The sequence below is a fragment of the Monodon monoceros genome, unplaced genomic scaffold (genome assembly GCF_005190385.1).
Source record: "Monodon monoceros isolate NGI ecotype Baffin Bay Population unplaced genomic scaffold, NGI_Narwhal_1 Super_Scaffold_10, whole genome shotgun sequence".
Classification (NCBI taxonomy): domain Eukaryota; kingdom Metazoa; phylum Chordata; class Mammalia; order Artiodactyla; family Monodontidae; genus Monodon; species Monodon monoceros.
Genome location: NW_021703766.1, coordinates 57430326 through 57717457, shown reverse-complemented (window position 1 = coordinate 57717457; position 287132 = coordinate 57430326). Strand labels below are relative to the sequence as shown.

Below are 287132 nucleotides of genomic sequence, written 5' to 3'. Positions count from 1 at the left end.
GCTGTTTGTTCATTCATTAACAAGTACTCCACGGACTGGGCACCACATCATGAAATTTACGGTCTGTGATGAATGGGAACAAGTGTAAAGTGTTCAAATGTGGTAAGAGATAAAAGCGTGATGTGGGTTTGGGTGGCCAGGGAAGGCCTCTGAACGGCTAAGCTTATACCCTATTGAGTGGCCGGTGGGGTGGAGGAGGAGAATGATGGGCAAAGGGAGAGCCACAGGGGAGGCCTGGAAAACAGAAGTCAGGTCATGCAGGGCCTGGAAGGCATGGAAAGAAGTGTGAATTTGTTTCAAATCAGGGGTCAGCAAACACGGCCCCATTGCCTGTTTTTGTATGGTCTATGAGCTAAGAATGGTTTTTACATTTTTAAGTGTCTGGGGGGGGGAAAGGTGAAAAGAAGACAAACGTTACATGAAAGTCAGATTTCAGTGTCCATCAACAAAGTCGTGGATTTCGTCAGGAAAAAAGAAAAGAGTGTGGATGTGTGCTTTCTCTCTTGTTAGATAAGAACCTATATGACATCCTTGATTTTGCCTCTTGGACTGCAAAGCTCAAAATACTTGCTATCTGGTCCTTTACAGGGAGAGTTTGCTGACCCTGCTCTGATGACTTGGGCAGTGACAGAGGGTTTAAGGGGAGGGGTGGCCTCACCATTCAGGGTTAAAGACCCCTCCAGTCTTATGTGGCGAGAGGTGGAAGGGGCAAAGGGTGGCAGAGACCTGTGAGGAGGTGGTGGTCTGGGCTAGGCTGAGGAAGGCAAGGAGAAGGGCATATTTTGAGGGAGACCTGGTTTCTGAAAAATGTCCAGCCCTGTGACCACCACCCTGCCGTCTGCCTCACCTGGTGCCTCGGGCTCCATCAACTGCTCGGTCTCTGGACTGCTTGGCCTCACCAGATACATGACAGTCGTCTTAGTCTCAGGCTGAGGAGCCAGGTTGTAGGTGACACTGGCAGGGATGGATTCCTGTCCCCAGAGTCTGCTTCTCACACAGCAGTGGGGCTCCAAGCTTCTGGCTTGAACCTTGGGGTCCAGGGCTGGGATTCTCGTAAATGAAGTACTGCTGGCTGAGCACAGGGCAGGGAGTGGGTGTGGCCACAGCCGTACACATGGGCTCCCCTGGGACAGACCAACTGCCTCAGTCCCCCGAATTGAGAACATATGTCCACACACAAACCTGTGTGTGAATGTTCACAGCAGTGATGCTTGAGTAAACAAACTGGTCTATTTCCATACGATGGACTATTATTCAACTACAAAAATGAAGTACTGATACACGACACAACATGAATGAACTTGGAAAACATTACTTTCAGTGAGAAAAGCACACACACAAAAGCACATATTGTAGGACCCCATGTATATGAAATGTCCAGAACAGAGACAGAAGGTAGATTAACGGTTGCCAGGGGCTGGGGAGGAGGTGAACGGGGGAGTGGTGGCTACGGGTTCAGGGCATATAGGCACACACCTGAGGTCACACCTGCATACACAGGCGGTGTCACACATGCGGGGTCGGACTCGGATGCACACCTGAGGTCTCAACTGCCAGCACAGGTCGCTCCCCACCCCCACTCCCTGGCGTGTATCACCGCCTCTTCTCTCCCCTCCCCCACAGCCCGGCCGCCCCGGTCCAAGCCCCTTGGGCCCCACCGCCTGCACACACGGGCCTCGCCGTTCCTCACACTCGCACCGCCAACCCGCTGGGACCGCGAACTCACCACAGACTCGGGGAGCGCCCCCACTCTCGCGCATGCCGCCCTGTGCAGGCTCACTAAGGCCACTTCCGCCCAGCGCCTGTGGTTGGGGACTTCATCTCCCAGCGGGCCCCGCGCGCTCCGTGCCTGGAAACAGCCGGCATAGGGTGAAGGCCCTTCTGGGAAATGAAGTCCAAGTGCACCGCCAAGAGAAGAGCGTGGGGACGTGTCAGTCCGTCTTCCCCGGGGGCGTTGGAGGACTGGACATACAGGGACAGGCACAGTTTCCTGTGTCCTTTTAGATATGCAACGTATGTACTTTTTGTCCTCTTCCTCCTCACACATATACATGTATAAGTATTAATGGAAGAAATTTTCATGTATTGAGGTACGGGGAAGTCATTCTGGCTTGTACACGATTTAACTTTACTTTTATGCTAACTAAAACTTAAGCCTGTTTGCAGCCTATCACACACACATTGTATATCTGCTTTAATCATTAAAGAAAAGAGTGCACTGACCAGAAGTAAAGAATGTCCATGTTAAAAATAACGATTAAATGCCTACCTTCCTTCCTGGGACAGCAATGCCCATCCTCCTTCAATGATAAGGCTCCCTTCCCAGGTGCCAAGGCCATACTGACTGACTGTTTTTTGTTTGTTTGTTTAAATTTATGTTTTATTTATTTATTTTTGGCTGCGTTGGGTCTTCGCTGCTGCACCCGGGCTTTCTCTAGCTGCGGCGAGTGGGAGCTACTCTTCGTCGGGGTGCGCAGCCTTCTCATTGCGGTGACTTCTCTTGTTGTGGAGCATGGGCTCCAGGCGCGCGGGCTTCAGTAGTTGTGGCTCATGGGCTTAGATGCTCCACAGTATGTGGGATCTTCCCGGACCAGGGCTCGAACCCGTGTCCCCTGCATTGGCAGGTGGATTCTTTTTTTTTTTTAGCAGGTGGATTCTTAACCACTGCGCCACCAGGGAAGCCCTATTTTTGTTTTTTGAAACCTTGAAGGAAGGTATCCTTGACTTGTCTGATGCTCTTTGTTCTGAGAAGATACAAAACTGCACTGAAAACCATGCTTCAGTGGAGCAGTTCCTCAGAGTTATCTGAGATGCTGTCTTCCAGGCTATAGTCCTCATTGGCTCAAATAAAACTTTCTTCTATTCCTACTATAGATTGGTTTATTGATGGGAAATGTATGTGCTACAACTAGCTTGCAGGAAACTTTATGGAGTCTATGCTGTTTTACACTCAATTGGTCCTGTTAGCTCAACACACACGTGTGCATATACACAGAACAGGTGTGGCCAAGACACACAGTCATGGGGACATTTAACTGGGGGGAGACATACAATGAACAATGAAACAAATGAACAAACTTAGTTTAATTTTAAAGAATTAAGGTTTTGTTTAAATTTATTTTTTAAACTGGTAATACTTTTACATGTTTCAAAATTCCAAAAATATCAAGATATAGAGTGAAAATTATTCATCCTTTCCCCTCACTTCTCCTCTCCAAGAGCAAGTAGTATATATAGTAGTATGTATGTTCACTCTGTACCCTTCAGATATAGTGTGTGTGTGTGTGTGTGTGTGTGTGTGTGCGCATAAGCAATGGCTTCTTCTTTACACAAATGGAAACATACCATACAAACTGTTTTATACCTTTTCACTTAACAATCTTGGTGCTCTTTTCCACAGTTCATACAGACAGTCCCCAAGGGCTGTGTAAAAGCCAGCCAGTCCACCATAAATACTTAGCCAGTTCCATGTGGTGGACACTGAGGTTGTTTCCAAATTTTCACTTTTGAGATCAATACTATGGTTAAAACTACATACAGTTTGCACGGGTACAAATATATCTGTAGGATTCACTATCAGCAACTGGTTTGCTGAGACAAAGTGTTTGTAATTTAGATAGCAACCAACAAAGTGCCCTTCACAGAGGCTGTATCAATTCATACTCCTTCAGAAATGTGTATGAATCCCTCCTCCCCCTTTTGGATAAAAGTCAAGGCTGGTAAGATGCTGGGTGGAGGTCACATTGTTACAATCCTCCTGAAAGGTAATTTAAAAAGCTATATGAAATCCATTTTCAGAGGAAAATGTTCAAGATAGAGAAAGAAGTACATGTTACAAGAGAATAGAAGGGATTCTAATTTTCTAAACACAAGATAACTACACATAAATATTTTTGTTGTGTGTATAAGATTTAATGTTCACTCTGTGTATACACACATGTATATTTCAAGAAAAAATTACAAGGAAAATTAACAAAATCTTAGGTAATGACCATCTCTGGATGGTGGAAGTATGAGGAATTAAATTTTAAATAAGCCTCCATACTTATGTGTATTTTACTTCTGTGCATTTTACAGGTTTTGCTACAAAGAATTTGCATTACTTTGACAAACTGATAAAACCATATATTCTCCCTAGTTTATAGTAATTTCCCCTGAGGAGTTTCTTATCTGACTTGGTTTCAAAGCATCTGTAAGGAAATTAGTAGGAATATGACGCCTAGAAAACGTGACCCGAAAAGAGAAATGGAAAATTCCCAAAGATCTGCAGTGCATGGGAGAGGGCGGCAAATGGCAACAGTGACAAGCTTGTTCCAGGCTTACCTGGTGAGGCCACTGTGGCCTCAGCCCACCCAGTGTCCACTCTGAGAACTGTGGAAACATGACCCTTTGGCAGCTGCCATTTTTCGGGCCAAGGCAGAGGGAACGGGGCAATCGCAGGCCTGGATTCCAAGCTGTCCAGAGCTGTGAAGTTACCGCGGGGACTCCCCTCCTCAGAGCACACTGGCAGTGGGAGCATTCCGAGTCTGCACCCCACACCGCTGGTGGGGCCGTGAGGAGGTAAAGTCAAAAGTGGGGAGGGCTCTGGTGGCCAGGCCACTTGGTGTCATGTCACTCCCCCTCTCGTGGCCATCCTGCACCAGTGGTGGCAGTGGGAATGGAATGGAATGAAGACAGCTGAGATGTTTAGATGGTAAAACTAACAGGATATCTATCTTCTGGCTTGAGGGATGGGGTGAGGGGTAGCAACCATCCCCGTGAAAGGGCCCAGGGGAGGAGGAACAGGTTTGGCCTGGAAAATGGCCTTTCCCTCCAGGTAGGCTGTGTTTTGGGACTTTGCAGGACATCTAGGGGAGCTGCCCAGCAGCATGCAGCTGCTGTTCTAGCCTGAAGCTCAGAGACCAAGATGTGGGAGTGAGCGGAGCATGCAATGGGCCTCCGGGACCACACCCCAGGGACCCCAACATTGGGGAGGGGAGGGGAGGGCAAGAAGCCCCTCGAGAGGTAGAAGGGATCTGGAAGAGTGGGGTGTTCCAGAATGTCAGGGGACCAAGCATTATAGGGAAGGGGGCCTGGCCGGCAGGCTGAACTATCCAGGGGATGAAGAGGCCGAGCCGAGAGGTGGTGGCGGCATCTGATCAGGAAGTGCGGAGCACTCGCGACTCCTCCAAGAAGAGACTGGAGGCGGAGGGCTGAGGGTGCTGCCAGCTGCCTATCCATTACCTGCTTCCCCAGACCTTCTTCTGAAGGGTGTGGTCTCAGCCACAGAGGTTAGAGAAGCTGAACACTAGCTTTCCAAGCGCCCTCGTCGTTAGACGGCGCCCTGTGACCCAGGCTTGGCCAGCGAGACATAAGGAGCACCGGCTGGAAGCTTCGGGGAAAGGCTTTTCTTTGAAACCTCACCGGAGAGACGAGCATAGGCCTGCCCTTCCCCCGTCCTCCAGTCCTGATCGTGGACGCAACTGCTGCAGCAGTCTCCCTGCGATGAGGAGGGCCCGGGTGGGAGAGAAAACACTGCCTCTGACGTAGCTGAGGCCCTAAGGACACAGCCTGATCTGTTTAAGTCATTGTTAACGGGATGCTGACTTCAAGTTCTGGCTCCTAGCTGTGTGAGCTGGCCATGGCTACTTTTGTCCTGTGCCCCATCTTCCTGCATGTAAAATGGCACCACCTCACAGAACTGTGAGGCACTGCCTGTCTGAAAACACACCTTTTCTGAGCCATGGAAAGAGAAGGATATTTGCTGAGAATGAAGTGGCAGGTGGTGCGGGCTAAGCCACGAGGACAGAGGTGTTGTGACAGTGAGAGCCGACAAGGGAAGTCCATGAGGACAAGCCCAGAGGACAGGTGAGCGCAGAGAAGCAAACGCGAGGCTTCGAGAGCTCTTGTGGAACCTCTGGAGATGAGCAGTGAGGCTGCCTCTGAGCGTCCTGGAAGCCAGCTCTGCTGGGATGGAAACCCCACTGGCTGTGACACCCACAGCACCCAAAGAACAGAAATGGACACGAGAAAGTTCTGACAGGGTTCTGACACTCAACCATCACGTCTCAGCAGTGAGAGCTCTGATGCTCAGCCATTCTGACAGAGGTCTTAGAACTGCTGTTGTATCCTTCCACGATGATACTTCTTCCATTCAACTTGGCGCTCTGCTAACCCAACATTCTGTGGTTATTTTTAGGAACAATTTCCACAAGCTGAGATGTGCCATAACCAATTTTCCTTCCTTCCAATTTTTGATGTTTATGGTTTGTGTTTAACTTCACTAGAACTCAGCTGCAGTGGGAACAGCAAACAAAAAAAGGAACCATGTTGTATAACTGGAGCACACGACATAGTGTCCCGGCGGGATGGGCATTTCGCTCTTTCATTGTAGGTTAGAAAGCAGGCAGGTTTAAATCCTTGGTTTTTACATCCTTTCTGCTATGAGATACCAAGGATCACATCTCGAACACAATGTTCTTCTTTATGTCAAGAACAGCATAGACAAAGGTCACAAGGTTTTGCTTTCCTGAGGAGTAAAGTTGGAGGAAAGCAAAAAGATGATCCAGACGAAGTTTCCAATTGTGGACATGAAAATGGTCATGTTAGAATGTTCTGCATCGTATACAAATAAACCATTTTCTCAGACGTCTCTCTTTCCTGGGCATTGACAGCTGGAAAGTCTTCCGAAGGTCTTCCAGCAGAGACCCCAGCAAGATGGGGAGCCGTGCTTGAGATGGGGCAGACAAACTTTGAGAACAGAACAGTGAGTCACACCATTCACACAGCCCCTCAGCACAGCCTGGTGACTTGACGCCAAATCAGAAGTCACTCCACCAGGCCAAGGAGGGTCTGATGGGCAGGCTTGGGATGGGGACAAAATTTAGGTTATCCTGTTGTTTGTTTCCCCCAACATATAAAAGACTAAAAAAGAAAAAGAAAGGAGACCTATAGATTAAAAGAGACCTAAGAAAAATATTAAGCAAATGCACCGTGTGATTTTTGTTTAGATCATGATTAGAACAAACCAAATAGAGAACAAAACAAAATTTATGAGGCAACCAGGAACATCTGAACACTAGACACTTAATAATATATTGAGGAATTACTGTTATTTCTGTTTAGATGTGAAAATGGTAATATAGTTTTACTTGAGATTTAATGAAATTAATCATTTTTCCTGCTTCATCCCAGACATTCTTAAATGAAACCAACATTTTTTTTTTCCTTTACTGAAGTGCCAGGGAAGGAAGACTATGAACAAGCTCGGGACCACTTCCTTGATTCCCACTCAGGCTCTGGCAGCTTTACTCACTGAACTTGGTGAAAAAGGCAAATGACGGCTCAGAATGATTATGAAAACGGCTTCTGTCAGCGTGGGCTAACATGATTTTATATACATATTTAAAAGTCCATGCTTTTTAGAGATATCCAGAAAAATGGATGAAATGACAAGATTTCTGAGGCTGATGTAAAAATAATCCCGTGGCAGGCAGGGGTGCCAGTGAAAATGTATTATCCATGTTTTACATGGAATGTCCAAAATAAAATGCTAAAATTTAGATTACTCAGAAAAATAAGTGGATTCTTTTGCTTCATACCAACTACGAATGCTAAAAAACAGTGAAAAAAAATTACTAAAAACCATGTTGTGCACGTGCTCATGATGTCACTTGTTAAAATCAAACGTATAGGATTGTTAACACAGCCCTGATCAATCAATTTACAGAGTCCGGGGAAAATCGGCTCTTGTGCTGGGCATGGTTTCTCCACCTCAGCGCCATGTGATTCTTTGCTGAGGGGCTGTCTGGGGCTTTATAGGATGTTCAGCAGCATCCCTGGCCTCCCCTACTGGATGCCAGGGGCACCCCTCCCTTCCGCCAGTCATGACAACCAAAATTCGTCCAGACATCATCAAGTGTCTCCTGGGGAACAAAAGCACTCTGAGTGAGACCCTCCATCATAGGCCACACTGCTGTTCTAAGGCGATGGCTTCCTGCGGGAGCTGTGACACCCCCCAGGGAACACTGTGGAATTTCACGGGGGCTCCTCTGACATTTGATTTGGGCATGAATGTGGCTGCCATGCATGCTCTAATGACTCTGAAGTGCAGAGCTGGCCCCAAGGGACCGTGTACATATGTGTGCAACCACCTGTCTGTAATGTATGAATTGAGACCCTGGGTCGACTCCAGGTACAAACCAATTAATTCCTGCAAGTTTAAATGTTATACATAAACCTTCCAGAAACGCACTGGCATTTTGTTTTGTTCAAACCTTTTCCAAGACTTAGTCACCACTTTGGGAAATCACACCCACACAGGAATGCCTCTCGTAATGCTTCCATGGTCAACACTACACCCCGTGTACCAGACGGCAACAGGCAATGCCCCAGGTCTCCGGGCACAATGGCCACAAGGTCACAGGGAGAGATACCACCAAGTCAGCACACGTTACCCTACTGTAAATTACTTTTGCTTTAATTATCCTTTACAAAATGGGGGCACGTATGGATTTTTCAACATTACACGTGTGGGGGTTACATTACCTGTCAATTCATTTCAGGGTACTGGGCTTGATAGATTGGAGAACCACTGAGCTCAGGTGTTTGGGAAGCGTCATTTCCTTAGGAAATCAGAGGGCATTTCTACCCCAGCCCCCCTTCCATAAATACACCTTGTAGGACTTACCACATTTTTGTACCTGTGGTTCAAAAGTCATCCGCAGAGTTTCTCCCCTAGGTGGATTCTCTGATGTCAAACAACACGGACGTGCCCACAGAAGGCTCTTCCACCCCAATAACGTGCACTGGGTTTTTCTCTTGCATGATTTCGTGGATGTCAAACAGGGCCAGTGCCCTGCCTGCCGGCTGCCCTGCCTTCGTCCCGGCCCCAGGGCTCTCACCCGTGGGCCCGAGCTGGTGCCGCCCGAGGTGCGGGCTCCGGCTGCAGGGCTGCGGCCGCCGCCGGCCCCGGCCTCGGGGATCCTCCCTGGTGTGCGTTATCTGGTGTCGGATGAGGTGCGAGCTCTGCGTGAAACACTTGCCGCACTGGCCGCACCTGAAGGGCCTGTCGCTGCGGGTAGCCCCCTCCCCAGGGGTCAGGGGCTCCGGCCATGCCGGCGTGGGCTCGAAGGCCAGCCTCTGGCGGCAGTCATAGGGGCCCTCGCCGGCGTGCTTGCGCTGGTGCTGGGCCAGGGACGAGCTGTGCCGGAAGCCCTTGCCACAGCGGCTGCACTCGTAGGGTCTCTCGGCCGTGTGCGTCCTCAGATGTAGGAACAGGCACGTGGTGCGCGAGAAGGCCTTGCCGCACACGCTGCACGTGAACGGCTTCTCCCCGGTGTGCGTGCGCCGGTGGCGGCCCAGGGACGAGTTCTGGTTGAAGGCCCGCCCGCAGTCCTGGCACGCATAGGGCTTCTCCCCGGTGTGGATCCTCCGGTGCACCGTGAGGTGCGTGCTGTGGCAGAACGACTTGCCGCAGTCCGCGCACTTGTAGGGCTTGTGGCCCGTGTGGATGCGCTCGTGCTGCACCAGCGAGGAGTTCTGGCTGAAGGCCTTGCCACACTCCTTGCACGCGTACGGCCGCTCACCCGTGTGGATCCTCCGGTGCACCGTGAGGTGCGCGTTGTGGTTGAAGGACTTGCCGCAGTCCGCGCACTTGTAGGGTTTGTCCAGCACTAGGCTGCGCACAGGCTCGGGTTCTGGTTCCAGAACCGCCTGACCAGAAGAGTTGCTGCAGTCACTGTTGTCACGTGGCTGTCTTCCCGAGGAGCCCATCTGCTCACCGACTGCACTCGGGTTCTGCTGCGAGCTTGTAACCCATGAGTCGGGAGCACACAAACACTCTGTCCTGGAAGTCTCCAGGAGGGGATCTGGGTTTGGACTCAGGACACAGTTTTCCCCAAGTCTGAGACCTTCGTGACTTCCATCTTGAACCAGTGCTTCCTCGAGGCTGAATTCCAATTGCCTCAAATTACCCTGGTCCTTCTCGGGCCCCTGCACCCGGCCCTCATATTCCCAGTCTTCCCCCGGTGTAGCGGGACACAGAGCCTCCCCCAGGAAGCCTTCCCGCCCCTTCTCCTCAGGAAGGTCCTGCTCCTGGGGTGGTGCTCGGCCCTCAGGTCCAGACTCCCAGCCTGAAAGAAAACCCAAGAGCTGTGAGGGGCTAGTGGACACACCCTGGGCCTGTGACCTAACCTCCTGCCCCACCTCCCAATTCTGCTCTCACATTGACCCCAGTGCCCTGTCTGTAAACACAGCTTCACTCATTCATCCTTTCCACAAAAACTTCTTGAGCACCTGCCGTGGGCCAGATATTGGCCTAGGTCAGGAGCTGGCCAACTACAGCCCCCAAGCGACCGATGCTTTTTATGTTCTAAAGGGCTGTAGGAAAAAACATGTGACGGGTGGGCGGAATTCTGAAGCTGTCGGTGGCTGTCCAGGCAGTCATCCAGGTACTGCGCTCAGGTGACATTAAGCTTGCTCATCAGCTGGCCTTAAATCTCGAAGTAGGGAGCTGACGCTGGATCAGCTGCCTGGGCCCAAAGCAATCCCCTCAAGCTTTAAAAGCAGGAGGTAGAAGGCAGAGGCTGGCCGGCCAGGGGGCATGAGCCAGGGAATGCGGGGGCCTCTCAAAGGTGAGAGAAGCTCTCGGCTGAGTCTGCAAGGAAACAGGAACTTCAGTCCTATGACCGCATGGAACTGGATCCTGCCCGTGTCTAGATGCGGATTCTTCCTGTGCCTCCCAGTAAGTCGGCCCCCCGACCCCCAGCCCGCCAACGCCTTGTCTTTGGCCTTGTGGGCCCCAGAGCAGATAAACCAGTCAGGTCTGACAGAACTGGGAGATAATAAATGTATGTTGTCTTAAGCCGTGTTTGTGGCAATCTGTCTCAGCGGTGACGGTTGCCCGCAAAGCCTAAAATATCTACGGTCTGGCCCTAGATGCTGGGGACAACGCAGTGACCCTCTGGAGCTAGGGAGGCAGACACTGAACAAAGTGCAGAAGGAGCAGGCTTGGGTGGGAAACGAGTAGCTGAGTACAGAAGACCTAGGTGTGACAGGCCAGATCCCCAAGTGCAGGTGCCCTCTTGTCTGCGGACACCCTGGAGGAGCAGCATCTGGCCTGCGGATCCTCCAGAATCGCCCCTCACCCAGGCAGGGCGTGGAGTGGCGGTGGAGCAACTTACCGCACACTCACCCCTACAGCAGCACACGCCTACTCTCTGGAAGGCAGAGTCTAGAGCCAGATTTGGCAGGGCTGTGCCCCTTCTGGAGACTGCAGGAATGGGTTTCCTTGCTGTTTCCAGCGTCTAGAGGCGCCCACGTTCCTTGGCCCTTGCCCTCGCCTCCAGAGCCAGCAGCGGAGCGCCTGCCAATCCCTCTCTGACGTCACCTGTCCTCTTCCCGCCTCTCACTAGAGGACTGTTGTGACTGCACTGGGCTGGCCCAATAATCCAATGGACGGGCGCTGGGCATCAGGACGTGGACATCCTTGGGGGCCAGGCTCCCTGTTCACCCCAGCCCTCTCCAACCTTCTCACCTGCTGCAATCCTGTCCACAGCACACTCTATGTGTTCATTCACTTAGGGTCCATCTCACCACACCAGAATGTCCACAGCCAGTTCCTACAGCTGACAGGGAGCAGGTTCTCAAAAATACATGCTTCAGATGCGAGGCACTGAGGCACTGGCTGGGGGACAGGTGCCGTAGGAGCCAAGCCTGACCAGGCAGCAGGCGCCTGTCTCGCTCACCTCCAGTCCCCAAACTGGACTCCATGCACAGCACCCAGAGGGTACTTAACAAAAACACCAGCCAGTCCACAAGGACAAAAACACCAGCCAGTCCACAAGAACACTCTACAGGAATGTTACAGCAGCACTTTTCCCAAGAGCCAAAAAGTGGCAACAACCCAAATGTCCAAAAGTGTGGTCCATCCACATAATGGGATATGATTCAGCCATGGAAAGGAATGAAGTACTGACATACGCTACAACGTGACTGAACCCTGAAAACAAGATGTTCACTGAAAGAAGCTAGACACATACAAACTATTAGGTATTAAAATAAGCTACAAGGATATATTGTATTGATACAACACAGGGAATTTAGCCAATATTTTATAATAACTGTAAGTGGGGTACAGCCTTTAGAAACTGTGAATCAGTATATTGTACACCTATAGCTTATATAATACATACATCAACTATACTTCAATAAAAAAATAAAACATAACAGACACAAACAGAAAAAAAGAAAAAGCTGGACACCAAAGGCCACATACTGTAAGATTGCATTTAAATGCAATATGCAAATCCACGGACAGAAAGTGGATTAGTGGTTGCCGGGGGCTGGGAGGGATGAGGCGATAGAGTGACTGCCTTTGATATTGTCATTTAATAAGAAATATGTATTTGGTCTTCATCTCTGGTCCCCGGCACACAGCTCCTAAAAGGCTTGGGATTTCCTTAGTGAGAGGGGTCAGGAGTGTCTTTTGTTAATTGTAATAAGTCCCCCTCAACCATATGAGTTCAAGCTAACGAGGTGACTCGTGGTGGGCCTCTGGACAGCTTCAGGGGGAGCTTCAGCCCCTCTCCCCTGACATCTGTCTGTTCATTTGTATCTTTTATATCATCATTTACAAAAAACAGTAAATATAAACAGTGTTTCCCTGAGGTCTGTGAGCTGTTACAGCACATTACTGAACCTGAGGGGCCGTGGGAACTCCCGATTTACAGCCAGTCGGTCAGAAGTATGGGAGGCCCTGACTTGTGGCCAGTGTCTGAAGTGGGGGCAGCCGTATGGGACTGAGTCCTTAAGCCGTGGGGTCTGCACCAGCTCCACGGAGATAGCGTCAGAATTGGACTGAATCGTTGGGACACGCGGCTAGTGTCTGGAGGGGTGGAGAACTGGTTGTTGATGTGGAAACCCCACACGTTTGGTGTCAGGAGTGTTCTGTGGGTAAAAACAAACCATGGTACTGCTAATGGACAACTTCTGGGCAGCAGAAATGTTCTGGAACTAGACGCTGCTGATGGATGCACAACATGTGAATACACTCAAAACCACAGACTCGTACACCTTACACGGATGAATTTTATGGCATGCTTGGGACCTGGCAGCTGGAAGGAGGCTGTCCTGATGGGAGTTAGTTCAGGGCCTGGGGGTGAAGGCCAGCATTTGGGGCTGGAAGATGTCAGACAGGCTCCGTGGCCTCAGAGGAGACAGGGTACTTGTTAGTCCTGCCCCCGGGGTGATGGGCCACACCCTATTGTGGAGGTACCGGGGCTTCCCTACACATGGTGTCAGAGGCTTTCAGGTGGGAGGCTGGGCTGCAGGTACAGCTGGTTACGTATCCCGTGGCCAGAGCCCACTTCTTTCAGAAAGTAGTCAGTGTACCAACGCACCAGCCCCAGGGAAGGGATGGATAAGCCAGTGATGACAATCTAGACTCCCTCCTTCCAGCTTCCCCAGCAGCTGGGCTGACCCCCTCCTGACCAAGGAGACCTCAATGGACAACATCTGGAATTCTGATAAAAGGGGACAAATGTGATTGGCGCCATTCTTCCCAGCTCCTCCTGCCCCTGTCTGGAGCACAGATGTGACGGCCAAAGCTGCTGCAGCCACACTGAGCCCCAAGGAAAGGCCAGGAGAATCAGAACCATCAGCCCTGGCATTCCTGGAATGCCAAGCCAGCACCAGCAATGGCCACCTCTGGGCTCCTGCTTCGTGAGAAAAATGCTGCTCTCTTGCTTTGAGGAGCTCGAGCCCAGTTGTCAGGTATCTACGGCTGAACACAATCCTGTTCCCGAGAGAACAGAAGGGTGTAGGGAAGAGGTTTACAGGATGTGGACGTGCAAGAATGCAACGGAGAAGATGAAGGGCAAGTTCACACATCAGAAACGATCCTGTGGTAAGGGCACGCTGGGAAGGTTGCTGAGAGAGGGAAGAAGTGGTGCCTTCTGACCCCTCGAGGAGAGGCGGGAGGTCTCTGAGCTCAGAGAAAAGAGAGCACAGGTGAGGAGGCCTCAGAGCACCGGGAGCGCCCCAGGAAGGGGACGGGAGGACAGGGCCCAGACTGCCCGTGCAGAAAAGAGCTACAGGGTCGGCCCAAGGCTGCCATCCTAAGAGCGCCAGCTTTCAAGGCTGGTCTTTGGCTGGGTCTGGGAACTTGGATTTGGGGAGGAGGGTTGCCACAAACCTAACCGGTCAGAGGCTCACTGTGCCCAAACTCTGTGACAACAATATGGTTTAGGGCGAACACCTGCTTTCTCCTGGGAGCCTGGAGTCTTGGTCTGTGCCAGGTAGGGGGTGCCCACGTGACCAGCCCCCAATAAACCCCCTGGCACAGAGCCTATAGTGAGCCTCCCTGGCAGCCAACACTTCTCCCCTGTTGTCACAACTCACTGCCCGTCCAGGGAGGGATTCTGAAGCTGGCGTCTGGCCCCCTCTGGATTCGGCCCCACTGGCCTCTTCCCTTTGCTGACTTTCCTCTGTATCCTTTCTCGGGGATCCTGACACACCACCCCTTCCAAGCAGAACAACTGCTCCTGTTAGGGGTTCCCACTTGGCGGGTTCTCACCTGGACAGCGGCCCTGGGAAATTCCTCTCTCTGCCACCCATAGCTCAGCCCCTTGCTCCAGCTGGGAGATGACTTCAGGTTTGGGAAGCTCAGGCCCTGGAAACAGAGAAAGACAAAGGAGGTGGGAGCCTGCTCTGGAGAAAAAGAACCAGCCCAGGCTCCAGCCCTAGACTCCTGACCGTCAGGATATGGGGGCGCCTCATAAGTTTTTGCATTGGGACAGAAAAGGGCAGACACCCTCCTACCCGCATGTCCCATAGGAAATGAGAATTCAAGGTCTCTGATCCCTAGCCCAGGTCAAGTCCTCACACCAGAGGCCCCACGACCCATAACCCACGAAGAATAAGTCACCACAGGAATCTGATCGTCAGCTTGGGAAGTGGGCCTCACCCACAGAGAGCAGGTGCCTGAAGGTCTCCAGCATCACGTCACGGTACAGGGTCCTCTGGGCAGGGCCCAGCTGCCCCCACTCCTCCTGGGTGAAGTCCACAGCTACGTCCCGGAAAGTCACCGGCTCCTGAAACATCACACACACTCTCAATCAGCTGGACTGTCCTCATCAACACGCTCGGGAGAAGGAGAGGGGAAGGCGAAGACAAGCAGGCCAGTGTCCAGAGAGCGCACGTTCTGAGCGATGCAAGTCAGGTTTCTCTGGGTACCTACTGGGCTGCCTCATGCGGGGGTGGGCTGTATGGCGAGGACATGAGAAAGTATCCGGGCAAGACCAAAGCCAACCATAGCTGACCTACAACTGATCTCAGACAGGTGCCGGTGCTGACAGAGACCAGATTCAACTGCCAACCTGCAGATTTGTGGGCTGAAGAAATGGTTACTGTTCTAATCCACTAAATTTTGGGATAGTCTGTTGTGCAGCAACAACTAACTGACACACTAAGAAATCCTCAGATTCAAAGCAAGGCTTATCATCCTCCCTGAAAGAGGGATGTGCAGTTGAGGTCAGAAACTCGCTGGCCTTGAGAGACTGGGCAGGCTCACAAGTGACTAAAGTGAGCCCATGTAAGAGCTTACGAGGGTTTAACCGATAAGAGGTGACACGGGAAGTGATGAGTAATATGTGTGACCTGTCTGAAGGGGTGGCTGGGACTCAGAATCAGTTGACTGTGGGGAAATACAGGCCCCATGTGGTCAGATTTCCCAATCTCTGGTGAGAAGCTGAAAATTCGGTCACATTTTATGAAGTGAAAACTTTAAATTTTGGTAAGTTTATGCAATGTATTTAAAATGTTTCCCAACCCTTCTGTGGGCTGGCTGTGGCCATGATTAAAAGCTGGATCAAAGGTTTGGCTCTGCCATTTCCTCGAGAGGCAGAGAGCAGGTACCCACCTTTGCCTCCTCGTTTCCTTGTCTACAAACAATCACTCCTTGGGAGCTGTGATAGGGATTAAGTGGCTGGTAAACACTTCTTACAGGCCAACTGGATAGCCACATGCAAAAGAATAAAGTTGGTCCCCTACCTCACACCATATGTAAAATTGAACTCAAAATGGATCAAAGACATAAATGTAAGAGCTAAGACTATTAAATTCTTAGAAGAAGGGACTTCCCTGGCAGTCCAGTGGGTAAGGCTCTGTGCTTCCAATGCGGGGGGCCCAGGTCCAATCCCTGGTCCAGGAACTAGATCCCGCATGCATGCCGCAACTAAACTAAGAAGCCCACATGCCGCAACTAAAGATCCCGCATGCTGCAACAAAGATCCCACATGCTGCAACTAAGACCCGGTGCAGCCAAAATAAATAAATAAATATTAAAAAAAAATTCTTAGAGGAAAACACAGTGCTAAATCTTTATAACCTTGTATTTGGCAAAGGATTCTTAGATATAACAGCAAAAGCACCAGCAATAAAATAAAAAAATAAGTAAAACGGACTTCATCAAAATTAAAAACTTTTGTGTTCCAAAGGACATTATCAAGAAAGTGAAAAGACACCCATATGATGGGTGATGATAACTGCAAATCATATATCTGATAAATGACTTGTATCCACAAGATATAAACAACTCTTAAAACTCAATAATAAAGACAATCCAATTGAAATGAGCATAGGATCTATACAGGTATTTCTTCAAGAAGATATAAAAGAATATACAAATAGCTAATAAACACATGAAAATATGCTCAACATCATTCACCACCAGGGAAATGCAAGTCAAAATCACAGACCAAATACTTCAATTTTAAAATTGTATTTTCTTTTAAGAAAAACACAGTCAGATTTAAAAATATTAAAGATATTAAGGAAATATAGTACAGGTGCCATATGGCTCTGACAAAAATTGTGCAGCAAATATGCAGAACCCTTTGGTTGGGAACGGAGGTCTCTGCTCCTGTCCTCATATCCTCACCTCCCACTCAGAAGGTCCTCCAATCCTGACAACATGCTCCCTGTGCCTCCTGCCCCCACCCACCACCACCTAATCTGCATGGGGTACCAGTGACAGCCCAGCCACCAGGTCTTCAGACCCCTGCAAACCTCCTCCTCCTCTGCACTGTTGGGTCCCGGAGGGATGGGCTTTGTCAGACCCCATCCTCCCCCCTCACCCAGTGCCTTAGTTAGCTCTCAGTGTCTCTCCTACCCCCACCCCCCAGATGTCTGAATGTTTTTTCTCAAACCCATACCATTCCTGCTTAAAACACTTGAATGGCTCCTTTCCATCTTTGGATACAGGATGACCTCTTTTAGCCTGGCTACGGTTGGCTGAAAAACGGCCCCCAAAGGTATCTGGGTCCTAGTTCTTGGAACATGTGAACGTTACCATAAATGGCAAGAGGGACTTTGTGGACGTGATTAAGGATTTTAAAAATAGGGAGATTACCCTGGATTATCCAGGAGGTCCCTAAATTCAATCACAAATGTTCTTCTGAAGGGAAGGCAGAGGGAGATTTAACAACAGAAGGGAGAAGACAACGTGACCACTAAAGCAAATGCTATGCTGCTGGCTTTGAAGATGGACAAAGGGCTATGAGCCAAAAAATGCAAGCTGTACAGCTCTAACAGCTGGAAAAGGCAAAGAAACAGATTCTACCCTAGAGCCTTGACAGGAAGGGCAGATCTGCCCACATGTTGATCACAGCTCAGTGAAGGTGACTTCAGACTTCTAACCTCCAAAACTCTAAGAACAAATGTATATATTTTAAGCCACCACATTTGTAGTAATGTTATGGCAGCCAGAGGATGCTAATACCAGAAGCCCTCCACTTCTGGTCCTCGCCTCCTGTGGTGGCTGGCCTCCAAGATGGCCCCCAAGGATCCCCAGCCCTTTGTAGCCCCCTCCTATACGAGCAAGTTTGACTTATGTAACCAATAGGATATAGTAGAGTGTGAATTTTGACCCCAGGTCATAAGACATTGTGGCTTCCACATAGCTCCCTCCTGGATCACTCACTTTGTGGGAAGCTAGGTGCCATGTTGTGAGGCCGCCCCGGCAGCTCCACAGAGAGGCCCACATGAGAAGGAACACAGGCCTCCTGCCTGTCATGCGAATGAGCCATCCTGGAGGTGGATCCTCCAGACCCAGTCAAGTCTCAGGTGACAGCTGTCTAGGCTGACACCTTGACTGCCATGAGCCCAAGCCAAAACCACCAGCTAAGTCATTCCAGGATTCCTTTCATCAGAAACTGAGATAATATTTATTGTTGTTTTAGGCCACTACATTTTTCATTATTTGTTACACAGCAACCAATAATGAACACACTTTCTCTTAAGCCTCTCACTGCTGACAAAGACTCTCTCCTTGACCAAACTTTAGTCTGGTTCCTCACAACCCTCTTCCCAACTAAGCTTTGACTTCTGGGCTTCTGTGTCCGTTTCTGCATCACTCAGTTTTACCAAAAATCCACTGATTTAGCCAGGATCCCACCCTCTATATCTGACCACTCTTGATATCTTTTCAAAGTCCTCATCCCCCACAATCCTCCAGATAACATCCCCTCATTTGGGTGCTTCAGCAATAATCCTGTTTTAGGTCAGTTTAGCAAGAATTACCCCGCGCCCCCCCACTATAAATACCCACTTTTCCCTGTTGTATTCGGAATAGAGCCCAGCTCTATACTGAAGTCTCTTTCCCCCTATTGCAACAGTTCCCAAATAAAATCTGTTTTTACTGCTTTAACTACTGTCCAGCTCTGGTATTCTTTGACACTGCTCACTCCCTGCCATCCACAGCAAAAGCAAACTAAAGCGTGGTTGCATTTCCTGCCAATCTGCAACAACAAGTCTCTGAACACATGCACACCTAGGATTTTTGAGAGTCTCACTCTGCATTCCAAATGTGAAATAAATGCAACCCCCCGCAGACAACAACAAAAAGAAAGTCTGTAACTTCAAAGACCCGGAGCTTCAGGAATTATGAATTTCTTTTGGTTCCTGCTACGTGGAGTCAGCACTACATGGAGAACAGAGGTCACTTTGTCTAGAAAGGCTGGAGCTTTGAATCAGGCGCCTTCCCAGATGGCCTTGCAAGCAGACTACCCTGTACTGCAGACCCCACAGCCCCGCAGGGGTCAGACCCGGTGGTCGCTCCCGCCCCATTAACGCGGTGTGTGGTCACCTGTCCTCACCCCAGAGGCTGTCCCCGTCCGCGGGCCAGGGGGTTCGGGGAGCGGGGCTCTGGGTGGGTGTCGGTTGACTCCGCATGTTGAAGCATCTCTGCTCCAGTTACTATTACCCATGCTCATGGTGGTCGGCCTTCGGGGCGGGGCCAGCCCGGTCCTCGGGAATGACCCCAAGTTCTAGGCCGGGACGGAAAGGCAGGAGGACTTGCGGAGCATGCGCAATCGGGGACTGGAAGGCCTGGGTTCGATTCCCGACGCCACCCCTCACCAGCTGGGCTAGTCGGGGCGCCCGACCTGGGCTTCAGTCTCCCCGTATGACCAGGGGATAACGCCCGACCCTGCTCATCGTGCGCTGCGAGGGGTAAAGGGTCAATATCTGAGGGAGATGCCCGGCCTGGGGCCCGCGGCCGTCGTTGTTATTGTTACTATTATTGTTCCGCCGTACCTGCAGCCGTTCCGCCGGCGGCCCCGTAGCCATCGCCAGTGTCGCCGCTTCCTCCTCGGGGTCCATCCTGGGCCGACAGGTCGAGGACAGGCGCCCGAGGTGAACCTGAACCAGAGAGCCCCACCCGCTTCAGGGACCGCAGGACTCGCCGCCCGCCGGACAATGGCGGCCGCGCAGGCGACGCTGCAACTACAGCTCCCAGAAGGCTGTGCAGCGCGCTGCAGCCCCGGCCAATGAAAGCCTTCGTTCATCGAGCCTTCGACCAATGGGGGCTTCCTCTCGCTTGCCCTTCGGCCAATGGGGCCCCTAAGGCCGCCACGCTCTGGGCCTAGGCGGGCGGGGGTCCAGCGCCAGTGGCTATGGTGTTGCGGGCCCCGATGGTGGGGGAATCGTTCTCCCAGACCAAATGCCAGTCCGCGCCCTGCGGCCCCGCTTCCAAATGCCAGTCTGCGCCCTGTGGCCTGGCATCGGAAAGCCAGTCTGCAACCCGGAATGCCACGGCCCGGGTTGAAATCTGGGCCTGCTCTTCTCAGCTGGAAAGGCGCAGGAGGAGGCCTGGGGCTTTCCTTGTTTGTCTGTGGATCGTATACTGCCGTTGTGCTTAAAATATTTCTATGCTTTACAATTACATGAACGTTTAAAGATTTTGTTAATGGAATAGGTTTAGGGGGCTAGTGGCCCAGAGTGGGCACAGGCGGGTTCTGAGAGCTGATCATGTTCTGTTTCTCAATTTGGGGTATTCCCTTTGCGAAGGGTCATATCTGTGGTTCTGTTAGAGTCCATTAAAAAGTTTATTAGAAAAGAAGAAAGGAAAAGCAGATGTTCACCAGGATGCAGTCGAACCAGAACAAATATTTATTTGATCATGTACTGTGTGCTAGGAACCAGGCACAGCAAGGAAGAGAACAGAGATACTCGCCCGCCCCCACGGGGCTGTTGGTATTGTGGGGAGAGACAGACAGTAAACCACAAACATGACAAAAGGGTGAACGACCGTGGTCACTGCGGGGATGGGGCAGCCGGCTTCCAAGGGGCACGCTGTTTCCGCACTCACTCCCATCCCTGTCATCCCTTTGCTGCTCCTGCATCTCTCCGCTTCAGTCCAACCACCTTTCTGCAATCTGCTGGGCATTTCCCCTGCAACCACACCCAGGACCCAACCCCACCAGGCCTGCGATGCCAGGAGGAGCATGTGTTCACTCACCACTCACCGTGGCTGTGGGAACCACGAGTCAGGCAGCCTCCAGGAGACCGAATATGGCTTCTACTGGGAGCCCAACAAAATTTCCTGGTGGTATTCCTTTCTCCGTGGGCAGAGAAGGTCCCAGGAGGGACCCAGAAGGTCCCAGGAGGATCTATTGCCTTCCCCTTAGCAGCAGCCGCCCAGAGGGTAGAGAGGTGGTGGTGGGGTGTTGAGTCTATTATCTTCTTGGGAACAGCTCTTGTTTTTATTTATTTATTTATTTAAAGTAAAGCTTTTTTAATATATAAATTTATTTATTTTATTTTTGGCTGTGTTGGGTCTTCGTTGCTGCGCGCCGGCTTTCTCCAGTAGCGGCGAGTGGGGGCTACTCTTTGTTGTGGTGGGCGGGCTTCTTACGGTGGATTCTCTTGTTGAGGAGCATGGGCTCTGAGTGCGCGGGCTTCAGTAGTTGTGGCTTGCAGGCTCAGTAGTTGTGGCGCACGGGCTTAGTTGCTCCGTGGCATGTGGGATCTTCCCAAACCAGGGCTTGAACCCGTGTCCCCTGCATTGGCAGGCGGATTCTTAACCACTGCGCCACCAGGGAAGCCCCGTATCCTTTATTTTTATTCTTAATTTTTTGGCTGTGCCACATGGCATGTGGGATCTCAGTTCCCCTGCCAGGGATTGAACCCGTGCCCCCTGCAGTCGAAGCGTGGAGTCTTAACCACTGGACCACTGGGGAAGTCCTACAACTGTGTATCTTTTAAAAAAATATTTATTTATTTATTTAGGCTGCACTGGGTCTTAGTTGAGGCACATGGGATCTTCATTGCAGTATGCGGGATCTTTAGTTGCAGCATACGGAATTTTTTTTTTCCAGTTGTGGCATGCAGACTTCTTAGTTGTGGCACATGGAGTCTTAGTTGCGGCATGCATGTGGGATCTAGTTCCCCGATCAGGGATCGAACCTGGTCCCCCTGCATTGGGAGCACAGAGACTTACCCACTGGACCACCAGGGAAGTCCCAACAACTGTGTATCCTTAGTACACCACTGCCGTACATTTCAGCCGTGAGTACAGTTGGATGCTGAGCCCCATGAATTCTAGAAAAATCTCTAGATGTGGGAGTGGTCTTGTGGGCCACCAATAGATTCACTACTGGTTGTATCAAAAATACATGATGATTATTTTGGTATCTGTGTTTTAAAAAGTGGGGGTGGGGGTGGGCAGGGAGAATGGATTTCTGTTAAAAGGAGCCCCTGGGTCACATGTAACACAGGTGTGGTATCTGTTTAAGGTCTTCTAAAAATTAAGCCACAAATGTAAGTGAAACCAACAAAGAGGAAATAGATACATGGACATACAATTTTGAGATTACTCTTTTTTTTTTTTTTTTTTTTTTTTGCGGTACGCGGGCCTCTCACTGTTGTGGCCTCTCCCATTGTGGAGCACAGGCTCCGGACGCGCAGGCTCAGCGGCCATGGCTCACGGGCCTAGCCGCTCCACGGCATGTGGGATCTTCCTGGACCGGGGCACGAACCCGTGTCCCCTGCATCGGCAGGCAGACTTTCAACCACTGCGCCACCAGGGAAGCCCGAGATTACTCTTTACAACATGTTAAGATGGGTCCAATAAGCTGTAATTCTAACACTTCCTTTCAGGTGGGTCTTATGCACGTTTTGATTTGGAAACACTGGGTATGAGAATCGTTTGGGCGGAAAGGTCTCAGGGTCCTATTTCAAATGAGCCCACTTCTTGGGTCCTTAAGAGCCTCCGGTTTCCGATTTATGAAAGGGTAGAACCCCTCTCAGAGCAGGGCCTGAAGCACTCACTGTGTACACAGCAACTTCTGTCTTCCATTCCCCCCAGCCCCCTACATGCATCCTTCTTGTGTGATTCCCACAGGGTGTGGTCTCCAGGAACCCATAACCCCTATGCTCCTGTGTGGCGTCCCCATCTTGGGAAGAAGGGACTTGAGGGCGCTGCGGCATCACAGCATCTTCTGTACTGAGTCCCTAAATAGTGCCTTCACCGAACAAAGCTAATTTTAAGACTTGCTGAATGGAAATGTCTCTCGGGTGTTTGGTCAACAAGAATTGTCAAACAACACTCACTTTGCTAGATCCATTGCACAAGTCCTTCCTCCCAGGCCCCAGCATCTTCTGAAAGCTACACAAGGTTGGTCTCAGCAGCAGGACCAACTGCCTAACCAGGCAGCAAAGTCCCCTCTGTTCTGTGCAGGTCACTGTAGGAAGGCATTCCTTGTCTCAAACTCCGAGTCTTATATGAATCATGTGGGGGAGTGCATTCAGTATTTGGTGGTTATACAAATTCACACACCTGTCTTGTCCACCCAGGTGTCCCAGGATACCAGCACCTCTCTGGGGCCCACTGACTTCCTGGTGATAAGGCTTCTGGAAAATAAAGTCTTAGAGCCTTAAAAGGACTCCAAGGAATTCTAAGAAGCCAAGGAGCCTGCCTGCTCTACTGGAATCAACTCTGATTGGCAAAACAGAAGAGCCTGACATCTTTTCTTTAAGCTCTTGCTTTTTTAATCTTCAATTGACAGTGACACTGAATCAAAAGGAAACATGTACATAACCCCCAAATCAACTGCAGATGTCTTCATGAACTGTAGTTTTGCTCACCTATAGGTACACATATGAAATAATTTGTTACCCAAATAAGAAGTGTACCACCAGGGAATAAAACACTACAGAAGTTTTAAAATGGAAAGCAGCTGTCTCCTGCCCCACCTTACCCAACAGTCACAAATCCCATCAACCACTTTTAGCCATTTCTATTCTGGTTCTTCCTGAGGCCACCTCTGCAATTCCTTCAGTCTATAGACCTTACTGGCTTCCTGCTCTGATAAGGAATTTAGATTTGACTCACGTCGTTGCTCTTCTATTTGCTTCCAACTTTTTGTCATATTACTGTTTTGAGCTCTAGTTTTGGTCTCCTAAGTAACCTAAAGTATTGTATTTAAAAGCCCGCTTCCTAAGATGATGATACGGGGATACACTCCCCCCTTTCTACTTCTCTTCCCCTTTCTACTTTGTAACAGTCACAGGCTGTGCCATTACTATTGGTGACAGGACTGGGAACAATGGCACGCCACTCTGTTGCCATTATGAAATCTATTCTGTCACAGATCTGGGTTTCTTCCTAAAATTGAAAAATAAAAATAAACAGTATCTACTCTTTATATCAGAGCTATGCAAACACTGTTCAGTGAAGGGCCAATCAAAACAACGATTATATTTCCCTCTCTTTTTTTCCGATTTCCTGAGTCCTCTGCCTCTTCCAGGAAGAATTATTAACACAAGGGTCAAATGAATACTCCTTTCTAAAGTTTGCTTCAGGGGCTTTCCTGGTTGCGCAGTGGTTAAGAATCCACCTGCCAATGCAGGGGACACGGGTTCAAGCCCTGGTCTGGGAAGATCCCACATGCCACAGAGCAACTAAGCTTGTGCGCCACAACTACTGAGCCTGAGCTCTAGAGCCTGAGAGCCACAACTACTGAGCCCGAGTGGCAGAACTACTGAAGCCCGCGAGCCTAGAGCCCGTGCTCCCCAACAAGAGAAGCCACGGCAATGAGAAGCCCGTGCACCGCAACGAAGAGTAGCCCCCACTCGCCACAACTAGATAAAGCCCACGTGCAGCATTGAAGACCCAATGCAGCCAAAAGTAAATAAATAAATTTATATTAAAAAAAATTTGCTTCACATTTGGACTGCAATTGTCTTGTACAATCTGTACATTTTCTCGAACAATTTGCTTACTTTGAAGTCTCTGATTAACTTTTTTTTAATTAGAAGAAACATTCCTTTTTCTTAAAAAATATTCCTTTTCTACTTTCAAAATTCTTTCCAGAAGTTTCTGTGATTTTTGTGTGTGTGTGTGTGTGTGTGTGTGTGTGTGTGGCTGTCTTGGCTCTTTGTTGCTGCGCGGGCTTTCTCTAGTTGTGGCAAGCAGGGGCTACTTTTTTGTTGTGGCGCGTGGGCTCCTCATGGTGGCTTCTCTTGTTGTGGTGCACAGGCTCTAGGCACGCGGGCTTCAGTAGTTGTGGCTCCCGGGCTCTAGAGCGCAAGCTCAGTAGTTGTGGTGCACAGGCTTAGTTGCTCCATGGCATGAGGGATCTTTCCGGACCAGGGCTCGAACCTGTGTCACCTGCATTGGCAGGCGGATTCTTAACCACTGCACCACCTGGGAAGTCCCAGTCTGTGATGTTTTTTTAATTGTGTTCTCAATTTCTCATGCTGCGTGAATCTATCCATGATCTGAAGATCTTTCAGCTCTGGTGAAGTTTCCCTTTTTCTTTCTTTCTTTTCTTTGCTTTCTGGCCCAACAGTCTTACTTTTAATTTCAGGAAGTCTATTCTTTTTAAAAGAGCATCTTGGATTTATTTTTCGTTTGCAATTATTTCTTGACTCACTCCTAGAATAAAACATTTAAAATATTTATTTCTCCTGAATATCTGTTCTCTTTGGCAGTTTTTTTTCTGTTTTATCTTAGATTTTAAAAAAAAATAATTTTATTAATTAATTAATTTTTGGCTGCGTTGGTTCTTTGTTGCTGTGCTTGGGCTTTCTCTAGTTGTGGCGAGCGGGGGCTCCTCATTGCAGTGGCTTCTCTTGTTGCCGGTCATGGGCTCTAGGCATGTGGGCTCCAGTAGTTGTGGCTCACGGGCTCTAGAGTGCAGGCTCAGTAGTTGTGGCACACGGGCTTAGCTGCTCTACAGCATGTGGGATCTTCCCAGACCAGACCTCAAACCCGTGTCCCCTGCATTGGCAGGTGGATTCTTAACCACAGAATCACCAGGGAAGCCCCAGATATTTTTTCATTCATGTTGGAGGCTTCCTTAATCATTCACTCCCTAGTTCTCATGATATTGAAGAAGCTATCAGAAAGCAGAGGGGAAGCTCCACAGATGGGTGGGGCTGGTTTAATGGCACACTTTGCTTTAGGATTAAAAGGGTAAGAACCAGCTGTTAGGATGAACGTCCTTGAAATGCCAAAATGAGGTAGCACTTGTTCTGGAGCATAATACACCAGATTCCCTAGTCCCTCAGACATTTTTTTTTTGGCCATTTTACGGTTTTATTAAACAAAACGTGCACACGAGCTGTCTATTCATTTTCTTCGCTGTGCAGCCTGGTGTTGGGATTGGTGACTCTGATGGCCAGCTGGGCTGCTCTCTCTACAATGGCTTTGCAGTTCCTGGAGGAGGCGCTGTGCGCAATGTCAGCACAGTAAGACTTGTTGCAAGTCAGCAGCACTTCAAGCTCCTTGACGTTGTGGACCAGGAACTTCTGGAAGCCACTGGGCAGCATGTGCTTTGTTTTCTTGTTGCTCCCATAACCAATGTTGGGCATCAAGATCTGGCCCTTGAATCTCCTGCGCACCCTGTTGTCAATGCCTCTGGGTTTCTGCCAGTTCCACTTAATTTTGACATATTGGTCTGACTGGTGCTGGATGAACTTCTTGGTCCTCTTTTTGACGATCTTGGGCTTCACGAGGGGTCTGAGGGCAGCCACGATGCCGAGTAAGAGATGGCGGCCACCTCCGTAGGCAGCGCCGAGGACCTCAGACTTTTTCTTATAGCACATAATTCATTCTCTACTATATTTTTTGCTTACCCATGGCCAGATACTGAACGCAAGAGAGGGGACAGCAAATTAGAAGTTTCATGGACAGACCTTCAATGAACCCTGCTTTCCTGCCCCACTTGTCAGTCTACAGCTCTGACAGGGGGGCTGTGACCTCCACTCCTGCAGCTCCCTCTTTGCAAGTTCCTAGCTACAGCCTTTCCCACTCTGCATCTCCAGGCGATGCTCTCACCTGCTTTCACCTTGCTCAAACCTGCAATAATGGCCTCTCCCACTTGCTTCACCACTGATTTACACTTCAGCCTTTTTTTGAACATGCTGCCGAGTTGACCTTCTTAACCAACCATCTGTGCACATGATTTTATATGTTGTAACATTCTGTGTATATACCATTTTGAGCCCTGTTTTCACTTCACTTGACATCTTTTGATTAGTCAACCTAACTGAGCAACAAACTTAAGTTAGAGCATGACAGAGTCCCTGAAAAATTGAGTCTACTTTTAATTCCAATAAAAATCATTTTAGAAGACTTCCCATCATTAGTTTTCCTTCAATTTGTTTTTTGTTTGTTTATTTTTGCCATGCCATGCAGCGGGATCCTAGTTCCCTGACCGTTGATAGAACCCAGGCCCTGGCAGTGAAAGGACCAAGTCCTAACCATTGGACCACCAAAAAATCCCCCAATTTGTGTTGTTAATTGCTGGTTTACACTGAACATGGCTGGCTTCAAATTTCATTACCAAACACCAACTTCCTCATGCAATGGTTTCTTCTTAGGTTGAGTGTTTGGGGCTCTGTGTAAAGAGTATCTTTCAGTTCCCCATCATCTCCATGAATGTGGAGACAACGTCTGGTTGAGTTTGCATGGCTGTACGCACTAAAAAGACTATCTGGTGGGTACAGCTCCATTCTGTGTTTTCTAACTTCTGCCAAGAGCTCTGACTGAATGTTTTTCATCAGTGGTCATATTCATGACCTAAATGCAGAAGTATATAAATTTTAGTATATATACAAATCACATGCGCTCCTTTTGGAAACTGCAGGCTCCTGGATTTTACTGCTAGATATCCTGATATAGTAAACTGAGGATAAGCTTGGTAACATGCAGTTTCAACACACACACTCCAAGCAGTTCTGATGTATATGGTCATTAGACTACACTCTGAGAATCATACCTTGGTCATCTGATGTCTAGTAAAGAAAGTCTGGCAGTCAGCTTTTCCATCTTGATTATTCATAGGGTTTCTCTCCCATGGGTTTTCTCATGTTGAATAAGGGATGTACTATAACTGAAAGCTTTTCCACACTCATTACATTCATAGGGTTTCTCTCCAGTATGGATTCTCTGATGCCTAGTAAGTTGACACCGCTGGCTAAAGGCCTTTTCACAATGATTACATTCATAGGGTTTTTCCCCAGTGTGTGTTCTCTCGTGTTTTGTAAGGGTTGATCGATCATTGAAGGCTTTCCCACAGTCAATGCATTCATAGGGCTTTTCTCCAGTATGTGTTCTCTGATGTTCAATAAGGCGTGACCTCTGACTGAAGGCTTTAGCACACATGTTACACTGATAGGGTTTCTCTCCAATGTGTATTCTCTGATGCACAATGAGGGGAGACCTCTGGCTGAAAGCTTTTCCACAATGACTGCATTCATAAGGTTTCTCTCCAGTATGTGTTCGCTGATGCACAACAAGCTGAGATCGCTGCCGAAAAGCTTTCCCACAGTCATTACACTCATACGGTTTCTCTCCAGAATGAATTCTCTGATGTGAAAGAAGGTGAGAGCTCCCAGTGAAGCCTTTCCCACATTGAATACATTCAAACGGTTTCTCTCCAGTATGAGTTCTCTGATGTTCAATAAGGTGAGAGCTCCCAGTGAAGGCTTTGTCACACTGATTGCATTTATATGGCTTCTCTCCAGTGTGAATTCGCAGATGCCTAATAAGCTGAGTGCTTCGAATGAAAGATTTTCCACACTGGTTACATTCATAGGGTTTCTCTCCAGTGTGAGTCCTTTTATGTGCAACAAAGTCAGAGCTTTGACTGAAGGACTTTCCACAGTGAGCACACTCATAAGGTTTCTCTCCAGTATGAATTCTTTGATGAACAGTAAGGTTAGAGTTCCACCTGAAAGATTTTCCACATTCATGACATTTATATGGTTTTTCTCCAGTGTGAGTTCGTTGATGCCTAATAAGTTTGGAACTCTGGGTGAAGGATTTCCCACACTGGTTGCATTCATAGGGTTTTTCTCCAGTGTGAGTTCTCTGGTGTACAACCAGGTCATAGCTCTGGCTGAAAGACTTCCCACACCGAGTACATTCATATGGCTTTTCTCCCGTGTGTGTTCTCTTGTGTACAACAAGCTTAGAGCAACAGCTGAAAGATTTTGCACACTGATTACATGCATATGACTTCTTTCCAGTCTGAATGATGTCACAGTCAGGAAAAGATGAGGCCACGTGGAAGGCACCACAGTCCTCCTCACATCTGAATGGTGCCTCTCCAGGATCACTTATTTCGGTTTGTACAAGGCATTCATCACACTCGTACTGACTTTCTCCAAAATTCATTGGCTTGTGTTCATTCAGAGACATGCTATGATTAATGCTGTTTCCATCGTCCTTACTGTCATTGCCATTCTCTGCTGAAAAAATTCTATTAAGAAAATGAAGGGAGGTACCACAGTTGAAAGAGTCACTACTGACAGTATAATCATAAGGTTTTTTATTTCCCATTTCAACATTTGCAATTTTATTCAAGTAAGTGCTCTGACAGAAGGCTCTAGCACTTTGATGACCTTCACAGGACTTCAGATCAGCCCAGTTTTTCTGATGATTAATGAAAACCGAGTTCTGTTTCAACCTTTTAACCTGTGAGTTGGGCTTATGGAAATGTATCCTTGTGGGTAATGTTGGAGGTAGAAGGCTTAGACTCAGATAACTACCCCCTTGAGCAAAAAGTCTCTCTGAGGTAAGTACTGTTTGACTCAGAGAGTCCTCCTGGTGCTTCCCTAGCTGGTCCCTCCAATGCTGCACTTCTCCTAATGACACCAACCAGGGGCCCTCCTCCTGTACACAGTGTTTCATTTCCATGTGGTGAGATGGCTCTTCTACAGCAATACCCTCTTCAGAAGCTGACTCTTTCTTTTCCAGTGTAGTCTTCCAGTCTGAAAGAAATCCAAATTGCCTGAATTACTGGAGAAGCATTAGGAGGGGAGAGTGGGATGAAGGAGACCACCAAGTATGAGAGGTATCTCTGGGTTTGTTTCTAATCCATGGACTGTAATTTCATGTAGGGTGTGAAAGGAAGGGATGGCTCAGCAAAGAGAAAATTAGTGGTAAAATACAAAAAAGCAAGCAAAGGTAATGAAGAGATGACTCAGGAGGACTGGTCCCCAAAGAGGGAGCAGAGGAATAAAATAAGCAGGGAAGGGTGAAGCTTAAAGGAGAAATTCACACAAAAAATTTGGGTCTGAAGGTATAAAGCCCTCAATCACCACAACAGATACCTACATTCTCTTTGCTGGGACCTGTCAACATGATACCTTATTTGGAAAAAGGATCTTTACAGATGTGTTAAGGATTTGAGATGGGGAGATTATCTGGATGGGCCCCAAATGTTATCATAAGTGTCCTTATATGAGGGAGGCAGAAGGAGATTTGATACACACAGAGAAAGCATTCTGAACACAGAGCAAAGAGATCTGAAGGTGTTGGCCTTAAAGACTAAAGTGATGTGGGCACAGACCAAGGAATCCCACAGCCACCAGAGCCTGGAAGAGACAAGGAATGGATTCCCTACTGGAGCCTCTGGAGGGAGCATGGCCCTGCTGCACCTTGATTTTAACTCAATGATACTGATTTTGGACTTGTAGCCTCCAGAACTGTGGGAGAATCAATTTGTGTTGTTTTAAGCCACCAAGTTGGTAATCTGTAATAGCAGTCACAGGAAACAGGATCTTAACACGTGCCTCAACCTTATGATCCACAATCTTAGTCTATCCATTTCCTGGTGCTGGATCTTGAAACGAGATCCCAAATACCAACACTAATTTTTTTTTTTTTTTTTTTTTTTTGCAGTACGTGGGCCTCTCACCACTGTGGCCTCTCCCGTTGCGGAGCAGAGGCTCCAGACGCGCAGGCTCAGCAGCCACAGCTCACAGGCCTAGCCGCTCCGTGGCATGTGGGATCTTCCCTGACCAGGGCACGAACCCGTGTCCCCTGCATCGGCAGGCAGACTCTCAACCACTGCGCCACCACGGAAGCCCTAATTTAATATTCTTAATGCACCATTTCCACCATCACTTCAGGCTGCCCACAGAGAAATAAAAGTCCCTTTAACTACTCCAGAATTGATGTCACAGACTCCCCAGAAAAGTGCTGTGGTCCCTGAAGCAGGGTGCTTGGCCAGACTGGGCCACAAGTGGACTCCACGAGCTGGCGACTTCTGAGGCTCGATTTCCTTGGCAGTAAGCCAGCAATACGAATGCTTAGCTAACAAGGGTTACGTCGAGGCATAAACGAATCAGCATGTGAGCCTCACACAGTGCCTGGCACACGGTGCACTGCTATACATGGTACTGTTGATGTCGTCACCCTTATTATGGTTCTAAAGGGGATTCCTCCGCCTGTTGAAGATACTGGGCCTTTAACAAAGAGTGCCACAGGCTCCCAGCTCAGGATCCTTGCCTGCGTCCTCCAGGATTCCCTTTTTACTTGTCACTTTGTCCACATACTGTCCTTTTCAGTCAGGTAGCCACCCACATCCAGTAATATCAAGGCCTTTGCCCAGGGTCCCATGCTTCTCTCCCTATGCCTGCCAAGGAGATAAGTATCCTCCATTTGGCAAAGTATGACCTACACTCTCCGGCTATCCTTTGACTTCCAGGAGGACGTTTCTCTTCTGCCCAACAAAGACCTTCTTTCCCTCATGGAGAAGGTCCTTATCTATGCCCAACCCCTCCCACGACCAGCACTGTTCTCCTTCCCAAGACTCTGCTGTGTTCCTTTGGGGTGTTGACTTGGAATCTCTGACGATGAGAACTTTTCAAATGAAACAACAGCCCCATGAAGGGGAGTGAAAGGGTATTTGGAGGAGGAAAGGAAAGAAACCTTTGAGTGGCTAAGATATGTCCAAGATGTGCCTGGCTGTTGGAAACTGGGCAAAGGAGGTTAAAATTCTACAGTAGCATCTGCACCAAGATCTTGAAATAAGGAAGACAGATTGTGTGGGTCAGCAAGAAAGTAACGTCTATGACAGAAGAGAAGAAAGACACTGCTGGTAAACTAAATTCAGAATGATGTCATTTGAGAACCAAAGGTAAGTAAAAGTAGGTAAGAGTTCAGAAGTAAGAAATAACAGAAGCTGCAGGCAAGAGAGTAACAGGGTAAAAAGGCGCAGGAACACATGAGATAAATTAAACGCCTCCAGGCTAGGGCAAGGTGGTATAAAGGACAAACATGTTGCTTATTGCTAAATGAAAGGAGCCACTCAGCAAAGAACACGTACTGCATGATTCCAACTATAGGATATTCTGGAAAAGGTAAAACTACAGAGACAGTAAAATAATCAGTGGTTACCAGGCGTTAGGGTGGAGGGAGGGTGAATAGGTGGAGCACAGAGGATTTTTAGGGCAGCGGAGCTACTCTGTACGATACTATAGTGGTGCATATATAACATTATATATTTGTCCAAACCCACAGAACGTACAACACCACAGTGAACCTAATGTAAACTGTTGATCTCTGTTGATAATAATTTATCAATATAAGTTCATCGACTGTAACAAATGTGCCAAAGAATGCAAGACATTAATAATAGGGGAAACTGTGTGGGGTGGGGTGGTATACGGAACTCTGTACATTCTGTAAGCATGAAACTGCTCTAAAAAATAAAGTCTATCAATGGGGACTTTCCTGGTGGTCCAGTGGCTAAGACTCCGTGCTCCCAATGCAGGGGGCCGGGGTTTGATCCCTGGTCAGGGAACTAGATCCCATATGCCACAACTAAGAGTTCTCATGCCGTGACTAAAGATCCTACATGCTGCACTAAGACCCAGCACAGCTAAATAAATAAATAAATAAGAAAATAAAGTCTATGAATTAAAACAAAACAACAAAAGATCAGAAGCAGCCCAATTAGTCAGTATGATGAACATGTTCTAAAATAGATTGTGGTGATGGATACACATACTGCGAATATACTAAGAGGCTTTGCATACTTTAAATGGGTGAACTGTATGGTATGTAAACTGTATTTTGATACAGCTCTAAAAGAAAAAAAGAAAAAAAAAAGATAATTCCAATTAGGCTGACACACAGGGTAGGAGGTGGGCCTATGGGATGAGGGGAGGTGGGAAAGGAGGTCCAGGAAGATTTAGTAGGAATCCTTCTGGAAGGCTTGGACGCACAAGTTTTTACCACACTTTGGAATCATCTTGAAGACATGGGAACGTCCAACATGGAGGAGGGCTGATCACCCAAATGGCAGAGCAAAGACCAGCCTGAAGGGGAGTGCTGAGGAGCTTCCACCCTGGGTAGAAGTCAGGATGAGAGGATGGAGAAAAAGAGGGGGCATGAGGACATGGGAATGGGATGCGGCAGCAGAGGGGTGAAGACCAGAGGAAGACGGGGACAGAAATGAACCCATGTGTGAGACATGTCCTGACGACAGCAACAAGTGTTCTCTGTGGGTGGGCTGGGCACAGAGACAGGCTGATGTGGATGAGAACACAGCTGCCTTGTTGGACATGAGGAGGCAGCAGAGGACACCCGAGCAAACTCCCCGAAAATGGCCTCCCTGCTCCTTGGACCTTAACCATTGGGCTGCTGGCCTGTTCTCACCTCGGGGAGATCCCGGCTCCACCCTCCATGGGTCCTCCCCTTGCTCCAGTCGGGCGATCACATCCGGTTTTGAAAGCAGAAGCCCTGGTCAACGGAGGAAAAACAGAGGGCTTGGTCTTCTGCTTGGTGACAGGCCCAGCCCTCGCCCCTGGGGTCAGACATGAATGGACTTGGAGGGCCCCCACATCCTCCCGAGGAGATTTCCCACTCCCTGAACGACAAGCCACAGATCTGCTCTGGAGGTGGAGTGAGCGGCAATACCAGGACCCAAATCTCAAAGGGACCCACTTCCAGCACGTTTTGGCCCAGCCTGGGCACACCCTTGAGATGAGCCACACTCTGGGTCCTGCTATGGGCAGTGCCTGCCTTACCCAGGGAGACCAGGTGACTGCAGGTCTCCAGAGTCACCTCACGGTACAGCATCCTCTGGGCCAGGTCCAGCTGTCCCCACTCCTCCCATGTGAAGGTCACAGCCACGTCCTTGAAGCTCACAGGTGGCTGAAACATCACTGGTGTTACCATGGGACCCTGCTTTCTCGATGAGGAGGTTGGGGGGACAGGACAGTACAGGGGAGGGAGAACCCCTTGCTCAGATCAGACCCAGACTCAGGCCCATGGCTTTTTCATTTCTGCCTGGGTATCTCATCTACCACTGGTCACACCAGTGATCCCGATTTTCTGTTTTGGGAAACAACGGGGACCCCTCTTGGAGATCCCCGTCCTCAGCCTCTCTACAAAATCACAGGTTGGAAGCCAGTCAAAGAGGATGCTATAAATCAGGGGTCAGCACACAGTGGCCCATGGGACAAATCAGGGCTGTGGTGTGTTTTTAGAAGGCTAATGCCATGAGCTGAATTGTTTCCCCATGAATGTGACTTATCTGGAGACAGGGCCTTTATGGAATTAATGCTAATGGAGGTCATAGGGCAGGGCTCTAATGTGATGGGACTGGTGTCCTTACAAGAGGAGGAGGAGAAACCAGAGGCCTCTCTCTCTCCCTACTATGTGGAGACATAGAGAAGGCACCATCTGAAAGCCAGAAAGAGTCCTCACCAGACACCAACCCTGCTAGCACCCTGACCTTGGACTTCCAGCCTCCAGAACTGTGAGAAAACAAATGGCTGTTGTCCAAGCCACCCAGCGGGTGGTATTGTGTTACAGCAGCCCAAGTAGACCAAGTTGGCCTCTCTGCTTCACGACTTGCTAGCTGGACACCTGGACGTGTCCCTGAACTTCTCGGCATGAGCTGCCCTGATGCGACTATGAAGACAGCCTCCTGCACCGGGGAGTCTCACAGGACATGAGTGCAACTAACCCCTGGCACCCAGGAAGCACAGGCAAGTGTATGATGCTGGGACCCTGAAGGAGGTCAGGGACCTGCCCCCACCCGCCGTGTGCTGCACCGTGAGCCATCTAAGGGTGACTGTGGCTCTTTATGGGGACACTCTCAGCTGCCCTCCTGAGTGGTCTCAGTGAGGATCAATGGGCCCAGAGTGCCTGCGTGTTTATGGAGGCTCAGTTCTGCCTGCCCTCAAGGGCCCACTGAGCAAAAACCACAAATAAAAAGTCTGAGGCAGAGACCTGGCCCAGGGAACCAGGTTTGTGGAGTTCCTGGCTTGTTCATGCAGGGAGCCTGTAGACTTCACCCCAAGGCATAGGGCAGCATTACAGAACTCTCATGTGTGCTGGCCTGAGGAGTTGGGTGTTATCCTTGGACACATTTTACAGCCAAGGAGACTAAGGCAATGAAAGCAAAGGTCCCCAACTCACCTGAGACAGGATCTGCTGAGGATATGCCTCCATTTCCTCCTCATACCTGGAGAAGCTGTCCTGAAGAGGGCAGAGGTCCTCAGAAGGCAGGGCTGGGGTTGGGGGAACAATTAGGGATTCAGCCCCACCTAAGTATCTCCATGCTCCTGAGTCCATTCCCATCCCCAAAGGAGAGGGTGGCCAATGCCAGCTGAGGACCATCCCTTGGGGAGTGAGGGGCAGAGAGGCGGGGCTCTGACCACGTGTTCTCCCTGTTCAAGGCTCTGAGGTCAGCTGAGGTGGCCGAGCCAGCTTTCCAGTTGTGGAGAGGGCCAGTCTGCCTGGGTCCGGGCCTGGGCTACCCCAGGCTCAAGGTAAATGCCTTGAGGCACGTGCTGCGGTGTCTGAACCATGAGCCCAAAGATACACAGCAGTCCTTCAACACTCAAATAAAGGAGGGACCAGTATTTCCTCTTATTTCAAGATACTAAATAGGGAGAAGTGGAGGCAGTGTCAAAACAATTAACCGTACAATTAAAAAATATCCCAATGAAACATCAGCTGGTTTCTAAAAACGGAGGTGGGGTATGGGGACAAGGAGGATATGAAAATCACCAGGAGGACAGCTGAGGGCACTCTGAGAGGTGGGTATCATCCTTCTGGAGCTGCTGGGTGCTGCCCCACTGCCCGTGGGCCACACCTATTATCCCCTGCTTTGCTTAACACTGTCGTTGCTTCCCATACTCTGCCCATCTAGTATCTTGGCTGTAGTCACGTGACAGTCCCACTGAGACAGCCAGGCAAAAATCCTCCCGAATCTTGCCCCAAACCCTTCCCTATGTTTGACTCCCTCTCACCCTGCCTGTACCAAAAGCACACCCACGCCATGCCCACACACAGATGTTCACCACACCTAAGAAGGCCGCTGAAGACTCTATATGATGCTACCTTGTTCTGACATTCCCATCCATCCACGGGCAATCTCCTACTACCCGTGTCCATTTCCACCCTCTGATCCTCTTCTTCCTAGTCTGGAGACACCCTAGGGTGAGGGCTGGGAACACCTCCCCTCCGCAGCCAGACTGCCTGCTTTCGAAGTCCTAGTTCCACCACGTGCCTCTGTAGGACTCTGAACAGGCCTCCTTAACCTCTCTGAGCCTCAGCTGTAGACATCCGGGAGAGGAGCAGGCCCTGCCTTGTGGCGCTGCTGTGATGATTATGTGAGCTGCATTTATGATTGCTTAACATTGTGCTGACACACAGTAGGGTCACAGCAGATTTAATTATATTGGTTATAGCTGGACATAAAACTCCCCTTCTTTTCCTCATGCTGGACCCAGGAGGGGGCTGGGGTCCCTCTTTCTAGAGGCCTCTCTTTCTCCTTCCTTTTCTAGTTTCCTCTTTCCCTGCCTGTGAGGGGGTGGGGTTTCAAGGGCTGCCCCAGGCTTTATGTCCAGCCTAGACCTCCCTCCCAAGTTCCCTGTCACTGCCATTCCCTCCTCCACATCCAGCCATGCCTCTAAAGACTTGATGAAATAAAATTCATATTTTATGGCAAGACAAGAAAAATTTAAACATAAACTTTTTCTCTGTTTGTTTGGGTCTCTTCCCTCCCATTTAGTGTGTATCCTGTATCTGCATTAACCCTATCTCCTTAGGAGACAAAGTTCCTTCTTTGTAAGGGGTCACAGTGACCCACTACTGGCTTTGTACTGCAGCTCTGGATTACATAAACTGTCAACTCATCATTTGATATATGACTCTTTGTCTCAAAAATTTATATAACTGTGCTTTGATCTCTAGGGTGGAACAGTCCTCAGAGCTTTCTGAAAGACTGTTTCCTGAGTTATAATCCTTAGGTTCGCTTGAATAAAATGTTCCACTTCTCGGCTTCCCTGTGGCACAGTGGTTAAGAATCCGCCTGCCAATGCAGGGGACACCGGTTCGAGCCCTGGTCCAGGAAGATCCCACATGCTGTGGAGCAACTAAGCCCGTGTGTGCTCCACAACTACCGAACCTGCGCTCTAGAGCCTGCAAACCACAACTAATGAGACTGCGTGCCACAACTACTGAAGCATGCACCTAGAGCCTGTGCTCTGCAACAAGAAAAGCCATCCCAGTGAGAAGCCCACACACCACAACGAAGAGTGGCCCCCCCTCGCTGCAACTAGAGTAAGCCCGTGCACAGCAACGAAGACCCAATGCAGCCAAAAATAAATAAAACAAATAATTTTTTTTTAAAGTTCCGTTTCTTTCTTAGATCAACTATGGATTAACTCTATCATTGACAAGACTCCTGGACTCAACACAGCTGAGAGTGACCACGGTTCCTCATCTCTTGCACTTCGGCCTCCATCCTGGCTCCTCACTAGACATGGAAAGTCAGAGTCCTCCTCATTCTTTCTACTCCCTTGGCACTATCCCTTGCACTGAGTTATCCACCGCCTGATGCTTCTACTTACTGAGGCTCTGTAATCCAAACCCCAGCCCTCACGCACAACGGAATTTGTGTCCCTGCTCTCCACACCACTAGTCCTGCTCACCAATACAGCCCCCTCTCACACCGAGCCCTTAACTTGGGGCATCACCAAACACAACCAACACAGGCCAACACCCTGGTCCGGAGTTTGCCCGATGCCATTTACTCTGCCAGGACTGCCCCTAATTCTTTGTTCATCTGGACAACATATGCTTTCTCTTCAAGTTAAATTCAAAGTCCACGTACCAGTGGAAGAAAACGGGTCCACGTTCTGGGGCTGGGGTGGCCTCGTGGGTACAGCTGACCCCCGACGCGGGTTCCCGGGCCAGGCTCACCTGCGCTCGCGGGTAATGGCGGCACTTCCGGTGGGTGGCGGAAGTGCGCGCGCTCGGCGCAACGAACTACAAGTCCCAGAAGGCCGCGGGCTGGCGGCCGTTTTTCTGGCTTCAGTGGCAGTTTTTCCAGCTGCTGCTGTGGCCGTTGCTCCGGGCGGCGGCGGCAGCGGCAGCGGCAGCGGCAGCGGCAGCGTCGAGGCCTTTGGTGTCTGGGCGTCGGCGACCCAACTTTTTAACTCTTACAACAGCTCGGGTTGTGGCTGAGAATGTTGCTCCCTTTAGCTCTGCCCCTCGGCCCCGAATTCACGGACGACTCTGATTCTCCTCATGGGCGTCTGCGACACAGGTCGAGGGCGCGACGTTCGTGTCTGAACCGTGCACGGCTTCGTGCTTTCCTCGTGGGCCTTTGCAACGGCCAGACCTGCCGTGGAAGTAAAGGGAGACCACCTGATGAGGACCACAGAAGACGTTTTTTCAGAGCCCGCTAGAGCAGGGGAGTCCACCACAGTCTTTGCGTTTGGCAAAGGCTCAAAGGCCGGCACAGGAGAGGGAAAGCTTGACAGCAACAAACAGAAATGGCCTCAGGTGTGTCCTGAGTGTGGAGTATGGAAGTTGGAGGCCGGCTAACTAGTAGTGGGTCATCCTATGTGATTGCTCGGGGCAGCTTATCTGGCTTTCTCTGGCGGGTCGTAAGTGGGACAGGGGCAAAAAATAGAGATTGTGGGTCAGAGAGTTCTGTTATATGTGGTCTGGCCATTGTTTGTGGGGCTAAGACCCACAGGCTTGGAAACCTGCCCTGGCTTTTCAAGGAGGGAGAGACCACAGGAAACCTTCCCAGGCCTGCCTTCTGGTGGGAACCACTCTGGCTCTACTTGAACCTCAGGCATCGTTAAGCACCTGGGTTGTGCTCTTGTGTCTGGGTTGCTCCTGTGACCAGTCTTCCTTGCCTTGACTCTCCTGGAGTTGACCTTCTTGGTTGCTTTACCCAAGGCCATTGCTTCTTATTTGCACACTTCATACTTGCTCATGTGACTCTGCAATTTGTATATTCTTCCAGAATGTCTGGAACCTAACTTCCCAAAGGAAAGTCTTGGTGGAGTGGTCTCATACCTCTTGCCCTGTGATTGAATTAGTCAAGGGCATTCTGGCCAAGGAGAAATGACAAGTCTGCTGGGGGCTTCTGGGGCAGTTTCCCTGTCTCTTAAAAATGGACATAAGACACTAGTGTGTCCCCTTATATTGCCTCTGGACAGTGTTGCCTGCATGTAATGTATAGAAAAGTACCGTCATGCCAGCACCATGAGGAAACCAGCCCAAGAGGCAAAGTCAACATGCTGAGAATGGCAGAGCAGAAAGATGGAAAGAAACAATAAGTACTGGGATCCTCCCGGAGTCACTGAATCAATACTGCCTATGCCTACCTTGGGGCTTTTCATTATGGTAAAATAGACGACGTTGTTTGTTTTTATTACAGAAAATTACAAACATACAAGAGTAAAGAGAATAGTATGATGAAACCCCATGCTTCCTCTATGCAGTACTCAGCTGCATTTACTGTCAGCATTCTGCTTTTTAAATTTAATCTATCCCTACCTGCTCTCAGCCACCGCTGGATGATTTTGCGGCAAATCCCAGACACATCATCTCACGCATAAATGCCTAAGAACGTATCTCTAAAAGATAATGATTTTTTCCAGAATAGACAAATCCATAGAGAAAGTAAATTAGTGGTTACCTAGAGCTGGAGGAGTTTTAGAGGCGATGTGAGTGACTGCTAAATGGATATCTGTGTCTTTTGGGGGTGATGAAAATGTTCTAAAATTGTAAAACTCGAGTATATTAAAAACCATTGAATTACACAGTTTAAGTGGGTGAATTGTACAGTTTAAGTGGGTGAATTTTATGTGAATGATGTCTCAATAAAGCTGTTAATAATCAGTACATAAGGTTACCAATATCTATTAGAAAAAAGATAGTACACCTGAAACTAACACAACATTGTAAATCAACTATACTCCAAAAAAATTTTTTTAATAAATAAATAAAATGTTATAAAAAAAAAGCTAATGATGGCACAACTTCCTGGGATGTCTGAGCGATTGAAAAAAAAAAGATATGGGAAAAAATGAGTTTAAATAGATAACTACAAAATCATTAACACACCTAAAAATATTAGCAATAATTCCTTAATGTCAAATATCCAGTGTTTACCCCAAATTGTGTCGTCTTAAAAATTTTTTGTTTATTCAAATTGAGATCTGAAAAAGGTTCACGCCTTGCATTTGGTTAATGTGTGCTTAAGTCTTGTAGTTTATGGATTTCCTCCACAAATGCTTTTTCATTTCCATTTATTTGTTGAAACCAGGTAAATTTTTACTACATTTTGGATTTTGGTAATGGTATCCTTATGGTGTCATTTCTCTTTCCCTTGTTTTTCCTGTAAACTGGTAGTTGGATCTAGAGGCTTAATTAGGTTCAAATTTGTATGTATATTTGACAGTCTTTCATAGGCGTTGCACGTTTCCTTTTGCATCATATCAGAAGGTACATGATATCTGGCGCGCTTCTTTGATGTTTATTTTGGTCATTCAGGTGTTGATAGCCTGATCCGTCTATTACAAAGTTCTCCAACATTTTTCACAGAATGGGTTCTAGCAGTCATTGATGATCGTTGCCTTACACCCATTATTTCATTAGGAGTTACAAAATAGTGGTTTTCTAATTATATCATTCTTTCTGTGTCTACTTGCTGGAATTCTTCCATAAGGAAACATTTTCCCTTACCAACTTTTTTGGTTTCCCTAATGTTGTAGTTTATCTTATGACAGGGCCGAAAGCAAGCTCATCACACGAGATGAATTGTGCCGAAGCACAGCAGTAGAGGGCTGCCGTTCGCTCAGGCAGAACAGCGCCGTCTGTCTTGTTGTGGTAGCTTTTATTAAAGCATTATCTATGTTTACATTTTAAGACTTATTTTTTTAACATTCCAGAAATGCCAAAGCAGCAACATATGTTTTTATTGATTATACAAGTAATAATGGGCTTTCTTGAAAACATGCCGTGCTTCGTCCTTGAGCAAAAGCAGCACAAGGACATTGCCTTGTGTTCCCACCATTCTGATTATACTGAAGTAGCACAAGAACATTTCCTTGTGTTCCCACCATTCTGATTATACTGAGGACATCTTATGGATCAGTGCCCGAAGCACTCAATGCTTATTCGCAGGCCCCCGGTTTGCCGGGTGTGGGGGGGTGCTCAAAGCATTCAAGACTGTTTACAGTTCTGGCTTATTCGCATGCCCCCGGTTTGCCGGGTGGGGGGGGTACTCAAAGCAATCAGGACTGCTTGCAGTTCTGGCTTATTCGCCAGCCCCCAGTTTGCTGGCGGGGGGGGGGGGGGGCTCATGGGTCACGTGTCCTTTTTATGTCCTCAGTTATTTTACTACATTTCCCCCTTTTTGTTTTGCAGCTTGCGCAGCATCAAGGAGAACACGGCAGCTTGTTGCGATGTTGCATGGCGGGTAGCTTTCACTCGTCGTCGGACTACAGTTAAACATATGATTGTTATTATAATGAGCATTAGCAATCCTGCAGTAGAACCAAATAAAGCATGTAATTTAGACATGGGATTTAGATTATTAAGTCCTTGAATAATTCTAGTCCATACTTCTTGTGAATTAAGTCGTTGTAATCTCTTCTGAAAAGTTTGTTGAATTTTCCCTTGTAAATTCACGATTTCTTCTGTCAAATTTTTGTGATGTAATAAATGCTTTTTTATTTTTGCCCAGGGGAATGTAGACTGATTATATGGAACCGAAGTGACACAAAAGTCACTTTGATTCCAGTCACAACGTAGCTTCATTTGTCTTTGTAAATTTACAAGTTGGTCCCCCAACATAACCACAGCTTGTTGTAAATCTGCTATTTCCGAATGTATTTCCGAATCAATTTGTCGTTGAGAGGACTAAAGCATTTCAGAGTTTTTATGCCAATCAGTTATATAATCAACGGTCTGAATAGATTGTTCTAAAGCAACTCCAGCTACTGCAGCAGTAGCTGTTATGGCTATAATACCCATGACAGCTGCAATCAACATTTCTACAAATCTTTTACTTCTTTTTAATGCATCAGCTAAATATTGCAAAACAGCCATAGGAAGAGATTCTTGCCATTCCCTTCCAAGATTGACAGGAAGCCAAAGACATGTCTGAGCTCGTAAGATATACAAACTTTCAGTAGATATGTTAAAAGATATACTAGAGTTAATGCAGATATACAGAGAGCAATTTTTACATATTTATAATACCTTGAGTCTCATTCCATACAGCTGGTCCCTTTAACAATATATAAGGTAATTTTACACAACTACGAGTATACCGAGTAACATTTTTATGAAAAGTCAAACTATGATTTCCAGATTTGTTAACCATATGTCCTACCCAGGAATTAATCTTTTTCAAAGCTGTCATAAGCTTCCATAAATCCTTTTGGATATGATATCCATTTAAATGAGGACAGGAGGAGAAAACCCTCCTGCATGTCATACTATGGTATCATTAATAGTATTGCTATAAATAGTATTATCCTCTCTATGTTAGTGTAAATTCTTCAGACCCCTTTTTCCTCGGGCGGACCCAAAAGGGCTCCAATCAACGACGCTTCCCCAAGAAGTATTAGCAAGAACCCGAGCCATTTCTCCTCGGCATCGAGTCCAATGGACCCAATCCGATAATCGATCCACAAGAGGCACCTGACATGGAGGCAAGTAAGGTGCGGAAACATTCTCATTAAGAGTGGAATTAGAACTTTTAAAACTATAAGCACTCAAAAGATATAACCCATGATATCTGTTTTCATTTTTGACATTTAACCATGCCTGATAATTCATTTTAAGACAATGATCTCCCTTTCCCATACAAATAGGAGGTCCATTAACACCCACCGTGTAATTTTCTATTATCCTTCCTTCTTCTTCCGGCTTTAAAGGGCCTCTATCATCAAAAGGACCAGGCAACCATCCAGGCTCATTTACATATACAAGAATTGGGGCATCCCACCAGGTAACCCCCATATTAAGAGGAGGGTTAGGAATATAAGTCCAATAAGTATGGTTAGTACAATTTATCTCATTGGCTGATATGCTTATTATCTGTGCAGACAACACTGCCAACATAGCCACAAAAAGATTGGTGCTAGTGAGGGGTTTACCCTGTGAAATGACAAGATTTTTAGCAGTGCCTGCAAACTTTTTCATTTGCCCCCAGGTCAATGGAGACGCCCTCTTTGTTTGATCCAACGGCACACGGAATGCTCTCTTGCTCAAATCCATCTCCGCGAATCCCTTCGTCATTCCTGTCACATCAAAGCTACGCTTAGTTGCCATCCCGAAGCTTTATCTTTTTAGCCGGCACCCAATAGGATTCAGCTCCTGCAGAAACAAAAGCATATCCCCGGCCCCAACGAAGAACCTCGGCAGGTTCCCAAGTGTTAGTATTTTCATTTAATATAAAAACAGGCTAAGTTCTTGTGTACTTATTTTTGTCCAATGTCTGTCAGCTGCACTAAAATCATCTTCTCCATGATTCAAAAAATTAAGAGTAAATAAAGCAATATGTATTCTTTTCCTAGGACTTTGTACCTCATCTCCCCCTTTTTGTTTTATAAGTATTTTTTTCAAAGTGCGGTTTTGTCTTTCAATAACCGCTTGTCCCGTACTGTTTTTTGGGATACCTGTAATATGTTGTATATTATGTGTTGTAAAAAAAAGTCTGACATTTTTGAGAGTGATATGCAGAAGCGTTATCGGTTTTTATGCTGTCGGGAATTCCCATAACAGCAAAAGCTTCTAATAAATGAGTTATTACATCATCAGCTTTTCCAGAAGATAATGGAGTTGCCCAGGAGAAATGAGAGTAGGTATCTACAGAATGATGAATATATTTTAACTTTTCAAAACCAGGATATTGAGTTACATCCATTTGCCAGATAGCATTAGCAGATAAGCCTTTAGGGTTAACTTCAATATTCAAACAAGGTTGATTAATGGCAGCACATTGCGGGCATGTACGGAGAATAGTTTTTGCTTGTTTTTATGTAAGATTAAATTTATTTTTCAATCCTCTGGCATTAGTATGATATCTGGGATGTTCTGCTGTAGCTAACTGTACGGTACCCACTAAAGTATCAATAAAATCATTTCCATCTACCAATGGGCCGGGTAAATGAGTATGAGCACGAATATGAGTAATATAAAGCGGTGCAGTACGTAGTCTAATTATATGTTGTATTTGCAAAAATAAAGAGTGCAGTTCTGATCCATCATTTGGGATAAAAGCGGTCTCAATATTTTTAACTGTAAATTCCACATGCTGAGAGCCTGTAATTATATTAAGAGCAATTGGATAATCTTGTAACAATAGTATTACAGCAAATAGTTCTGTTTTTTGAACTGAAACATATGGAGATTGTAACACATTTTGATCATGACTGTTAGCATATCCTGTTCTTCCCATTTTATTGGCATCAGTAAAAAAGGTTGGTCCTATAACAGGATTTGATTGAACTATTTTTGTCAAAATTTAATTAGTCTTTTTCAAAAATTGTAAACGTTTATCAGAAGGATAGTGATTATGTATTTTGCCTATATAATGAGCACAGGCAATTTGCCAGTTATCCTCTAGTTGAGCCTTTATGGCAGTTGCAAGTAAATTGGCATGATAAGTAGGCGATCCAATATCATGGCAAGCTTTTATATACTCCTCAAGCGGAGCGTTTACAGCCCGTAAAGTTCGCAATGCCTTCTGGCATTCAGGATTTGCATTCTCAAAGGCCAAAGATTGTAATAATAAATCTTGTACGTCTATTTGTGCTACAGCTTTTTGAGTGGCTGCACGCAGTCTAGACAAGAAATCAGTGTAAGGCTCACCAGGCCCTTGTATTAACTTAGTAAAAGATTGTGCTGTTTTTTCAGGGGGTTCCATTCGTAACTATGTTCGTAAACAACACATACGTATTTGAATGGTTCGTAAATCATCAAATTGAGCTTGAGCTTGTAGATTACCAAATGCGCCTGCTCCTATTAATTCATCTAAAAGTGGCCCTGGAGGATTGCTGGCCGCATTAGTCCTTGACATGTTTTTAGCTTCCTCTTTTTACCAAGTCTTAAACTGTATATATTGTCCAGGTTTAAGAACAGTTTTGGCAATCGCTTCCCAATCATGAGGAATTAATATGCTTTCTGTAGCATATCCAGACAAAAGTCCTTAAATATAATTAGAATGTATCCCATACGCATTGATGGCTTCTTTTAGCATTTAAAAAATTTTTATATCATGATGGTTATACTCAACATTTACATATCCATTCTGAAATTGATCATTAGCAGGCATAGCTTGTCTAACAACAGGGAAAGCAAAAAATGATTCAGAATATTGCTTTTTTTCCTTATTCATCTCTTCTTCCAATAAAAGTTTATTAGATTCAGGTTTTAGAGGAAAGCGAAACTGACGAGAGGCTCCAACAGGATAAGCTGTTAATTCTAAAGGAGGAGCCGAAGGAATAGTAGGACATGGCTCATTGTTTTTATTTTTTTTTCAATTTAACCATCAAATTTTTTAACTTTGAAAGTATATCAGAAATCTCTCTCATTCTGTTGAGGAAGTGGCATCTCATTTTGTTTGCTAGCTTGCTCCCGACCTTTATCATCATCAGAAAAAGCCCCTTCATCACTGGAACCTGAAAAATCCTCTCCTGTCTCAGACACAAGGGGAGGAGGAGGCGGAGGAAGGTCCTCTCTAGGAGACTCACGAAACAGAGTACGAAAAGCAGCAGAATGATCGGGAGCAGAATCTGGACGCTGAGGGCGCGCCCCATTTTTATTTTCAGTTTTAGATTGTAATGGTTCCAGGGCAAGGGAAATTAATTTACAAAGAGACCAAACACGGACAGATATAGGGTCTCCATGCTGATGAGCTGTTCTTAAGGCTTGTATAACCTGTTTCCAAACTTTTAAATTCAACTGGTTATGACCAGTAGGTTGAAACCAGTAACAACGTTTACGAACCAGCGCAAACAATTCATCAAAAGATTCTGGTTTCACTTTTACTCCTGAACTCCGTAATAACTGTTTCAGGAGTCTAATGTATTGAAATTCTACTGAATGGGAATTCCCCATTACAGTCACTCTACTGATCCCGAAGGTTTCGCTTACTCTTGAGCGGACCAAATTCCCCTTCGGTCCCGCGATCATGCGATTACTTACCTTCAGGTCCCTGTTCGGGTGCCACCTAAGACGTATAGGAGAGAGAGGACAAATGCTTCATTCTTTCCCTTTGCTTTGAAAAAACTGAGATGTGTTAGCATCCTTCAAAGGTGGCCAGTGAGTGTGTTTTATATACTTGGATTTTAAACATATTCTCTGTGTTTTAACCTATTTCAGTGAACAATTTGATGCTTCAATTAACCAAACTTTGGCCAAGATCAGCTCCTTCAGTCTGGCTCCTGTGTCCTTTTGACATGACCTCAGTAGCCTTTGATAGCTTATTTACTTTCCTGTCTGAGAAGATGTTACAGGCTCATTCTGTAAATTTCCAGTACCAGCCTTGGAATTGGCCATTTTGCTGAGGAACCCTGGTTCTGTTTAATGCGAAATGTGTTTTAGAGACCATAATCTGGGTACTAGTAGTACTCATTGCTACTATGGTAGTTATTGTTAAAAACCTCTTCAGTGGACATTTAAAAATTGGGATATATATATATGTGTATATTTAAGAGAAACATTTTAGATTTATCCTGATATTTCTATATCAAATTTAGTGTGACAGGGCTTTAATTATTTATTTTATGCTTTGATTTTTTTTTTTCAAGCTGAAAATCTTGGCTCCCAATTACATCAGCAGAATTACTTAGTTGCTTTGTGTTTCAAATTACCTCCAATCTTATTATTGACAGTTCAAGAGTTATTTGCAGTTCTTTTTGTCCTTAAGATCTATCTCTACGGTGAAATTGCTGTGTTTTTAAGTTAATGGAAATAATTATTCATGTGATAAGCTTTTCACTGAACACTTTCAATTTTTAGAGATCACTTAAAACTTAAGTAATTTCTAATTATGCAAAGCACTCTCATGGTTCCAAAATGAAAACTACAAAAGCAAAGCCTAGCCTCTTTGGCTGCTCCTCCCTCTATCCCTGCCCTCTCCCACTGGTAATCATTTATATTAATTTTGGATTACCCTTCCATTTAAAAAAGTGTCTAAGCAAATACATTCTGCACGTGTATCCCACACTCTTCCTTGGGTAAAATATTCCATACCACACATAGTGCTCTGATGTACTTCGTGGCTTATACCTAATGATTTGGCGGGCGATCACTCTCGGCCAGCTGCTAGGGCACCATTGTGTTGCAGGACCACAATTCCTTCTACCAGCCCCCTACTGATGACATGTAAGCTGTACTGAGTGTTTTACTATTTAAATAGTGTTTTACTATTACAAACAGTGCTGCCATGGATACTCCTGTGCCTATGTCATTTTGCATTTTTGGCAGTGTATATTTGGAATAGATCTCTAGAAGTGGGATTACTGGGTCAAGGATAAATGTGTTTTTAATTTTGCCCAATTCCTGTCCTTTGAGGTTATACCTTTTGCATCCCACTAACAATGTATGGTAGGACGTGTTCCCCACCGTCTCATCAGCTGGCTATGGCACCAAACTTTTGAATCTTTGCCAATCTGATAGGTAAAAAATGGTATTCCAATACAGTTCTAATTTGTGTTTCTCTAATGAGTGAGAATTTCTCTAGTTATGAGCATCTTTTAACATGTTTAAGAACTATTACATTTCTTGTTCTGTGAACTGTTCATATTTTAGCCATTTTTTTTTGTTGGTCTTTTACTCTAGCTTTGGAATTTCCTTATTAGCAATATTAACCTTGCAAATTGCAATTTTCCACAGTTTGTAATCTTTTTATGTTGCTAATGGTGTTGTTGTTTCTTTTTCATGCAAACGGTTATTTTTACACCATCAAATTTATCAGTATTTTCCTTTATTGCTTCGGGATTTTGATTCATGGGTAGGAAATAGTCTCAAGTTTTGCAGACGTTCACCCATGTTTCTCCTAGTACTTGTATAGCTTCATATTTTACAGTTAAATCTTTGATCCACTCAGAATTCATCCTAGTGTAAGGTGTGAGGAATGAATTTCATTTTATATTTTGCCACAGGTAGACTAAGTAGTTTAGCAAAATGTCTACTTTTTCCTCACTGTTTGAGGTGCTCCTTTTATCATACACTAACTTTCCATATGTAGTTGAGTCTATTTCTGGATTTTCTTTTCTGTTGAATATGTCTATCTACTCATGTGCCAATACTACAACTTTAAAATTATAGATGATCCATAATACAGTTTACTATCTAGTAGTGCTGGTCTTCCCTCATTGCCTTTGTTTTTCAGGGTGTTTCTGGTTTTTCTCTGTTATTATTTAGTGCTTATAAATTGTCAAGTGTTGAAAGAGGAGCTAGTAATAATAGTAATAACAACAGTAATAGATTAAGGGCTTACTGACTACCAGCCTGGTAAAGCACACGTGTGTATTGACTCAGTTCTCCTTTTAGCAACCGTATAAGATAGCCTCTATATGAACTTCCCCTTGGAACAGATAGGAAAGCTGAGGCACAGAGAGGTTAAGTAACTAACTCGAAGGGCACAGCTGGTAAGACACAAAGCCCAGATTTGAACCGAGGCCATCTTGCTGCAGAGCTTGTGTTTTTTGTTTGTTTGTTTGTCTGTTTTCAAATATCTGCCGGTTTTAGACCAGACTGACTTGGAAATCCTAGATTCCCTCAACTCCTGGTTTGGTCTAAGCCATGTCTCCTCTCCTCTGGAAGATCAATTTCCTCATTGTTACTGGGGGAGCCCTCAAAGTTGGGGTGTAAAAGCTGAGTGTTGGTGCCACTGGCAGGAACCACTCTGTCTCACATGGATGAGGGAATATTACAGGCGGAAGAAGCCCAGCACCCCATCCAGGACCAGATGGAACACTGCTGACTAGCTCGCCTTCGATCAGCTGGACCCCCGCAGGCTTGAGTGTGCTCCTAGTTCCAGGAACAAAACATTGCCCCATTGGGCAGCCCCTCACAAAACTCCAGGGGGCGCCACTCCCACGCACTGCTCACACATCCCTTTCCTTCCCATTTTGTGGGCTTTTAGCTTTTCAAACCAGCTTTTCTTTCTCTTGGTGTCATGAAAGGAAAGGAATTCCTCCCTTTGGCTGTTCTCAGTGAGAAGACAGCAGGGATATTCTCTGCCACTAGAGCTGCAGCAGCTACGCTGCTGTATCAGGGGATCACCTTGCAGAGGTAAGGAGACTTGTCAGCCACCTGGACTATAGGAGCTGTTGCTATCCCCTGTGTGAGTAAACATTAACCTCTAAGTAAAGTCTCTAATTCTGATTGATTGTCTTATCACCAATGTGGCCCTGATGATATACTTCTGAGAACGTTGACCCTGCTACCCAGCCCTGTATTCCAGGGAAACAGTAGTAGAAGAAGTAGAAGAAGCAGCAGTAGAAGAAGCCTCTCTACCTTGTGCTCCTGGAAACTTCTTACTGCAAAGAACCACCCTTCCACACTTGACTTAGATAAGACTTGCAGATAACCCCCTTGTTTACCTAGGATAAGACCAGATACTTTTCCATTCTTTGTCTCACACATGATTAACCGAGCTGTTTGTCCCATTGGTCAGTTAGAACTTCTGTTGACCAAGTTTTAGTTAATCTTCTGTCCTTCCCACAGGACCGTGAACTTTGACATCAGCCTGGGCCAGCGTCAGAATGTTGATCAGCCCCTCCTTAACAACTCCTCCAGAAAATCAGCTGACAAACAAAACAATATTTTTAAAAAATTGCTTGATCAACTGCCCAATGCCTCTTCCTTCTAGCATCCCTGTAAAAGCAAAGCCTTTTTCTGCCTGACCTTTGAGATGCAGATCTTGTGGTCAGAGCTACTTTCATTTGACACCTGCAAGATCCCGAGAGTTCCCTTTGTTAAAGCCCCAGAAGACGGTGGTTGCCACAAGCCCCATGCCTGGGGTGGAATTACAGGCTTCTGCTAGATGTTCTATTTATTTATTTATTTGGCTGCGCTGGGTCTTAGTTGAAGCATGCGGAATCTAGGTCCCCGACCAGGGATCGAGTCTGGCCCCTCTGCATTGGGAGTGCGGAGTCATAACCACAGGACCACCAGGGAAGCCCCTACATGTCTTATTTAAACAGAATTTGAAAGTCAGAGCCTCACACCAACTTAATACCTAAGATGCACCTCGGGGTGGTGCAGAGTGAACCTGGCCGAGGGCTTCTTGTTGCTGAGGGCTTGATTTCAGTGAAAAACAAGATTCTATGGGCTTAGTGTAGGGAAGGATCTTTTAGACCCCCTACAAAGCCGGGAATGAAAGCCATTCTCTTAAGAAGTTTCATTGCTAGTGTCAGAAGAATGGTTGAGCAGGCATTCCCATCTTTGAGGCGCTCTGGTTACTGCGTAATTCAAATGCACACTGCACATTAGGGAGGGAGAGAGGAGGTGCAAACAAACAGAGAATTTTATGTTTAATTTTTTCTCATCCTGCCTTAAAATATAAAATTTCTTCCATTAAGGGAAAGCAGCAAATACTGACCCCCAGGAAAACTACAGCCAGCTTATGGAATGAATCTCACTCTGGTTTCATGTCAGACACTCAAGTGCGATAGACTCAGGTGATGGGCAATGGGTTGAAGTTCTTCCCTCCTGAGACAGGCCGGGACCTGAAACCTGGGACCTAGGATCTTCTGCCGCGGAGCTGGCACCTGGACAAATGTCTCCGCGAGCAACAAAATGCAAAGCAAGGTGCTGGGAGCAAGAGCAGTGCACCGCACATGCGCCCTGCACACGCCGCCACCAACGGGCGGGCAGACCACCTAAGCCACCCCTCTGGGCCAACCGCTGGACTCACCCCTACCCTCACCCCATGTAAGGAACCAGCTGGCTCCCCCTCATGCGGCGAGAAAGGGTACCTGTTACTTGTTTCCGCTTCCTTGTGCTGCAGCATGAGTCCTAATAAAGACTTACCTGAATTTCTTAGCTGGCCTTTTATCAGTTTCTATTGATTAAGGAAGCCAAGAACTCTGGGTGGTAACACTCCCATTTCTAGGTTTCCTGCATCACTGGTCGCTCTCCCCAGGCTGAACACAGAAGGACGTAAGGACGTTCTGGGTAAATGGCACTAATGAGTACAATGATTTGAGCATACATACCTTCTGTGTTGCCCAAGCACTTTCAATTCTGTGATGAGATTCTCCAATGGATTTCAAGTCACCTCCTGAGAAACTACTGGGTCCTCAATGGTGACTCTCTGGGGAACCCAAGAATGATAGGAGGTGTGGCCATCACACACTTTTCTAGAAATACTTCCCGGAAGCCAGGTAGCACTTAACTTCTTAGGTCCTTGTCCTCCTTCTTCCTGATATCCTCAAAGGAGGTAAATAGTCCACAGGATTCTATTTTTGTTCTGGACTTTTAAAATTTGTTGTTAAGTAATTATCACAGGAACATTTAAATATTTTTAAATGGGACAAATCAAATCAACTATTTATCCATTCCACTTTTATTCTCGCCCATGTACAAACATATTTTAATATGACAGCACAATCATGCACATCATGCATTTTTCACTTCACATCATAATTATGTCTTACAGAATCTGCATAAAACAGATTAGAAGCTACACAAATGTCCCCAAATGGTAAAATATCTAAGTAAAAAAGAACATTGATATTACATTTCCATCAACCATTTCAATCTCTGTACAAATAATGTAATCATCTGAGGAAATAATTTCCCCACCTCAGTGCTTATATTACTCATTTTCGTGTTCTTGTTCCTTCTCAGATTTAGGCCTCAGTGTTATTAAGAACACTGCCTAGTAGATCAGCTTTTGTAGGACTGTGTCATAAGAGCAGAGACTGACCATATGTCATTACACTAAAAACAGTTGTTTAACAGTTTTCTTCAAGAATGAGTTCTCTGATGTCCAGCAAGGGGAGAGCACCATCTGAAAGCCTTTCTGCACTGATTACATTCATAAGGTCTCCTTCACTATGAATTCTTTGGTGTTCCATAAGTCAGATGGTCTGCTGAAGGCTTTTTCACAGTACACTCAAGTTTCTTGTTTTTTTAAAAATTTTATTTATTATTTCTTTTTGGCTGTGTTGGGTCTTCGTTGCTGTGCACGGGCTTTTTGTCTAGTTGTGGCGAGTGGGAGCTACTCTTCGTTGGGGTGTGCAGGCTTCTCATTGCGGTGGCTTCTCTTGTTGTGGAGCACAGGCTCCAGGCACGCGGGCTCCAGTAGTTGCAGCTCATGGGCTCTAGAGCACAGGCTCAGTAGTTGTGGCGCATGGGCTTAGTTGCTCTGTGGCATGTGGTATCTTCCCAGACCAGGGCTCGAACCTGTGTCCCCTGCGTTAGCAGGCAGATTCTTTTTTTTTTTTTTTTTTTTTTTTTTAGCAGGCAGATTCTTAACCTCTGTGACACCGGGGAAGTTCCTATTTTAAAAAATTTTTAAATATTTATTTACTTGGCTGTGTTGGGTCTTAGTTGCAGCACACCAGATCTTTGTTGCCGGGAGCAGGCTTCTCTCTAGTTGTGGCGCTCAAGCTCTAGAGAGCGCAGGCTCAGTAGTTGCAGTGTGCAGGCTTAGCTGCCCCAAGACATGTGGGATCTTAATTCCCCAACCAGGAACTGAATCTGTGTCCCCTGCATTGGAAGGTGGATTCTTAACCACTGCACCACCAGGGAAGTCCCTCATGTAGTTTTTCACCCTTATGAATTTTCTGATTCACAATAAGATAAAAGCTCCGTCTGAAGATTTCCCACATTGATTACATTTATATGTATTCTCTCCAATATGGATTCTTTGATGTCCAATATGGTGACAATTCCGGTGGAAAGACTTTTCACACTTATGGCATTCATGAGATTCCTCTCCAGTGTGAGTTCTCTGAAGAGTAACAAAGTGAGAACTCCAACTGAAGCATTTCCCGCACTGATTACATTCATAAGGCTTCTTTCTTTTCAATGTGAGTTCTTTGATGTGAAATAATGCCAGACCTCTGAAGGAAACACTTCCTATATTAACTACATTCATAAGCCTTCTTTCCATTATTCTTTTTAAAAATATTTATTTATTTATTTTTGGCTGCATTGTGTCTTTGTTGCTGCACGCAGTCTCTCTCTAGTTGCAGTGAGCAGAGGCTACTCTTCGTTGCAGTGTGCGGGCTTCTCATTGAGGTGGCTTCTCTTCTTGCAGAGCACGGGCTCTAGGTGCGCGGGCTTCAGTATTTCTGGCACTCAGGCTCAGTAGTTGTGGCTCGCGGGCTCTATAGAGAGCAGGCTCGGTAGTTGTGGTGCACGGGCTTAGTTGCTCTGCAGCATGTGGGATCTTCCCGGACCAGGACTTGAACCCATGTTCCCTGCATTGGCAGGCGGATTCTTAACCACTGCGCCACTAGGTAAGTCCCTGCATTATTCTTTCTTTGATACACATTAAAATCAAGGATGTGACTGAAAAACTTCCCACATCGAATACAATAGAACAGTTTTTCTTCAGTGTGAGTTTTCTGATGCCTAATTAGTTAAGACCTCCTGCTGAAAGCTCTGCCACGTTCACATTCATGGAATCGCTCTCTAGTACAAATTATGTAATATCAACAAGTTGGGAGCACCAGGTGAAAGATTTCCCACATTGATTACATTATACAGTTTTTGTTAGGTATGAGTTCTTTAATGTGCAACCAGCTGAGAACTCCACTTAATAGATTTACCACAGTGGGCTTCCCTGGCGGCGCAGTGGTTAAGAATCCGCTGGTTGGCTTTCATTAAATTCCAGCTACAAAGGAACCGTAATGGTGGCTGTTTCTATGTTCTGTTATCTAGGAATCTGAGGCAGCGGAAAGCCACATCTTACTTTGTGAATGGGACCCTTCTCTACCTTCTCCAGCTTTCAGCTGACTCATTGTAATTCTCCCAGTTACTATCCTCATCCATTTCTACAAGTTCAGCTGCCTCTGCCCCAGAGGATACATGTGCACCCTTTTCCACCAGACAAAAGTCTAAGTCCCAGGCTCACCAAAAAGTCTGAGCAGCCTACTCTTCCAGACTGTTGGAATTTCCTACGCAATCTCCATGTTTCTGTGAGAACAGAGAACCATTCCACACAATTCCAAGCCCCTAGTTCCTTGCGGTTTGCCAACCCTAGGCACAGTGCCTGCCCCCTCTCCGTTTCCCAGATCCAGTGCTTCCTGGAGGGATAGACCATCCCTTTGGGTACAGTGTCCATTGGTGGAAACTTTCAAATCATGTACACCCCCTGCTATTACTGCAGAAGCAAATTACCACAAACCCAGTGGCTTGAACAATACAGATTTATTATTTTACCCTCTGGAGATCAGAAGTCTATCACTGGGCTAAAATCAAGGTGTTGCCAGTACTGCATTTCTTCTGAAGGCGCTAGGGAATTAATCCATTTCCCTGCCTTTTCCAGCTTCTAGAGGCCCCTCACATTCCTTTGTTTACGGTCCTGCGTCACTCAAATCCCTGCTTCTGTCACCATATCTTCTTTTCTTACTCAGATCCTCCTGTCTCCCTCCTGTAACAACCCTTGTGATGATACGGGGTCCGCTGGGATGATCCAGGATTATCTCCCTGTTTCAAAATCCTAATGTAATCACATCTGCAAAGTCGCTTTGGCCACGTGAGGTACCATATTCACAGGTTCCAGGGATTAGCAGTGAACATCTTTGGGGGCCATCATTCTGCCACTCACAACCCTCCACCCAGGATATTCAGACACATCCTGAGCCCTGATCACAAATTTATGACTGTAATGCTGGGTGGTACAAGTGTGAATTACGTGCGGTTGGGGAAAGATTAGGAACCACCAGTTTATTTATTTATTTGGCTGTGCCAGGTCTTAGTTGCAGCACGCAGGATCTTCGTTGTGGCATGGGGGTATCTTTTAGTTGTGGCATGCGAACTCTTAGTTGCAGCATGCATGTGGGATCTCGTTCCCTGACCAGGGATCGAACCCAGGCCCCCTGCATTGGGAGTGTGGAGTCTTAACCACTGGACCACCAGGGAAGTCGCATGTATATTCAAATCCTGCATCATTTCATCCTACGCTAAGGAAAGTGGAAACTCTTCCATTCACCTCAGAGCTGAGTTTCTCTGACCTTCTGAAGAAGTCAGCTTATGATATTAAGTTATCCATATAGCCTTATATCTTTCCTAACTCAGCATTTATTACCTTCAGGTTTCTTTTCGTGAGAGTGGTGAGTACAGAGGCTCCTGCCATGAGACGAGGGCATTGCTGGCCCTCCTGGTGACATCATCCACCATTCCCTTGGTTGATCATCCTCCCGCTCATCATCCAGGCTCCTCATATAATCCTGACAGATGTCCATTCATCTGAAGGAGGTTCGTGCAACCACCTGCCCTGCCACCTGCTGATCATGCTCCCAGAGCATTTCCTTCACCTGCCTCGGCCCCCACTCCCCTTATCTACCCCAGCACAACTTCCCAGGTCTACCCAGGGCCCACCCCTTTTGTTTTAACATTGCTTCTTTTAATCAAGTCATTAGTGAAAAAACGTTTAATCAAATAGGTGGGAAAAAACACACAGAGATCCTACCACAGAAATATATAGTTTATTTATCTAGGTTCTCTTTCAATCCTTGTCCATATGCATAAATACTTTACCACAAATATAATATCAGTGCACAGGCTTTTTGGTACCTGGCTTTTTAAACAGATTATAAGCATTTTCAGGTTTCACTAATATCACTTTTAATAACCAACGAACAAATTAAAATGGCAAATCAACTGAGCGAAAAATTAAATGTTTTTCCAACTGATGTATTCATTAGCGATACTCCCCACTGCTTTCCTTACTGACTTACGTACAGGGCGGTCTCCCTGGTCATCCTTTGGTCTTGAGAACTTCATCACTCAAGGCTTTCCACATTCAGTCCGGAATCTCAACCAGGCTCGCTCATGTGACACTGCAGGATCAGGCTGCAAAGGCGATGTCTCTTCACCTGGCTTGGGGGCTACGAGGTAGGCTGTTTCTTCTTGCATTTCACCCCGCTGTGCGTTTTCTGATGCCCTATCAGGTGCGAGCTCTGGGTGAAGGCCTTTCCGCACTTGTTACAGGTGTAGGGGCGCTCGCCGGTGTGAGTCCTCTGATGCCTGATGAGATGGGAGCTCTGGCGGAAGGCTTTGCCACAGTCCTGACATGGGTAGGGCTTGGCCCCGGTGTGAGTCCGCAGGTGTTGGGAGATGGCCGAGCGGTCGTTGAAAGTCCTTCCACACTCGTGACACTCAAAGGGTCTCTCCCCAGTGTGAACCCTCTGATGCTGCGTGAGGGAGGAGCTCTGCACGAACGCCTTCCCGCAGTCCGGACACACGTAAGGCTTCTCTCCCGTGTGGATCTTTTTATGCACGGAGAAGTACCTGGGGTTCCGGAAGGTTTTCCCGCATTCGCTGCATCGGCACACCTGGCTCCCTTTGTGAATTCGCGTAAACGTGATCTGCTGAGTGCTCCGGAGTAAGGTTCTCCCACAGCTCCCGCTCTCCTGGTCCTTTCCCCTGCTGCAGCTCTTCTGATGAAGTTTTACACAGGGGTTGTGTGTCATCTTTTTGACCGTGGGGTCACGCTTGCGCAAGCGTTTTCTAGGAATGGTCTTCTGAAGGGACATGTGGCTTGTGTCGGGACCTGTGCTTGCCTGGGGTTTGGGGCTTTCACCGGGTGGCTTCTGAGGGAGGGTTTTTTCCTGAGTGAGCACTACTGGTTTCAACGCTGTGTCCAAGACCTCCGGGGCCCCAGCCTGCAAGGTGTCTCCTGAGGTAGAGGGCTGGGTGTCATCCCTCGAGAATTCCTCCACTTTCAGGTGGCAGGCTGGCTCTTCCACGGGTGTGTTGGGGTTTGGAGTTAACTGTTTGCTTTCCAGAGTAGTCTCCCACCCTGAAAGAAACACAAAGGTACAGATACTGTAAACAGAAAGTGCTAAAACGGGTCGACAGTACGACATAATTAAATATCCAGAAGCTGTGTTTTCCAAGTACAGTCACGCACCCTGGGGAGGGAGACTGAAAGCAGTGAAGCAGCAAAGAGCGGCACACTGACCTTGGGCAAGGGCTGCGAGCATCTCCCAGCTCTCAGAGTCCCTGTTCTCATTCACCCTCAGGGTGGACAGCAAATCCCTCCTTCACTGGACCTGAGGCTGCCTCTGTTCTTACGAGCCCCACCCCTCCCGAAGTACAGTGTCAGCTAGAGGCCCTGGACGGTGCAGGGGACTCGAGGGCATGTCCAGGGCCCAGAGAGGGTGTAAGCCCTGACTCAGAGCCCCCATGGCATCCCAGTCCCGGAAGCGTGGAGGGCCCTACCCACAGAGACCAGGTGTCCAAAGGTCTCCAGCATCACGTCGTGGTACTCGGTCCTCTGTGTCAGGTCCAGCAGCCCCCACTCCTCCCTGCTGAAGTCCACAGCCACGTCCAGGAAGGTCACCGGTTCCTGCAATGTCACACACCTTGTATTTCAGCAGGAGGGTCAGGGAGTCCTTGCTGGGGACAGAAGAGAGGCTGGCGGGGACATTCCGACAGAGCTCACTGTGCTGGGATGCCCCAGCTTTGGAGGTTTGCTTGGAAACACTGACTGGGGCCTGTAAAAAGTCCAATGGGTCTGCTCTCACAAAACCAGAGTCTGGGGCCCAGGCTGGAGGAAGAGCCCTACTTCACAAGGAACTACAGAGTGCCACAAACAAACCGCCTCCACCCTTTCCCCATGACTTACCACCGGAGACCACCCCTCGGGCCAGCCTTGCACCTCCCTGGGCATACCCCATTCTGGAACAGCCCCTCCCCATGGGGACAGGGGTTGCCTGGGGGTGGGGTGGCTGCCTGGGTCGCACCGTGATGAGTCCTTTCCGAGGAGCTGACCAGCACTCCGGGAGGAAGAGGCTTCCCACCGCCCTCTGTCTGGATCTGGGAGGCATTTTGCCCAAAAGGGGCAGAGCCTGCTTGAGAAGGAAGAGGCTGGAGCCCCGGAATACAGTTGTGCCTGGAGCCTGCGCCAGCCCACTCATTACACGAGAGCTGGTAAATTCACTCCTATGCTCAAGGCAGATGTGAGCCCCGGCCAAGATCACGTAGACACCATCACTGGCTGCTCTCTAAGCCTCAACAGTCAGCAAGACAGGGCCAGTCCTATTTCGCTACACCCCAGCTCTGATGATTTTGAAGCAAATCCCAGGTTTTGTTTCAGTTATAAACACCCAGCTCTGCGTTTCTGAAGGATGAAGCCTCTTTTGTTCTAACTGGGATACAGCCTTGATCTGGACGCCTGGGCCCGAGGCTGCGAACGCTTGGCCCCTCCCACTCTTCCCTCCAGATTTCCCGACTCCTGGTCACTGTGCCCTGTCGTGGTCTCCAATGACACCACAGTCGCTGGAGGGCAGGCCTGCCCTTTACACTCAGCACTCTGAAAGGCCTGCCTGTGGGAGGCCTGCAGGGGGATGCTGGGACCAGAGAAGGAAAGGGTGACACTCCCCACTCACCTCAGGCAGTGCCTTCACCAGCCTGGTGGCCATGTCCTCCTCCTGCTGAGCTGTGGTCTGGAGAGAGCTGGTGGGGCCCTGGGTGGGCAGTGCTGGGAAGAGACGAAAGCGCAGGGTGAGGTGGGGCAAGGACAGCCCACGTCTATCTCCAGGACCCATAACTTATCGTGCCCCTCATTCTTCTCTCAAAGCCTGTGTCCAAATCCCCATGACCACAGGGCACCACTGTCCCCACTGTGGGTCCCACCCACTCCCCCTCCAAGGACTGTTCCGGACCCAGTCCCTCCACTGAAGTAGCTGCCTCACCTCCACGCTCACCTCAGCAGCTGGCCTCACACCTTCTCCTCAGAGACAAAGACCCCATTTCCGGCCTCCACGCCCTCCACCCCTTCCTCCTTCCTTCCTGCTACACCACGGAGTGGGGAACTTCCCCTGGCCCCAGGACCAGACTCATTCCCCCAAACCCATCTTGATGCAAATTTTACCAAGTTTCTTCCACCTCAGAAAACAGCTCTGCCTGGCTTTATGGCCCCTCTTGACCATGGCTCTTTGATGTCTGTCTTTCTTTATGTGTCCCCACATGGTCCCTGGGCTTCTATAATGATGACGCCACCCCACTATCAAGGGGGACACACGATGTGACCCAGGCTGGCCCAGCAGGCCGTCGCTTCCTCCTGGCCAAAATGATTGGATCAGGGATGAACATGGGCCCCCCAGCCAGCCAATCAGAGCCAAAGGGGAATCTGTTGGAACATTTAGGAAAGAGAAATTCCATCCTGGGAGCCCCTACATGGAAACAGTGCCTTTGAGTGAAGCCATCAGAGGCCAGCAGAAGTATGATATAGCAGAGAGGACGAGTCCTGAAGATGAGTGGAGCTGCTGGGTCTAGCCATGCCTAAAGCTGGATCACGCTTGGACTTTTTCAATATATTGTCCTTCTCCCTTGGGCCACTCTGTGTAAGGCTTGTGGCAGTCATGCCCAAGAGGTTCAATGGACATGCTGACCACAAACGCAGGACTCATAGGGTTCCCTGGAAGGCCTCTTTTGTCGTCCCCTGTAACACTAATTGGTTTCATTCACCCCCAAGGTGTGAAACGGACTCACTGCCTTTCATCTCAATGAGCTCAACAACTGCCTCCCTGGCACCTATATTAGTTTCCTGGTGCTGCTGTAACAAGCTGCCATGCCAGTGGCTCAAAATAACACAAATTTGCTGTCTTACAGTTACGGAGATCAGAAGCCTGACACAGCCTCAAAGGGCTAAAATCAAAGTGTTCACAGGGCTGCATTCCTTCCGGAGGCTTCAGGGAGAACATACTCCTTGCTCCTTCCAGTTTTTAGAGGCTATGTAAAATACATAGCTCGTGACACTTTCCTTGTATCACCCCTGCCTCAGTTTTCACATCTCCTATTCTGACTCTGACCCTCCTGCCTGCCTCTCATAAGGACCCTCATGACATTGGGCCCATCCAAGTAATCCAGGATAATCCGTCCACCTCAAGATCCTTAACTTAATCACACATGTGAAATGCCTTTTGCCATGTGAGGTTCAAGGGGTTCCAATGTGGATAACTTTGGGGCCCTCACCCTGCAGACAACAGCACCCCAGACTCGGTGCCTGTGGAAGAGACCACTCCCACTGCCGCCTGCCCCTCTCCTTCCCCGCACCTGCTTCTCCAGGAAGCCCTCTTCTCTGAATCCCACCATCCAGCCTCAGATTTCCCCCTCCTCCTCAAGCATCAAAATCAATCAGTCAATCACGCATTCACTCAAGAAACATCTTCCAGGTACCCATCACAGACACAGAAAGCAGGGTCTGCGCTCCACGGAACTCAGCTTGAAGGACATCAAGCCTCATGGAGGCTGGCTCCCAAATACGTCCCGAACCTGTGCCGTCCCCCTGGCCCACCACCACCGTTACCCTCTCTACCCCACACCATCAAACACACGTTCATTTGTCAGACTCCCGTCTTTCTTGCTAGATTGGAGGCTTGTTGAGCTCGTAAGTCCATGAGTCCTGTCTATCTCAGTCACCATTTTATCCACAGCCTCCACTGAGTGTATGATGTTAGAAGGCACACCAGGGGACTTCCCTGGTGGCGCAGTGGTTTAAGACTCCGCGCTCCCAATGCAGGGGGCCCGGGTTCGATCCCTGGTCAGGGAACTAGATCCCACATGCATGCCACGGCTAAAAGTTTGCATGGTGTCACTAAGGAGCCCGCCTGCCACAACTAAGGAGCCCGCGAGCCGCAATTAAGGAGACAACCTGCCGCAACTAAGCCCCAGTGTAACCAAATAGTAAAATAAATAAATAAATATTAAAAAAAAAAAAAGAGAAGGCGTACCAGAAATACAACACCTGTGTGACTGATATTGATATAGCAGGGATCCCAGAGGGATGAAAATGAAGCGCATTATCTGCTGGCTTCCATCAGAAATGTGTGGTGGGCTCATTAAAGAACGCAGTGCCAGGCCTCACCCAAGGGTTTCAGCAGCTCTGACGTGGGGCCTGAGACCTCCCATTTCCACAAAAGCGTCCAGAGAGGAAGCCATTCTCAGAGCCTTGGCCCAGGGGTAGTGACAGGTACGTCAGCAAGCAAGTATCTAAAGCTCTGATTCATGAACTGGGGTTGGGGGAGGGGGGGAAGCAGATGCCCTTGGTGTAGATGGAGTGGGCACCAGCCTTCCCCTACCCCTCCCAGGAAGCCTGGGGTTCCTTCGCCCCCACCCTCCAAGATGCCTTCACAGGAATTGCTGTCTCCCCACTCTTCCACTGCACTCACCTTCCTCCTCAGAGATCCAGGTCACATCCTCCACCAGGACTACTGCCTCCTGGCAGTCCACTGGGTGCTGCGACTCCACCCACATCCGGAGCTTCCCGGGCAGCGCGCCCAGGAACTGCTCCAGCACCAGCAGCTCCAACATCTGCTCCCTGGAGTGAACCTCGGGCCGCAGCCACTGGCGGCACAGCTCACGCAGCCGGGCCAGGGCTTCTCGAGGCCCTGCCACCTCCTCAAAGCGGAACCCCCGGAACCTCTGGCGAGCGGTCTCAGGGTCAGTTGGATGCTTATCCAGATGTTGAGTGGGCTCCCTGAGGATGTCTGGGCTCAGGCCCTCATCTTCAGCATAGAGGGCACGGATCTGGGCATTCCGGGGAAGAGCCACCTCCTCGTTCAGTGTGAGGATTTCAACAACCTCGATCTTCATCAGGGGATTCCCAGCAGGAAAAGGATGGAACTGAGGGTCCAAATGGGCCTCAGGACACTCTGTACGTCAAAAGCAGAGCAAGACAGATGGCCAAAAAATGCATGAAAAGGTGAGCAACATCGTTAACCATCAGGAAAATGCAAGTCAAAACCACTGTGAAATACAATTTCATACTCTCTAGGATGGCTATTATCAAAGATGGGTGGTAACAACTGTTAGTGAGGATGTGGAAAGATTGGAACCCTTGTGCACTGTTAGTAGGAATACAGACTGCTACACTACTTTGCAAAACAGTCTGGCAGCTCCTCAAAAAGTTAAACACAGAGTTGTATCATGATCCAGGAGTTTCAATCAAAGAGAATTGAAACCATGTGTCAACACAAAAACTTGTACAAGAATGTTCACAGCAGCATTATTCATAATTGCCAAAAAGGGAAAACAACTCAAATGTCCATCAAGTGATAAAGGGACAAACAAAATGTGGTCTAGCTATACAGCATGGATGAACCTTGACTACATTATGCTAAGTGAAAGAAGCCAGACACAAAAGGCCCCATACTGTATAATTCCATTTATATGAAATGCCCAATATAGGCAAATATATAGAGACAGAAAGCAGATGAGTGGTTTCCAGATGGGGGAACTGAAGGGCTTTGGGGTGATGGCTAATGGATACAGGGTTTCTTCTTTGGGATGCAGAAACTGTTTTGAAGTTAGATCATACTGATGGTTGCACAGCCTTGTGAACATAGTAAAAACCACTGAATTGTATACTTTCAAAGGGTGAACTTTATGGTATATAAATTATATCTCAACATAGAAGGAAAAAAAAAGACCAAGAGATAACAAGAATTGTTATGCTGTATATGCCTGCAGCCATGAGGGGAATAGAGCCTGATGCCACCTCCATGGGGGCCAAGAACAAGGATGTCTGGGAAAGGCAGGGACGCTGGGTCTTGTCATAGAGTCCACAGAGCATTTGCTGAACAGAACTCCAGGATGGTCCTGAAATGCTAAGGGAAGCTCTCTATAACTCCAAGAAGAAATGCTAATTCTAAATGACTTAGAGGTTTAAAAAAATTAATTAAAAAAAGTAAATAACACAGACTATGATTTATTTTTGGTTAGATTTCTGTTTTATAGAGTTTTCTTTTTGACCCCAAGCCAATAATCTCCAATCAGAACCTTCTCCTTTTTTCCACTATGAATCTTCCCACTCCCTGCCTGCCTTAGTCTCTACCAAACATAAGGGACGGTGGCTGACCGCCTTGGGCTCTGAGTAAGTAGCCTCTGCATGTCCTCCTCTGAGTGGTCTTTATTTCCACAACACTCACTTCCTAGCAATGTGGTAAATGATGAAATAAAACTGGAAGACACAGGTAGTGTTAAAATACAAGTCAAGAAAATTGTGAAAGATTCCCATGTAAGCATTAAAAAAATTAATACACTGGTTTTAGGGGGATTATGACAACATAGAAATGTTCCTGTCACATGAAGTAAAAAGCAGAACAAGAAATTACTATTGAATGAGTCCCCCTAAAACCGATTCCCCTGCCGAGTTTATGATTAACCTCTGTTATCCAAAACTTTATCCCCTTTCTTGTCCCTGCTGACCTCAATCCTGTGCTAACTGAACATCAATCAACCAGTGTCAGATGACCAATACTGCTGTGATTGATAACATCATTAAAGTACAAATTCAAGTTATCTCTTCACGGTAATATGAGCTAACAGATCCTGGAACCATGGACCACCTAGCCAGAGAATCCTAAACCAGAGACATGATGACTTCTGAAACCACGATTAAGTAATGTCACAAGACGATGATTAACCCTAGACTCTCAGTTCTTCCTTTAAAACACTCCTAACTCAAAGACCAAGTTGGAGTGGATCTGAGACTTGTCTCCACGCAATAAACTCTTAGTTTGCTGCAAACTCCTGCTGTCAGAATTTGGCTTTCTATCCCTGGAGCACAGGAGCAACTTTGCTCACACTACTGTGGGAGTAATTACAATTGCGTTAAAAAAAAAAAAAAAAAGACTCAGGAAGCGATTAGGAGCAGCGGCTCCCTGCATACGCTGCCTCTGTGCTTTTCCTCGCCGTCTGCGGCCTCCCAAGCACCTGCCACATCGGCCACCGGGCGCACTTATCAGACAGCGCGGGCTGCTGGGGAGCTGGCTCTAGCAGAGTCCGCGGAGCGCGCCCGGCCCCTCCTCCAAAGGGTGAAGCAGTAAAAAAGCCCATGCCCCACCCACCCCGACCCTGAAGCCTCGCTCGCTCCTCTCAGAGCTCCAGGAGCGCTGAGCCGCGACTTCCGGCCTGGACGGAAGTGCGTCAGGCACCCTCCTCACTACAATTCCCAGGAGCCTCCACGCCGCGGACTTCCGGCCCCGCCATGTTGAGGGTTCGGGTTAGCCTGAGGGCCTTGACAGGATGGCGGCCGCTCGGCTAGTGGTGGGGCTTTCGCCTCTGGCCTCCACTCGCGTTCTCTCCCGGCCTCCCCGGCGACGGTGGACGCGTCCTGGGGCGACGCCGACGCAGCCTCCACACACACCTATCCGAGCTGCAGGTCTTCCCCGTTGGGTGACGCGGGGTGAGGGGAGCGCGGCCGCTTTCCCCGAGAGCAACGACCACCCGGATTCCCCACCCACTTTCCTCCCCCGCCCCCACATTCTTCCCCTGTCTCCTTACGGCTTTGTCTTCCGTTCTCGGAAATTCCTGACTACACACTTCGGGTCGGCGGCGGCCTCCACGGATCTCACGGGCGTCGCCCGTTGCTGGCGCGCTATCCGAGTGAGTCAGCTCGGGGTCAGGAATCGCCCAGTGCCGGGTGGGGCCGCCCCGCCACCCCAGACTGGCCTTGGGCGCTCCAGGGTTGAAAAACAGGTCCTGGGCCATACTGTGGCTTAACGGCCGCTGCCAGTCACTTATTTCCTACGTTTAAAGTGACTTTTTCCTTGATAAAAATCATGGCAGGCATTTGATCTCTCACTTCTAACCTCTTCCCCCCACTTCCTCCCAAATAAGGTTTTGAGTTAGTTTCATCGGGAGGCTTGCCCGCCCAATTCATATCTGCGTTATCTTGAGCATTTAGTTCCCTTCCTGTTGCTTAGGATTTCTGGAGGGTTATCCCCACCACCACCTGGTCATTCTTGATTTGAAAGCTTAGTTCACTTTTCTTTCACTTACAGCTCTTAAGGCTTGGTTGGAATTTCTCTCTGAGGATAACTTGGGAGATAGGAGTTTATACCAGAATCTCAGCAACACTGGCCTGAGAAGCAGCCCCCACAAGGGGTGGGCGTGGGGCTCCCTAGCGGCTCCGTGCTGGGCCACAGGCACCATTTTGAGCAATAATCATGCATGACACTTAAAAACAAACTTAATTTTCCGTATTGCTTCATAGCTTTTTAAATTCTGAAATTTCCGTTTTGTACTCCTTGCTTAATCAGAGGAATTTTTATTTAATGCTTTCTCCTTTAAATAAACCACGTTGGGTCCTTTTTATTCTACTTCATCCCCTCCATCCCCACCCCTTCTCCTTTAATCTTGATCATATATTTACTTCCTCTTATCCTCGGGGGCACCAGGGTGTTTTCTTAGAATCTTGCATTGAATGCTCACTGAAAATGTTTACAGTTTTAAACTGTAGAGCCTGTCTGGGTTTGGATGTCAGGAACTCTGCCGATGTTTTTGGCGCTGAGATTCCAGTGTATCCGCCCTCCCCCTGCTGTAGCAGCCCTTCAGGCGGACACTGGTTCTGCAGTTGTCATAAAGCACCTACAGGGTGCTCTGCAGTTTGTGAGATGGCCACAAGCCTCTAAACCCATGGGTAAATGTCATCCTAGGCACCTCAGTCCTGTAACCGTCTCATCTCTTGGACCACTCCCCAAAACCTCTAAGGTAATCCTCACGGCTGTCCGTTCCAGAAAAGTATTCGCCCCACTTGACAGCTGTGTTTACCAGCTAACAAGGCTGAAACTGGATCCCCACCTCACTGAGGCAGGGCTGACTGACTCACCCACTTTCCCACCTACCTGCCTGGGGCTGCATAAAATTATCCCTATCAGCTGCAGCTCCAAGTACTGGCTTTCAACCCACCAGCTGAATAACCCTGGGGGGAATTTGGGCAATTTAGTCCCCTCCCCTGCAACTCCCCTATCTAGCTAGGGGGCTATTACACAAATTCACTGAGCCTTTGGGCAAGGGGCTTAATTCTTCTGGGCCTCAGTTTCCCCTAAGTCCTAAGTGATTAGGGACCCAAAGCCAGTACTGCATGAACAATAGTAAAGGCTGATGGGAGCTGCTGTTTTCTTCTTCTAATTACCGTTTTCTACTCTCATGTTCTCTCTGCTGCTCCTTTCCAGGTAAGCTGTCTCCTTCATAGTGCCCACTTTCCTAGGGAATGCGGACTGCTTAACCAGGTACACTAGGGCTACCAGTCCACAAATGTAATAGTAACTAATTACAATGATCTTTTACCAGCTTGTTGGGGGGCGGGGGCAGGGTCAGCTCCCCTCATCCCTGTTGCATACTCCCCTGTCCCTCTTCCTCCTTGTTCAGGATGCCCCCAGCTCTCACCCTTTCTCCTTTCCCCATCACGCTCTTCAGCTCTGCTGGGCACCCTGCTATATTGCCTTCTAAACGTGTCTCCCCCCACTGCACCGCTAAGGCTGCTAACTGGGTCTCGTGCATTGGAAACCCCTAGGCCAGATCCAGAGGACGATCTGCCAAAGCCACTTATGACGATCTTTACATCAGTCAGAGTCTTTGAATCAGTAACAGTAGCTACCATTTCATGAAAGCCCCCCAGGACCTGGGCTTTTACACCACCACAGCCCCACTAAGCAATAGCGTCCAACCTTTACACAAAAGAAATGCAAGCTGGGAGAGGACAGGAACCTGCCCAAGGCCACACACTGGGGAAGGGAGCAGCTGGGATCCAAACCCTCCTTTTATGCCCTTTACACCAAAGAGGGCTTCACATAGCAACTATCTTACTTTTCCTCAAACGTGCCCAAATGTGTCTTATCCAGAAGTCATTGCACTTGCCTGTCTGATAGTCTCTCCTAGCATCTCCACCTTGATCTCCTTCCCCATCCAGCTCTCAGCTCTGATGTCATCATCTCAGAGCTATCTTCCTGCCCAGTTCTAAACTAGTATTGCCCACCCATGCTTCCCCACTCCCTGATAGATACCCTATTGTTTCATTTTTCTTCATAGCACTGATTGCCACCTTAAAGTATCTGACTCACTAATTTCTCTCTCCACCTTCTCTAGAACAGCACTGCCCAGTGGAACTTTCTTTGGTGAAGGAAATGTTCTAGATCTGCACTGTCCAACACAGTAGCTATTAGCTGCAGGTGACCAGTGAATATTTGAAAGATGGCCAGTGCGACTAAGGAACTGACTGGTAAGTTCATTTTAGTCGGTTTACATTTAATTAGCCACATGTGCTAGTGGCTACTCTGGAATGAATGTAAGCCCAGTGAGACAGGGGGCCTTTCCACCCTGTTCATCGTGGTGACCCACCCCTATAACAGTACTTGGCATTTTGGCAGGTGCTCAAGCAGTATTTGTTGACACAACACAGCTACTAAGTGCCTTGGTGAACGGTTCACCAAGACATTTGGGCCTTTTAGCCTTATGTCTGGATTTACCCATATTTCAAATTTCAGGAAATCTCACTGGCACTGTGAGTGTCCCATCTGAAGTTACCATGGGAGGATGGCTGTTGCTACAAAGTTCCCATCTTTTACTTAGGAGCCTAAGCAGGCCATGGGGTAAGAGGACACTTGGTTTGCACCCCACCTGCTTCTTCCCAGACCAGCCAGGTCAGGGACTTGCATTCATGCTCCCACAGCAGCACTTCTGTGGAGGACTTATAGGACTTCAGAAAGGGACTTTACACACTTCTAGCCTTTGTAAGCTCTCAAAAGAAGTCAATGCTTTTACAGTACTTACTTAAGTCTTCCATGGCATTCTAACATAACTTTCTCCAAATAGAGCCTGCTCATTAACAATTTATTCTTAGGTTCCATTTCAAAGAAGTATCACTCACAGAATCTATCCTCTATCTGTGTTAAATTGGTTATTCCTGGTATAAGCCAGAGCTATTCACTTCTGTATTTTGCAATCTGTTGCAATTGCTCAACTCTTATAACTATTTCAGAGGATTAGCTTTTTTTAAAAAAGGTGTTAATTGTTACAAGCTACAAATATTTCCTCCTTTTCAATATTTTTCTCATTTTGTGCTTTGGTGAGAACGATGCTATGTATACATTGCAGAAGAACCTGTTAACATAGCACCCTGTGTTGTTATTGAGTAGCTCATGTTCCATGGAAACTGTCTTTTAACAGGAAGCTGGAAAATATTCACTGCCCAGGTCAATATAGAAACACAACTAACTGGCCACTTTGTTCTAAGAAAAAGTTGGTTTTTACATTTCTCCTGGGACCAATTTTGCCAACTTTACGCTTTTCCAGAAATCTTTCCATCTTATTGTTGGTTCATTCCTGTACTCAACAAATAATTACTGAGCCCCTACGTTGTGGCAGGAACTGGTGACATAGCAGGAAGAAGACAGTCGTTTCCATTTTATAAGCATAGTTACTGGCAGCACCTCTAAAAATGGAAAGTCACCCTCCCACCCAGTTTCCTTCTTGGGAGACAGTTACATTCTATCAGTTTCTATATTCTCCCAATGATAACCAATTGACACATTCATACTTGGTGTGTGTATAGTTGTAAGGAAAAAAACCCATGTACATCTATATATCTTTATATATGTGAAGATATGTATGTTAAAAGATATATATTTTAAGAAATATATATTTCTTGGAGATTGTTTCATATCAGTACATAGAGCTGGCTTATTCTTTATAACAGTTGGGTAAAGTACTATAATGAGAACTACATGTATTGCTGAGTATCTGAATAGAGTTTCTTTTCCCTGTATAGGTTTTTAGTTTGCCTTTTATTTATTCTGTCTATCCAGAAAACGGGCTTTTTTTCTTCTTCATTTCTGACTCATTTATTCCTGCTTTTATCTTATTTTCCCTCAGGACTTTTGGAAGTATTTTTTCGCCAAAAAAGGTTTGAGTCAAATGCTTAGTTCATTTACTTTCCTTCTTATTCAATTAACAGTTAAAGCACTTCAGGCTTTGAAATTACTCCAGGGACTGTATCTGGACACCAGAGAGAGTGGTCCCCAGATAAAAGGATTAAGATTACGTGGTCCTAGAGAACACATAGATGGATGGTAACAGAGAACATAAAGTATTCTTGAATAAAGACTGCACAGTATGTGACCACACCCTGATAGGCTGGATTCCTGCCAAAACATGTTTGATGGTCACTCAAGATTCTAGACTTTTGCACCGTCCCCAAGGATGTGACCCTCTCAAAGTTCTTTGTAGCAGTATCTTAAGATCTCCCTTTATCATCCCTTACCTACTCTCTTGTCTCTGAGCCTGGCCTAGTCTTCAGAGTCTCCTCTTTGAAGATTCCCTCTTGTCTCTTGAAAATTTTCCAACCATTTATTCTCTCAACAGTTTCCTGAGCTAGAAAGTCAGTCATTGTCCTAGCAACTGGGGACTTACAAGGGAAACTGAAATAAGGATGCATGCTGTCACCCATGCTACTTAACATCTGTTCTAGATGTTCAGTTCAGATAGATAATAGAACCCAAATTGGAAAAACAGAATGTTTTACTATATATTTGTACAGTTGACCCTTCATGTCTGACTATACTATGCCACTTTATTTTCTTTTTAAATATGGAACGCTTCATGAATTGTATGTCATCCTTATGCAGGGGCCATGCTAATCTTCTCTGTATCGTTCCAATTTTAGTATATGTGCTGCCAAAGCGAGCACTGTACTACACCATTTTATATAAGGGACTTGAGCATCTACGGATTTTGGTATCCATAGGAGTCTGAAACAATCCCCCATGGATACCAAGGGATGGCTATCCTTACGTGATCAAAGTTTTGCAGAGTTCGCCTTCCTTATGACCTATCTGATATAAAAACAATGAGACATTTCATTTATATTATTAAGTGTGGTTCTTTTCAGTGCAAGTTTTTCTGTTCTGTCAAATAAGGTGAGAGCTAAGATTAATGATTTGCCTGTGCATATTGCATTGAGAGTCTACTCTCATATGAGTCCTCTGATCTGAACACAATGAGGACTCCTACTGAAGGGCTTCTTGCCAGTGGGTTCTGTGACTCCTGAAACCTTCCTAACACTAATTATTTTTCTCAGACACTCTCCAGTATGACTTCTGTGATGCTGAAAAAGAGAGCTATTCATGAAACCTTTCCACAGCAATCATGTTCCCATGATTTCAGAGTTCTCAGATATATTTGGTATAAGAATTTTTCCAAATTGAACAGAACTGGAACTTTTTGTCCAGTATGAATTCTCTCAAATCAGACTATATCAGGCCAGAAGCCTTTCCTGCTATGATTATATTCCTGAGATTTCTTCCATGTTTGAGTTCTCATGTTGAAAACTCATGATGAAAAGGATTTCCTCCATTCAGGGTCTCCTGTGTGAGCTTTCTCTTAAAGGCTGAGCTGAGAATAGGCTTTCTCACACTAGTCTTGTTCTTGAAAGAATTATCCTTTGTATAAAACAATTGATTTCCTACATTCCCCACATGTTGGTTTTATATAGCCCATGTGAGTCCTCTCAGGCTAAACAAAGGATGAAATCTGGAGAAAAATTTCCTTCTCTTCCTCGCAACAAAAAAATCTTCTTGTACAAGCTATTTTTTTCTGTTGATGTTTGTACTAATTTGAGAGTTGCCACGTTCATATTTGCAGGGCTCTTCTCCTACTTAAATTCTTAACCAGTCAAAAAAAGTTAAATATCCTTCAGGCTTTCCTACAATCATGATCTTCAAAATAGTGTCTTTATTGCTTTCTTAATGTTTAAATCTAGATTATGTCTCAGGCTTTCCACCCAAACCACACATATAGTAATACTTTCTTGAAGAACACTTGAGTGAGAAGGCGGAAGATTTGAGTGCCATCAAGTATTTCTCCACATTCCTTATCTTCATAGCATCTCTTCAAATTAGTGCCTTCTTGAAGATGAATACCTGTCTTCAGCATTTATCCAGTCTCCCTTCTACTTCAACCAATGCCTATGCTGCCATTTTTACTGTCATGGAGAGCTGAAGACACATGCAAAATGAGCTGCATCAGAGAGGCCTAGCTTTCATTCAGTTCCAGTTCTCTGCACTGAGGAGAGGCACAGCTACATTAGTGCTGGGAGAAAGAGACCACTGCAGGAGATGAGAAGTTCTCTTAATAGTAAAGCAGGCCATTCCAAACACCTATGATTCCCATGTTTTTATGTACTGCCTCAAGAGGAGGTCCAGGCAGATACATTCAGCTGGCTTCACAAACCTCTACCTGGGTGTTTCTAAGTCCCCTCTCATTCATACTTCATTAACAGAACCAGTCAAGACATGGGAGAGTTCTAAAACCATTTGGATCTAGGTGAAAGCTATTAGGTAGTTCTTTGTACTAGTCAACTAACTGTGCCTAAAATTATTTCAACATAAAAATAAAAACCAAAGAAAACCTCTATTTCCACCCTTCAAAAGTCTCTGCCTTTATCAGACTTAACCATGTCAATGACTAATGCCAAAAATTCCAGGGTCGTTAATATCACTGTTATTGTATTTTTAAAATGAAATACTGATACGTTAAAAAAATATATATATAGTAAATACATATGTTACAAAGAACAGTCACAGGAAATCCCTTGAAGCTTTCACCTATGAGCAGTTCTTGGCAGTTTCCTTTCCTTTGCTCTCTTGGTTCAATTACTCAACTAGCCCCACTGAATCCACCTACGAATGGGGAGGAGCCAGCTTCTCCCCAACCCTGCTGCTACGCTTTCAGGCCAGGTATTGCCACCTCTTCCCTAGATGCTACCACAGCCTGCTGCCTGCTTCCGTCTGTGCCCTTCCATCTTCACAGAGTGAGCTGTGAAAAGCACACCACACACGTACTCAATGAAAATCAAACCCCCTTCACAGTGGAAGCGCTGTGTGCTCTGCCAAACTTAACTTGCAAGTCAGTACACCTCGGTTACCTCCTCCCAGCCCAGTGGGTGACTTTCCATTCCCAGAATGTGCCATGCCTGCTCCATTCTCACAGTAACCCCAAGTGGTGTTTGTATCTGGAAGCTCTTCCCCACCACTCTTACGTCTGCTGACTTTCTTTTCTTCAGGAATCAGCTTAAATCTCACCCCTGCATTGTCACCTGACCAACTCTTCTAGAGTAATTCCCCATTGCTCCCTACTTTACACCATGTTCTTTTTCTTCTCAGTACTTACCACTGTTTGTGTTTACACAGTTATATCTATGTAGCTTGTTTGTAGAAGGCTGTCATCTATTAGACTAAGGAGTCTACAATGGCAGGGATTATGTTAGGTCTTTGGCTTACTACCTAAGTGTACAGTTTTTGTTTTTTTATATTGCATAGGACACAAGAGGCCTTCCACAAATATTTGTGAAGTAAAGGGGAAGCAGTGGAGGAAAAAAAATCACATAAAGGACTCTTTGTGACACAGCAGAAACGTGTTAAGCACCTATCACCTCAGGCCTAGCCTGCAATTGTCCTGGTAAGCCTCCCTGCACAAGGTCTCTCGTTCTGGAGCACCACCCCTAAATCTCCTGTAACCTGTCAAGCCAGCTCCCCTGAGATGTGCAGAACCATAGGCGCCCAATGCCCCCCCGACAGCAGCTAGATTTAGGAAACTACTAGACCATCCAGAATTGCATGGCTGGGAGGTTTGCCCACATGGGACTTAAGTTCCAGAGAGGATGAGACACAGACCTAAGCCAGAGCCACAAACATGGGAAGAGACCTTAGGAAGCTGGATCAACCGGGGGGAACAGAAACCATGTTGGGTGAATACAAAGTGCTTGTGTTGCTGGGGACCTTCCAGGTAAGGTTTGGTTTAGTTACCTGTGCTCATGGTTAGAAGGGAGGTTTTTACTGTAGAGAATGAAAGGAATGACGTGAATATGGAAAAGAAAAAATATTAATGTTGAGCCATCAGGCTAACAAAGGAGTCCAGGGAAGGGGGACAAAGAGTCAGTGAAGACTCTAGTCTATGTTGTGGCAAACAGAAGGTCATCACCAAAGATGGGGCCAGGTGCAGGCTTCACAGCTGAAGACTGCCAGGTTGCTCCGAAGCCACTTTCATGAGAGCAGAGAACAAAGGCGGGGAGAACACCCAAAGTTCTCCTTATAAAGCCAGTACACTCTGATACAGAAGCGTTCAAAAATAACAAAAAGAAGAAAACCACCTACATCCCCAACCTAATTTATGAATATTGATGCAAAAACCCTAAAAAAATAAGTTAACAGACACCAGCAACACATTACAACAAGGGCACTTCTATGATTATGTCACTGTTAATTGTTCAAATGAGAAAATCCCTATGGTCGCTTTGGAGGGGGGAAATTGGGGCTATTACTAATTTTCATTTATTAGAAAGGGTGAGGTGACTATTTCTTTATCCAGATAAAAACTGATTTGAATCACAGAATCCAGCAGCATGCTTGTCAAAACCTAGAGACATGCCCTTTTAAGTCTAAGACCGGATACTCAAATCAGCACACTCTCAGCCCAGTGTTTTGGAAGTACCAGATATGATGAATGCAATTACATGATCGTGCAAATGAAATAAAATAATACAACTGCCTCCTCCTTTATACTTGCCAGTAAGATGACTTTGTACTGAGAAAATTAGTGAGACTCTAACAAAACTGTTACAAATAATAAGAGAATTTAGCAGCATGACAGGTTCATCTGCAACAACTAAGGAAGACTGCAAGGGATGATTAACCTGAGCAGATTAACAGCAACTACAGTGAACTCCCAGCAGCACTTGGAAGGCCTGACTAGCACAGTGAGGTAAGCACATCCCTCTGTACACCTGTGCCAAAACTCAACTGAGACCAGTTCTGCATCAAGGAATGTCTGAATCCAATCAAATGTAAGACACGTTCTAACAAGATTTTCTCAATGAATCCTGACAAGCTGATGGTGAGTGTTCATTTGGTTGAAAACAGATGTGTTGTTTTTTTAAATAATGAGAGGAACTACCATTTATCCAAGTTTGTTGTAAAGTTACAATAAGTACAGCAATATGGTGTTTACTCAGACACTGACAGAGACCATGGGAGCATAAGGGGCCAAGAAGGCCTGCACATGGTGATGACTATGGGAATTAAGTCTGATAAAGATGGCGTTTCCAATAATGAGAAGAACCAAGTCAGAAAACGGTGTTGAAAAAACTTGTGCCCCACATCATATACACAAGGAAACCCAGTTATAGGAAACAGCTACCCCCCCCGCCCACAAAAATACCAGAATTGACAAAAGTATTTGTACAACCTGCCTATGTATGACATGAAACCTAGAATAGGAGTAAAGACAGATTTGAAAGAAAAAATATCTGAAATCATAAAACTTCTTTATGGAGACTAAATAAAGGTAAAAGATAAATGTTGGGGCTTCCCTGGTGGCGCAGTGGTTGAGAATCTGCCTGCTAGTGCAGGGGACACGGGTTCGAGGCCTGGTCCGGGAAGATCCCACATGCCGCGGGGCAACTAGGCCCGTGAGCCACGGCTACTGAGCCTGCGTGTCTGGAGCCTGTGCTGCACAAGAAGAGAGGCGGCGATAGTGAGAGGCCCGCGCACTGCGATGAAGAGTGGCCCCCGCTTGCCACAACTAGAGAAAGCCCTCGCACATAAATGAAGACCCAACACAGCCATAAATAAATAAATAAATAAAAAGGCCAAGCATTTGAAGCCCTTTAAAAAAAAAAATGTTGGACTGGTATTTGCAGTATTAACATCCATAACATATAGTATATAGAGTCCTCCTGATCACACACACACAAAAGACAAACCAAATAGGAAAAGGGAAAATACATAAACAAAAGCAAAAATACAAATGATCTGTAAACTTATGAAAATACGTGCAACTTCATGAGGGAAATATGAACTAAACTGAACATATCTTTTCCCATCAGATCTGAAAATCTTAAAACAGGACTATAAATCACTAGTATCTTATGAAAAGGAAAAGCTCTCATGTTCTTGAGCAGCTATATGTATTTTAAAAGATCTTAGCAGTTTGTTGCTACCAGATTTTTTCACTTCCATCTTGGTTGATTCTAAGTTCCATTTCTAGAAATCCTTACCTACAAAAAACCAACTTGAGTGCAAAAAAAATTATGCGAGGAAGTTTTTTGCAACAACTTGAATGTCCATCAAGAGTGAAAAAACCAGGGCATGCCTGGTGGTGCAGTGGTTAAGAGTCCGCCTGCCGATGCAGGGGACACGGGTTCGTGCCCCGGTCCGGGAAGGTCCCGCATGCCGCGGAGTGGCTGGGCCTGTGAGCCACGGCCGCTGAGCCTGCGCGTCCGGAGCCTGTGCTCCGCAACGGGAGAAGCCACAACAGTAAGAGGCCCGCGTACCGCAAAAAACAAAGTAAAAAAATCAAATGTGGACTACACTTGCATTTGTTAAAATGAATGATGTAGACCTGTCTGCACTGAGTATGGAAACACCTCCCAAAACAAACGTATATCCATAAATGTAAACGTATCTAAAAAATCTAGCCAGAGACACACACCAGTTACTGGAGATGACAGGATGGAAGGGCAGTTAGACAATGAGTGAAGCAGGGTGAGGGAGCCCCTGTTGCCAACATGGCACCGGCAACAGGTTCATGTTCATGTTCAACCAAGCAGTACACCCTGATTCTGAAGCCAGAGGAAAATGCAGGGCTTGATTCAGCATGTCTGCAGCTACACATCACAACACCCCACTGGGGGTTTTCCCCATCCACCTCCTTTTCTAATACACTAGTTCCTCACTAACCAGGACTCCCGTGCCAGGACTCCCATGGGCCTGGTTCTCACCTGAAAAGGTGTCTCGAGGAATTCCTCTCTCCACCGACCAGAGCTCTTCCTCCTCCTCTAACTGAGATACCACATCTGGCTTGGAAAGCTGATGTTCTGCCCAAGGGAAAAGAGACAGTGCTTGGGGCGGGGGTCTGTGTTTGGGAGAAAATACTTTCCTGCTGTAGCAATTCTGTCCCTGTGTTCTCCCCTGCTAGGGCATGACTTCTGGTCTAGGGCAGTGTTAATAACCCTACCCATCCCACTTGCCAGCTGCTTGCTTTTCTGGACTCCTTTGCCAGTAAAGAAGGCACTGGGACCTGGTTTTGGCCAGCAAGACACAAAGGGAAGTTTGTCAGCTGGGGGCCTAAGGCATTTTTTTTTTCTTTGTAAGTATGACAGCTGTAGAAAGAGAACTAGCCAGGGTTGCCGTCTCTCCTTCTTTCTGCCTTGAACATGGACATGACGCTTGGCATCACAGCCGTGCATATACTAACCTAAGAATGGAAAACTTCACACTAACCATGGAGAGATGGAAAGGATCAGGGTCTCTGATGATACTCCTGAGCTGTCAGACACAGACACCACGTCCTGAAATTCTTGTTACAAACACAGTAAACATCCACTGCGGCAGCTGGAAACATTCCTCATAGACCCACCTCCCTGGTATTCAACGCCTCTGACGGATGGACTAGGTAAAGCTTCAGAAGTTATATGTGAAATTGCCCTTTTCCAATGGGTACAAAGTAAAGCCCTCTCCCTCAGGCTCCAGGGCCTTGACACTTGAACTCGGATCCCTGCAGGCTGAGCCGAAGCAGACACACACTTCAGAGGCACCACATTCGTGCTGCAAAGCGCAGATCTTTATTGACACAGAGGCCATCCTTACCCACTGAGACAAGGTTCCTGTAGTTCTCCAGCAACACCTCCCTGTACAGGGACTTCTGTTCGAGGTCCAGCATTCCCCACTCATCCGGGGTAAAACCCAGGGTCACATCTTCAAAGGTCACTGGTTCCTAAAACCCACAGGTGCGTGTTCAGCCAGGGCCTGTTGTCACCCATGCTGACAGGAAGGGGAAGCTGACTGAGCACATGTAGGCACAATCAACACGGTGACCTGAGCATTCCAGGTGTGTCTCATCATGAGTTCCTGCATTTGTCTGAAACAGCAAACCCAAGCTTGACCCTATCAGGTCACAGCAAGGAAGACAACCCATGAGGCTGGAGAAGGTTTTTCATTCTCTGAAAACCTCTCCATTTTTTTATTGACCTGGGGATTCCAACATTTGTATCAGTGTGTATACCTCCTGCTAGGAGATTGTGTGAGCTGCATGATCAAACCCCAGCCTTCAGCCCCCACCCACTTCCCATACTGCTTCTACTTCCTTCACCTGTCAAGGATTCATCCTCAGCTCTCTTAGGGACTAAGCTCTAATGCCAAAGTACTGTTTAAATATAAGCCTGATCCCTGCTTAGACCTGACAATGCATACCCCCATCCTACCCCCAGTTTAAACGGTAAATTAGTATCCCCCATACTTGGACCTCTAGTCTAACCACTCCCTTGGAAAGTAACTTGTTATCCCTCCACTCACTAGGGTCTCTTCTTCCCATCCACTCCTCCTCCCCTTCCCCTTCCCGAGATGCTACGGGGCCCGGGGGCATCTCAGGGAAGGTGGTGTCCCACCATCAGCCCGCCACCCCCGCTCCCAAATCCAGGGGTAGACTTAGAAACTCATAAAGAAGCCTCTACTCACACGGAACCAGGCCGTCGGAAGCCCGGTGGCCATACCTTCCTCTTCCTCAACGTGTCTCGTGGGAGTGGGCAGAGTCCTGAGAAGGTCGAATTTGGGAGGTGGGAGGGGCATGAGTGCTACGCCAAGGCCCCCCGCCCCCCTCGGCCCAATCAACAGGAAATGACAAGTCCATTCCCCACCTCGGAAGACGCCCTAAAGGAATGTCTCCACCTGCTCTTGAACACGCAAAGGGACGTCTTCCCACCTTCCTCACCGAGAGGGAATCGCCCCCCGCCCCCGTCTGCCCGCAAGCGCCGGGAGGGGGTGGCCCCGCCCCGCGTCCTCTGGGCCCCGAGTCCCCGAGTCCCACTGCCCCTAAAGGCCACACGGGGGAAGGACGGCAGGCGAGGCTGGCTCTGGGCTGCTACGATTGGTATGGTAGGGGCCGCGGCTCGGCGCTCCTCGCGCAGCGGCCCTAGAACTGAGCCCCCGACGGGTGCAAGTTTCCCGCCGCACTCACCCTGCGCGCGGCGCACAATGGCGCCCGTCGGCCCGCGGCGAAGTGCGTCAGCGCGCCGGCCTGGACTACAGCTCCCAGGCATCCCCGCGGTGCGCCCCACCTAGCGGGCGGTGGCCATCTTGGCCGGCCAACTCGGGGCGGCAGGCGAAGCCTAGGCGGGGGAGAGCGCCCTCGGCGGTCCCGCTGGGCAGGAGGAGGCCTTGGGAGGGGCAAGTCAGGCCGCTGGGCCCCAGCACCTGGGTGGGCGACGACGCAGGCCGGGAGGGATCCACACCCTGCCGCGAGGGCTGCTAACGCATGGGACCGGCCGGAAGTGGAGAAAGGGAAGCTTGGGAGGGGCAGGGCCGGAAGTGCCGAGGGGCGGGGCGAGCTTCTGGTCACACCCAACGTAGGGGGAGGCGAGGCGGGCCGGAAGTGCGGAGGGGCGGGGCTAAAGTCTTGCCAAGTTCTGGGAAGAGGGCGGTGCTAAAGGTGCGTCCATGTCTAATGGAGAGGAAAAAGGGGCGGGTTGGGAGGGTGGGAAATGTTCTGGAGACGGGACTGAAATCAGCCAGAGATCCTGGGAGGAAAAGAGGGACGGGCCTGCCCCAAAGTGTGCAGAGGTTGAGACTAAATGTCCTCCAGGCCCAGGGAGGGGAGTGGGGGTCAGGACTGTCTACTCAAGTTGTGCGAAGGGCAGGGTTACGTGGACCCAAGACACAGGGATGGGGGCGTGGCTGTTGTCTACGGTAAACCAGAGCTAGACGGAAGTTAAAGCGGTGAAAGTAGATTTTATTCAATAAACTATTGCAACCGGGGAAGGGAGACTCCAGTGTAGAACTGAGATCAGTTCTGAATACAACCAGAATAAGTGGGGATTTATGGCCTAGGATTGGGGGAGTGGGATACTGGTGGATAGAAAATGAAGAAAAGGAGACATCAAGTCTGGGGGGATTCTGGCTGAACCAAGATAATAGGCTTTTTTACTGAAGGCAGGCCCAGGTGATGGGATATCACCTGGGATAGAGAGTGGGGATGAGGAGTTTGATCAGATATCAAGAGTAAGGAATTCGTGATAAACTGACTTAGGATTCTTGCTAAAATGGGATTCTACGAGGAAGTACACGTATGGGGCTTACTGGGGAGAAAGTTCAGGGTAGCCTGTCTGATGTTTGGTTAAGCAAAGAATCAGGGAGTTGGAGTGGGCTGGACAGGATTCTCTACCCCGTGTCCTCTTCTATGAGCGAGATGCCCATATCTAGGAAATGGGAGAAGTCTTTCGCTGCCCAGGACCCGGTGTGTGCTCTTCTTCCTTGAACCCAGCCCACTCTCATCTTTCTTGGGAGCCCAGGATAAATTATTTTCATGTCTTCCTCAGAGTCCAGTATTTGGTGTCCTTTCATCTTCCTTAGGTTCCAGGGCCCAGGCTCTGATGTCCTCTCTCCTCCTTGGTGCTTGGGGCTCTCTTATCCTACTCTGACCCAGGGCTCAGTGTACTCTTTCTCCCCTTCCTTGGGGTTTCCTAGCAGGTTTCAGCAGCCCTGTGCCTCTGTTTGGATCATCCTGTCCACTGCATGCTAAACTTGTTCCAGGAGTTGTTAATTTCTATGGCCACTGTGGAGAATATCCACGTGCAGGCTGCACATTGTTCATCTTATTTGTTGCAATTAAGACAGTATATCTGTTGACTTTTGCATATTAGTATTTAGAGACTATGCAGATGTCTTTACTTCTAACAGCACTTCCCTGGATTTTACTTGGCTGTTGATAAAACAACATCCCATTCATTAAATAATTTAGGCCTCTTTTCCGTACTTTGACTTTAAAAAAATTGATGTTCTATAGCCCTAGGTAGTATGACTGGGCAGTTAATTAGCCATATTATTGTTTTGTTTTGGATGTGACTAGAGATGCTTCCAGTGATTCACCTTCACGTTTGATGGAGGCCTTAACATCTTAAGAAAGAAAGCCTTCTTGGAAGTTCAGTTTTTTCTGTTTGTATGGTATAGAATAAAAACATGATTTTAGGGCTTCCCTGGTGGCACAGTGGTTGAGAGTCCGCCTGCCGATGCAGGGGACACGGGTTCGTGCCCCGGTGCGGGAAGATCCCACATGCCGCGGAGCGGCTGGGCCCGTGAGCCATGGCCGCTGAGCCTGCGCGTCCGGAGCCTGTGCTCCGCAACGGGAGAGGCCACAACAGTGAGAGGCCCGAGTACCACAAAAAAAAAGAAACAAAAAAACATGATTTTAGGTTAAAAAGTGTTTTTAAATAAGTATAGTATTTGAGATTGATTCATGAAACCCACTTGAATACAATTTTTAATAATAAATTGCATGTTCTTTTTTCATTTAGCAAATTAATCATACTATTTAATTTACTGTAATTTGATTACATTAAAAAACATTTCTGAACAAATGTTAACTATTATGCATGTAAAATGTCAAAAATGTTATGCATCCTGTTTGCATACAGGACCCTAATCCTTTGTTCTAAGCCTTCAGGGCCAGAAGTATTTTAGAATTCATAAGCATTTGGATTTTAGCAGTATAGTAAGGTGCATACACTGCGCAATATGTAACATCCCAACAGGTCTGGGGCAGCGTCTGGGTATATCTGTATGAAAATATATGAGGAGTCCCACTAAGTTAGAGAAAAACAAAATGTAAATAGCCGTGTTAGTTCAGGTAAATTTTGCAGAGACATAATAGGGGGAAGAAGCTTTTCATTAGAAAACATTTTAGAATTTAGAATTGCAGAAAAGGCATTGTGGATCATTTATGAAAATTGCTGGATTAGCAGTAATAATCGTTTCATTCAATTGAAAAGTTTAATTTGCCCTTTTCCTCTCTTAGTATAGTCTGACAAACATGTTTATTGAGATACTGAATTGTTGAAATATATTAACATTCTTTCATATGCTTTTTAAAATCAGTAGTCCACTATTGGTTTAATTTAAACAATATATGACTAAGAATAAGAGATATAAAACTATATATTGACCAAATCACTATGGTAGCTGGTGGCATTCAGTCGACTGAATCATGGACCTACAATTTGATCTCCATTCACCGTTATTATTTCATCACACATAGCATCTCAAAGTGTTCCATGTGAAGGGGAACACTTTAAAAGTCATTAAAAAAACAAGAAAACGAAGGAAGATGTATATTTTTGTCTTTGAAACATGAGCCTCTAGGACACTTCTCAACTCCTCAGCTTAAGAACTTCAGGTTAGAGAAGGAGGAATAAATTAATCAGCATTTTACCTGTAAATTATTAGTATCATAACTATTTCCTGAAAATAGGCTTTGGGGTCTATTTATTACTGCTACACATTTGTTCGTTGCCTGTTCTCCCACACATCAAGAATAGTTCAAAATCATGATAATCCAGACAGGATGTAGCACATGGGGGAAAGGTGAAGAACCTGAGCTCTGAGCAGAGACAGACCACATGCAGCTTCCAGAAAGTGATCTCTTTCAAAAAGGAGTGTAAGAAGTCCACAGAATACTGGACAAACCAGTAAGTTGACTTTGGAATAATCCAGTTCAAAGCTTTGTACCCTGTATCCTATAGGGTGTGTTTAGCTGTAAATAACTGAAAATCCAACTACCATAAATAAACACCATTTCCTCACTGAAATGAATGTCTACAAGTAGGAGCTTCCTGGTACTCGTTAAGCCACCAGTGTCATCCAGGACCAGGCTCCTACTTTCCCTCTTGGTATCATCAAGTGTAGGAGTGTCTCATCCTTTGGCCACTAGGATGTAGACAAGGGATAAGCCAGCAACCTGCTTACTGCTGGTCCTGAATACAACCCATTTCAATATTTCTCTCTGCCTTAGGAAATTGACCTTTTCCTCTCTGATGAAAATTGACCCCCATCTTTCTTCATTCTCTTGTTTATTCACTCCTCTGTTCAATAACCGTGGATTGATATACACATCCAGAACAGAAGGATATCTGCTTTCAGCAATCTGAAGTTTAAGATTTCTGTATGTCCTTGTTACCACAAAAAAGATAGGAAACAGACGTAAGAGCTGTAACTATTAGAAAAGAAAATATAAAAATGCTTCTATTAATAGATAACATTACGAACTTCCCTGGTGGTCCAGTGGTAAGACACCCTGCTCCCAGTGCGGGGGGCCCAGGTTCGATCCCTGGTCAGTGAACTAGATCCCGCATGCATGCTGCAACTAAGAGCCCACATGCCACAACAAAGCTCCCGCATGCCACAACTAAGACCCAGTGCAGCCTAAATAAATAAATATTTTAAAAAATAGATAACATTAGAATACTTTAAAAATCCAATTGGAGGGCTTCCCTGGTGGCACAGTGGTTGAGAGTCCGCCTGACGATGCAGGGGACACGGGTTCGTGCCCCGGTCCGGGAAGGTCCCACATGCCGCGGAGCGGCTGGGCCCGTGAGCCATGGCCGCTGAGCCTGCGCGTCCGGAGCCTGTGCTCCGCAACGGAAGAGGCCACAACAGTGAAAGGCCCGCGTACCGCAAAAAAAGAAAAAAAAAGAAAGAAAGAAAGATGCATGAATCAACACACAGGTACACACAAAATCTGTATAACCTTAACAAGTATATTGAAAAGGAGATTCAGAGTAGAAGCATAAAAACGTAACTGTCTGGGATTAATTTGTTGGGAAATGCAAGGAACCTACAGGAAGATAAGTTTCTGGAAAGAATTACAAGTAAAATTGCATAAATGAAGATGAGTTTTATGTTCCAGGTTGGGAAGGCCAACTATAAATCCCAAATCATCACTGGGCTCAATACAACAGCAAATGGGATTACGGGATTACAGTGGGCTCTTTGGGAGCCTGGCCCTTGACTTTGCTCTGTACTTCCTCTTTAAAATGTGAGGAAAGGAACTGACTGCCATCTTCACAAGAACAATCAAGTTGGATTCAAACTCATCTTAAGGAGAAATGCCCTCAGAAAGTACTAGTTCAAAAAAAATTCTTTTTCTTTCCAATAAATTTAGACTTCAAAGCCATCAATAGCATGCAGTAATAATCATAGAATTTTTTGTGTGTGTGGTGGCAGAGGATTCATCTTGTTCAGCAAGTTGGCACATTTTTTTTAATGGAGGTATGGTTTTCTTCAAGCACCTTTTTTTTTTTTCCCCTACCCAGAGAAGACCCATGTCACCCACTATGAAGACTGAGGGGGAGAGTGTACCCATGTCTGCATGTGTAACTTGATGAATCCACCATATACCCTTGTTCCTGTGTGTTTTCACGTCATATCCTTGGAACTCTGGAATGTTTCTTTGCCTCCTCTGTAGCCCCTTGGCAGCGCCTCTCAGACTGCAGCTGGCCCTTCATGCTGACCACAGTGGTTCTCTGCTCTTTGTGGGGTGTCCACCTCCTGAGGAGTGACTCTAAGTCAGGTAAGCAAGCGTCAGCCTGAGCCTGCAGAAGCTTATTACCTGTGATGGCTGCTCCTAGGAGTCCCTGACTTGTGTCTCAGCATGATTAAACAAGAGACTTGAGAGCAGAAGTTGGTTGGGAGCAAGAAAGGGTTATCATGTGAGATTTTTTGGGGCCACGAGTAACAGAATGTGCCACCATTCATTATCTCGTCGCGTGAAATCCAGAGCAAGGGCTTCCAGGGATGGTTTCAGGTGCTCTGCATCTTCTGCTCAGCTCTCCTCAGTGTATTGTCTTGCTTAATCCCAAGGCTCGTGTCCTCATGGCCTCAAGGAGGTTGTCACAGTTTCATGCATCACACGAAGCCATACAACATTTGGCTGAAGATATAGCCATCAGGGAGTGTGTTTGTTTCCTTTGCCACTGTAACAAATTACCACAAACTTTGTGGCTTAAAACAGCACGAATTTATCATCTCAGCTCTGAAGGTCAGAAGTCCAACACGGGTCTTTCTGGGCGAAAATCAACATATTGTCAGGGCTGCCTTCCTTCTAGAGGCTGTAGGGGAGAATCGCTTTCCTCGCCTTTTCCAGCTTCTAGAGACGTCCTACACTCCTTGGATCATGGCCTCTCTCTCCATCACCAGAGCCAGCAGTGTAGCATCTATAAGTCTCTCTCTGGCTCTGACGTCTGCTTCCTCATCACATTGCCTTCTCTGACTCTGACTTCTCCTGCCTCTTCTTAAAACAAGGACATTCGTGATTACATTGGGCCCAGGATAATCTCATCTCAAGATCCTTAGCTTAATTGCATCTGCGAAGCCCCTTTTGCCCTGTAAGATAACATAGTCACTGGTTCCAGGCATTAGGATGTGGGCAGCTTTGGGGAGCCATTACTCTGCCTACCTCAACAAAGGCATGCATTCTCTTCAGAAGCACTCTTTCTTGTAGACTTCCTCAGGTCCCGTTGGCTCAGGTTGACACAAGTGTCCATGTCCTGGCTGTGACAAGAGCTGGAAAAGAGTGGCTCACATTTTGGCATCTGTAGGTGACCCCTCCACGGTGGCTGGCACAAAAGCCAGCTTGGGTGAAGCTCATCTGCCCCAGAAGCCTCTCTTCAAGTTGAGTTCTAAGGACATATGCCCCATCTGAGAGCAGCTGGTGCTGGAAGTTTCTGGACTTGCTACCAGCAGGGATCTGGAACTGAATAAAGTCTCAACATCCAGGGAGCAGCAAGGAGATGGGGATCTTGGTGGAGGATTTGATGGTAGTGCTGGAAAGGAAAGGTGGTATTCCATGGAGTATAAGGGAAGAGCAGGAGCTCTCCCTTGGGTTTAGGACGAAAACCAGATTTTCAAAGGATTCTCATAAAGGGAGAGGGAGACGAAGGTCTTCAGAGTTCATGTGTGGGACATTTCCCTTCATCCCTTCCCCAGAACCATATACCCTTTTCAGCAGCTATGGGTGAGGTTGCTCCCAGTCCCAGTATCACCCTTGGAGTACAGACACTTCACCAGGCTGTGGTATGTCTTTTTTAAAATAAACATTTTATTTTTTTCCCTTCCAGTTTTATTGAGGTATAATTGACATCCAGCACTCTATAAGTTTAAGGCATACTACATAATGATTTAACTTACATGCATCGTGAAATGATTATCACAATAAGTTTAGTGAACTTCGATTGTCTCACATTGATACAAAATTAAATAAACAGAAAAAAAGTTTTTTACTTGTGATGAGAACTGAGGATTTATTCTCTTAACATCTTTCTTATATAGCATACAGCAGCATTAAGTATATTTATCATGTTGTACCATCAACCTGCCTTCATCCGATTCCCCCTCCCCCCCCCCTTCCCCCCCCCCTCTGGTAACCACAAATCTGATCTTTTTTTAATAAGTTTATTTGGTCGTTTGTTTTGAAGTATAATTGACCTACGATACAAAACTATGTTAGTTCCTGATACACAATATAGTGATTTGATATATCTATATGTTTGAAAACGATCACCATGGTAAGTCTAGTTACCATCTGTCACCGTACAAAGATATTACATAATTATTGACTATATTCTCCACACTGTACATTTTATACCTATGACTCATTTATTTGGCCACTGGAAGTTTGTACCTCTTAATCCCTCTCACCTATTTCTCTCCTCCTCCCACCCTTCTCCCCTTTGGCAATCACCTATTCTCTGAATCTGTGACTCTTGCTGTTTTGTTATGTTTGTTCTTTTTTGTTGTTGTTGTTTTTTAGATTCCAAATATAAGTGAAATCATACTGTATTTGTCTTTCTCTGTCTGACTTATTTCACTTAGCATAATAACTCTAGGTCCATCCATGTTGTTGCAAATGGCAAGATTTCATTCTTTCACGGCTGAGTAATATTTCATTGTGTATATATACCACATCTTCTTTATCCACTGATCTACTGATGGGCACTAGTTTTTCTTCCATATCTTGTCTATTGTAAATAATGCTGCAGTGAACATAGGGGTGCGTATATCTTTTCAAATTAGTGTTTTTATTTTCTTTGTATAAATACGTAGGAGTAGAATTTCTAGATAATATGGTAGTTCGATTTAATTTTTTTCTTTTTTTTTGGTAGTGCTGCGTGGCTTGTGGGATATTAGTTCTCTGACCAGGGATTGAACCTGGGTCATAGCAGTGAAAGTGCAAAGTCTTAACCACTGGACTGCCAGGGAATTCCCTGATTTAATTTTTTGAGACACCTCCATACTGTTTTCCACAGTGCCTGCATCAATTTACATTCCCATCAACAGTGGATAAGGGTTCCCTTTTCTCCACATCCTTGCCAACACTTGTTATTTGTTGTCTTTTTGATAATAGTCATTCTAACAGGTATGGGGTGATATCTCATTGTGCTTTTGAATGTGATGTTGAGCATCTTTTCATGTGCCTGTTGACCATCTGTATGTCTCCTTTGAAAAAAATGTCTATTCAGATCCTGTGCCCTTTTAAAATTCGGTTTTTTTTTTTGATGTTGAGCTCTATGAGATCTTTTAATATTTTGAATATTAATCCCTTATCATATATATCACTTATAAATATTTTCTCCCATTCAGCTGGCAACCTTTTCATTTTGTTGATAGTTTCCTTTGCTGTGCAAAAGCTTTTTAGTTTGACATAGTCCCATTTGTTCATTTTTGTTTTTGTTTCCCTTGCCTGAGGAGACATAGCAAAAAAAAAAAAAAAATTACTAAGACCATTGTCAAAATGTGTACTGCTTATGGTTTTTTCTATAAGTTTTATGGTTTCAGGTCTTACGTTTAAGTCTTTAATCCATTATGAATATATTTTTGTGCATGGTGTGAGAAAGTAGTCCAGTTTGATTCTTTTGTATGTAGCTGTCCAGTTTTCCCAACACGATTCATTGAAGAAGCCATCTTTTTCCCCATTGTATATGCTTGCCTCCCTTGTTGTAGATTAATTGCCCATATAAGTTTGGGTTCATTTCTGGTCTTTCTATTCTATTCCATTGATCTATATGTCTGGTTTTGTGCCTGTACCATACTGTTTTGATTATTGTATCTTTGCAGTATAGTTTTAAATTAGGGCGCATGCTACCTCCAGATTTATTCTTTCTCAAGATTGTTTTGGCTATATGGGGTCTTTTGTGTTTCCATACATATTTTAGAATTATTTGTTCTAGTTCTGTGAAAAATGCCATTGGTATTTTGATAGGGATCACATTGAATCTGTAGATTACCTTGAGTAATATGGTCATTTTAACAATATAAATTCTTCCAATTCATGAACACAGTATATCTTTCCATCTGTTTGTGTCATCTTCAGTTTCTTTCATCAATGTCTTATAGTTTTCCCAGTGTGGTCTTTTACCTCCTTAGTTAGATTTATTCCTAGTTATTTTATTCTTTTTGATTCAGTTGTAAATGGGACTATTTTCTTAATTTATCTTTCTGATAGTTCATTGTTAGTATATAGAAATGCAACAGATTTCTGTATATTAATTTTGTATCCTGAAACTTTACAGAACTCATTGATGAGTTCTTGTAGTTTTGTGTGTGGTATGTCTTTTTAGTCCTGCCTGAACACTGACTATGCCCCTAGAAACATGAAGATGCAGGCAACTCTTTATGATACCTCTCTTAAAGTTAGTAGTGGAATGCCACTTGTGAAACATTTGTGAGTTTTTATAAAAGTCTGTAATTTGTTTGACGTGACAGGACTATGCAAGAAAGAAATTGTTGGCATATTTTTCAGCTCTCCTCTATGACTACTATAAAACTGTACATATGTTGATCCCTATGATACTATAAGATAAATGATCTCTGCATGACACTTCAAATTTGGTGGTTCTCTGATTTTTATATGATGTAAAAAATATGCTGTTGTCATCGAAACATTTGCATTTTATTATCTATGGCAGTCATTTCTATGAGACATTGTCCATCAGGCCTAGACCCCGAGTCCCATTAAATGACTTTCTATGTGAAATCAAGGGCATATGCAGAGCATAACTGCTCATACCTCGTTATCTGTGACTGCAGGGAGTTACAAGTGCAGAGTCTTATTACATTCACGTACCTGTTTATGGGTCAAAAATAACTTGTGGATTCTGCCTCCTTTGTGGTTTATTTCTGATATCAAATCACATGGAATTCCAACCAATAGCTTTTCCATATTATGTTCAATGAGTTTCTCTAATCTATATGAATTTCCTGGTGTCAAATAATGTGAAAGCCATAGTTGAAAGCCTGCCAATATTGCCTCTCTTCAAAATGTTCTCCAGTATGAGTCCTCTTGTGTTGGATAAAGTGAGAACACCTCCTGAAGGCTCTTCCACACCATTTACATGTATAGGGTTTTCCCAGTATGAGTTCTCTGATGTAGCATCATAAGTGCTGAGCTATGTTTAAAGCTTTTCCCACAGTGAATATATCCATATGTTTCTCTCCAGTGTGTGTGCTGTGATGTTGAGTAACTGAGAAGAGCATGAAACTTTTCCCTGAATGATTACATTGTAGTGTTTCTTTCCTTTATAGATCCTTGGATGTAACATAAAGCAATCACACCTTGAAAATAAGCTCCTGAATTCACTGCAAATATGAAGTGTCTCATAAGTATAAATTCTCTCATACTGAGTAAGGGATAATTTGTGCCTATACATTTATAGAATTTTTCTCCTATATGAGTCCTAAAATGTACTGAAAGACAATCTTTCTCAGAAAAGACTCTCCCACACTCAACACATTTGTAAGATTTGTCTCCTGAGTGAGCTTGCTCATGGTTATAAGGGTTGAGCTCTGTTAAGATTTCTGTACACTCAACACATTGGTATGATCTCTCTTGAGTATGACTTCTCTGATGTCATTATATAGTGGAAGAAGGAAGGACTGAGTTCTAATTAACTTTTCCCCCAAATGTATTATTCTTGCCGCCTCTGTCCTGAATCAGTGTTTCCTCAAGGGCCATGTGTTCCACCCCTCTCTTCTGGTTCTCCTGCTGCTTCCTTAAGTGAGCCTCACATTCCTGGTCTCAGCCAAATGTGGAGGGATGTAGTTCAGCCTTTGTGAATCTTTCTATTTTCAGGACAGCATATGATTCTAAGAGAAATGCCCTGATTTCTGGCTAACTCTTTGTTTTTGAATCCAGTTTCCAAGCTTGGAAAAAATATAAATAATTATACAAATATAGACATATATGTGTGTGTGTGTGTATATATACATATACATATATATCACATATATATGCCTCCTTCCCACTTGCACAGGGAGGCTTTGCAAGTCACTAGCAGCATGTGAGGACACGTAATTCTTCTTCAAGGAGGGCAGTGAAAAATTGGGACCAACAATTCAACTGACTGGTTTTCAGTCAATGAATATTCATTAAGTACCCAGTATGTGCCAGGTATGAATAAAGACTTAAAGAGGATAAGGAATGAGCTGGGCAGATATCTGATGGAAGCGTATTCCAGGCAAGGGGGGAACAGCATGTGCAAAGGCCCTGACGTGGGAGCATATCATGCATGGGAGCACCAGGGAGAGGACGAGTGTGGCTGGAGCTAAGGCAAAGAGAAAGAAAAGTGTGAGCTCAGGGCTGACCTGGCTGCCTTGCAGGCTGTGGTGTGGACTTTCCCCACTGAGGGAGCTGGGAGCCCTCAAAAACTTTGAGCAAAGGAGGGAGGTGCCAGGGAAAGTCTCTGGCTGCTATGGGGAAATTTAGCTGGGGAGAATGATAGAACCAGGGGGGCTGGTGACATGATCACTGTAAGAGATGCTGGCCGTCAGGCAGGCAGTGAGAGTCGGCTGCATTCTGGGTAGGTTTGAGCATGATGCTGGCAGGACCTGCTGTCCAGTCACAGGTAGGATATGAATTAGCAGAGTCCAGACATCAAAGAAGATTTGGCCTGGGACTTCCCTGGTGACTCAGCAGTTAAGAATCTGCCTGCCAATGCAGGCGACACAGGTTCGAGCCCTGGTCCGGGAGAATCCCACATGCCGTGGAGCAACTAATCCCATGTGCCACAACTACTGAGCCTGCGCTCTGGAGCCCGCAAGCCACAACTACTGAGCCTGTGCTCTAGAGCCCACGTGCCACAACTACTGAAGCCTGCGCACATAGAGCCCATGCTCCGTAACAAGAGAAGCCACCACAATGAGAAGCCCGTGCACCACTACGAAGAGTAGCCCCTGCTCACCACAACTAGAAAAAGCCTGCATGCAGCAACGAAGACCCAACAGAGCCAAAAATAAATAAATAAATAAATAAATAAGTTTATTACCAAAAAAAAAAGATTTGGCCTTTATCAGGGAAAGAATGGAAACGCTGGTGACCAAGACAGGCAAAGCTGTGAGAGGAGCTGGGATTGAGGACAGCACTGGCATTCGCTTTGGGGCATGTAAGATGCTCATCAGGCCTTCCAGTGGAGAGTCAAGGAGGCAGGAGACTGTTTTAGTCTGGAGTACAGGGAGGGGACTGGGCTGGTATGATGTACTTGTGGATCATCAGCAATAGAAAATCTGAAAAAATGAGGCACTGCCCAGAAGAGGGAGTACAGAGGAGAGTGCTCTCCAGAGCAGAGGTGTCTGAGAACGGAGAACCTGGTGTGAGGAGGGGCAAGGCAGGGGCAGATCCCGACCTTCTTTCTCAAGCCTGAGGCACTTTGGCCTTCGTGGGCTCCTTCCTCCATCAAAAAATAGGAAAAAAATACATTTTATTACTACATTGGTATAAAGATGAACATAAGCCAGGCTGGATTACATTCATTTTTATCCTCTAATTTTAAAAGGAATGATACCATTTTGGTAGACCCTTAAGGAATCTTGAGCACTCTGGCTTCTGTTCCTGATGGAGAAGTCTAGGAATTGAAAGAGGATCAGAGGCCACAGAAACCAAGGGACTAGAACCTGATGGAGCTGGGGGGCAGGACTCGACAAGACAAGGCTTTGTAACCTGAGTGAAGGATCTTTTTCTTTAAGGGCACTGTGTGCACCAACAGAGGACAAGGCACCAAGGATAGACTATTGGTTGGCTGCTACCCTGACTTGCCTTCAAAGAGGGACCTGCTGTCAGCTGTGAGCTCCTTAGGAGCCCAGGTTACACTCTTTTCCCAGCAGCCTCTGGCCACCAAGCACGCAAGTCCATGGTCCACAGGCCTGGATGTTTGCACCCCACACAAGACTCCTCTCACCGGCAGTCTGCCCTGAGCTTATTGCTGGGCAGCATGGTGGTCTGACAGTGCCTCCTGGCCAATCCTGCTTTCTCCCCTTTTCATTTTTCATTCTTTTACTAGTGTTATTCCCCAATAAACTTTTGTACTTCTGACTCCATCTCAGTGTATGCTGACCCTGACTATGACACCTGGAGAAGCCAGACAGGAACATCAGACGAAAAGGAGTCAGGGGAGCTGCTACATAAAGGTTCATACACAGTTGTGAGATAGACTCCAGCATATACATGGATAAACAATGTAAAGTGACCAGTCCCGAAAAAGATTGGGTAGCTAATTAACAGACATACAGGAAGTGTGCAGACTTGCTGGTTGTCAAGGGCCTGCAAGTTAAATCAATGCATTTCAACTTCCAGAGTGGACATTGTGGTAGGCAAAATTCTAAGATGGCGCCCATGATTTCCACCTCCTGGTATTACACCCTGATTCATTTCAGTTGTACAGCAAAAAGGAAGGGATTTTGAAGATGTAATTTAGGTTTTAAATCAGTTGACCTTAACCTAATCAAAAGGGAGATTATTGGCGATAGATCAAGATGGTGGAGTAAGAGGGACATGGATCGCACCTCCCTCCATGAACACATGAAAAATACATCTACATGTGGAACAATTCTCACTGAAAACGAACTGGAAGTTGGCAGAAGGACTCCTGTACATCCAAGGCTGTAAGAGAGATCTACAAGTAATTGGGCAGGAAGGGAAGAAAAGCGACCACTTTGGGACCTGTGTCCCTGGGTGGGGACTAAGAGGAAAACCCTAATAACCCAAGTGCCTATCAGCGATGATTGATTTAAGAAGGTATGGGGACTTCCCTGGTGGCGCAGTGGTTAAGGCTCCGTGCTCCCAATGCAGGGGGCCCAGGTTCGATCCCTGGTCAGGGAATTAGATCCCACGTGTATGCCGCAACTAAGAGTTTGCGTGCCACAAATAAGGAGCCCACCTGCCGCAACTAAAGACCCAGTGCAACCAAATAAATAATAAAATAAATATTAAAAAATAAGATATGGTATGTATATATTACATATATACATGTGGTATGTATATATTATATATGTACACATTGCATATACATATATGTGTATACATATGTAATGGAATATTACTCAGCCATAAAAAATAATGAAATATTGCCATTTGTAGCAACTTGGGTGGACCTAGAGAATATCATATTGAGTGACATAAGTCATACAGAGAAAGACAAATATATATAAATATTATATCACTATATCTATATCATGTAGAATCTAAAAAATAATACAAATGAATTTATATACAAAACAGAAACAGACTCACAGAGAAAAGAAACTTATGGTTACCAAAGGGGAAAGAGAGAGAGGTAGGGATAAATTAGGAGTATGGGATTAACAGATACAAACTATGATACATAAAATAGATAAGCAACAAGGATTACTGTAAGCACAGGGAACTATCCTCAATATCTTATAATAACCTATAGTGGAAAAAGAATCTGAAAAAAAAAACTGAATTACTTTGTTGTACATCTGAAACTAACACAATATTGTAAATCAACTATACTTCAACGAAAAAAACCCTACAATCACCAATACGAAAACAAAAAAGTGTATATATTGGGTGAGATTCTTTGAGAATTGTCTCCTTCACCTTGACTTAGGCTGTGTAGGAACTGTGCCTGGAACTCTAGGCCTCACACACATCCTGCCTGGGCTACTCTGGGGGTTGCCCCCCCACATTCATGCTGGATAGTGGAAGTGTGGGTATTTATTATTTTTTGTACATATACGAATTATTTCTTTTTGAAATTGTTTTATTTTATACACATACATAAAACTGAGAACATTTATTTCTTTTAAAAGCACATTTTCTAACTGCTTGCTGCTAATTTTTATATGCTGATTTTTCCACAACACATACATTGATTTACATTCCTAATCGTCCATCTAAAATCCTTACCTAACTCCCATTAATTCCAAAAATGTGCAGCTTCTCTTTAGATTTCTAAGGAAATAACTATACTGTCAATGGATAATGAGTTGCCCTTATCTGAATTTTAACATATTTTTCTTAAAAATGTGATGATATAGAATTATTTCAGCAAACTATGCAGTACATAAAAATAAGGCTGCACAATAATGATGTCCTGGGATAAAGCGAAAATAAATGTCAGCGAATCCACATTGATATCAATAAATAACTGAATAAGTAAATGAGGCGAAGGGACAACTCTTCCTGACAGAACCGCTCTTAAGTCCCTGGGCTGGAGGCGAAGACTGGGCGCAGGGCGGGCGGTGACAGCCCGGAACTTTGCGGCCGACCCCCGCCCAGGGCGAGGGGACTGGATCCGGCGCGGTGCCGAGCAGAAGCGAAAAGCAGGCACTCGGGTCTCTACACCGCAAGGGTCCAGCGGTGGCCGCGGAGTCTCCTGGGACGCGCACATCCGGGTCCCGGCGCGCGCACGCGCATTTGTACCGAACATGGCCGCGGCAGCTCCCGCCGCTGCCGCTGGTGCCGCCGGCCAGCCTCCGGTGAGTCCGCTGCGCCCATCGCCCTTTCGGTTCCCCGATTTCCCCCGAGGGCGGTGTGTGTGTCGCGGGGGGCGGTGTCCGCTGGGTCTTGGTGACGCAGGAGCGGAGCGTCTGCCGGCGGGTTTCCCGGGGTCAGTGGGCGCGTCCGACTCGCAGGGCCGGGGGTCCGCCCGAGGCGCGGCGGCCCTAGCGAGTGAGGACGCCCCCGGCCAATGTAGACGCCCCCCTTCTCCGGAGTGGATGTCCCCCGACGGGTGTGGACGCCCCCCTTTTGCAGTGTGGACATCCCATGCAGTTGAGAACGCCCCCTCCGGCAGGTGTGGACACCCCCCTTCTGCAGTGTGGACGTCCCCTGCAGTTGAGGACACCCCCCCGGCGAGTGTGGATGCCCCGCTGCGGGTGTGGACGTACCTCGGCGGGTGTGGAAGCTCCCTCTTAGGGTGAGGACGCCCTAGCGATTTCCTCCGCGTTTCCCGGCTGTTCCGCGCTCGTCCTTCCATAGGGGCCTTTTTGCCCCTGCCTGCCGGGTGTCCTGGCCCGGCCGCTGGGGCGAGCCCCGGGTCTGCCGCCCTTCTGCTGCCTGGTGGTGGGAGGACCCGTGTGGGCGTCGGTGGGTCTTGGGCCGAGGGGGCCGCGTTGCGCCCGCAGACTGTGCCGTTTCCCACCACTCTGCAGACCGGGAGGTGTCAAATCACCTGTTTTTTCCCCACCTAATAGCTGCAAAATCAGATCTTGCTGCACTTCTCAATGAGGGCTGCGTTTTTCCAACTGCTAGTGGCCACTTCGCTTTCCTCTTCCTTGGTTTAGTGGGTTCGTTTCCTTAGCTCCTCTTCCCGCAGTAGTTTACGATAAAAGTTTTTCTACATATAGAAAAGTTAAGACACTTGTGCGTCCTTATACCAACTCATTAACTCTGCTATACTTGCTGTATGCCCTATATTTGTTCCCTTTGTCCACCCTTTTAGCCACCCACTAATCTTTTTGGGATACAGTCAAAGTAAATGGCAGATATCACTCCACTCCCCCCTCAAACACCTTACTACGCTTAACATCAATTAGAGTTCAATATTGCTTTTTAAATTTTTGAGGGAAAACTGACTTACATTGAAATGCACAGATATTCATTGTATCACTGGATGAGTTTTGACAAATGCAGTCCAAACCTTTATCAAAATTACCATCACCCCAGAAAGATCCCTTATCCTTTGCCAATTTAAAAAAAATTGCTTATTAGCGACTTGGGCTTGTAAAAATATGTTTTGAACACTAAGACTTTGTTATTTTTTCCACCCATAGCAAGCAACTTTTCTCCCTTCTATTGATTGTTTCTCTCCCTTAGCACTCGACTTTTTATTTTGAAGTTTTACACCTACAGAAATGTTGCAGGAATAGTTCAATAAACACTTGTAAAACCATCCAGATTATCAAGTTATTAATACTTTGCCTCATTAGCTTTACCCTTCTTTTCTCCCTGCCTCAAACACACATCTTTTTATATCTTACACACCCTCCCACAAGAAGACAAAAGGTTTATTATTCAGTAATGAGACTGTTTTGGACAGCAGGGCAGACTTCCCATGATGATCCAAAAAAGTGTGAGTGGGACTTCCCTGGTGGTCCAATGGTTAAGTCTTCTCCCTTCCACTGCAGGGGGCGTGGGTTCAATCCCTGGTTGGGAAACTAAGATCCGGAATGCCACGTGGCGCGGCCAAAAACCAAATAAACAAACAAAAATCGTGAGACAGCAGGAAAAGGAAGCTCGCTGGGCTTCTATAGTGATTAATGGAGTTGAGATGAGGGTGGCCTTGCATTGATTGGGGCTTGCATGGTTTGAACTTCCTGCCAACACCAAGGAGAAAACACTCAGGCTTTCTTGTTAGTTTGCCTCGTTCGCAGAAGGAGAAGGGGCAGTAGGTGGTGGTGAGGATGGGAGGTTGAAAGCTGTCAGCAGTCAGTCATCAAAAATGAAGTCAGGGGCTTCCCTGGTGGCGCAATGGTTGAGAGTCCGCCTGCCGATGCAGGGGACACGGGTTCGTGCCCCGGTCCGGGAAGATCCCACATGCCGCAGAGCGGCTAGGCCCGTAAGCCATGGCCGCTGAGCCTGCGCGTCCGGAGCCTGTGCTCCGCAACGGGAGAGGCCACAGCGGTGAGAGGCCCGCGTATCGCAAAAAAAAAAAAAAGAAGTCAGGCTGTTAATCACAATTAGTAATGAGGTGGGTAACTTTATTTGGACAGGGCTAAAATTAGTGGCAAACAATTTATTTTTGTTAAAGAATGTATCATTTGAAGAAGTAAACATTATCATGTGTGGTCCACAGAGATGGCAAGAACCATGCAGATGGGGTCAGTCATCTGAGGTCTGGCAACCATTGATGTCAAACATCCAGTCATTGGGCTTAAGTGGATCCTTCTGCAGGGTCATAGAGACTGCGTATAAAGCCCTCCAGAGGTGAGTGCCTGGGAATGGAATTCTCCACATGCTTTATTTTATTTATTTATCAACTTATTTATTTATTTTTATTTTCGGCTGCATTGGGTCTTCGTTGCTGCACGCAGTCTTTCTCTAGTTGTGGTGAGCGGGGGCTGCTCTTCATTTTGGTGCACGGGCTTCTCATTGTGGTGGCTTCTCTTGTTGTGGAGTATGGGCTTTAGGCATGCAGGCTCAGTAGTTGTGGCTCGTGGGCTTAGTGGTTGTGGCACACGGGCTCAGTAGTTGTGGCTTGTGGGCTCTAGAGTGCAGGCTCAGTAGTTGTGGTGCACAGGCTCAGTAGTTGTGGCTTGCAGGCTTTAGAGAGCAGTCTCAGTAGTTGGCTCACGGGCTCAGTAGTTGTGGCTTGTGGGCTCAGTAGTTGTGGCTCGTGGACTCTAGAGCACAGGCTCAGTAGTTGTGGCCCACGGGCTCAGTAGTTGTGGCTTGCAGGCTTTAGAGAGCAGCCTCAGTAGTTGTGGCTCGTGGGCTCAGTAGTTGTGGCTCATGGGCTCAGTAGTTGCGACTCACAGGCTCTAGAGCACAGGCTCAGTAGTTGTGGCCCACAGGCGCAGTAGTTGTGGCTTGCAGGCCCAGTAGTTATGGCTCACAGGCTCAGTAGTCATGGCTCGTGGGCTCAGTAGTTGTGGCTCGCGGGCTCTAGAGTGAAGGCTCAGTAGTTGTGGCCTGTGGGCTCTAGAGCACAGGCTCAGTAGTTGTGGCACACAGGCTCAGTAGTTGTGGCTCGTGGGCCCAGTAGTTGTGGCATGTGGGCTCAGTAGTTGTGGCACATGGGCTCAGTAGTTGTGGCCCGTGGACTCTAGAGTACAGCCTCAGTAGTTGTGGCTCGCGGGCTCTGTCATTGTGGCACGTGGGCTCAGTAGTTGTGGCTTGTGGGCTTGGTGTGGCCCACGGGCTCAGTAGTTGTGGCCCACGGGCTCAGTAGTTGTGGCCCATGGGCTTCAGTAGTTGTGGCACACGGGCTCTAGAGCGCAGGCTCAGTAGTTGTGGCGCACGGGCTTAGTTGCTCCGCAGCATGTGGGATCTTCCCAGGCCAGGGCTGGAACCCGTGTCCCCTGTGTCAGCAGGCATGTTCCTAACCACTGCACCACCAGGGAAGCCCTCTCCGCAAGCTTTAATCCCAAGATACCAGAGACATGCCAAGTGGAGTCTAGACCAGTAGTTCTGACTCCAACAGATTCAACACCTGCTTAATTGTTTAAATAGCTGTATTGAGGTATAATTCATATACCATATAATTCACCCTCTAAGGTATACCATTCAGTGCTTCTTAGTATATTAACCAGGTGGTGCAGCCATCACCCAGATCAGTTTTAGAATATTTTCATCATGCCCCCAAAGAAAACCCCTGCCTGTTAGAGCTCACTTCCCATTTCCTCCATCCTTCTTAGCCCCAGGCAATTACTAATCTACTTTCTGTCTCTGCATTTGCCTATTGTAGGTGTTTCATATAAATGGCCATACAATATGTAGTCCTTTGTTTTGGTTTCTTTCACTTAAAAATGTTTTCAAGGTTCATCCATGTTACAATGTATCAGTACTTGGTTCATTTTTATGGATGAATAATATTCCCTTGTATGAATATATTAATTTGTTTATCCATTCATCAGTTGATAGCCATTTGAGTTGCTTCCATTTTGGGAGTATTACGAATAATGCTTCCGTGAACATTCACATACAAGTTTTGTGGGTTTTTTTTTTTGTGGAAATATGTCTTCATTTCTCTTGGATGACCTAGGAGTGGAACTGATTGTAGCCACCCTAAGGGGTGTGAAATGGTATCTCGATGTGTTTTTGATTTGCAGTTCCTTGATGGTTAATGATATTGAGCTTCTTTTCATTATGCTTATTGGCCTTTTGTATGTCTTCTTTGGAGAATTGTCTATTCAGATCCTTTGCCCATTTATGAAATGGGTTATTGGTCTTTTAATTATTGAACTGTAAGAGTTGTTTATTTATTCTGGATACCAGTGCCTTATCAGATATATGATTTGCAAATATTTTATCCTATCCTGTGGATTGTCATTTTACTTTCTTAGTAACATTCTTTGAAGCACAAAAGGTTTTAATTTTGATTAGTCCAGTTTATCTACTGTGTCACTTGTGCTTTTGGTGTTGTATTCAGGTTTCTGAAGAATTATGCCTATGTTTTTCATTTAAGAGTTTTATAGCTTTAGCTTGTATGTTTAAGCTTGTGATGCATTTTGAGTTATTTTTTGTGTAATGCTCAGTCTTTTTTCTTTTTTTAAAGGTGGATTGTCTGAAGCCATTCTGTCTCTGCTCTTTCCACAGGAGGAGTTCTACTTTTTTAAAAAATTTATTTATTTTATTTTATTTATTTTTGTCTGTGTTGGGTCTTTGTTGCTGTTCATGGGCCTTCTCTAGTTGTGGCGAGCAGGGGCTACTCTTCGTTGCGGTGCATGGGCTTCTTACTGTGGTGGCTTCTCTTGTTACAGAGCACAGGCTCTAGGCGCGTGGGTTTCAGTAGTTGTGGCTCGTAGGCTCTAGAGTGCAGGCTCAGTAGTTGTGGCTTGCGAGCTTAGTTGCTCCGCAGCATGTAGGATCTTCCCGGACCAGGGCTGGAACCTCTGTCCCCTGCATTGGCAGGCAGATTCTTAACCACTGTGCCAACAGGGAAGCCCAATGCTCAGTCTTTATGATCAATAGTAGCAATATGCCTTTTACTGTCCTGAAAAGAATTTTATAGATAATATTAAATATTCATATAACTTTAAAAATTAAATGTAAAGAATCAATAAAAGGAAAGGCATTTGTATTAAAAAAATTATTTCTATATTTAAATGTTTGGCACAGCTACCTGGAAAACATAAGAAGCAATCTGCTGCTGGAGGTTGTAGGTTTGGATTAAGAGAAATGGGACAGTCAGAATTCATTGTCTTCAGTGCAGTTGAATGAGGTGAGGTATGGCTGGATGCTGCTGGAACAGTGAATGTTGTGGGTGGATCCAGACCAGGTGTATTAAATAGGAATGGAAGAAAGTACCTTGGTGGAAGCAGGTTCTAAGCACTTATGCAGTTAAGGCAACCCAGGCTGTCTGGATGATCTGGGGTGACAGGTGAAGGGTCAGTCACCCCCTCTGCTATGACCTGGAACAACATCAGGACAATTTATCACAGAAAACAGTTCTCCAAACAGACCTGAAGTCTCAACATGTGCTGGGGCAACATTCAGTGTATAGAAAGCCTTAGAGACCATCTTCTTTGGTGGCCATGGGGAAGAGAAGGACAGGCTGGGGAAAATGAGTCATGCTGGGGCTCCAGAAAAGTGGTATTGTGAATATCTGAGGTCAGAGGACATGTGGGGTGGGGGAGGAATAGAGACGCCCCCCCCCCAAATTTGTGAACAGCATCAAGGTGAATTTTTTACAACATAGTTTTGGTATCATTGTAGTGCCAAAAATAGCTACACAGATATGTATGAGGGCAATAATACGAGATTTTTAAAACAACCTTAATTAATGAAATTCAGTGTAGTTCCTGCATTAAATACCCTAATTTAATATTATTTCCCTGAAGTCTGTCCTAATGTCCTCCTGTATGCTTGTGATTGTTCTTTTTGCAGTAACCGCTATGGCACTCAGGCCCTCACTGATTGAGTGTAGAGTTGGAATGGCCAGTTTTGGTCAAGGAGAGAGATGCAAAATAGGGAATGAGTTCATAAATTCAGGGCTGTATCTAGACTTCCATTCAACTTCCTTCCCCTAAATGAAGGCACCTTTTCCCTGATGTCTTTTAACACATGTAGTATTGTTCCGTAGTTCAGTACCCCAGTTTAATACCTGCAGGGATTTCGGTCCACAGGTTGGTCAAACATCACGTGGAGCAGTCCCAAGTGTATTAGCAAGTATGCATGCCTGGTCCAGGCCCATCAGATGCTAGTAGTTCCCCCTGCTTCCGTCTTTGTGACAACCTGACACCTCCACAGATTTCTGGATGCCCCCAGGGGAAATACTGCCAAGGTCAAGCGCTGCAGGTCAGGCTAGGTGAAACTTGTCCCCTTATAGGTGTAAATTTACTTATCACAGCTTTATTGAAATATAATCCACGTATCATATGATTCTTTCATTCAGAGTGCACAGCTCGGTGGTTCTTAGTATATGCACGAAGTTGTGCAGCCGTCACCACTATATATTTCCAGAACGTTTTCATCAATCCAAGAAGAAACCCCATACCAACTAGGAGTCACTCCCCATACTGCCTTCTCCCAGCTCCTGGCAGCCACTAATTGACTTTCAGTGTGTATGGAATTGCCTTTTCCGGATGTTTCACTTAAATGTGATCATACACTATGGAGTCTTTTGTGTCTGAGTTCTTTTACTGCGTATAATGTTTTCAGGATTCATCTGTGTTATTGAAGCATTTATCAGTATTTCACTCCTTCTTAAGCCTGAAGAATATTCCATTGTGTGTATTTTGACATTTTGTTTATCCATTCATCGGTTGGTAGACATTTATTTGGGTTGTTTCCACTTTTGTTTATCATGAATAGTGCTGTTATGTACTCATAATTCATGGAGAAGTTTCTGTATAGACATATGTTTACATTTTTCTTGAGTAGATACCTAGGAGTGGAATTGCAGGGTCATATGATAACTCTGTTTAACTTTTTGAGAAACTGTCAGACTGTTTTCCAAAGCAGCTGCACCATTTAATTAATTTATTTATTTTTTGACTGTGTTGGGTCTTTGTTGCTGCTCGCGGGTTTTCTCTAGTTGTGGTGCGCAGGGGCTAGAGCACGGGCTCTAGGTGCGTGGGCTTCAGTAGTTGTGGCACATGGGCTTGGGTGCTCCATGACATGTGGGATCTTTCCGGACCAGGGATCAAACCTGTGTCCCCTGCATTGGCAGGTGAATTCTTAACCACTGCGCCACCAGGGAGGTCCCAGCTGTACCATTTTACATTCCCCCCAACAGTGTGTGAGGGTTTCAGTTTCTCCACATGCTCACAACACTTGTTATTGTCTTTTTTTTTTTTTTTTTTGCCGTACTGTGTGGCTTGACCCCGACCACGGATTGAACCCAGGCCCATGGCAGTGAAAGACTGGGGTTTTTTTTTTTCCACATGCCTTGCGGTACGTGGGCCTCTCACTGTTGTGGCCTCTCCTGTTGCAGAGCACAGGCTCCGGACTCGCGGGCTCAGCGGCCATGGCTCACGGGCCCAGCCGTTCTGCGGCATGTGGGATCTTCCCGGACCGGGGCACGAACCCGTGTCCCCTGCATCGGCAGGCGGACTCTCAACCCCTGCGCCACCAGGGAAGCCCCTAAGCCTGGGTTTTGATTAGCATTTCCCTAGTAACTAATGATGTTGATCATCTTTTCATGTGCTTATTGGCCATCTGTATGTCTTCTTTGGAGAAATGTTTATTCAGATCCTTTGCCTATTTTTAAAATTTGGGTTGTCCTGTAATTATTGGGCTATAAGAGTTTTTTATATCTTCCGCAAGTCCTTTATCAGATACGTGCTTTGTAAGTATTTTCTCCTGTTTGGTAGGTTGTCTTTTCACTTTCTTAGTGGTATGTAAGTCTTATTTCAATAAAGGAAGCATCTATTATAGATGAAATGGACATTCCCTTTGCTTCTCTAGGGCTGTTCCCTTCCACACTCCCAAGACAGTCATGATCACAGCTTTGGTAGATGTGTTGCCAGGGCATTTTAATATTTTTACTTCGAGAATACTTTGTGTGTCTAAAAATTTGAACTAAGTGGTATCATCCTATATATGTCTGACTTACCTCATTTCTTTTAAGTGCACACATACATCCTCCCCTTACAGACTTGTAGGGAGGTGCTCTCCATCTCTTGTTTCCACAGGACAGCTGTAGGCCACCCAGGCCCCAGTCTACTCAGAAGGCTCAGTAGAGGAAACATGCATCATGGTAATAAGGCAGCCTCAGGAGGTCTGAAAAGTAGGAGCAGCCAGGAGTGACAGCTGGGGATATGGTCCTCCTGGCCAGCTGGCCCCTCCGCATCACTGTTGAATGCTGTGGACCTAGCAGGCCTCTGGGGTCTTGGCCTTGGCTTCAGACTGAACAATTCTCATGTTTCCTCACGTGTGATGTTTACCTTAATTCCTTGTGTTCATAGTTGATAAGAATTTTCATCATGAGTTGGAGCTTTCCTTAAAATACCTTATCAATTTATTGACGTAGGGTAAAGGGGTCTACTACTTTAATCTGAGAGCATTTTGATCAAGAGTCTGGGTGAGATTTGTTCAAATTACTTTCTGAATTTATTGAGATAGGATGTAGGGGGCTGTCTTCTACTTTAATCTGAAAATGTTGGGAATCGTATCAGTAGATGTTCTAATGTTTCATAGGCCTTCTTTTGTAGGATAAATCTAATGTTGCCATTTTGATAACTTTCTTCTGTTTCTTAATTAAATCCCCCTTTTATGACGAATATCACCTATGTATGCCTTCTTGTTCTTTATTTTATGATTACTCTTGCCAAAGGTAATTTCATTAGTCTTTTCAAATAACAGACTTGGTTTTCTTCATGTTCTTGGCTGTTTCCTTGTTTTTGGTTTCTGTAATTTTTGATCTTACCTTTATTATCACCTTCCTTTCACCTCCTGTTGGTTTTCTCTGTGGCTCTTTCCCTTACTTCTTTTCTTTCCTTTTATTTTATTTTTTTATTTTTTCTTTTTTCCCTTACTTCTTAAGTCGAACAGTGATCTCGCTAACTTTCAGTCTTCTCTTTAAAATACAAGATTAGGGACTTCCCTGGCAGTCCAGTGGTTAGGACTCTGTGCTTTCACTGCTGAGGGTACAGGTTCAATCCGTGGTTGGGGAACTAAGGTCCCGCAAGCCGCATGGCATGGCCACAGAAAACAAAAACAAAACAAAACAAAAACAAAAAACAATAACAACAACAACAAAAAAAAACCAAAAAAAAGCCCCATGCATTAAAGACCAACATTTTTCGCCTAGGAACTTCTTTAGCTGCATTCTCCTTTGCTACATATTTTGAGATGTGCCATCATCATCAGTTGTTCAGTTCTCTGTGTTTTCTAAGTAGATGCTTTCTAATTTGCATCAACATTTCTCTGTGAATTACTGAGAAACAGGTTTTCATTTTTCCAAATAAATAGGTTTTTTTTTTTTTAAACTTACTATTATTTTTTGTATTTGGCGTTCTTTCTGTTACTGGTTTTTAACTTGAACACATTTGTAGTCAAGAGACTGTGGTCTGGTCTTTGTTGAACTTATTCTTTGGCCTGGTTTATGACCAATGTTAGCAAATGTTCCACTTGTGCTTGGAAAGCCTTTGGCTCTAATTATTGGTAGTGGGTCTTCAGTCAGCTGTGTGACCAGGCTGGCTAATTACATTCTCTTATGCTTGTCTCTGTTCAGTCTTTCTGCATTTCCATTTCTGAAAGAGGTTCTTAAACCCTCCCAGTATGGTTGGATTTCCTGACTTTGCTCTGTGTTTGGAGGTATGCTGTTAATGTAGACATCTTTGCCATTGTTATATTGCCCTTTTATCATCCTTGAAGTTTATTGTTGGTTAACAAAGCACCATTCAATCTTTGTTTGGTTAGCATTTGTCTGTTCCGAACTTTTGCTTTTGTCTTCTGTGTCCTTTTGCTTTTGGTGTCTGTTACAAACACATTTTTAAATGCAGTCTGACAGAGTGTTTATCTTGCCCATCAAAGCCACTTACATTTATTGTTATTGTGATGTCCTATTTTATACATTCTATCTTAACCTGTCCTTTTTGAGCTTTCCCCCTTAGCACCTTCTTCTGGATTGATCTGTTGTTTTTTCCTTTTCTTTATTATTCTTTTCTTCTGTAACAGGGTTTTTCCACTTCAGCATTATTTACTTTTGAGTTTTGAGGCTGGTCATTCTATGTGTGAGAGGCTGTCTTGTGTTTTAAAGGTATTTCACAGCATCCCTAGATTCCAGTAGCATCTGACTCCAAGTCATGAGAGCCAAAAATGTTCCCAGATGTTGCCAAGTGTCTTTTGAGGGTAAAACCGTCTCTGGTTGAGAACCACTGCTCTGTGGGCTTGGAAGTTTTACATGACATTTATTCTTTTATTCCTGACTTGACCAGGTCTAACATGAATCATGAACAATATAAGAATGTCAGGACACTTAATTTTGATACCCCATTTTCATCTCACAGGCCACTGCAATTCAGTATTTTAGTCCATCCCATTGTTAACCCCTGAGTCATTGTTACTGCTTCATTTTATGTCATCAGTGCTGGATTTTATTTAAATACATGTTCTCTCCATTCCTTCCTTCTGGGTTTTTTTTTTTTTCCCTGAAGAACAGTTTTTTTCTAATTCTTTTGGCAAGTGTCCTTGGAGATAAACCCTGCTTTTGCTTTTCTGAAGTTGCCTTTATCTTTCACTCTTTTTAAAAAAATTTTATTTATTTATTTAATTTTGGCTGCGTTGGGCCTTCGTTGCTGCATGTGGGCTTTCTCTAGTTGTGGTGAGCGGGGGCTACTCTTTGTTGTGGTGCACGGGCAGTGAGAAGCGGTGGCTTCTCTTGTTGCGGAGCACGGGCTCTAGGGGCACGGGCTTCAGTAGTTGTGGCATTAGGGCTCAGTATTTGTGGCTTGTGGGCTCTAGAGTGCAGGCTTAGTAGTGGTGGCGCAGCAATGCCACAGCACTACTGTGGAACAGCAATGGGCTTAGTTGCTCTGTGGCATGTGGGATCTTCCCAGACCAGGGCTCGAACCCGTGTCCCCTGCATTGGCAGGCAGATTCCCAACCACTGTGCCACCAGGGAAGTCCCTTACTTTCACTCTGACAGTTTTTTCCCTCAGCACTTTGATGGTAATCTTCCATTACTATCGGGTTTCTATTTTTGTTACCAAGTTAATCACAGTACTGTTCATTCCTTCACTGGTTGTCTTTTTCCTGGTGGCCTTTAAGACCATCTCCTTAGGTATAGCTTGATGTCCAGTTATGCTTGGGACTCAGGCTTTCTGAATCTAAGACACTACCAAGTGGAATTGCAAGGTGGCGGAATGTGCCTGTTTTATGTTTCGAAGGCCACTACCCAGTTACGCCGCCAAGTGGACTGACCTCTTTACGTGCCCACCAACTCTCTTCTTGCATGACCTGCTCAAGCATTATATTATCATGCCTTGTTTTACTTTTACTCATCTGAAATGTGCATATTTTGTATTCTTAAAGTTACAGTTTGTAAATGCCTTTAGGTGCGAATGAGCAAGAATTCATGTATTCAGGACATTTCTATTTTCTCTCCGTCAAGTTACTCCTTGTATCCTTTACCCAGTTTTTCCCCTTTTATGTGCTATTCTGGAAGAATTTTTTTATAGATCTCTGGCACTATTCCTTTGTCTCTTTTATACTTTATAGTATCGTCTCTCCACCTGCCACTTGTATTTTGACTCTTACTCTGTTTTTTGTTGTTTGGAAATTTTTAAAAATTAATTAATTTTATTTTTGGCTGTGCTGGGTCTTTGTTGCTGCGCACGGGCTTTCTCTAGTTGCGGCGAGCAGGGGCTACTCTTCATTGTGGTGCACGGGCTTCTCACTGCGGTGGCTTCTCTTGTTGCAGAGCACGGGCTACAGGTGCACGGGCTTCAGTAGTTGTGGCATGCAGGCTCAGTAGTTGTGGCTCGTGGGCTCTAGAGCGCAGGCTCAGTAGTTGTGGCACATGGGCTTAGTTGCTCTGTGGCATGTGGGATATTCCCGGACCAGGGCTCAAACCCGTGTCCCCTTCATTGGCAGACAGATTCTTAACTACTGTGCCACCAGGGAAGCCTGAGAGCCAGTTTTCTTGATATCTTCAAGTCAAAGGGGTGGGAGCATGGTTAGAGAAAGATCCATAAAGTGAAGACACTGGCAGCCACTTACAGTACTGTCTGTTCCCCAGCTCAGAGCCAGCACACATGATGTAATTCTCATAATAACCCTGCAGGAAGGTCGTTGACAGATCTAGGAATTTCAGAAGTGTCAGGTCACCAGGCCTGTGTTGTGTCCCATCCACGAAGGCAGAACTCTGACCACAAAGGTGGGGTGAAAACTGCTCGTTCAGTGCTATTTTAAGCCCATTGTGAAGTGGAGGATCTGGAGTGTGTACTGGTTATTGGTAGGGGAAGTGGGTGATGGGGACAAGATCACAGTGGCCGAGATGTGTTACTGTGTCATCAGAGTGACACCTGGCCTCTGATCTCCCACGTCTCAGGCTAATCCTTTTGGTGATATTTACCCCCAACACCATTCCCCCTGCCTGTTCTCTAGGAGGGTGGAAACCTGTTCTTGGCTCCATCCCTCAACTCTCACAGTATCTCCCCCTCATATAGATCTGAATTTCAAAAAGAAAACAAGTAAAAAGACACACTCACACACTTGGCCTGTCACCATCTTTCATTCCTCTTCCACACACGGCTTCATGTACTTAAGTCTGTCTTTTTCATTCTTTGCTTTCCAGCCTGGGACAGAAGATTGAAAATGACAGCTGAGAACATTCCTGAGGAAGAACTGTCCTGTGACATGGAGGTGGAAGGATTTACACGAGAGGGTCCTCATTTCTCCATTCTAGGTAACAGTTGGGACTGTGAGAACCAGGAGGGACATTTGAGGCAATCAGCCTTAACTCAGGAGGAATCAGGAGCTCAGGAAGCAATTCGTGAATATCCCGGATTTGGGGAGCATTTGAGCATGAGCCCAGACCTTCCACGACGTCAGAGAGTTTCCACAAGAAACGGTTTCCATGTACGTGGCTCAGGTGTTAAAAGCCTGGATTGTGACCCAGCTTTACACAATTGTCAGAAAAGTTATGTAGCTAAGAGAGCGGGTGACAGTGACACCTGTGGGAAAGCCTTCAACCATTCCATGGAAGTTATTCCATTTGGAAGAACTCAAACTAGAGAGAAACCCTATAAATACCCTGAAAGTGTTAAGTCTTTCAACCATTTTACCCCTCTTGGTGAACAAAAAATAATGAAAAGAGGGAAGAAACTGTATGAAGGTAAGGACTTTGGGGACATCTTTACCCTGAGTTCATCTCTTAATGAAAACAGGAGGAACAGCCCTGGAGAAAAACTGTACACATGTACTGAATGTGGCAAGTGCTTCAAACGGAACTCTTCCCTTGTTTTACATCACCGAACTCACACTGGAGAGAAACCTTATACCTGTAATGAGTGTGGAAAATCCTTCTCCAAGAACTATAACCTAATTGTGCATCAAAGAATCCATACAGGAGAGAAGCCCTATAAATGCAGTAAATGCGGGAAAGCCTTCAGTGATGGGTCAGCTCTGACGCAACACCAGAGAATTCACACTGGGGAGAAACCTTACGAATGTCTAGAATGTGGGAAAACCTTCAACCGAAATTCGTCCCTCATTCTGCATCAAAGAACTCATACAGGGGAAAAACCATATAGATGTAATGAGTGTGGGAAACCTTTCACTGACATCTCCCACCTCACTGTGCATCTCAGAATCCACACTGGGGAGAAGCCTTATGAATGTAGCAAATGTGGAAAGGCCTTCCGAGATGGCTCATACCTCACCCAGCACGAGAGGACTCACACTGGAGAGAAGCCCTTTGAATGTGTGGAATGCGGGAAATCCTTCAACCGTAACTCTCACCTCATTGTGCATCAGAAAATCCATTCTGGGGAGAAACCCTATGAGTGTAAAGAATGTGGGAAAACTTTCATTGAGAGTGCTTACCTCATCAGGCACCAGAGGATTCATACTGGTGAGAAGCCCTATGGCTGTGATCAGTGTCAGAAACTTTTCAGGAACATCGCCGGCCTCATACGTCACCAGAGGACTCATACTGGCGAGAAGCCCTATGAGTGTAATCAGTGTGGTAAAGCTTTCAGGGACAGCTCCTGTCTGACCAAACACCAGAGAATTCACACTAAGGAGACCCCGTACCAGTGTCCAGATTGTGGAAAGTCCTTCAAGCAGAACTCTCACCTGGCAGTACATCAGAGGCTCCACAGCAGGGAGGGTCCCAGTCATTGTCCTCAGTGTGGGAAAACATTCAGAAGGAGCTCTTCCCTCATCCGACACCAAAGATCACACCCTGGAGAACAACCCGTGGATATTTAATGAACGTGGGCCACACTCATCTTCCGACTGGCTCTCAAAAACCTATGTGAGAGAGAAGTGTCTTCAGGGGTGGCTCCTCCCTGTCAGTGGAAAAGACTGCTCTGAGCTGTCCAGCGGACTGGTGGATGTGAGACATTCCTCAGCCATCCTGTTAAGTCTATACATTAGGGAACTCTTGCAGAGGATACAGGATGGTAGTAAATGTGGCAAAGGCTTCAGGGATGATTCAGCCTGTACCAAACATGATAGTGCATACACTGGAATAAAACCTGAGAAAGTCAGGTAGATACTTCCCTGGAGAACTCACCTACCCATACATCCGAGTCCTTAAACTGGAAAGAGCCTGTGTAATCGGGAAGAGGAATCCTTTAAGAGGGAGTGTCTGCCTTACTGTTCGTAAGCAAACTCTTACTGGAATCCAGCGAGGGAAGCTGTCAGCAGGAGCCCTTGCTGTCTTAGCTGTGTCAGCAAAGCCATGCTGGTGAGAAACCCCACACAGTGCTCCAGCTCACAGCAACCACAGAATTACAGCGGATTGACATTTGAATGTATTTCCGCGTTACATTCCTGCCAGGTGCTGAGGACTCGTTTCAGCGGGGCACCTGGGTGAGGAAGTCGCTTGTGAATGAACAGTGATGTTATTCCTCTTAATACGGAGACCAGAGCAGGTTCTCCTGAGAAGGAAAGGGCTGCTGCTGAGAAATATGATGCGTTGCTTTAGTTGTTGAGACAAACAAACAGAGAAACACTGAGTTATGTTTACATTGTCACCCCTCATTGTTCATTTGGGACACTTGTGATTTGTTCCATGCAACCATGCCAAACCATGACGATAAAGGTTTTGTTGCCATATTGAAAACGCTTATAATATGGCCGGCAACCAAAAGCATAAAATAGAAAATTTGCCATGTAAAGTGTGCACACATACGGATGTAGGTTGGGAGTTGATCATAGAGAAATAAACATGGGGTCTCCTAAGTGACTGTTACTTGTGTATGATTTTTCCTCTATCACAAATCATACATTGTTATAATCATTTGATGAGGAATAAAAAGGTGGAGATAAAAAGAGGTGAGTTTGGGTTTTCTTTGGACCTTTTTAAAACCAGAAGTGGCTAAGTCAGGGTCGCAGGGCAGTTGTAAGCATGGATGGGGGCATCTCGGCAGAAACTTCTCTGAATCAGCATCCCACAGCTCAGGGCCTAAGAATAACTTCTTTCTTTGGGACTTGGATAATGAGAGGGTGTTATTGTGATGAAGAGGGTGGGTCTCCGGGAATGGGGAGTAGGAGGCTACAGAGAGGTCTGGGAGGACCTGGGAGCATCCCTCCTGAGGCCCTGCAGTGCTGGCTGGCTGAGAGCTGCTCACACTGGTTGGCATAGCCTCGGAGCCCCGGGGTGGCTCCCCTTGGAAGTTTGACTTGTTCCTATGGAGGCATAGTCAGAGGGAAGGTCACTGAGCTAATTAAGGCTATGAGATAATAAATCTGCGTTGTTTTAAGCTGTGTTTGTGGTACTTTGTTATGGCAACAATAGAAAACTAGCACAAGCATTAAAGAAAACTCTTTCCTGCCCTTTCCCTCTTTCTTCTGGTCCTCCTTGCACTCTTTCAGCCTCCTCCTGGCTGAGACTGCAGCAGGGCCGCTGATAGTCTACACCTCACCTTCATACAAATTAGGAACACCAACTCCACCCCCCCCCCCGCAGGGCAATGCAAGAGGAAAACTCTCCTTGGTGCAGCTCTTGCTTTGGAGATGCTGCAATTGGATGTTGGGCTTCTCTACACCAGGGCTAACAGCTGAATCTGAGAGAGACCCAGGGCATAGCCTCTTTTTTTTTTTTTAAGTTAATTTATTTATTTTTGGCTGCATTGGGTCTTCGTTGCTGTGCACGGGCTTTCTCTAGTTGCGGCGAGCAGGGGCTACTCTTTGTTGTGGCGCTCAGGCTTCTCATTGCGGTGGCTTCTCTTGTTGCAGAGCACGGGCTGTAGAGCGTGTGGGCTTCAGTAGTTGTGGCACATGGGCTTGGTTGCTCTGCAGCATGTGGGATCTTCCCAGACCAGGGCTCGAACCAGTGTTCCCTGCATTGGCAAGTGGATTCTTAACCACTGCACCACCAGGGAAGCCCCAGGGCATAGCCTCTTACAAGCCTTGACTGATTGGTGGCCAGTACGGCTAGTTTTAACCATTCCTGTCCAGACCCAGGCCCTCTTCTGTCCTCCCACAGGCTGGGTTGCAATACTTGATTAACATAGCAGTCAGGAGGGTTTGATCCCTGGTTGGGGAACTAAGATCCCACATGCTGCGTGGCGCAGACAAAAAAATAAAAATAAAACACAGCAGTCAGGAACCCTCATTGGTAGGCTGAATAATGGCCTCCCACATAGGTCTACATCCTAATCACTGGAACCTCTGATGGTTTATATGGCCAAGGGACTTGGAAGGAGTAATTAAGTCAAAGATCTGAGACGGGGAGATTATCCTGGGTTATCTGGGTGGGCTCAGTGTCATCACAGGGGTTCTTACAAGAGGGAAGCAGGAGGATCAGAGTCAGAATGGGATATGATGATGGAAGCAGCTTCTAGAAGCTGGAAAAGGCAGGGACACTGGTATCCCCCCTGGAGCCTCCAGAAGGAACCAGCCCTGCTGACACCTTGATTTTAGCCTCATATGACTCATTGCAGATTTCTGTCTCCGGAATACATTTGTGTAGTGGTTTTTTTTTAATATATATAAATTTATTTATTTATTTTTGGCTACACTGGGTCTTCCTTGCTGCACGCAGGCTTTCTCTAGTTGCAGTGAGCGGGGGTTACTCTTTGTTGCGGTGCACGGGCTTCTCATTGCAGTGGCCTCTGTTGCGGAGCACAGGCTCTAGGCACGCAGGCTTCAGTAGTTGTGGAACGTGGGCTCAGTAGTTGCAGCTCATGGGCTCTAGAGCACAGGCTCAGTAGTGGCGCCTGGGCTTAGTTGCTCCGCAACATGTGGGATCTTCCCAGAGCAGGGCTCGAACCTGTGTCCCCTGCATGGGCAGGCAGATTCTTAACCACTGCGCCACCAGGGAAGTCCATTTGTGTAGTTTTAAGCCACAAAGTTTGTGGCAGTTTTTTACAGCAGCCATAGGAAATGAATACATTGCCCTTTCTAGTTCTTTTAGAACTTTAACCTTCCCTGCTCCTACCTGGAGAAGTATTCAGTGTGCATTCCCTTGCCCAGCAAGTTTAAAAACTCAGCTTGAAAAAAAAAAAAAAGGAATTCCCTGGCAGTCCAGTGGTTAGGACTCTGCGCTTCCACTGCTGGGGGCCCGGGTTCAATCCCTGGTTGGGGAACTAAGATCTCACAGGCCTTACCACGAGGCCAAGAAACAAACCAAAAAAACCCTCTGGTGGTGTCTGTTTGCTGCTTTGAGAGAAGGCATGGCCTGCTCAACCAAGTACCCTTTGGGGAATTCCAGAACTAGTCTTGAAAATTAAGTCCTATTAATGAACAGCCATTAGTGAAAAGAGATCTCAGAAAAGTTAAGGAAGAGATGTCCTGTACCTGTACTCCCAGCTCACGCCCCCTTTGCTGGCTGAGGGGAAGGAACCTTTCAGCATCCTAATAGAAGTCCATCTCCTAAGAATGTGTAGAAGTTCCAGATGTGCTCTTGGTTCATAGATGGCCATCTTCTCGCAGTGTCCTCACATGGTGGAAGGGGCAGGAGAGTTCTCTGGGGTCTTGTTTATGAGGGCACTGATTCCATTCATGAGGACTGCATCCTCAGACCTAATCACCTCCCAAAGACCCCAACTTCACATACCAGCATATTAGAGATTAGGAGTTCAACATGAATGGGATGGGGTGGGGGACCACAAACATTCAGTACGTAGGTTTTCATTCCTCTTGGTTAAATACCTAGGAGTGCGATTGTGGGTCATTACAGTAAGTCTATGTTGAGCTTTGTAAGAAACTGCAAAGCTCCTGTCCAAAGCGGTTGTGCCATATTGCTTTCCCACCAGCAACAAATGAGACTTTGTGATGCTTTGCATCCTGGCCAGCCTTTGAAATTACAATTTTTTAATTAATTAATTTTTTATAAATTAATTTATTTATATTTTATTTTTGGCTGCATTGGGTCTTCATTACTGTGCACGATCTTTCTCTAGCTGCGGCGAGCAGGGGCTACTCTTCGTTGCGGTGCACGGGCTTCTCACTGCAGTGGCTTCTCTTGTTGCAGAGCACGGGCTCTAGGCGCACAGGCTTCAATAGTTGTGGCTTGCGGGCTTCAGTAGTTGTGGCTCGTGGGCTCTAGAGCGCAGGCTCAGTAGTTGTGGTGCACGGGCTTAGTTGCTCCTTGGCATGTGGGATCTTCCCGGACCAGGGCTGGAACCCGTGTACCCTGCATTGGCAGGCAGATTCTTAACCACTGCACCACCAGGGAAGCCCCATAATGTTTTAATTGATAGCCCCGTCACCTCCCTGTTCCCTCTTCTCCCATCTCCCCCTTGGTCACTCTGTTCAAGTTTCAGTGGCCTCCCTGCTCTTCCTCATACACACCAGGCATGTTCTCATGTCAGGGCCTCTGCAATCCTTGTTCTCTCCATGGGGATCCTCTTCTCCCAACACCTTCTGGCTCAGGTCCTCACCTCCTGCAATTCGTCAGTCACACAGCACCTACTCAGTGAGGGCTTCCCTGAATTCTCTTATTTAAAACTGCAACTGCCTCTGCCCAACAGTCACACTCTGTCCTCTTTCCCTGCTTTATGTCTCTCCAAGGCATCAACCCATCTGACTGATACATGATGCATTGTGCTTCTTTACTTTCCCTGCTGGACTGTAAACACATTGTTCTGTTTTCTGCTTTATCCCTGGCTGCTGGAATACTGCAACAAGTACTCAATAAATGTTTGTTGACTAAAAGAGCTAGATGGAGGTACACCAGCACAAGTGAACAGTGGGCAGCCACACCTTGGGTGCATGTCTTTGTTGTTTTCTGATTCTAAAGTAATCCTTGCTCACTGAAAGCCAAGACTTGGAATGTCCAGAAAAATATGAAAATAAAAAATCACATCCAGAGTCTCAGCTGTCACCAGCAATCATGATTCATGTTTTGGAAAACATCTTCCAGTTCATTCAATCCACAAACACTTGATGAGCATCTCCGATGTATGTCAGCACGTTGGTCCCTGTAGAGTCTAACTAGGAGCACGACAGACAGTGTGTCCAGCCTTGTGGAACTGGCTAGTTAGAAAGCAAGATGGGCATTTATCAAACTATCACAAAAGCATCGACATGAACTTGAATAGGAAAAAGAAACAAAATAACAGCAGAGAGCTGTGAGGAGTGATTTACCAAGGGGTAGAGAAGGAAGACTGCCCCTGCAGGGAGTGGTATGTGCTGATGTGGGAGGGGAATTAGGGGCATGAGGGAGAAAGGGGTGAGGGGAGTGGGCAGGATAAGGTAGGTAGAGCCTTGTAGATCTCAGACTATGTTAGGGGAACACTCAGGGAGGAGACCCAGGAAGCAAGCAACCATGGGAAAAACAGGGAAAGGAGGCAGCCAGATGAAGATGAAATGGCCAAGAAGGGAGGAGGGAAGCTAAGGGTGGATGATGTTATGGACCAAGAGAGAATGGGATTTAGGGAGAAGAGACCCCCTCCACCGTGGGAGGGGAAAAAGGCCATAGGTGAAATCCCTTCGTGGACAGCAGTTGGGGAAATGGCTTCACTGGAGATGAGGCGGGTATAGGGTTCAAGGCTGCCTTTGCCAAGTTAAAAAAACCCACATTTACAAGGGCAGCACTTAAGACCCTAAGAGATGAATAGGTTGAGAGTGTGTTTAACCCAGAAGAAAATAGCAAATACATAAGTCTAGGATGTCTAGGCTTAGAGTGACCAAAGGAATTCAACTGAATCCTTTCTGGTAAAATAGATTAAACAGTTTTTAAGTAGAAAAAATGTGTAGGTGTACAAATCATGGATTTTAGTATTTTCATGAGGCCATGCAGTGATCACCATTCTTTAATTCCAGTACATTTCATTACCCCCTCTCCCTCCAATTAGCAGTCACTCCCCATTCCCTCCTTCCTCCAGCCCCTGGCAACCACTAATATACTTCCTGTCTCTACAGATTTCACTACGCTGGACATTTCATATAAATGGTATCATACGAGAGGTGCTGTGACTTCACTCAGCATAATGTTGTCAGGGTTCATCCGTGTTGTAGCAAGTGTCAGTACTTCATTCCTTTTTATGGCTGAATAATATTTCATCATATGGCTATACTACATTTTGTTTATCAGTTGATGGACCTTTGGGTTGTTTCCGCTTTGGGGCTCTTATGCATAAGGCTACTATAATTGTTCATGTACAAGTTTTTTTTGTGAATATATGCTTTCAGTACTCTTGAGTAGATGCCTTGGAGTGGAATTGCTGGGTTACATGGCAACTCTGTTTAACCTGTCGATGAAAATTCAATGAACAATCAAACTAAGAAGAGAAAGAGGAGGATTTTATTTGAGCCAAACTAAGGATTATAACCTAGGAGACTCAAAAAACTCTGAGAACTGTACCACCTGCTAGAAGTCAGATACATTCATACACATTTTCGGGACAAAGGAACGTACATCAAAATGATACATTGATATTGTACATAAAGTTCATCAAAGACACATAGTCCAGGTAAGCACAGACAATGTGAGCAGTGAGTCACCACGACCCCCTACAGAGTTGGGAAAGAACCCCGCCCCCCCGCCCCGCCCCCGGCGCCCCGCCCCCGGCGCCCGGCGAAGCCGCAGCTCGGAACCTGCGCATGCGCACAGCCAGGTGGCGCGCTGACAGGGAAGAGGAAGTCGACGGTCCGGTGTCCGGCACTGAGTTCCCTTCAGGTGGTTCTTGGGCCTCAGTTTTCAACCCCCGGGTGGGGAGAGAGCCCTAGGTCTGGCTGTGGGGAGCGTCAGGGCGTCCAAGGCGACTGGGAGCTGCGCGGCGGCCACCTCCGGGCTGGGCGGGAGCGGGGTGGGCGCGGGTGCCCGGGAGTGGGGGGGGACACCTTTGCCTGAGTGGCACGGACCGACTTATCTCCCGTTCTCCCCATGGGGCGCGGACCCCTTATTCCCTACTCCCATGGCGCGCAGACCCCCTAGTCTTCCCCCATACCCGTGAGGTACGGACCCCCTGTTCGCTCCTCCCCGTGATGTGCAGACCCCCATTCGCCTCTTCCCATGGAGCGCGGGCCCCTATATCCCCCTCCTCTCCCTTCGTCCTTTCTCCTCCCGCGTGGGCGGATTCCCCTTCTTTCTCCCTCCCCCAGGGCACGACTCCCTAACCTCCTCCCGGTCCTTGCCTGTCTTCATTCTCTCAGGTGCGCAGCCCTCCGCCCCCCTGCCTAGGTGCAAACGCCTCCACCCCCGTCTCACAAGGTTTGGGCTTGCACAACCTGTTCAGTTTCCTGTGTCGCACTCCCAAGGTTGCTATCCCCTCTTTTCGTCTTCCTCACCCAACAGCCTTGTTCCTGCCCGCCCCCCTCTGCTCTTCCAAAGACCGATTCCCCCCTGCCCACTACGAACTCTCCCTCATCCCCAAACCCCGGTCGTGGACTGAGGTGCCCTTACCCACAGGCCCCTAATCCCCTGAAGCTGTCATCCACCCTCACCGCCCCCCGCCCGGTCCCCCGGGACAGACACCTCAGACTCTGGGGTCCTCAGCAGAACCTCTGGGCCCCAAAGCCAGTCCTTCCACTCTCTGTAAGTAGCGTCTCCGCCTTCTGCCCACGTTCCCCACCGTCCGCCTTGATGTTTCCCTTTCACCAACCCCCACATCATCTCTGCCTGAAAGTCCCATGCCTGTACCTCCAATATAGTTCCAGAGTTCAGCCACTGCACCATCCCTTCTCCCTGTAATGGGACTGCTCCCTGCTCCCCTGCCTCTGCCCTCCCCACCGTCAGTTCCCCAGCAGGAGCCCGTCAGCTTATGTGTCACATCATGTCCCATCTGTGCTCCAAGTCCCCCATGGCTCCTCTTGCTCGGTAACAGCCGGAATCCTTCAGGGGCTGGGGCTGCTGGCCAGGAGCTCTTTGCTCCTGGCCTCCGGGTGGTAAGGAGCTTGCATAACAGTGAAAATCAGAGCCCTGTCTGCTTCCTTGGACAGCGTGTTCCCTGAATCTGGTTGGTTTCTGAGTTGTGGATAGTGCTGGAGGTTGGAGCAGTCAGGGCCACCAGCCGTAACTCCAAAAACTGACCCAGGTCTGTGCGCTCTCTGAGTTTGCAGTGAGTGTTTGATAGCGACAGATTTTGCATTTTGTCCTTCGTCTGCATCTTCCCCACCAGAATGCTAGCTTCACCAGGTGGAGGTCTCTCTCTTTTTTGTCATTTATTTATTGTTATTTCTTATTTATTTTAATTAATTAATTTATGGCTGCGTTGGGTCTTTTTTGCTGCCCGCGGGCTTTCTCTAGTTGCGGTGAGCGGAGGCTACTCTGCATTGGGGTGTGCGGGCTTCTCACTGCAGTGGCTTCTCTTGTTGCAAAGCACAGAATCTAAGCACGAGGGCTTCAGTAGTTGTGGCACGCGGGCTCAGTAGTTGTGGCTCATGGGCTCTAGAGCACAGGCTCAGTAGTTGTGGCGCACGGGCTTAGTTGCTCCGTGGCATGTGGGATCTTCCCAGAGCAGGGCTCGAACCCGTGTCCCCTGCATTGGCAAGTGGATTCTTAACCACCGCGCCACCAGGGACATGTCCCAGGTGGCGGTCTTCATCTGTCTCATCCATTGATGAATCATCCCTGCCTAAACAGGGCCTGACACACAGTAGGTGTTCCGTAAACACTTGCTGAGTGAGTGGAAAAGGGCCATTCCTGTGCGACCATGGGAAGGAGCTAGTCCTTGTCCAAGAGACTTGAGATCATAGAGGGGGTGTGGTATACATCTAGCAAACACTCATCTGTTGTCTCCAGGCTGTCGTTACAGCTTTTCCCTTTATAATATCCATAGCTTCGAACAACATGGTGTGTGTGTTTGAAATTGATATGTTCAATGTGTGAAACTCTGCTACCTGCTTCTCTCACCAACCTATTGTGTACTAAGTGGAGCTTTCTGCACATACTGTTTTCACTACCGTACAGTATTCCACCTTGTGAGGCTGCCACAATATATTTGTTCCTTCCCACCACCTGTTGATGGACATCTTGTAAATTTACGGTTTTTCAACATTCCCAAGAGTGCCTTAGGGGGCATCTTGAACATGTGTCCTTGTGAAATGAGTAAGGATTTCTTCAGCCTGGTGGTTCTCAAGGTTTTTTAACCCAGGCATTGTAAGAAACACATTTACATCACGACCCCCATACATATGTAACTGGAGGAAAAGTTTGATGAAACAACACTATGTGTGAGGTCCTCTTATGTAAGTTTTGAATTTTAATTTACATCATTTTAAAAAGAATGCCAGTGTTGATTCACTACATTGCTGTGTGGTTTACTTTTTGAACCTGAGCCACAGCAGTGAAAGCACTGAGTCCTAACCACTGGACCGCCAGGGAATTCACTGCTGTGTGGTTTAAATTTTTTTTTGTTTTGTTTTTTTTGCGGTACGCGGGCCTCTCACTGTTGTGGCCTCTCCCGTTGCGGAGCACAGGCTCCGGACTTGCAGGCCCAGCGGCCACGGCTCACGGACCCAGCCGCTCCAAGGCACGCGGAATCTTCCCTGACTGGGGCACGAACCCGCGTCCCCTGCATCGGCAGGCGGACTCTCAACCACTGCGCCACCAGGGAAGCCCTAAATTTTGATTTAAACTCAAAATTATCATCCAAAGAGACTGTCATTTTTTATGCTAATAAAGACACATTAATGATATGAACACTACCAATAATATAATGTTAACAGGGAAAAACAAAAAGAAGGCCCAAAATTGTCTGTACAGTTTGACTTGAAGTATGTGAAAAAGATTCTGCAGGAAGAAAACAGGAAGTAAATGCACCCAAGACAATTTTCTTTGTATTTTATGTTTTCCAAGTTTTCCATATTGAGTGTGTATTGTATTAATTCATTATATTAATTTTAGAGTGACATTTTTAATAGTAAAATATTTAAATGGAATTTGATACAGGTTTTATTTAAATAGGATGCTCCCCTGTTGAATCTAAAATAGAATTGTTTGCCCTACTTCATTTACTTACAACTTTTCAGAAACATATTTAACTCATAGAACAAAGAGATAAAATAGCTTTCAATTTGGATCAGCTGCCAGCTGTTGCAAGCAGCTGGAGGGCCAGACGATTCTGGAGCTGGCTGGAGGGAACTGAGTGGTTTGCACAGCTCTACCCTGCCTCAACCCCAGTTCTTCGAGGCAGAGGAGAGATGTCCAGACACCCCAGCCTTCCTGTTTTCTCCTGCATCAAAATCTACTGTGTAGAAAGGATTTTACAAGTCAGCATTTTGCTAGGGTGATAACTGCATGGTTTTCATACAGGTCCCAGCTAGTATCATATTTTCCCCGTTAAAATGCCTGTAACCATCTCTTGAACACCTTTTGAGAAAACTGTTATAAATTTATTCTCACCTGGGTGTTAATGAATGCTGATCCCTGAGGTAGTACCTCTCCTTTAGGAGCATTAACGTTTCCCCTATTTTCTATTTTAACAAGTTTCTAAAATATTAACAGAAAAGTTGAGAAAAGAGTATAATGAACACCCATCACCCATCATCTAGATTTATACGTATGCAGTATATAACAGTTATATAGTATGTATTTGTAATATGTATGTGTATATGTGAATGCATATTTGTGTATATGTATTTTAATCTGTGTATTTGCGTGTATGTGTGTATATATGTATGTACACGTGTTTATATGTGCATATGTGTATATTGGTATATGTGTATGTATGTATGTTTATGAATGTATGTGTGTCTATGTATATTTATGTGTGTGTATGTATATTTACTGTGTGTATAATATGTGTATTTCTTTATGTGTGTATGTATAACCATTTGAATATAAGTGCAGATACGACACTTTACCCTTAAATATGTCAGGACATAAATTCCAAGAATAAGGGCATTCTTCTGCACAACCATAATACTGTTATTGCTAAGAAAACTAGCAATAATTCTCTGTATCATCTGATAATCCATCCGTATTCAAATTTTCCCAATTGTTCCTAATACCTTTTTCTTAAATTTATTTTTTTGAACTATAGTTGATTTACAATGTTATGTTAATTTCTGCTCTACAGGAAAGTGACTCAGTTATACACATATATACATTCTTTTTTATATTCTTTTCCATTACAGTTTATCCCAGGATATTGAATATAGTTCACTGTGCTATACAGTAGGACCTTGGTGTTTATCCATTCTATATGTAATAGTTTGCATCTACTAACCCCGAACTCCCAGTGCATCCCTCCCTCACCCCCCTCCTCCTCGGTACCCCCAAGTCTGTTTTCTATATCTGAGTCTCTTTCTGTTTCGTAGATAAGTTCATTTGTGTCATATTTTAGATTCAACCTATGAATATGGGAGAATTCATACTGGAGAGAAAACCCTTTAAGTGTATGGATTGTGGAAAATCCTTCATCTGCAATGGTCACCCCATTGTGCATCACAAAGTCCATTCTGGGGAGAAACCCTGTGAGTGTAAAGAACGTGGGAAAACTTTCATTGAGAGTGCTTACCTCATCAGGCCCCAGAGAAGCGCTATGGCCGTGACCAGTGTCAGAAACTTTTCAGGAACATCCTTGGCCTCGTCTGTCACCAGAGGATTCATACTGGTGAGAAACCCTACGAGTGTAATTAGTGTGGTAAAGCTTTCAGGGACAGCTCCTGTCTGACCAAGCATCAGAGGATATGGGATCAAGAGCCCCTGTACCTGTGTGTCAACAGAAACAGAGGGCTTCCCTGGTGGCGCAGTGGTTGAGAGTCCGCCTGCCGATGCAGGGGACGCGGGTTCGTGCCCCGGTTCGGGAGGATCCCGCGTGCCGTGGAGCGGCTGGGCCCGTGAGCCATAGCCCATGAGCCATGGCCGCTGGGCCTGCGCGTCCGGAGCCTGTGCTCCGCAGCGGGAGAGGCCACAGCAGTGAGAGGCCCGCGTACCGCAAAAACAAAAAAAACCTTCAGGGATTGTGCTAAACATACATGAGACTGTGACACCTCACAATGAAACCTTTTGAAGGATGGTGACACAGTTGAGAGAGGGAACCAGGATGGCAGGGGGAAACTTCTCGTGGCGTTTCTCTCTGTTGTTATATGATATGCAAATCAAAGTCTAGGAATGGAATTAATGTGGGAAACGTTTAAACTGGAACTCTTGCTTTTATTTGCATTAAGAAGAAGATTTGGTTAATGTGATGAGTTTGAGGTTTCAGTAAGAACCCTTGCCAAGGGACTTCCCTGGTGGTGCAGAGGTTAAGACTCTGTGCTCTCAAAGCAGGGGGCCTGGGTTTAATCCCTGGTCAGGGAACTAGATCCCACATGCGTGCCGCAACTAAGGAGCCCGACTGCTGCAACTAAGGAGCCAACGTGCCTCAACTAAGGAGCCTGCCTGCCACAACTAAGACCTGGCACAACCAAATAAATAAATAAATAAAACATTAAACAAACAAAAAGAACCCTTGCTGAAACTCTTAGGTAAAAGGGAACGTATTTTTGAATTAGCCAATATGAAGTGATAATACAGGAAAGTCCCTTAAGGTGATACTAAGTTTATTGTGAAAGAAAGCTCATACTAAAGATGGACAGAAAACGTACACTTGATGTGGGAAAGCTTCCACCTGGAGATCTGATCTTCCAGAGTAATGCTGTCTGCTGGAAATATAATGTGAGCCACATGTATAATTTCAAATTTTTTAGTGGCCACATGTTTTTAAAAGTAATAAGAGGTGAAATTAATGTCAATAACATTTTATTTTACCACCTATATTCCAAATACTAATAATTTAAACATATGACACTCACTCATTTCAGATCCTCTGTAACTGCACATCTAGTTGCTACTTCATCGGACAGTGGGACTCTAGTGTATCAGAGAATGAATTCTGGAGAGGAGCCCCCTATAGAGCAATTGTCCCATTACAAACCCACAGTCAGGTTTTTAACACATTTCTAGAAAAAGTGTGTGCCTGGAAGTTAGTCCTGACATAGAACCCTAAGGACTCAACTGTATTCCATATTTTCTAATATGCACGTTCTTTTCACGTTGTAACATCTCAGAAATCAGTTTAATTGGTAGCCTTTTGTCTTCCATTTGCACTTTGTCTTCACAAAATGTGCATCTTACCATCAGTTGTGTCTTAGGTCTAATAAAATAACTAATATCAGGAGGAGGAACTAAATGACTAGTGAGATTCATTCATTTGAGGAAACTAGAACTTTCAAGGAAGAGACTGTTGCTGAGATAATGATTAACGACCTACCTGCTGGAACAAAATGTGGTGATGTAGTCCCTGCCGTGTTGCTGCATATTAAGTGTTATTCCTTTCCTGTAGCCTGTATCACCTGTAATTGTTTTATTACAAGATTGAAAATTCTCTTAAGGTGGAGGGAAGCAAAACACAGAAGTGTGCATAGGTTCTTAACAAGCTGGTTAAACAGGAAAGAGTTCCTGAGCTCGTGGGGCTTCTATTCTATCTCATATATCGAAATAGCTTTATGTTTAGTATTGTGTGTATATATGTGTGTGCACACTTTGGGCCTTTTAGTTATAAAAGAAAATGCTGTGCCTGATGGTCAGTAGACGCTCACTCAAGTGGCAATTCCTTGGCTGCTCAGAAGGCCTATACAGGAAAGTTAATCCCAGTTAAAGAAAAATTGTACGAAATTGCATGAAAACATTGGACTGCACCACGTGAATGTTAGTGTCACGGTTAGGAGCACATCTCTTGACTTCAGTCAGACTTGGGTTTCTCATGGGATTACATCTCAGTAGCTGTGTGATCTCAGGTGAATTATTGAATCTCTCTGTGCCTTAGTTCTTCACTTATAAAATGTGCATAAGCCCTACCTCATTAGGAGTAAGAGAAGTGAGGTATGCAGAGTGCTTGGGACGTGACAGTGTTCAGTGTGGATCAGCTGCTCCGGCTCCCACCCCTGTTGCTATTACTGCATTTCCTACCGTTACTGCTGCTCTTGTTATTGATGTTTTTGTTTGTTTTGGCTGAGCCATGTGGCTTGCAGGATCTCGGTTCCCCGATCAGGGATTGAACCTAGGCTACGTCAGTGAAAGCCCGGAATCCTAACCACTAGGCCACCGGGGAACTCCCCATGTTTCTGTTGTTGCTGCTGCTGCTGCTGCTGCTGCTGTTACTCCTCTCTGACTCGGGAGACTGAAAGAGAAGGGACATCAGCAGCCTTCTCAACCTCTGTAGGCTCTGGGCCCCTGTCGCCAGTACTTCACAACTGGCACTGCTTCCCAAACCCTGGTGTACGTGATTGGCTGGAAGCCTCCTGAAGGAGCTACGTGGGAGAGGGCTAGAGTCTCCAGGATGTGGATGATGGCAGCAGATGCCTGACCGGAGTGGAGGTGGGGCTCCAGGCGCTGTGAAGATGGGCTCTCTGACACGTGTGCCCCAGAGCGATGGCGCGTATTGTGCTGGGAAGGAAGATGTTGCCCAGTGCTCATTCCACTGTGGTACACATCCATCCCACAGCAGTTGCAAGAGCCTGGTCCTGTTTGGGCCTCAAGCCCCTGGACTCAGTATCACAAGGACTTCTGCCCCAAATCACAGCTTCTCCCACTCAGCCAAGGCTCCTCACAGGCCCTGCCCCAGCAGCTGAACCACAGTCATGATAACTGCTGCTCCCAGGGTAACTGAGCCACACATGTGCCGTCCAGTCTGGAGCAAGACTTCTTATGAGATGTTGCCTCCCTGGGGGTCGCGTGAAGACTGAGACCTGCTCCACTTGAACAAGGTTGGCCTTGTGTGCCTCTTGGCAGTCAGGACCAGGGCCTCAGTTGGATTGCTGTGCTGGAAGAGCAGCAAGTTGGTGTCCTAACTTCCTTCCAGTGGAGCTGGGGTCCCCAGTGTGGGCACTTCCCTTATACGTGTGTGATTGGACTCCAGGATTCTGAGCAGTCAGTTGAGGCCGCTGGACTGGTGAGAACGGGCCATCTTGGAGGCTGGGGCTGCCATTCTCTGGTGTGGGCAGGGATAAGAATAAAGCAGACGGTGGGGGCAGAGACAGGAGCGTGAGGCCTCATAGAGAGGAGTGGCTGAGACAAACGGGGTGGAGGGCTGGCACTTCCCCGCTCCCGGGGTCAGGCTGCACTCACATTGTGCGATGCCCTGATAGACAGCCAGTGGATTCTCCTGTGTCACTATGCTCATCCAGGTGTGTTCTCACTGCTTGTCATTGGAGAGAGCCTTAACTGTCCCTCCATCTAGCTTTTGTAGTTCTCTGTTTGGGACCAAATATTTTTACTTTAGTTGAAAAAGCAACCCATGCATGTGGTAAAGAATTAAAAAGGAGGGAAGCAGATGAATGAAAAATGAGCCTCTTTCTCACCTGAGACCCCTCCTTGGAGACCACAGTTGTTGATGTGTTCTTGTGTATCCTTCTAGAGGCATTTAATGGGGGCGGAGGAAAGGGCGATCTCTGGACACCTAGGTTGTAGGTTTTTGTGTTCTACCTTGATTGTTCTCTTCACGGTGTGTTCTAGAGGCCATTCCATGTGTGCATGTGTGTCTGCCCCAGTCTTTTTAATGGCTGAGAGAGAGATTCTGGGCTGTTGAACACATCGTCGTGCTGAGAGGGTGGCATGCCGGGAGGAAGCACGGGAGCTCTGCACACTGCCCCCTTCCAAACGCTGCCCTATTTTAATTTGGTTGTTCCTGAGTTATATCCTTTATATTAAACTGGTAAACATTAAGTAAAGTGTTTTTCTGAGTTCTAGTGAATTTCAACCTGATGGGCCTGCGTGTTGTGGGAACCACTGATTTTGAAGGCTGCTGAGCAGAAGTGTGCATAGCCCGTGGCAGGCATCTGAAGTGGGGACAGTCTTGTGGGACTGAGCCCTTGACCTGCGCTAATTGTAAGCAGTCAGTCTCAGAATTGAATTGTTGGGCACCTTTTCTGTTGGAGAATTGGTTGGTGTTGAAAAAAACTACACATACGGTGTCGGAATTAGTGTCAGAAAAAAGACGCCCAACATCAATAGGGGAAAAAAACGAACCTCAACATAAACCTCACATCTTATACAAAAATTAACTCAAAATTGATGGTTGACTTACATGTAAAAAGCAAAATGGAAGTCCTTGGGACTTATAAACAAAGAGTTCTTAAACGACATAAAAAGCATGATCCATAAAAGAAAAATTGATAACTCGGACATCTTCTGAATTAAAATACTTTGTTCTGCTAAAGGCTCTGTTAAGGGAATACAACTACAGACTGGGAGAAAAGGTTCGCAAACCATATATCTGACAAAGTACTTATATTTAGAATATAAAAAGATCTCTCCAAACTCAACAGTTTTTAAAAACTAGAATATGGGCAAAAGACATGAACAGACATTTCATTGAAGAGGATATACAGATGGCAGATAAACCTGAAAGTATGCTCAACGTTATTAACTGTTAAGAGAACAGACTTGTGGTTGCCAAGGGGGAGGGAGTGGGGAGGAAAGGACTGGGAGTTTGGGATTAGCAGATGAAAACTAGCATATATAGAATGGATAAACAACAAGGTCCTACTGTATAGCACGGGGAACTATATTCAATATCCTGTGATAGACCATAATATGGAAAAAAATATGAAAGGGAAAAAATATATATGTATAACTGAGTCACTTTGCTGTACAGCAGAAATTAACACAACATTGTAAACGAAATATACTTCAATGACATTTTTTCAACAGTTATTAACTGTTAGGGAAATGCAAATTAAAAGCACAGCGAAATGTCACTACACATCTATCAGAAAGGCTAAAAAACAATAACACCAAACACTGGTAAGGATGTGGAGAAACAGGTGCACACATACATTGCTGGTGGAAATGTAAAATGGTCCAACTACTCTGGAAAAGAGTGGCAGTTTCTTTTAATACTAAACATGCGCTTACCATGTAACCCAGCAATTGCACCCTTGGGCATTTACCCCAGAAAAATGAAGACTAACGAAGGTTCACACAAAAACCTGTACACAAATGTTTACAGCAGCCTTATGTGGAATAGCAAAATTTTGGAAACAACCCATATGTCCTTCAGTGATGAACGTTTAAACAAACTGCGGTATATCCTTAGCATCAATGCTACTTAGCAATAATAAGGAATGAACTGAATGGATCTTAAAAAAACTATGTTTGGTGGAAAAAAGCCAGTCTCTAAAGTCCACATACTCTATGATTCTGTTTATATGACATTCTGAAAAATGCAAAGCTATACTGGGGAAAACAGATCAGTGGTTGCCAGGGTTACGGGTGGGGGAGAAGGTCACCAGGAAGGAGATTTTATTTTATTTTATTTTTTATTGGCATATAGTTGATTTACAATGTTGTGTGTACAGCTGATTCAGTTATACATATACATATATCCATTCTTTTTTATTTTTATTTATTTTATTTATTTATTTTAAAAATCTTATTTATTTATTTTTGGCTGTGTTGGGTCTTCATTGCTGTGAGCAGGCTTTCTCTAGTTGTGGTGAGCAGGGGCTACTCTTCGTTGTGGTGCGCGGGCTTCTCATTGCAGTGGCTTCTCTTTTTGCGGAACACGGGCTCTAGGCACACGTGCTTCAGTAGTTGTGGCGCGTGGGCTCAGTAGTTGTGGCTCATGGGCTTAGTTGCTCCACGGCATGTGGGATCTTCCCAGACCAGGGATCAAACCCGTGTCCCCTGCATTGGCAGGTGGATTCTTAACCAATGCGCCACCAGGGAAGTCCTATCCATTCTTTTTTAGATCCTTTTCCCATATAGGTTATTACAGAATATTGAGTATAGTTCCCTGTGCTATACAGTAGATCCTTGTTGCTTACCTATTTTATATATAGTAGTGTGTATATGTTAATCCCCAAACTCCTAATTTATCCCTTCCCCCCAACGTTTCCCCTTTGGTAACCACAAGTTTGTTTCGAATTCTGTGAATCTGTTTGTTTTGTAAATAAGTTCATTTGTATAATTTTATTTATTTATTTGTTTAAAAATATTTACTTATTTGGTTTGCCAGGTCTTAGTTGTGGCAGGCGGGCACCTCAGTTGTGACACGTGCGCTCCTTAGTTGTGGCATGCGAACTCTTAGTTGCGGCATACATGTGGGGTCTAGTTCCCTGATCAGGGATCAAACCCGGGCCTCCTACATTGGGAGCGTGGAGTCTTAACCACTGCACCACCAGGAAAGTCCGTGTATATATTTTTTTTAGATTCCACATATAAGTGGTATCATATGATATTTGTCTTTCTCTGACTTACTTTACTTAGTATGATAATCTCCAGGTCCATCCACGTTGCTGCAATGGCGTTATTTCATTCTTTTTCATGGCTGAGTAATATTCCATTGTATACATGTACCACATCTTATCCACTCCTCTGTCGATGTACATTTAGTTTGCTTCCATGTCTTGGCTGTTGTAAACAGCGCTGCAGTGAACATTGTGGTGCATGTATCCTTTCGAACCATATTTTTCTCCGGATATATGCCCAGGAGTGGGATTGCTGGATCATATGGTAGCACTGTTTTTAGTTTTTTAAGCAACCTCCATACTGTTCTCCATAGTGGCTGTACCAATGTACATCCCCACCAACCATGTAGGAGGGTTCCCTTTTCTCCACACCCTCTCCAGCATTTATAGTTTGTAGACTTTTTGATGATGGCCATTCTAACTGGTGTGAGGTGATACCTCATTGTAGTTTTGATTTGCATTTCTCTAGTAATTAGTGATGTTGAGCCTCTTTTCATGTGCTTTTTGGCTATCTGTATGTCTTCAGGAAGGAGTTTTTGGTACAATGGATCTATTCTTTGTTCTGATTGTGTTGGCGGTTATATAAGTTAAAATTCATGGAACCAAATACCGGAAAATGAGAGTATTGTTGTAAATATGTAAAATAAGCTGTTCGGAGAAACATTTTTTTAAAAATCAGCTTGCACAAAATTACAACCTCATAAACTGCCCTCTAGAAAATTCAGGAATGGGAAGCAGCATCCTGACCCTGGCCCTGTCTACAGGAGTGGCGACACCTATTTGGGGTTTTGGAGGACATCACTCACCCGTCGCTTCTCCTACGTTTTCCTCCGTTTCAGCGGCTCCTGAAGCCCCCAGCATGGCTAGTCTTCCAATTCTGTCAATTCCCTGGATATACAGAACACTTTTTTTTTGCCCCCACATCCCTGTCTCTGTGTCCCCACCTCTATTTCTTTTTTTAAAAAATAAATTTATTTATTTTTATTTATTTATTTTTGGCAGCATTGTGTCTACGTTGCTGTGCGCGGGCTTCCTCTAGTTGCGGCTCGCGGGCTTCTCATTGCAGTGGCTTCTCTTGTGGCGGAGCACAGGCTCTAGGCGCACGGGCTTCAGTAGTTGTGGTGCACGGGCTTAGTTGCTCCATGGCATGTGGGATCTTCCCAGACCAGGGCTCGAACGCGTGTCCCCTGCATTGGCAGGCGGATTCTTAATCACTGCACCACCAGGGAAGTCCCTCACCTCTATTTCTAAGGCTGTGGGTCTCTCTGTCTCTGTTGTCTCCCCGTTTCTGCTTTTCACCTTCTCTGTCTCCATCTCTAGGTCTTCTTATCTCAGGGTCTCTGTTTTCCCATTCGAGGCCTGCCCATTTCTACCTGTCCCTGTCTTGGGTCTTTCTCCACATCAGAGTCTCCCAAGCTCTGGATCTCCCCTTCTCTGAGTCTGTCTTCCTCTCATTCTCTGTGTCTCCATCTGTTGGTCTCCTTGTGTCTGTCCTCCTCAGTATCTCGCTATCTTGGGGACTCCGGGCCTTCTGGTCTCTCTATCTTTGTGTGTGCGCGCCTCTTGTCCTCACCTTTCTCTCCCTCCCCCTCTCTGCGTCCGTGTCTCCTCTTCTATGCCCCAACCCCTGTCTCTGCGTATGAGTCTCTTCTCTTCCTTTCTCCGTCTCTCTCTCTGGCCTTCTCTTGTTTATGCCGTTGCCATGGCATCAAGGACGGCGCAGGCGCAGGGGAGGTCGGACGCCAGGCTAGGCTAGCTCGGCCTCTGATTGGCTGTCTGGTCTGCCGTCGCGTCTTCGCTCTGCCCCCGTCCGCGCCGATAGACTGCTGCCTTCTGGGCGTTGCAGGTTCCGCGCACGCGCAGTCTGGCCCGACGCCATCGCGCCGGGCTCCCGGGCCGCTTCGTCGAAGGAACGCAGGCTGGCGGCCGCGACGTACCGTTCCTGAGGGTCGAGTTGTAGCGGACCGGCTCGTGTACGCGCGCAGCTGCGTTCCGAGGTGACCGGAGCGGGCTTGACGGCGAGGTCTGTGGTGGGCGCTCAGGTGGGAGCAGGGGAAGGTGCCAAGCCGCCCTGGGCTGCGAGCAGGGTCGTCTCTGCCGGTCGGTCGCCCTGCGTCTCTACCCCGTCACCCGGGCGTGGGTTCGGTTTGAGTGAGGTGCCTGCCTCTGCTCTGGGACCTCTTAGGTGGGCGAGGGAAACCGTATCGGGGAAAGGGCAAGAATGGGTCAGCCGGCAACGGACATTGAGGACCACAGAGGATTGTTTTTTGGACCTTTTTAAAATAGTGTCAGATAGGACTCTGCATACCCTTTGTTCAGATTCACCTGTTGGCATTTTATGTTTTGCACACCTCTGCCTCTCTCTCCCTTATGCCTGTCCATTTTCTCCGCCCCCCCATCCCATCATATACAGACCTGTCTCTTAGTTGACTCATCGGAGGACAAGTTGGACAGTTCCACCATCCTTGACTCCATACCAGGGTCTGGTCCCTGTTCCCCCAGCCACCCCAACAACTTCCTGTAGACGTGTCTTCTCCTGCTCCCCAACCAGTTCAGGGCCCGGCGTGACACATTGTTGCTTTTCCTCTGCTTGCTCCTTGGGGCTGTGACTTCCTTAAATTCCTTGTCCTGAGGCTTTTGGGGCGCCCAGGCCGGTCACGCAGGATGTCTCTTGGTTGTCTGTCTCTCCTCGTGAGCGGGTCCAGTGTGCGCGTTCTTGGCAGGGACTGAGGAAGGCAGCTGAGATACTCAAGACGCTCCTTGCTCCACGTGTTTTTCATTCTAAAGGCACCTTTTTCCCCCTTTATAATGAGTGAGTAATCTCTGCGTGAGGCCAGGAGCCGCTGTGAACACCCTGAGTCATCTGATGTGGAAATAGGGGGAGAAGGCGACATGGGGGCAGGGCTGGGCCTGGAGGTGGGAGCGAAGCTTGAGCTCTGCACAGCCCTGTGTGAAGGAGATTTGCCTCCACCCTTCAGGATCAGCTGGGGATGGGGAGAGGGCTGGCCAGGACCTGAACTCCCACTCACAGGCCCGTGCCTCTCACTGTGTGGGTACCTCTTTGTCCCTCTGCAGGTCTGGACTCTGGCTAAGATCCCAGAGCATATTGTCATCCTTGGTCTGTCTCCCTCGGGGCCTCAATCCCGTGAACTCACCCTCCACAACAGGCGCTTTGCATGTTTGGAAAGATGCTGCCTTTGGAGAAAGCGTTTGCCACCCCCAGGAACTCCCCAACTCCCCTGGAATTGCCCACACTGGAGTCAACAGCTGGGGACCAGTAGGAGGGGCCCAAGACCAACCCTGGAAGGGCTCCTGCTGACCCCGAGTTCTCCTGCCTGCACTTCCGGAACTTTTTCTACCAGGAGGTGGCTCGGTCCCACCAGGCCCTGGCCCAGCTCTGGGACCTGTGTTGAGACTGGGTGCAGCCTGAGGTGCACTCCAAGGAGCACAAGATGGAGCTGCTGGTGATGGAGCAGTTCTTGGGCATCCTGCTCGACAAGCTCCAGCCCAGGGTGGTGGCAGAGCAGCCCAAGAGCTGCAAGAAGGCAGCCTGCCTGGTGGAGGACCTCACCAAGGCCCTGGCGGAACCAGGTGAGGTCACCTTTCCAGAGGACAGTATGCCTTTGAGGAATGGGAGGGGATCAGCCCTGGAAGGAGTGACATTGACAGAATGGATCCCAGACCACAGCCAGCGGGTTACCTGAGAGAGTTCAGTTCCCTCATGTATAAGAGGCACAGAAGCTAAACACTCTGAGCTGGTGGAGCAGCTCCTCAGTCAGCAGGGATCTGGCCCATACCACCCTGCCTAGGGGCATCACCCTCATGGTTGCCTCATGGACCAGGAACGCTGCTTGGGTTCCTGCCCTCACATCTGCCTTCCAGATGTAAGGAAGCAGGAGGAAGCAGCCCCTTAAAAACTAAGTAAGTATTCTCGGCACACTTCCGTCTCATTATGGGAAGAAGGGGAGCACTGGGGCTGGGTGGGCAGTCTCCACCACATCTGAGGGCAAGACCTATGGACTGGTGGTAATGGGGCCCTGGAGCCTTGGGCTCAGGGTCAGAAGCCTGGGTCCATGTTTGTCCCCCACCCCCAGCCCTGTGGGCTTACTGTGAACCTCTTGGGCTTACTCTCCCCTTGGGTGGAAACGGGGATGCCATCAAGATCTCCCTTGGGGTCCACCCACAGCTTTGAGCAAGGCGGTGTGTCACAGGGAAGCACGCTGAGTCTTTCCTGTCTGCCATTACCAGGTGGGCCGGCGAGAGCCAGCGAAGACCCGGAACCCAGTAAGACCCAGGCACCCCCGAGACCTGTGAGTGACCAGCCAGCTCTTGGGTACGTGTGGTGGGCCAGGGTCTGTGGTTGGGAAAGGCCAGGAGGGAGACATCGTGCTAGTTCTTGAGGGAGCCCGAGGGAAGCCAGGTAGCTGAGGCCTGGAAGTCTGTGCTGTAATTCCGACTTCACCCCACAGGCTCTGTGAATGTCACGAGTATTATTTTTAATTAAATTCCTCTTCAGAGATGATTCAAATTGTACGTGCTTATCAGAAACAGTGAAAAGCATCAAGGTGTAAAGAAGAAAGTAACAATCTCCCCACTCCCTCACACCCTCTGCAAATCAAAGCAAGGTGCACACCCTGGCATTTGCCCCTTCGTGTTCTTTTGTACATCTCACCTGAGTGCGCACACATCTCACCCATGTATGCACACATCTCACCCACGGGCCTGTGCAGAGGTTGACAGCCCGTTTCCCTGAAAATGATGTCTGTAGCACTGGCTGTTTGCGTGGAGCAACCCCTCACCCACCCAGGCCCCTCCAGGCAGTGGCTCGATATCCAGTGGCATCTCCTCACCTCCATGGCGTTTCACAGGATCCACCGTTCATTGTCCTAGAGTGGGAATTTTGCTGCCGTTAAGGTTTCTGCCTCTTCCTGTAAATATGCAGTGAAATGTCCTCAGACATGTGCCTGGGTGTGGGAAGTTAGTTCTGTTTGGGTAGGGTGGGATCCTCAGGACCATTGGACAAAGGGCATTTCCACGTGGTTTTCCGAAAGTTCTATAGCATATATGTACAGGGTGCCTATTTTCCCACATCTGTGCCAGCACTGCATATTGTTGCTTTTTAAGATCTCTACCAGCCTGATGGGTAGAAAAATGTGTTATCTTCTTTTTGGCTTCTGTTTGAATGTGTAGGGCCACTGCTGAGCTTGAGCTGCTTTTTGCTTTCTTCTTGGCTGTTCTGCTCTGTCAGTTGAGGACACATGTGGGGTCAGTGGAACCCTGGGACCTGCTGTGATGTGACCATGCTGGGGCCTCCCTGACTGGCTGGGGGTGCCCAGCTGTGAGATCTACTCTCCTCAGCTTTGCCTTCCCTTCTCCCCAGTCTCTCCTGCTCCAGACCCCGTGCTTCTGGAACAGGAGAGCATCGGGGAGGAGAAGACCAGAGAGGCCAGGCCCACAAAGGCTGAGCCAAAGGTGGGTGGGTGGGGGCCCACTTGCCAAGCAGCTCACGGGGCTTGTCCCACCCTGTCTTACCAACCTCCCTCCCTCCCTCATCAGTGTGCTGCCAGCTGTCCCAGGGAGGCCAGAGGATGAGGAGTGGGGTTGGGCTGAGGTTCCAGGGCTGGGCACCCAGGCTGCTGCCTCCCCAGGAAGCTAAGGGACGAGCCTGGCCCTGAGCGGTGGGTGAGGCTGGGGGAGTTCTCTGAGACCAGGGGGAGGGCTCTGACTCGAGCCGTCCCACTGCCTCCTGGGGAGTGCTGGCCAGGTGGCCCCTGACTGCAGGCTCCCCCCCAACCCACTTTGTGGTGACTCCATGGCCTCTTCCCTGTCCCTCTGGCTGTGTCAGGTGCACCCTTAGTCCCCCCGAGGGTGCACTGTGGCTGTCAGCGGCAGCTCCCCTCCTCACCCTTCCTGCTGCGTCTGCTGTCCCCAAGTCCCACCTCCCACCAACCAGGACTCCTGGCCTCGCCCGGCCCCCCAGCCAGCAGCTGCCTCCCCACCCTCGTGCACCTTGCTCTTCTGCATCGAGTCTCAGGTTTTGTTGCCCTTGGGCCTCACAGGTCCCTCAGACCTCCTGGGCTGGGCAGAGTACAGGGTCCCTGGCCACGTGGGCCACCTCTAGCCATGTGCTGCCCTGCAGTACATGAGCCTGGGGGGTGTCCCAAGGGAAGCCCTAGGTGGGCAGCACTTGCGGGGAGACCTTTGTGTGGATCTCCCATTCATGGATCTCAAGAGCCATGGCAGGAAGCTCTACACATGCCAGAGCTGTTGGAAAATTTCCACTTCAGCCTGGCCCTGGCCGAGCACCAGAATTCCCATGAGAAGGAGAAAGGCAATGCATTGGAGAGTGCCCTAGGCACCCCCGTGATGCACGTGGAGCCCATGCCAATGGAGGATTGGCAGGCTCCTGGAGAACATGGAAGGTGATGTTTTCCCTGTGCACTCTGAGGCATAGAGATGAGCCACTTTGCTGTAAGTGCCCCCAGAGAAGGACAACTACCTGCCTGAAATTTCAGAGTAACACATTGGGCTCCTTCGAAACCCTTGCGTGGCTTCCTGCGATGTCAGTGTGGATTTAAGTCTGCTTGTTTTCTAAACGAGCTAAGGTAGCTGAAGCACTTAGAACCCAGGAAGGGCCCACATGAAGCCCTCACCTTGCAAACACAGCTGTAAAGATGCTTACCTGTGAGCACAAGCCGCCAGGAGTGAAAGAAGACTCTGCTTTCTTCTCTGACTATTTCAGCACCACCCACACATTGGAACATTGGTCTTTGCAAAGTGTACGAGTTGCCTTAAAGTGTGTGATTGCCAGCTCTTTCTTGAAGTCAGCCTTGTCTGTTCCTCTTGTTAGAACTTCCCAGGGCTGCTGTTCAAGCAGAAATCTTGCCCGCTGTTTTGTTTTTTTCGTAAATATGTGATGGCAGGTTTACTTCTGAGTCCTCAGTAGCGTACCGTTCTCCAGTTTAACTCACATGGGTATGGAGTGGCTTACAAAGATCACAAAAACACTCGGAGCCTAGTAATTGCAGTGTTTTCAAACTATGTCTCATCCCATTAGTGAGTTGAAAAATCAAATTAGTGGGTGGCCACTGGCATTACAGAGCAATGAAATAGAATAAAATAGGTCAAAATTCATAATGTAGTAAAGGCAAATATTGTTTTGTGAAACTTTTCAGCCATACATCTAAATATGAGAACTGGTTGCAATGTAAAATGTATATCTTACTAGGCAGGGAGTGGGGGTGACTGTGATCAAAACCAGTTGAAAACACCAATAAAGGTTGATGAGATCTGCCTGTGTGGGCAAGGGGAACTTAACTCCTTGGGCTACGTAAGGCGATCTTTGAGTTTTGCATTTAATCTCAGGTTGCAGCATTGTTTTCATTGCCTGAGCATAAATTTGACTGCTTTCTGTGGATAGAGAAACTGGTGCCTCTTTCTGTCACTGTGTTTGGGCAGGCAGTCTGTTGTGATGGTGCCCGAATCACGGGGGCTTAACACAATAAAGGATTTATTTCCTCACTCACATCGCAGTCTTGTGGTGGTTGCTGCTGCTTGAGTGTTAGTGGGTTCACACGGAGTGGCAGAGGGTAGCTGTGTTCATAGGGATGGGGGAAGGTAAACCACATAAATGGAAACCTGGAAAGATGGGAATGAGTTCCAACGGGAAGGAGGTGCTTAAATACCTTACGTAATGGACTGAGTTGTGTGCCACCGTGCCCACCTTCCCTCCTTCCCCCTGCCCCCAGCTCATATGTGGAAGCCCTAACCCCTAATTTAGAGATAGGGCCTTAGGGAGATAATTAAGGTTAAATGAGGTCATACGGGTGGGGCCCTAATCCCATGGGACTGGTGTCCTTATAAAAAGAAAGAGCAGAGGTTGCTCTCTCTTGCCAAGTGTGCACAGAGGAAGCTAGGAAAAAAGGTCTCACCAGAAACCAACCCTGACAGCACCTTGATCTTGGAGTTCCAGCCTCCATAACTGTGAGAAAATAAATTTGTGCTGTTTTAAGCCACCTAGCCTGTGTGTTTTGTTTTGTTTTGTTTCGTTTTTTGCGGTACGTGGGCCTCTCACTGTTGTGGCCTCTCCCGTTGCGGAGCACAGGGCTCCGGACGCGCAGGCTCAGCAGCCATGGCTCACGGGCCCAGCTGCTCCACGGCATGTGGGATCTTCCCGGACCGGGGCACGAACCCGTGTCCCCTGCATCAGCAGGCGGACGCTCAACCACTGCGCCACCAGGGAAGCCCAGTGTGTTTTGTTTTTTGTTTCTCATGGTAGCCCGAGCAGACTAATACATGACCCCCCGTTATTATTTGGGTTGATGAGTTTTGTAAATCAGTGTCAACCAGTGCAACTATCTGGAACACAAACAGCCCAGTTGCTTAAGAACTACTTTGACATTTGTGTTCCTTGAACTTTCAATTTCAGGTGTGGTGATTTTTCCTAGAGAATTAGTGGGGAAAAAAAGGAGAAAGCTACATACATTGAGAGGCTGAAATCCTTTCTGGATCTAGGTGGAATACTACAAGTAAAATACATACAAGTGACTAGGATGGCTATTTACATGGAGTTAAATACCCCCAATTACAGAGGAATGATGACTTAAATTTTGGTAGAGCCATTCAAAAAATAATGAAGCATAATGATAATTAAGAAGACTGTAGCAACATGGAAGAAAAATTTCTAAGTGTAGCTCAAGAAGTAGAATACAAATATTTGTTACATTGTAACTATAAAACATGGTGGAATTTTGGCTGCATTTGTTTTTGCTTTTTGAATTCCCTTGGAAATTCTTTATTTACAGCACTTCAATAAAATTCATTTTTCACCATTTTGAAAAAAATCCTCCCAATCATGGAAAACTGAAAAAAAAAAAAAAAATGAAGGAGAAAAAATTTTTTTTCTCATGTTCCCAGCTCATAGGAACTTTTGACATCTCAGTATCCGTCCTTCCAGTCATTTTTCTGTGTACAAGATTTGGTATGTATGTGTTCAGTGCATATATAAAATTTGTGAGCATCTTCATTATAAATGTGTGTGTGTTTCTTGAGTATCCTGAGTGAGGGATCAGTCCAGATTCATTGGGCCTGTTGCTCACACGACTGAGAAGTCCCTCTTTGGGAGGAAGAATTAAAAATTACTAAGATAAAATGAGGTGTTAGGCTTTGGAAGGGGTGCAATAGAGTGAAGGACCTTGGAGTTTCAGCTTCATTTACTTCATGGCCAATCCATGAAACCCGATCCTCAAAACATAATGTAACTCAGGCCTCTCTCAACCAGTGAGCACCTGAGTTTATAGAAAGGACAGTTTCCAGAAGTCTCAGTGAAACAACCAGCTCTCCAGCTCCAGCCTCTGGCCGACAAAAACTGTCTCTTGAGAGTTGGGCTCCTGAGAGGCCACACACAAACGGAAGCATTTCTTAGGGCAACCCTCCCAGGCTTCCCAGAAGTGTAGGGAAAGGGGCGTGGCTTCTGCAGTAGGAAGTTCTGATTTCCTGTAGTGGAGACTGCTCTGAGAGGGAGACTCTGGGACAGATAAATCTAATCCTTCCCAGGTTCTTACCAAGTTTCTTCTCAATGGTTCATATCCCTGCACCTTTGGATGGGAGTTAAGCACAGACCCATTTTCCCTGACGCCTGACCCAACCCAGCTTACCCTGAGGTTAACAAGTGGGGACATCTGGCGATATTTTTGTCTCTCTGTAGAATAAATCATCCATTTGTGTGCTTTACCATGTGTTGGGCAGGGTGGTGATGGAAGAAGAACAGCAAACAAATTCTAAATTTCTTTTATTAGGTTTGTTTTTGTAGTGGTTTGAGAAAAGCAACTCTGAAACTATTTTACAAGTATTTTAGAATTCAGCAAATTAGTATGTTTATTTTAGGGGTCTTAGCATTCTCGCTATTGAAGAGGGACATAAAAATACGGGGAGTCACAGATTGGAATGGGAGGTATTTCTGTGTATGTATATGCACCCATATACCTTTTTGTGTGTATCTATGTAAGTGTTTATACATGCGCCTTTATTTCCTAGCTCAGCAGTAGACAACCTAGTAGCAGTGAGCACACCTGGCACTCAGATTTGGTCCTGAATAGCATCCCCTACTAATATGAACCAGTTCTTTGGACCTGCAGAAATATGGCTGATTTCGGGGCTGATTTCAGGGTAGAAACAAGATGAGTTTATAACATCTTATACTGAAAATGATGAAGGCATGTCACAGGGATGGCAGGAACTTTCCTGAAGGGACTATTATTGGCCACGTCTGGGACAACATGAGCACCAAAAAACCTAAGGACAGCAGTAAGTCATAAAACAGGTGTTCACCAAGGCATCAGGGCAAGCCTCTCTGAAAAAGCCAACAAACCACAAGTGCAGAGGCTCCTAATGTGAGACCCCTCCCACCTCCCAATCCACCACACAATAATGCAGGTGTTATTATCTCTGGCCAATCTTCACCTTGTCTCCTCTCTATTCTGACTGACTTTGCTGCTGCTCTTCCCAGCACATCTAATTTCCTTGAGGACAAGCAGCTACACAAGGATAGAAGCACAGGGAAAGGGAAGAGGATACATGTAATAAAGGGAGGGAGGTCTGAACACCTGACCAAAGGACCAAGGCTATTGAGCTGCCCTGTCCTGTACAGCCACTCGCTGGCTACATGTGGCAAATGAGCACTTGAAATGTGGCTACAGCAAATTAAAATGTACTGTAAATGTAAAACACACACTGGATTTCAAAGACATAGTATAAAAAGAAAGCAAAATATCTCAATTGTGATTTTTTTATATAAACAACATGTCAAAGTGGTAACATTTGGGATATATAGGGACAAATAGTAAATTAATGTCACCTGTTCCTTCTTTTTAAATGGGACTATTACAATATATTTAAAATTTACCGATGGGGCTTACACATTGTGTCTATTGGAGAGTGCTGCTATGCACTACTTACTGATTTTCTTAAGTGTTTTTTTTTTTCACTCTCATAGTTCCTTATTCACTTATTGTTTCCCCACACACACTAGAAGGTAACCTCAGTGAAGGCAGGACCTTGTCTGTCTTGCTGTATCCTCAGTGTATGACAGTGCCTGTAGTAGGGGTGTATAGACATTTAATGAGTGAACAATAAATGATGTCTCCCCATCAGTTTGAATAATTTAGAGATGATTATGTTGGTATCATTAGTCATGATTATGTATACACCCAAGATGCATTTTTACTATTTACTTTGCAACTTCTGGTTACTGTTTCCATCAATGTAATTTATATTCCTCCCAGTCATCTCCCTCCCTTGCACACATTTACTGACACTCCAGTGTGTACTTTAAAAAACAATATTGTTTTATTACTACCAGCAGAAGTGGCCTGCATGGGGTGGTGGGTGTGCCTGGCTCAGGGTATGTGTGGGCTGTGAGGGGTAGATGATAATTGGGAGGCTGAAGGAAAGGGAGTGGAGCTGCAGGCCAGGCCCAAAGGCTCCTCTGATTTACTTCTGGGAAGAGGTAGACTTAATAAAGGAGTCATGGCAAGCTACGGCCAGGCCGCCAATACGATTAAGAAATTCTTGGAAATCTAGCTGCCCATCAGAGTCGAGGTCCAGTTTCTTCATCATGCGGTCAAGGACAGTAGGGTCCTTCTGGTTCTTTGTGAAGGCACCCAGCTCTGTATTCATGAAGATAAGGAACTCGGCCTTGGAGAGTTTGCTGTTGTTACCGTCCCTTCCAGCATGCTTTTGGGAAACAGCAATCACAAACTCAATGCACTGTTCAGTCTCTGTAGGGCTGGATATTTTTGCCATGTTTGGAGAGGAGCGAGGCACGGGGCTGCGAGCGGGGAGCGGCGCGCAAGCCATGATTTTCTCACGTGGTTTTTAAATGACTGAAATTAAGTCCAAAAAAGAGGGGGCATTCCACAAGCATACTGAGGAACAGTATTGGAAGACTATTTGCAACATGGTTTCCCCAAGGGAGAAATTTCAATTTAACTGGAAGCTTATATCCTAGCACTGTGATTAGAAAAGTCAAACTGATTGTTATAACCCTAACTGATGGTTAGTGACCAAAACCAGCCAATGCAATTTACATATGGGTTCTAGTGAGGGTGACAAGTCACTGTTTAAGGATCACGGTTGTCAGGGTGACTGCTGTTAGTGGATTCAGGGTTCAGTGAAATACTATAGACTGCCTTCAAGTTAAATTTTATAAAAACAAAAGCTTATTAAACACCAGGATAAAGAATCAATAAAAAAACAGTTCAAAAGAAGATTAACTTGTACATTTCTCAAGAGATAGATCTTGCAAAACATAAGGTTCCAACGTGGGTGTGCTCTTGCTCATAAGATGGTGGCTTAACAAAGAAAAAATCTTCCTCTTTTTATGAAACAGCAACATCTGCATTTCTAATGCCTGTGAGTCCTGTAGAAAAATTTATAGCAAGAAGAGAGCAGCAAAAGCCATCTCAGAATCTGCAAGACTCCATGGAAGTGGCTTTACCTTTCAAGTCTTCCTATACAAATCTTTTCAATTCCATTGCATATAAAGATTAACTTATTGCAATATAATGCATATAACTACTTTAAAATCTGTTTATAGTACATGGATACTTTGTCATATGGCATTTACATCTGTGAGGCTGGTGGCCATGTACCTTGACCAAAGTATTTACACACAAATCAGAAAATTTTGTACTGAGACAGCTGAATATTCATGGTGATTCCATAAAGTGCCACTCTCATGTCTGGAACACTCTGCCATATTGTTTTTAGGGAATATCAGAGTCAAGTTGCACCATTCATAAGCAACCCCTGCCAAGAATGTAATGCACAATAATGATAAATTCTGACTGCGTTTGGTTCTTTTATATGAAAGGCATTCGCTGAGTTTGTCACCACTTTGAAAATCTCTGGTTTGGAATATGGTGAATCCTTAGAAGCCACCCCAGATCCACATTTTTTTCCATTTCTCTTTTGTAGGTTCTATAATGAAGCATTAGTGGCCACTCATGGCTGAAAGTCCTCAACAGTGATTAACTCCACACTTCCCTACTGTCTGGATGATCTGATATCCCGGGATGGATGACCCAGAGCTAGGTATTCCCACAATCATTTCCATAAATATGAACTCTCTGTGGGGGTGTAAGGAGTTTGCTGAGCATGAAGGCTTGTGTATAATGTTTGTGTTGTTTCTCAGGAGTATGACTGGGTCAAATCTAGTAAGCGATGCACTATAGCTTAAGGCTTTGCTGGGTCCCGGAACATGTGGAGTGGGTCTACCCAGCATGAGTTCTCTGGTGCTTGGTAAGGGAGGAGCTGTGTGTGAAGGCTTTCCCGCAGTCCCTGCACTCATATGGCTTCTCTCCTGTGTGGATCCTCCGGTGCTGAGTGAGGTGGGTGCTCTGCCTGAAGGATTTTCCACAATCCTGGCACTCGTAGGGCTTTTCCCCAGTGTGTGTCCTCTCATGCTGGCTGAGCGATGAGCTGTGGCTGAAGGATTTTCCACATTCGTTGCACCCATAGGGTTTCTCCTTGGTGTGAATCCTCTGGTGTTCTATGAGGAGGGAGCTCTGGCTGAAGGCCCTGCCACACGCATTACACTCGTAGGGCTTCTCTCCCGTGTGGATCCTCTGGTGTTGAATGAGCGGCGCAAGCTGGCTGAAGGCTCTGCCACACTCGTTACACTCATAGGGCTTCTCCCCGGTGTGGATCCGCTGGTGTTTGGTCAGGGACGAGCTGTGGCTGAAGGCCTTCCCGCACTCGCTACACTCATAGGGCTTCTCCCCGGTGTGGATTCTCTGGTGCTGAGTGAGGTGTGTGCTCTGCCGGAAGGCCTTCCCGCACTGACTGCACGAGTAGGGCTTCTCACCCGTGTGTGTCCGCTCATGCTGGCTAAGCGACGAGCTGTGACTGAAGGTTTTCCCACACTCGTTGCACCCGTAGGGCTTCTCTCCTGTGTGGATCCTCCGATGCTCGGTCAGGAGCGTGCTCTGGCTGAAGGCCTTCCCGCACTCGCTGCACTCGTAGGGCCGCTCACCTGTGTGTGTCCTCTGATGCTGAATCAGTGGTGTGATCTGGGTGAAGGCTTTTCCACATGCCTGGCACTCGTAGGGCTTCTCCCCCGTGTGGATCCGCTGGTGTTTGGTCAGGGACGAGCTGTGGCTGAAGGCCTTGCCGCATTCTCCACACTGGTAGGGCTTCTCCCCGGTGTGGATTCGCAGGTGCTGGGTGAGGTGGATGCTCTGCCGGAAGGCCTTCCCGCACTGACTGCACGTGTAGGGCTTCTCACCTGTGTGCGTCCGCTCGTGTTGGCTGAAGGAGGACCTAAAACTAAAGGATTTCCCACATTCACTGCACTCGTAGGGCTTCTCACCTGTATGAGTTCTCTGGTGCTGGATCAGTGGGGCAATTTGGTTGAAGGTCCTCCCGCACTGAGTGCACTTATAAGGCTTCTCACCAGTGTGGATTCTCTGGTGTTTGGTAAGCGCTGAGCTGTTTCGGAAGCCTTTGCCACATTCGTGACATTCGTAAGGTCTCTCTCCCGTGTGTGTTCGGTGGTGTTCGATGAGTGCTGAGCTGTGACTAAAGGCCTTTCCACATTCCTGACATCTGTAGGGCTTCTCTTTTGCACAGGTTTTCTGTTGAGTATCTGAGTCCGGATCCTCCCTCTTTCCATGTGTTCCCCACACGGGGGGGGCCTTGCCTTTTAGGAGTCATTGGTCGAGTTGGGAGATCAGGCCTCAGACTCAAGTTTTCCCCAAACCCATTCCCCTGCTGCTGCTCCTGAGTGGGTGTCTTCACAGGCATGAAGGCAGCCTGCACCACATGGCTATCCGGCCTCTTGCGACCCTGTTCCCAGTGGCCCTCAGCATTTTCACCCTTGGAGTTCCACAGACTTTCCCACAGGAACCTTTCTACCAGGGCATTATTGGGTATTTCTTCAGTTATGTCTTGCTTCACAGTTGATAGTTTGGTTTGTCTAGTTTCAAAGTCTAAAAGAAACAGAAAAATGGAAACGTCCCTTAATCCCAGTTCTGGGGGAAGAGTTTGTGGTGGCTGGATGGGTGGATGGAAGAATAAAACTGATGGTTTTGAAAGGTCCAAGGCACAGGTGGCTTTGTCCATTAAAAAAAAGAGAGTTTTGCAAATCAGAGAAGGAACAGGAGAGGGAGGAGAAGCACAGAGGATAACCAGGGGTGGGGGACTTGGTGTAGGGGTGTGGATGGGGTTTTCAGGGGGAGCACAGAGAATGAGGGTGGGAGACGGTGCTGAGGAGAGAGCTAGCATCCAGGGAAACTGCTGACAGATGCCCCGGGCCTGAAGTACTGCCAGCCCAGAGCAGAGCTCAATGGGCACGCTGAACGAACAGATACATTTGCTCCTCCTCCTCCATCATTTTGGCCGTCTCTGCACAGCCATGGCTTCGGTGTCCCCACCCTGACACCAAACTGGCCTAAAGGTGTGACATGGGCACCGTTCCCATTTATGTTACACTCTAGTGAAAAGCTAAAAATAAAAAAGGTCAAGCCAGATGTGGTTGGCAGAACAGTGGCTCCCAAATATATACACATCCTAATCTCTGGAAGCTTTGAATCTATGCTTACCTTATATGTCAAGGAGGAATTAGGCAGCTCATCATTTGACATAAGCAATCATCTGTGATTACCCTCATTGGCTTATCAGGGTGGGCCCAATGTAATCAGAAGAGTTCTTCAGTGTGAAAGAGAGAGGCAGGAAGGACATGATATGAGAAGGCTTAACCAGCCATTGCTGACTTTGAAGATGGATAAGGCCTTGTATCAAGGAATGTGTGCAGTCTCTAGAAGCTGGACAGTGAAAGGAAACGGATTTCCCCCAAACCCTCCAGAAGAAACACTGCCCTGCTGACACTGTACTGTAGCCAAGGGAGACCCATTTTGGACTTCTGACCTCTAGAACTGTAAGGTAATATGTGTTGCTTTAAGCCACTAAGTTTGTGGTAATTTGTCACAGCACCAATCCGAAGCTGATATATTAAGTAAGGACTGGTTATTACTCGAGGCTAGGGAGACCCTGTTATAACCCCCCCCCCCACACACTGTCCCATCCCTTCTTAGGCCCTGGTGATGGGCCACTGCTTACCTAGGGTCAGGGCCTGTCGCCAGAGGGCCGGGACACTCCCACCCCCAACAGACTTACCTGCTGGTCTCAGGAGCTGGACAAGAGGTATGAAGAGCAGAACTACCCAGCCAACCTACAGGCACATGGAAGAGCCCAGCCTGGATCCACCAGCACACAGATGCATGAGTCATAAGTGATTCTTTGGTTTAAACCACCGAGGCTGGAGTGTTTGTTACATGGCAAGAGCTGGCTGTTGCACTGCCTTGGTGGCCTTGTGCTTGCTGTTTCCTCTGCCTGGAGTTCTGTCCTCCCAGATTGTTTCATGGTCACATTGTTCTCATGGTTTAGGCTTCAGCTCACACCCCACCTCCTTGGAGAGGCTAGCCCCCATCTCTCTGCTCAGTCCTCGCCCCAATCCTAGTCTCTACCTCATCCCCTGCTTCCATTTCTCAGCATTCATCATGATCTGTAATCATCTTGTTCACTGTTATTATTATTATTATAGCTGTTTATCGTGTGCTCCTCTCCCTCACCAAAATGTCAATTCAGTGAAGATGGGAACTTGGTCTTACTCACAGCAAAATGGACGCTTGGTGAATGCTCCCTGCAAGACTGAGTAGTTAATTTGCTCTGAAGAGTCAGGGCAGGAATGGAGAGAACCTGGGGGCGAACGGGTTCCTCCCAGACCTGCAGGGCTTTCATCTCACCTGTGCACACACCTTGGGGGGCTCCCTTGTCCACCACCCACAGCTCCGCCTTGTGCTCCAGCAGGGAGATGACGTCCGGCTTTGGGAGCCAGTGTCCTGCTCAGGGAGAAACCCATGGAGTGAGCATCTGTGTCCCAGGACCCTTCCCAGCCCTCTGCCCACTCCACCCTCAGTCTTCTGGGACCCAAGTGGCTGGGGTTCCAGGAGGCCATGGTGTGGTAACAGCCTCTGACATTCCTTAGGGACCTCCTCCCCTCACTCAGTCCCTGACCCCATCCTTGGCCCCGGTGTGGCCAATCAGAGCTCTGCTTCATCCCGTGCCTGCTGGCAACAACTACCAGGCTGGAGGGGACCTGGCTGCCAAACCAAGACAACCCAGGGGCCTACTATGGGTGCCCGGGACACAGAGCCTGCCTCTTCTGCTGGTCTCAAACCTGGGAGAGGCACTCTCTCAGCTGTCTTGTCACCTTCAGAGGGCCCCATCTGCGAATGGAGGCAGAAAGGGGTAGGGGGGCGGGCAGCAGAGGGGTCCCAACAGCACCATAGGAAGATCCAGGTCTACCCGGGGTTCTGTGGTCACGGGACCTGGTATGTCCCTCTTACCCCATGACTTTCTGCTTCTGGCATTGTTAGCTAGGGTCTGTCATTTGCAACCAAAATATCCTAATTGACATTCCCTGCACTGAAACAGGTCCCTGAAGGCCAGGTATTTGCTTTTATGGCCTAGATCTACTCCCACTTTTATCCCAGGAAAATTAGAATCTGTACTGTAGGCAGACCATCAGGGGCACGGGGGTTCCCTCACCCACAGAGGCAAGGAGCCCAAAGGTCTCCAGCATCACATCTCGGTACAGGGTCCTCTGGGCTGGCTCCAGCTGCCCCCACTCCTCCCAGGTGAACTCCACGACCACGTCCTCAAAAGTCACTTGCTCCTGAAACGTCACACATGAGCGTCCTCAAGTGTCCCCGGCGTGGCTGCTAGTGGCAGCATCTGGTGAACTGGGGCCTTGGCCAAGTGGGTGGGAGGGTCTGGGGATTTGGATCAGGTTTTTACTGTGGGGCCTGGGACCCTGCTGGAGAAGAGTCTCTTGACATGAGAAATGCTGCTGATGCATCATCAATGAAGGGGAGGATGGTCCTGGCGTGTTGGGTTCACAGGAAGTGTGCTTGCGTGGGTAGCCCCTCCGAGAAGCAGCTGGGTCTGGGCAGCGGGGAAGGAGCATCTGGAAACTGTCAGGTTGGCTCCCTGCCTCACCCTTTGGCCAAAATAACATCCTGATGGGTCCAAGATGCATACATAATGAATGAAACAAAGCCCTCTTTAAGAGATGAGAGGGTCCATGCTGCCACGAGCACGTTTTACAGAGACTGGGAAAGCTTAAGTGTCTTGACCAAAGTTATAAAGCTAGTAAGCAGCAAATCCAAGGGTTGAATCTGGGTGACTTTATTAAGAATCTGTTCATGTGTAAATTAAATTCAAGTACATGAAGATCCATGTATACGTAGAAAATCAGTGTGGTAGTGGGAGCATTTCAAAGCAATGGACACACCAGGGCAACTGGCCCTCTGTTAGGGGGAAAAATCAGTAGATCCCTACCTCACCATAAATAAAAATAAATTCCAGAAATATTAAAGAGATGAATATAAAAAAGGAAAAAGTTGGAAAAGTATAGGCCATGAATTTAATAAATGGGTGGTAGAGAAAGTCTTCACAAATAAAATATAAAACACTGAAAGTCAGAAAGAAGAAAAATGAGTGTGGTAGGCAGAATTGTGTCACTACCATCCCTGGATTACATGGCAAGGAGGAATTAAGATGGCAGACGGATGGGACTTCCCTAGCGGTCCAGTGGTTGGTTAAGACTCTGTGCTTCCACTGCAGGGGGTATGGGTTCGATCCCTGGTCAGGGAACTAAGATCCCACGTGCCATGGTGCGGCCAAAAAAAAAAAAAAAAAAGATGGTAGATGGCATTAAGGTTGCTAGTCCACTGATCTTAAAATAAGGAGATTATCCTGGAATATCCTGGTGAGCCCAATATAATCACAAGGGTCTTTCAATGGGGAAGAGGCAGAAAAGTCAGCCTCACAGTAATAGTATGTGAGGAAGACTCAAATGGCCAAAGCTGGCTTTGAAGATAGAAGCGGGTCAGGAGCCAAGGAATGTGGGAGGCCTCTAGAAGCTGGAAAAGGCAAGGAAGTGGATTCTCTCTTAGAGCTGCCAGAAGGAACACAGCCCTGCTGACACATTGATTTTAGCCCAGTGAGATGTACTACAGACTTCTGACCTCCAGAACCATAAAATAATAAATTGTGTGGTTTTAAGCCACTAAGTTTGTTAGGATTTGTTACAGAATCGACAGGAAAATAATACATTCAGCAATCAAAATTCATGACTTCTAGATGACAAAGTCTTTACAAGCCACTTCAAGGGCCCATGACAGCAGAATGAATATTTGCACCATAAATGGAAGGAAAAGGATGAGTGGACAGCACATGCAAAGAGCTGACAAATCAGTAAGTAAAAAGCAAAAAGAGGACAGAGAGTCTGGGCCTTCTGAGAAGAGGATGGCTTAGTACCCAGGCATGGATTACTTTCACAATTGGCAGGTTTTCAAAAATACATACACTTGTTACGCCAGCAATTCCACTTCCCCTCCATCTCCCCCTTCCCCCAAGAACCTTGCTCCCCTGCTGCAACGTCATAACAGGCAACTGGTAATGGCCTCGATGCCCATCGTGGCAGAGCAGCCAAAGTCAGGTTCTGGAAAATCTGCAGCCAAGCAAAAGACGGGGGGCACTAATAGGCACAGCTGGGGAACAACCTTCCAGATGGAAAAATCCTGAATGGTGGGACGTTGCCAGCCCAGTGCTATTTATGTAAAAGGAAACAAAGCTCTAATTCTAATATTTGTCTGAAAATGTGTACATAAACACAGGAAAATGAGGCACGTGGAAGTGACAGCAGTGGCAGCTTTAGATGGAAGCCTGGGAGACGGGGCTGAGGAGCAAGGGGGACTTTATAAGTGCTGCTTGACATTTTTATAACGAGAATATCATTATGGGATATTATTTATTAAAAAAATAAATAAGCCAATTCATCAACCTAGAAATCACTATGAAGGATATCATGGTTTTGATACATTAAGAACTTTAAACTTGTGAACCTTAAAAACAAAATTCAGAGCAAACACATAGATGGTGCTGAAAGATGCACGTGGATTGCTCACTTAATAACCCCAGGCCACGGGTGATCACATCCAACCACTGTTCACCCAGGGAGGACGCCAACGAAGTCACCCAAAATCACCCAGGGAGAAAGGGCTGAGCCAGGATTTGATCTTGGGTAGTCTGGGTCCAGCGCGTCCCCCTACTGGCCATGTGGCTGAACCACCTCCCTGAAAGACAAGTGAGAGAAAAACACACCCCAGGGGTCAGAATGGAAGTTTTGGGCCGGCAAGGAACTCGCATCCTCCTATCGGTTCCTCCTTGGACAAACAAGGACCCCTGAGATGTCACAGCAGCAGCGACTGAGGGAGGGGCACGAGGGAGCCCCAGGGAGGCTCGGAACTTCCTGTGCCTCAGCTGTACCATCCACTGGTGTCCATACATGCAGTTGCCAGGCTGCACACTCAGATAAATCTACGCTGTGCATAAATGACGCCTGAATACACAGAAGAGGGGCTGGGGAGACAAAGAGCCAATGGAGAGTGGCCAGGAAAATGAAATGGGTGGGGGTCTCCAGTGGCAGGACCCCTGAGGACTGTTTCCTAGTCTTCAACTTTGGACATTTAGATAATGGGTTAATAGAACTACCATATGATCCAGCAATCCCACTCCTGGATATATATCTGAAGAAAACAAAAACAGTAATTCCAAAAGACACATGCACCCCAGTGTTCATAGCAGCTAAGTGTCCATCAACAGATGAATGGATAAAGAAGATGTGCCATATATATATATGTACACACACACACACACACACACACACACACACACACACACACACACACAATGGAATACTACTCAGCCATAAAAAATGAAAAATTGCCATTTGCAATGGCATGGATGTACCTGCAGGATACTATGTTTAGTGAAATAAGTGAGACAGAGACAAATACTGAGTATTATCTCTTATATGTGGAATCTAAAAAAATAAAGAAATGAATGAATATAATAAAACAAAAACAGACTCATAGATATAGAGAACAAGGCCAGTTTCTTCCATGATCAAGTGGGGAATTTATGATTTTCTTTAAGGCCCGTGAGGTTTGGGCACAGACATCCTCTACAAAGGGATTTTCATCTCACAGAAGCAAGCACTATGGATGGCTAGTAGGGGAGATGCAAGGTCTATAGACTTTGGCCATGTGGGTGGGAGTGAGGGACACAAGGTGGCCCACATCCTGGACCCTGGTCTACCAGGCAAAATCTGCCTCTGCTAGAATTTCTCCCACCAGAACTGGGCATCTGGGAGGTGACGCTGTGAAGACCCGGCCCTGGATCCACATGATGGAGATTCAAACTCCAGCACCAGCTGTCTTTTAACTGCGCTGTGCCTCCCTGCCCTCATCTGCAAGTTACTGGGAGCTCCCTGAGGGCTGTTGGGAGGAGTGAGGGAATTCACAGGAAGTGTGTACCCTTGGCCCGGTGCATAGTGGGTGGTTTACCTGAGGACCCACCGTTCAAACAGCTGTGTTGGGGGGCCTGGGGAGATTTTATTTTCTCTCACCAACCCTCCCTGCTTGCTCCACACCTTCCAGACTCATTAGGTCTCACTCAGTGGTTATCTGCAGAGTCCTACTGAGTGCAGGTCACCGTTCAGGCCGTGGAAACAGGACAAACACAGCCCGCCTCCTGGTGCTTGTATGCTAGTTGCAGGGTCGGGGAGCTGGCAAAAATGAAAACCCCAGGAGAAGCCAGTGCTCTGGAGAAAATGGGGGGATGCTGCTGGGCAGCCACACAGGGATCTGAAGGAGGAGCCATGAAGGCAGCAGGATGTGTGCTGGGCACTGGGGACCTCAGGGGGCAGGTGGTCTGCGCCAGGCCAGGGGTCCTGAGCTCATGCCTGCCTCAGCCACTCCCACTTGCGTGACTTGCCCCTGTGCCTTGATCTCCTCCTCATCCCACCTTGTGGGACTGATGTGGGGGCTGAACAGAGTGATGTGTCCAGCACTGACCAGAGTTCCAGACATTCATTGTCCACCCATTCACTGTACACCTACTGTGTGCCGGGCCTTTGCACGTGGCCAAAATGGCCAGAACTGCTTCCTAAGGCCCCAGGCCCCTGAAGCCGGCCTAGGAGACCTGGTTCTCAGTCTTCCTGCCACACGTGTGCCTGGTCTTCATGTTAGGTGCCTGGCGTGCTCCCACCTCCAGGCCTTTTCTCATGCTGTTCCCTCCACCTGGAACATCCCCCCCTGTGGGCCCTGGCCTCACCCTGTCCTTTCTTGCAGATCTGTTTGGGGTCCACTTCCTCAGAGAGGCCTCCTGGGCTGTACTGGTTAATGCCTGGTCCCCAAGTCCACCCTCTTCTGGGCCTCATTTCCCTGCCCAACACTTGGCAGGTTTACATTCCTCATATGGTCTGTGAGCCCCCGGGGATGGAGATTTCTGCTCATCTTGTCTGTTCCTCTACCTGGAGTACCTGGAACAGTGCCTGGAATGGTGCCTGCTCATTAGCAGTGCTCAGTACAGGTTGGCCAAGTGACTGGATGAAGAGAGTGAGCTGGGAGAACAGACCTAGAGCCCTGTGTTGAGAAAGTGCCAGACACATCAGTGGGATGGATGAACCACGTCTGCCAGGGTGGCACGGGGCGGGGGGGAATCCAGGAGGTCTTCTCGGAGGTGGTGAGGTAAGAAGTGGAGGAGGACATGGAGCTGATTAAAGCACTTTCCTGGTGAGGGCAGAGGCCCTGAGGGCAGAACGAGCCTGGTGGGGACCACAGGTAGAGCCTGGGAGGCCTGAGAGTGAGGTGGTGGTGTACTCACCGGGTCCCTGGCAGTGAGGAGCCCAGCGGTCATTCCCTCCTCCTTGGGCCTCTTGCAGGAACAGCCAGCTCCTCGGCAGGCAGTTCTAGGGGGAAAGGGGATGTGAGAGACTGGACAGGTGACAGGTGACCAGTAACCCCAGGCCCTGGAAGCCCTGTGTGCAGGTGGAAGGAGCTCAGCACCCAGGCCAAACTCAACAGCAGTGCAACCTCAGCTTGGCATTTCCCGAGCTCCTGCTGTGCACCCAGGTGCTAGTCCAGGCACTGATGAAGTATGAGCTCAAATTTTCCTTACCCATTCCAGACAGGAAAACTGACCGCCAGGTGGGCAAGGAGCACAGTCTGGATTGCACAGATGATTTCCAGGGTGATGACTTACTGTGACAGAAAGCCAGACAGTACGGGGGTCTTGGGCACTGTATGGTGTGCGTCAGCTTCCCTCTCATAAAATGATGGTGGTGACCCAGGACAGAGTTTATGGGAATTAAAATGTGAAAACGGCTGGAAATGGAGCCCAGCAGGCAGCAGAATACACAGGAAGGCGACTGTTGCTGGGAGGGAAGACTCTTGCTTCAGTCAGCATCTGTTTAGCATCTACTACGTGCACGGCCCAATTCCCAGTGATTTACAAGCCGTTGCCTGGCTGAATGCCTACAATGAAAGTCAGGCCAAAGGCAGGACGTGTTTCCCTTCTCTCTGTAATGTCCCTTGACGACCCTGCCTATGCACCCCTGATTCTGCCCCATCCAGCTTGTGCTCCGTTGTCTTCATTGCAGTTTCCTGGATGGGAGTTATCTTGTTTAGTGATGTTTTATGGGCTTATCATCATCTCCCTGACTCTCCTGTGGCATCCAGTGTGGAGACAATGTTGGGGGGCTCTAGGATATAAGATGGGCCTGGCACCCAGGACATATAAATACCTGCTTGTTGAATTAATGATGGAGCCTGAATGGTGCCTGGCATGCAGTCGGTGCTCAATAAGATTTTAATACAATGAGTCTGTTTCCTGGGTCCCAGGTGGCTAGGATCAAAATCTGGTGCTTTGGCTCTCCCTCTCCTTCATTCTTTAGACAGAAGTCCCTCAGGAAAGTGAAGCTCCAGAGATGACATTGTGGTGGGGCCTCGGCCTTACCCACTCTCCAAACCCTGGATGTCCCGCCAAAACAGGGAAGGGATGCAGGTCAGGCTGGCTCCAGGCTCTGAAGGGTCCGGCCAGCCAATCTCTTACTATGCTCGCGAAGCCAGAGACCCCAATGCCTTCCACCAAAGCCAGTACTCAACCCCTGCCCCAAGCCCTCCTCTCGGACCCTGAGACCACCCCCCAACCCCCTACCCAAACCGGGCCCCGCCCACTCGGCCCCGCCCATACTACCCCCAGCGACCCGCCCTGGGCCCAAAGCAGCAGAAGAGACGAGACACAGACGCGCGCCGTTAGGTACACACCCGGGCCGGGGCCCCATAGAAGACCTTGGACCCGCTCCCGGCTCGGCCTCCGCAGCCCCGGCCACCGCCAATCTCACTTACCCACCGGACTGTAGGACAAAGGCCACGGCAGCCACCAACCAACCTGCGCCTGCGCAGGGACGCCTAACTACGTCTCCCAGAAGGCAGCACGTGCGCTTCCGGTCGTCTTCCGGTGCGCCCCGCCCCCGCCCAGGGCCTAGGCTGAGGGGTTCGAATACTGAGCTCTGCCTTTTCTCCCACCCTGGGACCCTACCACGCCGAGCTCCTTCCGGGAATGGAGGACGAAGGCCAAGCCCGCCACGGGCCGCTACTGCGCCTGGGTGGGCGGGCGCCGAACTACATCTCCCAGAGGGCGGCACGTGCACTTCCGCTCATCTTCCTGGTCGCCCCGCTCCTGCCCGGGGCGAGACTGAGCGGTTCGGAGCCCTTTTGCTGCGCTCTATGGAATGGAGGAGGAAGGCTGTACCGCCAAGGGTCGGGACTGCGCCTGCGCGAAGGGCGCTGAACTACATCTCCCAGAGGGCCACGCGCGGCTCCCTGCGCATCTGTCCCCTCCCGTTGGATTCATTTAGGACAGGAGTTCGAGTCCTGACGCCTGTACCTGTATCACCGTCAAAAATATTCCCTACCCGCTGATGTGTGAGGAGCCTTATGACCGTGGCGCCGGCGCTCAGCGGGTGATTAGCTGGGGGGACTAATTTTGGCAGAGGGTTCAGGAGTGAAAGGGAGCAATCCCTGGATGGGCTCTCTTGGTAACAGACTCCTTTGTGTTCTCTATTTCTTGCTTAAAGAAAAACTTTAGGGCTTCCCTGGTGGCGCAGTGGTTGAGAGTCCGCCTGCCGATGCAGGGGACACGGGTTCGTGCCCCGGTCCGGAAAGATCCCACATGCCGCGGAGCGGCTGGGCCCGTGAGCCATGGCCGCTGAGCCTGCGCGTCCGGAGCCTGTGCTCCGCAACGGGAGAGGCCACAACAGTGAGAGGCCCGCGTATTGCAAAGAAAAAAGAAAAAAGAAAAACTTTAGTCCACTGAACCTTCCTGGAGTTTCAAAATGTCTGGCTTGAAGGTTAATGATTAGAGGAGTGAAAGCAAGCAGAGACAAAGAACAGAAATCCAGCTGGAGAACTTGTAACAATTTAAATAATGGATCAGTCATATAGCAGAGTCATAGGACCTTTAGTTCCTCCCTGAAGGACATAGATACCAATGTCAGACTTGCATTCCTAAGTGGTTTTTACAGAAACCAAACTCCCATCAGATGGAAACTGCTGACCATAAGCACATAGACTCCAGGCCAGTTGGAAAGAGAAGGTTGATGATGTTGACTCTGAAAACATCATCCTGTTACCTCGCCACCAACCAATCAGAAGAAAGTCCGTGAGCTGCAACACTTACCCCAATGTTGCCTTAAAAAACCCTTCCCTGAAAGCCAAGGGGGAGTTCAGGTCTTTTGAGCAGGAGCTACCTGTTCTCCTTGCTTGATGCCCTGCAATAAACACTACACTTTTCTTCACCACACCTGGTGTCATTAGATTGGCACGTAGGGCAAGTAGACACGAGTTCAGTTTGGTAACAATATTGGAAACTATACTGTAAATTTTATTGTTGTAAAACAAACCAGTGTTTAAAAATACATTAAAAATTGAAATGAGAGACTTCCCTGGTGGTCCAGTGGTTAAGAATCCACGCTTACATTGCAGGGAGCATGGGTTTGATCCCTAGTTGGGGAAATAGGATCCCACATGCTGTGTGGCGCGGCCAAAAAGTATAAAAAAAAAAAAAAAGAAATAAAAAATTCACAAAAACTTCAAACACAAGAGCAGTTTACATTTTGCCACACTAACCCAGGCTTGAACAGTTGCCAGTATTTAGTACATGGTTATAAGAAACATCACAGGCTAGACACTTGAACATTTTAAAACTACTTTATACATTGCTATGTAATTGTCAAAATGGTGCATTTCAACAGCAGCACAATATTCGAAGCTGATGTGCCCTCACATGATTGCATTCGCCATTTGGTGAACACTGACCACGGCCTACCAGGTGGCAGGTCCAGGGTACAGCAACCAAGTGTACAAGGTGAGAACATTCACCATTCCCCCACTTGAGCTGGACTTATTTTCACTAATGCAGGTGGAACATCTGTGGAGTAGTGAATGGAAAGAATCTAACCATGGCTGAGCCATGTGCCTTTGCCTTTTTTTTTTTTTTTTTGCCTTTGCCCTTTTAAGAAGAGACTGATTGATTCCGATCAGTTGGGGCTTGCGTGATGGATCTGAAGCTGAGAAAAATGTTTCAAGACAAGGGCATTTCTTTCTTTGACTGAAACAACTGTTTCTTTGGAAAAACTCTGACTCTGAAAACAGGAGAGAAGACAATAAGAATTCTTATGTTAGGAAAAAACCTAGCTGGTTACATCTTCTTTACACGTACAGAGACACGTGAAAAGATATGGCTGGTTCACGTGTGAGTGAAAGACTTTAAATCTTGTCAGCTCTATAACAGTGGTTATTATGAGGAGACATGACAGATGGCTCAAAATTGGAATGCACTGATGTAAACAAAGCAAAGCCAAGCTTAGCAGCTTTTCTTTAAAGGTGTCCGGTACATTCAGAGACTATAAGCTTTAAAATGTACATAAAACATCAGTTATCACTTCCCTCACCCGCAAATCCAAATGCAAAAAAAGACTCAATTTTGTTTTTCCTGTTAACTTTTTTTTTTTTTTTTTTGTGGTACGTGGGCTTCTCACCGCTGTGGCCTCTCCCGTTGCGAAGCACAGGCTCCGGACGCACAGGCTCAGCGGCCATGGCTCATGGCATTTGGGGTCTTCCCGGACCGGGGCACGAACATGTGTTCCCTGCATCGGCAGGCGGACTCTCAACCACTGCGCCACCAGGGAAGCCCTCTGTTAACTTTTTCTTCCACAAAATGTGTACCCTTGTCTCCCCAGTTTCCTTTTACCAGATCATGAAGCATGAATACACTTGTCACGATGAAATCTTTTCCCCAGAGGTCTGGGCAGAGTCCTGGTGACGAGCTGTTGGTGGAGCCGTGCCAGGTTTGCCTGCCCATGAGGGCACAACCCAGCCCTGACGTTGGGCCAGGTCGCCCTGCTCAGCTCCCCTTGGATTTGCCCCTCTGTCCCCTGCTTCTGACCATCTAATTCTTGTTTTTTCCCAACCAACTTTCACAAGCTTAAACGCCTGCAGGGGCTGGTTTTTTTCTAAAGGGGCTGATACTAATGGCTCCAGCCAAGTGGTGTCATGGGGACAGGTAAGCCCAGTGTCCCGGGTCTGGATTTCTCAAAAGAAGCCAAAGGTCTGCATTTGTGCGTGAAATCTCTTGATTTTTAAAAGCTGGCAGGGATTCAAAGTTTTTAAAAATACTCTGCCAGTCAAATAACATATACTGAAGGCTACCTCTGAGCTGACCTCACCCTCCAGACCACGATGTCACCACTGGCTGGGTCTTTTTGAGCCCAGTCTTTCTCCAACCACAGGGGGGCGCCTCCATTTATCTGTGACAGGACCCACCATGAGCAGCTGCATTACAAATCAGTGAAACTTTCAAGGAATTCTATAATCATATCCTGGAAAGCACAACTGCATTAGTCTGCATTTTTGTTAATTTGTTTGATATGTACATCTAAATATACCACAATGTTTACATAGCCCTGTGGATACATCTTTTCCTTTAAAAAAAAAAATATCGTTTCGGGAGCCTCAAAACCTAGCAGTGCCCAGCCGTCCTCTGACCCCAGAGGCCCTGGCTGGGGTGGGGAAGAGTCCTCCGGTGCATGAGATGATGAGGGCCAGCAGTGCATTGCAGCACCCAGGACCAGTCTCAGCGGCTGCTGAGCTCAGACCCCGGGGTGCGGAGTCTGAAGCCTCTAAGGGAAGCCGGGCTTTGGGGGGCTGTGTGAGGAAGGACTGATGGCGGGAGGGAGCTGGGATGGGGTGGTGCAAGATTATTCTGCTTTCAGGTTGGGGATACGTGGAATGGTGTGTTTGGCTGGATTCTGGATTTTTTGTTTCTTGCTAAACACTAGGTTTGATTGTAAAACAAACACCGTTGAATTCTGTAATAGTCACCAGAGAACCCGCCGTCCACAAGGGGGAAGGCAGGACTCCCTTCGCTCTTCTGTCTTCTATGTGACACCCTGAGATCCTCAGCAGCAGTGAGTCCTGCATCCTCCTCAGTGGCTGTGACCGTGGCCAAGGATGCAGAGGGACCGAATGAGTGAGAAGACCAGGACGTGTGTGTGTTGGGGGGTACGTTAGGGCATGTTTAGTACCCCCTCCCCACTTGGAGGCGTGGGCTGCCATCCAGAGTTGTCTAGATACACATGCTTCGGCTGGGCACCGACACCAGGACATTCCCAGGCCCTGTCTGTACCTCCAAATACAAGAAACATCCCGAAAGTCCCGTGGACCTGGGCTTTGATCATTACAGAGACTGCGAAGGGCGGTGAGTGGGACCTGGGGACCCAGATCTATCGTCTAACCAACGAAAGAAAAGCAAAGAAGAGTAATGGGGAAATGTGACTGCCAACTGGTTATTTATTGCTTTCAGGGACAGCAACGGGGGGGGACAGTCAGGAAATGGGTAAACATGGTCAAAATGTACAAACTTCCAGTTATAAAATAAGTCCTGGAGATGTAATGTACAGCATGATGACTATAGTTAATACTACTATACAGGCATCGCTCTTTATGGGCATGAGAGGGGATGCATTCTAAGACCCCCCAATGGATGTCTGAAGCCACAGATATTACCAAACCCTATATATGCTATGTTTTGTCCTATACATACATACCTATGATAAAGTTTAATTTATAAATTAAGAGATTAACAACAATAACTAATAATTAAATAGAACAATTATAACAATAGGCTGTAATAAAAGTTATGTGAAGGGAATTCCCTGGCAGTCCAGTGGTTAGGACTCTGCGCCCTCTCTGTGGAGGCTGGGGGTTCGATCCCGCAAACTGCGAGGCGCGGCCAAAAAAAAAAGTTAGGTGAATATGGTCTGTCTCTCTCAAAATGTTGTACTGCACTCACCTTTCTTCTTGTGATGTGAGACAATACAATGCCTACAGGGTGAGATTAAAGAGAAATGAAAGACATAGGTGTCGTAACCTAGCGTTAGGATACTGCTGTTGACCTGGTGATACTTCAGGAGGAGGATCGTTTGCTTCGGGTGATCCAGGATCATCATGTGATGATGTAGATGGTTGGGTATCCGAGGCAAGACGGAGCAGGACTGCTGAGAGTTCATCACGCTACTCAGAAAGATGTGCAACTTAAAACTTACGAATTGTTTATTTCTGGAAATTTCCTTTTAAGATTTTTGGGCCACAGTTGACCTCGGGCAACTGAAACCATGGAGAGTAGAAGCTTGGATAAAGAGGGACCACTGTATTGTATATTTGAAATTTCCTAAGGGAGTAGATCTTAAAAGTTCTCATCACAAGAAAAAGTTCTGTAAGTACAGGCAGACCTCGGAGATATTTCGGGTTTGGTTCCAGACCACGGAAATAAAGTGAATGTCGCATAAAGCAAGTCACACAAATTTTTTGGTTTCCCAGTGTATACAAAAGTTATGTTTACACTATACTGTATTCTATTAAGTATGCAGTTGCATTATGTCTAAGAGCACAATATGCATACCTTAATTTAAAATACTTCATTGTTAAAAAATGCTAAACATCATCTGAGACTTCAGTGAGTCCTAGTAGTAACCTGAAAGAGCATTGATCACAGATACCATAACAAATATAATAATAATTAAAAAGTTTAAAATATTTCGACAATTACCAAAATGTGACTTAGAGACATGAAGTGAGCAAATGCTGTTGGAAAAATGGTGTCAATAGACTTGCTCCAATGCAGGGTTGCCACAAACTTTCAATATGTAACAAATGCGATATCTGCAAGTGGCAATAAAGCAAAATATGCCTGTGCATGTATGGCGATGAACGTTAGCCAGATATACTGTGGCGATCATTTCATAGTACAGTAGTCCCCCTTATCTGAGGTTTCACTTTCCGTGGTTTCAGTGCCCCTGGATCAGTGGCAGTCTGAAGACATTAAATGGAAAATTCCAGAAATATGAAACAGTTCGTAAGTTTCAAGTTGCAGGAGACGACATTCGCCTAACTTTTATTACAGGATATTGTTATAGTTGTTCAGTTTCATTATTAGTTATTGTTTTTACCTCTTACTGTGCCTAATTTATAAAGTAAATTTTCTCAAAGGTATGTATGTATAGGGACAGAACATAGTGTATATGGAGTTCAGTACTGTCCGTGATTTCAGGCATCCACTGGGGGTCTTGAAACGTATGCACCTTGAGTAAGGACCCATAAAACTTTTCTTAGAGGAGGAGATTTCTTATGATGTTTTAAAATTTATTTATTTATTTATGGCTGCATTGGGTCTTCGTTGCTGTGCGCAGGCTTCTCATTGTGGTGGCTTCTCTTGTTGCAGAGCACTGGCTCTAGGCACGTGGGCTTCAGTAGTTGTGGCATGCAGGCTTCAGTAGTTGTGGCTCACGGGCTCTAGAGCGCAGGCTCAGTAGTTGCGGCTCACGGCCTTGGTTGCTCCGTGGCATGTGGGATCTTCCCGGACCAGGGCTCAAATCCATATCCCCTGCATTGGCAGGCGGATTCTTAACCACTGTGCCACCAGGGAAGTCTGTGATAATGTTTCAATTTCTTTTAAAATCAGACGAGGAAAAAATGAACATAGTGAGTACTACATCCTGGAATATATTCATCTTTATACCAGCGTGGTCATAAAATATAACTTTTTAAAAATTGAAGTAAAGTTGGCTTACAGTGTTGTGTTAGTCTCTGCTGTACGTTAAAGTGATTCAGATCTGTATATACATATAGATATACTTTTTCAGATTCTTTTCCATTATAGGTTATTACAAGACTTTGAATATAGTTCCCTGTGCTATACAGCAGGAACTTGTTTATCTATTTATATATAGTAGTGTGTACCTGTTCATCCTAAACTCCTAATTTATTCCCCCCCTTCCACTTTGGTAATCATAATTTTGTTTTCTATGTCTGTGGGTCTATTTCTGTTTTCATTTGTATCATTTTTTAGCTTCCACATATAAGTTATAGGTATTTGTCCTTCTCCGTCTGACTTACTTCACTTAGTATGATAATCTCTAGGTCCATCCATGTTGCTGCAAATGACATTATTTCATTCTTTTTTTTATGAACGTGATATTCTGTTATATATATATTTCTATATAGATATAGATATAGATATCTCACATATTCTGTATCCATTCATCTGTCAATGGACATTTAGGTTGCTTCCACGTCTTGGCTATTGTAAGTAGTACTTCTATGAACATTGGGGTGCATGTATCTTTTTGAATTAGGGGTTTCTCTGGATGTATGCCCAGGAGTGGAGTTGCTGGATCATATGGTAAGTCTATTTTTAGTTTTTTAAGGACGCTCCATACTGTTTTCCATAGTGGTTGCACCAATTTACATTCCCACCAACCATGTAGGAGTGTTCTCTTTACTCCACACTCTCTCCAGCATTTATTATTTGTAGACTTTTTGATGATGGTCATTCTGACTGGTGTGAGGTGATAACTCATTGTTGTTTTGATTTGCATTTCTCTAATAATTAGTGATGTGGAGTATATTTTCATATGCCTTTTAGCCATCTGTATGTCTTCTTTGGAGAAATGTCTATTTAGGTCTTCTGCCCAATTTTGATTTTTTTTTTTGATATTGAGCTGTCTGAGCTATTTGTATGTTTTGGAAATTAATCCCTTGTCAGTCGTATCATTTGCAAATATTTTCTCCCATTCTGTAGGTTTTGTTTTCCTTTTGTTTATGGTTTCCTTTGCTGTGCAAAAGCTTATAAGTTTGATTAGGCCCCACTTGTTTACTTTTGCTTTTATTTCTTTTGCCTTAGGAGACTGACCTAAGAAAACATTGCTACAATTTATGTCAGAAAATGTTTTGCCTATGTTCTCTTCTAGTAGTTTTATGGTGTGATTTCTTATATTTAAGTCTTTAAGCCATTTTGCGTTTATTTGTGTGTATGGTGTGAGGGAGTGTTCTAACTTCATTGATTTACATGTTGCTGTCCAGCTTTCCCAACACCACTTGTTGAAGAAACTATCTTTTTTCCATTGTGTATTCTTGTTTTCTCTATCGAAGATGAATTGACCATAAGTGTGTGGGTTTTTATTTCTGGGCTGTCTATTCTGTTCCTTTGATACATATGTCCACTTTTGTGCCAATACCACACTGTTTTGATTACTGTAGCTTTGTCATATTGTTTGATGTCTGGGAGGGTTATGCCTCTAGCTTTGTTCTTTTTCCTCAGGATCGCTTTTGCAATTCTGGATCTTTTGTGGTTCCATATAAATTTTAGGATTATTTGTTCTAGTTCTGTGAAAAATGTCATGGGAAATTTGATAGGGATTGCATTAAATCTATAGACTGCTTTGTGTAGTATGGCCATTTTAACTATAATTCTTCCAATCCATGAGCATGGGATATCTTTCAATTTCTTTGAATCATCTTTAATTTTCTTTCTTTCTTTTTTTTTTTACATATTTATTGGAGTATAATTGCTTTACATTGTGTATGATAATTTTCTTTATCAATGTTTTATAGTTCTCAGCATATAAATCTTTCACCTCCTTGGTCAAGTTTATTCCTAAGTATTTTATTTTACTTTTTATTTTTTTATTTTATTTTATTTTTTTGATGTGATTTTTAAAAGGGTTTTTTTTTGTTTTTTTTTTACTTTTTCTGATATTTCATTGTTACTGTAAAGAAATGCAACAGATTTCTGCATGTTAATCTTGTATCCTGGACTTCCCTGTGGGCACAATGGTTAAGAATCCACCTGCCAATGCAGGGGACATGTGTTCGAGCCCTGGTCCAGGAAGATCCCACATGCTGCGGAGCAACTAGGCCCATGCGCCACAACTACTGAGCCTGCACTCTAGAGCCCTCGAGCCACAACTACTGAGCCTGCGTGCCACAACTACTGAAGCCCGCGTGCCTAGAGCCCATGCTCTGCAACAAGAGAAGCCACTGCAGTGAGAAGCCCGCACACTGAAACAAAGAGTAGCCCCTGCTCGCCACAACTAGAGAAAGCCCATGCACAGAAACGAAGACCCAACACAGCTAAAAAAAAAAAAAAAAAGCCCGTGGCTGCTGATGCCAGACCTGCCCTAGCCACAGGGGCGCCAGATGCCCCAGGGGGTAAACCCTTGGAAGTCACACAGCTGCAGGGAATCAGCTCAGATTTCAGCCCTGCCTCTGCATGTGGGTAACCTGCAGGCACTCGTGCTCCAGACCTTGTAGAGGTTGAGCTGAGCCCACTGTGAGCACGCTGAGAATGAGGCTGCTATGGGGGGGGCATGCCCTCCCCTTTACGTGGACATTGACAATGGCCTCCCCAGTTGTGGCCTGGACCACACTCCAGGCCCTTTGGGCTGTCCCCACACAGCTGACCTCAATCCTCTCCCTGGATCTGTCTGTTGAAGCCTGAGTTTCAGCCCCCAGGCACTGCATACTACAGCTGGTGAGATCTCTGGCTGGGAAGTGCAGCAAGGTGACCAGGACCGTCTGTGCTGCTCTGTCTCAGTCCTGCCTGATGCAAGGTTGCTGCACTCACCTCTGAGCCTCTGAGGCTCCCTATCTGTGCTGGCTGATCTCCCAGCCAGGGAGGATTGCCAGGGAAAAGGAACCCTTCCTCCTTCACAGCCCCCTCCCATGAGCACAGGTCCCGTCCAATTCCTTTTTTTTCCCCCTTTGGTCCTACCCAATCTGGGGATCTTTCTTGCAGCTTTGGTTGTATGAGATCTTCTGCCAGCTTTCAGTAGGTATTCTGTGAGAACTGTTCCACGTACAGATGTATTTTCGATGTACTTGTGGGAGGACGTGGGCTCCATGTCCTATTTCACCATCTTGATCTCTAGCTTATTAGATCTTTTTTCAAATATAACTTTTTGTTTGTTTGTTTTTGGTTTTTGGCCGCACAGTGTGGCTTGTGGAACCTTAGTTCCCCAGCCAGGGATTGAACCCACACCCTCAGCAGTGAAAGCACAAAGTCTTAACCACTGGAGAGCCAGGGAATTCCCATCAAATATAACTTTTAATGTTATTTTGTTGAAGCTCACGAATGTAACTTTTTTACATAAAAATTTATTTATTTATGGCTGCATTGGGTCTTCACTGCTGCCCACGGACTTTCTCTAGTTTTGGTGAGTGGGGGCTACTCTTGGTTGCCGTGTGCGGGCTTCTCATTGTGGTGGTTTCTCTTATTGCAGGGCATGGGCTCTAGGCACACAGGCTTCAGTTGTTGTGGCTCGTGGGCTCAGTAGTTGCGGCTCATGGGCTCATTAGTTGCGGCTTGTGGGCTCTAGAGCGCAGGCTCAGTAGTTGTGGTTCGTGGGCTCCAGAGTGTAGGCTCAGTAGTTGTGGCGCAGGGGCTTAGTTGCTCCAGGCATGTGGGATCTTCCCGGGCCAGGGCTCGAACCCGTGTCCCCTGCATTGGCAGACAGATTCTCAACCACTGTGCCATCAGGGAAGTACCACAGATGTTAAGTTTTGATATTACTTTTATGGGGCAAAACCACACAGGACCCACAAAAGTCCTAATACAACCCTGGGTCCCTGCCTTTGCTCGGTCTGCTTAGGTGTATACAGTGTGTCTGAGCCCCATGCCTGCTGTAACAGGTTACATTCTTCTGGCGTCTCTGCCTCGGTTCGTGTGGTGCGTATGAGCTCCTGCCTGGCCTAGGCAAAGCTTGGTGCAACGGCTGAAAACACGGTCAATTAACTCCCGCAGCTCTAGAAGCCACAAGTCCAGAGTCACTTGCCCTGAGCTCGTGCCCAGGTGTCTCCCAGGCTCGTTCCTTCTGAAGGCTCCAGGGAAGAGTCTATTTCTTGGCCTTTTCTCAGCTCTTGGTGTCCCCACATTTTTATGCCTTGTGGTCCCTTCCTCCCCACCTTCTCTGCGATCTTCACGACCTCTGTGCTCACATCGCTGTCCTCCTTCTCTGCCCCCCTCCCACTTAACACCCTTCAGGAGCTTCCCATCTGAGAAATGAAACCCAGCCTCCTTGGGAGCAGCGTGTGATACACCTGCCGTGTCCCTGGCTCCCAGGACTTGGAGCGGGAGGTGGAGAAGCCATATCAGGCCCAGTAACCCGCCACCCCCATAACCTCCCCGTTCCATAGACCCAGGCACAACATAGAGGAAAGCCCCTTGCTGGAACTTCAGGGTGGCAACGGGGAAGCCTTAAAGCCAGCCTGGGCCCTGCAGGCTGCGCGGGTCCCCCAAGTACCATAGCAAATGCTTCTGGGCTCCTCTCCCTGGGGAATGGGGAGGAGCTCCAAGGGCTGCTTTATCTGCCTTGCTGCACGTCACCACGCCACAGGAACCTGGACCACTCAGCGCCTGCGGATGCGGAAGAGGCTCGTGCCTCTGCAAAGCCTCATGTGTCACCCGGCTTCCCGGGGCAGCGTGCGGAACCGGGAACCCTGTTTTCTGTAAACGGCAAGTCCATTCTGAACCGAGGGCCTGGAGACGCCCTAATCTCAGCACTCATGCGTGATGGACCTGCTCCAGACGTTGTGATGGGGCCTGACCACATGGTGGGCAGCCAGGCACCAATGACCACGTGCACGACGGATAAAAATCCCGCCCGCGACCCCATGGACTCCTGGAGCTGGCGACAGGAGGGTGCACCCGCGCACAGAATGGCCCTTCTCACCCCTGACTCTTGTTCCTGCTGTGCCCTCCGCCTGGTGTTCCCCTCTTGTTCACCATGAACTCATTGACACTCCTCCCACAAGCCTTCGCTATTCCACCCTGCGTCGCCTGGCTTTCGCATCCACGTCTGCTTTTGGGGGGCCCCTCAGTGTCCAATTCCTGCACTTTTGTTGACATTCCTAGGAAAGAGCGAGCCCTGTTCCATGCAGCCGGCCCTGGGAGGATGCAAGCTCACATGGGGTCACAGGGGCAAGACAGCACAAGGAGGGGCGAAGTCTCTTCAGGGGAAAGGGGAGCCCAGAGAGGCGTGGGGTCAGGGCCGCCCGAGGGCGAGTCCCCTCTGCTGAGCTTTCCCGGACAGACCCGGGCGTCCATCTGAACAAGCAGCCCGCGAGTCTCTGGGACAGGGTCTGCGCCCCACCGACCTAGCGCAGGGGAGGGTTTCCGACAGGGCCCAGGGTCCGGGTCGGGGGCAAGCCTGGTCTGCAGCAGCGCCGGGGGGAACCGGTGTCCTTCTGACGGAGAGCAGACAGACGCAAGCCGCAGGCCAGATGGACAGGTGGTAAAATGGAGGCTCTCCAGTTACCGACTGAGCGAGAGAAGTGAGGCAGAGGCGTGCGGCACAGTGACATTTATGTAAAAAACAAAAATTAAAAGCACAGGTGCACGGAACTCGATGCATGTTGGGCAGGACGTGTGCAGGGACACGGTTTGCTGGGATGGCCTGGGGCGCTGCGGGCGGGGAGGGGGCTGGGACTGGAGCGGGTGGTGGGGTGAGAGCAGGGCTGGGTGGATGCAACACTGTAGGTCCCAGAGGAAAAAGAAGCGATCCGTGGGCACCGGGCCATGGAGATGTGGGCTGGAGCCCAAACTGGGCGCCCGCAGGCTCTCGGTGCGGCCGCCCTCTCACCTTCCTGCCGCGGCATCTGGGTGAGGTCCTCTACCAGGCTAGCGGCCAATCGGAAGCCGCCTAGGCTGTGTTCCCCGCCCCAATAAGCCCGGGTGTTACCGGGACACGGATTCGGTCGCCATGGTAACAGGGTGCCCTGTCCGGAGAGGGGGCGGAGAATGTGCAGTGTCTGCACTGCCTCTGAGCGGCGCTGTGCAAACGTGCTCCCTTTGCAATTCAGCTGCCAGATAAGGCCGAAATTCCAGACAAGTGAAGAAAGTTTTTCTTTTTGACTATGAGTGTGTCTCATATTTAGTATGTTAAAAAATTGTTTTAAAAATATTTATTTATTTGGTTGTGCCAGGTATTAGTTGAGGCAGGCGGGCTCCTTAGTTCCCGCACATGGGCTCCTTAGTTGTGGCATGTGGCCTCTTAGTTGCGGCATGCATGTGGAATCTAGTTCTCTGACCAGGCATGGAACCCGGGCCCCCTGCATTGGGAGCGCAGAGTCTTAACCACTGCGCCACCAGGGAAGTACCAAAAAAAGTTTAAAAAAAAGTATGTCTTGGTTAGTGTAATATGTCCCAGTATAAGATTTCCAGATTTAGCAACTTAAAAAATAGGAGAGGCCCAGTTAAGAATTGAATTGTAGATAACCATGAGTGTTTTTTAGGATTAGCATGTTTCACATTGAGTGGATTTTAAGAACTTCAAATAGATAAGCAGCAAGGATCTATTGTACAGCACAGGGAAATATAGCCATTATTTTGTAATTAATACAATAAATTTAAATGGAGTATATTCTATAAAAATACTGGACACTACGTTGTACACCTGAAACTAATATAATATCAGTTTCTATACTTCAATTTTAAAAAAGCGGTCAAAGCCCAAGTATAACAAAGGGATGATACCACATATGAAAAAGGAAAAAGAGGATTACCTTGTCTGCTATCGGACCATGTAATACCAATTAGTCAAATAAATATGAAATAGACACACGAAAAGCAAGTTTTGTTGCCTGTTATCAAAGATGCCTGCGGACTTCACTGGTGGCGCAGTGGTTAAGAATCCGCCTGCCAATGCAGGGGACACGGGTTTGATCCCTGGTCCGGGAAGATCCCACATGCAGCGGAGCAACTAAGCCCATGTGCCACAACTACTGAGCCTGCGCTCTAGAGCCCGTGAGACACAACTACTGAAGCCCGCGTACCTAGAGCCTGTGCTCCGCAACAAGAGAAGCCACCGCAATGACAAGCCCGCGCACCCAACTAGAGAAAGCCCGCGCGCAGAGACGAAGACCAAACACAGCCAAAAAAAAAGAGCCTGGGACTTCCCTGGCGTTCCAGTGGTTAGGACTTCGTGCTTTCACTGCAGAGGGCACGGGTTTGATCCCTGGTCGGGGAACTAAGATCCCGCGTGACCACCCAGTGGGAGACATGTGGTCAGCCCTGCACATCCCCATGGCCTGGCTCCTAGGGCTCTATAAATTTCCCAAGGTGAATCACCCCAAAGCCTGTCCCCTTCACAAACTGTTCTTTCGCTACTACCGGCCAGGTTTTCCGCTAATGCTTTATGTGCCAGACACTATTTTTACTCCACACCATAACCTGGTGGTGAGGGAACCTCAATCCCTGTGACATCAACGAGGAAAGTGAGGTTTAGAAACAAATCAGTGATGGGTCCAAGCTCACCCAGGGAGGCTTGGAATGCCACCACCTGGCGTTCCCCAAATTTCAGGCCCTGGGCGTCATCCCTACGACGGTGGTCATCTTCTTGTCTTCCTTTAAATTTGGCTCCTACGTTCACAGGTTTGTTGAGATAGAATTCACACACTACGCCACTCACCCACTTGAAGTGGACAATTCAGTGCTTTTAGTCTACACTCAGAGTTATGCAGACATCACCACAATCAGAGAACATTGTCATCACCCAATAAAGAAACATCAAACCCAGGAGCCACCACTTCCCATCATCCTCTCAGCCCTGGCAACCACTAACCTGCTTTCCATCTCTATGGATTTGCCTTTTCTGGACATTTCATGTAAATGGAATCATGTCTCATGTGGTCTTTTGTGTCTGGTTTCTTTCACCCACCATAATGTCTTCAAGGTTCATCAGTGTTGTAGCATCTATCAGAGCTTCATTCCATTTTATAGCTGAGTGATATTCCATTGTATGAATGGACCACGACGTGTTTATCTGTTTGTCAGCTGAGGGACATCTGAGCTGCCTCCACTTTTTGGTTATTGTGAATAATGCTGCTGTGAACAGGGTAGGTTTTGTGTATGTGTGTTTTCAAGTCTCTTGGGGATTTGAGTGGACTCGATTGGCCACATGGTAATTCTATGTTTAACTATTTGAAGAACTAACAGAGCATTTTCCAAAGTGGCTGCACGGTTTTACATTCCCACCACATTGTCTGAGGATTCCAATTAAAATCTATTCATTTTGACTTTGAAACTATATATTGGAGTGTATTCTCTCCTTGAAGCCTTAAATCTGCTAGGTTCCCAGGCCTGCCGGGAGAGGATTTCCGTCCTACCCGTGAAGCTGGGGCCTTATAAGTCACAGAATAGGTTCCAGGGCATTTCTGGGGGCGGGGCTTTGGGGGTGTGGGTGCCACAGAGGAAGTCCAGCCCTGGTTCCTCCTCGGAGGGCTTGTCATGTGACGCGGTTTATTCTTAAGTGTGACACTCCAGGTATGGGCTCGGCTGTCTGACTGATTCCGTCTAGTTCTCTCCTGATAAAAAGGAGTCTTAGAGAACCTCTGCAAGTAACCACACCGCTGTTACAGGGGAAGAAGCTGGGGAGAGCTATCTGTGGATTCTGACAGGGCTGTGAATGCAAGATGCCATCTTAAGAAGAACGCTTGTATGGGGGGCAGGATGCTGAGGTAGCCCCTGAGATCCTTGCCTGCGGGTACACACGCCCCCTATGGTCCCCGACCCTGAGTGGCCAGAGCAACCTGTGAGCGCGCTGGGGCCCTCGCTTTCGTGATTATGTTACATCATACAAGACTCGACAGAGTAGCCTGAAGAGACACTTTTCTCCTCTGACATAAAGGAAAATTAAACGGCCATATTGATATTTTTCCTTTGAGGTAATTTACCTTTTTATTAAAAACTTTTTTAGATTTTAACTTATTTATTTTTATTGAAGTAGAGTTGATTTACAGTGTTGTGTTAGTCTCAGGTGTACAGCAAAGTGATCCAGTTTTATATATATATATATATATATTCTTTTTCAGATTTTTTTCCCTTATAGGTTATTACAAAAATTTGAGGGCTTCCCTGGTGGCGCAGTGGTTGAGAGTCCACCTGCCGAAGCAGGGGACACGGGTTCGTGCCCCGGTCCGGGAATATCCCACATACCGCGGAGCGGCTGGGTCCGTGAGCCATGGCCGCTAAGCCTGCGCGTCAGGAGCCTGTGCTCCGCAACGGGAGAGGCCACAACAGTGAGAGGCCCACGTACTGAAGAAAAAAAAAAGTTGAGCACGCATGTTGGGGAGGGTCCTAGGGCAGGGCAGGTGTGGAAAAAGATACCAGATGATTGGCCAGAGGTAAACAGAGACCCGGAAGAACTGCCCTATATGAATGACTTAACCGCCTCTTTACTGGTCTCCTCCTCATTAGGGAGGATGCCCACACCCTTTCTCTCCGGGTGTGCATCTCTGCCTTGCTTCTGTCTTAACGAAACAAACTGCTTCTCTGTGTGCTCTCGCACTTGTTTTTGTGCTGTCTCTAATAATAAACTCTGTACCTGTTTTTGCCTCCGTGAGAAATGCACTTTTCACTGGGGGCAAAAGCCATGGGGTGTAGTGGCCAGGATTCCTGGTTTTCATCCAGGCTCCCCAGGTTCAATTCCTGGGCAGGGAATTAAGATCTTGCTTCACGCCACCACTCACTGCTGCCTCTCTGAGATCCTTCCCCCACACCCCCTACCCCTTGGTAACCCCAGGTCTGTTCTCTGTGTCTGTGACTCTGTTTCTGTTTCGTAGATATGTTCATTCGTGTCATATTTTAGATTCCACCTATAAGTAATATTATATGGTATTTGTCCTGAAAGAGCTAATTTTAACTGTGTTCTGTTTCTTTTAGAATCTAATCAGATATATGACTATTAGTTTCACATAATGTTTAAGATTTTTAAAAAATGTAACCTGGGACTTCCTTGGTAGTCTAGTGGTTAAGGCTCTGAGATTCCACTGCCAGGGGCACGGGTTCCATCCCTGGTCAGGGAAGTTCAACATGCTGCAGCACAGTGCGGCCAAAACAAACAAACAAAAAACATGTTCAACTAAGTTGAATTATCATTCTGACACATTTTTATATCAATGGTAATTATGATCCATGTGGTATCAACTGAAGGATAATTTCCAAGAACCTAACTTAACATTAAGAGATTGGACTCATGCTAATTTCTTAATTATTTAACGATCTTTGGATACTGGAACAATTTCTAAGTAAGTCAGAATACTGAAAGTCTGGCCACAAAGAATAGATTTGGTGTTTTTTTTTTTTTCTTTCTTGCCACACCATGCTGTTTGCAGGATCTTAGTCCCCTGAACAGGGATCAAACCTGGGCCCCCTGCAGTGAAAGCGTGGAGTTCTAACCACTGGACACCAGGGAATTCCCTAGATTTTGCATTTCTACCTTGACTTCATATTTGTACTCATTGTAGGGTAGCATAGATTTGGGTCGTGTTAATGAGTGTGCTTATTTTTGACACTTTAAAGTGTGTAAAGGATGTGTGTGGCTTTAGGGGGTAACATCATGCCTCTCAACATACCCATCCTCAACAGCCTTTGGGTTGTTGGGTCTTTTGACTTGTGGGGTGTGATGCTATCTCATTGTGGTCAGAACAGCAATTTAATCTGCAAAGGAAGGGGTGGCAGAATGGGTGAGAGTCGCTGTCCTAGTCGGCAAGGGCTGCCATAACAAAATACCACAGACAATGTGGCTTAAAGAACAGACGTTAATTTTCTCAGTTCTGGCGGCTGGACATTCAAGATCAAAATGTCGACAGCATTGATTCCTTCTGAGGTCTCTCTCCTTGGCTTGCAGATGACCACCCTCTCCCTGTGTCCTCACATGGTCGTCCCTCTGTGCATGCCTGTGTCCCAATCTCCTCTTCTTACATAGCAAGTCCACTGTGGCTGTGGAGTGATGTAGCTGAAAAATGACATTTTATGAAAGAACTACCCAACAACCTACGACTGATGCTTGCCTTCATTACCCACCTAATAAACAAAAACACCCAGGCACAGGATATAATATTTAAATGTCTTTGTCAAAATAAATAAATACATCTTTGTCTCTTATTTAAAAAACACAGGGCTTCCCTGGTGGCACAGTGGTTAAGAATCTGCCTGCCAATGCAGGGGACACTAGTTCAAGCCCTGGTCCGGGAAGATCCCACATGCCGCGGAGCAACTAAGCCCTTGAGCCACAACTCCTGAGCTTGCGCTCTAGAGCCCATGAGCCACAACTACTGAGCCCACGTGCCACAGCTACTGAAGCCCATGTGCCTAGAGGCCGTGCTCCACAAGAGAAGCCAATGCAATGAGAAGCCTGCGCACTGCAACGAAGAGTAGCTCCTGCTCTCCACAACTAGAGAAAGCCCACACACAGTAACGAAGACCCAACGCAACCAAATAAATAAATAAATTTATATATATAAAAAAAACCAATAACAACAAACCAAATAAACAAGTAAGGTGACATTTATTTTTACTTCATCTCCAGGAAGGTATATTTGTGAAGGTAGCATCTTCCACACCTGGTGTGAAGGGCAGGCTGTCCTCAGAGGCCTCACGAGGCCTGGAGACAATGGACTACAATTTCCAGAATGCCTCGCTCCAAGAGGTCGCAGACTGGACCCGCCCACTGCACCGCGAAGCCCCCTGGGAGATGTAGTAGGACACTCTAGGTGCTCGCGCGCCGCCTGGCGGACAAGGTTAGTGTGATTATGAGTTCCTAGACGCCCAGAACGCTCATCCTCAGGCTCCCCGGACCCTCTGGATGCCCGCCCAATAGTCGCTTCTGTGTGTTACAGTGAGATAAAGTGGTCTCAGTGCGTTCTAGACCTGGCCCGGGAGTCAGGACTTTGATTCCCGAAGGCCCTATTCCCAGCCTAGGCCCGGCCCCGCAAACCCATTGGGCGGTCCCCCCGCGCCGCCACGCCTTCTGGGAAATGTAGTCTGACTCCCTGGACGCCCTGGTCCAGAGTCGGCTGCAGGAATACAACTCCCAGAAGCTCCAGCGCAGCGGCGTCTCAACGTCCCGGGCTCCCCCGTCGCTCTCCCGCGTTGGTCGGTAGGTCGCGCCACAGCGTCTTCTGGTAAATGTAGTCTGACTCTCTGTGCGCTCAGGAACAGGGCTCCGGCAGTGGCGCACACGTGTTGGTTGGCAGGCCGCGCCGCGGGTCTCCTGGTCTCGGTAGTTTCCCCGGAGGGCGCTCTGGGCCGAGGTCTCCGGAGTCCGCGGTCTGGGGACGGAGTAACTGTCGGGAGAGCTGCGGGGTCCGGCCGGCCGGGGCCTGGGACGGACGGTGTCGGGAGCTGACTGGACCCGAGAACCGTGGCCCTGGCCCCTCCCTGTGTGCAGAGACTCCGGGGTGGGCGTTGCGGGTCGGACCTGACCGCCGTCGAGGTTTGTTACTCGCCTTTCCCAGCTCTGACTCGGTCGAGAGCTCGGAGTCGGAAGAGATGACGGCCACGGGGCTCTTGGCTGCCTGCCTCCCGGTGAGTGGCCTCTCCTCTCCCTCCCGATGGGCTGGGCCTGGACCCCAGGCTAGGGGGCATAACTCCCCCGACTTCGGACCCTCAGCCCGTCGTTCTGGCCGAGGAGGGATGAACAGAACAGGCAGAAAACTGCCTTGTCCTGCAGTCCTTAAGTGTATCAGTAAAGCCCTAGAGCCAGTGAAGATCTAGTCACAAAGCCCCCCGGCAAGAAACTTCCTGACCCGAATGGCTTCAGCTACCACCCGTTTAATGAACAAACGATTCTGGTATTTCCATCATCTGGAATGATTTGTCTAAAAGAGGGAGCATGTCTCTGTTAATTCTTATGAAGCCCGCGTAACCTGTGTTCCAAAAGTTGTGCACTTCTCTCAGCTCAGGCTCCTCCTTTGAAAGGACAAAAAAACAGACTCCAGGAAGTGGCAACTACTTTCTCAGACTGTCCAGGGTTAAGTGAATTTCCGTTAGAGAAAGTGCTGACTTAGCATTGCGCTCAGCCTGGAGAACTCTTGGCAAATGTTAACATTATTATCAGCAGTTAATAACATCATCTTTTTATGCCTGATGTATAAAAAGGAAGAGGAATCCTGAAGGATGACTGTACATTTTGATCTTGTGGAGGATCCCTAGTTTATCAAGAAATGCGTGAGATTCTTAGGGGGTAAACATTTCAGTATTATGGGGGCTCTCCTCTGAAATGGCTGATGGAGGCCCCCAGATCCCCCGGGGAGCCTTGAGTATCCCTCAGAAGCCAGAACCTTCTCAGGACATCTCTCTGTACGCCTGAGTCCATCCTCACGTTCTCATGTATGCTGCTCCCAGCCCTTGTGGGAGCTTTGCAGAGATCAGGGTCTTAGCTAAGCAGACACGACGGTGACATTTCAGGGGCAGTTAACCTTCGATGATGTGGCTGTGGACTTCACTCAGGAGGAGTAGGGGCTGCTGGGCCCTGGCCAGAAGGCCCTGTACCACAGCATGATGCTGGAGACCTTTAGGCACTTGGTCACTGTGGGTGAGGCTGTGCCTTGTGTTGACTTGCATCTGCCTGGGGTCTTGGCAGAGTGGGTGTGACCTGGCTGGGAGTGTGGGGTCATTGAACTCTAGAAGGGTTTCTCTTCTTCCAAGCCCTCAAGGCCTGATCTCTCACTTGGACAGTGTCTTGGATCTCCAAACCAGCTATCGTGGTCCAGCTAGAACTCGGAGTAGAGCCATGCATAATGGACAGAGGACTCTCCCAAGATTCCTGCCCAGGTGAGAAAGGATCTTTACAGTCAATGTTTATATTTTCCTTCATATCTACCCTTTCGTATACTCTTCACTCCCTTTGGTATTTCCATAATTCCTCCTAGGATCATTTTCCTTTTGTCTGAAGAGCTCCCTTTATCATTTCTTTTAGAGTGACAGAATTCCCCCACTTTGTGTTTGCCTGAAAATGTCTTTATTTCATCTTCATTTTGGAAAGATACTTTAAGCAGAGAATTTTAAGTTGGCAGTTCTTTTGTTTTTTTTTTTTTCAGCCCTTTAAAGACACCATGCTATTGTTTTCTGTATTCCATGGTTTCTGTTGAGAAGTCAACTCTCTGTCTTATTATTGTTACTTTGAAGACAGTGGGCCTTTTTGTATGTATTTTTGCTAACAGTGCTTTGTTAAATACACAAATTTTAAGCGTACGATTGAAAATTTTTGACAAACGTGTACCTATATGTAATCATTCAAATTGAGCTTGAGGACATTTACATTACCTCACAAATTCCTTTTGTTACCTCTTTCCATTTAAAAAAATTTTTATTATTTATTTTTGGCTGTGTTGGGTCTTTGTTGCTGCACGTGGGCTTTCTGTAGTTGCAGTGAGCGGGAGCTACTCTTCGTTGCGGTGCGCGGGCTTCTCACTGTGGTGGCTTCTCTTGTGGAGCACAGGCTCTAGGCACGCGGGCTTCAGTAGTTGTGGCACTTGGGCTCAGTAGTTGTGGCTCGCGGGCTCTAGAGCACTGTCTCAGTAGTGGTGTGTGGGCTCAGTAGTTGTGGTACACGGGCTTAGTTGCTCCGCAGCATGTGGGATCTTCCCGGACCAGGGCTCGAACCCGTGTCCCCTGCGTTGGTCGGCGGATTCTTTTTTTTTTTTTTGCGGTACGCGGGCCTCTCACTGTTGTGGCCTCTCCTGTTGCGGGGCACAGGCTCCGGAAGCGCAGGCTCAGCGGCCATGGCTCACGGGCCCAGCCGCTCTGCAGCACGTGGGATCTTCCCGGACCGGGGCACGAACCCGTGTCCCCTGCATCGGCAGGCGGACTCTCAACCACTGTGCCACCAGGGAAGCCCGGCAGGCAGATTCTTAACCACTGTGCCACGAGGGAAGCCCACCTCTTTGCATTTAACAAAGGCAACCACTGTTCAGATTTTTTCCACCATAGAACTTTTGCCTTTTCTAGAACTTCATATAAAGAGAATCATACATTATTTCTTTTGTGTAAGGCTTACCTTAAGATTTTTGAGATTCATCCATGACATTGTATGCATTGTTAGCTTGTTTCTTTTTACTGTTGAGTAATATTCCATTTTTTGAATGAACCACAATTTATTTATCCATTATCTTGTTGATGAACATTTGAGTTGACTCTCGTTTTGGGCTTTTATGAGTAATGCTACTATGAACATTTTTGTACAGTGCTTTTAGTAGAACCATGTTTTTATTTCTCTTGGGAAAATATCTAGGGGTGGAATTGCTGGGTCATGAATTAACAAGGTCTGATTTTATCAACTTTTTGTTTTATGGTTAGGTTTGTGTGTGTGTGTGTGTGTGTGTGTGTGTGTGTGTGTGTGTGTGTTTTAAATGTCCTAATGAAGCTTTGCCAAAACTCCAAACATATTCTCCTGTTTTCTTCTGGTAGTTTTATAGTTTTTGCTTGTATATCAAGACTTAATATCTACCTTTAATTAATTTTTATGTAAGTGTGAGGTAGTAGACAAGGCATTTATTTTTCTTATGGTTGTCCAGTTGTTTCAGCACCGTTTAATGAAAAAATTTTCCTTCATAGTATTGTTGAAAATCTATTGAATGTATATGTGTGGATCTATTTTGTTGCTCTCATCTCTTCCGTTGATCTATTTTGCTTGTCTTGTGCCAACATGATATGTCCTTTTTTTATATTCATATTTTGACCCACGTTTCAGTAGATCTATTTTTTATTTATGTACCACCTCAACTTCCGATTAGAATGGAAAGTATGGATAAAGCTAGTGTTAGGTTTAGATTGATTGATGGTGAGATTTGATATAGGATTGATAGGGGTGCAAGTTTTTGTCACGTTAGTAGGATTAGGCCTGCTCTTAAAGGGATGCCTTGTGTTACTTCGGGCACTCAAAAGTAAAAAGGGGATAGTCCTAGTTTTATAGCAATGAAATAGAATGAATTAGCTTTTTCATAGCCATGAAAAAGAATGAATTAGTCCTGTTTTAATGAGACTTTCAGGAAACAATAATTTAATCATAAAATATCATCTTGAAAATGAACACACTCTTATCAGTATCGACTGGTAAATTAATTGTGTTATCCAAAATGGCCAACAAATCCTAGCTAGTATGAACAGGATATTAAATTCATTAATGATTCATACAACTGTTTTGAGCATACAAATAATCTCTGGTTTTATACCCACTACATTTAAGAATTCTGTAAACTGTGAGGCATTCGATGTGTTTAATGTGGCAGGAAATCATAATAAATGTTTCATTATTTTATTTTGTTCAGTCCTTTTCTCATTAAGCATGCAAACACTGTCATAACCATCTTGGGTTTCACTTCCACGAGGTCATCATGTAAGGCATATATCCGGGCACTGATCTTATCGGTGTTATCATTGTTGATGCTGTTGGGTTGAATAGCTTTGTGATGGTTCATTGGCCGGAGTGTAGTAGGTTAATGATGCCTGCTATTATAAGTAGTAGGGATTCGGTGGCCTGTGTTAGAAAATATTTAGTGGAGGCTTCTATGGCTCGTGGATTAAAGTTTTTTATTGTAATAGAGATGATGGCTATTATATTTATTTTGAATCCAATTCAGGCTAGTAGCCAGTGAGAGCTGGTAATTACTATTATAGGTCCTAAAATGACAGTTGTCAGGATAATGGTAAAGATAATGGGATCTATTAGTACGGGAAGGATATAAACCAACATTTTCGGGGTATGGGCCCGATAGCTCTTTTACCTTACTGTAGAATGTAGTGTAATATGGTAGCACGGAGAACTTTGAATTCTTAAGGGTAGGTTCAATTCCTATGATTCTAGAAATAAGAGGGTTTGAACCTCTGTTATTTACTCTATCAAAGTAACTCTTTTGTCAGACATATTTCTTATGTTTGTGGAGGGATGCTTGCTGTTATGACGCGCAGTGATACATGTCATATGCATAGGGCTAGTGTTAGAGGTAGGAAGCTTTTTCAGAGTAAGTGTGTTGCTTGGTCATGCCGAAATCGAGGGTAGGATGCTCGAATCCATAGGAAAGATATTGTTAGTAGTAGTGTTTTAATGATGAAGTTAATTGTATATAGTTCTGGGTGTAGGGGTTGTGGAATGCTCCTAGAAATAGAATTGTGAATATATTTATTGTAATGATGCTGGCGTATTCTGCTAGGAAGAACATGGCGAAGGGGCCTGCTGCGTACTCTACATTGAAGCCAGACACGAGTTCGGATTCTCCTTCTGCTAAGTCAGAAGGGGCTCGGCTGGTTTCTGCTAGGGTGGAAATAAATCATGTTATGGCTAGTGATCAGGATGGGAAGATTAGGCACAACTGTTCTTGCGTTGTGGTCAGGGTTGATAGGGTGAAGGCCCATTTATTAAGAGCACTGATAAGAGGATGATTGCTAGTGTTACTTCGTATGAGATTGTTTGTGTTACTGCTCGTAGGGCTCCAATTAATGCGTATTTTGAGCTGGAGGCCCAGCCAGATCATAGAATAGAGTATACGGCTAGACTTGATATTGCTAGTATGAATAATACTCCTAGTTTTATGTTGATGAGGGGGTATGGCATGGGTAGGGAGATTCATATTGTGAGGGCTAGGGTTAGGGCTAAGATGGGTGCGATGATAAATATGGAGGTGGAGGCTGTAGCTGGTCGTAGGGGTTCCTTAGTGAATAGTTTAATTGCATTGGCAATGGGTTGGAGTAGGCCGTGAGTTCCTACAATGTTTGGTCCTTTTTGGAGTTGTATATAGCCTAGGATTTTACGTTCTACTAATGTCAAGAATGCCACGGCTAGGAGAATAAGAATGATGAGCATTAAAATGTTAATTATAAACGTTTTGTTAGAGAGAGGATTTGAACCTCTGGGCATAAAGGTTTAAGTTTTATGCAATTACCGGGCTCTGCCACCCTAACAAAACCCTGGTCTTGGGTGGTTAGTTTGTGCTTGCTTATTTCCTCTTTTTTTTTTTTTTTTTTTTTTTTTGTGCTTTCTTATTAAGTTGAGATTAGATCATTAATTGTTTTGAAGGCGCTTTTTAAAGTGGGCCTTTTTTCTCTTGTCTTTTCATACTGGGAGAAATGTGTAATAGATAGAAACCGACCTGGATTATTCCTGTCTGAACTCAGATCACTAGGACTTTAATCCTTGAACAAACGAACCCTTAATAGCAGTTACACCATTGGGATGTCCTGATCCAATATCGAGGTCGTAAACCCTATTGTCGATATGAACTCTAGAATAGGATTGCGCTGTTATCCCTAGGGTAACTTGTTCCGTTGATCAATTTTTCGGATCAATAAGTGATATTATGCTTTGGCTAGTTGGTCTAGGCTTTAATCACTTGGAGGGTTTTTTGTGCTCCAAGGTCACCCCAACTGAAATTGTCAACCCATGTGAAATTTTGTTATTCCTTGGCGGTTTGAGATTATGGTTTTTTGGGTTGATTAATTGAAGCTCCATAGGGTCTTCTTGTCTTGTTATTCCCGCCTCTTCATCGGTGGGTCAATTTCACTGACTGAAAGTAAGAGACAGTAAAATCCTCGTGTGGCCATTCATACAAGTCCTTATTTAGAGAACAAATGATTATGCTACCTTTGCATGGTCAGGATACCATGGCCGTTTAATGGTTGTCACTGGGCAGGCGGTGCCTCTAATACTGGTGATGCTAGAAGTGATGTTTTTGGTAAACAGGTGGGGTTTGCATTTGCCGAGTTCCTTTTACTTTTTTTAATCTTTCCTTGAGTGCACGCCTGTGTTGAGTTAACAGTGCATTTAATAAATAGATTAGTGTTGGATTGTATTTATTTACTGTTAATTATCAGTATATTATTAGTTGCTGATGTAAGCTTGTGCAAGGAGAAATATTTCTTGTTACTCATGTTAACAGTATTGCTTCTCTAGTCGTATAGATTAGTCCAGTAATAAGACTAGAAGTTGATTTACTTAATATTGGAATTGGGATGTGTTTTGTTGTTGAGCTTGAACGCTTTCTTAATTGATGGCCGCTTCTAGGCCAACTATGGTGTTGTCTGTTTCAACTCTCTAGTTAAGGTTGTATCCATTTCTAAAAAGCTGTACCTTTTTAGACTAACGTTTAAATACACGTGGAAGCTTATTATGGTTTTTAGTATTACTTAACGTTGAACTGAAATTCTTTTCCTGGACAACCAGCAAACACCAGGCTTGTTAGGCTTGTCACCTCTACTTATAAATCTTCTCACTATTTTGCCACATAGATGAGTTTCAGTAACAGTTCAAGTAACTGTTCATAAGTAGCTCGTCTGGTTTCGGGTAGTTTAGCTTAAGTTCTCTTTGTTAAGTTGTTGCTAGTTGAGTCATTAAGCAAAAGGTACAAGGGGTAAGCTTTGCTTTTTATTACTTTTAATATTTCTTTCGTCATTCCCTTACAGTACTTTTTCTATAGCGCCATCAGTGTCTAAATTTCTATCTCCTATACTTTAGATGTCTAGTGAATGTTTTATTTGACTAGCTTGTGTTAGTATGGTGGGAAAGTTGTGAGCTAGGTTTAGTTCAAGACATACATAGCTTATGAAATCTTCTAGGTGTAAACTAGGTGCTTTATTTAAGCTATGCCTTATTTTATCCAAGCACACTTTCCAGTATGCTTACCTTGTTACAACTTATCTCCTCTCATATAATTGTTTAGCATGTGTTAATGATTTGTGGCTTTGTCATGGCACTTGAGGAGGGTGACGGGCGGTGTGTGCATGCTTCATGGCCTTATTCAATTAAGCGCTCTATTCTTAATTTACTACTAAATCCTCCTTTAGTTTTTAGGTTTCATAAAAACTTTCGTGTGGGTAAAGGGTGTTATTGGTGTAGAAAATGTAGCCTATTTCTTCCCACCCCATAGGTTACACCTTGACCTAACGTTTTTAGGTGTTATAATTGTGCTTACTTTTGCTCCTTTTTAGGGTTTGCTGAAGATGGAGGCATATAGACTGGAGTAGCAAGGGTTGGTGAGGTTTATCGGGGTTTATCGATTATAGAACAGGCTCCTCTAGAGAGGTGTGAAGCACCACCAAGTCCTTTGAGTTTTAAGCTGTTGCCAGTAGTACTCTGGCGAATAGTCTAGTTCTTATGATTATTTGGGTTTAGGGCTAAACATAGCGGGGTATCTAATCCCAGTTTGGGTCTTAGCTATCGTGTGATCAGAATATGTCAAAGTCACTTTAGTAGTTTATTTTTATTTTAATTATGGTTTTTTACAGCTTAATTAAGGTTTAACTTTATATTGTATGGTTCTTTAACACACTTTACGCCGTAGTTCTATTAATTTGGGTCAATCATATGACCGCGGTGGCTGGCACGAAATTTACCAAACCTGATTAATATGGCTTAGTCAAACTTCCGTTTATGGCTTAATTTTTATCACTGCTGTCTCCCATGGGGGTGTGTTTAAGCAAGGTGTTGTGAGCTGCTGGTGTAGCATGCTTGATACCTGCTCCTTTTAATCTTAGTGATTTAGAGGGCATTCTCACCGGAGTGCGGATACTTGCATGTGTAATTCTATTAAAAACTAATAGAAAGGCTGGGACCAAACCGTTATGTTTATGGGGCTAGTAAGCTCATCTAGACATTTTCAGTGTCTTGCTTTAGGAAATATTTAAGCTACCTTAACTTGTTGCACATAGGTGGTGTTTGTATGGTTGTATTATGTGGCTTATGTTAGATTTAGTATTAAATTTTTGATAAGATGGCTGGCGAATCTAGGGGGATGTCTGTCTATATGGGTGGTGAATATCTAAGTAGCTCATTGGTATGATAGGGAGGGGGTTGAGGTTGATTTATTGTGATGGATAAATATTTTAAGCCGGGGTGGGGAATAGTAAAGTGCTATGTCCTGTGACCATTAAGTGATTGTACAACACAGGTTGCTCTTGCCAATTAATAAATACATCCAGGTCCAGCTACCATTTGCTTGACTGTGTTAAGACCTTTTAAGGTCATAGCTGAGTCTAAGCACTTCCCCCTCCCCCCAAAAATAAAAAATACCAAATATATGAAATCGCAGTTATATGTGAGCATGGGCTGATTAGTCATTAACCCATCGAGATGTCTTACTTAAGGGGAAAGAGTGGGCGATTTTAGGTGAGATGGCCCTGAAGTAAGAACCAGGTGTCTGATAAAGTTCAGTAGAAACCCCCACAAGTTATGAGCCCGGCGTGAGAAGAGGGACGCCTGCCGAGCGGGTTGATGGTTTCATGCAGCCTGGTGATTAAGCTCATGGTCTAATGGACGGGATTCCAAGCATGTTGATTTAAACTGATTTAACTTAATGTACTATGTTCGATCAATAATATGTATTATGTAATATCAATGATTACATTACATACTAATATTCCCCATATTAGTTGTGTTTGGTTATACAACGGCTATAGCCGCTGAACAATATCCTGAGGTTTGGGTTTCTAATAAGGTTGTATTGGGGGCGTTTCTTTTAGGGTTAATAGTAGAGTTTTTACTGGTGTTTTGTATTTTGAAGGATGAGGATGTGGAAATTGTGTTTAAGTTTAATGGGTTGGGGGATTAGGTTATTTATGATACTGGTGACTGTAGGTGTTTTAGTGAGGAGGCTATGGGGATTGTGGCATTATATAGTTATGGTACTTGGTTGGTGATTGTTACTGGTTGGTCATTATTTATTGGTGTTGTGGTTATTATGGAGATTACTCGGGGTAATTAAATAAGAGTATACTAAGGGTGATGGTGATGAGAAATGATAGAATGTATAGTTTAATAAGGTCTTTTTGGCTTGAGATTAGTGTGGAGGATTTTAGTTGAATGAAGGCTATAGTCTTTGGTAAGATAGTTTCTAGTCAGATTAAGTCTAGGAGGGAGGTTGCTAATTTTTGGCTCATTAATAGGTTTAGATGGGGAGGTAGGCCGTGTATGATGGTAGGGAAATATCCTAGGAGAGTAGAGAATTTAAAGGAGTTTGAGGGTAAGTATATTTTGAGTTTTGTGTGTTAAGGTTGGTTTCGAATGCTAGTACAAAACCCGAGCTGTTACTGTGAGGGCAGTTAGTTCCAAGTGCAAAGGTGTGGTTATTAGGGGGATGGCTGTTGGGGAAATGTTGTTGGAGATGATAAATCCAGCAGAGATACTTCCGGTTAGTAGGTGTTTGATAGAATTAACTAGGGGGGATTGTTTTCATTGACAGGAGCTGAGGTGGAGAAGCGGGCTGTCCCAGTAGTGTGAAGAAGATGCGGGTGCTATAGACGGCTGTGAGGGAGGTAGCGGTTAGTTATTAATAGGGCTCAGGCGTTGGTATGAGACGTGGTGGCGGTTTCGATGATTAGGTCTTTAGAGTAAAAACCAGTGAGAAAAGGCATTCCTGTCAGTGCCAGGCACCCAGTGATAAGGGCTGTTGCAATGAAGGGCAGGGTTTTGAATAGGCCTCCTATTTTTCGAATGTCTTGCTCGTTGTTTAGGTTGTGGATAATGGATCCAGAGCACATGAATAGTATGGCTTTAAAAACAGCATGTGTGCAAATATGTAAGAATGCTCGATGGGGTTGGTTGATACCGATTGTTACCATCATCAGACCTAATTGGCTTGAGGTAGAGAAAGCGATAATTTTTTTAATGTCGTTTTGGGTGAGAGCGCATATAGCTGTGAATAGGGTGGTAAGAGCTCCTAGGCATAATGTTATTGTTTGAATGAGTTTGTTGTTTTCTGTTAAAGGGTAAAATCGGATAAGTAGGAAAGTTCCTGCTATGGCCATTGTGCTTGAGTGGAGTAGGGCTGATACTGGGGTAGGAGCATCTATTGCTGAAGGGAGTCAAGGGTGAAGTCCAAATTGGGCTGATTTTCTGGCTGCGGCTAGTACGAGTCCTGTGAGGGGGAGGTTTAGAGAATTTAGGTCGAGTATAAAAATTTGTTGTAGGTCCCATGCCTTTGAGTTGGACAGAAATCATGCTATTGATATAATGAGTCCGATATCTCTGATGTGGTTATGTAAGGTTGCTTGGAGAGCAGCTGTGTTTGCGTCTGTTCTTCCATGTCATCACCCGATGAATAGGAAAGATATGATTCCTACCCCCTCTCACCCAATAAAAAGTTGGAAGAGGTTGTTGGCTGTAACAAGGATTAGTATAGTAATGAGGAAGAAGAGTAGGTATTTGAAGAACTGGTTGACATAAGGATCTGAATGTATGTATCATATTGAGAACTCTGATGGATCATGTGATAGACAATGCCACTGGTACAAACATAATTGAGAAATAATCTATCTTGAAGCTGAGTGTCAATTTAAGGGTTTGGACAGTGATTCAGTGTCAGTTTGAAGTGATTATTTCTTGGCCTGTATGAAGGAATATTATTGTTGGGATTAGACGGGTAATGAAAGCACATGAGACGGTATTTTTTACATATGATGGGTATTTATCACTTTTGTAGGAGTTTGTACTAGTTATCATGATTGGAATAATTAGTACTAGTAATGTGATTAGGGCAAAAGAAGAGAACAGGTTTATTACTTTTATTTGGAGTTGCACCAGTTTTTTGGTTCCTAAGACCAATGGATAACTACCATCCTTTAAAAGTTTGAAAAAGCCATACTATTAGTCATGGGGGCATGAATTAGCAGTTCTTGCAGTACTTTCTCGGTAAATAAGAAGTTTTAGTCTTCTGTTGCTAGATTCACAATCTAGTGTTTTTTTAAACTATATTTACAGTATAGGGGGCCCAAGATGATTTTAGGATTTAGTGACAGGAGTAGAAGTGGCAGGATATGGAGAGCTATAAGGGCGTTTTCTCGTGTGGAGGAGGGTGTGATATTACTGATGTGGTGCGTACATTGGCCGCGTTGTGTTGTTGATTAGTATATACATAGAGTATAGGGTTGTAATTACAATATTGGTTCCTATTAGGATAATGGTGAGGTTTGATCACGAGAAAGTTGATATAACTACGAACGGTTCTCCAATTAGATTAATAGTAGGAGGTAGGGCCAGGTTTGTTAGGCTTGCTAGTAATCATCAAGTGGTTATTAGTGGGAGGATAATTTGTAGGCCTCGGGCTAGGATTATAGTTCGGCTATGGATTCGTTCGTAATTTGAGTTTGCCAGGCAAAATAATATAGACGATGTGAGGCTGTGGGCAATTATTAGGGCGGTAGCCCCTATGTAGCTTCAAGGGGCTTGAATGAGGATAGCTGCAATAACAAGTGCCATGTGGCTGACTGAGGAGTATGCGATGAGTGATTTTAGGTCTGTTTGACATAGACAAATAGAACTGGTTATGATTATTCCCCATAAGGAAAGCGTAAGGAAAGGGTATGCTCTGAACTCTGTTAGGGGGTTGAGTATTGATGTGATCCGTGGCATGCCATAGCCCCTGAGTTTTAGTAGTATGGCTGCAAGGACTATAGAGCCTTCGATAGGAGCTTCTACATGTGACTTGGGTAGTCACAGGTGGAGGCCGTAGAGGGGTATTTTTACTACAAAGTCTATCATGCAGGCCAATCACGTAAAGACGTTGGATCAGGAGTTGAATAGTGGTTGAGCTCAATATTGAAGTACTAGGAAATTTAGAGAGCCTATGATGTTTTGTATATATGTTAGTGCCACTAGTAATGGGAGTGACCCAACTAGTGTGTAGAATAAAAAATAGAGTCCGGCGTTAAGTTGCTCTGTTTGGTTACCTCAACAGGTAATGATAATGAGGGTAGGAACGAGTGTGGCTTCAAATATAATGTAAAATAGTTCTGTGGCGGTGAATGTTGTGGTTAGGAGTGACTGGTGTCGGTGACATGATTAGTATTGTGATGTATGGCTCTTCTTGGATTAGTGGCTTCTTGAGTAGGTAAGATTGGCTGGCTGTTAGCATTAGGGGAAGGAGTCATATTGTTAGGGTTAGTAATGGTGGGGAGAGGGAGTCAGGGAAGAATGTTAATGAGATGTGGAGGCTATTGTCGTTGAATTGGTTAATAAGAAGTAGGCTTGTGAGACTAATTAGTAGACTGCGGGTTGTGGAGTTAATTCAGATTATACTACCTCCCCCCCCCCCCCCCCGCCCCGGTAGGCGGGCCTCTCACTGTTGTGGCCTCTCCCGTTGCGGAGCACAGGCTCCAGACGCGCAGGCTCAGCGGCCATGGCTCACGGGCCCAGCCGCTCCATGGCATGTGGGATCTTCCCGGACCGGCGCACGAACTCGTGTCCCCTGCATCGGCAGGCGGACTCTCAACCACTGTGCCACCAGGGAAGCCCTATACTACTTTTTGATAGCCAAGCTAGGGGTATTAATATGATTGTGGGGATGATAAATTTTAGCATTGGAGAAGATTGAGGTTTTGTATGTAATCGGTTCCATATTTGTTTGATACCATTACCGATAAGGCTAATACGAGGGCTGCTTCGCAGGCCGCGAATACCAGTAAGGTGATTGGTATTATGCTGGCTAAGGTGAAATGTGAGTTTAAGGTTGTCAGGGCTGCTAGGATAAATAGTGACAGTATCATGCTCTCTAGGCATAGTAGTGAGAATATTAGGTGGGACAGATATATTAGTGACCATATGAGGGACATAGTGAAAGTTATGATAATATTTATATGTACTAAGGACACTTGGTAATTATGAGTTTAACCATAATCTAATGAGTCGAAATCACTTGTTTTATTTTAAACTAAATACCATATTCAGCTCGTTCCAATCACCTTTGAGTTCATTCATAGGCCAGGCTAACTGCTAATAATGAGATTAAAAGTAGGGCTATAGTAAGTATTGTTTTTAGGTTGTCTAGGTCGAAAAGGAGGAAGGTGATCGCTACTAGAAAAAATTTTATGGAAAAGGGTAGGCGGGCGGATCCTATAGGGTCAAATCTGCGTTCCTAGGGGCTTGTTTTTTCTGTGTGTTTAGTTGAGGAAGTCAGAAGGCGATAAGTACGAGTAATGAGGCTAGTATTGTGTTTGTTAATAGGGTCAGTATTAGGTTTATTGTTCTTTTTTGGGGTGTACCGAAACTAGCTGATTGGAAGTCAGTTGTACTAATTAATGCTAAAAGGACTATGAGCCTCATCAATAGACAGATACATAGAGTCATACGACGTCTACAGAATGTCAGTATCAGTCAGCAGCTTCGAAGCCGAAGTGGTGGTTGGATGTGAAGTGGAATTTTAATTGGTGTAGGAAACAAACAATAAGGAAAGTAGACCCAATAATTACATGTAGTCCGTGGAATCCTGTGGCTATGAAGAAAGTTGATCTGTAGACTCCATCTGAGATCGTAAATGGGGCTTCGTAATACTCTGATGCTTGTAGGAGTGTAAAATAAACACCGAGGGCGATTGTAATAAGAAGGGCTTGAAGTATGTGCTTACGATTTCCTTCTATAAGGCTGTGATGGGCTCAGTTAATGGATACGCCAGAGGCCAATAGCACAGAAGTGTTGAGGAGTGGTACTTCTAGGGCGTTTAAGGGGTGAATGCCTAAGGGGTGGCCAGCACCTGCCTAATTCAGGGGTAGGGGCGGGGCTTGAGTGGTAGAAGGCTCAAAAAAAGCTGGTAAAAAATAGGACTTCTGATACGATAAATAAGATTATTCCGTCTCAAAGTCCCTTTTGGACGGTTGGTGTGTGGTGGCCTTGGAAAGTGCTTTCTCGAATGACGTCTCGTCATCATTGATATATTGTTAGAATATTAGTTAGTAGGCCCAGTATTAGTAGAACTATTGAGTTGAAGTGGAATCATATGTTATGAGAAGTGCTGAAAGAGCTCCTGTGAGAGGTCAAGGACTAGGATTTACTATGTGATACGTGTGGGTTTGGTGGGTCACTATGTGTTGCTATGTAGGTAGGTATAAGCTTACTAAGAGGGTGAATACATAGGCTTGAATTATAGCAACAGCGAATTTGAGGATGGGGAGTAGGGCGAGAATGATAAATGTAATGAGAGCCGTGAATGTGCTGGTGCTTATTAGCACTAGGGCTGTCTCTTCGATTAGATGTATCAGTACATGGCCTGCTGTAACATTGGCTCTAGTCATACAGCCAGTGCCACCGGTTGGATGAACAATAGGCTGATAGTTTCGATAAATTCTAGCATAGGGATAAGGAGGGTGGGTGGACCTTGTGATAAGAAGTGGCCTAGGGATGCTTTTGTTTTATTACGGAAACCGGTAATGATGGCACTGGCTCATGGGGGATGGCCATTCTCACATTCATTGAGAGCTGTGTGGTGGGGGTAAATTAGTGGGGTAATAGTCCAAGGAGATTGGTTGAGCCAATAACTAGAATGAGTGATATTAGTATTAGTGATCAGGTTTGTCCTTTATGATTATGGATACCTATTATTTGTTTTGATGTGAGTTGAATTAGTCATTGTTGAAGGGAAATTATGCAATTATTAATTAGTCCTTTTGATGTTGGAAATAAAATACTTGGGAATATAATGATTAGAACGACTACAGGGAGGCCTATTATTGGGGTTACGAAAGGGGCAAATAGATTTTCGTTCATACTGTTTCTCAAGGGGCAGGTTGTTTTTGCACTTTAGTGAGTGCTGATTTTGGGTTGGGGTAGTAGATGTGTTTTGAGATTTTTAGTTGAAATATAATAAATAATGTTAGAAATATAGATGAAATAGTAGTAAATCATGTTGATATATCTAGTTGTGGCATGCTATCAAGGAGAACTTTAGCTTTCAGTCTTTAATTTAAAAGGTTAACACTAATCTAGCTTCTTAATGAGTTTATAGCATAGACGTGGATCATTTTTCAAAGTATTTTAGGGGCACTAGCTCAAGGACAGTTGGCATGAAGCTATGGTTTGACCCACAGATCTCTGAACACTGTCCGTAATACAAGCCTGGTCGTGTTGATATTAGGGTTGTTTGGTTTAGGTCCCCTGGGATTGCGTCTGTCTTTAGGCCTAAGGAGGGTACCGCATGAGTGTAATACGTCTTCGAAGGAGATTAGTATTTGGATTGTTATCTCTATAGGTAAAACTACTCAGTTATCTACTTCTAGCAGTCGTAGCTCTCCTGGTTTTAGGTCTAGTGTTGGGATTATATAGGAATCAAAATTTAGGTCTTCGTGGTCTGTATATTCATAGCTTCAGTATCATTGGTGGCCTATAGGTTTTACAGTAAGAGATGGATTGTTGATTTCATCTATTATATAAAGGATTCGTAATGATGGCAAGGCAATTAAGATTAAGATAATAGCCGGTAGGATAGTCCAGATAGCTTCTACTTCTTGTGCACCTATTGTGCTAGTATGTGTTAGCTTAGTTGTAAGTATTAGCGTAATAATATAGAGAACTAAGGAGCTAATTAGGAAAACAGTTATCAGTGTGTGGTCTTGAAAATGTAGCAATTCTTCTATCGTGCGTGATGTTATGTCTTGAAAACCTAGTTGGAAGGGATATGCCATAGAGTATACAAGATTTTCACTTGTGACTTAACTTCGACAAAGTTATGTAAAATTTTACTAATACCTCGTTCATGAAAAAAGACATAGCGGCTATTATGTTGGCCTGAAACCAATAAAAGAGGGTTCGATTCCTTCCTTTCTTGGCTACTTTAGATAACGTAGGTTGGCTATTCAAATGTGTGGTATGGTGGAGGGCATCCATTTAACCACTCTAAATTTGTAGTAGTAAGTTCTACTGTTAATACTTCTCCTTTGGATGTGAATACTTCTCAGATAATGAAGACTATCAGTATGACCGCTGTTAATGAGATGAATGAGCCTATTGATGAAATAGTATTTCATGTTGTATAGGCGTCTGGATAGTCGGTGTATCATCGAGGCATGCCAGATAAGCCTAGAAAATGTTGTGGGAAGAAGGTTATGTTGACACCCACGAATATGATCACGAAGTGAATTTTTGCTCATGTTGAGTGTATATCCTGAGAGTAGTGGAAATCAGTGTACAAATCCTCCTATGATAGCAGAAACAGCTCCCATTGAGAGCACATAGTGAAAGTGTGTGACTACATAGTAGGTATCATGAAGGACAATGTCTAATGATGAATTATCTAGGACAGTACCTGTTAGTCCGCCGACTGTGAAAAGGAAGATGAAACCTAAGGCTCACCTCATGTCCGGGGACCATTTAATATTGCCTCCATGGAGTGTTGCCAGTCAGCTAAATACTTTCACCCCTGTAGGAATAGCAATAATTATAGTGGCTGATGTAAAGTATGCTCGCGTATCAACGTCTATATCTAATGTGAATATTTGATGGGCTCATATGATAAACCCTAAGAACCCGATTGATATTATAGCTCATACCATACTCATATACCCGAAAGGCTCTTTTTTACCTGAGTAATAGGTTACAATGTGTGAGATCATTCCAAATCCAGGTGGGATTAAAATGCATACTTCAGGGTGTCCAAAGAATCAAAATAGCTGTTGATATAAGGTTGCGTCTCCTCTTCCCGCAGGATCGAAGAAAGTTGTGTTCAGGTTTCAGTCAGTTAATAGCGTGGTGATTCTGGCTGCTAGGACAGGTAGGGATAGTAGAAGCAATACTGCTGTGATTAGTACTGATCATACGAATAGTGGTGTTTGGTACTGGGTCATAGCGGATGGTTTTACGTTGATGATAGTAGTGATAAAATTAATAACCCCGGGCTTCCCAGGTGGCGCAGTGGTTGAGAGTCCGCCTGCCGATGCAGGGGACACGGGTTCGTGCCCCGGTCCGGGAAGATCCCACATGCCGTGGAGTGGCTGGGCTCGTGGGCCATGGCCACTGGGCCTGCGCGTCCGGAGCCTGTGCTCCGCAACGGGAGAGGCCGCGGCGGTGAGAGGCCCGCGTACTGCAAAAAACAAACAAACAAAATTAATAGCCCCAAGAATTGAGAATATACCAGCTAAATGTAGAGAAAAAATAGTATGGTCAACTGAAGCTCCTGCGTATGCTAGGCTTCCAGCTAAGGGTGGATATACAATTCAACCTGTACCCGCACCGGCTTCAACTATTAATGATGCTAGTAACAATAGGAAAGGAGGAGGGAGTAATCAGAAACTCATGTTGTTTGTACGGGGAAAAGCCATATTGGTCGCCCCAATTATTAGGGGTACTAGCCAGTTTCCAAACCCGCCAATTATAATGGGTATAACTGTAAAGAAAATTATTACAAATGCGTGGGCCTTTACTACCACGTTGTAAATTTGGTCATCTCCGAACAGTGTTCTGGGTTGGCCTAGTTCAGTGCGAATTAATAAGCTTAGGCCAGTGCCCACCATTCCGGCTCAAGAGTCAAATAGTAACTATAAAGTACCAGTGTCTTTGTGGTTGGTTGAGAATAATCAGCAATTTATGAACATAGGTAAAATGTCCGAGCAGGCATTAGACTGTAAATCTAAAGACAGAGGTTAAGTCCTCTTTTTGCTAAGTCCCGTGGTGAATTGATCATTTTGAATTGCAAATTAAAGGAAGCAGCTTCAACCCTGCCGGGACTTCTCCCACCTTTTTTTTCTCGTGGCTGGAGAAGTAGATTGAAGCCAGTTGATTAGGGTATTTAGCTGTTAACTAAAAGTTCATGGGAGCTGTATCCCTCCCATCTAGTGAGGATTTAGCTTAATTAAAGTGTTTGCTTTGCATTCAGTTGACGTAAGATACAGTCTTACAATCCTTATTAGGCAGGAATTAAGTAAATTGTACTTGCTTAGGGCTTTGAAAGCTCCTGGTCTGGTTTAACCTAAATTCCTGCTCTAGGATTGACAGTATTGGTGTGAGAGGTAGAAGTATTGTGGATACTGCGATTATGGTTGGTAAAAGGATTATTTGTTTTGTAGAGTTGAATTGTCATTTTATCTTCATGTTGTTTGTAGAGGGGAATAAGGTCAGTGCTGTGGAGTACGTGAGTTGTATGTAGAAGTACAGGTTGAGCAGTGCTGTGGTAGTTATGAGTGTGGGTAGGATAATAGTATTGTTTTTTGTTATTTCTTGAATAATCATTCATTTAGGCATGAATCCTGATAGTGGTGGGTGTCCTCCTATTGAGAGTAGGAGGGCGGTACATCAAAATGCTTATATTTTATATAAAGTTCTCCAAAGATAGTCCAGGTAAGCACGTACAAAGCGAGCAGCAAGTCACTATGACCCCTACAGAGTTGGGAAAGAATGCTGTTCTTTTTTTTTCTTTGCCGCGCTGCGCGACATGTGAGACCCTAGTTCCCCAACCAGAGATCGAATGTGCGCCTCCTGCATTTGAAGTGTGGAGTCTTAACCACTGGACCGCCAGGGAAGTCCCAAGAATGCTGTTCTTTTAAGAAGTTACGTTTCTAGAGTCAGAAGAAAGGGAAAAAAATTGATCTTTACCGTCAAGCAGGCACTCCCATCTTTGAGGAGCTCTGGTTAATGTGTAATGCAGATTCACGCTGCACATTAGGGAGGGAGGGAGAAGGCCCAAACAAACACAGAGAATTTTATGTTTAATTTTTTCTTGTTCTGCCTTAAAATATAAATTTTATTTCATCACTGTGAACTTGCTAAAATCACTTACATGTTCTAGAATTTGTTAGTTTCCTTGGATTTCTTACACAATCATGTCATATACAAAAAAAAAAAATTGCTTTACTTCTTCCTTTCCAGCCTTTATGTTTTCCTTATTTAATGTTAACTATACTGACTAGGATCTCTAGTACTTAACAGTGAGACATGCTGTCCTTAGGAGGACAGTCCAGTAAAGTTTTAGAACTGTATATTTATGTAACCCATACTCTAATCCACACATAGAATATTTTCATCTCCCCATATATTTCCTTTATGTCCCTCTCCAGTTAGTACCCCCAGAGGTGACAGCCATTGTTATATGATATCTGTCACTTTAGATTATCCAGTACAATCTTGAATAAAAGTGAGAATGGACATACTTGCCTTGCTTATGATACCAAGAAATAGCATTCAATATTTCACCATTAAATGTGATCTGATGCCCTTTATTTGATTGAGGGCCATCTGATTGAGGGCACTCTATTCCTAGTTTGCTGAGTTTTTATCATGAGTGGGCATTATATTTTATCAAATACTCTACATGCATGTATTGTCATGATGGTATTTTTTTTGCCTTTGTTCTGTTGGTTTCCCCACTTGACTATTTTGTTCCTTTTTCTTGGTTTAATTTGCTTTCCTTTTCCCTGGCTTCTTGAGGTAGAAGCTTAGGTCATTAATTTTTTTTTAAGATTTATTTATTATTTATCTATTTTATCTATTTTTGGCTGCATAGGGTCTTAGTTGTGGCACGCGGGATCTTTGTTGAGGCATGCGGGATCTTTCCTTGTGGCCCGGGCTCTTCGTTGTGGTACTCGGGCTTCTCTCTAGTTGTGGCGTGAGGGTTTTCTCTTCTCTAGTTGTGGCGCACATGTTCCAGGGCTCTGTAGTTGGCGGCATGTGGGCTCTAGTTGAGACGCGTGAGCTCAGTAGTTGGGGCATGTGGGCTTAGCAGCCTTGTGGCATGTGGGATCTTAGTTCCCTGACCGGAGATCGAACCCGTGTCCCCTGCATTGCAAGGCGGATTTTTTACCACTGGACCCAGGAAGTCTCTGGGTCATTAATTTTAATCCTTCCTTTCTGATGCTTGCATTTATAGCTACACATTTTCCCTTAAGCCTATTTTAACTGCATCCTGCACATTTTCATATGTTATATTTTCATTAGCGGTCAGTTCTTTGAATATATGAAACCGATTTCTTCTTTGATTTGTAAAATACACTGTTTAATTTCTAATGAGGAGATTTTTATTATTGATGGCCAGATTAATTCCACTGTGGTCAAATAACATATTCTGTATGTATCCAGTTCTTTTAAATTTATTGAGAAATGTCTTTATGAGACAGCATATGATCTATTTTAGTGAATGTGTATTCTGCTCTTGTTAGGCATAGTGCGTGATAAATGTCAATTAAGTCGAGTTGCTTAGTTGTGCTGCACACTTTATTCTCATGGATTTTCTTGTTTGCTTGTTCTGTCAGCTACTGACAGAAGAGTGTTAAAATCTCCAACCATTGCTGGATTTCTTTATTTTTTTAAATCAATTCTTTTTTCTTTTTCTAGTTTTATTGAGATATAATTGACATGTAAAATTGTATTACATTAAGCTGTACAACATTATGACTTGATATATATATATTTTTTGAAATACTTACCACAATAAGTTTAGTTAAAAATCTATCACCACATAGCTATAATTTTTTATTTCTTGTGATGAAAACTTAAAGTTTTTATGAAGCTAGCATAACTTTATTTTTTTATTGAAGTATAGTTGACTTACAATGTTATATTAGTTTCAGGTGTACAAAATAGTGATTCAGTATTATAGATTATATTCCATTTAAAATTATTACAAAACAATGACTGTATTTCCTTGTGCTGTGCAATATATCCTGTTGCTTATCTATTTTATACATAGTAGTTTGTATCTCTGAATATTTTTTATCAATTTTTGCTTCATGTATTTTGAAGCTATGTTACTGGGCTTAATGACATGGCAGATTGTTCAGTCTTCCTATTGAACATACACTTTTTTTTTTTAATATTTATTTATTTGGCTGCGCCGGGTCTAAGTTGCCGCACGCAGGATCTTCAGTGCCACATGCAAAGATTGCATGTGGGATCTAGTTCCCTGACCAGGGATCGAAGCCAGACCCCCTGCATTGGGAGCGCAGAACCTTAGCCACTGGACCACTAGGGAAGTCCCACATGTCTTTTTCTTTATTTTTACTTTCAACTCACCTGTTGAAATGTTAAAGTGAGTCTCTTGTAAACAGCATTTAATTGGGTTTTGTTTGTAATCCATTTTGGCAGTCTTATTTCTTAATTTGTTCAGTAAATTTGTATTTATTATATAATTACTGATATGTTTGGGTTTATGTCTGCCACCTTGTTATTCTGTTTGTCTCATCTGGTCTTTGTACCTTTGTTTTTCCATTCTGCCTTCTTTTGGATTAACTGGGTATTTATTCCATTTCATCTCCTTTTATTTCTTCTTAGCTTTATGTCTTTGTAATATGGTATAATCTTATGTTTTATTTGCTCTAAGGTTAACAATACAAATTTTATCTTATAATAATCTACCTGGAATTAATATTATGCCACTTAATGTAAGAACTTATATATTAGTATAATTGCAGTTTTCCCTGTCGTCGTATATATCACTTTTTACATATTATATAAGTCCATTATGCATTGTTTTTTTTTTTTTCTTTTTTTTGCGGTATGCGGGCCTCTCACTGTTGTGGCCTCTCCCATTGCGGAGCACAGGCTCCAGACGCGCAGGCTCAGCGGCCATGGCTCACGGGCCCAGCTGCTCCGCGGCATGTGGGATCTTCCTGGACCGGGGCACGAACCCGTGTCCCCTGCATCGGCAGGCGGACTCTCAACCACTGTGCCACCAGGGAAGACCTATGCATTGTTATTATTCTTGCTTTATACGGTCACCAGCATTTTAAAGAAATTTAAAAGTAATTTTGTACAATATTTTTTTCCTAGTTAATTAGTTTTGGGGTTGCTCTTCATTCCTTTCTGCAGACCCAGGCTTCTGTCTTTGATGGTTTCCTTTCAGGCTAAAAAACTTACTGTACCCGGAGGAGACTTCAGATGAGTCTGTCATCATTCTAAAGTCTTGGCTGCTGCTTCTGTCATTCCAGCCTGGATGAGGCTCCCACACGTGTCTCACTTCTCTCTGGGAGGGAGGTGCAGTTCATGAACTGTTTTTAAGGGAGCAGAGAGCATCTACAGGAAACAAATTAATGAGATTAGAACTGATGGTTCAGTTCCTGTGTCTCTGGGTTTGGTGCTTTAAAGTTTAAACCCACACTGCCTGTGACCTTTCACTTTTTTGATTCTGTTTTGGTAAGTGTTTAATACGGGCTCAACAAAAAAGTTACATTAAAAAATGGAAATTAAGTGGGGAGGGGGTAAAATGGAAATCTGGTTTTCATGTATAGTTTTCCCCCAGAGACTGTCATTTAGAATGACTTTACTAGCTGTATTTATCATACATTGAAGTGTAATGACATGCTAAAAAATGTGATGTCAAACGTCAGAATCATAAGATTTTCTCTGCAGTTTGTTGCCCTTGAACAGTAAACATCTATTAGGGTAAGGACTACATTATCACCATATCTGGCTTCTTTATTCTCAGTTCAGATTACTTAACTCAGTAAATATTTGTTATATATCAGGTTATAAATCTAACAGATGTAACATGCCAGATTTCAGTGCTTTGCAAATACCACCATCCAAGTTACTTCTATTATTATGATCTTTCTTGTACTGATTCGGTTCTAGCTTTCTTACTTAACATCATGTATCAGTAATTTCTCCCCAAGATCAGACTGCCGTTACCCTAGTTGAGATTGAGGCAGACATTTACAATAATTGACACTTTGCTTATTTATACAGGTGATGAGTCTCAGTCATTATTTGTTAATTTTACTAGATTAACTCTCAGAGGGTAACCTTATGCTAGAGTTTTGAGGTTGCTTTACTATCACCACAGAGTATTAGCAACAGAAATTACCTGTAGATAAAAAATTAACATCGATGATAATTGATTTAACAAACAGAAGAATAGTTTTTGAAAGATAATAATACAATTTAAATGCTAATGTTATAAATATCAGACCTTAGGGATAGAACATTTGCCAGGAAATAAATGTACATAGCTATACTCCTGCTGTTATGAAGGATAATGGTGGAAGGGGAGAGGCTTCTAGTTAGACATGTAATCTTCTAAAACCCAGGTTATGCAGGCAGTTGATAGAAGCCAGTACTAGTAAGGAATATTGGCTGAATGCAGTAGTGAAAAGATGGAGGGTCAAGGGTTAAAAGACAACATCAGCTCGTGGCTTTTCCTCCATTTTGTTAAACGATGTTCAGTTTCAGGTACCTGCTTTGTTATTGAGTTTTCATCATCAGGATTATGTTAGTTACCTTTCAGTTTTATTGTTATATCATTTCTTATGACTGTAGAATGATAGTGAATAAACTACTCTATGTAAAAACAACAACAAAATATGCTGTAGTATTTCTTGTGATATGCTCAGATGATGAAAAATTCTCTCCACTTTGTGTGTGTGTGTGTGTGTGTGTATGCGCATGCGTGCCTAAAAATGTCTTTATTAAGCCTTCATTTTGGAAGGATTTTTTTCTTGGATATAAAATTTTAGGTTTTTTCTTTCAGCTTTAAACGTAAGATAGATAGCTAGTGGGAAGCAGCCGCATAGCACAGTGAGATCAGCTCGGTGCTTTGTGATGGCCTGGAGGGGTGGGATCTGGAGGGTGGGAGGGAGGGAGACGCAAGAGGGAAGAGATATGGGAACATATGTATATATATAACTGATTCATTTTGTTGTAAAGCAGAAACTAACACACCATTGTAAAGCAATTATACTCCAATAAAGATGTGGGGAAAAAAAGAAAAAAGATGTTTGTCTTGGGGCTTCCCTGGTGGCGCAGTGGTTGAGAGTCTGCCTGCCGATGCAGGGGACACGGGTTTGTGCCCTGGTCCGGGAAGATCCCACATGTCACGGAGCGGCTAGGCCTGTGAGCCATGGCCACTGAGCCTGAGCGTCCGGAGCCTGTGCTCCACAACGGGAGAGGCCACAACAGTGAGAGGCCCTCGTACCGCAAAAAAAAAAAAAAAAAAAAAAAAGATGTTTGTCTTTTGTTTCCTTGTTTCCATTGTTTCTTGTGGGAAGTCAGCTGTTTTCCTTCTTGTTGTTCCATGAATATAATCTGTTGTTTTTTTCTGATTACTTTTAAGATTTTTACTTTTTATTTGGTTTTCAACAGATTGTGATGTTTTAGGTGAGGTCTTCTTGGAAATGATTCTGTTTGGAGTTTGCTGAGCTTGTAGGATCTATAGGATGGTGCCTTTAATCAATCTAGGAAAACTCTCCCACATCTCTTCAAATATGCCTTCTGCTGCTTTCTGTCTCTCTGCTTTAACATTACACATTACACATTAATCCTATGTCAGATGCTCTGTTTTTACATTCTTTTCACTTCCTTTGTATCATCATAAAGTTTCCACCTACCTGCCTTAATTCACAATCCTTTCTTCTACTGTGTCCAGACTGCAGTTAAGTGCATTCATGGTTTACGTCAGATGTTATATTTTTATTTAGTTGTAGAATTTTTTTGGTTCTTTTTTTCTTTTTTTTCCATGAAATTATTTATCATGTTTATAATAATTTTAAAATCTTTTCCTGCTACTTCTGATGTTTGGGATATCTGTTTTTGTTGACTTTTCTTTTCTTGATTATGTGTCACATTTTCCTGATTCTTACATTTCCTGATTCTAGTCATTTTTTTGTGTACTGGACACTGTGGATGATACCTTGTAGGGACTATAGATTGTTATCTTCTACTAAAGAGTGTGAATTTTGTTTTGGTAGGTGGTTAAATAATTACAAATCACCCTAATCCTGATGAGGCTTGGTTTAGGATTGATTAAGGTAGAGTTACTTTGATTTTGCTTAGTCCTTGGGTGTAGCCCTTATTCTTGGGCATGGTCTTTCCTTCTGGGATGTAGCTTTCTAGGGTTTCAGCTGAATGCCTTGGGTGCTTACTGATGTTCTTTTGCCCAAGCTGGGTCAGAACTCTGATGCCTCCCAACACTGTGTAACTCCTGAAACCTCTGCTCAGAAACCTAGCAGCTGTTCTTTGCCAGGTCTTTGAGAGCCTTTTCCGATACATTTGCAGTTAGGGTCCAGCTAAGGACTCATGGAGAAACCCACTGCAGGTTTCTGGGTCCCCTCCTTTGCTCTGCTTGACTTTGCAAAACCCTCCTCACAGACAATTCCATAGCCTCCTCCCTGTGGACAGGAATGTAAGGCCTCCCCACCTGGCAGGAGCACAATTGTGTACCCTCTGTCCACCTCACAAACATGTCTCAGGCACCGACAGAGCTACCAGTGCTATGCTGGTGTCTGGGGAAGAGCAGACAATAAAGGACCAAACGAACAAGGTGATGTTAAATAGCGCTAACCAGTGCTGAGCAGCAGATAAAACAGGACAGTGAGCTGGAAAATGAGGAGTAACCCATTTAGGAGGGGAGGTCAGAGAGGGTCTTTTAGAGGAGGTGACCTGGGAGTTGTGACCTGAATGATGAGAAGAAAGGGAAGGGTTGCTGTCACCTGAGACCTTGGGGATCAAAACAGACAGGGCTCAAACGGACAGGAATTGTGTGTTAATGAGGGAAATGGTCACTTACAGGGAGAACTAAAGAAACCCAGCAGAAAATGGAGCAAGGAGAGCTGTGGTAGTTTGACCCTGATTCTGAGTGCTCGGGAGGACTGGATCAAGAGGTATCCTCTTGACATTGTGAAACTTGTTTGTTAGGAAGGTTAATATGATGTCAGTTACAGGAGGAATGGACCTAACTAGGGAGATGGATCAGAATTTGGAGATATCTAAGGATTAAAGAGGGGTGGCTGTTCAGAATATTTTATGTTTGGGATGTCTGCTTATTCCATGATGTTTCCCCTAATATATCTTCTCCCCCTGTTTTGCTGATGACTTTTTTAGCTGATCAGTCTTCCTGTGGATTCCTCTTGTTCTGTGTGTACATTTTGTGGCTTCTCTTCTCAAAGTTCCATCTGTTCCCTTAGTTGATATTTAAAAACATCTACTTGTATTGTGCACATCTTGTTGCTTTTATCTCATCATTCTCACTCTAGGAGCTTTTTTTCCCAAGCACCTGTTTTTCATTTCCTTCCAGCATGGAAGAACAGACCTAAAAGGCAAGAGTCACCATCAACAGAGGCCATTTCTGGTGACAGATTACCCAGCAGCATGAACCTGGAAAGATACACAATGGGTGATTCCTGGTGTTCTACCATATCAGATGACTGGAAATCTGAGGATGAATCCGAAAAGCAGAAGATGTACAGTGTTAGTGTGGGGCCAGTGGAATATGAACAAGGGCAACTAGTGACCCCGGATGGGGATTGGGAAAATGCTGAAGTTGTGGGGAAATGCAGCTTCTATTCCGACTTTGTTTCTTCACAGAGATTTCTTATCAAAGAACATTTTAATAAACTGACTCAGGAGTTCACAGTTTACAGCATAATTTTGTTTTTCAGAATCATCAGGAAATCTTGGTAGAAAAGAAATCTTGTAAAGGCAATCAATTTGGAAAAGTCCTGGAAAAATTGTGTAAGTTGAATGAGCACGGTAAATATACCAACCAGGGCATATACTTTTCTACACATGAGATAATTAATACTGGAGAAAAATGTTACGGATATAAGGAAAGTGGGAATTTTTTTGCCCATAGGTCACACCTCTCTCAGTTCATGAGAACTCATGGTAGGGAGAAGTCCTATGAATGTAATGAATGTGGGAAAGCCTTTAAGAAGCTTTCATCTCTTTCTCACCATCTAAGAAATCTCAGTAGAGAAAAAGCCTATGAATGTAATGAATGTGGGAAATCTTTCTGGCAGAGTGTTCACCTCATTTTGCACCAGAGAATTCACACTGTTGAGAAACCTTATAAATGTAATAAATGTGGAAAATCTTTTAGCCAAAATTCTCACCTTAATGTACATCAGAGAACTCATACTAGAGAGAATCCCTATAAATGTGATGAATGTAGAAAATCCTTCAGTGGACGGTGTAATCTTAATGTGCACAAGAGAACACATACTGGAGAGAAACCTTACAAATGTAATGCATGTGGGAAAACTTACAGTTTTCATTTATCCTTCACTCAACATAAGAGAACACACACTGGAGAGAAACTGTATGAATGTCATCAGTGTAGGAAAGCTTTCAATCAAGGTTCTAACTTTATTGGGCACCAAAGAACTCATACCAGGGGGAGGAAATTACACATTTCATTTTAATTCACAAAAGCTATACAAGTATATGTAGATTTTTTTTTTTTAACCATTTCCAGAGAAGGGCTGAGACTGGGTGGTATTTGATACCTGGGTAAATTGCCAATGAAAAATAATTAGTAAAATCAAAACTCCCTTCAATAATACTAGTTAATACAATCAACCAGTGTGGGAAAGGCCGTTGCTGAGAAGTCAGAATAGGTTGATGATATTTGACTCAAAGACTCAATGTACTATTTCAAAGAGCCAGAGTGCTATGATTTACTTCTTTGTTCTCCAATGATAGAAAGTTAGGGTACTTCTAATTTGTTTCAGGAAGTCACCGTAAACTGTTATTATGAACACTGTGTAGAAATACGGAAAGCACCTGTAATGTGTACTGAGAAGTGCAGAATTGTTGTGGCTGTGTTATCCTATGTGTGCATCTGGACAAGGGCTTAGAAGAAAACAGAAATGAACATTGCTAATTTAATAAGAGTCTGGGAATACTGGGCCTTTTTATGTTTCTCTAAAAATTGGTACAGTTTTACAACAAATAAAAATACAAGGAGGAGGGGCTTCCCTGGTGGCGCAGTGGTTGAGAGTCCGCCTGCCGATGCAGGGGACGCAGGTTTGTGCCCCGGTCTGGGAGGATCCCGCATGCCGCGGAGCGGGTGGACCCATGAGCCATGGCCGCTGAGCCTGCGTGTCCGGAGCCTGTGCTCCGCAGCGGGAGAGGCCATAGCAGTGAGAGGCCCGCGTACCGCAAAAAAAAAAAAAAAAAAAAAAAAAAAACGAGGAGAAAGAAGCTCAAATGTCAGTCTGAATCATTAGAAATGGGTGCACTAAAGTAGCAAAAACAAGAAGAAATGGAAATAAATTTAGTGCTAAACACAAGAAATTAGAAAAAAAATATTTCTAATCAAGGCAGAAACAAGGATGTAATAGTGATAAAAGGAGAAAATACACGGTAAAAGATGATTCTGAGAAGAACAAACTATAAATTCCAAACTAACACGATCAAGAAAAATAACACACAGATTTGCACCATTGGGAATGAAAAGGGAAATAAACATAGAGAAAATTATATCATAAGATTTGTACATTTTTGTGTTAACACACCTGAAAAACTTAGATGAAAAAGACAGTTTTCTAGGAAAACATAATATTGACTGAAGAAGACACAGAAAACCTAATAGACTAAACATTTCAGAATAAATTGAAAAAGTTCTCAGGGAATTACTCCACAAAATTTCAAGTCCAAGCTATTTTACCACTGAATTATTTCCACCTTCAAGAAATAGAAAACTCTTTGATATACAACTATTCCAGAACATATAGAGAGTTGAATGCTACCTCTTTTGTGATACCAGTCTGTCAAAGCTCAAAGAAAGAAAAAGGCCAATATCTCTCAGGAATATTAATGCAAAAGTTCCAGATCAGACATTACAGCGAGTACACCTGGATTTAGGAACAATCACTCCAGTAAACGGGTACTTTGTATTAGGAAATATACAACTACCATGCTCTATTTGAATCAAGCAGTGGAGAAAAACAAGTCATCTCAATGATTAATGAAAAAGAAGCTGATAAAATTTAATATTTATTATTTCGGGGGAGAAGAAAACCCTGGTAACGGAAAAAGTATTTTTGTTTGTTTGTTTTTGCGGTATGCGGGCCTCTCACTGTTGTGGCCTCTCCCTGTTGCGGAGCACAGGCTCCGGACACGCAGGCTCAGCGGCCATGGCTCACGGGCCCAGCTGCTCCGCGGCATGTGGGATCTTCCCGGACCGGGGCACGAACCCGTGTCCCCTGCATCGGCAGGCGGACTCCCAACCACTGCGCCACCAGGGAAGCCCGGAAAAAGTATTTTTATAATATGATGATATCAGGCTTAATGGTGGCACTAGAGCTGAGGTTGGCAAACTAGGGCCCACAGGCCAAATCTGGCCCATGTATTTTTGTAAGTAAAGTTTTGTTGGAACATAGCATGTACCCACTCATTTCCATGTTGTCAGTAGCTGCTTTATGAGGTAGAGTAGCTGTGAAAGAGGTCGCATGGCCTGAAAAGCCAAAATGCCAGAAAAGCTTTGCCAATCCCTGATCTAGAGCCATTCCTGTTCCATTCAGGAAGGACCAAGGCAAGGTTGCTCACCAGTCCTTACGTATGAGCAGGCAGTTCACAAAAGGAGTACATATGGACAATAAATACATGGAAAAGTGTATGAGCTCATCAATAATCAAAGAGATATAAATAAAAGTGATAAAAGTATATACTTGGGCACCTGTTATGAGGTAGGCAGTATCCCAAGCATTCAGTCTAAGTAACCTCATTTAATACAAAAATCCTAGTAAGGAAGTTCTGTTTAGACTGCAGAAAATTCAGTCCCAGGAGGCTAACTGACAGGTAAAGACTGGCAAGGATTTTAAAAGACTGTGTTGGATGTAGGCAAAACTAGTAGGGAAATGGACCCTATTATTCAGCACCCATGGGTGGTTATATGGGTGCACCCTCTTTATAGGGTGGTCAGGTTAGAAGTGTCCATATGTAAAGTATGCTCATGAGTTGATTCAGCAGTCTCACCCGTGGAAATAACTGCCCAGTTATGAACGCACACGGGCCTAGGACCTTTGTTATAGCACGGTTTGTAACAGCAAAATAAGAAATGCTCACCAATAGGAGAATGTTTAAGTAACTATGGTGCAGAAATTAAATGGCATATTGTTGGGAGACAAAATTAGGTTCATAACAACCTGGATGATCCCAACTCTATGAAACCACAAATCTCAGGGGAACTCTGTGGAAGAATGTCACCCACGTGTTGACATTGATTATCTATGGGTAATGGGACTTTTAAGCAATGTTTGCTCTACCTTTTCCTAAGCGATTTTGTTTACAGTGAATGTGTACCATTTGATACACATGCAGCTTACTTATTCAGCACAGTTCCCAGAATAAGTAACTTCTCAGCCTGTGTCTGGTTTCTGCCTGCCTCTGAATGCTCCCACCGTAGCACTGTCCCAGGTGTTCACCCTGCTTGCCTTGCACTGGCCCTGTTCTGGTTCCTGGAATCTTGGCAAGGTGCCTGCAAATGTTTTTCCCTCCATCTGGAACCACAGTCCACCCAGCATAACCTTTGGGAAGCTGAGACCCATCCTTCTGGTCTGGGCTTAAACATCACTTTAGAAAGGACATTTATGACCAACCAGACCTAGCTGATCCTTCGTCACACCATTTATCAGAGTTTGCAAAGATTTGTTTACCTGTTTATTCTTCAAACAGCAGGTAGAATTCCTGCTGAAACGTTAACTCCTGTCATGCCAGCCTCTGTGGAGAAGGTTCCTGTGTCTTCCCATTTTATCCAGAATTTAAGATTCAGATCCTTAACAGCTTACTGGGGCCCTCACCTGTGATTCTCCCCCTGACTACATTTTAATCACAGAGGTAGGCTTAAAGAAAATGACAACACCAAACTTGTTTCCAATGAAGATGTAGGAGTGCATGAACAATCTTAGCTCCCAATGTAACAATGAGTAAAACAAAGTTTAAAAATTATACTCTCCTATGGTACACTACCAAAGAGGGGCTGGGAGCGAGGAAGCCTTGATGCATTTCAAGGAGGTGGCCCCCTCACAGGTGAGCACGCTGGGGACAAGCAACTGGTCTGGGTGCAGGTAGGCCTCAAAATTGGCTAGAGCAACTCTGAACAAAGAAGGAGAGAGCAGCAGAGCCCTGGACAACTGTGAGTGGGTGGAACAGAGCCCCAAACTTGGGGCAGGAAGAACTCCAAGTGCAAAAGTAATTTTCTCATCCTGAGAATCCCCTTAGCCTAGAATTTTGCCGTGTACCCAGAACAGTGAAGTGCTCATATCTTAGATGCACCATTGAATCATTTTTGACAAATGCATATCAAGACACAACATTTCCATTACGCTAGCAAGTTCTTTCATGTCCCTTGCCTCAACCTGATAAAAGGCATCTACAAAAACCTACAGGTAATATCACACTCAATAGTAAAAAATGGAATGCTTTACCCCTAAGATGAGAACAAGACAAGGATGTCTGATCTCACCACTTCTATTCAACATTGTAATGGAGGTTCTAGCTAAGGCAATTGGCAAGAAAATGGAATAAAAGGAATCCGTATTGGAATGGAAGAAGTAAAATCTGTTATTTACAGATTAAATGATCTTCAATGTAAAAAATCTGATGGAATCAAAAAAGAAAACAAAAACTATTAGGACTAGCAAGTGAGTATAGCAGGATTGCACAATACAAGATCAATATTCAAAAATCCCTGGTGGTCCAGTGGTTAAGACTCTGCGCCCCCAATGCAGGGGGCCCAGGTTCGATCCCTGGTCAGGGAAGTAGATCCTGCATGCTGCAACTAACATAGCCCGCATGCCGCAACTAAAGATCTGGCACGTGGCAACGAAGATCCCACATGCCACAACTAAGACCCAGTGCAGCCAAATAAATAAATAAATAAATAATTTTTAAAAAAAAATTGCAGGGAGCTCCCTGGTGGTCTAGTGGTTAGGGTTCAGCACTGTCACTGCCATGGCCTGTGTTTTGCTATAAAAAGAGGAACATTTTCAGTGTTATTGGCCACAGTAACTTTTTCTTGTTGTTGTTGTTAATGATGTTCTTCTAGAGATTTTATGTGAGAATAATTTCCTTAGGTAAATATCCAGTTATTTTGGAAAGATCTTTTTCCATTTTGTTTTTGTTGTTTTTTAAACAGTTGAAATAACAAAAATCCTAAGTACTCAAAAAAATTAATTGCAGAGAGTTCCCTTGTGGTCTAGTGGTTAGGATTTTGTGCTTTCACTGCCGTGGCCTGGGTTCAAATCCCTGGTGGGGGAACTGGGATTCCTCAAGCTGTGCATGCAGTGGAAGCATGGAGTCCTGTCTTTTACTTTGTTTATGGTGTCTTTTGAAGAAAAGAAGGATTTTAAAAAGTGTCTTTTTTCTTTCATTGTTTGTGTTTTATGTCTTCAGTTCAAAATCCCAACTATGTTTGGGTCCTAAAAATAGTATCTTGTATTTTCTCCTAAAAGACTTTCTAATTAGCTTAATTGCAATATAATTGACACATAATAAAACTGCACATGGACTTCCCTGGTGGTGCAGTGGTTAAGAATCTACCTGCCAATTCAGGGGACACGGGCTCAGTCCCTGGTCCTAGAAGATCCCACATGCTGTGGAGCAACTAAGCCCATGCGCCACAACTACTGAGCCTGTGCTCGAGAGCCTGTGAGCCACAACTACTGAGCTCATGCGCTCTGGGGCGTGTGTGCCGCAAATACTGAGCCTGCGTGCCACAACTACTGAAGCCCTTGTGCCTAGAGCCTGTGCTCCGCAACAAGAGAAGCCACCACAATGAGAAACCCGCGCACCGCAATGAAGACTATCCCCTGCTCACTGTAACTAGAGGAAGCCCGAGCGCAGCAACGAAGACGCAACGCAGCCAAAAAAATAAATAAATAAAAATAAACTGCACGTGTTTAAAGTGTACAATTTCATAAATCTTGACCTTTTAAAAAAATATTTTATTTGTGGCTGCATCGTGTCTTAGTTGCAGCACGCGGGATCTTCACTGCGGCATGCAGGATCCTTCGCTGGGGTGTGCGGGCTTCTCTCTCTAGTTGAGGCACACAGGCTTAGTTGCCCTGCAGCACGTGGGATCTTAGTTCCCTGACCAGGGGTCGAACCTGCGTCCCCTGCATTGGAAGGCAGATTGTTTACCACTGGACCACCAGGGAAGTCCACTTGACTTTTTTTTTCCCCCTTGACCTTTTTTTAAAAAATTATTTTTCTTTTGGCCACACCATGCGGCTTGTGGGATCTTAGTTCCCCTATCAGGGATTGAACCCGTGCCCCCTGCAATGGAAGCGCTGAGTCTTAACCACTGGACCTCCAGGGAAGTTCCAATTTTGACGTTTAAATCTGTAAAACCATCACCACAATCAAGAAAATGAATATGACCATCACCCCCGCACGTTTCTTCATGCCCCTTGAAGTCCCTCCTCCTACCTCTCCACATCCTTCCCCATTCCTCTGTTCCCAAATGACCACAGGTCTGCTTTCGGTTACTATAGATTAGCTTGAATTTTCTAGACTTGTATATAAATGGAATGATATGTTGCATGCTCTTTTTTGGGGGGAGGGGGAACTGGCTTCTTTTACTTAGCATAATTATTTTGATATCCATCCATGTTGTTGCATGTATCAATAGGTCATTCCATTTTACTGCTGACTAGTATTCCATTTTATGGATCTACCACAATTTGTTTATCCAGTCATTTGTTGGTGGACATTTGGGTTGTTTCCAGTTTGGGGCTATTACAAATAAAGCTGCTATGAACACTAGTATAGTGTACAAGTCTTTGTATGGACATATATTTCCTTTTGGATAAATAGGATTAAAACATCTGGATCATACAGTAGGTGTAAGTTCAGCATTTTAAGAAACTGTCATTTTGTTTTTCAAAGTGGTTATACCATTTTACATTCCCATCAGCAAAGTATGAGAGTTCCAGTTCGTCCACATCCCCATCAATATTTGGTATAGTCAGTCTTTTTGATTTTTGCAACTCCAGTAGATGTGTATTGGATTCTCGTTGTGTTTTTGTTTTGTTTTGCGGTACGTGGGCCTCTCACTGTTGTGGCCTCTCCCGTTTATGGAGCACAGGCTCTGGACGCGCAGGCTCAGCAGCCATGGCTCACGGGCCTAGCCGCTCCACGGCATGTGGGATCTTCCCGGACCGGGGCACGAACCCATGTCCCCTGCATTGGCAGGCGGACTCTCAACCACTGCGCCACCAGGGAAGCCCTGTTTTTTTTAAATAAATTTATTTATTTAATTTATTTATTTTTGGCTGTGTTGGGTCTTTGTTGCTGCGCGTGGGCTTTCTCTAGTTTTGGTGAGCAAGGGCTACTCTTCATTGCGGTACTTCATTGCGGGCTTCTCATTGCAGTGGCTACTCTTGTTGCAGAGCAGGGGCTCTAGGTGCGCGGGCTTCAGTAGTTGTGGCACGCAGGCTAAGTAGTTGTGGCTCACGGGCTCTAGAGCGCAGGCTCAGTAGCTGTGGTGCATGGGCTTAGTTGCTCTGTGGCATGTACGATTTTCCCAGACCAGGGACTGAACCTGTGTCCCCTGCATTCTTAACCACTGTGCCACCAGGGAAGCCACTGATTGTGGTTTTAATTTATATTTCTCTAATTACTATTGATGTTGAGCATCTTTTCAAGTGCTTGTTTGTCATTTGCCCATCTTCTTTCATGAAAATATTTTACCCTTTTTTCAAAAATTGGGTTCTAATTGTTGATCCACTTTTATTTAATTTTTGTACATGGTGTGAGTTAAGGATCAAAGTTCTTTTTTTTTAAATTGTTGCAAAGGCTATCCTTTTCCCACTGTGTTGCCTTCTGTGCTGTTGTAAAAAATCAGTTATCCATAGATGTATGGGATTATTTCTGAACTATATATTCTGTTTCATTGGTGTATCTGTTTATACCAATACCATGCTGTTTCGATTATGTACTTTATAATAATTTTTGAGATCAGATAGTGCTAACTGTCCAATTTTCTTCATTTCTGAGTTGTTTTTATTATTCTAGGTCTTTGTATTTTCATATGATTCCATGTCTACAAAAACTCCTGCTGGGATTTTGATTGGAAGTGCATTGAATCTATATATTTGAAGATAATTGACATCCTAACAATATTGTGTCCTCTAACATATGAACAAGTATATTTCTCTATTTGTTTAGGTCTTCTTTAATTTCTGTCAGCAATATTTTGTTTTCAATGTATGAATTATTCACATCTTTTGTCACATTTATCCCTAAGTATTTCATAGTTTTTGATGTTGTGGTAAATAGTATTTTTACTATTTTCAATTTCCAGTTGTTCATTACAAGCATATAAAAAGGCAGTTGTTGGGACTCCCCTGGCTGTCAAGTGGTTAAGACTTTGCATTGCAGTGCAGGGGGGTGCAGGTTCGATCCCTGGTTACAGAGCTAAGATCCCACATGCCTCATGGCCAAAAAACCAAAACATAAAACAGAAGCAATACTGTAACAAATTCAATAAAGACTTTTAAAAAATGGTCCACGTCAAAAAAATAATGCAAAAATAATAATAATGCAGTTTTTAAATAATGCATTAGGACTCCATGCTTCCACTGCAGGGGGCCGGGTTCGATTCCCTAGTTGGGGAACTAAGATGCCACATGCCACATGGAAAAAAAAAAAACACTGAAAGGATAAATCTTTCCTTATATATGGAGCAAAAAATGCAAGTTGCAGATGAAATCTTATGCATTTATATGAATGCAAAACGTGCTTTGTATTGCTTTCGAATACAGGCATGTAAAGTTTCAGGAAATGTGTGGAGTGATCCACATCTCATTCAGGATAGTGGCTGCCTCTGGAGGAAGGGGAGTTTCTGTTGGCGAGGGAAACACAGGTGTTTCAGCCTGTAGGTTGATTTTTTTTTTTTTTCAGCTTAGGAGTGTGTTCACAGGGTTTAATTGAATCTCTGACGAGTTTACTATATTTTACATGTTTTTCTTAAAAGAAAAACGAGCAGACATCTAACGTTAAATTCCAGAGATGTGAGAATTTGGATGCTGAATGGTGAACTGGTGGCAAAGAAAAGCTGTGGAAGGGGGAGCTTCTGCATGGTCACCAGCAGTAGAGAAGCATCTTGACGTCCTTCTGGGGGACTCAGAATCCCATAGTGTTGACCTTAGTGACTCTTGGACTCTTAGCTGGAGAAGATGAGTTAATCCTAGGATTTGAGAGCATAAGGTAACTTCAAGTCTACCTGACTTGTGCTAGTTATTATACTATTGGCGACCCTACAACCCAGTTCATAAAATACCCTACTTGTTCCAAGTAATGTATCCTGGACTCCTCCTCCCTTTACCTTAAAAAAAAGAAAAAAATTAAGTTTTATTTATTTTTGGCTGCATTGGGTCTTCCTTGCTGCGTGCAGTCTTTCTCTAGTTGTGGCCAGTGCGGGCTACTCTTCATTGTGGCGTGCAGACTTCTCATTGCGGTGGCTTCTCTTGTTGCAGAGCATGGGCTCTAGGTGCGCGGGCTTCAGTAGTTGTGGCTCATGGGCTCTAGAGCGCAGGCTCAGTAGTTGTGGCACACGGGCTTAGTTGCTCTGCAGCATGTGGGATCTTCCCAGACCAGGGCTCGAACCTGTGTGCCCTGCATTGGCAGGTGGATTCTTAACCACTGAGCCACCAGGGAAGCCCCCCCCCCCCTTTACCTTTTATTCTTATCTGGTTATGAGGAAATGGAACCAGCTGAAGCGCATGTCCACAGACAACCTAGATTCTCCTACTGCTCTGGTCTCTCCCCACTCAGAAACCTCAGTAACAGCTCAGACGTAGCCCAGACTTCCATAATGTGGCATCCAAGATGGCTGTTCGCCCCAGCGTTTGCCACCTCATGACAGAGAGAACAAGGTAGCATCCAACAAGCTGGGGTACCTGAAGTAGGAGAGCGCCTGGGTATGAGGGAAGCAGTATCATCACACACCTGTAACCCACTCCCCACCGGGCCTTGGTGAACTTGTCTGCATTGAGAGGCCTCCTCCATGCCCTTCCTTGTTCTGGGTATTACGGACTGGACTGCAGCCCATGATGCACAACCTTTAACCTACTGCCTGTTGGCGCTACCTTTTGAACGCTAACATTTCCACAATCTGACCACGGATCACCACCCACGTTGATTACTGCATTGGTACAAAGGTCACTCCGGTCCTTCCCTCACCCTCTTTAACTCTGCTCTCCACACAGAAGCCAGAGTGAGTGATCCTTTGAGGAGGCCAGAGCCCATGACTGCTCTGCTCAGAACCATGCCCCGGCTCACAGCCAGAGCCATTCCGATGCCCCTAAGGCTCTCTGCAATTGGCCACCCTCTCTCTGACCACCATGCTGTCCCCCCAACTAATCAGTCGAAACTAGGGTGGAGAAATGAACAGGCATGGCGAATAAGGAGCAAGGAGGAAGGGGCTAGGGAGCTCTGAGCAAGGGTCACCCCCAACACAGCTGGGAAGGAGGCCTCGGTCCAGCGGACTCAAATTCGTCTCGGTAACAAGGAGTAGGGCTTCATATGTGAGGGGAAGCTCAAAATTACGTTCCTTGTCCGAAAAGGGTATCCTAAGAACCACTTCCTTACAATCTTTTAACTACTGAACGAAAAGGAAAGTGCTCAGACTTCAACCAAGTTCCCACTGCTAAGTGCGGCTACAGCGAGCTGCCGTTTTACGGACGGGCAAACTGAGGCTCGCCGACCGGCGATTTACCGAGGCCCCCTAACGTCAGGCAGCGGTGGCTGGCAGCGCGGTCCGCGGCTGGGAAAGCACCGCCCGCCTCGCCGAGGTCTCTGGCACGGCGGTCTGGGTAAATCCCTAGAAGGAGGAACTCGGAGGCCGAGCACCTCCAGGAACTTGCCAAGGTCTAACCGGAAGCGCTCCGCCTAGAACTACCACTCCCAGCAGCCTGCGCGGAGCGTCCCGGTCGACGCCGGGCCGGGGTGGGTGGGAAAAGCGACCGCCATTGTCCGCTGCTGAGGTGAGGCGGTCGCCCAGTCCGTGGGGTTGCTACTGCTGCCGCTGCCGCTGCCGCTGCCCGGGAGGTCGGGAGAACGGGTGGAGAGAGCCGACGCCTACACTCGCGGCGGGCGCGACGCCAGGGCAGGTCCCTCGGCCCGCCTACGGCCTCGCGGCCGCGCTGGAACAACTGGGCGGGCCTGGGTGAGCCCTGCGCGTCAGGCCTTTGTCCTCCGGGCGGGAACCCCAGACGCACGGGCGAGCCGGGCCGAACGTCCGCGGCGAAGCAAACGCGAGCTTGTTAAGTCGCCCGCGAAGAGGTGCCCTCAGGGGTGCGAGGCCGGTGGTTGCGAACCAGGTGAGTCCGGCCGTTCCCGGGACGGGCTGAGAGCATCGCACCCGCGGCAGGGTTGCGGAGGAAATCCGGGGTGGGAGGCCAGGAAGCAGGAGGCGAGGACCCCTCCGAGGCCGTTCCGGGGAGTCCACCTTTCCTTCCCTGGCAGGCGTTTCTCGTACGAGTCCGTTCTCATCTGACGCAGAGGCAGGTCAAAAGGGGGTTGGGAACAGCCCAGGGCTCCTTTAAACGTACAGTGATCGAGGACTTTGTCAAGTTGCAGGCAATAGTGCAGAATACTCAGTGTGCCGACTTGGAGTTCGGGCGCAGATCCCGGTGCTCCTGGTGCCCAGTGGGCGTCCCAGTGCTTTATGCACGCTCCCAGGAATCCGCAGAGCTCTGCCAGTGGGCGTCGGGCCCTCAGAGAGGTGCGGGACTTGCATAAATAAGCCTAGAAGTTAGGGAGTTGGGGATGGTCTGGGCTCCAAACCCGGCTTTCTTTTGGTCTCTGCACCAGCAGAGACAGACAGACTTGGGCCTGGTAGGTCTTCCAGGTGGATTTTTTTTTTTTTTAAGATAAACTTTACGTAACATAAAATTAACCATTTAATCGTACAAGTCAGTGATTTTGTTGTGTTTTCAGAACGTTGTGCAGTCATCACCACTATATAATTCCAGAACATTTTCATAACAACCCCCAAGGAAGAAACCCCTGAACCCATTAAGCAGTCATTCCCCCGTTCCTGCTTTCTGCTCTAGACAGCCACTTACATGTGAAGGTTTTACGTAGATTTTATAGTAATTTTCGTTAAATCAACAGAAAAGCTACCTTGTTCTTGTCAGTAGCTGTCTCTTGAGAACTGTTGACAAATTTCTGCTCTCTTATTCTGGAACGTGCCCATTTTTCAGCTAATTCTTGTCACCCTTCATTTCTCTTAAGAAATTCTGTTGTGTTTTTGACATGTAAGTTGTATTCTTATAATGCTCTGTAGGAGTCTTTTGTTGTTTCTGTGGATGTGTTCTCTTTATTCCCACTGGATCTTCTGTGAGGAAAGACCATTTTTTGTCTTTTTACACTTTTATCACTAGGTGGGTATTGCAGTTGCTTTCAATAATCACCCAAATCCACTGTTCCTGGGCAAGCTCCTGGTGGATTAATCCTGCAGGATGGCAGCCATCAACCCGTGGGCTTCCTGGGGTGAGTACAAATCTTGTTTCTTCTGGGCCTCCCCAGCAATGATCTGCTGGAGAGGGGCTGAGGGCTTTTGGGATTGGGGAGGGGGGTGTCTCTCTGTCTTGGTATAGAATTAGAACTGAGTGAGATTTCTTTAAAAAGTTGGTTGTTTGTATTAAAGTCAATGTAATTTTTGTGTATTTCATAGTCATCTCCTGAGAAGTCTCATTAGTTTTAAGAGATTTTCTAGTGATTTGTATGACAGTCGTACGTACAACCAAAATTTCTCTACTACTCCCATATTTTTTTACTATTATTATTGTTTCTTATTATATAGCAGTGGTTTATAATATAAGAACAATGTTAAAATAGGGTCAGTGGTGTGTTTTATCTTTAAGCGAGCTTTCATGTATCTGTCATTAAAGATATCAAAGGAGTATCTTTTTACTAATATTTTTTAAAAATTAAGTAATGTTAAATTTTATCAAATACCTCTCCAGCCTATTTAAGGAGTTCTGTCCTTAATTGTTCTGTTGCTGTATCATATCAATAAAATTCCTGAAAGTGACCCACCTGTGCATTTCTGCTATAAATCTAGCTTATGTTGGGTTTGTTTCACACGTCCTTGGTCTCTACTTATGGAATTTTGTTTTGCGCATTAGTGAGACAGTTCTCCTTTTCCATTTGTAGCCTTTTGTCACTAGGATTGGTGTCACAGTTCTTTCCTTTCCTTGTCCTAACCGGATCCTCTGATGCAGGTATCTTTACGGACCAGTCCTGGGGGATGGCGGCTGTTGACCCGTGGGCCTCCTGGGGTGAGTCAAGAACTTTTGTCCCCGGACTTCCCTGGTGGTCCAGCAGTTAAGACTCCACACTTCCATTGCTGGGGATGCGGATTCCATCCCTGGTCGGGGAACTATGATCCGACATGCCTCATGGTGTGGCAAAAAAAACAACTTGTGTCCCCATCAGCCACATTGGTTAACATGTTTTGGTCTCTCCCAGCAGTAACCTGCCATTGCCAGGGAATTAGAGCTGGGGAGGAGGGGGCCGGGGGCGTGGGGTCTGGTCCAGCTCTGTCTCTGGGCAGAGCTGGAACAGAGAGGGACCAGAACACTCCACTGGGGGGTACAGTGTGATGACATCTCCAGGACAGGATGCATGAGAATGAATGTGTGGCCACTTAGGGCTCAGGCCTAGAAAGTCTGTGAAGAGACACTTTGTCTAAGACAGTACCTCAGCAAGGGGAGATGGTTCATGTGTTTAGGCACATTCTTTAATTTCTCGGCCCCACTGCTTTCATCTATAACATGAGGAGGTAGGGTTTTTCCCTTGCCCAAAGGGGAAGGACAGGGTCAGGAGGTGGGCCTCATGTGGTCACACTTCTGGGAGGGAGAACTGCCTCTGTGACTTCACTTTCCTCCCCCAGCTCTGTGTCCTCAGGACTCTACCTGGTGCGTGGAGAAGACCCCTGAGGAGAGAAGGAGGGCCCCCAGGCTTCCGACAGCCCAGGCCCAGGTGAGATGGGGTTTCTGCTTTTTCGTGAAGGGTTGCCCTGTTCCCTAAGGTGTTCAGGGTGTTCCCGGCCATCCCAGTCGATGTACTTCCTCAGTTTACCACAGCTAGGGTTTGGGTAGAGAAGGAATCAGCTAGAAGTTTATTGATTCCTGAGCACAGGTCGGGAGAATTCTGTTTTCCATGACTTGCAGCCTCACTGTCAACCAGCCTGTTCAGAGTCCTGAGCCCCAGCTGTGCTGTGGGCTGTTTGGTGGATAAGGGGCAACCCCCTTTTGGCTAGCAGCCCCCTCCTCTTTTTCCCTCCCACCTTCCCTCATGTATTCAGTGCCTGACTCAGATTGATGATGTCTGCTGAGCTCTGTGCTTACTGGGAGGAGAACAAGGTGAAGTGTTAGCCCCCATCCTGAGGAGCTCCCATGCCACTTTCCAGGGTGGTTCAGTCAACTGCTGAGACCTCACCATCTGCCTAGTGCTGCACATGTGGTTCAGGACACAAGCCAGAGGTGCTTAGGGAGGCCCTGAGCCCTGGAGCAGCTGAGCACAACTGATGCCTTGGGAGAATCTGCATAGAGGCCGTGGGGCACAGAGCACCTAGGGTCCTTTTGCTGTGGAGAGGAGGCTGCCTGGGAGATAGAACACCCCTGAGCCAAGGGGTAAAGGGGACACATCAGCCGGGTGGGCATAGCCTGCTGTGCAGGAATCTGGCCTCCTGTAGCACCATGGGGACGCACCGCATGACCAGCATCTGGGTGAAGGCTGACCATAATTAGATTTTAGGCCAAAGAGGCCAGGACAAACCCAGCCGCATCCTGAATGCCCGCCACCGAGCTGGGTCTCCATCCTGGTGGTAATGAGAAGCCTCAGAAGTGTTGGGAGCAGGAGGAACCAGGGTTTAGAATGTGGCTGGAAAGTTGCCTCTGGCAGGGGACTGGAAAGAAGGGGGGCTGTGGGAAGCAGGCTGGCGTATCAGGCTTCAGTCTGACCAGCACCTGGAAGCCAGATCTGAGAGGTATAAGGGAGTCGAAGCAGGAGGACTTCGTGACTGTAAGGGCACAAGGGTGGCTCCCGAGAGAAATAGGGCAGCACAGTTCATGATGTTGGACAGGTGTCATCTCCCTCCTTCCCTCCTGCTCAGCCCCCTTACTTGAGGCAGCCACTTAAAAAATTCTTTTTAATAAAAGCTTTATTAAAATATTAATGTACCATAAAGTTCAACTTTTTAAAGTATGTAGCTCAGTGGGTTTTAGTATATTCACAGAACTCTGCAACCATCACCAGTATCTAATTCTAGAACATTTTATCATTCCAAAAAGAAACCTTATACCCATTAGTAGTTACTCCCTGTTTCCCCAACTCTCAGCTCCTGGCAACCACTAATCTACTTTCTCTGTATTTGCGCATTATGGGCATTTCATATAAAGGGAATCATATAATATATGGCCTTTTGTGTCTGACTTTCAAGGGTCCTGTATGTCATATCGTTTATCAGTATTTTATTTCTTTTCATGACTTGGAAGTAGTCATTTTTAACTTATGTTTCAGTTTCTTAGGGTTTTTTCCAAATGAGAGATTTTTATCCTAGTTCTTCACATTTGCATGTACTCTAATGATTGTCTGCTGTGAAAGACAAAAATAGTTTCATTACTATATTTAGAGTTTTCATTTCTAAGTTAAAATAATGAATCAAGCAAATGTGAGATACTGTGATATAAAAATGTTAATAACATCTCTGCTTAGCTTTACGCCTCCCGCCAAGTTAAAAAAAAACTAACAAAACCTCCCACGGTTTCAAGGCTGACTGGTGAAGCACGTCGTGAGTATGCTGTCCCCACATCACAGCACTGCCGTCTCAGGTCTGAGCCACGTAATGAGGGCATCACAGCTTGGGTGACTGGTGTTCGTTGCTCTTACAACGTGCGGTTATTTGCAGACAATCGATAGTGAAGCTAGACTAGGCTGAAAGATGGGCCCTGATCAGTTGCTTGGGAACAGAAGTTAGCTGTAGTGAAGTGCTGTGAAGAAGCTCTAATAACCACTGTGCTGCACTCTGCTGTCCATTTATATGAGGGTTTCTGAGAGTTATTAGAGTTAATGCCGAGAAAATAAAATGGAGAATTAAAATAACACCACCCTCTAATGTCTGAAGAGTTGTGATTTGTGAGCATGTACTCCTGGCCCCTTCCCACACCCACTTTGGATCTTTCCCTGTGGGAAACTCAAGACTTGAATGTGTGAGTTTTGTATTAAGTGAGGTCTTGGGAACACAAACAAGAGCGCCTTATCCCTCTATTGTTCCCTCCAAATTAAATATTTATTGAAATAAAGCATTCACCTGGTGAAAATATCAAATGCTGTCATCCCTTGTTATCTGAATAGTCCGATCTTACAAACATGTTGGTTAGTGAAGTTTCAGCTAGTGGGAGCCCATTATTTTGATGAATAGGGAAAATAATAATAATATCCCAGCCCATATAAAAACCCCAGCCAGCCCCCCCCAAATATGGAAACTCAAACCCCCACTATAACAATCCACCAAAGATTTCTGCACAGTAAACATTCACATAAAACACCAATTAATGGAATACTCTGCCTCCGTCTTTGGTTGTCTCAAGGTTGAGCACAGTTTAGTTATATTTTCCTTCTCTGCAAAGAGCTTGCCCTAAAATATTAATAAACAATGAAATTCTGAAGATGCCAGAGAGTATATCTGGACTTCCCCAGGTTCCATGAAGGGGCCAGTTGTCAGAGAATTCAGGTAATGCAGGAGCAATCAGATGAGATCCTTAGCTGTCAGGTAAACAGCTAAGATCCAGCTCAGCACCCCTTACATCCTCCCTTAAACCGTCCTGTAGTTTAAACGTGAGGCTGGTGTGTCAGATTTCATAAAGTGCCTTAGAATGTCTAGATAAACGATTATACTTGTGTACAAAGCAACATGTCCAAAAATGTTTACAAGAATTTGGGTGAAACATGTTTGCAAGTCATCCTGGCAGATGATATTTGGAAAGTAGGAGTTCAGGTAAGGGTAACCTGTGAAATGGAAGGGCTCACTCCTACCTAGGGGGTGGGGCCCTTCTCTGTTCTGCTTCCTTGCTCCTAAGCATTAGGTAAGTGAGACTTTCGTCTCCCAGCCCCACCTCTTTGTCTCCACAGCTGGTGAGACTAGGTGCCTATCTTCTGCTGTCTCTTCTGTTTCATCACCAGCCTCAGTTTTGCATTTTCTTTGCATCCCTAAGGCCTCCACGAGTTGTGGGCCCTGACATTGGGGCATGTTCTGCTGGGGGTCTTTGTTCTTCCTGATTGGCAGTCCATGGGCCCTTCCAGTTTTGATGACATCTCTCAACTCTGAAAATATTTTTTATTTAAATTTTTATTTTGACAAATTCCATAACTGCAGAAAAGTATAAAAAGTGATTAAACAGACAGGTGATTGAACAAACTCCAAATTAATCATCGTTAATGTTTTGCCATATTTGCTTTTCGTTCTTTTTAGTCCCCAATCACATTCTTTTTGCACCCTTCCTGACAGCAACCACTTAAGATACGTACATAGTTAATCCATTTTCATACTCATGTAGGTAATAAACTATATAGACATTATAAGGTAATAATCTGGTTTTTTTAACAATGCTTTTTCTACATGTAGCTTTTCTATACCTTTCAAGGTCAATTTTGAGGTATATCCATGTGGTAGATGAAGGTCAAGTACATTCCTTTTGCCACATCAGAGAAGCGCACTCTACTCATCTCTTCTGAGAATAAGCTTATAAGTCCTTCCTCCTTCCACCATTTTTCCTATTCCAAACAAAGCCCTGTGGAAGTTCTTTTAGTTTTGCTTTGTGCGCACATTTAAGTTTATCTGGGCATACCTTGGAGGCAGCACTTTGCTGAGTTTTAGGGTGTTTGTGTTTTCCATGTGACCAGTGCTGCCACGTGGCTCTGAAAGGGCAAAGCCCCCTCTCAGTCTCCCTACTCAGAGAAGGTGCCTATTTCCCTGCATCTTTGCTGCCACTTGACAATATTAATATCGGGTCTTTTAATTTTTGTTTACCTCAAGACCACAAAAGTTTATTGCATTATTTTAATTTGCATGTTCTTGATTGCTAGTGAGGTTGAATATCTTTAAATGAGTTATTGGCCATCTGTATTTCCTTCTTTCTCTGTGTGTCTCCCATCCCTAGATTTCTGTAGATTCTCACATTAATATGTAGGCATTTCATGCTTTCTGGATCCTGAGTCTTTGCCACATATGGGTTATCTTCTCCAAATCTGTAGCTTGTCTCTATGGTGTCTTTTATCAGTGAAATGTTTTTTGGTATATTTTTGTCAAATATATCTGTCTTTGTTTATGGCTAGTGTTTTGTGTCTTTTTTAAAGAAGTCCTGTGTTTTTAAAAAATTCCCTCCTGTTTTCCTTTATTTTTCTGAGGTTGTCTGTTAGATGGCCCCCTGACTGCTGTGTTTTTTTTTTATCTCTTCTTCATATTCTCTGAGCCTCTTGTATTATCCTGTCCTATTTTATACCGAATCTTTCCAATCTGGGAATTAGAAGTATAGGTCATTGGAAGTTGGATGTGACTGCTGCCTGGATTCTCTGTCCTCTTAGCTGCTAAGTTCGGTCTTTCCACCTGTGCAGATGTTCCTCATGTGTGCAGGGGCCCTCTGGTCTGTCTTTGTTTACCAGAGAAGAGCTGTGAGGCTGTGTCTGACAGATCTGCTTTGTGCACCTGAGCAGGTCTGGTTCCTGATTGACCTGCCTCTAGGTCTCTGTCTCTATCTGTCTCTCTCCCTCTCTCTCCCTCCCTCCCCTGACAAGTCTCACTCTAATCTCCATGTGCCTCGGTGGGCCAGGATCACCAGGTCGGTTCTGCTTCCGGTTTCCTGGGTGCACAGCTGGCTGTTAGGCCACAGACCCCTCCCCTCTCCCTGTGTTGGGCTGAAGGGGTCTCAACTCCAGGGTAGTCACTCATCCAGGCAGCCTGAGAACCTCCCACACTCTTGAGTATGAGGAGGGTCCAGGGAGTTTTTCCCACAAGGCAAACTGGCTGGCAGGGATGTGGGGCAACTGGCAAAGTTGTCCTGAATATAGAGGTCCTGAATATAGACCTTGCAGCCTGATTCTCCTGGCTTCAGTGGCATTTAAGCTCAGAGCCCAGAGCCTCTCTTGGGGTCCTGCTTCCCCTGCAGCCCCTTCTAACGTGCAGGCCTGGGGTCTCCTTTGCTCTGTTTCCTTGGTCAGCCACACTCATCTCCCCATCTTGCGGGAATGTGTAGAACACCACATGCCGACGGCCTCTTTGCTGGCCCGTTATGTCGTTTACTTTCTTAAAAAAAACTTTAGGAGATTAAAAAACCCTACGAGTTTCCTGTTGCCGCTATAACAGATTACCACAAACTTAATGGCTTAGAACAACATGAATTTATTCTCATGTTCTGGAGTCTGAAGTCTAGAATGGGTCTACAGAGTTGTGTTCCTTCTGGAGGCTCAGGGGAGAGGCTGCTTCCTTGCTTTCACTCACTTCTAGAGGCTACCTGCCATTTCTTGGCTCATGGCCCCTTCCTCCATCTTCAGTGTGCATCACTCCGACCTCTGCTTGCATTGTCTCCTTTTCTCTGACGCATACCCTCCTACCTCTTTCACTTGTAAGGACCCTTGTGATTTCATTGAGCCCACTGGATAATCCAAGATAGTCTTGCCATCTCAACATCCTTAACGTAATCACATCTCTGTAACTATGACATCTTTTGTCATATTAAGGTAACAGTCATTAGGACATGGACGTCTTTGGCAGTGCCATTATTCAGCTGACGACAGACACCCACATTCACCAGCCTTAGCAAATGTCACCTTCCAACTTTCTGCCTTTTCATTTATTTGGACAACCTTTAAAAAAAAAAAACTAGAGTATTTTATAGCGAAGCACAGATACTCTATCATTTCACACTTCTGTGTATGTATCTGAGACATTCATACCTTTTAGAAGATAAACACAATACCTTTACACACCCAACAAAATTAACAACAGTAATTCCTTACTATTACCTAATACCAAGCCCATATTCACTTTTCCCCACTTGTCCCCAAAATGTCTTTTGCAGTTGTTATTCAAATCAGGATCCAAGCAAGGACCACATGTTGCATGTTCTTCATATACTGAAGAAACAGGTCACCTGTCTTGGGTTGCCTGATTTTGCCTTTGTGATGTCCTTGGATGAGTTCCTCTATCCAGCTGTCTCCCATAGACTGGTAGTTGAGCTAGAGGATAGGGCAGATTCAGGCTTTGTATTTTGGGCAAGAGTACTTGATAGGTGGTGCTGGGTCCTTCTTACTGTCCTGCATCAGTGGGCACAGGTGGTCTGGTTGGCCCATTTCCAGGTGATGTGATGGATTAGTGGCTGCAGGTATTGTCAGCCTGACCCCTCCATCGGACATTTCCCTTTCTGCCTATCACCTGTGGTTTAGCAGTCATCAATGATCACTGCCAATGTCCACTATTTTAGTAGGGGTTGCAGAATCTCTCTAGTGATTTCATTCCTTCTGTGTCAATTAGATGTGGTGCTTTTGTTCCTTTTTAAGTATGTGTATGGGGATCTGTTGGGGTCTTGGGAAGGGTGGGAGGTGAACTTGTGGCTCAGTCCACCAGCTTGACAGCTGCCACGGTGTGGGCTTGGACCTTGTTAACTATTGAACTTTGAAGCCATCTAAGTAGGTGCCACCCTTGAGATTAGGGAGCATGAGACGGGCACACCAGGAGCACCCTGGGCAGGAAGCCTGGCCTCCCAGCTGGTCTCCCAAGTGTGATCACTCTGAAAGTGCATTGAGTTTAGGTATGGTGCACACTTCGGTTTTGTGCACTTCTCTACCCGAATGTTAGATTTAAGTAAAAAAAGTTTACCCCAAAAATGTAGGAGCAGCAGCCAGTAAGGAAACTGAGGCCTGGGTGTGTCTGTAAGAGGAAAATCAAAAAATTGGAATGGAGGAGTCCAAGGCTAAGGAGGGTTTCACTAAAGGACGTTGTGAATAGCAGTTGTAAATGCCTTTTGGAGTTAGAGAATCACTGGAGCAGAAGCAGTTCTGTGTTTCAAGCCAGTCATGTGAAGGTGGAGGAGGAGCAGTTCAGACCAGCAGAGCAAAGTCTACACTGAAGACCAGCATGAGGGCTGACCCTGGTCGGGGATGACTCTCAGGACAGAAAGGAAGGCCACATGTGGGTGGAAGAGAAGTGATTAGCAGGCTGTGAGGAAGTGGAAGGATGCTTGGAGTGGAAGCGCACTGCACGTGTATCCATTCAGTGGGTGTTTGTCCTGGGGATGATTCTGCACTGACATGGAGGGGAGGACCGTAGTGCACAGACAGCCCAAGAGGGGGCCCTAGGAAGGAGCAGGGGCTGTGGGGTTTGTCGCTCGCTCACCTCCCGTGAAGCACAGCTCGCTCCCCAGTCCCCCCGCCACACCCTGGAAGTGCCCAGATACCTGAGGCTCACGTTGATGGCTTCAAAGGACTGTAAGGGATGCATTCATTGCAAAAATCAGACTTCCCTTTAGCTTTCTAGTGGGTATTCCTCGTTCTCTTTTTCCTAAAAACATCAGTTTGAACTTTTTCAAAATCAAAGTGCTTTGACAGCAACTGTAAGTGATTCTCTTTGGCTTGGGCTGCTCTGCTTAATCCTGTCTCACCCCTACCTCCAGTCCTTGGGTCGGAGACAATCTGGGAGTGGAAGTGTCTCTGCTGTGGCCAGGAAGGCGGTCACCCTTCCAGGTCCTAGATCTACACGTGGAGCAGACTTGAGCCCCAGGTTCTCTGGTCTGTGACCAGGGCTCAGAGTCTGCATCCACCCTGGTCCTGGTCTCGGTCTTATTAAGTGTCTGCAGTTCCAGAGAAGCAGGAGGAATTGCCCAGATGGGAGTCCTGTCCATACTAGCCAGTGTTAACTAGAATTGGGCAAGATCTTAGGAGAGACCTGCTCATCTCTATTGTGGTTATTGTGGGCCCAGATATCTAACTCCCTAAGAGTACATCCCAAATGCAGGGCCCTGGGTGGCTCCCAGTGAGACCTGACCCACGTCAGTGAGAATACTGAACGCATCCAGGACAATTCCTCTATGTACTATCTCCTCCCCAGGGCTGTCAGACTCACTCCAGCCCCAGAAAACACTGGAGTGGGGGTAGCTCCGGGCTAAGGAGGAACATGTGTGCTCTTTTAGGAACCAGTGACCTTCAAGGATGTGGCTGTGGACTTCACCCAAGAGGAATGGGGGCAGCTGGACCCTGTTCAGAGGACCCTGTACCGTGATGTGATGCTGGAGACCTATGGGCATCTGCTCTCTGTGGGTAAGGCGGGGACTGCCCAAGTAAACGATGCTGTCCCCCTTGCAATCCCCTGTGCTACTCTCTGTTTACAAGCTTACGAGGCCTCAGAAGGGCTGAGATGATCTTGAGCCCTGAGGTTCAAGGACGAAATCCCTATTGCTCATAAAGCATGAAGTGAAGTCATTCATGAGAAATAGGCAAGGGAGGGTTACATGGCTCTACAAGTCTGTGTTTTTCCTCCACATGTAGGGAATAAGATCGCCAAGCCCGAGGTCATCTCCCTGTTGGAGCAAGGAGAAGAGCCGTGGTCAGTGGAGCAGGCATATCCTCCTCAAGGCGCTTGTCCAGGTGAGAGCAGACCCCAGGTGGGAGCGAGGAACCTTCTTCCAAGCCATCCTTGTTTGAGAAGTGGGCTGAGGCCGTGAGGAGTTCACTTCCTCAGAGACGGTCACAGTTCCTTCCAAGGAGCTTTATCCCTTATATTGACTTTTTTCTGCTGTTGATTCAGAGCAAAGATGCCCACCTTTTTAATACGGTAACAGTTCTTGTATGCTACAGTTTCCCTCCTCACCTCTCATGTTCTTTGCTTTGTCCCTTTGTCTAAGAAGACTTCTCATTCATTTACCTGCTTTTTAATGTTTTATTGCCAAACTTGTGGCCTGTAGTCACTAACTCTTCTTACAAAAAAACAACAAAAAATGTTTTTTTAATATAGATAATGTATTTACATGATTCAAAAAACTCAAAGCTATATAAAATGTGTAAGCTGAAAAAAATCTCATTTATACTCTCTCCTCTTATCCACATTATTATTATTCTCCAGAGAGACACACAGATAGACACACAGACACACAGAAGCACACACAGGTAACCACTTTCCTTTTACTATAAATTTTGGGGTTATTTTATTAGTGGTTGCCCTGGGAATTATAATTAACATCTTAATTTATAACAATTTAGTTTGGGTTACTATCAGTTTAATTTTGATAGTATACAAAAACTTTGCTTCTGTATAGCTCTGTCCTCCCTCTTTTGTGCTATTATTGTCACAAATTACATCTGTAAATTGTGTTTCAACATAGATTCATAACAGATTTTTAATTTATTTATAATTATTGCTTTATGTAGTTGTCTTTTAAATCAGATAGGAAACAAACAAAAAATGCATTTGTATAGTCTTCTTGTATTTACCTATGTAGTTACCTTTACTGGTAGTCAGTATTTCGAGTTAGTGTCTTTTCATTTCAGCCTAAAGAACTCCTTTTAGCATTTCTTGTAGGGCAGGTTTACTAGCAGCAAACTCTTAGCTTTTTTTTATCAGAGAATGTCTTGATTTCTCCACTTTTGAATGATAGTTTTGCCAGGTATAGAATTCATGGTTGACATATTTCTTTTTCTCTCTGGCCTCCGTGGTTTCTGATGAGAAATAAGCTGTTTATCTTGTTGAGGATCCCGTGTTTATGATGACTTGCTTCTCTCTTGTTGCTTTCAGGATTCTCTCTTTGGCTTTGGCTTTTGAAAGTTTAATTACAGTGTGTATGCATGGGCCTTCTAGATTCCCAGGAATATGTTAGGACTTTTCAAATCTATGGACATCTCACTCCTCAGGTTTTCCTTTCATTTTCTGGTTTGTGTATTGTGTACCCCGTCTGTTTTCCATCACCTCAGACAGTAACGCTTTAAAACATTGCCATTAAATGTTTGACAAATACCTACTTCCTAGAAGTTTTTAGCGCTGTGCAAGTTCCCACAAGCCTTTCAAGTGGGGTCTTCCTGGGAACCACCAAACAGGTCAGATAATGACTGTTCTTTGGGAATGAGGCTTTGAAAAAGCTCTAGCTTTGTTCTGTTCCTTCTATCACCAGAAATGTGAGCTGTTATTTTCCAAGGCTACTGCTGAGTTGAGGAGTCAGATGGGATTAGGGTAAGTTAAAATGCCACAAAACTCACCGTTATTATTGAAACTCAGTTTTCCTTGAATAAACTCTCCCTGGGTTGCTGCAAGTCTGGTTAATTTAGAGAATTCAGAAGAAACTTATTCTGTCAGGTTTTGCTAGTTTTATGGTTGCTTTTATGGAGTGGTGAAATTTCACTGACGTCTTACCGAGGTTAATTGCTTGCAATAATTTCTATTGTTTGTTTCCTGAGTTTTTTAATGCAATTATAAGAATATAGGCATATGTAGTTACTTTTCACCTTTCCAAAGGTAGAATACAATACACATCGTTCTGTATCTTGTTGTTTTTAATTTAACGATATACCATGGCCCCCTCTTGAGTCCTGAAGTTGGACATCTTCCCATCTAACGAAGTGAACTTTTGTGGAGTCTTAACCAGCTGCCCCCTATCTGGATCTGAAACCTTCCACCAAGGAGTCATGAATTCCAGAAGCTTTAATGGTCAGTGCTGACCATTCTAAGTAACTGTCCTGAGCCCTGTGGTTCCACCACCTCCATCCTTACACTTCTGCCTTCTTGGAAATCATCTCAGCTGTCTCCTTGATCTTGATAGAACCAGGAATCTCAGCTCTCCCTTCTAGATTGTTTCCCCGTCTTCCTGATCTATATCCCTGATGCCAACCTTCTGTGAGTCTGCTAAGCTGGAAATGGGGAAGTCATCCTGACTGCCTGCTCTTTCCTCTCTAAGAAGTAATCTCTTGTCTGACTTCTGAGATTTTCTTCCTCTGAAATGTCAGCTGTGTCATTCAGCTTCCACCAACATCACCCTCAGGTAGGCACCCTCATAAAATTCCAGCTCAAGTTGGTGAGTGAATTATTATTTGTTATTAGCCCCCTCAGATGTTGTTTCTAGATTTATATCCCTGAAATCTTCCATTATGAGGTCTCTGCCAGTAAACCTACAGTGACTTGAGTTGCCTTTTAAATAACTCTGACCGGATTTCAAGACCTTCCAATTTTTTCTATTATTTTGCTCATTTCCTGACTAGTTCCTGCAGTTTACTCAGCTGGCATCCTTAAGGCCCTCCTTACATTTCAGTCACATCACGCATGCCTTTGCTCATGCCATACCAGCAGTCTGTCTGTATTTGAGCCATGCCCGAAGACTGAGCTCATGTTATTTCTCTTGTGTGAAACCTTCCTTGATTTCTTCTGTCGTGGTCTCCTTTTCTGACCTCCCATCCACTTAGCATCTACAACCCCACAAACTCTCAGTGATGTAATGTGTGTATTCATAACTGTTTAGATCGTCACCTCATCACATAGATAATAATTTACAGGTGGAAGAGACACTCAGGCCATAAGTACTGAGTATGAAGCTGGACGGACATTATTTATCTAATCAGTGACTTGGTCAGCTTCCATTTTTTAAAGTTTCTACTGGAAAAATTCAAAAGTTGTTTGAAGATTATTCCCTAACTACTAGAAGCTAAGCTTAAAATTGATAGTAAGTGCCATTTCTTGAGCAGAGTAGGATCTCTCCTGTTGTAATGGACTTGGGTAGTAAAAGAGGGAAAATGGTGTATAGTGAAGAAGAAGAAAAACCTGGAGAAAGAGGACAAGGGTCTAGGCCCTGTTGGGTACCTGCAGCATTAGACCCTGTGGTATGCTGAATAATGAATGATACCCACCCCTGCAAAATGTCCACATCTGAAACTTGTGAATATGGTGCCTTATATGGCAAAAGAGACTTTTTCAGATGTGAATTAAACTAGGGATCTTGAGATAGATTATCTTGGATTGTCTGGATGGGCCCATGTTATTGTGAGGTCATTCTAAGAGTGAGGCAGGAGTGTCAGAGACACAGAGATGTGACTGACAGAAGCAAAGGTTGGAATGATAAACTTTGAAGATGGAGGGGGGAGCTACAAGCCAAAGAATGCAGGCAGCTTTTAAAGCTGGAAAAGGCAAGGATGTGGATTTTCCCCTAGAGCTTCTGAAGGAAAGCTATCTTGATTTTAGCCCAGTGAAAGCCATTTAGAACTTCTGACTTTCAAACTGTGAGACAGTGAGTTTGTTATTTTAAGCCACAACATGTGTGGTGATTTGTTACAGCAGCAATAGGAAACTAATACAGACCCCTGTTGTTGGAGGACTGATACCTCAGCAGTGATGATAGGTAGCTTCCACATATTGAATTTGCCAGACATTTTGCTGGATTCACAATCTCATTTAATCTTCAGAAAAGTCACGTAAGGATAGGGGCAGAGCCAGTACTTAAATACAGATTATCAGACCATAACTCCTGTATCTGCTTCATTGCAGTGTGCTGTCTTTCCAGCCTATCTCTTTTGTCATTATTCTACACATGTTAGAAGAACTTTAGGAGTATCCTGAAACCATGTGATTTTTGCCATTCAGGAGGATGATTTTGTGTTATTGACTGAACTCTGTGAGATAGGAAATAATGTGATAGCTTGAAGCCTTTGTTGGTGATACTTTCTCTTAACCCCATCCCCTTCTTTTTTTGGCAGGTGTCAAAGTAGGGGAACAGTAAGGACATTATAACATAGAAATGAATTAGCACACTTTAATAATTTAAACATTAGTTTCTGAGGGGCTGGTTGTTCATCTGTCTTTTGTTAAGCCAGTTATTATTTTTTCACCTTAATAGTATTAAATGCATCTGGATCCTCCAGACAACCCCCAGGTTCAGTGATTCACTAGAAGGACTCCCTGGACTCAAAAGGCATTATATTCAGGGTAATGGTTTATTACAGTGCAAGGACACAAAGCAACATCAGCAGAGGGTAAAGGTGCATGGAGCGAGGTCTGGAGGAAACCAAATGCAAGCTTTCAGTAGTTCTTTCCCAGTGGAGTTGCAAAGAACACACTTAATTCCTTCAGCAATGAGTTGTGTGAAGTGTCATCTACTAGGGAAGCTTGCCCAAGCCTGTGAGTCCAGGGTGTTTATTGGGGGTTGGTCATTTAGACACACATGACTGACTGACTAATCATGGAAGCTCCAGAACCCCAGAAGGAAGCAGGTGTTCACCATAAATGACATTGTTTGTACAAACTATCTAGAGAAGTTGGTACAGTATACTTCAAGGGTTCAAGCATGCAGAACACTCTTATGAGTTAGAACATTCCAGGATCTCAGTCCTTAGGAGTTGGCCGAGGGCCAGTCATGAAACAGGCCTTCTTGGGAATGTGCAAAGTGTGACCAACTCAAGTGTGTAGAGTTAACTCTTTCCTGCACACACGTAATAACTGGTTCTCCTTTTCATGGGAAGATACTCCTAAATGGGTTTTATTCATATTCAGTGCACACTTTGTATTCTGGTTAACTACTTTTGTTCACTTTTTACTATTCTTCTCTTTCCTATTACGATCTTCCTCTGGGTTACAAGTCTATTTGGAAACAAGTTCATGCTTACCTTTTCAATAATATGGACAGTAAATCTTACCTTTTCCGCTCTACTCTTAGAAGTTCTTTCCCTATGCTCTCATGGATATTTTCTGTTTATTTCAGAATGGGTGAGAAATCTTGAAAGCAAAGCGTTGATCCCAACACAGAGCATTCTTGAGGAGGAACAGTCCCATAGCATGAAGTTGGAGAGATACATATGGGATGATCCTTGGTTCTCCAGGTTAGAAGTTTTGGGATGTAAAGACCAATTAGAAATGTATCACATGAACCAGAGTACAGCTATGAGGCAAATGGTCTTCATGCAAAAGCAAGTACTGTCTCAAAGAGGCGCTGAGTTCTGTGAACTTGGGGCAGGGTGTAGCCAGAGACTAAGCATTGTTCCATCTCAGAAAGTTTCTCAAATAGAACATTTCTATAAGCCTGATACAAATGCTGAAAGTTGGAGATGTAATTCAGCCATAATGTATGCAGATAAGATTACCTGTGAAAATAATGAGTATGACAAAGCCTTCTACCACTCCATGCAACCTGTTCACCCTGCAAGGGTGCAAACTGGAGATAATCTTTTCAAATGTACTGATGCTGTTAAATCTTTCAATCATATACTGCATTTTGGTGATCATATGGGAATGCATACAGGAGAAAAACTATATGAATATAAGGAATGCCATCAAATCTTTAACCAGAGCCCATCATTTAGTGAACATCCAGGACTTCATATTGGAGGAAACCAGTATGATTACAAAGAATATGAGAATATCTTTTACTTTTCATCCTTTATGGAACATCAAAAAATTGGTACTGTAGAGAAAGCATATAAATACAATGAATGGGAGAAAGTTTTTGGGTATGACTCATTCCTTACACAGCATACAAGCACTTACACTGCAGAGAAACCCTACGAATATAATGAATGTGGGACATCTTTTATCTGGAGCTCTTACCTTATCCAACATAAGAAAACTCATACTGGAGAGAAACCCTATGAATGTGATAAATGTGGAAAAGTTTTTAGGAATCATTCAGCCCTTACTAAACATGAACGGACTCACACTGGAATCAAACCCTATGAATGTAATAAATGTGGAAAAGCCTTCAGCTGGAATTCTCATCTTATTGTACACAAGAGAATTCATACAGGAGAGAAACCTTATGTATGTAATGAATGTGGGAAGTCTTTCAACTGGAACTCCCATCTTATTGGACATCAGAGAACTCATACTGGAGAGAAACCTTTTGAATGTACTGAATGTGGGAAATCTTTCAGCTGGAGCTCCCATCTTATTGCCCACATGAGAATGCATACTGGAGAGAAGCCCTTTAAATGTGATGAATGTGAAAAAGCTTTTAGGGATTACTCAGCCCTTAGTAAACATGAAAGAACTCACTCTGGAGCAAAACCATATAAATGTACTGAATGTGGAAAATCCTTCAGCTGGAGCTCCCACCTTATTGCCCATCAGAGAACTCACACAGGAGAGAAACCCTATAACTGTCAGGAATGTGGCAAAGCATTCAGAGAACGTTCAGCCCTCACTAAACATGAAATAATTCATTCTGGAATTAAGCCCTATGAATGTAATAAATGTGGAAAATCATGCAGCCAGATGGCTCACCTTGTTAGACATCAAAGGACTCATACTGGAGAGAAGCCCTATGAGTGCAATAAATGTGGAAAATCCTTCAGCCAGAGTTGCCACCTTGTTGCCCATCGGAGAATCCACACTGGTGAGAAACCCTACAAATGTAATCAATGTGAAAGATCCTTTAACTGTAGCTCTCATCTTATTGCACACAGGAGAACTCATACTGGAGAGAAACCGTATAGATGTAATGAATGTGGGAAAGCATTTAATGAGAGTTCTTCCCTTATTGTACATCTGAGAAACCATACTGGAGAAAAACCCTACAAATGTAATCATTGTGAGAAAGCTTTCTGTAAGAATTCTTCTCTTATTATTCATCAGAGAATGCATAGTGGAGAGAAACGCTTTATATGCACTGACTGTGGAAAAGCCTTTAGTGGTCACTCAGCCCTACTTCAACACCAGAGAAATCATAGTGAAGAGAAACTCTGTGAATTGAATTGATGAGAGATTTTTCTTTTATTGTACATTTGATAACACATTGAAAAAAAACCTATAAGTATAATCAAGCGGGGAAATTTTTAATACTTGTTCAGTAAGACTTCTCCCCTTATTAATCAGTAGAAATTATCTTCGTAGAAGAAACCTATGAATGAAAAGAATAGGCAAAAGCCTTCCACAGTTGTGTAACCTTTGTTTAACATCAAATAATTACAGTGAAGAGGACACCAGGAATCCTACTTGAGCAACGTGAACGTAGGGAATGAGACATCTTTTAGTAAGAGATCTCAACTATTTGTGGATCAGAGTGCATTGTTAAGGGAAAAACTTTATCCTAGGAAAAGTGTTTCAACTAGAAATCCGCTGTTTTGCATCAAGCTGGAACATTGGATGGAAGCTTTACAATAACATTTTGTCATCATTATGGAAACACAGATTGTGCTATTATAAGGGGAGGGTCTGGGTGCCCTTTGAGGAATAGAATATGGAATACTAAACCTGAATTTAAGGAAAAAAAAGTGTTGAATGGGATATCTACTGTTGATCGAGATTAACCTTAGAAAAGATTAGTAAATGAGATTACTAATGATGGAAAGGTATTGCCCATAAGTATGAGACTGATGTTGTTGGAACAAAAGGTGATACTTAATAACCCAGTGTGTCAGTGACCATGGTTTACTCATTACTGCATTGTTGGACAATTAGTTTGTAATCTGTTTTAGGCAGTCACTGTAAGTTATAATTATGGATACTGAGTCAATATACATAACAAAAAAGGAATAAAAAGGACACAAAATTGTATATACATATTTACTATAACATCTAAAAAGTGTATATGCATAACGACTGGAAAGACCCATGGATAAATTAACCCAGTTAAGGTTTTTTTTTAAGTTTTACAAACACATACAGCACTTATCACGTGCTAAACTTTGTTTTAAATACTTTCCAAATATTAACTTGTTCAGTCTCCTTAATTCTATGAGATAGGTACTATTATCCCAGTTTTACAAAGGGAGAAACTGAGGCAGAAATCATGAGAAACCTACTTAAGGACACACAGCTAGTTAGGAATAGAAAGATTGTTTGGCTCCAGAGATTGTTTTAACCACTGTGTTGCACTGCCTCTGCAGTGATTTTTTTTCCCCTAATGTTTTTTTTTTTTAATTTTGTCCAGTGTTCTTATAGTAGATATTTGATAATAAAAATCAAATTCCTAAACAATGAGAAGTAAAGTTACCTGGCTTTCTGCCCTGTGGGATTTCGGGTACCATGAGAGCAAAGCTCCCTTTGGAATATGAAGTCTGGATTGGACATTCAGAATCAGTGCATTTTCTGCGCCCTGGGTTCCCTAGAATTTCACCACCTATGACCCTGAAGATTACAGCAGAGCAGGGGCTGGAGGACTCACTGGAGGTTTGGGCAAGTCAGAGGAAATGCCCCTTGATAGGTTTAGAATGCCCTTCATGAGGCAGAGGGCAAGAGACACATCTGCACATGAGAGCACCGTTTCTCAAGGTCTCCGTAGAATTCAATGTTTATATTTTCTTTATCTTCTCCAGATGAAGAGATTACTTGATAGTAGGGAAGATTCAGAAGGAAAGGGAGCTAATCAGTCATAAAATGAGGAAGCTTCTCTGAGTGCTCAGAGTGGAAAGGGGGCAAGATGAATAGGAGGACTTGGGTGGCGTTTCTTCGGTTCACAAATATTTCCTGTATTTCCCTAAGGTAGGGCTATAATTAGGGGCCAGCAGTCCTTCCTGGATGGGTTTCAAGGGCATTGGTTAGAAATCCAGGGTACAGGAGGTTCATCTAGTTCTCGAGGGGTCCATGACTCTCCAGTGGTTGAGAAAAAGTGGCCTGCTGGTATGGTGGGACTCTGTGCTCACTGTCAGACTCCTGTAGCTGGCGCTTCCATAGGTATGTAACACTGACCCTACCTTAATGTATAGGGGTTGCCCAGTAAAGGTTGCAGGGGTAAATTAATTGGATTTCTTGTATGATTTGTGCAGAGATCCTTGGAGAGAATAGAGGCAGCACTATTAACCTCTGTAAGAGACAGCAGCCTAATGCATCAAGAGGTATACTGCCAATATATGGGTATTGTATTCTAATACCCAAAGTAATATACTTTGAACGCAGATTTTCTGATTTAGGGACTACAAAGGATTTTGTAAGTCATACACAAGTATTCCACAAGCATCCTGGCAAGTTCTGTAACTGTACCACCAAGCTTAGTATCTTTTAAAAAATATTTCTAAAAGGGCCTCCTGGACTTCTAAAGTGTCCTTCTAAAAGGGTCCCAGACTTCTGCTTCCTCCTAGAAGGATTCCCTACCTCCCTACCACCTATTACACAACCTTATATATACCCAGGGCTCCCAGGTCCCCTCTTACCTCCCTATTGTAACCCACATCTAGCTCAGTTCATTGCCCTTTTGATCCCCACGCTCCACTCTTCCCCAACTCTGAAACCTGCTGGGCCCAGTTGGAACTCTCCATTCAGCCATCTTCTGCTGTGACTGAAACTTGGGTCTCCCCTCTGCACAGTACCTTTTCTTACGATCCTTGCAGGGAGTGGCTGCTTTGTCTCCCACTCTTCTTCATTTGTTGCTTCTAGATTGTTTCCCCTCCCTTCTCTCTAAAACTGAGTTCTGACTCTTGGGACACCAAACTGTCATATCACTCCTGCTTCCCTCTGTTGCAGTCACCTTATGAATGGTTCACTCTTCCCATCCGTAAAGATTTCAGCTCTTGCTGTATTGCATCTAAAACCACCCCCATCGTAATACTTCCTGATTTTATTGTCCAGGTAGATGGTCTTCCTGCGTCCTGACCTCACAGTTCTTTGACCTGTCTGCTCACGGTTTTGTCACCCACCCTGCAACAGACAGTCACTCCCATTGTCATCCCTAGGACCATTCCATTACCAGTGACTGGAACCTCCCCACCATCGGTTTCAAGTGTCTTTTCGTAAGCTAGTTGGCTGTTTAGTACCAAGATTCCAACAATCCCTTCACTGAATCTTCCCTTATGCTTGTTCCCAGCAGAAGACTTTGCTTCCTGTTTCCCTGAGTGATAGAAGCCAGCAGAGGCCTTGCATGACATCTGTCCACCTTCTCTACCCACTTTCCATAATTTCCGTGCCTTCCCACTGGTGCCTGTATATGAACTGACTGGGTTGGCACCAGAGCCTGTCCCATGTCCGCTACTGCAAGACATCGCTCCAGCAAGTTTCCCTTATCTCTTGTATCCTCAGGTTTTCTATATATACTGGATTATCCCCATGGACATGTAAACATACTTAAAAAAAACAAAACAAAAAACCCTCTGGCTCCTGAATCATTCTCTGCTTTGTTTCAGAAAGCAAAATATCTCAAAAGTTGTCTGTTCTTGCAGTCTTCACTTCCCTTCCATTCTTTCTTTTTAAAAAAAAAAAATTATTATTTTTGGTTGCGTCGGGTCTTAGTTGGGGCACATGGGATCTTTTGTAGTGGCACATGGGCTTCTCTCTAGTTGTGGCACACAGGCTTAGTTGCCTGGCAACATGTGGAATCTTAGTTCCCCGGCCAGGGATTGAACCTGCGTCCCCTGCATCGGAAGGCGGATTCTTAACCACTGGACCACCAGGGAAGACTCCTTTCCATTCTTTCTTGGACCCACTCCAAAACCTGCCTTGCTGCCAGATGACCTCCACATTGCTAAATCCAGTGGTCAGTTCTGTTTTCTTCCTTGACGTTATCAGCAGCATCTTAGATTCTTAGATAATAGATCATTTCCTCCTTGAAACATGTTCACCTGGCTTTTGGGACTTGCCTCCCGCCTCTCTGGCCTTCATTTCAGGCCCCATTTGCTGTTCCTTCTCCACATCCTTTACCTCTTACTGTCAGACTGCCCACTTCCCATCTGCTCACAGTGCCTTGATCTCATCCAGTCTTGAAGCCCTGTAAACACAACTGGTATGCTGATGACTCTCCCTTTAAGGCCACAGTTTGATGAGTTTTGAAAAATGTCAACACCCTTGCAGCCACCACTACAACAAAAATAGAGAATATTTGCCCTTCTCCAAAAAGTTCCCTCATGTCTTTTCATAGTTAATCTCCACCCTACCCCAAGACCTGGGCAACCACATGTCTGCTTTGTCAGTACATATTAGAATTGTCTTTTAGGGTTTTATAAAGATAGAATCATACAGTATTCATATGCTATGTTTGTATCCAGATTCTTTTGCTCAGCATGTTTTGGAGGCTCATCCACGTTGTAGCATTTATCAGTAGTCTACTTTCTTTGCTGAGTAGCTTTCCATTATGCGGATGTGCCACAGGTAGTAGTCATCCTGTTCACCTGTAGATGGACATTGACTTGTTTCCAGTTCTGGGCTAGTGTAAATACAGCCACTATGGGCATTCTTCTTCAGGGCTTTTTTGTGTATGCAGGTTTTCATTTACCTTGGGTAAAGACCTAGGAGTGGAACAGCTGAGTTGTATGGTAAGTAAATGTTTAACTTCATAAGACACTTCTATGGGCCTTTTAATCTGATGTCTTTATTTTGTTTTACATTCTGGGAAATTTATCTCTTATTTTTTAATATTTCATTTTTGCCATTTAAAAAGTTTCTCTTTTTAGGACTCTATTTAGATGTCAGCGTATCTGTGTCTGTTGTTCATATCTGTTACCTGCTCTTTTATGTCCTCTAGTTCCTTCTCCTTTCTTCCTTTTGTCTGGACATTTCCTCAGCTTGCTAATTTGTTTCTCAGCTGTCCATTTTGCTGCTCATTTCCTCTATTGTGTCTTCATTTCAACCACTATTTTACATTTCTAATATTTCTACTTGGTTCTCTTTTATGTGTTCTTATTCTCATTTCCTATTGTTAGTATCATGCCATATCTCTTTAAATGTACTTAACTGACTAAGTTAAAATTTTGGTCCATCTGTTCTAATATACGTGCTTCTGGTGGAATCTGTAATCCAGTGTGGTGTTTTTCTTTTTGAAATAGTTATGCTCAGAAATTTGCTTACTGCCTGGCCAGTGAGCACATTTATTTCTCTTAGGGAAGCAGCTACTCGATCAGTTTTTATGCATACATGAGACAGGATCAGATCCTGGTCCCTGTAAACCCCACTGAATTCAGGGGTGGGAGGATGGATACTAGGATGGAGAGGTGAAGGCATCAGAAAGCAATCACTGACTTCTTACCTCACAAGATAACTGAAATGTGATTCACCAGCCCAGGGCTCTGTGGAGGCAGGGTGGAGAAACGTGCCTGATGTGATGTAGTCTCTGCCTGTCTCTCAGCTACTCCAAAGCCCTGCCTTGATTCCACTCCTCAGGAAGCCTGAACCAGAGGCTGTGTCACTGCACCTGTGGATGATGCCGGACCATCCAGTCAACGAATTCTCCTCACTTTCCACCTCACTGCCCTGTCTTTACTTGCTTCATCGCACACGTCAATACAGAACATCACCTGGTCTATTTTTTTCCTTCCTTACTGTCCACACCATCTCCCGAAACCACACACTAGGCTGTGATCTCCATGGGGGAGGGCACCTCGTTGGTCCTGGTTGTGCTGTGTCCCTAGTGTCCAGTACAGCACCTGTGGTTCTGTGAGTGCTTGGAACACACCAGCAGGTTGTTGCTTGTGCTTCCCAGCAGCCCGACCTCATCAGGTGGGGTGGCCATGAGTTCTCATCATCCTGGGTCTCCTGACCATGGAGAGGAGACTGGGGGTGACTGTGGAGTGGTGCCCACAGGGAGGAGGGCTTCGCAATCATAGACAGATGGTCAAGAACCCCTGTATGTGGGAGAAGGACTAGTCAGAAGGCTTGACCATAAAATGGGGGGTGGGGGTGGATATCAGAGACACCACAAATCAGACTCACCTTGTGGGTAGAGGAGAGAAGTGGCCAGGAATGTGGGCGGTGCTGCTCCCCAGCAACACAGAGTCTTCGAGTCACGAGGGTCAGGGCTCATCCCAGCCTTCCCTGCAGATGCTGTTCTGTCTGCACAGGCAACACCCTCCCTTGTGTCGTCACAGAGACAAAATCCCTCTGCAGATGGAGTGAGCAGCACTTATGGGCAACACGGTGCTCAAGGTGGGTCCTCGTGGTGGGAGGAACTGCTGAAGAGTCTAGACAAGTATTTATGCCCTGAGGATGGAGGGTCCCCAGTTGGAGAACTGGGGGCCCGAATCACAGGGAACCTGATCAGATTTTCCAGCAGAAAGTCACTAAGTTTGGCCTTGCTCCCCAAACTCCTGATCCTAAAAGTCACTTGGGGGCTTATTAAAAATATAGACCTCCTGGCCCCAACCCCGATCCGCTAGACCCAGTGCTCTGGAGATTCTTGTCATGCTGGGAGCAGACATCCAGTGGGACCTGATATGGAAGGAAGCCAGCTTGGATTGGGGTCATTATGGGTCCACCTTGGGCAGAACCCAAGCAAGGTGTGAGGGACTCTAACCCGGCCCCATGCAATGATGACACCATAGGAAAAGTTGGTAGCCCAGGCTTCATGTGGCCTAGAGGGGCAACCCCAAGATCCTCTTCAAAGGGTTCTGGGATAAAGGAGGGGTGAAACCTGGAGGTGAGGGGTGACAATGTTGAACCTTACCTCCAGGCTCCTGGAAAACAGTTGAATCCCTCCAACCTTTTGTGTTCCAGGAAACGGCTTACTGTGAAGGACAGATGGGACTCTTGACCCCTCTTTCACATAGGACAAGGCTAGAGCCAGACTCTCCAAATTTCCACTCACTCTCATAAATGATTAGACTGATCAATCAGAACAAAAGTCTGTTGAGTTGACTTCACCAAACTTTAGTTCAGCTTCTTCCCTCCCCAAAGACCCTTGAACTCTGACTTACTCCTAAGGTTAAATAAGTATTCGAATGCAGGAAAGTGGCCCCTCTCTAGAACCAGCTGACAGCAAGACATCTCCTGCTGCAGTCCGATATTCCACTCCCCACACCCGGTTCTTTCTAGCCTTGTTCACTCCTCCCTATGAAAGAAAGTTCCTTTCTGCGCAACCTTGGAGATGCTTGCAGATCTTACTGTCAAGAGTGTTCTCCCTACTGCAACAGTCCCCCTCTCCTTACTGGAATCGTCTTTCTGAATGTAGTCTCTCCTTACCTAAGCTTGATTTTGTTTTCTGTTTGGCAGAAGTTGGCTCCAGGCCCTGCTTCTGGGTCTGGTCAGAACCCACAACAGGAAGGATGACCTCCCACAAGGCCTTGGTGAGCTGCCCAGACACGCACGAAGGCTGGGTTTCTGTATGGGAACCACTGAGCAACTTTAACCAGGAAGGACAGAAAATGCTTTTGTTTTTAAAGAAGTCCTAGTGGCTGCTGTGTGGATAATGACCTGATGGAGGCAACCGTTACCAAGGAAGGCAAGCGCGGAGGCTACTGTGGTCGTTCCGGCAAGAGATGGAAACTTGGACCAACGTGGTGCTGCAGTGCGCAGAGAAGTGATGAAACGCTTCACCGTACAGATTCAAACCGCTCAGTGAACTTCAGAGCAAGATAAACACAAAGAAACCACATTATTAAAAAGTACTGAAGCCCAAGAGAAAAGGTCATGGTCATGGTGGAGAAGCTTGGATCGGATTTACCTTCTTTCCGGTAATAATTAAAAACTCCTAACCTTGAGCAAAAAGCTTGAGGCAACTGGAGAACAACCGTAGCAGGAAGAGACTATGGTGGAGCCCATCCTCAGTTACTTAGGAGACGCGGCTGGACTGCACAGCCTTCTGGGAGTTGTGGTCCGTAGGCCGGGCCCTGGCCTCCTCGGACCTGCGAGGCTCAGACTACAACTCCCAGAAGGCACCGTGGCGTGCCTCCGACCAATAAGAGCACTCAGGCTGCTGGGAGACAGCGGCCTGTGCAGGCTTCTGGGAGTTGTAGTCCATGGGCTGCACTTAAGATCACCCAAAGTCGGGCTTCCCTGGTGGCGCAGTGGTTGAGAGTAAGCCTGCTGATGTGGGGCACACGGGTTAGTGCCCCGGTCCGGGAGGATCCCACATGCCGCGGAGCGGCTGGGCCCGTGAGCCATGGCCGCTGAGCCTGCGCGTCCGGAGCCTGTGCTCTACAACGGGAGAGGCCACAGCGGTGGGAGGCCCGCGTACCGCAAAAAAACAAACAAAACAAAAAAAACCCCCAAAGATCACCCAAACTCAAAGGCTTTTCTCATTTTTTAAAAATAATAGCTTTGACAGGGAGGGACAAGACAGGGGTAGGTGATTAAGAGGTACAAACTACCATGTATAAAATAAATGAGTTACAAATATGTGTTGTACATCACAAGGGATATGCCAATATTTTACAACTTTAAATGGAGTATAATCCATAAAAATTTTGAATCACTGTGTTGTACACCTGAAACTAATATTGTGAATCAACTACACCTTATTTTAAAAAGAGCTTTGAAGCTTTGAAAAGAAATGAGTTGCCAAGCCATGAAAAGACATGGAGAAACATACTACTAAAGAATATATTAAGTAAGTATTAATAAGTGAAAGGAGCCAATTTGAAAAGGCTACATACTGTATGAGTCCAACATATGACATTCTGGAAAAGGGAAAACTATGGGGATAGTGAAAATATCAGTGGTTGCCAGAGGGTTGGGGGAGGAGAGAGGGATGAATAGGTGGAGCATAGTGGGTTTTTACAGCAGGGCAACTGTGCTGTATGACATTTTATAAGATTGGATACATGTCATGATACCTTTGTCAGAACCCGTAGAATGTGTAATGCCGGGAGTCAACCTCAACATAAACTAGGGACTTTGATTATGATGTGACAATGTAGGTTCATCAGCTGTAACAAATGTACCTCTCTGGTGTGGGATGTCAATCATGGAGAAGGCTGTGTGTGTGTGTGTGTGTGTGTGTGTGTGTATGAGGGGGCAGGGGGTACGTGGGAACTCTTGTGAACATAAAGCTACTCTAAAAAAGAAAGTCTTCTGAAAAAGCAATAGCTTTCTTGAGGTATTCACATACCGTAACATTAACCTTTTTAAAGTGGTTTTTAGTATATTCACAATATTGTTCATTCATCACAATTATCTAAGTCCAGAACACTTCATCACTCCAAAAGGAAACCCCATTAGCAATTACTCTACTCCCTATTCATTCCTCCCCCCAGCCCTTGGCAACCAGTAATCTACATTCTGTCTGTATGGATTTTCCTATTTTGGACCTTTCATATAGATGGAATGATATAATGTGGCCTTTTGTTTCTGGATCCTTTCACTTAGCATAATGTTTTCATAGTTAATCAGTGTTGTAGCATAAATCAGTACTTTCCCCCTTTTCTTGGATGAATAATATTCCATCATGTGGATATACACTTTTTGTTTATCCATTCATCAGTTGATGGACATTTGGGTTTATAATAACTTTTTGGTTATTATAAATAACGTTATGAACACTGTTTTATGTTCTTTTAGGTGATGGTCAGTCAGGTGCAGCCATAAGAGGAGACACAGGAGAGTAGCAGGAAGAAACAAAATTTATTATACTCACAGGTCCTAGAAAGATGGAGTTACGGCATGCCACGAAGGTCCACACATGCTGCAAGCCAGGGAGCGGGCTCAACCAAGCAGGTGGGGAGCAGAGAGTGAAGACTAGCCCACAGGCAAGTGCTTTTATTAGGGGTGTGGGTAGAATACACAGGGATAGGCATGAGGTATGTCATTGGTGCTTTTGAATGTTACTAGGTCATGTTCAGGGGAGAGCAAAGAGGAAGCCCCTCGTAGCAGGGACCAGCTTATCACTTGATAAGCCTGGTCACCTGGGAGGGGTGCTCACAGCCTGTTTGCAGGTATGTTGAGGCACCAGGAAAATACAAAATTTAAAATTTTACAATACAATGAAATAGGTGAAAGGGGTAAAAAGGTACAAACATCCATTTGTAAAATAAGTCATGGGGATGTAATGTACAGCGTCACAACTGTAGTTACTAATGCTGTATTGCATATCTGAAAGTTATTAAGAAAGTCAATGTTTTTATTTGTCTTTATTTTTTATTGAAATATAGATAATTTACAATGTTGCATTAATTACTGCTGTACAGCAAGGTGACTCAGTTATACATATATATACATTCGTTTTTTATATATTCTTTTCCATTAAGATTTATCACAGGATATTGAATAGAGTTCCCTGTGCTATACAGTAGGACCTTGTTGTTTATCCAGTCTCTGTATAAAAGCTTACATCTGCTAGCACCAACCTCCCATTTCATCCCTCCCCCGACCCCCTCACCCTTGGCAACCACCAGTCTGTTAAGAGTAGATCTTTTTTAAAAAAAAAAATTTATTTACTTATTTATTTTTGGCTGTGTCGGGTCTTAGTTGCAGTGTGTGGGCTCTTCATTGTGGTGTGCGGGCTCTCTAGTTGTGATGCAAGGGCTTAGTTGCCCCTCGGCATGTGGGATTTAGTTCCCCAACCAGGGATCGAACCGGCGTCCCATGCATTACAAGACATTCTTAACCACTGGACCACCAGGGAAGTCCCAAGAGAGTAGATCTTAAAAGTCCTAATCACAAGAAAAATTTTGTAATTATATATGTTGTAATATGTATATGTGACAGATGTTAACTAGACTTATGATCATTTCACAATACATACAAATATCGAATCATTATGTTGCACACCTGAAACTAATATAATGTTAATGTCAGTTACACAATTGAAGTTACACTTCAATAAAAAAAACTACAATACAATCCACACTGTAGTGCTCCAACGTCATCAACAATATTATTTGGGGTGAATAACACTTGCCACCTGGGTTGTGGAGATGCTAAACTGACTGGGACGGCTGGACATGGCCACTGACGGCAAATTTTGGTAAAGGTGACAATGAGGAATAGTCCTATAAGGCGTATGACGAAGGTTGGGAACACAGTTTTGCAACCGGACACACTACTTTGGAAGAAAGCCGAGAGAACAGGTCAGGTACCTCTGGATTTAAGGGAATCTGTTGAAAGGTTTTGGTGACATTATGAAAGATCTTATCTCTTGGCCTAATCCTCATAGCTTGACCTTGTATTCTCTACACATCTGTCAGCATTATTAACTCACAGTGGTATTCTGATGCTTGTAGGATTCATCCAGCTGGGCTGGGTGCACAGACTGTAAGAACCAAGTCTAGGAAGAGCCAGGTGTTCACAGACCTATCGGAGAGGATTGGGCAAGGCAGTAGTGACCATTGGGAAGTTGATATCCCAGACCAGCCCCAAAGACAGCGGTGTCCATGGGGAGCTTGAGAGACCTAAATCCAGTCTAAAGGTCACAGTACCGAGAGGGAGCCCCAAACTAAGTTCAAAGAGACACAGCAGATGAACTCATCCAGACAGGCTTGATTGGGGGCGACTCTGAGACTGCGGGATTTAGAGAGAGAGCGTGGGGCACTTGTTCTTACCTGGCTCATCCCCGGGCATGGCAGGATGGGAGAAAGGCAGATTGGGCTGTTGTAAGAGCAGAGCAAGAAACTTCATGGTCCACAGTGGGCGTATATCTGGAGGCCTGCCTTGTCATCTCCTGACATTCAGGAAGGACAGCTGCCCTTTGGGGCACAGCACACGAGGAACCAGCTCCTAACCCCAGGGGACTTTACAAGCCTCAAAAGGTCTCTGGTCTGTTCACTTATTCTAATTGGTAGGAGGAATGAAAACCTGTTTTCTGTATTGTGGGAACTACCAGATGGGCAAAGGGCACGTCCAGGGGACAACCTTCTTCCATGCCATCTAGTTTTCTATCCCATTTCCACATTTTCAGATGATTCATTTAATCTCCTTTAAAGAAACTTCTGGAGATGACCACTTGGGTCTAGGTTTCTGAACAGCACCCCCAGAGGCTGGAGGAGTACTGAATTGCTTTATTGCAAATATTATACTCTCCCATTTTACAACCAGAACTAACGTTCAGTGCCCACACTCTTTTTGAGCTTTGCCTGGACTCCTTTATTGAGCCATCACTGTAACCCTGTGAAGTAGGTACTAGTTCCTGTCCTATTCTTCTGCTGAGGAAACTGAAGCTCAGAGGGGTAAGTAACTTGATCAAGCTCAAACATCTAGGAAGCCAGAGATGAGGGTTAGAATTCAGGCATTTGAACACAGAGCCCTGCTGTTTTCTCTGTTGGCTTCTTATGATGTGTCACATTGAATTATTATTATTTTTTAAATATTTATTTATTTAGCTGTGTCGGGTCTTAGTTGTGGCGTGCATGTGGGATCTAGCTCCACCACCAGGGATCGAACCTGGGCCCCCTGCACTGGAAGCACGGAGTCTTAGCCACTGGACTGCCAGGGAAGACCTCACATGGGATTATAGTTGATTTCTATCTGCCTCCTCACTAATCTGGACGTTCTCTGAGGGCAGGGACCTGTTCTTATTCACATCTGTACCCAAGAGCTTAGCATCCCTCCCAGCGCACTCACTCATTCTGTTAGGCTCACCACTGGCTGACCTGGTTCCGTGAAAGAATTCCATGTGGCAACATGAGCTGACTTCACACTGGTGGTTCCCAGTCAGAACGCAAACATTCTGTAGTGAGAAGAGCTCCTTAGTTCCTCAGAGAAATATAGGACAGATGCTAGCCTACAACTAAATACTTCCTTTCACCCATACGATAACAAACTAGCAGTTTTGGAACGATGGACAAGGTTCAAAGTTCTTTTGCCATTTTATTTTTGTTTTTAATGGAATTCCCACTTCATTTGTGCTTGCCTTATGCAGGTGAGTTCAAACCAGCTGGACAAACAACACGCTTAATGGGTAGCTTCAAGCATGATTTAACTTGTTTTAGAGGAAGTAAAAAGGAGTAATTATATTTCACAGCTGCAACTTTTCTTTTCCAGGTTATATGCAGTCACAAAGACCCACAAATGTCACCCAAAAGCCCACACTGTACGCTAAGGAATTTCAATTCTCTCACGTTCAAGGAGCTTTCTCAAAACACAGAGGTGAGTCATTGTTAGTATTCGTTCAGTGAAATGAGAATGTATTCTGGGGTCCTCTTAGGTGCTATATCAATGTGTCTCTTCTTTTTTTTTTTTTAAGATTAAAAAATTTTTTAATTTAGTTTTGGCTACATGGGTCTTCGGTGCAGTGCGTGGGCTTCTCATTGCAGTGGCTTCTCTTGCTGCAGAGCACGGGCTCTAGGCACGTGGGCTTCAGTAGTTGCAGCACGTGGGCTCAGTAGTTGTGGCTCATGGGCTCTAGAGTGCAGGCTCAGTGGTTGTGGTTTGCGGGCTCTAGAGTGCGGGCTCAGTAGCTATAGCGCACGGGCTTAGTTGCTCCACGGTATGTGGGATCTTCCAGGACCAGGGCTTGAACCTGTGTTCCCTGCATTGGCAGGCGGGTTCTTAACCACTGCACCATCAGGGAAGCCCAATGTGTCTCTTCTTGTATATTTGTTAGTAGCATGGTCCATAAAATAATAAAACTAGATAAGCATTGCTTGGAAATTATATCCTATACTCTTCACTCTCCGTAAGCTGGGTGACAGAAGGGCTGTGACTATTGGGCCCTCCCTGGCCCCGGCTCTCCGACCTGATGAGAGCACAGCCCTCTTCAGCTCTGTGCTAAGTTTCTCCAGGTCCTCAGCTTGGGAGGAGGTTTCCCAGCTTGTGTGACTGCAAAAGCAGACCAGGACCCAAATGCAATGTGTTCTTAATGGTCCAGATTCATCAAAGGAAACACTGGATGCAAGCAGAGCACCATGCTTTTGCAAATTAAGCCACGCATTTCTATCAATACTAGGCATTGGAATAAATTTATTGAGAACATTTACCATCTTAGCTATTTGGAAACTACGTTTTAGGCCCCCTCATCTAATACCAAGTTACATCTTAATTTTCCTAAGTGCATCTTAAACCTGTCTCTTCTTTCTGATCCCCTTCAACGTCCGTATAGCTCCAGCACGTACTACACCCACGCCATTCCCAGGGCGTACTGGTAAGTCAAGGCATCTGGGAGGGTGGGTGGGATCCATGGACGTTCACAAAGCTGCTGTGCTGTGTGGCTCCAGAGGGCACCCCGCACTGCTTGTCACTAAGCTGTACAGCCCCTTTGTGCAAATTAGAAAAAGGCGTCCCCCGCCGCATGGTTGGATTAGTAATGATGTTGCTTGGGGCAGATTAGAAAATAGCACAGAGGTCAAAGCATCAGGAAATACAGGACAAAAAAACCCCCCACAATTAATCCATCCCAAAGACGCTATTACCTTTCCTAAAGCCCAGCTATAATATTTCACTTCCCAGTTCACCACCCCCCACCCAGCACCAAAGCCCAGAAAAGGAGTTCGGGCCAAGGTGTCAGAAGGCCCACATTCTAGTCCTTACTTTGACACTAACTTGTCTTGTGAGATGGCAATAGAGGTTCACTGAGACCTCTGCCACGCCTGAGCTTTGGGTCCCAAGTGTAGCTTCTGATACAGAGAGAGAGACAGAATTGTCTAGTCAGGTCACTGGAAGACTCCCATTTTCTCCTGTAACCTTCAACTCTTGGTTATATGGAAAGATGTCTACCTCATAATAGGGAAAATACACATTGAAAATACACTAGAGTTCCAGTTTTCAGCTATCATGTTGAAAATAGGCAAAATATTTCACAACAAACTCTCCTGGCAAAGGAGTAGGGAAAGATAATCTCATATCTTGTTTGTAGGCTAGGAATGAGTACAACTTCTACAGAGCGCAATTGGCAATTCTTATAAAAAGAATGCATTCACTTTTTGACCCAGACTGTTGAAATATGCCTGGGATTTGTTTTAATCAGGTATGGTAAGACATGCAGACACGGAAATGATCGTCATGAAGGAAGACGTTTATACACACGGAATCCTAGAAACAGAAGGCATGGCACAGCATGTCAGGCCATGTGGGAAAGGACCAGAGTGGGTTAGGAGGCAGGAGGAGGAGAGGGGAGAGAATGACCCAGAGCTTCTATTGGGGGTTTTTAGGGTAGGAATGGGTGAGGTGGGGTAGGTACATGGAGTAAGCTTAGTGTTGCATAGTTTGAATAATTTTGGTGGGCTCTGGGCTATAGGAGTGGTTCTCAGGTGTCCAGTACCTGGCCCTGGGGTGATTCGGGGCAGAGGGAGTATTGGCCTGGTGTGTGAGGGTTTGATGGTTGGTTTGAATATCAAAGACACCACAGGGGAGTCGCTTGCTGTCTCTGGGAAGTAGCCAGCCCTGAGAGGTGGAGCCTTCCCAGGATGAAGGCCCCAAATTGTAGACCATCAAGGATATAGAAAATAAGAAAATAGAGTCAATATACCCCACAATTCCATTTCTGGGAATTTTATTTAAAATATGCTATTCCAGGGAATTCCCTGGCAGTCCAGTGGTTAGGACTTATTCACTGCCAGGGCCTGGGTTCAATCCCTGGTCACGGAATTAAGATCCCACAAGCCACGTGGCGTGGCAAAAAAAAAAGAAAGAAAGAAAGAAAGAAAGAAAGAAAGAAAGCTACTCCATTTCCTTAGTTCATTTACCCTCCCCTTTTTCTTGGTGACTTTCACGTCTATTTTTCTCATCCCACAAATACTCCCAACATATCTACCCCAGGCTTGCTCTTAGGGGATGACCTTGTTTCCTCCATCACTGACAAAACACAAGCACTTGACAGAGTGTCTGCATCCCCTGATCCAGCACAGTTGTACCTTCTCATTTTTCCTCCTGTCTAGGCCAAGGCTGACCCCTCACCTGTGCACCAGCTAACATCCCCTCAGGCCAACTGGGGACACCCCAGGCAATTCTCTCTCCCTTTCCAGGAACATCACAGTATTTAAAAGTATCATCCCCGTTCTTATATGAACATGATGTTGGTTTTCCCATATTAAAAAACAAAACTCGTCTCTTGATCCCTCAGCCCCCTCTGGGAGCTGCCCCCATTTCTCTTCCCTCCATGACAGCAAAACTCTTCAGGAAGTTTCCAAAACTTGCTCTCTCCAATTCCTTTCCCCCTGTTCTCTCTCAAACCTGTTTCACTCATGCACGTCGATAACATCTCCTTTGACTAGGTCTCCAATGACCTTCCCATTGCCAATTCCAGCAACCAATTTTCAGGAGTCATTGTATTGAAACCGACTGTAACCCATACCCCCCCACCCCTAATATTCATTAAGAAAATCTGAAAACACAGAAAAGTTGAGAGAATCATAGAATGAACATCTATGTAAGCCACACCTAAGGTCTACAGTTAAGCGTTTAATCTGCAAGCGTTTTTACAGTCCAGGTTCTTTTTGTCATGTCAGGCTGACTTCACATTGAGGTATGAATCTTAAAGTATTTCTCAGCTCAGTCGTTGAACCAGTGAAGGGACAGAAAGTGAGGGAAGGCCACGTTTGCAACAAGGAGTAGGCACTTCAATTTGTCAGATTTTTACAAGTGGGTTTTTTTTTTGTTTTTTTAAAAATATTTATTTATTTTATCTGTGCTGTGTCTTAGTTGCGGCACGTGGGATCTTAGTTGTGGCATGCAAACTCTTTAGCTGCAGCATTCGGGATCTATTTCCCTGACCAGGGATTGAACCTGGGCCCCCTGCATTGCGAGCGTGGAGTCTTACCTACTGGACCACCAGGGAAGTCCCTACAAGTGGTTGAGTAATGTACTTAGTCAGTTGCTCTTTTGTTCAGTTTGTACCAACAATAGCTCTGTTTATTTATTTTTATTTCAGATAATGGGAGAAGTGGTACACCTGAATCTACAAAAAGCATCCAAGGTTTTGTAGCACATTCAGTGGGCCTAAATACCAACCCCAATACAGGTTTGCGGAATTAGATTCTGAATTGTCCTACAATATTCCTTTTGTAACAGCACTACACAACCTAAGACCATCTGGGCAACACTTGAGTTGCAAAACTAAGGCCACTCTCCTTTCAGCTACATCAATGGTCGGTTCTGCTGTACTGAGTCAGGGATCCAGTCTCATAAGAGAGGACTTTGACCAAAGACAGGAAGCAGATGGAAAAAGGAATCAGAGATTGGGTGGGAATTCAAATTATATTTGTTCACACAGGCTGTACAATCTAACCTCTGTGGTTTTTTTTTTTTTAGTTAAGAATACTATTTTTAAGGTTATTTCTGATTTTGTCTCCCATTCTGCCAAAACAATATGATTAACAATTATATTAACTGATAGTCACACCTAACATGAGATTTTATGAGAACTCTTTTTCCATTTTTAGCACTGATTCCTCATAGACCTGCTATTGTTCAAGTAATTACAATTGTGTGTATAGCCTTCAGTATTGCCCTGATATGTGGGATCACTATTTCCTACATGATATAGTAAGTCTATGGTAAATAACTTTCACCATCCTTAAGTAAGAAATAACAAGTTAACTAGGTTATTTTGTGATAGTAATGATGATGATGGTGATAATTCTTATAATCCTTAAATTATTATGGTCATTATACATTTTCAGACACTGTTTTTCAGAATATGGGCTATATTCATGTTGGGTCATGATATAAATGAAAAAATTTAAAAGAAACTGGATAAAAATAATTTTTTAAGTAAAAATAGAAATTAATTTTTAAAAAAGCAAGCAAAGAAACAGGACAGAATACAATTTAGTAGAATAGAAAGTATTAAAGTAAATGTTGGGCTTCCCTGGTGGCTCACTGGTTAAGAATCCGCCTGCCAATGCAGGGGACACGGGTTCCAGCCCCGATCCGGGAAGATCCCACATGCCACAGAGCAACTAAACCCGTGCACCGCAACTACTGAGCCTGTGCTCTAGAGCCAATGAGCCACAACTACTGAGCCCATGCACCACAACTACTGAAGCCTGTGCACCTAGAGCCCGTGCTCTGCAACAAGAGAAGCCACCACAATGAGAAAGCCCACGCACCGCAACGAAGAGTAGCCCCCCCTCACCCCAACTAGAGAAAGCCCACGCAGCAACGAAGAGCCAAAGTAGTCAACAACAACAACAAAAAGTAAATGCTGATTTTCAACCTTTTCAGACTCAAGATTGTGAGGTAAATCTTATCTCTTACTGTGGATCATGATCAAAAATGTTTGAAAGCCACAGTCAGAGATGCTGTCATCCTCCCAAAATGTGGCTTTCTAGAGTGAACTTGATACTTTGCAAAGCAGAAAAGAGTGACCACTCTCTCTTTCATTAGAAACTTATTATCAATGCAATAGTAGGGGTAATAGTAGCATTTAGGGAAGACACTTCATCTTGTTCGCACAAATAAAGCTTGTGGTCAAGCTCAGGTTATGTGATCATTTTGAAACAAATCATTTTGAAGTGTCAGACGAAAGCGAGCCGCACCGTGACATCATGCTACTCTGATCAGGAACAACACGTTGATTCCTATCCTAGGATTTAGTTCCAGGACTCCATTACATCCCATCAAACAGCTTGAGGAAGTACTAAGTTATTTACTCTATCAGAATTAAGTGTGTACATGGGAAATGTATTGCCATGTATGGGATATTTTTTAAGGTAGCCATTTTAGGACCACTTGGAGTATGTCAAATGAAGGCAAGATTAAAGGTAAAATTGAAGAAATTTTGCTAAGGAGAGAGTGTCCCCAGTATGTTTGGTTCTGGGTTATCTATGACTCAATTTATGTAACTAGAATTTCAGTTTATTTCATTAGTCTAGACAAAGATGTTAACATATGAAGATTGCTAAAGTAACTCACTACAACGTATCCTCCTGGAATTTCAGTGTCCAATTAAATTACTGAGCTAATGTCAACATTTACAGCTTTTACATTTGTGTTACCCCCAGTGGCATTTTAGAACCTGAGGCAAAAGGAAAAATATGTGCCCCAAAGTACATGTTTTTACATAAGTCTTAGTGGTTAATTTTTTCCAGAAGTAGATTTTTGAAAATATATTGGTGAGTTTGATTTCACTTAAAACAGGAAAGTAAAGTTATAATAAATTTTGTTTCTGGTAAAGATAAAGTATTTAAACTTAAAATAATGCTGTGAGTTATGATACAGCACTTTTCAATTTTTAAAATATATTTCAACCACTTTAATGTTTTGGAAAAGAAGAACCGTAAAATAATACATAAAAACATGTATATAGGGACTCACATTTTCCCTTTTGACTCAGTCTCCCATATCGTTCATCACAGCACTAATGGATCCTGTCTTTAAAATTTTGATATTTTGTTTATCATGGATTTTTCCTATTCATTTCTTTTTCTCTTTTTTTTTGGCCATACCATAAGGTTTGCAGGATCTTAATTCCCCGACCAGGGATTGAACCTGGGCCCTAGGCAGTGGAAGCACTGAGTCCTAACCACTGGACCGCCAGGGAATCCCCTCATTTCAATTTTTTACAATATTAAGTCAAAATATTTATCCCCATTACTGAGTTTTTTGGCACCCCCTTAAACTGTGCACCTAAAGCGAGCACCTCACTCTCCTCACCCAAAATCTGGTCCTGTTCCAGCTTCCTGATTATCTGTAACAGTGTTTCCAATCAGGCCATTTCTTCCTGCTACAGAGCATGATTCTGGAATGTTCCCCCTACACCCCTTCCTCCATCACAGCCCCTTAGAACACAAATAAGCTAACCCTAAAATGGTTTGTTATTACATGAGTCAAACACAATTAGGAAGGTAAGTATGTTAGGAAAAAGTAGAACACTCTATTACCCATTTTCACTTCACACAGAAATATCTGTTCAATGATCCACTTCCAAGCTTGGGCCTAGGGTGGGGTGAGCGAGGCACTCACCTCAGGTGCAAAACTTAAGGGGGTTCAGTAGTCAAGAAACTCAGTAGTCAAGAAAAATAATAATTTATTGCAATATTTTTAAGTCTAAATTAATGCCCTCAAAAATCCATGATGAACAAAATATCAACATTTTAAATACATGATCAGTGATGATGTCGGGCTAAAGCATATTGGAGACTAAGCGAAAGGAAAAATCAGCGGTACCTATGCTACCTTTATTTAAAACGTTGACATTGTGTTCCTCATGGATTTGTTGGCATTAACTTTTCTTTTGTAAAATATTGCATTAAGATGTTATTGAACTTGATCATGGAGGTTTGTGCCCAGCCCGAGTGCCCCATTCCTGTCACCTGGCTCCAAATCACTCGCCCCTTTTCTGCGTGTCAGCCCCAATCTGAGTTCTATAACTCTATAGAACTATAGAATTCTATAATTCTAATTATATTTCTATAATTAATTATAGTTCTATAATTATTTGGGTTTAAGTCTATTTCTGCTTCCTCCCCCATGTACTAGTGACCCCTTTGCCGTCAGAAAGTCACAAGATTAAGACAGGATGATTTAGTGGGAAAATTGTGCTTTTAAATTTACCTATTTTGTCCTCCAGTCGACTGGTACAGGCTGAGGAAAAACAACAACTTGCGTCACTCTATAAAAATGTCAAGATACCATTATTAGGAGATGAAGAGGAGGGCTCTGAGGATGAGGGCCAGGATGAGTCCACGCACCTCCTTCCAGAGAGTGAGAAGGAACTGGAAAAGTTCATTCATTCAGGTAGGGGGTCAACCAGCTTATCTTGTCGGATCCAAAATCCAAGGGAAGCTGAGCTGACAATGATGGTTGGGTTTTCCATGGCAAAGCTAATGAATATGTACAGCCACACATGCAGGAATGAGCCATTCGCATCAAATTACACAGAGAGGCAAACAGCTGTGTGGTTGTTTGATTCCTTTTGCAAGGCAATTCCAAGGACTGAAAAGAGAGTTCAGGAAACAAGACTTTTCCTGGACTCAACATTTCCCTTAAACATACTTATCAATGTCGTGTTGTTGCCGAGTTTTGACCACAGACAGGCAGATGCCCTCCTGCGCTGTCTGCCTCAGTTTGATGTGGAAATGGGATGCAGGCCCACCAAACAGAGGTTACTACCCCCAGGTCAGAGACGCCCCAGTGAGAATTGCCCACTACCCCTGCAAATCCTTGTGAGGATAGAACAACATATATGCTCATAGAAACCTAATTTTGTAGAAGTTCTGAGATTCTTCAGTACTTGCTTAAAAAAAATTTCTAGAGCAAAACGATGTAGATTGCAGTGTCTGATTCAATACTGTTAAGCATGCACTGCATGGATCTCCTCTCTAACCACCCCAGAGATAGTCAGAGAGAGGCTGAGAGGCCAAGAGTAGAAGAGATAATTGATGCTTACTGAGGCAGACCGCACTTGTACTCTTAGAAAATATTTTTTAATGTCTTTTCATTGCATTGAATTATAACTTTTCTAAATGTTTAAAAATTGAAGTATAGTTTATTTACAATATTATACATGTTTAAAACTGGATATTTATAAAGCTTGAATACAGAAAGTGGGAAAATCATTTCGAAATGCAATTTTCACCATCCTTATCAGACAAATAACATTCATGAAAGCCTGAAAATTCCATTGTTTGTTCCTTTATTTTTCCATATATTTCCTCACTTCTTTTGTCTCTAATTCCTGATTTATTAGTATCTAAATAATGTTATGTCTACTTTTAGTCATTAGATCAAAAAGAAGAAAACATATGGAAAAGAAGAGATTGAACACAGAGCAAAAGTTGGTAAAGGAAGTGGAAATAAAGGATGCTATACATACTGCAAATCTGGAGCGTCTGTGAAAAGAAATGAAAGAGAGGCAGGACATGCTAGCCAGTGTGGAGGAAACAGTGACAGATGACAGAATGTGAACATGACTTGCTCCTGGAGAACCTTGTGCAAGAGCACTCTAAAGGAAGAACACCAGACGTAAAAACAGGAAATAAATTCATACGATATAGCAATCTTGCTTCCTAGTTCTTAGAGTTTATGAATAAATACAGCGTAATTGGAAAAGGAAAAAATCCAACTTCGTAAGTGTGAAAGAGAAATTGTCAGGATTTTCTTTTCTCACTCCTAACCAGTAGTTTCTTCGGGTAAGTCTCTCAGACCAGGTGAGGAAACCACTTTCATGAAACAAAGCTTCCCCAGTGACATTATCTGTTAATTCCAGTAGCTCGCTTCCATTTTACGTATAACAAGACTGAGAATGTCAAAATGAATATGACAGCAGACAGTAACCTTTGTTTTTAGGGATCTGGGACCTGGTGCAGGAAATAGGTCTGCAGGCAAAGAGCTATAAAGCATTGCCAGATGTACTGAGTGCTGTAAACTGGGAGTCACCGAGAGAGCTGTGGAAACACAAAAGGGGCAGGATTTAATCTGAGCGGTGCTATTGGTGTGGAAAACAGTCTGATGGTTCCTCGAAAAGGTAAACATAGAGTCACTACCTGACCCAGCAATTCCACTCTTGGGTATATATCCAAAATTGTAAATACATGTACCTGCACACAAGAGAAACCCTCACACAAACGTTCATAGCAGCATTATTCATAAGAGCAAAAAGGTGGAAACGCCGCATATGTCCATCAACCGATAAACAAATTAACAAGATGTGGTCTCTCCATAGAGTGGGATGTTATTAAGCAAGGAGAAAGATAGAAGTACTGGCACATGGTACAACATAGATGATCCTTGAAAACATTATGCTAAGTAAAAGCGGTTAGACACAAAAGGTCCACACATCGTATGATTCCATTTATACAAAATACCTACAATAGGCAAATCCATAGAGGGTCAAAGTAGATAAGTGGTTCTAGGTGCCGGAGGAGGGGAGAAAAGGGAAAGATGGTTGGTGGGTAGGAGGATTCTCTTGGGGGCAATGAAAATGTTGAAAAAAAAAGATTAGTGTAACTTGAGGAGGCTGGTACCGAACCCAAGTTCAGCTGCTCACCACTCAAAAGACCAATACTCAAGAGACAAGTGTTATACTTGATTTACAACATTGTTTTAATTCCTGCTGTACAGCAAAGTGACTCAGTTATACATATATATATATATACACTCTTTTTCTCTCTTTCTTTTTTTTTTTTTTGGCCGCACCTTGCAGGATCTTAGTTTGCCGACCATGGATTGAACCTGGGCTACCGCAGCAAAAGCGCTGAATCCTAACCACTGCACCGCCAGGGAAATCCCTGGACTGCTTTTTATCAAGTATCAAGCACATGAGAAGAGCATGAATCTTCTCAGGCAGATGTGTCTTGGCAAGAATCACTGAGGCAGGCAGAGTTCTAAGATGGCCCCAAGACTCCTGCCCTCTGGTGTACACAGCTGTGTAGTTCCCTTCTCTTGAGTGTGGGTCTTTGAATATGGCGGATGTCACTCTTGTGATTATGCGAAAGTGATGGGATTGTCGCTCTCTTAATTGTTACATTAAGCCACCTGTCCAAGTCTTCAGGGACTGGCTCCATGCAGGGAAAGACATTTACTAATCAACCCAGTGTGAAGGCTTCAGGCTTTCTCAGTTTTTTTCCAGACATGCATCTTCCCTGGTGTGTGTGTGTGTGTGTGTGTGTGTGTGTGTTTCACCAGTTCTACCATATACAGTATGGTGCATTTATTTTTACTTTTTTAAAGTAGGATTAAAAGCCTTTTAGTATTTTTTTTTAATTAATTAATTTTTGGCTGCATTGGGTCTTCGCTGCTGCGTGCGGGCCCTCTCCAGTTGAGGCTAGCCTGGGCCTTTCACTGCGGTGGCCTCTCCCTGCTGCGGAGCATGGGTTCCAGGCACATGGGCCCAGCATTTGTGGTTCACGGGCTCCAGAGCACAGGCTTAGTAGCTGTGACACTTGGGCCCAGCTGCTCTGAGGCATGTGGGATCCTCCCGGACCCGTGTCCCTGCATTGGCAGGTGGACTCCCAACCCCTGTGCCACCAGGGAAGTCCCTATGCTGCATTTAAATGTCTTGATTTCCCTAATAGTCTCACTCCCCACCCTTGCTCCGATTTTTCTCAGGGCAGTAAACACTCTACTGCATTCCTCTGCCTTAGTCTTTTTGTTACCCGGCACTGTAGGACTGCAATCTCCCTGCAGCTGCCACAAGGTTTGGAATCTACCAGTGCCCTTGCTGGCAACTAATATTTGGGTATAGTTTGAAGAGGAGGTCTAAATTCATATTTTACCATTTGTGTACTTCAGTGCTGCAGACCTTATTTATTTATTTATTTGGCCACGCCACTCGGCATGTGGAATCTTAGTTCCCTAACCAGGGATCGAACCCTCACTCCCTGCATTGGAGGCATGGAGTCTTAACCACTGGACTGCCAGGGAAGTCCCCAGACCATATTTATTTATTTATTTAAATTAATTTATTTTTGGATGCGTTGGGTCTTCGTTGCTGCACAAGCTTTCTCTAGTTGCAGCGAGTGGGCGGCTACACTTTTTTTTTTTTGCAGTATGTGGGCCTCTCAGTGCCGTGGCCTCTCCCGCAGCTGAGCACAGGCTCCGGACGCACAGGCCCAACAGCCATGGCCCACGGGCCCAGCCGCTCCGCGGCATGTGGGATCCTCCCGGACCGGGGCACGAACCTGTATCCCCCGCATCGGCAGGCGGACTCTCAACCACTGCGCCACCAGGGAAGCCCGGGGGGGAGGGTGTGCTACTCTTGGTTGAGGTGCGCAGGCTTCTCATTGCGGTGGCTTCTCTTGTTGCGGAGCATGGGTTCTAGGTGCGTGGGCTTCAGTAGTTGTGGCACGCAGGCTCAGTAGTTGTGGCTCACGGGCTCTAGAGCACAGGCTCAGTAGTTGTGGCGCACGGGCTTAGTTGCTCCGTGGCCTGTGGGATCTTCGCAGACCAGGGCTCGAACCCATCTCCCCTGCATTGGCAGGTGAATTCTTAACCACTGTGGCACCGGGGAAGTCCCTCTGTTTGTTTTTTTACTGTAGATTTATATCTCAATTTGTTTCAGAGCAATTACTTCAAACGTACATAGTTAATTTATTTTTGTCTATGATCATTGCCGTATGATTGTTAAGGATAATTTCTTGAATTCCTAAACATGGTTGAATTTTTATAATTTTGACGCTTGAATTGCTTACGATAATTTTTATGAGTTTCCTATACCCGGGGACACAACTTTTGTGACTCTATGGAATGACAGGTTCATTTATATCTGTAGCCTTTAGGGGCGTCTGAAAGAATTTGTTTAGCCTCTCAGAGCACGCTGAGCTTCCCGGGAGTCCAAATACGTCTCCAAACACCTGCGCCATCAGTTGCAGAAAGGGCTCCCCAGGAATCTAAGTATGGCCTTTTCAAGAAGGAGCGAAGTCCCTCCTCTGCCCGAGAACACAGACGCACCATTTCCCAGCGCCCCTGGCAGCGGAGCTCTGCCTTTTTTTTTTTTTTCCTGCCTTCTTTACTAGAGGTCGGCGGGGAGTATCCTCACACGCGGCCTGTGGTTCTGCGGGAACTACATTACCCAGAATGCGCCACGACGGGCGGCAGCGCCACTCAGCCAATCAAAGTCTCATAAAAGGGGCGTTTCCGTATCAGGTGGAATTCATAAGGGAGCGACTTCTGGTTTCCTTCTCGTGGCGGCCATTTTAACTGCTTTGAGACTGTGCTGGCTGCGGACTGCTGGGTCTGGACCGACGTGACGGCCAACAAGGTCCGAGAAGAGGCCTTGTTCCCCCAGGACAAAAGCGGGTCTGAGGCTCGGCGACGCCGCCCCGATGCCCCGCGCCAGGCCTGGGAGAGGGACTGCCGATCCGGGTCCCGCTCTGCCCACAGACCCCAATGGCAGCGGTGGTGCTGAGGGACCCGCCTCAGGTAGATGCCTGTCCTCCGGACCCTCACCGCGCTCAGCCCAGCAGACACTAAAGCCCCCAGTGCGGGGCGCCTGCTCTCGTGCTCGCAGCCCTCACCCCAGCAGACACTAAAGCTCCCAGTGTGGGGCGCCTGCTCTCGTCCTCCCAGCCCAGGACCCGGTGTCCAGGATGGTGAGGCGGCCGTGGGTGTGATGCCAAAAGCTTGGCCTCTGTGCACAGGTGCCGAATCGAATCTCAGAGACAGTTTTCGGGTTGAAGCAGAAAATAATAGTTTTATTCTTTGCCAGGCGAGGGGGGACACAGTGGGCTCGTGCCCCGAAAACCTGTCCCAACCCCGGGGGAATTTGGTGAGGAGTTTTACAGCAACAGTTGAAGAACGCGGTTGTTCATAAGGATCTGGTTGTGAGCAGGGCTTGCATTCCTTTAATCTGGCCTCTGGTGGTGTCCTGATCTTCTCTGAAGAATGCCTCATCAAGTAGTTAGCATCTCCTATTTGTTGGGGGTTTTAGTTCAGTAGAGCTCGAACAGAAAGGCTTCCGTACACAGGAGCCCCTCAGGGTCCTGCTAGGTTTCTGGTGGGGCCCTGTTTCTGACAGTGTGGTGGCAAGTGGGGGAGGGTGACAGGCACAGGGACACCTTGTAAAAGGGGAACTGATCACTGAGGCTCAGAGATTAAGTAGCTATCCCAGACTTCAGGGCCAGGCAGGGGTACATGGAAGCCTGAGCCCATCAAACCCCTCCGTAGACTCATCACTTGTTCCACATTTCCATGGCTGCTTATGGAACCAACACAGTCAAGTGGAAGGTGTCCCGTTCCCTCGCTGGGCCTGACACTGAATCACATGTCTGGATTGTGGTGTCTTGGGACTCTTAAGTGCTATTTCCCCAGTCCTTGAGTCCCACCTGGGGGGGTGGAAAAGGAATTGGGGAGGCTCTCAGAGACAGTATTGTCTGGCAGGTGGCCAAGGCTTCCAAGAAAAGACTGGACATGAGATGGATGCAGAGTCATAGTAGCAATTGAAGTGAGATGACACTCAAGCCAGAACTGGTGCTTATTTACCACTCTCTGTACACACCAGGATTTTGTGAGGACTTTGGTGGAGCTTGTTTCTCACTTTTTTTAAAAAAATTAATTTATTTATGTATTTATTGGCTGAGTAGGGTCTTTGTTGCTGTGCGCAGGCTTTCTCTAGTTGGGGTGAGCAGGGGCTGAGCGGGGGCTACTGTTCGTTGCAGTGCGCGGGCTTCTCATTGCGGTGGCTTCTCTTGTTGCGGAGCACGGGCTCTAGGCGCGCGGGTTTCAGTAGTTGCAGCATGCGGGCTCCGTAGTTGTGCCTCACGGGCTCTACAGCACAGGCTCAGTACTTGTGGCACACGGGCTTAGTTGCTCCGCGGCATGTGGGATCTTCCTGGACCAGGGATCGAACCCGCGTCCCCTGTTTTGGCAGGCAGATTCTTAACCACTGTGCCACCAGGGAAGCCCATGGAGCTTGTTTTTCATTCAGCCTGGAGGATAAGGTCAAGAGCAAATGTAGTCATCTGTGAGAGTCACTAGGCCTGGGGTAGGCCACCTGTGGGCTGATCTTTGAACGAGGGATAGGTGGACAGAGGAAGGTTGTAGTGGTAGGGGGCAGCAAGTGAAGCACACAAGTAGAGGAGAGCCATGTGTGTCTGAGATGCACGTGTGATTCTGTGTGACTAAGTCAGAGGCAAGGAACTGAGCCAGGCAGGGAGATCTTCATAGAAAGTTTTGGGACTGTGACTGCTAGTGGAAGCCATGGGCTGTCTGGCATCATACTGGCTTGTGTTTAACTATGTCAAGCGTAATCTTTATGTCATCTGTCAATTGCAGCATAAGCCCGTTATGGGTAGCCTTAACATGGGTGGTAGAAAATGGGATGGCTCAAGTGTCCTCAGTGCAAGTTGCCCTCCCCACTCTGCTCCTACCAGATACCCCCTTTTTAGCAAGGAGACCAGAGCAGTTCCTGTTCATCCCTTTGTAGCAGGTTTCAGTTCCTACCAATCCATGGAATTTTGCACAAAGCCAATCACACCGTCCCATGGGAACCAAGGAACACTTCTCCCTCTTGATACTACAAAGCTTATGTCCCACAGCTCCCGGTGTACAGCCTCTCTTCTGGAATACAACCTCCATGTGGCCCTGTGTAGTGTGTGGTGTGTCCTCCTCTCTCAGGCTGTGAGTGTATGTGATTTATAAACTGCTGTCTATCTCATATGTTCAGTGTCAAATGTCACATGTTTGGCTGTCTCCATAACTATACACTGGGAATTCCACCCTCAACAGTGGGGTGAAGAGGTGTTGATTAAGACACGAGTAATGTGGGGAGACCAAGGACATGCCTATGGTGTGGCCCTAAGGTGGTGGTGGCCATGGGCATGTGGCTGTGGAATCTAGGGATGTGAGGGATGTGCATTCTAAAGAGTGGTGTGAACTTAGGGAGTATACCTGAAGGTTCCAGCATCTGGTATTGAGACTTTGGTAATACCAGGGTAATATGAGCCGCTGGATCCTCTATGCCAGGCCCATGGCTTAGATATTGTTGACCCTTCAGCAACAAGGGGTTAGGAGCACCAACCCTCTGCACACTCGAAAATCTGCATAAAAGTTTACAGGTAGGCCCTCTGTATCTGCAGTTCCACAACTGCTGATTCACCCTACCTATACACAGATCATGAGTACTGTAGTATTTATTTATTGAAAAAAATCCAAGTATGAGTGGACTCTTGTGGTTCAAACCTGTGTTGTTCAAGGGTCAACTGTATGTTTCTCCACCTGCCTCCTGGACCCAGGGATTAATGGGCACATGAAGACACAATGGCATCAGTGGTGCCAAGGCCTAGTTTCTCAAAACGCTGAGTTAAGGAGCTTGGGAGGAGGGTGGGCATGGAATAGATGTTGGGGGAAGGGATTGTGACTCAGAAGTGGACTGCTTTTGGTTCTTCTGTCATCATCTTAGCAGGGAAATGTGACCTTTGAGGATGTGGCCATGTACTTCTCTTTGGAGGAATGGAATCTCCTTGACGAGCCTCACAGATGCCTGTACCAAGATGTGATACTGGAGAATTTGGCACTTGTAACCTCCCTGGGTAAGACCCTCAAACCTAACCCTGTGCCCAGAGATAGTCTCTGCCCTTTTTCTTTCCCCAGGACCAGCTATGTCATTCTCAAATCAGGACTGTGGGCACTGCTTCCTCAGTTTCCTGAGTAGGTGCTGTGGTTGGTAGGACTGCCCTCTCCTCTCTTTGAGCAGGCCCAACACCTGCTTTCCTGCAGACTCCCAGGGAAGGATGCAGGGTCCAGAGTCTTGTACTCATCCTGAGTCCTACCTTACTTGCCTTCTCCCGGGCCAGGTGACTTTGTCCAGATCCAAGGCACATGTGTGACCCAGGTCTAACTTACTTTCTCTAGTTGACATTTCCTCATGCCTGCCTGTGCCAGCAATTACCATCACTGACATAGTCACTACTTATGTGGATCATGTTCTGTTCTTGTAAGAGCCTCCCCCAAAGTTCTCTTTGTAATAGTTTTCTTTCCTGTGGGCTATCAGTATTCTGGGCCAATCCTGAATGCCATCTGTCCTGTCTTGCCCTTAACACTTCCATCACCCAGGTCCCATGTAGTTGCTCATCTTGGGGGTGGGGTGGAGAGCCCTGGGTGGTTCACAGAATGGAAATAAATTGTCGTAATCAGTTCGTGCTGCTATAACGAACTCACATGGCTGGATGTTTAAACAAACATTTATTTCTCACTCTTCTGCAGTCTGGGAAGTTGAAGATCAAGGTACTGGCCTTGTGGAAAGAGCCTTCTCTTTTTCTACGAAAAGAATAGGTATGTACTGTCTACTGCCCTAGGATGGTTTGCCTCTCTTTGACAACTTATCAGGATTTGGACAACATTCCATGAGGACATAAAACAAAAAAGTCCTCTCTTGGAGCCTCTGGTGAACAGTTGGGTCTTGCTTTACAGTGTGGTTCCATTCACAGCCTCCATCCTCCACCCAATCCTACTTCTAAACATGGCCTCTCTCAGCAAAGAAGCCAAGCGTAGATTATGGGAAAAATGGTTAATAACCAGGAAACTGGGTCTCACAGAGGAGAAGCAGCTTGTCCAAGGAACTATGGCCTCAACACCCACAAATCCCATTAGGGACTTCAGGGTTCCAAATCCTGCCTTAGCACTTGCAACCTGGGGTGCTTAAATGAGTAACAAACCTCATTCTCCTTTAGATCTGTAGAGCACAGTGATTTTCACATTCTAGGAACTGTATCCTGACACTGTAAATTTTTAAACCTGCAGTTTAGGAGACAGTTTAAAAGGTAGAAAGGGAGCTAAAGGGCAGAAATTATGATTGCATAATACATTACATTAGTGTGTTGCTCAGTAGCTTACCAAACCCTTTTACCCACATGTTTATCCCTGTCTGTCTTAGTACATTCAGGCTGCTGTAACAAAATACCACAGACTGGGTAGCTTATAAACAACAGAAATTGATTTCTCACAGTTCTGTGGGCTGCAAAGTCCAAGATCAAGGCACCAGCATGAGGTTCTGGTGAGGGCCCTATTACTTGTTCATAGCTGCCACCTTCTCTTTATGTCCTTATATGTTGGAAGGGGCTAGAGAGCATTCTGGGGTCTCATTTATAAGGGCACTAATCCCATTTATTATGGCCCCACCTTCATGACCTAATCACCTGCCAAAGACCCCCACTTCCTAATACCATCACATTGAGGATTAGGATTTCAACATATGAATTTTGCGGGGACACAAGCATTCAATCTATAGCATTCTACCCCTAGCTCCCAAAATTCATGTCCTCTCACATACAAAATAAATTTATCCATTCCAACAGCCCCCAAAATCTTTTCTTTTTTTAACATCTTTATTGAAGTATAATTGCTTTACAATGTTGTGTTAGTTTCTACTGTACAACAAAGTGAATCGGCTGTATGTATACATATATCCCCATATGCCCTCCTTCTTGCATCTCCCTCCCACCCTCCCTATCCCACCCCTCTAGGTGGTCACAAAGCACCAAGTTGATCTCCCTGTGCTATGCGGCTGCATCCCACTAGCTATCTGTCCTACGTTTGGTAGTGTATATATGTCAAAACCACTCTCTCACATTGTCCCAGCTTACCCTACCCGCTCCATGTGTCCTCAAGTCCATTCTCTACGTTTGCATCTTTATTCCAGTCCTGCCCGTAGGTTCTTCAGAAACTTTTTTTTTTTTAGATTCCATATATATGTGTTAGCATATGGTATTTGTTTCTCTCTTTCTGACTTACTGCCCTCTGTATGACAGACTCTAGGTCCATCCACCTCACTACAAATAACTCAATTTCGTTTCTTTTTATGGCTGAGTAATATTCCATTGTATATATGTGCCACATCTTCTTTATCCATTCATCTGTTGATGGACACTTAGGTTGCTTCCATGTCCTGGCTATTGTAAATAGAGCTGCAATGAACATTGTTGTACATGACTCTTTTTGAATTATGGTTTTCTCAGGGTATATGCCCAGTAGTGGGATTGCTGGGTCATATGGTAGTTCTATTTTTAGTTTCTTAAGGAACCTCCATACTATTCCCCAGAATGGCTGTATCAGTTTACATTCCCACCAACAGTTCAGGAGGGTTCCCTTTTCTCCACACCCTCTCCAGCATTTATTGTTTATAGATTTTTTGATGATGGCCATTCTGACCAGTGTGCAGTGATACCTCATTGTAGTTTTGATTTGCATTTCTCTAATGATTAGTGATGTTGAGCATCCTTTCATGTATTTGTTGGCAATCTGTATATCTCCTTTGGAGAAATGTCTATTTAGCTCTTCTGCCCATTTTTGGGTTGGGTTGTTTGTTTTTTTGCTGTGAGCTGCATGAGCTGCTTGTATATTTTGGAGATTAATCCTTTGTCAGTTGCTTCATTTACAAATATTTTCTCCCATTCTGAGGGTTGTCTTTTCATCTTGTATATGGTTTCCTTTGCTGTGCAAAAGCTTTTAAGTTTCATTAGGTCCCATTTGTTTACTTTTGTTTTTATTTCCATTTCTCTAGGAGGTGGGTCCAAAAGGATCTTGCTGTGATTTATGTCATAGAGTGTTCTACCTATGTTTTTCTCTAAGAGTTTTATAGTGTCTGGCCTTACATTTAGGTCTTTAATCCATTTTGAGTTTATTTTTGTGTATGGTGTTAGGAAGTGTTCTGATTTTATTCTTTTACATGTAACTGTCCAGTTTTCCCAGCACCACTTATTGAAGAGGTTGTCTTTTCTCTATTGTATATTCTTGCCTCCTTTATCAAAGATAAGTTGACCATATGTGCGTGGGTTTATCTCTGGGCTTTCTATCCTGTTCCACTGATCTATATTTCTGTTTTTGTGCCAGTACCATACTGTCTTGATTACTGTAGCTTTGTAGTATAGTCTGAAGTCAGGGAACCTGATTCCTCCAGCTCCGTTTTTCTTTCTCAAGATTGCTTTGGCTATTCAGGGTCTTTTGTATTTCCATACAAATTGTGAAATTTTTTGTCCTAGTTCTGTGAAAAATGCCATTGGTAGTTTCATAGGGATTGCACTGAATCTGTATATTGCTTTGGGTAGTATAGTCATTTTCACAATGTTGATTCTTCTAATCCAAGAACATGGTGTATCTCTCTATCTGTTTGTATCATCTTTAATTTCTTTCATCAGTGTCTTAATAGTTTTCTGCATACAGGTCTTTTGTCTCCTTAGGTAGGTTTATTCCTTGGTATTTTATTCTTTTTGTTGCAGTGGTAAATGGGAGTGTTTCCTTAATTTCTCTTTCAGATTTTTCATCATTAGTGTATAGGAATGCAAGAGATTTCTGTGCATTAATTTTGTATCCTGCTACTCTACCAATTTCATTGATTAGCTCTAGTAGTTTTCTGGTAGCATCTTTAGGATTCTCTATGTATAGTATCATGTCATTTGCAGACAGTGACAGCTTTACTTCTTCATTTCCGATTTGGATTCCTTTTATTTCTTTTTCTTCTCTGATTGCTGTGGCTAAAACTTCCAAAACTATCTTGAATAGTAGTGGTGAGAGTGGGCAACCTTGTCTTGTTCCTGATCTTAGAGGAAATGGTTTCAGTTTTTCACCATTGAGAACGATATTGGCTGTGGGTTTGTCATATATGGCCTTTATAATGTTGAGGAAGGTTCCCTCTATGCCTACTTTCTGGAGAGTTTTTATCTTAAATGGGTGTTGAATGTTGTCGAAAGCTTTTTCTGCATCTATTGAGATAATCATATGGTTTTTATTTTTCAATTTGTTAATATGGTGTATCACACTGATTGATGCGTATATTGAAGAATCCTTGCATTCCTGGGATAAACCCCACTTGATCACGGTGTATGATCCTTTTAATGTGCTGTTGGATTCTGTTTGCTAGTATTTTGTTGAGGATTTTTGCATCTATGTTCATCAGTGATATTGGCCTGTAGTTTTCTTTTTTTGTGACATCTTTGTCTGGTTTTGGTATCAGGGGGATGGTGGCCTCATAGAATGAGTTTGGGAGTGTTCCTCCCTCTGCTATATTTTGGAAGTGTTTGAGAAGAATAGGTGTTAGCTTTTCTCTAAATGTTTGATAGAATTTGCCTGTGAAGCCATCTGGTCCTGGGCTCTTGTTTGTTTCCCGGACCGGGGCACGAACCCGTGTTCCCTGCATCGGCAGGCAGACTCTCAACCACTGCGCCACCAGGGAAACCCCATGAGCTCTTGTTTGTTGGAAGATCTTTAATCACAGTTTCAGTTTCAGTGCTTGTGATTGGTCTGTTTATATTTTTTTCTATTTCTTCCTGGTTCAGTCTCGGAAGGTTGTGCTTTTCTAAGAGTTTGTCCATTTCTTCCAGGTTGTCCATTTTATTGGCATAGAGTTGCTTGTAGTAATCTCTCATGATCCTTTGTTTTTCTGCAGTGTCAGTTGTTACTTCTCCTTTTTCATTTCTAATTCTGTTGATTTCAGTCTTCTCCCTTTTTTTCTTGATGAGTCTGACTAATGGTTTATTAATTTTGTTTATCTTCTCAAAGAACCAGCTTTTAGTTTTATTGGTCTTTGCTATTGTTTCCTTCATTTCTTTTTCATTTCTTTTATTTATTTCTGATCTGATCTTTATGATGTCTTTCCTTCTGCTAATTTTGTGTTTTTTTGTTCTTCTTTCTCTGTTTGCTTTAGGTGTAAGGTTAGGTGGTTTATTTGAGATTTTTCTCGTTTCTGATGTAGGATTTGTATTGCTATAAACTTCTCTCTTAGAACTGCTTTCGCTGCATCCCATGGATTTTTGGTCATTGTGTTTTTTCTGTTTTTATTTATTATTATTATTATTTTTTTGAGGTACGTGGGCCTCCCACTGCTGTGGCCTCTCCCGTTGTGGAGCACAGGCTCTGGACACGCAGGCTCAGCGGCCATAGCTCACGGGCCCAGCTGCTCCACGGCATGTGGGATCCTCCCGGACCGGGGCACGAACCCGCGTCCCCTGCATCGGCAGGTGGACTCTCAACCATTGTGCCACCAGGGAAGCCCGGTAATTGTGTTTTCATTGTCATTTGTTTCTAAGTACTTTTTGATCTCCTATTTGATATCTTCAACGATCTCTTGGTCATTTAGTAGCGTATTGTTTAGCCTCCATGTGTTTGTGTTTTTTACAGTTGTCTTCCTGTAATTGATATCTTGTCTCATAGCATTGTGGTTGGAAAAAATACTTGATAAGATTTCAATTTTCTTAAATTTACCAAGGCTTGATTTGTGACTGAAGATATGGTCTCTCCTGGAGAATGTTCCATGGGCACTTGAGAAGAAAGTGTATTCTGTTGGTTTTGGATGGAATGTCCTATAAATATCAATTAAATCCATCTTGTTTAATGTGTCATTTAAAGCTTGTGTTACCTTATTTATTTTCATTTTGGATGATCTGTCCATTGGTGAAAGTGGAGTGTTAAAGTCCCCTACTATTATTGTGTTAACTTTCAATTTCCCCTTTTATGGCCCTTAGCAGTTGCCTTATGTATTGAGGTGCTCCTGTGTTGGGTGCATAAATATTTACAATTGTTATATCTTCTTCTTGGATTGATCCCTTGATCATTATGTAGTGTCCTTCTTTTGTCTCCTGTAATAGTCTTTATTTTAAAGTCTATTTTGTCTGATATGAGAATTGCTACTCCAGCTTTCTTTTGATTTCCATTTGCATGGAATATCTTTTTCCATCCCCTCACTTTCAGTCTGTATGTTTCCCTAGGTCTGAAGTGGGTCTCTTGTAGACAGCATATGTACAGGTCTTGTTTTTGTATCCATTCAGCCAGTCTATGTCTTTTGGTTGGAGCATTTAATCCATTTACATTTAATGTAATTATCAATATGTATGTTCCTATTATCATTTTCTTAATTGTTTTGGGTTTGTTTCTGTAGGTCTTTTCCTTCTCTTGTGTTTCCTGCCTAGAGACATTCCTTTAGCATTTGTTGTAAAGCTGGTTTGGTGGTGCTGAATTCTCTTAACTTTTGCTTGTCTGTAAAACTTTTAATTTCTCCATCAAATCTGAATGAGATCCTTGCTGGGTAGAGTGGTCTGAGTTGTAGGTTTTTCCCTTTCATCACTTTAAATATGTCCTGCCACTCCCTTCTGGCTTGCAGAGTTTCAGCTGAAAGATCAGCTGTTAACCTTATGGGGATTCCCTTGTAAGTTATTTGTTGCTTTTCCCTTGATGCTTTTAATATATTTTCTTTGTATTTAATTTTTGATAGTTTGATTAATATGTGTCTCGGAGTGTTTCTCCTGTATGGGACTCTCTGCACTTCCTAGACTTGATTGACTATTTCCTTTCCCATGTTAGGGAAGTTTTCAACTATAGTCTCCTCAAATATTTTCTCAGACCCTTTCTTTCTTTTCTCTTTTTTTTGTGGTACGTGGGCCTCTCACTGTTGTGGTCTCTCTTGTTGCGGAGCACAGGCTCTGGATGCACAGGCTCAGCGGCCATGGCTCATGGGCCTAGCTGCTCCATGGCATGTGGGAACTTCCCGGACTGGGGCACGAACCCCTGTCCCCTGCATCAGCAGCAGGTGGACTCTCAACCACTGCGCCACCAGGGAAGCCCCAGACCCTTTCTTTTTCTCTTCTTCTGAGACCTCTATAATTCGAATGTTGGTGCATTTAATGTTGTCCCAGAGGTCTTTGAGACTGTTCTCAATTCTTTTCATTCTTTTTTCTTTATTCTGCTCTGCAGTAGTTATTTCCACTATTTTATCTTCCAGGTCACTTATCCGTTCTTCTGCCTCAGTTATTCTGCTATTGATTCCTTCTAGAGAATTTTTAATTTCAATTATTGTGTTGTTCATCATTTGCTTACTCTTTAGTTCTTCTAGGTCCTTATTAAACGTTTCTTGTATTTTCTCCATTCTATTTCCAAGATTTTGGATCATCTTTACTATCATTACTCTGAATTCTTTTTCAGGTAGACTGCTTATTTCCTCTTCATTTGTTTCGTCTGGTGGATTTTTACCTTGCTCCTTCATCTGCTGCATGTTTCTCTGATTTCTCATTTTGTTTAACTTACTATGTTTGGGGTCTCCTTTTTGCAGGCTGCAGGTTTGTAGTTCCCATTGTTTTTGGTGTCTGCCCCCAGTGGGTGAGGTTGGTTCAGTGGTTTGTGTAGGCTTCCTGGTGGAGGAGGCTCGTGCCTGTGATCTGGTGAGTGAGGCTGGATCTTGTCTTTCTGATGGGCAGAACCATGTCTGGTGGTGTTTTTTGGGGTGTCTGTGAACTTAGTATGATTTTAGGCAGCCTCTCTGCTAATGGGTGGGGTTGTGTTCCTGTCTTGCTAGTTGTTTGGCATGGGGCATCTAGCACTGGAGTTTGCTGGCCACTGGGTGGAGCTGGGTCTTAGTGTTGAGACAGAGATCTCTGGGAGAGCTCTCGCCAATTGATATTACGTGGGACCAGGAAGTCTCTGGTGGTCCAATGTCCTGAACTCGGCTCTCCCACCTCAGAGGCTCAGGCCAGAGCACCAAGACCCTGTCTGCCACATGGCTTTCCTGGGCTTTGGTTTGCTCATTTTAGTTTTTGGTCGAGCTCCAGTTGACATTTGGTTTGGCACACCATCAAGATTCTGAATGTTTCCAGTTTTATTTCTCCAATTTCCTTCCTTCTGATGATTTTTCTAAAAGCTTACTCTTCAGGTTTTTAGAAATCTCATTTTTTTCTTCTCAGTAATTCTGTGAGGTGGGTCCTATTGGTCAAATTTTATAAAAGAATTCCTAAAGAGAATAAGTTGCTTGACTAGGATCACACAGCAAATAAGAATGCTAGGATCTCTTGATTCTTCTCAGTAACTTCTCTCTTCCCCCATATTTCTCTTTGTATCCTGGCCCAGCCCCACTTCCACAACCTCTCCAGTCTAAATCTCAGCAAGGGTCTATTGCATCATAGACTTTGTTCAGCTGGTTAACGGGCTTGGGCTCCTTTTAGCCCTATTGAAGACAGATACCACATATACCATTAATTTTCCACGTAGATTTCCAGAAACCTGACTCCCAGCCAGAAACCCAAACCCTGTGGGTGGAAAGGAAAAAACAAACAAAAAAAACCCAAAAACCTACTACGCCACCATTTCCACCTTGCAGGGCCAGCAAACATGCCCCCAAAATCTTAACTAGTTTTAGTATCAACTCTAAATTCCAAAGTCTCATCTAAATATCATTTATATCAGATATTGGTGAGACCTGAAATACAGTTTACCCTGCAACAGATCTCTCTCCAGCTGAGAACCTATATAACCAAACAAGTTATGTGCTTCCAAAATATAGTGGTGCAACAGGCATGAGGTAGACATTCCCATCCCAGAATGAAACAATTCCCATTCTAAAGGGAAGGGAGAAAGGAGTGATAGGTACCGAGTAAGTCCAAAGCTTACTGGGGCAAATGTCTTTGGACCTTAAGCCTCAAGTATAATCCTCTGTGGTTCAGTGCTCTGCCCTCCAGGCCCACTGGGGAGCAGTCCTGCCTCTGCTGCTCTCCTGGATTGGGATCTCATGATGGTGGCTCTCAGACTGGCACTGTTAGCTGGTGGCTCTGTTGGTGTTGGGTCCAGGTGCTACGGCTCTGGGAATCCCTGGCTCCATGTGTCCGTCGAGCACACCACAGCTCTCTGCCGGGGCCCCACCGTGAGGCACGGAGCGGGAACATCGTGGTGTGCCTGACCCAGATAGGTGGCCCCACCCATTGGAGTCATGTTGCTCTCCCTTGGCCCTTGCTCTCTGGGCCTGTGGTGGAGGTGGCAGCAATGAGGGTCCCTGATCACCTTAAGGGGGATCATTTTTGAGATGGCAGATGAGGTTTCTGGGTCATATGCATGCTAATCTTATCAAAGTCTTAGTGTTCTCTTCTGAAAACACCCTGTCATTCTTTTCAAAATGGATAGGCTGAGAATTTTTCAGATCTTTAAGTTCTGGTTCCTTTTTGCTTAACAATCCCATCCTCAAGTCATCTCTCTAATTGTATCTTACTCTAAGCAGTCAGGAGGAACCAAGCTTCTCTGCAGCACTGTTTAGAATTTTCTCAGCTAAATATCAAATTTCATTGCTCACACATTTTACCTTCTATAAAACACTAGAATATGAACAAAATTCAGCCAAGTTCTTTTCCACTTTATAAAAAGGATCTTCAGTGTTCCTTGTCTAATAACATGTTCCTCATTTCTTTCTGAGACTTCATCAGAATAGAATAGCATTTACCATCCATATTTCTATGCACATTTTGTTCATGATTCATTATCATCTAAGAAGATGGAAGCTTTCTCTATAACTCCCCTCTTTTCTTCCTAAGCTCTTACCAGAATTACTTAGCATTCTTGACAATATTGGCTTTTGCAAATATGCACCTCAAAACTCTTGGTAGCCTCTGACCGTTACCCAGATCCAAAGCCACTTCTAATTTTTCAGGTTTTCCTTGCAAGCAGCATCCCCCTTCTCAAACCAATTTCTGTTTTAGTCCAGTCAGGTTTCTATAACAAACTACCATAGGCTGGTACTTACACAACAAACATTTATGTCACAGGTCTGGAGGCTGGGCAGTCCTCGATCAAGGCACTGGCAGTTTCAGTGTCTGGTGAGGCCCACTTCCTTGTTCATAAATGGTCTCCTTGTTGCTGTGTCCTCACATGGCAGAAGGGGAATGAGAAGGCTTTCTGGGGTCACTTGTACAAGGGCACTAATCCCATTGGTGAGGGCTTCACCCTCATGATCTAATCACCTGCCAGAGTCCCCCACCTTTTACTACCATCACATTGAGGGTTAGGATTTCAACATATGGTGTTTGCAGGAACATAAACATTTGAGTTTGTAGCATAAATCCAGCTACAGCAGTATGAATTCCATGGGAGCCTAGCCCTGGGGGAGGCACGATGTCTGAGCTGTGCTCAGATCATACAGAAACCTATTCTGTTTGAGTAGTATTTTGGTGCTGTTGACAAAGGCAGCCTAATGCCTTTCCTTTCCCATTCTTGACACTGCCAACTTGTCAGCTCTGCTGACAAGTTGTCTGCTCTTCCAGCTCAGGGCTGTTCACCACATCTGTGGGCTACACATATCACTCGCCGTTCTCATTGCTCCACCTGTAGTACTCTCTGACATTGGCCTCTACATGTGCATTGTAACATGCACACATATTCTTTCTTTCTTTCTTTTTTTTTAAGACTTTTTTGATGTGGATCATTTTCAGAGTCTTTATTGAATTTGCTACAGTATTGCTTCTGTTTTATGTTCTGGCCCTGTGGCCCCAAGGCATGTGGGATCCCAGCTCCCCGATCAAGGATCGAACCCACATCCCCTGCATTGGAATGCAGAGTCCCAACCACTGGACCGCCAGGGAAGTCCCACACACATATTCTTAAACAGTCATTGAACACCAGCTACTCTGTTGTAGTTGCATTTTCTTGGGCCTGAACACACTCTTCTACATAACACACCAATGTCAGCAGAAGACCAGATCTCCAGAGAGAGTTGTTTCCAAAGGAAGGAGTTGTAGACCCTTTCCTCCCTGTGCTGCACCCAGTGGTGCTGTATTTAACCTCGTGAGTCCTCCCCTGTTCTGTGATCTTTAGAGGCCCAGTTCTGCTAATCAACCCATTCTCAACCTGTACCCAACTCTTTGGTCCCCAGAACAATCCCACTGATTGTTCCTGGGTTTGTCCCACACACACTTTTCTACAGGTTACCCTTCTCACCGGAATCAACATGCACTTCACCAGCATTTCTTTCTTTCAGGTTGTTGGTGTGGAGTGGAGGATAAGGAGGCATCTTCTGAGCACAGCATTTCTGCCAAAGTAATGCCACAGGATAGGACTCTCAAAGCAGGTCTGTCTCCCCAGAAGGCCCACCTCTGTGAGATGTGTGGACCCATGTTGAGAGACAGTTTGCACTTGGTTGAACACCAGGAAACACATCACAGACCGAAACTGCACATGTGTGGGGCATGTGGAAAACAATTTCCTCTCACTGCAGACTTTATCAGCTGCACAAGCAGCGTGTTGGAGAGAAATGCTTCAAAAGCAATATGAGCAGAGCCTTGTTCTTGAAGAGCTGCTAATTCCATGTGTCAGGGAACTCCTTTACCCATAAGGAGGTTGGGAAGGACTTTCTGGCCAGCTCGGGACATCTTCAGCAACAGGCTACTCACACCAGGGAGAAGTCAAATAGTGGACCGGAGTGTGTGGTGGCCTTCCACAGTGTAAACAACCATTACAACCGGCTAGAGTGCATGAAAGCTTGCAGCCCCAAACACACCCTTGTTCCACACCAGAGTCCTCAAGAGGGAAAGATCTTACAGGTGCCGTGAGTGTGGGAAATCCTTTAGAAAAAACTGTAGCCTCAGGGAGCATTTGAGAGTTCACACTAGCAAAAAGCCTTATGAGTGTGGGGAAGGTGGAAAATTATTTAGCAAGAAGTACAACCATATCATGCATCGAAAAGTTCACCCTGGTGAAAAGCCATGTGAGTGCAGTGAACGAGGGGAATGTTTTAGCCAGAGCTCTCGCCTCATTAGACACCAGAGAATTCACGCTGGAGAAAGGCCTTATGAGTGCAGTGAATGGAAAGTCCTTTACCTTCAACCCCAATCTCCTAAAATACCAGAATGTTTACAAGGAATAAAGGCCTTTACATAATATAGGTAAGTCTGTTATGGACTGAATTGTGTCCCTCAAGATTCATACGTTCAAGCCCTAACAGCCAATGTAACTATGTTTTTAGGTATGTCCTATAAGGAGATAACTAAGGACAAATGAGGTCATAAGAATGGGGTCCTAATCCAGTGTGACTTGTGTCCATGGAAGAAGACAAGGCACCAGAAGGTGCTCACTTTCTCACTGTATTCACGAACAGAGGAAAGGCCTTTTAATGACACACCAAGAAGGTGGTTGATTAGAAGTCAGAAAGAAAGGCCTCACCAGAAACCATTCCTGATGGCACCTTGGTCTTAGACTCCCAGCCTCTAGAAATAGGAGAATATATATTTCTTTAAGCCACCCAGTCTGTGGTATTTTGTTGTGGCAGCCTGAAAAGAGACAAAGATGCAAAGAAGGTACCACATTGTATTCTGTTTTTGTGTACTGATAATAGACGCAAATAACCTTGAGAATGTATAGAATAGTAAACCATAGTGAAATAATTAGGAAGTTACAAATTTTAAGAGTTACCTTTGCTTTTTAAACAGTTTTACTGAAGTACAATCAGTTGTCATTCACGCTAGTCATGTCCTTTAATTCACTGAATTGTGAATATAGAGCCGTTGTTCCTAGGGGAAATCTGTAATTAGGTTCCTGACAGCCTCTGGTTACAACGTTTTGCTCAATTGGTAAGTACATAACGTGGTTTTCCATGTGTTTCTGTTTAAAAACAATTCATTTACTGTATACTGTTGATTCATTAACACTGAAATCATGGCCAACAGCACAATGATTCATTCCTGAACAATGCTTACCTAACATGTATTTTCTTTAAGCCACATTGTTTGGGCTTAGGAACTCTAGGCGGCACATGAGCGCCAGTTTTGGAGGCCATTTTGGACCACAAAACCACCAAGAAGAAGCATAAATGGGGCACTAAATACATCATGGGAAGAATGCTTGTTTACAGTATGAGAGCCGCAAAGAGAAGGCAGAGCATCATCTTGTGTATCTCACATACACTGGGTGACTCGGATATTTTGTGTCTCCACATGTCTATGAATAAGTGTAAAAATGTAAGTATTGATTTGGGGGTTTTCCAGTTTTGGCAGGTAGGCAAATTTACAAATACAGAATCCATGAAAAATGAGGATTGACTGATTGTCTTGCCATAAATTGTGCATACTTAAAGATATACTCAGGCTGAAACTTGTGCTTTTTTACCATTTTATGGACTAACCAAGATTTTGTGAGGACTTTGGTGGAGTCTGGGATGTTTCATTCAGCCAGGTGCATGTGATCAGGGGCAAATTCAGTCATCTGTGAGTCACAAGATCTGGGGTGGGTTATCAGTGGGGCTGGGCTTTGAATGATGGTTGGATGGACAGAGGAAAGGTGTGATTTCTGAGGGCACAGCAAGTGCAGGAAAAGCAGATAGGACCATGGGTAGCTGAAATCCACACATGGTTCTCTGTGACTACGTCTGAGCCAAGGAGTTGAATGAGACCTGCATGGAGTGATTTGGGGCTGTGGTTGCTAACAGGAACCATGGGAAGTCTGTAGTCATACTGGATCCTCTCTGAATTTGTCAAGGATATTCTGGATGCTGTCTGCCAAGTTGTGTTGTAAGTTCTAAAATTAAGGCCAATAGGTATGCTGCCTTGACACCTGGTGAAACAGGGATGCCCTCAAATGGCCGTGGTGCAAGTTTCCCTTCACATGCTTCTCACAGGTAATGTCTCCTAACCTTACAACCCTTTTTATCAAAGGGAGCAGGCACAGTTCCTGCTTATCCCTTTGTAGTTAGTTTCAGTTCCCTACCAGCCTGCAGAGTCATTTAAACAAGCCAGTCATGTCCTCTTGCGGGAAGCAGGGCACCGTACCCTCTCAATCCCACAGAGACTGCATCCCACAGCCCTTTGTTGTTCACTCCGCCAGCGTGTGGCCTTCCCATGGCCTTGTGTGTTGTCTCCCACATGTTAATATGTGGTTAATAAATGGCTGTTGATTGCATCTGGCCGGTGTCAGGGGTCGTGTGTTTGGCCACACCCTTAGGGTGGGAATTATACCCTCACCAGTGGGGTTATGAGGAGGTGACTGAAACACGAGTAAGGGGCACTGATGCTGGTGGCCGTGGGTATGGGGCTCTGAGGGATGTGCGTTCAGACAGGGGGCACGTCTGATGGTCTAGGGCACTGCACTGGAAACCACATGACTGTGGCCACACCCAGGTAATAGCCTGTGGAGGTGGTACATCCTTCTGTGCTTGTCCCAGAGCTTAGCTGTTGATTGCCCATGTGCCTCCTACCACTGATGGCTTTGTCCAGTGATCAATGGACCCCTGAGGAGACAGAGGCACCAATGGCACCAGGGCCTGGTTTCTTCTCTGAGTTGGGGAGGTTGGGAGGAGGATGGGCATATGGTAGATGTGGGGGTCGGTGGGTTGGTGGAGAATGGATTGTGGCTCCTTGAGAGTGGGGCTGTTTGTGGTTTCATCTGTCCCCATCATAGCAGGATGGCGTGACCTTTGAAGATGTGGCTGTGACATTTTCCGGGGAGGAATGGGGTCTCCTTGATGAGTCTTGGAGATGCCCGTATTGTGATGTGAAGCTGGAGAACTTGGCACTTACAGCCTTCCTGGGTAAGAACCTCAGATCCACCCCTGTGTCCTTCCCCTTTCCCCAGTGACAGCTCTGTCCTCTCATCAGGACCACGGATACTGCTTCCTTTTCCATTTCCCTGGGTTGGTGCTGTTGTTGGTTGAGATGATGTGTGAGCACTGCCTTCTGCTCTCCTTGAGCAGCCCCAACACCTGCTTCCTGTGGTGTCACGTGGAAGGTGTCAGAGGCAGAGGTTTTTCAGTCACCTTAATGGACCCCCCTTTGTTTGGCCTTGCCCTGGCCAGGTAACTGTCCAGATCCAAGGCACCTGTGTACACCAGGTTCTAATTTTTTCCTCTAGCTGACATTTCCTCATGCCTGCCTGTGCCAGGAATTGTCATCGCTGACATGGTCACTACTCATGTGGACCGTGGTCTGTTGTTGAAGACCCGCCTCTGAAATTCTCTTTTTATTTTATTTTATTAATTTATTTATTTGGCTGGGTTGGGTCTTCGTTGCTGTGCGCAGGCCTCCTCTAGTTGTGGCGAGCGGGGGCTACTCTTTGTTGCTGTGTGTGGGCTTCTCATTGCGGTGTCTTCTCTTCTTGCAGAGCACAGGCTCTAGGCGCGCAGGCTTCAGTAGTTGTTGCTTGCACGCTCTAGAGCACAGGCTCAGTAGCTGTGGCACACGGGCTTAGTTGCTCCATGGCATGTGGGATCTTCCTGGGCCAGGGCTCGAACCCATGTCCCCTGCATTGGCAGGCAGATTCTTAACCACTGTGCCACCAGGGAAGTCCCTCTTTTTTTTGTTTTAAATGTAATGTTAATTTTATCGAAGTGTAGTTGATTTACAATGTTGTGTTAGTTTTAGGTGTATAGCACAGTGATTTAGTTATGTATATATATTTTGTTTGTTTTTCTCAGATTATTTTCCATTGTAGGTTATTATAAGATATTGAATATAGTTCCCTGTGCTCTACAGTAGGTCCTGTTGCTTATCTATTTTATATATAGTGTTGTGTATCGGTTAATCTCATACTTCTAGTTCACCCTTCCCCCACTTCCCATTTGTCAACCATAAGGTTTTTTTTCTAAGTCTGTGAGTCTCTTTCTGTTTCTTGAATAGATTCATTTTTATTATTTGTTAGATTCCACATGTAAGTGATACATAATATTTGTCTTTCTCTGATTTCATTTAGTATGATATTCTCTAGGTCCATCCATGTTGCTGCAAATGGCATTATTTCATTCCTTTTTATGGCTGAGTAATATTCCATAGTGAGTATGTGTTGTGGATATGTGTGTGTGTATATCACATCTCCTTTATCCATTCATCTGCTAATGGACACTTAAGTTGCTTCCATGTCCTGGCTATTGTAAATAGTGCTGCTATGAACACTGGGGTATATGTGTCTTTTCAAATTATGTTGTTCTCCAGATATATGCCCAGGAGTGGGATTGCTAGATCATATGGTAGCTCAATTTTTAGGTTTTTTGAGGAACCTCCATACGGTTTTCCATGGTGGCTACACCAATTTACATTCCCACCAGCAGTGTAGGAGGGCTCCCTTTTATCCACACCCTCTCCAGCATTTGTTATTTGTGGACTTTAAAAAAAATTTTTACTTTATTTATTTAGTCTTGGCTGCTTTGGGTCTTCGTTGCTGCACATGGGCTTTCTCTAGTTGTGGTGAGTGGGGGCTACTCTTCGTTGTGGTGCACGGGCTTCTCATTGCTGTGGCTTCTCGTTGCAGAGCATGGGCTGTAGGCGTGCAGCCTTCAGTAGTTGTAGCGCACGGGCTTCAGTAGTTGTGGCCTGCGGGGTCTAGAGCGCAGGCTCAGTAGTTGTGGTGCACGGGCTTAGTTGCTCCGTGGCATGTGGGATCTTCCCAGACCAGGGCTCGAACCCGTGTCCCGTGCATTGGCAGGCGGATTCTTTACCACTGTGCCACCAGAGAAGTCCCTAAAAATTTCCAGTTCTTAAGAATACACTCCAGAGGTGTTTCTTCTGGCTTAGAAGGGGATCCTCCCATGTTGAGCAAGCTACAACCAAGCATTCCTAGAAATGGAATCTGGCTTCCCGGAAACATTTACCAGGAGGCTTTAACTTGAAGGGGTCAGAGCATCCTCCGAATTCCTTTCGAACCTAATGGGGTTTTCAGTGTCTTCTGCTCTCCCATCACCCAACCAGATGCCTGTGGTCAGCCCAGTCCCTTTCATGAGGGTCCCCAGGGGTTGGGGGTGGGGACATTTGAACCAGTGCGTTGCCAGGACTCTCCCTGAGGGGCATCTGTTGTGTATAAAGCCTATGTCCTATAACAAGTTTCCCTACACTGGGGTGTATTCCTCATGCTTGAACGTCTACAGAGTTTATAATATGGGCTTCTGGGCAGCGGCCAGCCCAATAGGCTGTCTCTAGCAGTGTATGGGCTGCCAAGGCCTGGAGTGAAGGGGGTCCGATAGATTCAAAGAGGAATCTTTGGAGAAAGTGGAGCTGGGCAAGGGGTTCAAGACCCGAGGCCGGGAAACAGAAATTCTTTAGATTTTTGTAAGTTGGGTGAGGTGAGAGACTAGAGAGCAGAAGAACCCCAGATCCTTTCCCCTGTCTGTTTTGTGGCTATGAAAAAACTGGGGAGAGCCTGATGATTCCATCTGCCACAGGCAACAGCGAGCTTGGACAATGTTTTCCATGTAATTTAACACACCAAGTGAACCCAGCTAGTTTAGGATCTCTCTTTGGGATGCTCCAGGAGCCCTTTGAAGCACCCCAAAGTTAGCTGGAGTTCAAAGAATCTGCTATTTGGAAAGTCTGTTCAAAGTTTTCAAAAGTTTTAAAACACCTCGTCAGAGAGGATCATACCCAAAAGATTAAAAGCAGGGCCTGGGACAGAAATGGGTACACCCACATTCCAAGCAGCGTGAATCACAATGCCAAGAGGCAGATGCCACCCAAGTGTCCATCGATAGATGAATGGGTAAACTACATGTGATATCCACACAAAGGAATGTCATTCAGCCTTAACAACAAAGGAAATTCTGACAACTCCTACAGCATATACGAACCTCAAAGGCATTATGATCAGTGAAATAGCCCTGTCACTTTAAAAGGACACACATGATAAGTTACTACATATAGGAGGTATCCAGAGAAGTACAATTCAAAGGCAGAAAGTAGAATGTGGGTGCCAGGGACTGAGGGGAATTAGTGTTCAATCAAAGTACAGCGTTTCACTGGTGAAATTGGAAAAGATCTGGACATGGATGGTGAGGTTATTTGTACAACAACGTGCCTGTGGTTAATGCCATAGGACTGTGTACTTTAAATGGTTCACATGCTAAATGTGATGCCCACTTAGTCACAACAAGCAATGAATGAAGTACTGATCTGTGTAACCACACAGAAAAGGCCACCCAGATCATACTCGTGTTGTGTGCTCTCGATCCATCAAGGTTGTGAAAAGGAGGGAAAGGATCTGTTAGTGTTTCAGAAAAAGAAACCTGGATCAGAATGGAACAAGACATTTCCCTAGTGTTGGGGCACCTGGTGAAAGTGAATGTGGGCCTGTGGATTGGATTATAATGTGGAAACCATAAAAATGTCCTCACTTGGAGGTCACGTGCTGCTTCCCTGGAAGAGGATTTCTGCTTTGCATAAAACACAATATAGAATTCTGTGTGAAATGGCAAATGTGAGTCTTTTCTGCTGCTAGGGACAATTTTCTAGACTTTGGAAATGACTGCAGAGTCAATTACTTTTCAAAACAAGCATGTCAGTGAAGGGACAGGAAAGCAGAGAAGATGTCATAGTTTGTTATGGAGGCCAAGCCCTACCCAGCTCCTGCTCCCCAAAGTGATGGTTCAGTTCACCGCTGTAGGATGGCAGAGATTTGAGGGGCACAGCGGGAAGATTATGTCAGTAGACACCATGTCTTGGCGTTCTGGATGACCTGGATGTTTTAGAAACAGTGGTATTTCTAATTGCAGCTTTCCACATCCAAACACCAAAACACGGTTAGCAGTAGTGCATGAATTCAGGGAAGCTGCATGATACAAAATCACAAATACACAAAAGTCAGTTGTGTTCCTATACACTAATAATGAAACATCAGAGAGAGAAAAGAAGAAAACCATCCCATTTATAATAGCATCAGAAGGACATAACCCCTAGGAATAAATGTAACCCAAGAAGTGAAAGACCCGCAAACCTGCCCACAGAGAGGCCAGGCCTCTGCTCCTGGCTCCGGGTGGTCACCTTGCATCAGATGGGTGTGTCCGTGCTCCGTGGTCTTCACACTGGGCTGGTCTGTGCTACGGCGTGACGCATGGTGGGGTTTCCTGAGCCCCTCACAGGCGCTGGAGTGAAACTCCAGCCACACGGGGTTCCCCACATCAACGTGGTGGACCTCAGTGACACCCTGCACCCCAGGGCTCAGGTCGCTTCCCTAGGTGGTCATACCTGATGGACCCCCCAACTCTCCTCCTGACCTCTGCTCTCAGCTAATGTTATCTGATTTCTTTCACCATAGCAAATCCTGAGCCTGAGTATAAAGCTTCAGTGAGTCCTGGGAGCCTCTAAGAAAAAAACCTGGGGTGGTCTAGGGGCTCCCAGTCTTGCAGTTGGGGTCAGAAGTGGGGTGGTCTCAGAGCCCTAGAACCTGCAGGGCCCCTCTACCAGGCACGGTGTAGGAGACACCTGAGTCTAGTGCCCTCGGCATATGGGGCATCCTAGGCCCGTGGATGAGGAAGGGGCCCGCTGCCTCTCCTCCTCGGCTGAGTCTCTGGCTTTTGTAAAATGCCCTGGGGGCCGAGGGGGTGGGGGAGAGTTGGAAAATCACCCCGCCCTTATCTAAACCTCCCTCCCCTTAGGGGCACCCCCCTGCGCCTACACTGTTTGCACAAACCATGTGGTTCGCGCTGAACAAGGCTCCCCTTCTGGGCACAGGCATTTGGGAGGGTGAGGGTGGAAATCACGTGACCAGCCCCCAGCTGAGTGCCAAGTCTATAATGAGCTTCCCTGGGGGAAATGTCATGGTTTTATCCTTCGTCACTGGGGAAAGAGACGTTCTCGAGACCCTTGAGGAAAGGAGGGGTCACGAAGATGCTGGCGCAGGGATCCCCTTTTGCATCCCTACTGCACGTCCTGACCCATCTTAGCCTTGAGCACACAGCATGTGCTGAGCCCCGTGACCTCCCAGCAAGTCCCCGAAGGTGAGGGAGGCCCTGCAGACCCCACCCCTTTCCTCCATGTCTAGTAGGTGGAAGACCCACTTCTTGCCATTCTGGGAGCAGTTCTAGAGCTGATCTGGGAGCTGTTCTGGGGTTTTGTGGGCTGAGCCCCTGTTGCTATACCCCCACTTCCCCACAAGAGCCTCCAGAGAAAGCTGTTTGCCCTGTTGCCTGAATGCCCCGCTCCACCAATATTCTCAGGAAAGAATCGGGTTTCTGGGGGCTTCCCTGGTGGGGCAGTGGTTGAGAGTCCGCCTGCCGATGCAGGGGACACAGGTTCGTGCCCCGGTCTGTGAATATCCCACATGCCGCGGAGCGGCTAGGCCCGTGAGCCATGGCCGCTGAGCCTGCGCGTCTGGAGCCTGTGCTCCGCAACGGGAGAGGCCACAACAGTGAGAGGCCCGCGTACCACACACACACACAAAAAAAAGAAAAAAAATCAGGGGTTTCTGTAGCAGCGTCTGCAGGCAGCTCTGCATCTCCTGGTGTCCCACCCCCCCAGCAGGAAGCATCCCACCACATTTTCTTCACCTTTCCGTCCCAGGGTGGAACCTCCCGGCAGTTCTTGGGGAAACCGAGCTACACTTCATGTGGATGCAGGTCTGCATTTTCCAAAGCCAAAGCCCCGGCGGGTCCTGCGGAGACCTAAGCCCTGTCAGCTGTGCACAGGGCCAAGCCTGTGGGCAGAAGAGGCAGGTCCCGCACTGGTGAGAGATGCCGGCTTGTCGCCCTCCGCTGGCCACCTGGGAAAATGCAAGCAGCACCCACTCCCACTTCAAGGGAGGCTGAGTTCCCTGTGGGCAGCCCCGCTCAATGCACTACACTCTGCAGGTTCCAAGGGACAGAGGCCAATATCCCAGGACTTCTGGAACCTAATTACAGGAGAATTAGGAACCACGTGCCACGAAACGAATGTAGGCACAGACTTTACAACTCGCACCAAAAGTCACTCCAAATTGTCCACAGGCAAATTTAAAATATAAAACTTTAAAAATTATAGAAGATCATATAGAAGAAAATTGACATGGCCATGGGTTTGGTCACATAGATCACGATCTTTGATTTCTAACACCACGTGAAAAGCCCTCACACAAAAGGGAAAAACTTAATAACGTACTTTATAAAACTGAAAATTGTACTTGGTTAATACCTTATTCTGAAAGCCAAGAGACAAGACAGAAACTGGGAGAAAAATATTTGCAAAATACATATGTGATAAATAATTTATATTCACATAATATGAAGTGCTATAAAACAAATAGCTACATTCAAAGCGAGTCTGCAGCACAGCAGCCAGCGCCCACCTGCTGACCTCCTTGCTCTACATGAGCCCGCGCAGGGTTTCAGGAGCCCACAGTGTCTTCTGCTTCTCATCTCACCCCAGCACTGCCCAAGGGTGAGGAAGCAACTGTGTGCTGGTGGCAAAGAGGATGCTTGTTCCACAGCCCCTCCCACTGCAAGGGCTCTTTTACACAGGCCCCTCCCAGGATATGGAGCTCACCTGAGCAGACACCCAGCAGCCCATGGGGCTAAGGTGGGCAGGCACCTTCCAGAACATGGGACTCACCTGGGCAGCCCATGGGGCTTATCTCGTCTCCCTCCACCGGGTCTTCCAGAGACTTCTACTGCAGCCGGGGCACCAGGCCTCTGTCTCCACCCACCACCCCTCCTCTCCCTGACTCCTGGGTTCCTCTGATTAGGAGAGGGTCTTCTTGAAGTTGTCTCCCGCTCATGGACCAGATAAAATGATTAGAAAACAAGCCAGGGCTGCAGCCCCTTGTCTATCCTGACCCTCAGGACCACCCCCCCCCCCCGGTTCCTTGGACCTGGCCGGTGCAGCAAGGCCCAATTTGTGCAACTCTGAGCCCCTGATGGGCGAGGAATGGCTGACCTGGGCAGCCTGACCCAGCCGGCCAGCCCTCCCCAGGTGTGCCTGGGTTGAGGTCAATATAAATACCCCTTCCAGGCAAGAGTACCTGCAGCTGTGCCTGACGCCATATTCTCTGCCCCGTCAGCAGTCTCGGGTTGGGCTGGTGGGAGGGAGTAGGGCCCACGGCTTTGTGGGTGGCCCGGTGTTAGTGGGGCTCTGCTGGACTTTCTGCAGGAGTTGCTGGGCTGCCACCTGCTAAAGAAGAGGATGTGTCACCCATACCTGCTGCTGGAATTTCTCCCCGGGCAGAGGTGAGGAAGGAAAAAAGCAGTGGGGGCCGGGACAGGAGGGGTACATCAGGCAGGGAAATGGAAAGCTTCCAGAAGAGCGCCCGGGGCCAGGACCATCCCGGCTGGCCTGCAAGCACCAAGTCGGCCTGCGTGCTGTCGCTGGTGTGGCTCCACGGCCCTTCCTGTAGGCTTTCAAGTCCTTGTACGTATTCAGGTGTTTTACCTGGGAAGGGTGGGAAAAGTTCAGCAGCAGCTGGCCTGGGGCTCAGCTCACGTTTACTCACAGACGCCTCCGCACGGTCCCCCAGCTTTGCAATGAGGACGCTCCTTGCCGGGGTGGGGGTGGGGGCTGCTGGCTGCATGGGAGACGATTCCCCACCTCTGACCAACTTCAGAATTGTTTACCACTGGAGCAAGTGTTCTGATAGGGTTTTCATCTGTATAACTGGTGGGTTCTTTTTTTTTTTTTTTTTTTGCGGTACGCGGACCTCTCACTGTTGTGGCCTCTCCCGTTGCGGAGCACAGGCTCCGGACGTGCAGGCTCAGCGGCCATGGCTCACAGGCCCAGCCGCTCCGTGGCATGTGGGATCTTCCCGGACCGGGGCACGAACCTGTGTGGCCTGCATCGGCAGGCGGACTCTCAACCACTGTGCCAATAGGGAAGCCCCAACTGGTGGGTTCTTAATTAGCAACGTGAACGGTGACATCAGAGGTCCTGAATCAGGATGGAAATACTTATCCCCAGCATGTACATGCGTAAAAACCTGGGGAGGCCGTGTGCAGCCGGCACCCTTAGGGATGGGCTTCCGAGTTGACCCCTCAACGTTCCGGTGTCTAGCCACTGCTTTAGGATTTCTGGGGCCCAATGCTGACTCTAAGGGTTCTGTAATCCAACCTCTATCTGCCTTTAGTGAGACCTGCACTTCCAGGATCCTACAGAGCAGGGTCTGTGTGACTGTTCTGTGGCTTCTGTAACAAATGACCACAAGCTGGGTGGGGTGGTTTAAAACAACAGGAATTCATCCTCCCCCAGTCCTGGAGACCAGATGTATGAATCAAAGTGCGGGCCGGGCCATGTTACCTCTGGAGGCTCCAGGGGAGTGTTCTTCTTGCCTCTACTGGATTCTGGGGGCTCCAGGCGTCCCTGGGTTTGTGGCCACCTCTCTCCCATCTCTGCCTCTGTCTTCACGTGGCTTCCCTGTGCCTTTCCTCTTCCGTCTCATATAAAGACACTGTTATTGGATTTAGAGCCGCCCTCATCTATGATGTCCTCATCTCAGATCCTTCACTAATCCTGCAAAGACCTTTTTCCCAGACAGGGTCCCTTCACACGTTCTGAGGGACACATCTTTTGGGGTCACCATTCAACCCATTATCTTTGTGTAAAATAACCCTCTTGTTTTAGGAGGTCACTGAGGTCCCATATAGACTGGCACTGGCAGCAGCCATGTGGGTGGGGGTCTGAGGAGAATGAGGACCCTGGAAACACCCTGGATGGGGTAGGGTGAGTGGCCAGGCTACCTCCCAGCTTGCCTTTCGGGTTTTCACTTCGATGTTGGGGCAGCGTTGGTCTCACCACTGGGTTTTGTTTGTTTTGAAGCAGTCAGATAATCAGACTTTCTACGTGGCTTCTCCACTTATGACATATTTGGAAAGACCTTCCCTATTCTGACAACATAAAAATTATTATCCCTCGAGTTCTTTTACTACTGTCCTTCTGTTTTTTGGCTTCTGGTTTCACATCATTGATCCAGCTGGAGTGTGTGTGTATGTGTGTGTCTATCAGGTGTGAGATAGGAGGCTTTTTTCCTAAATGACTACCTAATTTTCTCAATACCAGCCAATGAAAGACCCCTCTTTTCCCAACTAGCTGCAATATTTATCTTCTACTAAAGTCACGTATGGTTTTGGGTCTATGTCTGGCATTTTTATTGTTTTGTTCATCCGAGAATCCATGCATCAATGCCATTCCAAGGCAGATATCTTTTCACACTGGTGAGATCTTTGAATCAGGAGGCATCTAACAAGTCATAGCCTAATAGCCAGTGTTTTTCTTAGTGGCACACGAACCAGTGATGCACCTTATAATACAGTGTCCTAGATTCAACAAGACGGTAATAATTGTGACTGTAAAATATGTTTTACCTCCTGGTAGGCCTTATCACACTTCACTACTTGGGCCCACTTTTCTCCCCCTCAGTGTTTTCCTAGGTATTCTTGCTCATTTTCCTGTATGAAATTTAGAATCAGATTATTCTGAAAATAAATCTGAATGGTTTTTAATTAAGATTACATTAGATGATAAACTAATAAGTGACATTTATATGACATTCAGCCTGACCACTAAGAACATTATGTGTCTTCACAATGACCCAAGTACTTGTATGTGTGTATATCCCTCCAGAGAGTGTGGAAGTTTCCTTTACGTTCATTCTGTAAATACTGGGCATCTACATTGGAGATGCAGCATTAGACACCGCAGACACAAATTCCTGCCCTCAGATTTTTTCCTACATGAGATCATGAAGACATTCTCCTACGTCATCTTCTGGTTTTTCTTACCTTTCCCATTTAGATCCACTATTCACTTGGAATTGACTTTTTTTTTTTTTTTTTTTTTTTTTTTTGCGGTACGCAGGCCTCTCACTGTTGTGGCCTCTCCCGTTGCGGAGCACAGGCTCCGGACGCGCAGGCTCAGTGGCCATGGCTCACGGGCCCAGCCGCTCCACGGCATGTGGGATCTTCCCGGACCGGGGCACGAACTCGTGTTTGAACCCATCGGCAGGTGGACTCTCAACCACTGCGCCACCAGGGAAGCCCCTGGAATTGACTCTTGATGAATTTTATTCTATCTAGATGGTCAGTTGATGAAGCACCATTTACTGAGAATCTGCTTCACTGCTCACCAGTACTCATATCGTAATAAAGCAAGTGCTCATATATGGGTAGATATAGATGTATTTCAAAATCAGAATCAGCTTTCTTTTTCAATTCAGATCTGGAGTTTGTGGAAGAGGAAGGAGCCAAGAATGACCCAGCTGGTTGGGCCTGAGAAACAAGAGGAGGTGTCAGATATGGGGGAGGCACCTGGAGGAACAGAGTGGGGGTGGAAAGTCATAGCTTTGGATGTGGGTGAGGTTGAGGCAGTTCTTAGACATCAAAGTGAAGATGTAGGATAGGCAGGTGGAGATGAAAGTATCAAATTACATCTCTGAGAACCATTACCTTTATAAACTTTAAAACTTAATACTTTTTTTTAAAAGATTTTTTTGATGTGGACCATTTTTAAAGTTTTTATTAAATTTGTTACAGTATTGCTTCCGTTTTATGTTTTGTTTTTTGGCCATGAGGCATGTGGGTTCTTAGCTCCCTGACCAGGGATCGAACCCGCACCCCCTGCATTGGAAGGCAAAGTCTTAACCATTGGTCTGCGAGGGAAGTCCCAATCTTTATGCTTTTTTGCTTTCAATTCTTTTGCTGAAATTAAAAACTGCCATTACTGTTTCTTTTTATTTCTTTGAGAATTGGTAATTTAAGTGTATAATTTTACACTTTTTAAAGTGTATAATTTTAAGTGTATAATTCTGTGGCATTAATTACATTCAGAATGTTTGCAACCATCGCCCCATTTCCAAAATTTTTTCATCACCCGAAACAAAACTCTGTACCGAATCATTCCATTTCTTTCCTCTTCCTAGTTCCTTGTAACCACAAACCTTTCTGTCTCTCAGAATTAGTCTTTTCTAGATATTTGTCCTTTTACATCCAACTTCTTTCAATGAGCATAATGTTTCTAAGGTTTATGCATGTTGTAGCATGTATCATAACTTCATTACATTTTATGGCTGAAAGACATTCCACTGTATGTACTGTTGACCTTTGAACAATACAGGGGTGAGAAGCGCTGACCGTCCATGCAGTCAGAAATCTGTGTACACTTTACAGTCAGCTCTCTGTATCCTCAGTTTCACATCCGTGGATGCAACAACCATGGATAGTGTAGTAGTACATATTTATTGGAAAAAATCTGAGTATAAGTGGACCCCTGCTGTTTAAACCCGTGATGTTTGAGGGTCAACTGTCTAACACGATTGTGTATCCATTCATCTGCCGATGAACAGTTGGGCTGTTTCTACCTTTTGGCTGTTGTGAATAACGCTGCTGTGAACATTCATGTACAAGTATCTGTTGGAATCCCTGTTTGCAGTTCTTTTGGGTATAGACCTAGGAGTAGATTTGTCAGGTCATACGGTAATTTTTTTAAAACTTATTTATTTTTGGCCGTGTTGGGTCTTTGTTGCTGCACGTGGGCTTTCTCTAGTTGCAGCGAGCGGGGGCTGCTCTTCGTTGCAGTGTGCAGGCTTCTCATTGCAGTGGCTTCTCTTGTGGGGCAGGGGCCCTAGGCACGCGGGCTTCAGTAATTGTGGCACATGGGCTTAGTTGCACAAGCATGTGGGATCTTCCCAGACCAGGGCTCGAATCCATGTCCCCTGCATTGGCAGGTAGATTCTTAACCACTGCGCCACCAGGGAAGCCCTCATATGGTAATTTTAACTCTTAGAGGAGGGACTTCCCTGGTGGCCCAGTGGTTAAGAATCCACCTGCCAATGCAGGGGACACGGGTTCAAGCCCTGGTCCGGGAAGATCCCACACGTCAAGGTGCAACTAAGCCCGTGTGCCACAACTACTGAGCCTGTGCTCTAGAGCCCACGATCCACAACTACTGAGCCTGAATGCCACAACTACTGAGCCCACGTGGCACAACTGAAGCCTGCACGCCTAGAGCCCGTGCTGTGCAACAAGAGAAGCCACTGCAATGAGAAGCCCGTGAACCACAAAAAAGAGCAGCCCCTGCTGGCTGCAACTAAAGAAAGCCTGCCCATAGCAACGAACACCAAACGCAACCATAAATAAATACATACATACATACAAAAAACACTTAGAGGAACGACAAAATCGTTTTCCACAGTGGCTGCATCATTTTACATTCTCGCCAGCCAAGTACAGGGTTCCAGTATCTCCACGTTCTCCTCCCAACACTTGCTAATTCTCTCCATTCTTGTTATTTTCTGTTGTTGCAGCTTTTTAAATTGTAGCTATCTTAGATGTGAGGTAGTTTCTCATTGTGGGCCTGATGTGCTTTTATCTAATGACTACTGGTGTGAAGTACCTTTTCATGAGCTTAATATAAGCTACATGCAATAAAACTTAAGGGTAGAGCTTCATGACTTCTGACAAATATATACACCCATGTAACAACCACCACAATTGAGATACAGAATATTTCCATCACCCCAAAATATTCCCTTGTCCCTTTCCCAACCATTTCCATCAGCACAAGGCAACCAATGATCTACTAGTCTTCAGAGATTAGTTCTACTTTTCTAGAATTTCATACATACCGAATCATGTATATTCCTTTGTGTCTGGCTTCTTTTGTTCAGCATAAGGTTTTTGATATTCTTAGGTATTGTATCAGCAGTTCATTTCTTTATAAAGCTAAGATTACATTGTATACACATGTGTTGTTCAGCTATTGGATATTTGGATGTTTTCCAAGTTTGGGCTATTTTGACAAAAACTGTTGTAAACATTCACTTGCACGTCTTTGTGCACGCATTTTTCATTCCTGTTGGCAAAAAATCCTAAAAGTAGAATTACTAGGTCATATTGTATTAACTGTGTTAAGAAACTGCCCAACTGGTTTCCAAAGTGTTGATAACATTCCCACCAGCAGTAGATGAGATTTCCAGTTGATCCAAGGCCTCACCAACATTTGCTATGTCCATCTATCTAATTTTATTTATTTATGTGTGTCTTCAGTGGTATCTCATGATGACTTTAATTTGAATTTCCCTGATGACTAATAATGTTGAACATTTTTCCTGTGCTCATTGGTCAACTGTCTATTTTTTGTGAAGTGTCTTCAAGTTTTTCTCATTTTGGGGGCTTATGTGTCTTATTGTGATCACAGCTCTGGATATAAGAGCTCTTATAGTCTGGATACAAGTCCTTTGTCATATACGTATCTCTCCCCCCCACATAGATGGACACACGTTGGGCATATTTTATCCTGTTTTCTTGGATGTGTTCGAATGTTTTTGCTTCTGTGATTTTGATTATGACCTACTTCAAATTTATTTAGTGGGATAGCTTGACCTTTACTTCTCACTAACACACAGCTTCACTTGGCGATAATTCCCTTGGTGATAATTATTTGAGCTATACATTCATTCATTCAAGATCTTTGTACTTTTTCTATAAGTATGTAATACTTAAAATAGAAGCTTATTTTTTTTAAAAAAAACAAACAAAAAAAGGGACCTTTCTGGTGGTCCAGTGTTTAAGACTCCAAACTTCCAATGCAGGGGAATGGTTTCCATCCTTGGTCAGGGAAGTAAGATCCCCCATGCCTCATGGCCAAAACATAAAATAAATCAAAGAAAAAGAAAAGAAAAAAGAAAAAATACTCTAATTGAGACATTTTCAGTATTTGCTGAATTTTTAGCTAGAAGAGTCATATTGAAATGAAAGGCATGATTCATGAGTAAGAGTTTTTTCTTAATTGCTGTGAGAACACTTAAGTCTTTCTAAAAAAGTAATATGTATTCCTGAGATGAAATAAATATTATATTTGCATATTTATTAATAACTGAAGATCACCAGGCTAAGTTAATTAACTCAAGCAAATTTATAAAAATGTCTGGTAATTCCCTGGAGGCCCAGTGGTTAGGAGGCCGTGCTTCCACTGCAGGGGTCATTTCTGGGTACAATTCAAATTTTTAATTTTGCTTTTGGACATTTAAAAACAAATGTCTGTGACAAACCCACAGCCAACATCATTCTCAATGGTGAAAAATTGAAACCATTTAAAATCAGGAACAAGGCAAGGATGCCCATTCTCACCACTATTATTCAACGTAGTTTTGGAAGTTTTAGCCACAGCAATCAGAGAATAAAAGAAAATAAAAGGAATCCAAATTGGAAAAGAAGTAAAGCTGTCACTGTTTGCAGATGACATGATACTATACATAGAGAATCCTAAAGATGCTACCAGAAAACTACTAGAGCTAATCAATGAATTTGGTAAAGTAACAGGATACAAAATTAAATGCACAGAAATCTCTTGCATTCCTATACACTAACAATGAAAGATCAGAAAGAGAAGTTAAGGAAACAATCCCATTCACCATTTCAACAAAAAGAATAAAATACCTAGGAATAAACCTACCTAAGGAGACAAAAGACCTGTATGCAGAAAACTATAAGACACTGATGAAAGAAATTTAAAATGATACAAACAGATGGAGAGAGATATTATTTTTTTGGATTGGAAGAATCAACATTGTGAAAATGACTCTACTACCCAAAGCAGTCTACAGATTCAATGTGATCCGTATCAAACTACCAATGGCATTTTTCACAGAACTAGAACAAAAAATTTCACAATTTGTATGGAAAAACAAAAGGCCCCAAATAGCCAAAGCAATCTTGAGAAAGAAAAACGGAGCTGGAGGAATCAGGTTCCCTGACTTCAGACTATACTACAAAGCTACAGTAATCAAGACAGTATGGTACTGGCACAAAAACAGAAATATAGATCAGTGGAACAGGATAGAAAGTCCAGAGATAAACCCACACATATGTGGTCACCTTATCTTTGATAAAGGAGGCAAGAATATACAATAGAGAAAAGACAGCCCCTTCAATATGTGGTGCTGGGAAAACTGGACAGCTACATGTAAAAGAATGAAATTAGAACACTTCCTAACACCATATACAAAAATAAACTCAAAATGGATTAAAGACCTAAATTTAAGGCCAGACACTATAAAACTCTTAGAGGAAAACATAGGAAGAACACTTTTTTTTTTCTTTTAAAAACACTCTGACGTAAATCACAGCAAGATCCTTTTTGACCCACCTCCTAGAGTAAAGGAAATAAAAACAAAAATAAACAAATGGGACCTAATGAAACTTAAAAGCTTTTGTACAGCAAAGGAAACTATAAACAAGGTAAAAAGACAATCCTCAGAATGGGAGAAAATATTTGTAAATGAAGCAACTGACAAAGGATTAATCTCCAAAATATACAAGCAGTTCATGCAGCTCAATATCAAAAAAAACAAACAACCCAACCCAAAAATGGGCAGAAGATCTAAATAGACATTTCTCCAAAGAAGATATACAGATTGCCAACAAACACATGAAAGGATGCTCAACATCACTAATCATTAAAGAAATGCAAATCAAAACTACAATGAGGTATCACTGCACACTGGTCAGAATGGCCATCATCAAAAAATCTACAAACAATAAATGCTGGAGAGGGTGTGGAGAAAAGGGAACCCTCTTGCAGTGTCGGTGGGGATGTAAACTGATACAGCCACTGTGGAAAACAGTATGGAGGTTCCTTAAAGAACTAAAAATAGAACTACCATGTGACCCAGCAATTGCACTACTGGGTATATACCCTGAGAAAACCATAATTCAAAAAGTGTCATGTACCACAATGTTCATTGCAGCTCTATTTACAATAGCCAACACATGGAAGCAACTTAGGTGTTCATTGACAGATGAATGGATAACGAAGATGTGGCACATATATACAATGGAATATTACTCAGCCATAAAAGGAAATGAAATTGAGTTATTTGTAGTGAGGTGGATGGACCTAGAGTCTGTCATACAGAGTGAAGTAAATCAGAAAGAGGAAAACAAATACCGTATGCTAACACATATATATGGAATCTAAAAAAAACCAAATGGTTTTGATGAACCTAGGGGCAGGACAGGAATAAAGTTGCAGACGTAGAGAATTGACTTGAGGACACGGGGAGGGGGAAGGGTAAGCTAGGACGAAGAGAGTAGCATTGAGATATATACACTACCAAATGTAAAATAGATAGCTAGTGGAAAGCAGCTGCATCACACAGGGAGATCAGTTCGGTGCTTTCTGACCACCTAGAGGGGTAGGATAGGGAGGGTGGGAGGGAGACACCAGACGGTGGGGATATACGTATCCATATAGCTGATTAACTTTGTTATACAGCAGAAACTAACACACCATTGTAAAGCAAATATACTTCAATAAAGATGTTAAAATCTTTTCATATTGATTTATCTGTGTGATATTATTATTATTATTATTATTTTTGCAGTACACGGGCCTCTCACTGTTTCAGCCTCTCCCGTTGTGGAGCACAGGCTCCGGATGCGCAGGCCTAGCGGCCATGGCTCACGGGCCCAGCTGCTCCACAGCATGTGGGATCTTCCCAGGCCGGGGCACGAACCCCTGTCCCCTGCATCAGCAGGTGGACTGTCAACCACTGTGCCACCAGGGAAGCCCTTTGTGATATTATTAAAGGTCCTAATTGAATGGAAAGTGCAAAAAATAAAAAAAAAAAGAAACAAATGTCTGTACCTTGTGTATCCCACTGCAAACACTACTTCCACTTTCCCCGCAAGAGGTATGTACTAACATGAGTTTCTAATTTAGTCTTTTCTGACTTTTCTATGTTTTCATATGTATGAATCCCTACCTAATATAATTTCTAGATTGAATATTTTTGAACGTGAAATCAATAGTATATTTATTTTAAGTGTATTTATTTATTTTTGGCTGTGTTGGGTCTTTGTTGCTGTGCACAGGCTTTCTTTAGTTGCGGCGAACAGGGGCTACTGTTCGCTGTGGTGCATGGGTTTCTCATTGCTGTGGCTTCTTGTGTAGTACGGGCTCTAGGCGCACAGGCTTCAGTAGTTTTGG

General features: G+C 45.4%; 7 protein-coding genes, 2 long non-coding RNA genes, 1 other non-coding gene and 2 pseudogenes across 18 annotated transcripts; 5 read left to right on the top strand and 7 right to left on the bottom strand.

The window, feature by feature from the left end:
* Positions 1-7914: 7914 nt before the first annotated feature.
* ZNF8 (zinc finger protein 8) lies at positions 7915-19768 on the bottom strand. Its single transcript, XM_029240709.1, has 4 exons — positions 19573-19768; positions 14945-15071; positions 14555-14650; positions 7915-10112 (listed from the first exon to the last, which is right to left on the bottom strand). Exons 1-4 carry the CDS (start codon positions 19636-19638, stop codon positions 8716-8718), a joined length of 1686 nt encoding a protein of 561 aa, XP_029096542.1. The 5' UTR covers positions 19639-19768; the 3' UTR covers positions 7915-8715.
* A 6119-nt stretch (positions 19769-25887) lies between these two features.
* Positions 25888-26367, bottom strand: LOC114903671 (annotated as a pseudogene).
* Positions 26368-27536: 1169 nt separating this feature from the next.
* ZNF544 (zinc finger protein 544) lies at positions 27537-36683 on the bottom strand. The gene is given in 6 exon segments (XM_029236734.1): positions 27537-27600; positions 27602-27619; positions 27621-29538; positions 33215-33298; positions 33586-33742; positions 34985-36683. Coding segments are annotated over 6 exon segments (2442 nt in total). The 5' UTR covers positions 35186-36683.
* Positions 36684-55492: 18809 nt separating this feature from the next.
* ZNF274 (zinc finger protein 274) lies at positions 55493-77805 on the bottom strand. The gene is made up of 7 exons (XM_029240643.1): positions 77320-77805; positions 76453-76579; positions 75585-75680; positions 61198-61680; positions 58414-58505; positions 57245-57371; positions 55493-56822 (listed from the first exon to the last, which is right to left on the bottom strand). The coding sequence occupies exons 1-7, from the start codon at positions 77428-77430 to the stop codon at positions 55909-55911; spliced, it is 1950 nt and encodes a 649-aa protein (XP_029096476.1). The 5' UTR covers positions 77431-77805; the 3' UTR covers positions 55493-55908.
* On the top strand, positions 63896-74299 carry LOC114906243. The gene is made up of 3 exons (XR_003796408.1): positions 63896-64414; positions 66899-67031; positions 72127-74299. It is a non-coding gene; the product is annotated as an uncharacterized LOC114906243 (long non-coding RNA).
* On the bottom strand, positions 69392-69497 carry LOC114890089. Its single transcript, XR_003792227.1, has one exon. It is a non-coding gene; the product is annotated as a U6 spliceosomal RNA (small nuclear RNA).
* Positions 77806-93364: 15559 nt separating the features above from the next.
* ZNF329 (zinc finger protein 329) lies at positions 93365-139454 on the top strand. Of its 2 annotated transcripts, XM_029240750.1 has the most exons (5): positions 93365-93399; positions 95718-95848; positions 129398-129913; positions 130571-130655; positions 139298-139454. In XM_029240750.1, exons 3-5 carry the CDS (start codon positions 129775-129777, stop codon positions 139332-139334), a joined length of 261 nt encoding a protein of 86 aa, XP_029096583.1. In that variant the 5' UTR covers positions 93365-93399; positions 95718-95848; positions 129398-129774; the 3' UTR covers positions 139335-139454. The 2 variants fall into 2 exon arrangements, with proteins under 2 accessions (XP_029096583.1, XP_029096573.1); XM_029240740.1 differs by lacking the exons at positions 129398-129913; positions 130571-130655; positions 139298-139454 and adding an exon at positions 106326-109441.
* On the bottom strand, positions 136126-139037 carry LOC114906229 (annotated as a pseudogene).
* On the bottom strand, positions 139273-150818 carry ZNF135 (zinc finger protein 135). Its single transcript, XM_029240618.1, is given in 6 exon segments — positions 139273-141015; positions 141017-141309; positions 143125-143220; positions 143930-144056; positions 149114-149198; positions 150556-150818. Coding segments are annotated over 6 exon segments (2040 nt in total). The 5' UTR covers positions 150573-150818; the 3' UTR covers positions 139273-139593.
* Positions 150819-169621: 18803 nt separating this feature from the next.
* On the top strand, positions 169622-236453 carry ZNF606 (zinc finger protein 606). Of its 7 annotated transcripts, none has more exons than XM_029240486.1 (8): positions 169622-169990; positions 171143-171238; positions 209246-209354; positions 210089-210145; positions 210760-210848; positions 219053-219179; positions 219408-219506; positions 224591-227351. In XM_029240486.1, the coding sequence occupies exons 3-8, from the start codon at positions 209324-209326 to the stop codon at positions 226576-226578; spliced, it is 2391 nt and encodes a 796-aa protein (XP_029096319.1). In that variant the 5' UTR covers positions 169622-169990; positions 171143-171238; positions 209246-209323; the 3' UTR covers positions 226579-227351. The 7 variants fall into 7 exon arrangements, with proteins under 7 accessions (XP_029096319.1, XP_029096355.1, XP_029096346.1 ...); XM_029240522.1 differs by lacking the exons at positions 169622-169990; positions 171143-171238; positions 224591-227351 and adding exons at positions 207846-208180; positions 233731-234191; positions 236095-236453; XM_029240513.1 differs by lacking the exons at positions 169622-169990; positions 171143-171238; positions 224591-227351 and adding exons at positions 207846-208180; positions 233731-235066; positions 236095-236453.
* A 2776-nt stretch (positions 236454-239229) lies between these two features.
* CUNH19orf18 (chromosome unknown C19orf18 homolog) lies at positions 239230-248816 on the top strand. The gene is made up of 4 exons (XM_029236720.1): positions 239230-239311; positions 243768-243870; positions 246899-247065; positions 248047-248816. Exons 1-4 carry the CDS (start codon positions 239230-239232, stop codon positions 248163-248165), a joined length of 471 nt encoding a protein of 156 aa, XP_029092553.1. The 3' UTR covers positions 248166-248816.
* A 3150-nt stretch (positions 248817-251966) lies between these two features.
* Positions 251967-269879, top strand: LOC114906236. Of its 2 annotated transcripts, none has more exons than XR_003796406.1 (4): positions 251967-252189; positions 255167-255296; positions 255970-256038; positions 266483-269879. It is a non-coding gene; the product is annotated as an uncharacterized LOC114906236 (long non-coding RNA). The 2 variants fall into 2 exon arrangements; XR_003796407.1 differs by lacking the exon at positions 266483-269879 and adding an exon at positions 260564-260914.
* The last annotated feature ends 17253 nt before the right edge of the window (positions 269880-287132 follow it).

What these genes read in the sequence shown, in the direction of transcription:
- ZNF8 (XM_029240709.1), bottom strand. Translation starts at nt 19,638, where the DNA reads ATGGACCCCGAGGAGGAAGCGGCGACACTGGCGATGGCTACGGGGCCG. An exon ending in CGCCGGCGGAACGGCTGCAG is followed by an intron (nt 15,072 to 19,572) that starts GTACGGCGGAAC and finishes GTGATGTTTCAG; the next exon opens with GAGCCGGTGACTTTCCGGGA. An exon ending in CAGGCACCTGCTCTCTGTGG is followed by an intron (nt 14,651 to 14,944) that starts GTGAGGCCCACT and finishes CTCTGTTTCCAG; the next exon opens with GGCCTGAGCTTCCCAAACCT.
- ZNF274 (XM_029240643.1), bottom strand. Translation starts at nt 77,430, where the DNA reads ATGCCCCTCCCACCTCCCAAATTCGACCTTCTCAGGACTCTGCCCACT. An exon ending in CAGGAACCTTGTCTCAGTGG is followed by an intron (nt 75,681 to 76,452) that starts GTAAGGATGGCC and finishes TCCCTTGGGCAG; the next exon opens with AACATCAGCTTTCCAAGCCA. An exon ending in TGGTGAAGGCACTGCCTGAG is followed by an intron (nt 57,372 to 58,413) that starts GTGAGTGGGGAG and finishes GTGACATTGCAG; the next exon opens with GAACCGGTGACCTTCCTGGA.
- ZNF329 (XM_029240740.1), top strand. Translation starts at nt 106,346, where the DNA reads ATGACAGCTGAGAACATTCCTGAGGAAGAACTGTCCTGTGACATGGAG.
- ZNF606 (XM_029240486.1), top strand. Translation starts at nt 209,324, where the DNA reads ATGGCAGCCATCAACCCGTGGGCTTCCTGGG. An exon ending in TTCCGACAGCCCAGGCCCAG is followed by an intron (nt 210,849 to 219,052) that starts GTGAGATGGGGT and finishes GTGCTCTTTTAG; the next exon opens with GAACCAGTGACCTTCAAGGA. An exon ending in TGGGCATCTGCTCTCTGTGG is followed by an intron (nt 219,180 to 219,407) that starts GTAAGGCGGGGA and finishes CTCCACATGTAG; the next exon opens with GGAATAAGATCGCCAAGCCC.
- CUNH19orf18 (XM_029236720.1), top strand. Translation starts at nt 239,230, where the DNA reads ATGGACAAGGTTCAAAGTTCTTTTGCCATTTTATTTTTGTTTTTAATG. An exon ending in TTTGTGCTTGCCTTATGCAG is followed by an intron (nt 239,312 to 243,767) that starts GTGAGTTCAAAC and finishes TTCCATTTTTAG; the next exon opens with CACTGATTCCTCATAGACCT. An exon ending in ACTATTTCCTACATGATATA is followed by an intron (nt 243,871 to 246,898) that starts GTAAGTCTATGG and finishes TTTGTCCTCCAG; the next exon opens with TCGACTGGTACAGGCTGAGG.